Consider the following 236,812-nt stretch of genomic DNA (forward strand, 5'->3'; position numbering starts at 1 on the left):
AATCTAATAGCTATGTTTTGTAGTGTTTGAAACTTTTTAATGTTTGCCCGCAAACAGCCTAAATAAGCAATATTACAGTAATCCAGTTTTGTTATAAGCAAAGCAAGAACTAATGAATGAAAATTATCATGATCGAAGTGACACCTAATAGAATGTGTAGTAGTTTGCAAAGTACAAGAAACAAGCTAAGTACTGAGGCTTTTCTAAATAAGACCTCGTGTCAATACCAAAATTGTTTTTTTGTTCATTTCATATGTACATAGTAACTAGCGAGCTGCTTTCAAAAGCAATGTGATGTCATCAAACTGGCTCCAATAGTGGATTTAATAGCCACATTTTGAATGGTATGAATGCAATTAATGTATATTTCCTATGATTCCTTATGGCTCGGTTATGTACCCCTACTCATGAGTCTTGCAGAAGGCATCAATCATTTTTCTCAGCTCTGCCTTCCCTTTTCAGTTTTATCTTATGAAAGCAAGTTGAAAAGGTGTCTTTCCTGCTCTGCATTACATTTTTATTTTCAGGTCATCCAGTTCTTAGAGGCTTCCCTGTGCTTAGAGGTTCCCAGTGATCCTAGAGCATCTCTGTCTGGGAGAGGATTCAGACTTTACATTCTATAGTTGGGAGGGCCACTCTTCTAATACGGAACCTGCCTGGCCAGCTGGCTTGCCATAATACTGGGGAGCTCAGGGTAGATCCTTTAGGCGCAGTGCTCCTCCCTGTGGAGTTCAGGAATTTGAGCGTAGGCTGATTTGACCCCATAACTGACTGGGAGATTTGACAGTGGTCGGCTGCTTCACCCCCCCCCCACAAACCCCCCCCCCAAAAAAAAATAATGTGGGAGTGAGTAGGATGAAGTTATCAGGCTTCCTGAGCTTAGAGGTTTGGCAATCTGAAGAGACAAGCTACTGGAGGCATTTGTTTTGCTTGTCTGAGGCAAAAGATCCTTCTTTTCACCAGTTGGAGTGAGAGCTGATGCAGGCACAACACATGGCAGTTCTATGAGTATAGTCTTACTGCTAAGGGGAGACATCGGAGAGGGTCTAAATTTGACCAAACTAAACCCTACCTCAAACAAAAAAAACCAACAACCCTATTTAAGCATTTTTAGTTTTGTTCTCAGGGCTGTTTTGTGGTGCTAAAATGCTGCCAGTTTGGCTATTTTGAATCCCCCGTTTTATTTTTCAAAGCCTCTGTCTGCCTCAAAACATTTTGTTTTGGAGTAAATCGTTTAGGCCTCCATTTCATGCCAGATTTGTGCAGGAAGAGTACCGAAGATGCGTCCTTATACCGTGTGGGGGTGGGAGCCGTGGGCTTAGACCTTCTGGTTCTTCCATGGGCTCAGTCACTCAAGACTTGGGAAGTGGGTTATAAAGCAAGTATTAGACAATCCCAGTACAATAATTTATCCGGGACTTGTAGCTAGGAAACAGGACCTTTATAATCCCCAGAAATTCTACTACTGCTATTTTATTGGAAGAATGTTGCCAAAGTATGAATAAATCTTATTTATCAGAAGAATAAACAAATGTCTTAATAAAATATTGCAAGCAGTACAAAAATACACTAATGATTACAAATACAGAAATAATATATAATTGGTGACACTGGTTATATATGTAAAGTATACTACAACTATATTATTACTAATAAATTTCCTGAGAAGATATCATAAAGCAGCCACGGTAAATATGACCTAGGCTAATTACCACAGTCTCAAATATAACCAACCCTTTGCAAGCCAAGGATAATTCTGTCTAACCCCTGGAACTGTAAAGAATCACTCCTCACCCTTTTTCAGCTAGGTCAGCAACGGATGATGTAGAAATGATTTTGGAATTCAGCTTCATTACATTTACGGGAGATCTGCACATTAGATAAATTCAAGTCAACTCCAAAATCAATACTTTTTAAAAATGCTTTTGCAATTTGATTGCAGTCTAATTGTCTTTTTTAAGAACAGATATATTATATTTTACCATTTCTTCTTAGCCATTTCCTTGGCATTCTTAACAATTTAGTAAATATACCCCCTACCTTTAGTTTTTTTTTCTTTACTGTTTTTCTTTGATTATTGTAGTTCCTTCCCTCTTTCCTCTCATGTATGTCTGTCTTGTGCGTCTTTTGTACTTGTCTTTATTGATATAATTAATTTTTAATATATCTGTATTTCCTCGTTTTATGTTTTTTTGTTATTATTAGCTGCTTTGTAATTTGAAAAGGCGGGATAACAAATTTTTATTAAACTTGAAACTTAAACTTGAAACTAAAAACAAGCTCAGTGGTTCTGGCAGGTAAGTCCAAAATTCCAGCACTGCTTTAGCAGAAGGTATTTCAATTAGATAACAGCCACAAAGCACTCAGCTACCAATTCTTCATGGAATGGTTGTAGCACAAATCCCACAAGTGTCTCAGACACAGAACAGTCTCTCCCTATCAGCCAATGGGATGCAAAACAACCAGGAATCTCCTCTTCTCTTCTTTGCTTCCTTTCCTCCAAATGCTCAGCTGAATTCCCCAAGTTCAGACTTGAACTCCTCCAAGTTCGGACCAACCTGAGTCCAGTTTGCACAGCCTCTCTCAGTCTCATCTTCACAGGTGATACATGGGCCAATCGGGACTTTGTCTCAAAGGTAATTGCCAGGCACACACAAGAATAGAATAGGCCAGTGGTTCCCAACCCTGTCCTGGAGGAACACCAGGCCAATTGGGTTTTCAGACTAGCCCTAATGAATATGCATGAAACAAATTTGCATGCCTATCACTTCCATCATATGCAAATCTCTCTCATGCATATTCATTAGGGCTAGCCTGAAAACCCGATTGGCCTGGTGTTCCTCCAGGACAGGGTTGGGAATCACTGGAATAGGCAACTTGATGGACTTTCTGGTCAAACATGATGTCTCGCCAAGATACAGAACAATACACAGTTTATAGCAGTGCCTACAAAATTGGCTCCTACACATCTTCACTGAGCAAGAGGGGTCCAATCCAGTGCCAGTGGATGACCTTGGCTGTGAGCACAGCTTGTAAACAAGTTATTAATGCTGGAGAGAAAAGATGGTACATGACTCGAGTAAGGCCAAAAGCCTTTAAAAGGCAAGGCAGGGACACCCAACACCGACTCAGTGTCATCCGCTAAGCGTGTGTGCTTGGACACCACAGATCTGGAGTTGTTCCAGGACTCGTCTTTGACCCAGATTTTGTCCCTGATATATGCAGCTGGACCCATGTTGGGCCTCTTTGTCCACGATCCTGGAATTCCTGCAAGAAGGGTTGGAGAAAGGCTTGGCAGTTGGATTCCTCAAGGTACAAGTTGCCAGTCTTGCTTCAGAGCCAGAATAGGCAGATCATCTTTGGCCTCTCATCCGGATGTCTCCCAGATTTATGAAGGGGGTGGTAGTGTTGTGCTCTCCAGTTAGGCAACCCTTTCATACATGGTACCTCAATATTGTCTTGCGGGACCTATATAAACATTTGTCGGAGGTGTCTCTGATGGATCTTATGGTGAAGATGGTTTGGCTACTTAGCAAGGAGGGTCTCAGACCTTCAAGCTCTATCGTGCGGAGAACCTTTTTCTCAGATTCATGGAAGCAGGTGTCTTTATGCACAGTGCCCTCATTTCTGCTGAAAGTGGTTTTGGAGTTCCACATCAGTCAGAAAGCTTGCCTGTATTCCAGCCCACAGGCAAGAAGAAACAGGATGAAGTCCTAGAGTTGATGGATATTCAGAGAGTTCTTATCTGGAGGTGACAAATGAGTTTTGGCTCTCAAATCATCTGTTTTAACTAGCTCGGGCTGTCAGGAAGACCAACCTCTTAAGAATTTTATTTTGAAATGGATCCACATGGCTATTTCCTCAGTGTACATTGGCTGTGATAAGCAGCCATCAATGATTTTGAAAGCTCATTCAAATAGGAGTGTAGCTTCTTCATGGGCTGAGACCCAGGGCAGTGTTGCCTGACTAGATTGGTCCACTATCCATATCTTTACAAAGTTTTGCAGAGTGGAAATGTCAGCACAGACAGACATAGTTGATAGGCTCATCTGTCCCGTCCTAAACTCAAGGGACTGCTTTGGTATGTCCCAGCTGTAAGGAATCAGATGATGTTTGCACAGGAAGGGAGGATTAGGTTTTACCTCTATAATCCTTTTTCCTGTTTAAAAGCATACGATTCCTTACGCACTGCCCTGTCAAGAGATATGTAAAGCCTGCATTAGATCTCTTTCTGGCTGTGTATCCAGTGGCTTGGCTTATGGCAGCCACCGTCCCTCAACCCATACATACCTGATGAGAGAGCTTAAAGGGCTGGGACTAACCCACCTTGCAGACATTCTAAACCAGGGCTGCCTAAGTCTGGTCCTTGAAATCTACTGGCAGGCCAGGTTTTCAGGATATCCACAATGAATATGCATGAGAGAGATTTGCCTGCACTGCCTTCTTGGTATGCAAATCTCTCTCTCATGCATAAAATGAATGGATATAGGGCAGAGATCTCAAAATCCCTCCTTGAGGACTGCAATCCAGTTGGGTTTTCAGGATTTTCCCAATGAATACGCATTGAAAGCAGTGCATGCATATAGATCTCATGCATATTCATTGGGAAAATCCTGAAAACCCGACTGGATTGCGGTCCTCAAGGAGGGACTTTGAGACCCCTGAAATAGGGTTATAGTATTCTTTATTGTTGAGTCAATCAAAGGAATGAATAAGGTGAATGATTTGTGCATACGAGGTCTGTTCAAAAGGTTCCTGGATAGATTTTATAAAAATGTATTAAACAATCTTACAACTTATTCCATTGGGTTCCTTTCAAAGTACTGCCTTTCCCTACATATACACTTTTCTCAACATTGTTTCCACTTTTGGAAACAGTCCGTAAATGCATCTTCAGGAATCGCCAAAAGTTGTTGCCTCAAATGGTGTTGAATCGCTTTCCTTTCAGCAGGGATTTAAGTTTAGGAAACAAGAAGTCAGCATAGGCCAAGTCTGGTGAATAAGGTGGCTGGAGAAGAACTGTCATTGTGTTTTTTGCGGTGATTCTGGTCGTCGGTCTTCAACCATGGAACAAACTTTGCCACAGCGCAAGACATTCCGAACTTCTCTGTTAGATTGTTGTGGCATGAACCAATAGAGATGCCTTCCTTTGCCAATTCTCTAACAGTTAATTGCCTATTAGTGTGCACAAGACTTCTCACTTGATCAACATGATCATTATCAGTTGACATTGATGGTCTTCCAGTTCATGAATTGTCTTCCACTGATTCATGACCACTTTTGAAGCATGAATACAATTCAAAACACCTTCCATGACTTATGACATGTTCCCCATTAGCCACTTTCAACATTTCATAAGTTTCTGTAGTTGTCTTAACCAATTTAACTAAACCAATTCCAGGAGCTAATATATAAATTGCTTGTGTTAGAATGATTAATGCAAAAATCTATAACTCCATAGCTTTTTGCATTAACCAATTTAAAACAGAACTTCACTCTGTAGCGCTGCTTATTGAGGTCGCACATGATGAAAAATAGCTGATTGCAAAAACACACTTTCACAATAACAGCTGTAGCTCGGAGACGAAAACAGATATCAACAAATGGGAAAAAAGAGGTTACTTGTGAGGTTTCAAGCTACTCAATGCCACCTAGGGCATCTCAAAAGAACTTCTATTGATGCGCAAGTCAAACTGTCTTGGAACTTTTTTGAACAGACTTCATGTATATGTATATTGGACATCTCAGAAACAATCTATTTCTGTATGTAACACCATTTCTGGTGTATTGTTACTCCTGGACTATAGTTCATATATTGTAGCTTGAGTACTGTGCCATCATATTTCCATCATAGCTGCTCATGGAAACCACTCTGAACTGACTTCATAGTAATTAGTAGTGGTATAGAAGCTTTAAATAAATAATAATGATGAGAAGGAACTAATTGTGCGGTTGATAAATGGAGCCAAGAGATTTGAAGAAGGGCTCATTTAGAAGAGCTGTACAAGTGTGAGTGCAGGTTGCACGCAGGTAGGTGGTTTGTTCGAATCTACCTTGTTCTGTGACATTGCAGTGGTTGTTCCCTGAGCCCCTCCTTGTTGTTTTCTCTTAAAGGGGTTATCACATGCTTTGCTACAAACTGAAGAGAGGGGGCACTGCCCAGGAAGATGAGGCAAAGCTGCTAAAAACGATTGATGCCTTCTGCAAGACTTGCGAGTAAGGATCCAGCCATAAGGAATCGTATACCGTTATACAGGAAAGAAGATTGAGGTAGAACTTAATCCTCCCTTCAGCAGTCCGTTAAAAAATCACCATAATGTAATCTACTGAGAATGTGTGCATCAGTTTATGCAGTACAATCATAACCTATTGATAATTGAGTGCATTGATGTAATAAAATTTAAAGCCTCAAATAGTTCCAAATAACTAATTCAATATGAGGCTGAAATGTCAGATGGCAATCTAAGGTCATTCCTAAATATTTTATTAGTGAGATCCTCAGTTGTTGGGTCATAACTTGCTATTGAATCAACATTTGGGATTAGTAAGCAATCTATTAACCAGATAGTTCTAGAGTTGGTCAGACTTAATTGTAGACAATGTATGACCAGCCAAGAAGCAGTATTGGCTTTTATTGAAGGCCACAAGATCTGTTTGGCTAGGGTCCACATAAGTTATTAGCTGAATGTCATTTTAAAAATGTGCTGAAATACCAAGTTCTTAGGTCAAAGGGCACAAAAACAAGTTAAATAATAAGGGAGATACGACAGAGCCTTCAGAGACTCTGTAGACCAAAAGTTGTGATTTCAGAATCCCTAGAATTATATGAAATTTTAAAAAACATTCTGGTTCTTAACACAGATCTCAGGACACACCTAGCTGGTCAGGTTTCAGGATGCCCACAGTGAGTACCACATGAGAGAGATTTGCATACAGTGAAGGTAGTGCATGCAAATTTGTCTTATGCATATTGTGGATATCTTGAAAACCTGACTGGCTGGTGTGCCCCACGGATTGGTTTGAGAATCCCTGGACTACACCCTTAAATTTATTCTCATGTAGAAAAACAGCAAACTATGATCAATTAATTCAAAGAATGCAGATAAGTCTAAGAATACTATGAGTGAAACCAAGCCCCAGTTTAGATGTATCGATGCTCGGAAATATTCAATAAGTGTGGTCTCAGTGCTGTATATTTCCCAAAAACAGATTGACATGAGTGCAGTAAATTATTTTTGTCAACAGTCTTATAGGTACTCTTAACATTGCCTTTTGCGCTAATTAGGAAATGAATACAAGATTGAAGACTGATCTGTAGTTTTCTGGTAAGGATGAATCAAAAAAACGTTTTTCAAGATTAGGCTGTACAACAGCTGTTTTCCATTGCACTGGAAGAAATCCTGTAGTGAGAATTAGGAGTAATGTTTGGAAAGAGTGTATAAGATATTGGACCCAGTACTGTAAATATAAGATGTCTGCCCAGTGACATAGCAAGGGTAGCAGATGCATGGGGTGATGGGGCCCCCTCCCCTCCCATGCACTCCTCTCTACCCCCCTACTCCTTCCCCATGCCACACTCATGCTCTACCTTTCCCCCCGTACCTTGTTAAATCTTTGCCAGTGCGAGCAGCTTCTCTGGTCTGCTGCCCATGCCGGTGTTGCCGTTCCCTCTGACATCACTTCCTGGCCCTGTGACCTGGAAGTGATTTCAGAGGGGAGCCAGGCCGGTGCAATCAGCAGGCCTAAGAAGTTGCTTGCACGGGTGAAGATTTAACGAGGTATGGGGGTGGTGGAGAGATGCTGCCATCCCCACCAGGATGTTGCCTGGGCTGGTCCACCCCCTCCCCCTTTCTACAGCACTGTCTGCCTCAGTAGTCTCTGAAGACCACAGTTGTTTAACAGGTTAAATGCTTCCCATCCCTTACTCAAGGAAAAAATAATATTCTAGCTCATCATCCTTTATCCTAGAAGCAGTACTAAACACAATTCAGAAGGGAAGGAAGCTTGTAAGTTTCTGACTTTTTCCACAAAGGGTAAGGATAATGCATTTGATATGCTACCTTTTTATGGTGTTACAGTTTACTGAACATGATATACTGACTTATCAGATGGTTTACATATTACATACAGGTACTTTCTCTGTTCCTAGTGGACACACAAGAGTTTTGTACCTAGATCAGAGGAGGGTTGAGTGACTTGGCCAGGGTCACAAGGAGCTGCAGTGGGAATTGAACCTGGTTTCCTGGGTTCTCAGCCCACTGTGCTAACTGGCTACTCCTCCACTCGGTAAGTTGCCAGGTGATCCACTGAGATTGAAGAACATTCTATGTCATCTTGCCCTGTTATTTGAAAAGGTGTTTTGATTGGGTAGTTACTATTTAAAATCTGTCTAGAAAAGTATGCTTTCTTGGCAGCCTTTATTCCTTTAATGTCTAATGCATTCTAAATAGTGACTTCTTGCTTGTTCAAATGAACTTTCCACCTGAGTGATACCATGGTTGATTCTCCTCCCACTTAATGTGTCTTGAGGGGCATGCAAATTGAATGCCTGCAGTATTACTTTATTCTATAGCATGGCTTGGTCACTTAAAGGGCAAAGTGTCAAAGTTGGGTGGAAAGATGCAATCTTATAAATACCTAAGTCTGTTTTAGAGAGGAGCTCATTTGTATGGGTGGTCTTCCTGTAGGAATGTGAAGAAAAGTGCCCTGCATGCACACCATAGAACAGGGGTAGGCAATTCCGGTCCTCAAGAGCCGGAGCCAGGTCAGGTTTTCAGGATATCCACAATGAATATGTATGAGATGCAAACTATCTCATGCATATTTATTGTGGCTATCCTGAAAACCTGACCTGGCTCCGGCTCTCAAGGATCGGAATTGCCTACTCCTGCCATAGAACGTTAGGTCCATAAGAGCGGTTGGAACATACCTTGTAAATGGTGTTAATTTTTATCCTCACCACTTTTCTCTAAGTCCAACAAATGCACCTTTATGTGTGTGGGGCCCAACCAAGTGTTGGTGGAAATCCAAGGTACTTGGATACAAAATTAGATGGGGACAGGAAACTACCTAATATACCTAAAAGTAACTCACTTTGAGCTACTACTGAAAAAGGTTGAGCTAAATCCAAATAATTGAGCAGTGTGTCATAAAGGGTTGCCCAAGTTTCAAGTTTATTAGGATTTTATATACCGCCTATCAAGATTATCTAAGCGGTTTTTTACAATCAGGTACTCAAGTATTTTCCCTCTCTGTCCCGGTGGGCTCACAATCTATCTAACGTACCAACAGAAATGCAAACCAAGGATAAGAATATAAGAAGCGCCATCTCCGGATCAGACCTTCGGTCCATCAAATCCGGCGATCCGCACACGCGGAGGCCCTGCCAGGTGTACACCTGGCGTAATTTTTAGTCACAACAATTATTTAAGTACAAGCTGAATATCTTCATGAAATATAACCACACCAAAATGATATTCATACACTCCTAATATCGGAAATTATGTGCCATATATTCTTCAGTTTATAAAAGCGGAAGAGACCTCAATGTTTCTCGGGAACATTCTCAGGCAAAAAATTTCCGATATTAGGAGTGTATGAATATCATTTTGGTGTGGTAATTTTTAGTCACCCATATCCTTCTATGCCTCTCGTAAGGAGATGTGCATCTAGTTTGCTTTTGAATCCTAGGACGGTCGATTCCGTAATAACCTCCTCTGTGAGGGTCATGCTTTGAGCTCTAATTCAGGGGTAGGGAACTCCGGTCCTCGAGAGCCATATTCCAGTCAGATTTTCAGGATTTTCCCAATGAATATGCATTGAAAGCAGTGCGTGCATATTCATTGGGGAAATCCTGAAAACGACTGGAATACGGCTCTCGAGGACTGGAGTTCCCTACCCCGGCTCTAATTCAAGATGAGGCAAATCTTTTGGGATATCTGATGCCCCTGCTCATAATAATATGGTGATCTGCAGGTAAGACTGTATTTCTGCGTTTTGGCTAAAACGTCTAAGACAAAGTCTGCATTAAAACAGCATCTTGTATACAACTTTACAAAACCAACCATTCATAAAGGTTAATTTCAGGCACAGGCTTTATTCTTGTGTGCCATATTTTGCTCATTCTGCAGTTGTTTAAGATCCAGTGCCCATAGACCAATTAGCAGACATTAGCATAGACATTGCAAATCTAGCCCTACTCAAGTTCTGCTGCCAGGAACACATAGCTGTGTGCTAATCGCATAAAAGTAAGTGCTATTAGTGCTTTCTCTGTGTAGTTATGTAACAGCCATTTACCATGTGGCAAGAGCATTATAAAAGGATCCCTTTCAAGTGTGGGGGAAGGCTTAGTGCTTCTCACTTATAATTTGGTCATGGTAGCAGTTAATAACCTTTTCATTCAATTGTTGCTATGTTTCAAATTAAGAAGTTAAGAACCAGATTCAGACTGAAAATGTTGAGACTTGGATGCCTGCAAGCCCTTCTGGGTTGATTGAATGCAAATCGTTGTTTTACACAGCACATAATGAAGCTGTGGAATCTTTTGCTGGAGGATGCAGTCAAGGGATTTGCAAGAGGTTTGAATGAGCTCCTGGAGGAAAAGTCATTAAAATAATTTTTAGCCAGGTAGACTCAAAAGCCATAGCTGATCCTCAGAAATTAGAAATAGATATACTCTTTGTGATTATGGTCCAGACTGGCTGCTGTTGGAGACAGGATGCTGGACTCTGTGAATCGTGATCTGACCAATGAGAGGTTTCTCAAAACAAGGAAGGGAGTTCTCTTCACTGGATGTTTCAGAATATGTGTAGAGAGTTGCTTAAAGATTGTCTAACTGCCATTCTGTGGGAATTGGATACTGAAAGGATGGTACTCAAAGAGTGATTTTTAAAATGAGAGATGTAGTATAGATCATTGAAGTGGAGACTGGGGTGGTGAAAGATTTGATTTGGCTACTGTAGAGTATATTGTACTGACATTAAAAAAAAAATCATATTAATTTGACCTTGTTTTGATGGCTGTTAAGCTAAAGTATTTCACAGAAGTGAAAAGGGGTGAAATACTCTCCTAAATAGTTTAAGACAAGGCAGAGCATTTCAGTGGTGGCAAGAGCCTTTAATGTTCTTGCTAGACTTGGAAAGCCTATGTACCTGCAGGGGCTTGGTAGGTGTACAAGGCAGAGCATTTCAGTGGTGGCAAGAGCCTTTAATGTTCTTGCTAGACTTGGAAAGCCTATGTACCTGCAGGGGCTTGGTAGGTGTACAGTGTTTGCCATAGTTAAATACAAATAATGAAGTTAACTAGCTGCTAAAGCTGTTGAAACATCACCAAGTGACCCTTTTCTCATCCTACCTCCTCTTCCCCAGTCCTCATCCTGCCACATGGAGAGAAGGCCAATGTGTGGGCTCCTTCCAGCCTCCTCTGACACCCACTTTAATGACTCCTGAATGTGTTAGGCCTCATTCTAGCTAACATAGACATTGGAGCCATGTGGGCATGGTGCATACACACACACACTGGCTGGAGGAATATGTTAAACAGCATCTGTAATAAAGCTGAAACCTGTGGTACCCCTAAAATATTTTACAGTGGTCCCTGCTTTAGCCCCCCCCCCTGAGCCAAGCACACCCACTCCCCTTTCCTCCCCAAAAGCACTCTTTCCTTGCCCCCTCTCCCCCCAAACAATGTCTCTCACCAGTCCTTTCTTCCTCACCCTCCCAACACATAAGCCCACCTGGTCCATTCTCCTTCAAAGCACTCTGTTCCCCTCCCCGGAGGTACATTTCACACTTTCTCTCCATATTGCCTGCCCCTTTTCCTTTGGTTCACCTGCTCCCATGTGCCATGGCTCCATCTCACTACATTTGACATACAATATTTCCCTCTGTTAGGGTGGACAGGCACCCTCACCCAAAAAAAGCAGACACCATTTCCAGCCCACAAGTGTATTTAGATAGATGTGTGTATATATATAATTTTACGAATGAAACCCCTACTCCTTGTGGGAGAAGGTTAATAATTCATGTAATTCCTGCTGTGCAGTTGGTGATTTTCAAGTACTTTGTCTTCTCACCTCTTAGCAATATGTCACATGTTGTAACACAGCAATAAATGAATTTCAGAGAGATTTCTGTATTTCAGGCACGTTGGACCAATGTACTAACAGTTTTTCCAAATGGAGAAACTCCTTAATACATAAGGGCCATTTTGTGTGCTGCTGCTACTGATTCCCTGATCATGCATGGATTCAGAATAAAATAAATAAATAAATAAAGTTAGTGTAATGGTGGGCAGAAGGACCCCCTTTAATATATTTGTCATAGTTGATTTTATGCCAATTTACTACAGGTATTCTAAATTCCATCTGTCCTAGGGACAATTTTTATATTGCACAGTGAATATTTAATAGTTTGCAAGATTTTTTTAAATTTAATTTAATATGATTTTGTATATTGAAGCAAATGCTGATAATATATATTTTCAATTGCAGTGTCATGATGTTGGCTTTTATATTTATCTCGGGGATGGGCTTATGTAAAATAAATATTTCTAAAAAAACCAAAACAGTTTTCAGAATCCATGATGGGGTGTATGTGTGTGTGTGTGGGGGGGGGGGTTGTTGTTTTGTAACACTTTCAGTGAAGTTGGTACTTGCATTCTTGGCACTGGTTCTCTGCCTATGTAGAGGTTCACTGGAAAATCTTGGACCTGTCATAATGAACTCCCACACCAGAAATATTTGATGTGAATTTATTGTGTTCAGAAAAGGTCAACAAACATGGGTTTGTTATAGAAGAAAAACATGACCAGTGGTACTCGCCATGTCCAATATATTGTTTGTTAGTGGAAAAGTAACAGTTACATCCAAAAATATAATTCCTGTTGTGATAGCTTTGTTGTTCAGTATTATCTAATGAGTCCCTTAGTCTGTTATACATTAACAAATGTGAATAATATAAAACCAGAATGGGGTCAGTAGTCAAACAACAGTTACATGTTTTACACCATGCTAAATATTTAATTGGATTTTTTTATTTCAATAGCTGGGGCCCTCATAAAATTCTGCAACTGAATGCATCCTTTGACTTTCAGCACACAGCATCAGATACTAATAACACTATATAGATACCAAGATTCTATTATAGAATACTAGCATAGCCTGGCCTCAGTGCACCTATATGTAACCCACCTGCAATTACTACAAACCAAAAACAAGCTTTCTATCAGAATCTCATAACAACAAATGAGAGGAAAAAGCCTCAGACCCTTGTCTTTTTGTTTGTATAACTTTATAGGTATTAAAATCCTCCTTTAGACACTATCAAAATGTGAATCTTCAATGTAAACTCATAGTACTTAAAATGTCCCGCTTCCTCAGACTGCGATGAATATTTTTCTTTTTGCGACAAATATCTCATGAATATCTGCTTTTACACTAGTCATTTAAACAAAACTTTGACTGTCCTGCTATTTACCCTTGAGTAGAGGCCATAAAGAATGGGAGACAAGTCTGCCATTATGTGTGAAAAAAGTGAGAGTGGCTGAAATTCTGCATATTAATTAGATTTATTCTGACAAAAGTGGCATATTTCCTCTTCCTCCATGTGCAAACTAATTCATGTATTATTAAGGGAATTGATATATAAAGACATGGTAAAGGATGTCCCATTAGGGAGTCCAGAGTGAGATGAGGTATCTCTGTGTATTTTTCTGCCTATGCATAAAGACCAGTGAATGAAGTGTTCTCAATCAGTGTTATCACTTGTGTAAAACATGCCTGAAGAAATACTTTATTGGTGTGAAAATTTGTACATGTTATTAAGATGATAAATTGTGTTAAAGGAAATATACTGTAAAAAGAGAACACACACATTAAAAAGATTGTTTCTGACCATACTGACAATATATGCCATATTTTGCATCTGTGAACCATGACATAAGAACCTAAGAAATGCCATACTGGGACAATAGTGAAGATCCATCAAACCCAGTATCCTGATTCCTACAGTGACTGATCCAGATCACAAGTACCTGTCAAGATCCCAAGGAGTAAAACAAATTTCATGCTGCTTATCCTAGGAATAAGCAGTGGATTTCTCCAAGTCATCTCAATAATGGTTCATGGACTTTTGTTTTAGGAAATTAGCCAATCCTTTTTTAAACCCTGCTAAGCTAACAGATTTCACCACTTTCTCCAGCAATGAATTCCGGAGTTTAATTGCACGTTGCGTGAAGAAATATTTTCTCCAGTTTGTTTTAAATCTACTATTAATGCTTCATTCCATAACCCCTTGTCCTAGTATTTGTGAAATGGGTAAAAAAGTGACCACAAATCAGAAAATAGAGGGGTTTTCCTTCTCATTCTTTTGTAGAAAGACTGATTTTTCTCTGTCTGCTTTGGGAAATGTGCATCTCATATCTTTGTATTTTGCAAAATATAGCAAGAAATGGGTTTCTTGTTTTGTTTTCCAGTCTGCAATGCTGCTTTTTCATAGGTCCTCTACAATTGTTGCTGTTTTAGTGGTGCTGGTTTACTACTTACATGCAGAATTTTTAGTTACTCATAAAGCTGCTGGTGCTGGAATGAGTATGCGTCACTGTTACTAAGGCAACACCGAGATTTGCATGTTCTTCCTTTTTGCCTGTACAGGGAAACTTAGCTCTCCTCTGCACTCATTGATGGGAGACTTTCTCTAACTGCATGGTGTCTTAGAACAGACCGTACAAAGATTTGTTTCTATGTGACCTCAGGTCAACTTGGAGAGGTTGATCCAATCCTAATTTTGTCCCCTTGTCTGCTGGGTGCTAGTAGTCTACTTTCCTTAGGAAACTAGGACTACCGGTAAATCTCTATGCCTGCAATGACTTGAATAAGCTGTATAGTGGTGTGGGTTAATCATATTGCTCATCTCTGCTCCATCTCATCTCCTCTAGGGCCACAACCCTGTTAAGTTTTTGAGATTTGCACAATGAATATGCATGAGATTTATTTGCATACAATGGAAGCAGTACATGCAAATCGATCTTATGCTTCTTCATTGTGGAAATCTTATAAACCCAACTGGCTTGTGGCACTTGAGGACTGTAGTTGCTCACCCCTACAATAGAGTGTAACCCAGTGTATCGCAAACTGCTGTGGCACACTAGAGAGCCACGTCATATAGGCAAGTCAGCCGGCGCCTCCTGCTCTCCATACCTCCCCACCAGCATAGCAGTTTCAGGGTTAACAAGCTCATGGCCCTGTCTCGAAGGCCTCTGTGCATGTGCAAATGTTGATGTGATGACATCACACATGCATATGATGTCATCACATTGACATCTGCACATGTGTGGAAACCAGCCAGCTGCAGCCCTGAGTTTAGTGTGTTGTGGCTTGGAAAAGTTTGCAAGACACTAGTGTAACCAATCCTTGAGACATACCTACTGTAGATAGTCAGGCTTTCAGGTTACCCACAATGAATATGTAGGAGATAGATTTGCATGCATTGCTTCCATTCTATGCAAATCTATCTCATGCATAATTATTGTGGATATCCTAAAAAAAAAAAAAAAAAAATCAACCTGATGGCTAGGAGTGTCCTGAGGGCTGGGATGAAAACTGTTCTAGAAAAATGAATTAATTGATGCTAACAAATTACTGTCTCCAGTCATGGTACATGGGCTTGTCATGCCACCGGAGCTTGTGCACATCTGAAAAACTGAAACCTATGCCGTTAGTTCACTACCAGAAGAGTCTCCCAAGGCAGACAGGTTTCAGTGGAGATGTCAGCCTAATGACATACCACCCATCTGGCCAGCAGTAGATGGGCAGTGTTGGAGGCAGAGGATCGTGTTTGATGAGAAACATAGAAACATAGAAATAGACGGCAGATAAGGGCCCACGGCCCATCCAGTCTGCCCACCTTAATGTCCCTCCCCTACCTTTGCCCTGTGAATAGATCCCATGTGCCGATCCCATTTGGCCTTAAAATCAGGCATGCTGCTGGCCTCAATCACCTTTAGTGGAAGACTATTCCAGAGATCAACCACTCTTTCAGTGAAAAAGAATTTCCTGGTGTCACCTCGTAGTTTCACGCCCCTGATTTTCAACGGATGCCCTCTTATTGTCGTGGGACCCTTGAAAAAGAAGATATCTTCCTCCGCCTCGATGCAACCCGTAAGATACTTGAACATCTCGATCATGTCTCCCCTCTCTCTGCGCTCCTCGAGCGAGTATAGCTGTAATTTGTCAAGCCATTTTTCGTATGGTAGATCCTTGAGTCCCGAGACCATCCGGGTGGCCATTCTTTGCACCGACTCCAGTCTCAGCACATCCTTGCGATAATGCGGCCTCCAGAATTGCACACAGTATTCCAGGTGGGGCCTCACCATGGATCTATACAATGGCATAATGACTTCCGCCTTACGACTGACGAAACCCCTTCGTATGCAGCCCGTGATTTGTCTTGCCTTGGACGAAGCCTGCTCCACTTGATTGGCAGACTTCATGTCCTCACTGACGATTACCCCCAAGTCTCGTTCTGCTACCGTTTTTGCTAGGATCTCGCCATTAAGGGTATAAGACTTGCATGGATTCTGGCTGCCCAGGTGCATAACTTTGCATTTTTTGGCATTGAAGTTGAGTTGCCATGTCCTAGACCAGGGGTGTCAAAGTCCCTCCTCGAGGGCCGGAATCCAGTCGGGTTTTCTGGATTTCCCCAATGAATATGCATTGAAAGCAGTGCATGCAAATAGATCTCATGCAGATTCATTGGGGAAATCCTGAAAACCCGACTGGATTCTGGCCCTCGAGGACCGATTTTGACATCTGTGTCCTAGACCATCGCTCCAGTAGGAGTAGGTCGTGCATCATGTTGTCGGGCATTAAATCTTCATCTGTTGTGCATTTGCCCACTACATTACTCAGTTTGGTGTCATCGGCGAATAATGTTATTTTACCTCGAAGCCCTTCTGCCAAGTCTCTTATAAAGATGTTGAATAGGATTGGGCCCAAGACTGAGCCCTGTGGTACTCCACTAATCACCTCCGTCATTTCGGAGGAGGTGCCGTTCACCACCACCCTTTGGAGCCTACCTCCAAGCCAGCTCCCAACCCATTTCGTCAATGTGTTACCTAATCCTATAGAACTCATCTTGCTCAGTAACCTGCGGTGTGGTACGCTATCGAATGCTTTGCTAAAGTCCAGGTACACGATGTCCAGGGACTCCCCAATATCCAGCTTCCCTGTCACCCAGTCAAAGAAGCTGATCAGGTTGGATTGGCAGGATCTCCCCTTAGTAAATCCATGTTGTCGGGGATCCCGTAGATTCTCCTCATCCAGGATCTTATCTAATTGGTGTTTGATTAGAGTTTCCATTAGTTTGCTCACTATCGATGTTAGACTCACTGGTTTGTAGTTTGCTGTCTCCATCTTTGAGCCTTTCTTGAGACAACATAGAATTTATACTGTGCAGGGAAAAAGGCCCGGCAATCTAATTCTGTATTCTGCCATGAAAACTTGATGATGATCATCAAGTCACTAGGACTGAAAAATGAGTCAATGGCACCTAACACAACATCTAGCTCTAGCAGTAGTCTTTGTGGGGCTTAAATAATTTGATGGTTCTTGACATGCATACCCTGGACACTACAGACCTATATTCTCATTTGTGTATGCTGGACACTACAGACCTATATTTTCCCATAGCCAGGCCCAGCCTGTACCTTGCTGTCTGTAAACATCTGCAGCCTTTGCAAAGCTAACAATGATGTTCTTGTTTCCATTCCCTGCTGAGAGGATATCCCTTCAAGGTTCTGCTGAACTGTTATCAGTGCTGTATGACTTCATATGCCAGGCACCCTAGAAAGCCATAAAACTTTTATAATGAGCAAGGAGCCCTGCTCATGTGGGTGTAACGAGATGAAAGAACTTGGTACCAAAACATTTGCTCCCTGTCTCTGAACCAAGCAGCTGGATTGTTGAAAGGTCACCTTTGCCAACTTTCAGCTTACAAGGACACCATCCCGAATATGCACAGAATTGTAAAATCACTAATTAGCATCTACATGTCTCAGTGCTGAAAGAAGAAAGTTCACCAAGAGTTCTCTGTTTCTTCAAGGCCCCCCCTTTTACTGGGGAGGGGGGTGGAGGTGAGAGAGGTGTGGACGGAGAGGAGGAGTTAGCTATACATTATTTTATGTACCAATAGGGAATTACATAACCAGAATTCGGGGATGGACTTTCTTGGAACAAAGGAAGAATCGCTCTGTATAAAAAACACGTGTATTTTAGGTAGAGCCAGAGAGATTTGCTTACTTATGCTGCAGGGAACTGCTAGCCCCCTGCTAAGCATATGAGTGTTAGTTCTGCTCTCCATTGCATATTCTGAACTGACAATATATTTACTACACCTTTGCTACTGCCATTTTTGTAACCTTTTATACTAACAATAAACAAATATTGTCTGTTTTTGGAACATACAATGCTGTCTTGTAGTCATTTCAATGAGGTAAAATAAGTGGCTTTACTTCATTCTCTACCCAGTCAGTCAGGTTTTCAGGTTCTTCACAATCAATAATCATGAGACAGATTTGCAAAGAAGACCTTGCATGCACTGCCTCTCCTTTCATGCACATTGTGGGTAGCCTGAATACCCAACTAGCCAGGCATGCCTCAAGGACTGGCTTTTAAAGGGGTAAGCTACAGTCCCTATAGACACTTGGGTTTTTATGATTTCCCTGATGAATAGCCATCAAATACATGTGCATACTTGCTACTTCTGGCAGAAAAATGATCTCTTTTCAATTGGGGTTGACTAGGATGGCAGATGAGCTCGATGATCCTTATCTTGTCTGCCGAATTTCGTTCCTGGTGCAATTTCATTCTAGTTGATCTTTGCCTTAACTTCATAGCAGGATTTTCGTTCAAGGCTTTTTAGAATTTTATTACCATTTTTGCCTCTACCACCTCCATTGGGAGGCTACTCCATGCATCCCCCATCCTTTCCATGAAGAAGTATTGCCTGATGTTCTTCCTGAATCTCAAACTTGTGAACTCGAGTTCTAAACTTTTGTTTCCTCTAAAATGTTTTAAGAGTGGAATAAGTGCCATGCTGGGTCAGAAACAAGGGTCCATTGAGCTTGACATCCTATCTCTGATACTAGCTAATCTGGGTCACATAGACCATCCTAAAAGGGAGATCCCTCTCCCATTGCTTATGCCTAGAAGTAGTGGTGTAGCGAGAGTGGGAAGTGCCTGGGGCAGTGGTGCCCCCTGCTGTGTGTGCTTCCCCTTTCCTCCTTCCCTTCCCCCATACCTGTTTAACTTCCACAGCATGAGCAGCATCTCTAACTTGCTGCCCACGCCAGCATTAGCACTCCTGATGTGAAGGACTTGGAAGTGATGTCAGAGGGGAGCACTGAGGCCAGGGTGGGGAGCAGATTGGTAGTGCTGCTGCTCGCGCCGGCGGGAGCTAAAGGGATGTGGGGGTGAATTGAAGGCATGTGTGCAGTGGGGGAGGAGTGGGAAGGAGCAGGGGTAGAGAAGAGGAGAGGTGCTGGTGCCCATACCAAGATGGTGCCCAGGATGGCCTTCCCCTCCCCCACTACCTAGAAGAAAGAGGTGGTCTACCTGATGATACTATGCCTATTGTATAGGAGTTACTCTGCTTACCAACATAGGAGCCAGCTCTGTGAGTGCTGGGGGTGCTTGAGCAAATTTCTCTACTGTGACCAGGGAGTTAGAACTTCCATTGGGTATAGCACCCCCAATAATTCTGAAAAGTTGGTTCCCATGCTTGCCCCTAAAATTCTGATGTAAGTTGAGGAAGTTGATATTGACTTCAACATCCCTTCAGGAGTTGGGCCAGCCAACCTGCAGACCAAAGTTGTAGATTATATGCCAGGCTAGCAACTGCACTCTGTACAGAAGGATCTCTTGGTAGTTCTAGGGAGAATAGAGACTTTCATAGAAACTAGGAGAGGATCTTAATATGGTGGTTTCTTTGCCAGAGGCAATTGGGCTGTGCATGGATTACCATCAATGTCAGAGGTTGGTGAAAAGCTGATTATGTAAATAGATATGTGATCATGGCTTAGGGATTTTATTTGGATAGGAGTTGATGTGTTAGTTTTTAATTTAATTCCAAATGCAATTTAGAGCCTGTCTTTATGAGTCAATAAAATCTCAAAGATGGTCATAATAAAACAATGAATACAAAATACAATTGAACAAAGGTGAGAACTATTTCACATAATTGCAAATAATAATCCTCTACTTAACTGAACAAATTACTAATTTACACACCTATAAGTTAAACATCATAATTCCTACTCACGCCATTCTAATAGACTGTTTTAATGACAGATACTTATAGCTTTATCTCTGTTCTTTCCTTCCATCTCAGAAAAAAAAACAGGTTTTCAATTTTTTTCTATGATAATTATTTTGTTCATTTTTTTCCATGATATTTTATTGAATTTTCAGAAACATACAATATAGCATTAATAACTGTAAAAAATGAGAAGTCAATGAGATTCCATGTGGAGTAATACAGAGAATTCAACATACAGCATGTATAAATGTTGTCTGGGTGTATGCATACACCATAGCAAAAGGAAACAAGAGATAATTATTATACACTGAGAGAATATCATGTTACATTTTTATTTCTTAGCAATTGTGAAAATCTTTCTCCTAACATTTGGTCTCATGCAGATGCCAACCTACAAAACTTGTCAGTGGGAATCTCTAAGTAGGAGTTCTTAACCAATGGTGCTGGAAGAAGTCAAACAGGCTGTGGAGAAGAGTCTTGACATCTACTACATGTCATTTGTAAATGGTCAATTTTATTCAACAATACTAAGTACAATATATGTAGCACTGTGGATTTCAGTATGACTTCATTGGTAGTTTGCACCCTACTGTAATTTTAGTGACATGTTAGTACTGTTAGCAACATATCTAGCTGTCGTTAGTCACTAGTGGACATGTGGTTCAGGAAGGGGGAGTGAAGGTTTCACTTAGGTTTGCCATATGGCTCCAGAAAAAGGAGGACAGATTAAGACATCTGGGTTTTACTTCCATGGAAAGCAATGGAAGCAAAACCTCTGTTAAAGAGATGCAGGAACCATAAAAGGTAAAGAATTCCTGTTCTAAAAGAACATTGATCTCTCTGATATCAAGGTCCTAAGGGAAAGGTGGTCGAGCTGCTTCCTCTGCACTCAGAGGTTATGAGATCAAATCCTAGTGCTGCTCCATGTGACCCTGGACAAGTCACTTAATCCTCCAATGCCAAAGGCAGTATATAAGTTCCTATTCCCTATATGTATAGACCTTCAGACCTTTAGTCAACTACACTAGCCCCCTATCTCTAACTAACTTTATGGGCCATAGCTTAAAATTTATTTTTAAACTTAGAGGCAGCCAATGTAATTTATAGAGCAAGAAGTTAGCAGGCAGTGATAAGTTAGCATACTTTGTTAGAAAACCTTAACCTTACATTATGGGATGAGTTTGTCTGCTGTTTTTGTGTGTTGCCTTAGGTTTTATTAATGTGATCTATAAATGTAGATATAATAAAAATAATAATTTGTTAATGAACCTGTCCTCTAAAGCATTCTTATTATAATACCTAGTGTGACCATATGGCTCCAGAAAAAAAGGGGACGGATTGAGACATCTGGGTTTTACTTCCATTGAAAGCAACCAAGATGTCTCAATCTGTTCTCCTTACTTCCATTGCTTTCAATGGAAGTAAAACCTGGATGTCTCAATCCGTCCCCTTTTTTCTGGAGCCATATGATCACATTAATAATACCAAACTTGACCACATTCACTGGCAACAAATTCCACAACTTGTGCATTAACTAAAAATAAATATTCTCTGAGATATAGTATGTCTCAAATCTGCTACAAGTTAATGTTATGGATGGTCCCCTAGACCTAGTTTGTTCTACATCGAAGACCAGGAGGCAGAAGGAATGTTTACTGAACTGAATGCAGGCATCCTCAAATGATTCCATACTGGGCAAGTTCATGGAGCTCCAAATGACTGAAAGCTTCCCAAGGACAAATCACAGTGATATCTGCAGAAAAGAAGAAAGTGGTGAAAAGAGCATGGGCTGATGCTAATGTTCTGGGAAATAAAATAAATCAGTTAGGATTTCCACCTCAGCTAGGTCAGTGGACCAGCTGGTCCCCATGTTTAGTTTGCCTCTTTGGTTCTATGGACTTGAGGTTCTGCTTTTCTTTTGAGAAACTGGAGCTACAAGTCCACAGATGCAAAGGAGTGAAATTAAAATTAGAGCAGTATGTCAGACATCAACTCTAAAAACAAGTAGCTGCAGGAGCAGGAGCAGAGGATACTTATCCAAAATAACCTAAAAGAATAATAAGCACACTGTTTACTAAAACTCTGCATGAAACTATGACTGAATAGCTTGCAACCTCAATGGCCAACCCATGGTCACTACTGACAGTATAAGAGTCTGACAAATGCTTTAAGCCTCAATTCCCACCCCCATCCACCATCTCCAGACCTGAGTCATGTGGTTAGAACTGTTGACCCAAATACAGATTGAATCTTTTTTTTTTTTTGGGGGGGGGGGGATTATATTTCTGTAAACCCTACTTTGGCCCACTTTCAAATGTGTCTTTTTACAGGATTTTGCCTCATGTCAATTTTCTTTCCATTCTGTTAAATTTTCAGTTATTTTGCCTCAAGACAGATCAGCAGACATCCTTGACCCCTTTTGTACAATTCTTTCCAGCTTCCATTAGGTTGGAAAGAATAATAAAACAGCAAAAGGCCAAGATAAGTGAATAAAGATGCTAAGAAAAGATCAAGCAAAAAGAAGTCTTTAATTAAAGTGGAAGAGATATAGTTTTCCAAGTATGTGACTATGCAAATCAGCAGTCCTACCAGATCCAATTAACGCTGAAAGAGAGGTTGTCAGGGAGAAAAACAAGCAAAAACTACACCAGGTTCCTTAAGTTTATTCAATCCAGAGAAGCATGGGTAAGGGACTGTCCAAAGTCTGGTTTGTCTGAAGAAAAGCTGGGCATGAGAGGACTAGCAGCCTAATTTCTGGGGGAACAACCTGGAATGCAGTTTCCCCATTTCTTTTCAAGCTCCAGCACGTCCCTTTCAGGGAGCCTGCAGGAGGAGATGGAGTGAGCATTGAGCAGAACAGGGAACAGTCACTTTAGTCCCTAATTCAGTCCTCCTTCTTCTGTTGCTGCCATTCCTGGCCCATCGGCTCCCTCTTCCAGCTCCATAGACTAGTTCCTTTTTTGCCTACAGATTAAGCCCCTTTGGTGAGGATGTGTATGGTGTGGGTATCCATAGCGAAGCAGTGGCAATGGTGGTAAAGGACAATTGGAAGTCATAGCTTTAGTAGGCCTGGGGTTTGGGTGGGTGAATCCACTGTGAAAATTGGTTCTAAGTTATGTCTTCTTGAGTGTGACAGAAATGGTGAGAAGAATCACTGACAGGCAGGAGAGAGGCTTATACCACTGAAAGCAATTAATAGGCTGGGGCCAGAAGAGGGCGCCAAGCTCAAGAGATTGCAGAAGAACAGCCGTTTATTTTCTTTGTTATTTTTCTTTTATTCCAAAGATTAATGTCATTTTGCTTCAGAGATGCTGGAACAAAGCCAGGATGTATATCTATCTGACACATATCTCCCTGTCCCTAATCTCATCACATGTCACAGCACGGGGCTGGCCAGGCGGGGAAAGAAGGCTTATTCTAGAAAAGAGCTGTAATCCCTTGACAAGGCAGATGTGGTAGGGCAGGGTTAAAAGAAGTGGATGAAAGCAACTGAGCGAAGTACACATTATTTTCCTCTAAGCTCTGCCAGGGAGGATACACCTTTAGTGCAGCTCTACAACCCTGGTTTGAAGCCTGAAAGTTGTCAATTCATATTCCAAGAGTTTCATTCAGAAGATTAGACTGTGACACCACAGCATGCATTGCTTGGGAACTTCACAGCAGGCAAGAAAGGAATGATAGCCTCATGAACATGATTGTAATGTTCTGGTGGACTGCAGCAGAAAACCAAAACACAGCAGTCACAGTAGTGGCACAACATGACAGTTATCTGGGAGAGCATCACCTTGCTTTCTCGTATCAGCTCTCTAGGGGGGCAATGTCTGCAAACAGGATAGTTTTGCATATACAGTGGCAGAAATGAACCCCATTTCTAAGCCAGGGTATGTGGCATATGATCTCAGTTTCTCAGATTTATTGCTGGCACTCACATTGTGCCAAAAATGCTGTCTTGGTAAAGAGTTTGGGCTGTTCAAGGACAGGCTTGTCAAGTCCCCTTTTTGGCCTGCAGAAGCTCAGTGAATCACAGATTCTTTCCAGGGAATCACTGCTTCGCTGCCACAACTCATCTAACCATGCAGGGCGTTAAAGCCTGATTGGAGTGGGTCAAGAATAGCTAGGGTGATAAAGTCAAGGCAATGGCAGTGAATCTCACGTTCAAGTAGCATAGATAAGAAGGAGAAGATGGGGCAATAGTTGGAAGGGCAGGTAGGGTGCAGTGAAGATTTCTTTTGTGGAGTGGTATAATTACGGCATGTTTGAAGATATCAGGGACAGTTGCAGTGGAAAGTCAAAAACCATCTCATTTTTCTGTAGCTCGTTATTGATCCTGAAAACTACTGTGAATGTTTCCTTGTAAACTGTTCTGGGCTCCTGGGGAGGATGGGCTATAGAACTTAACTGAATAACTAAATAAATACATACATTTTATAGAATCTAGGCCAAAATGCTTAGCATCAAAAAGTCAGTTTTAGAAAATGTGAACAAACCTGTGCCAAGTCCATCCATTCCTGGGATATCATTACCTAAGCTGGAAAAGGATAGAAAGAAAGAGTCACTGTCTCATCATTAACTATGATGTTTAAATGGATTCAGTGCAATTCTCCTGAAGTCAAAGTTCCCTCTAAGCTACGCGGGAATCATTTGTCTGCCTTTCTGACTGTGGGAGTGGGAGTGGGGGTGGGGTGTTGCTTCCAGTGGTGTAGCGAGGGTGAGAGGCACCCGCCCCCTCCTGCTGCATGCACGCAACTTCCCTTCCCCCATACCTCTGTAACGTTCCTGGCGTGATCAGTAACCCCCAACCTGCTGTCATGCCAGCCTCAGCTCTTCCTCTGATGTCACTTCCTAGGTGCGGGTCCAGGAAGTGACATCAGAGGAAGAGCCAACGCTAGCGTGACAGCAGGTTGGGGGTTGCTGCTCATGATTTCTTTTCAAAACCCGGACAAAGGAGGACATGTCCAGGAAAATCTGGATGCCTGGTAACCCTAGTTAACTGGAGTTCAAGCGGAGAGGAGCCTTAAGCTGCACATACCACTGCTACAAATTCATTCAGACACAAATCTGCTATTGGAAGAAATGGATAGATAAAGGTATTCTCAGGCTTCATGATGTTCTAACTCCTGAGAAAACCTTGATCCCCTTCTCCAAATTAAGAGAAAGCTATTCATTAAATGTTAAAGACCACTACAAATGGCTGCAACTACATCACTGCTTTAGTCATAAAAATCTTTTACAAATTTTTCATACTCATTTCCCTTCTATTTTGACTCAAGCCACAGTCTTATTACAGACAGGATATGCAGCTTCAAACCTATATAAGATGTTATTACCTGCAGATATCTGCAACATATCTGGGAAAAAGATTGTGGTTCTCCCTTAGGAGAACAGGACTGGTCGCAATTTTGGAAAAGAATGACAAGGCCTTTGGTTTCAGCTAGCATGTCCCAATCCATATATTTCCTGTACCATAAAGCCCTGAAGACTTCACATAAGCTCTCACTGGCAGGCCTCCTTCCGTCTAATAATTGTTGGAACTATGGATGAGCTGTTGGCTCATTGCTTCATATGATATATGATTGTTCATATGTATCACAATATTGGAAAGAAGTTTGGAATATTATACTAAAAATGTATGATATCCAAGCTGATATCTCTTTCATGCTCCAGGAATAGTTCTAAGTGAAAATCATACTAAACTCCTTGATATTCTTCTCTCTATAGTGCTTAAGCTCATTCTTTCTAATTGGAAGTCAACTAGCTCTCTTTCCTCACATCACTGGTGGCAGTCAGTTTTACATTACTATAAATATGAATTGGTCCTTGCCAAGAAATTTGGAACCACAGTCTTTTTCAATAGACACTGGTCTCCTTTGCAGGCACATTTGCAATCATTTTCCAGCAGTGTTTAATGTTGAAACCTTACTTCATATCAATTCTCTCTGTTCCATTGATTTTGAATGTAAGCATACAAACAGATATTGTAACTCTATGTTTTGTATTGATTCATGCACTGATGTACTGTGAACCTCATTGATATTTCAGTTTTACATTCTCTTGCATTTTTCAAAATCTTAATAAACTTTCATGAAAAAACCCACAAAAAACAAGTCTGCTAGTGGCAGCCAAGACTTACCAGAGAATAGGAATGTGCATTGGTTGAAATGTCATTTCATATAGTTGGCAAATGAAAAGAAGCAGAAAAGGTATGAGGGGAGTGTAGTTAAAAGAGCCACTGTTGAATGGGCTTGAACTCAAAGTGGGTTGGCTATGCCTCAACTCGGTCCTGGAGTACCCCCTTGCCAGTCAGGTTTTCAGGATAGCCATAATAAATATGCATGGAAGACATTTGCATATAATGGAGGCAGTATATGCAAATCAAGTTTATGCAGATATCCAGTACTCAGGCCAAGTTGAGAAACACTGGGTTATGCCACTGGGGCACAAAGGAACTTTTATAAAGCACTTTGATGCACCCTGAAGCATCAGTGCACTTTAAAAGTTTTGCACATTTCTCTCTGTCGGTTCTGAATACATAAGAAATGGCTTCGCCGGATCAGACTCTAGGTCCATCCAGTCCGGCGACCCGCACCCGCGGAGGCCAAGCCAGGTGTTCCCTGCTGAGAAACCTTGTTTACTCGTATCCCCCAATGTGATTTGCAAGAAGGTGTGCATCCAACTTGCTCTTGAATCCCAGAATGCTGGTCTCCATCACGACCTCCTCAGGGAGAGCGTTCCAAGCGTCCACCACTCGTTGTGCGAAACAGAACTTCCTAATATTTGTCCTGGGCCTGGTACCCCTCAGTTTCAGTCCATGACCTCTTGTCCGAGTCACATTTGAGAATGTGAATAACGATGTTTCTTGCTCTATTTTGTCAAATCCTTTTAGTATTTTAAAAGTCTCTATCATGTCTCCTCGCAGTCTTCTCTTCTCGAGGGTGAACAATCCCAGTTTTCCGAGGCGTTCTTTAGCTCAAATTCTCGATACCTTTTACTAGCTTCGTGGCTCGCCTTTGCACCCTCTCCAGTAGGGTTATATCCTTCTTTAGGTAGGGAGACCAGTGTTGAACACAGTACTCCAAGTGTAGTCTGACCATTGCTCTGTAAAGCGGCATTATGATGTCCGCCGATCTACTTGTGATTCCCTTCTTTATCATGCCCAACATCCTATTTGCTTTCTTTGCTGCCGCTGCACATTGAGCCGACGGCTTCAGGGTCCTGTCTATCAGTACCCCCAGGTCCCTTTCTTGTTCGGTCTTGCCCAGTGTCATACCTAACTTTTTATATTCATGTTCCTTGTTTTTCTTACCCAGGTGCATCACTTTGCATTTTTCTATGTTAAACTTCATCTGCCACTTTTCTGCCCATTTCTCTAGCTGGTTCAAATCTCTCTGAATGTTGAAATGAACTGTGTGGTCTTTTCATGATAGTCCCAACCATGCAATACTAATGAATTGAAAAGGTTCTTAAGAAGTATAGATTACGGTAATTTAAATATGAAGGAATTAAGTGAAATGAACATTGAACAAAGAAGATTAGAAAAAGGAGATTTAGTTAGGAGATATAAACTTTTTATGAATTAATAATAAAGTAATTAATATTAAATGTTTTTAGTTATGGTAGGGAGGAGGGGTTCATGCCAATGATGTAAATAGGAGTAAGAGAAAATAATTTCTTTTTCTTGGAAGAAATCCCAGAATGGGAAAATTACTCCATAATCTGAGGCTTGTCACCGTTTACATAATTAACAATAAAATTAAAACCACAAACAGAATCATTTTGACTTTTAGGAATGGTTCCTTTTTTGTATATTAAATAATAAGATCTACAGTAATATTTGGTGCCCATAGGAAGAACCAGAGACCTGATTTTTTTTTTTTTTGGGGGGGGGATGGAGAGAAAATCTTTTAAGATTAGAGAATGAAAGGAGCAGAGTGCCATAGTAGCACCCTTTGAAGCAGTATCTGTGCATAGCTTTAAAGCAAGCTGGAGTAAGTTCTAGCTTTTTCTGGATATTTTGTGCTTTCAAACTAGGCCCCATAGGAGATGCCTGTGTTGTCTGTGCCTAAATGCAGGCCTGGATGCAGACAACAAATTTTTGACCACTGCCAGAGTTATGTCCAGATATTCAAGGCTGGCTAACCCAGTGGCGTACCTAGCATATGTGACACCCGGGGCCCATCCCCCATCTGTATGAAAAACATGATTTTTAGTAACAATCCACACGTCACACATGAATACATAGGAAAAGGCAGCATCTTACATACTGCAGTGAGCAGTACATCAATAAATCCATTGTAAAACTAAACAAGCCAGACTAGTACAGATCAATCCTACACAGTCAATCCAACAGAAATCCATGTCTTTTTGAACACACAGAATACAGAAAACACCTTCGCCTAGTATGTAATCACAAACTAACCCCTTCCCCTTTTACAAAACTGTAGTGTAGTTTTTAGCCACGGTGGTAACAGCTCAGATGCCAACGCTAAAAAACGCTCTACAGTTTTGTAAAAGGGGAGATAGAATAAAAATATGTAGACAAAGGTTAAACTGAAGCACCAAGAAGCTCGACTCTGCATACAATGCAACATCACAGAAACAGTGATGCATCTCACCTAAAGCAAAAAATAAATAAATTTTCTACCTTGTCTTCTCTGGTTTCTGCTTCCTTCATCTTTTTGTCACTCTCTTCCTTTCATCAACTGTCTACCCTCTCTTTGCATCTTCTCTCTTTCTATTCCCCTTCTATCTCTCCCATCACCCCCATTGGTCTGGCATCCATCTTCTTCCCTTCCCTCCTCTAGTGGTCTGGCATCTCTCTACTCTCCTCTCCTCTTCTTCCCTCTCCCACACCCCCTATGGTCTGGCATTTCACTCTCTCCTCTCCCATTCCCCCACTTCCATCAGCATCTTCCTTCTTTCTCTCCCTCCAACCTAATTCCATGCAGTATCCTTCCCCCTTATGTCTCTTTCCCTGCAATTCCATCAGTATCTGCCCCTTTCGCTCCCTCCACCATGCTTCCATACCACCCTAACCCCTTTTCTCACCCTTCACCATGATTCCATACCACCCTGATTCCCTTTCTCATCCTCCACACCACCCTGACCCCCTTTCTCACCCTTCATCATGATTCCAGACCACCCTGACCCCCTTTCTCACCCTCCATACCCTTCCATAACACCCTGATCGCCTTTCTCTCCCTTCACCACCCTACTATGCTCCTTTCTTTCTCCATCTCAAATCAGCAAGGTCCCGCGATGACTGCTTCTGCTCCGGATGGAAGAGGTAAGTGACGTCGGAGGGGGCTGGACCGGCAGACGCAGGGAGTTGCGGCAAGATCCCACGATGACTGCGACTGCCGCCTCCCCCCGTCACTTACCTCTTCCTGAACAGAGGCAGTATATGGCGCAGTCATCGCGGGACCTTCGTTCACTTCAGCGCAGATACTGACTCTGCTCTTTTATAAGTACGGCATCCCCGCTGAGGTGCCGTTTGGAGCAGCACGGGAGGTTCCGGATAGAGAATGACACAGGGAAAAAATCTGTCCTCATCACTGCACCGTCCCCGGCCCACCGCCCCGTCACCGTCACCACCATCCCATTCATAGCCCCGTCACCTTCACTGCCATCCCATTCACTGCTCCGTCACCATCCCCGCAGCATCCATACAAGCCTCAGTACTGCAATATTTAGCCTATTCCTTCCTTATAAATCAAAGTTTTGGCTGCTGAACTGGAGAGAGATGTTCAGCTGGCAGGGTTTTGTTTATAAATTTTTATCAACACAACTAATATACTACTTTATCCTGAAACAAAAAAAAGAAAAAGAAATATAATTTTTTTTTCTACCTTTGTTGTCTGGTTTCTGCTTTCCTCATCTTCTCATTCAATTCCTTCCATCCACTGTCTCTCTTCTCTCTGCGTCTTCCATTTCTGTTACTGTGCCTCTCCCTTTCTCCCCCCTTCCAAATTGGTCTGGCACCCTTCTTCCCTCCGCTCCCCCCATAGTCTGGCATTTCTGTCTTCTTCCCTGCCAGCATCTTCTCCCCACACTCTCTTCTCCATTTCCCTTCAGAGTCTTCTCCCACTCTGTCTTTCCCATGTCCTTTCATAGAAACATAGAAATAGACGGCAGATAAGGGCCCCGGCCCATCAAGTCTGCCCACTCTAATGACCCACCCTATTTATCTTTGCGGATAGACCCCACATGTCTATCCCATCTGGCCTTAAAATCTGGCACACTGCTGGCCTCAATAACCTGGAGTGGAAGACTATTCCAGCGATCAACCACCCTTTCAGTGAAGAAGAACTTCCTAGTGTCACCGTGCAGTTTCCCGCCCCTGATTTTCCACGGATGCCCCCTTGTTGCCGCGGGACCCTTGAAAAAGAAGATATCTTCCTCCATCTCGATGCGGCCCGTGAGATACTTGAATGTCTCGATCATATCTCCCCTCTCTCTAAGTTCCTCAAGTGAGTAGAGCTGCAACTTCCCTAACCGCTCCTCGTATGGGAGCTCCTTGAGTCCCGAGACCATCCTGGTGGCCATTCTCTGGACCGATTCCAGTCTCAGCACATCCTTGCGGTAATGCGGCCTCCAGAATTGCACACAGTACTCCAGGTGCGGTCTCACCATGGATCTATACAGTGGCATAATGACTTCCGGTTTACGGCTGACGAAACTCCTGCGTATGCAACCTATGATTTGCCTTGCTTTGGATGAAGCTTGCTCCACTTGGTTTGCAGATTTCATGTCTTTCCTGACAATCACCCCTAAGTCTCTTTCTGCTTCAGTTCTTGTCAGGATCTCGCCATTTAGGGTGTAAACCTTGCATGGATTTCGGCTCCCCAGGTGCATGACTTTTCATTTTTTGGCATTGAAACTGAGTTGCCAGGACCTAGACCAGCGCTCCAGTAGAAGTAGGTCATGCATCATATCGTCTGCCATTGAATTTTTGTCTGTTGTGCTTTTGCTCACTACATTGCTTAGTTTGGCATCATCGGCGAATAATGTTATTTTACCTTGGAGCCCTTCTGTCAAGTCTCTTATATAGATGTTGAACAAGATCGGGCCCAGGACAGAGCCCTGTGGCACTCCACTTATCACCTCTGACATTTCGGAGGGGGTGCCATTCACCACTACCCTCTGAAGCCTACCTCCAAGCCAGTTCCCAACCCATTTGGTCAATGTGTCGCCCAATCCTAAAGAACTCATCTTGCTCAGCAACCTAAGGTGAGGTACGCTGTCAAATGCTTTGCTGAAGTCCAGGTAGACGATGTCCAGGGACTCGCCAGCATCCAGCTTCCTCGTCACCCAGTCAAAGAAGCTGATCAGGTTGGATTGGCAGGATCTCCCTTTAGTAAATCCATGTTGGCGGGGATCCTGTAGATTCTCCTCGTCCATGATCCTATCCAATTGGCGTTTGATTAGGGTTTCCATTAGTTTGCTCACTATTGATGTGAGGCTCACTGGTCTGTAATTTGCCATCTCCATCCTGGTGCCTTTCTTGTGGAGTGGAATGACGTTAGCTGTCTTCCAGTCCATCGGGACGTTACCTGTACTAAAGGAGAGATTGAAGAGCGTGGATAGCGGTTCCGCCAAGACATCACCCAACTCCCTGAGCACCCTAGGGTGTAGGTTGTCAGGCCCCATTGCCTTGTTGACCTTGATTTTTGACAGCTCGCAGTAGACGCTGCTGGGTGTAAATTTGAAATTACTAAACGGGTCAACTGATTTAACCCTTGTTTGTGGCTGAGGGCCGATTCCCGGTGCCTCGCGGGTGAAGACTGAGCAGAAGTATTTATTTAACAGTTGGGCTTTATCCGAGTCCGTCTCCACATAGTCTCCGTCTGGTTTTCTGAGACGTACTATCCCGCCCGAGTTCGTATTTCTGTCACTGATATACCTGAAGAAAGATTTATCCCCTTTCTGGATGTTCTTTGCTAGAGACTCCTCCATGCGGAATTTGGCCTCCCTAACTGCTGCTTTGACGGCTCTTGACTTGGCCAGATATTGTACTCTAGAGTCCTGTGTCCCTGATTGTTTGTAAGAGATGAATGCTTTTTTCTTCTCTTTGATGAGGTCCGAGATCTCCGTAGAGAACCACTGTGGCTTGTTGTTCCTACTCCGTTTGCTTACTGATTTAACATAGCGGTTTGTTGCTTCCTGTATGGTGACTTTCAAAGTTGACCACATTTCTTCCACGCTGTCGGTGTCTGTTTGGCTTTGTAGTGCCTGGTGAACGAAGTCTCCCATGTCTTGGAAGTTTGTGTCCTTGAATTTGAGAACCTTGGTCAGTGTGGTAGATTTCGTGAATCCTTTCTTGAGATTGAACCATATCATATTGTGGTCACTGGAGGCCAAAGTTTCACCCACCGAGACCTCTGTGATACTTTCTCCATTGGTAAGTACCAGGTCCAGAATTGCCTGATCCCTTGTTGGTTCAATTACTAGTTGCCTGAGTCTTGCTCCATTCAAAGAGTTTAATAGCTTCCTGCTGCTGCCGGAAGCAGAGGAAAGTGTGATCCAATCCACATCAGGCATGTTGAAGTCACCTACCAATACTGTATCCCCCCGCAAGGTGATATTCTCTATATCTCCAATTAGTTCCATATCTAGGTCATCGTGATGTTTTGGGGGTCTGTACACTACGCCAAGATACAGGCATTTGTCCTTCCCTCTGGCCAAATTTACCCAAAGGGATTCCCCAGTGTACTGTACATCTGTGATTCTGGTGACCTTAATGTTATCTTTAGTATATAATGCTACACCACCCCCCATTTTACCCTCCCTGTCCCGACGAAGCAAGTTGTAACCTGGTATGACCATGTCCCACCCATGGGAGTCTGTGAGCCAGGTCTCAGATATCGCCACCACATCCAGGTCGGCATTCCTCATTTCTGTTTCCAAGTCTAGGATCTTGTTACCCAGACTGTGGGCGTTGACGTACATAGCCCTCCATTTCAACGTCCTTCTTCCCACTCTGTCTTCCCCATGTCCTTTCAGCGTCCTTCTCCCCACTCTCTCTTCCCCATTTCCCTTCAGCGTCTTCTCCCCACTCTCTCTTCCCCATTTCCCTACAGCATCTTCTCCCCACTTTCTGTTCCTCATTTCCCTTCAGCATCTCCCCACTCTCTGTTCCCCATTTCCATTCAGCATCTTCTCCCCACTCTGTCTTCCCCATGTGCTTTCAGTATCCTTCTCCCCCCTCTGTCTTCCCAATGTCCTTTCAATGTCCCTCTCCCCCCTGTCTTCCCCATGTCCTTTCAGCATCCTTCTCCCCCCTGTCATCCTCATGTGCTTTCAACGTCCTTCTCCCCCCTTTGTCTTCCCCATGTCCTTTCAACGTCCTTCTCCCCCCCCTTTGTCTTCCCCATGTGCTTTCAGCGTCCTTCTCCCCATTCTGTTTTACCCATTTCCCTTCAGCATCTTTTCTTCTCAACCCCACATTTCCTCCTCCCTGCTCCTTACCTTCATGGTGCTTTCACCCCCCCCCCCCCCCGGGACAACAGGCCAGGTGCAGCAAACCTCCCTGCTCCTGACCTGTGGCCGGCGATGTCTAAACTGCCTTCTTACAGCAGCCAGAGCGTTGTAGTTGCATAAGGCTGCCGTAAAGGTCGTCTCTGATGCAACTTCCGGTTGCGTCACAGATGACCTTTACGGCAGCCACATGCAGTTTAGGTAACTGTGCGCGATAGGTGACTGTGCGCGTTCCCTCCCTTAACTGCGGGAACAGGGCCATTCACTGCTCCACGGGGCGGTGAATGGCCTTGTCCCCTTAGCCATGATGGACACATTCTCTAGTTCCGGTTCCAGCCGGCTGTGCACTCCCTTGGAGCGTACACCCAGGGCGGACCCCCCCCCCACCCGCCTCCCCCTTGGTACGCCACTGGGCTAACCTTTATCCAGTTAAATGTATTCAGCACATAACTGCCTAAGTGAAATCAGATAAAGACAGAATAATTTATCCACATAACATAGGAGTTAAGGCCCCAATTCTATAAACAGCACCTAAAACATAGGCACCGAGGAGCGCGACACAAAGCACATGTCAATCATAAGTTAGGCACTGTTGATAGAATTGCACCTAGTGGCGCCTAAAGTGGACTTAGGCTGGGGTAGGCATCCTAACCTTAAGTGCATCCTATTTAGGGTTGCCAGATTTTCCAATTGGAAAATACGGACCCCCCTAGACCCCCCCCAGGCCCCCCTAGGCCCACCCACCCCCACCCTGTAACACCCTCAACCTGCTCCCAATACCACCCTAGCCCCACCCCCCGCTGCCTGCTCTTGGGCAGGGAGGAAGTCTGTGCATGCGCAGATGCCACGCGATGACATCACTTGCGCAGACTTCCTCCCTGCCCAATGTGATTTGAGGAGGCTTTTCAAAACCCAAACGCACCCCCGAACATGTCCTCAAAAGAAGGATATGTCCGAGGAAAACCGGTCATCTGGTAACCATAACCATATTTATGCCAGGGTTTTCTTGGCCCAAATGAGTGCGTCTAAGTCCAAAACATGTGTCTACATACCAATCATGCCCACAATCTACCCCCTATCCATGCCTACTTTCTGATAGGCGCCTTGGACTAGTTGCCTACCTGAAAGTGGTAGGTGCCTTCCAGGTTAGGTGCAAATTAACTGCAATTTAAGCCAATTACAAGGTGCTAATTGCTCGTTATTGGCACCGATTAAGCTTTTTAAATAATTACGTTAGGCGTCTAAATTGGCTAGGCATGCCGATCTAGGTGCCTAACTTTAGGCATCTTTTATGGAATCTAGGCCTAAGTGATGAATATTAATACTTAAAAGCTTAAATGCTGTCTCCACTCTGGACCACCCACGAATTAGCTGGCCATGACTTAGACGTTTGTGGTGATATTCAGCAGCTCTAACCAGTTAAATGCCTTTAATCTATAAATTATGTTCAAAAAATTTTACATTACCTTCCAGGTTTTCACCTTCACCCTCCTAATGTTTTTTTCCATTTATGATTCTCTTCTGTACCCTAAGAATATTGAATTGTAGCTCTGCCCTTTTTTTTTTTTTTTACCTAATATCTCAGTTGGTCTGTATGACTGTTGGTCTTAATTATTGTTTTAAAAATTTTTTAAGCATTATGTTAAAATAAATGTGTGTTTTTTTTCTATGTTGTAATTCGCTTAGTAAAAATTAAATTAAGTGACTCATCAAATTAAAATACTTGAAACTTCTCACTCCGTATTCGCGGGTTTATTATTCGCGACTTCAATTATTCGTGTTTATTTGCCTCCCAACAAAATTAAAATTTAAAGGCTGCCTCTAATCCATCCCTGTCTCCCTCCTGCGTCCCAAACCTCTCCAGAGCTTGCCTGGTGATCTAGTGGTGACGCGGGGCAGGAGCCATTTTTGTTGATGGCTCTGCACAAGGCAGGAGCATAGGAAGATTGAGCCTGCCCCGCTTCACTGCTAGACTACCAGGTAAGGTCTGGGGAGGTCCAGGATGCAGGAGGGAGGCAGGAGAGAGGCGGGGGTGGGTCAGAGTCGGCCCTAAAAGTTATTCACGATTTTCCATATTCGCAGGCCAGCTCTGCCTCTAACCCCCGCAAATACGGAGGGAAAAGTGTATTAGCAGATAGCCAATCACAAGCAATTTAAGTGACCAGGTGCTTCCCCTGTCTAGTTATATTGCTTTAACGTTGAGCTCATATATTTTATTGTTTGGATTGTATTTCTCACTGATTCTAGTGGCTATATGTTTGTGAGCTGCTTTTAGAATTAAATGGGTAATAAATATCTTAGATTAGATTAAATACTGGCTGAGCATTACCCCTTTCTTTAAATGCACATGAGAAGGTTACATGATCATTTCAGAGAGATCAAGAGCTGCCAGACCTAGTAATAGCTGTAAATACCCCATACTCATTCCAGCCAAATTCTGTCCGCTCCTTACCCTATGACACCTCTCTTGGGCGGTTTGCTTTTGAATGCCCGGGACTGTCTTTGTTTGAATTTAGGAGGTCCTCTCCATTCTGTGAGTTCTGTATTGGAAGCTTTAGTTGTGGTTTCTGTACTGTTGGCTGTGTGCTCATTCATACCATTCATCTTATTGTTTTCATTTGTGCCCTTGGTGATGGAACTTTTAAACCTGTAAAGAGAAATAAAAACACCATGAAAATAGTATAAGCAGTTTTAGGACAGGATTGTAGTATTGGTGGGACTCAGGCTGGTTGGATCACAGGATGCTTGAAGAATGCCAGGATGTGACAGCAGAGTCAATGAGTCTCATGATGGCAAGGTTAAACTACTGGACAAAAAAGAATTGGCTCCCCGCTAAGAATCGACACCAGCGTAATAAAGAAAAATGTAAAAGGACCTCAAAACGAGCTCAGTCAGCCCTGAAGTTCCATAGCCAAACCATTGGGAAGAACCCAAGCAACACCTTTGTTATTCAGCCCAATTCTGTGTATGTGTACACAAATGTTAGGGGGGATGTCCTATTGTTAGGTGCTAGTATATTAGGCCTAACACAGACACTCCCAAACAGTGTAACAAAATTTGATGATCTACCAGATCAAAAGCGCTACTGAGGTCAAATTGCATAATTAAAGCACTTGTACCTACACTAAACAGCTGATAGAGATAGTCTAATAAAGAGGCTAACTAGGCACCTAACTTAATTTTCTTAATTTGTGCTAATAACGGAAAGTACTGTTAAAAAAAACATTTAAAATTGTATATTTTTAAAATGACTGCTTAAGGCTTTTTATATCCAGACATTCAGCACTGGGCCATATCTGGTGCCTAACTCAGTAGGCGCTTACCACTTCAAGGTAGGCGTCTACCCCGAGACACCTACCAGTAAATAGGCATGAGTAGGGGCAGAATCTGGGTGGATTTTGGTTGTGGTTTGACTTAGGCACTGCTAGAGGCCTAACTTAGGCACACTCAATTAGACCAAGAAAACCCTGGCCTAAATGGGAGTGTGCCTAAGTTTTCAACACCTACCAGTGCCTAAGATCATTTACACACTGCTAGGTGTGATTCTATAAACAGTGTCTAACAGATGATTGACAATTGTGCTCTCTAGCGCCTAGGAATTAGGCGTCGTTTATACTATAGAACTAAGGCTTTTATGCCAGCAGCAATATTCATCAACAAGGTAAGTACTCGATGTGAATTTTTGTCTTTCAGTGAAGGAGAGAAGGACTTCTGCAGTGTTTATGAATTCAAAGGAGACCCCCCCCCAAAAAAAAAAAAAAAAAATTGGGACTATTAGAAGGCTCAAAATTATTTCTATTGCTCAAGAAGTTTTCAACTTTCAAGTTTTATTAAAATTTTGATTCAATTGCTATATCTTAATTCAAAGCGATGTACAATTTTAAATAAAGGGAATCCACCATATTTAAATACATTTAAGACAAAGACATTAACAAGCCTACACAAGAGGAGAGCGGGAGGAATTACAATAAATATAGAAAAGAAAGACAAAGAAGGTCAAAAATAAAGGTGGGTAAAAATGTAATTATTTATTTTAAAGAGAGTTGGATAGCCTCATGTAAGTCAGGTCTTAATAGCGTCCTTATATAACTAACATTTTATCATTTCTTTGAACCTAATAAGTGTTTTTTCTTCCTTAATATGAGCTGGCAATGCTATAACCGAGAAGATTGTATCTCGTCGTGTATTTATAATTCTTAGGGACAGGACAACAAGCAGATTTTTGTCTTCAGATCTTAGAGTTCTTATTGGAATGTACGGGATAAGGTGTCTTTCTAGAAATGTTAAGACCTGTGTATTTACTACAGACTGAGACTTTAGGACTTCTTTGCTAATTTCATGTATTTTTCACTTCCTTTGCCTGCTATTTTTATGATTTCTTTTTGTGACAAATACATTTATTTTGGAGCCAGCTGTCATGGACATAATTTGAGGTTGAGGGGTGGTAGATTCAAAGGCAATGTTAGGAAATACTACTTTACGGAGAGGGTGGTGGATGCCTGGAATGCGCTCCCGAGAGAGGTGGTGGAGAGTAAAACTGTGACTGAGTTCAAAGAAGCGTGGGATGAACACAGAGGATCTAGAATCAGAAAATAAGATTAAATATTGAACTAAGGCCAGTACTGGGCAGACTTGCACGGTCTGTGTCTGTATATGGCCATTTGGTGGAGGATGGGCTGGGGAGGGCTTCAATGGCTGGGAGGGTGTAGATGGGCTGGAGTAAGTCTTAACAGAGATTTCGGCAGTTGAAACCCAAGCACAGTACTGGGTAAAGCTAAGAAGAAAAAATTAAAAAATTTAAATTGAATCAGGTTGGGTAGACTGGATGGACCATTCGGGTCTTTATCTGCCATCATCTACTATGTTATTAAGTGGCATGCAAGAGTAAGTAATCTCTCTTGCTGCTCCCATCCTAAGAACCTGGTTCCAGGTCCTGCAGACAGTAGAGTATCTTTATGTTGCTGCCTCTGAAGGTGAACCCCTTGATGTCTACAGGGATAATCCATAATAAAAGAGGGGTAACAAATAATAATGATTAAACACTTATCGATCATTCTGCTTCTCAGGCTTAGCAGCTTCACACTTTCCTCTTGATCCAGCCTCCACTCCAGATTCCCCCTGAGATCGATCTTCTCTAGCTTCACACTCCCTCTGAACTCCAGCTTCTGCTTTGGGCTCAGATTCCTTCTGAAGTTGAAACTCTGCTCTGACTTCTGATGTCCTCTGAACTCGCTCCTCTGCACACATTTCAGGCTCCTTCTGGACTTGAGCTTCTTGTCTGTCTTGAGACTCTCCTCCAGCTCCAGTCTCCACTCTGGCTTCAGACACTTGCTGGATGCCTGCTTTGAAGTCTCTTTGCACTCCAGCCTCCTTTCCTGCTTCCATGGCTGTATGTACCTCCATCTGATCCACTGTTGGATGGATATCCTTTGAATTCTCTGCATTTTCCCTCTGAGGTGAGATATAGATACAGTTAGGCCTGAATAATCTCCATAAGGCCTTTAACCAAGGCCTGGTATTCCCAAACTATGCTGATCAGAATTACATTGCCCATGTATCTGAGTAAACAGAAACTCATGTAAAAAGTAGTGCTACTGATGAATCACTGTTAACTATTGTGATTAGCTCAAAAAAAGTAATAGCAATTACAATTATTAACTGTGATTAATGACAAAACTAATGAATTGAGCATTCACCTCCTCCTGAAGGACCTCCTCAAAGATAATTCACTCCCTTTCATAGCCCTTCCCCAGGCCCAGCTATGGTAGAGCAGACAGGAACAATCCAGTCCCCCCTGCTCTTGCCAGCTCAGGGTTCAAAATGGTGGCTACAACTCCTCGCCACGCATCCCCCCTTACCTTCTTCCGTACCTTTTTGGCACTCTCTTTGATGTCACTTCCGGGACCCACACCAAGGAAGTAATATCAAAGGTGAGCCAATGCCAAAGTGGGCAGCATGCTGCTCACGCCGGAGAAGTTTAAAAGGTACAGGGAAATGGAAAGGGGGCATGTGTGCAGCAGAGGGGGCAGGGTGGGGAAGAGTGCTGGGGAGGGGCACCACCGCCCCGGCCACCGCTCACCCATTCTATGCTACTGGTTATAAATGCTGTTCACTGAAATCAAAATGTTTAATTAAGCGATTAATTGTGCTTAAAATTTTTCATCAAACAACAGCTATAGTGAAAACTAGGCACACTGCAAGATCTACAAGGGAGTGATGAAAAGTTCATAGCCCAATCAATCAATCAACTTCCTAAATTCTGAGTGTTATTTTGCCACTGTAGCTGAAGAGTGTTATCTTATTTCATTAACAGCCAACTTGCACTAACGAAATTCTGTGTTTTGACATTGCTTCCTACAGACCATGGATTGAACCATTTCCATGTCTTTCTCTTCTTGGTTGGGCTGAGAGGTTTTCAGTACCCCCTTGTACATGTAGGTGTTACCGGGGACACAGTTTGGGCGGAGTTGGAACAGAGTTGTAATATATGTGGGTTTTTTTTTTGGTCTGTTAGTACATGTGTACAACACACACAAACACACTTTTTTTACACATTCTTCAGAGCAGATATAAATTGCATAAGAGCATGGGCACTATGGGGGACTTTGTTCAAGCCTATTTTAGAAAGGCTCATAGCCACCTATGTGGTTTGTATAAAATAGGCACTTTAATGGCTTTTTCATCTAGGTATCCTGTTATAAAATGAATCCCTTATTGTCCAAGAAATAGAGTAGAAAGATATGAATTGATTTTAACCAGCAGAGATGAGTGCTTCTGGCTATCTAATCTAATTTTCTATTTGTGCGTCACACATACCTATGTAGGCTCAAAGCGACTATCTTCCTGGGCAGCTTCCTTCCATAAGAAGGAAAATGTTTTCTTCTACAGTATATTTGTAAAAGCGTGTTAATTATTCATTGATTTATTAATTCATTTTTGATGTATAAGAGTTAATGTTTATTGGAATTTTTTATTCATCATAACATAGAAACGTGATGGCAGATAAAGGTCAAATGCCTCATCCAGTCTGCCCATCTGCAATAACCATTATCTCTTTCTCTCTCTGAGAGATCCCATGTGCCTGTCCCATGCTTTCTTGAATTCAGACACAGTCTCTGTCTCCACCACCTCTTTCGGGAGACTGTTCTATGCATCTATCACCCTTTCTGTAAAAATGTATTTCCTTAGATTACTCCTGAGCCTATCACTTCTTAATTTCATCCTATGCCCTCTCATTCCAAAGCTTCCTTTCAAATGAAAGACTCAACTCATGCACATTTACATTATGTAGGTATTTAAATGTCTCTATCATATCTCCCCTCTCCCGCCTTTCCTCCAAAGTATACACATTGAGATCTTTAAGTCTGTCCCCATACGTCTTATGATGAAGACCACACATCATTTTAGTAGTCTTCCTCTGGACCGACTCCATCCTTTTTATATCTTTTTGAAGGTGCGGCCTCCAGAATTGTACACAATATTCTAAATGAGGTCTCGCCAGAGTCTTATACAGGGGCATCAATACCTCCTTTTTCCTACTGGCCTTACTTCTTCCTATGCATCCTAGCTTTCAACCTGTTTGACCACCTTAAGTTCATCACATACAATCACACCCAAGTCCCGCTCTTCTGACGTGCACATAAGTTCTTTACCCCCTAAACTGGCAATACCTTTTTATGCTAAGATATATTTCAGTTGATTATTGTCTTTTAGAATTTTTCTGACATCAATGTATGATTTAAAGGTTGCTTGTATTTCTGAATTGATTGAATTTGTGCTCTATCCCTATTATAACAGGGATGATTAATGATGTTGTTTAGACTTGTCTATGTTATTATTCGGAGGGAAACAAGATTTTATGTATGTGGTATGGAAACCGCATAGTTGTATGCGGTATATAAATTTTTAAATAAATAAATAAATATTTGTTGCTAAGTTTATTTATTTGGGGTTTGAACTGCTTTTAATGTTTTGTATAGAATTTGAGCTGATATTTATTTATTTACCTCCCGCCCTTTTACTAAGCTGCAATAGAGGTTTCTACTGCGGCCTGGCGCACTAAATTATCAGACGCTGCTCCGACACTCATAGGAATTCTATGAGCATCGGAGCAGTGTCAGAGCATTTAGTGTTCCACGCCACAGTAGAAACCTCTATCGCAGCTTAGTAAAAAGGGGCGGGGGGGGTAATATTTATTTATACTTTTGAAAAAAACTTTGCACAAGATAAACTTGCTTAAAGAAACAGAGCATAATTATAAATATCAATTATAAGGTATTAATTATGCAAAGAAAAAATAGAGAGATTATAATCTGTTACTTAGACTACAAAAATTTAGAGGGAGAAATAATAAATGCTAGGAGCAAGCAAATCAGGCAATATCCATAAGAAAGATGTAACATGATGTAGACATCCTGAATAATCAAATCACATCATATATAACCAAGACTAGGTAGAAGATGTTCCAGAAAAGTCTTCAATTGCACAGGAGTAAAAAACAAAACATATTTTACTCCAGCATAATGTACTAAATATTTACATAGATAATTCAGTAGAAAGGTGGTTCCCAATTCTCCATTTTGCTGTCTTAAATCTAGAAATACTTTTCACCTTTCTTGTGTTGCTCTAGAAACATTGGGAAACATCCATATTTTCAGTCTAAAAAAACTCATTGAGTTGGTATTTAAAAGTAGTTGTTTAATTTTGTTAATTGATAGGTTGCCATTTATCTGGTATATACAAAAAATATATTTGCTGTATAATCTCCATTAGACCGTGAGGTCCATAGTAGTTTGAGCACCTGTTAGGTTAAAGGAGTCCAGCACATACATGATTATGGTATCCTGCTGACAGGAGTGTTGATCCCTCCACAAGTTACCATCTATGCATTTTTGCTGATCATACAGTTTCAAGTTCATACCTTGTGATATCGGCGAGTGAAAGGGGCCCGTGAACTCTTCATTCTGGCTCTGTCTTCCACCACCACAGCAGCCCTGCACAAGACTAAAAGATTATCTCTGTGTTTCAGCTATAGATTTGTTCACTGCTAAGTTGTTTTACTTTTTTTCCTTAGAAATTTTCACCAGTCCTTTTACTTCAGCCATTAAAGGGTAGGTAACAGTACCTCCTCTAGCCCTCTAAATCAGCACCAACATGATCTCTGTCATAGCAAAGAACCCATAGGCAGTTGGTGACTCAGATGTTTCTGGAGGCTAAAGTGGGATGGGACGAAAACAGGGCATGGCAAGACAAATTAAAATCCTTGGGATGGGGACTTGACACTATGGGGTCCTTTAACTGTTCAAAGCATGCAAACTATGAAAAATTGCGGACAGACCTTAGGAAATTGAAAGACTGGGCATCCAAATGGCAGATGAAATTTAATGCGAATAAATGCAAAGTGATGCACATTGGGAAGAATGACCCAAATCATAGTTACCAGAAACTAGGGTCCACCTTATGGGTCAGCACCCAGGAAAAAGATCTAATGTGTAGCGACAGCCAAAAACACAAACATGATGCTAGGAATTATTAGAAAAGGGATGGTAAATAAGACTAAGAATGTTATAATGCCTCTGTATCATTCAGACAAAAACTGAAACCAGAGATACCACTCTACATTTTGTGCAACACCATAGAAATAGAAAGACATGCACCCCCTGCTGTACAGGACAAAATAAAGATGTAGGTGTAAATCCTCATCTTGGATATAAATTGAACATAAAATATTTCCTACCTTTGGGCTCCTTTTCCTAAGCTGCGCTAGCGGTTTTAACTCGCACTTAGCGTGCGCTGCATTGAGCCTGCGTTAGTTCTTGGCATGTAGTGCAGGGTTAGCGCACGCGGCAATGCAGCACGCGCTAAAACCACTGGTGCACCTTGGTAAAAGGAGCCCTTTGTGTCTAATGATTTTATTATTCTAATCTTCATGTTCCCAGTCTCTGCTTCTGCTTCTCTCTTAATTCTGTTTCCAGGGTCTCCTGTGCATTTGCTATTTCTTTTCTCATCTCCTTTCTTCTTTCCTGCCCTACATCTATGTTTTGTACTAATCGTTCCTGTTCAACTTTCTTCCATTTTTCTGCCTCCTTCTCAAATTTACCTAGTTTTCTCAACTCTGTTCCCCCTCCTTTCATATGCAACATTTCTACTTCTTTCTTCTCTTCCCTTCATGTGCACCATATCCTTCCTCTGCCTTTTCCTTCTGTTCCCTTCATGTGCAGCATTTCACCTCGACTCTTCCCTTCATTTGCAGCCTGTCACTCTCTCTTCCCTTCCCTTCATGTGCTACATGCCTCCCTCTTTCTTCTTCTTTTTGGGTGCATTTTTTCTTCTCTTTCCCACCCTTATTCCCTTCTGCAGGTTGAATCTTTTTCCCTACCTTCTTCTTCCCCATCTCTTGGGTCTGGTTTCTCTCCCCTCAGTAGTGAGTTTACAAACTTGTGGCAGTTGCCGGCAATGATTACATCAGGCTTTCCCTCTGCTGTGCCCTGCCCATGCAGCAAAAAGAAGTGAAACAGAGAGAAGCATCTCTGGGTTGGCTAGAGGAAGGCCTGATCTAATCATTGCTGGCAACTGCTGCAAGTTTGTAAACTCATTGCTGAGGGGAGAGAGGCTGGATCAGAGAGATGGGGGAGAATGAAGATAAGGAGGCAATGCCATACTTGCTTGGAAAGTGCACTTATTCTGGCTGGGTTGCACTTGCCACCTTGTGCCACTACAGATGAGGTTGATCTCAAGCATGAAGTTCCTGCAGGGTGAATGCTTCAGATTAGAGAATGACAGGGGGAAAACATTTTCCCTGTCCCCGTAGGAACTCATTTTCCTGTCCCATCCCCACGAGTTCTTTTCATGTCCCTGCCCCATTCCTGCATGCTCCATCCTCATCTGCACAAGCCTCAAACACTTTAAAATCATAAGTGTTTGAGGCTTGTGCAGTTAAGGCAGAGTTTCAGGAATGGGGCAGGGACAGCGACAAAACTCACGGGGACAGGACAGGGAAATTGAGTTCCTGCGGGGATGGGAACAAATTTGTCCCATGTCATTCTCTACTTCATATTTCCTCTAGGTGCTCACAATTCAAATGAGGGGTGTTACAACGAAACAGTCATGTGGGAAGCAGTAGAAAACGGTGTAATTTCTAGACAGCAGTTAAGGCTTGTATTGTACTACATGGCAATAACTTTAGTCCTTTGAATAGAGGTGATGTCTAGCTAATTGATTTTGAAGGGCTCTGGATTAATCTAATCATTTCTCTAGCTTTTGGTATTATCGTAGATCTCATCTGACATTAGTGCCCTCTTAAGTAGGGCATCCTTGCAAAGCCATTGATATCCTGTGAGAGAACAGGAGAACCTGACTCAGACAACACAACTCTCTCCTGAGGCCTGGAAATGTATGTTAGGGGGACCAAAAAATGAAGGTTCTTGCTCACTCTCACAAACCTAGCAAAGAGAAGCTTTCCTACTAAAATAATTTTGTATATTTATACCACCTTTCTGACACTCCAAATAAACTGCCACAGGTCCTTAAAAAGATACTGACCAAACAGTTTACAACATTTTTACAGATAAGTTTCTTCTCAAAAGAGTTTATAACACAAGTGACTGCCTGAAGTGGCAGGAAATAAAGTCACAACGAATGAGAAAAGGTTCAAAGAACAGTGACTAAGGGCTGGATTCTCAAAACTTACTGTGCACTTAACGATGGTCGCTAAACCGGTTCCAGATGGTTTAGTGTGCCAATATTTTACCGGCTGATTATCAGAATGGCTCACCGTGGTATTATCCGAGCTTCCTAGCAGGCTCCAACTCTGCTATGCAAATGTAATACAATGAGGTCATTAATATTAAAATGGCGGTAAAATGGGCTCATTAATATTTAAACACATACTCTGGGCGATTCTTTATCATCACCGGGTGATTCTGTAACCTCATGCCACATTTATTTAGGTCTTGCATTATGGAATTATTTGTTTAACAAATTCTTTAATGGTTTTTCATATTTGTCATTTTGTAAGCTGTTGAAAACAGAATTAATTCAGCAATATTATGAAAGCAAACTGTTACTATAGAATTTAGGAATGATTGACTTGATTCTGCTAATTTGAATTACTGTTTTATTATTTTATTGCTTTTTTATAGATAATGTAAAGTGATTGTGTTGATTTTAATACTTTTTTTTATTGTACACCGCTAAATACTTATAGTATTAGTGATAAATCAAATAATAAATCCAATCCAATCCAATTTGCAGGCAAAATTTATCAACAGGGTCTGAGCTTTTATAGCCTTACTTTCCAATCAATGCCTCAGCGCTCATTGGCTCAGGCACTGAAAAGAAAGTAAAGCTTGACAGCTCAGATCCCCTCCCCCCACACAGATATAATAAAGACCCCTTATTCCTCCGTCCAACCAATCCCTCCCTCCAACCAATCCATTCAATGGGCCCAACGATGCCGACATCCCTCACTCTCCCACCACCCACATCTTTAAATTGAAGGACGGCAGGAGATATGTCTACTCCCTCCTGCTGCCAAGGCCTCCCACCACCGACACCCCTGACAACCCTACCCCCACTCTGCACCCTTACACCTTTACATTGAAGGACTGCAGGAGGGATGCCCACTCCCTCCTACCACCAGGCTCCCTGTCCCCTGACAAACCCCCCTTACACCCTCAACAATCCCCCCCGACATGCCCGGACCTTTAAATTGAAGGATGGCAGGAGGGATGCCTGCCCACTCCCTCCCGCTGCTGGAATCCACTGCCGGGGTCCCACACCCCCTGCACCTTTCAGACAAGGCTGGCAGGAAGTATGGCCACTCCCTCCCGCCCCCCAACAAACCCACTGACAACTCCCCTCTCTCCGGTCAGCATGCTTGCCTCTTCAAAATGGCAGGCCATCCCATTTCAGATACATCCTGGCCCAGGCGCCTAAGGCCTCTCCCATAGATGGTAGGGAGGTGGGCAAAAAAATAAAGCTTTCCTCAAAAATGCTCCAATGCATTTCTATGAGAGAAGAAGTTTCAATAGCTGCAGCATACAAACACTGATTTAGTCGAATATAGGACTAGATGCACAAAACATGGTCATTAAGACCATGTGAGTCACCGTTGGCCGATTTTTTGGCAGAATCTGGAACAGCAACTGATGGTCCAACAAGTTTCCATGCAAATGATTTGCACAGAGGTTCACCATAATTCCATCCGACCAGTCTCTCTGAGAGCGACTTCGATACATGCTCAGATCTGGTTCGGGGAAGCACGAACAGCTGAGCAGCAAGGGAAGTCTGATAGCAGCCTCCCACCACTCAGCTGTTGGGACTTTTTTCTTTCTTTTTTTAAAATGGCACAGATGTTGTGCATGTGTTACACACGCACAATATCTGCCCTATAAAGAAAAAAGTCTACCCCCGATGGTGTTCCCCTCTGACGACTCCCCCCAGATGAACAACACCTGGTATCAAAAAATCAACAGGAGGCATGCCCACTCCTTCCTGTTACCACGAAGCAACCCCCCAACACACTCACTGCTCCCCCCATTGACCCCCTGAGGAATAATCAGGGCTTTAGGCTCCTCCCCCTTGTATCCTGGGATACATAGGGAGGCGCCTAAGGCCCTGATTGGCTCAGGTGCCTAAGACCTCTCCTCTGGGAGTCAATCAGGGCCTTAGGCCCCCTCCCCAAGCATCCCAGGATGCACCAGGAAGGGGAAGGCCCGCTATTTTGCAGTGGAGGGCCTGGAGAGCAGGAGGGACTAGGCATCCCTCCTGCTGTTGTCTATTTTTGAGATAAGGGGCAGGCTTAGGGGGTGTGGACGGTGATTCGGGGAGGACATCTGGTGGCAGGAGGGAGTGGGCATCCTTCCTGCCAATTTTTTTTTTTTTATGAACGGGAAAGGGAAGGGGAGGTGTTATTTGGTGGGGCATGGCGAGGAGGGGTCAGTGTAGGGGGTTTGCTTCATGGTTGCAGGAGGGAATGGGTACCACTCCTGCCGATTTTGGCTGGTGCGGGAGGGTTCACGGTGGGTCATCGGGGAAGGCTGTCATTGGGGTGGGGACAGCATGGCATTTTTATTTTGTGGGTTAGATATTATTTGTGTGTTATACACACACATCTGTGTCCATAGAAAAAAAATGAAAAAAACAGGCAGACCTGTTGGTTTTTTTTGGATCGCTAGAGGTGATCACTATTTTTTGTGCATGGTGAACAGATGTTAAAGGATCATTCAGTTAGCTACTTTGCATGGCATTTTAATATTAATTACCTTATTTGCATGAGTGGATCGTAAAATGAGCAATCGTGCGAAAAAAACACGTAGTGAGCCATTTTGTGCATTGGGTCAGCAAATGCAATTGGTCGCTAAACTGGTCAAACCCGTTTAGCAACGATCAGAGGCTTTTGTGCATCTAGCCCTTAGTGATTAAAGAATTGCACCTTTCAAGCAGCCCTCTCCTCCCATCTCCTCTCCTGATTCTAGACACACTGAAAATCAACAGAGATAAATAATGCATGCACACACATGCATACACAGACACATGCCCAGATAAAAGTTCTCAGCCCAACCAAGAAGAGAATGTGGTACAAAGTTGCTTCCATCGTCTATGAATGATCCGCTCTATCACAAATTTATTAGAAGCTCATTCATTAAACATCCTTTTCCACTCTCTCATTATATCTAGACTAGACTAATGTAATGCGCTCTACAAGGGAATCACTCAGAAAGAACTAAGATTACAGATAATACAAAACACGGCAATCAAGCTATTAACCAAATCAAAAAAATATGATACGTAACACCATTACTTACAAAAGCCCACTGGTTGCCAATTTCATACCGAATCACATATAAAATCCTTTTACTAACATTCAAATCTAAAAACTCGAATAAACCAGAATTCATACATAGATTAATAATTCCTTATACACCTAATAGAGTACTTAGATCCCAAAATCAACATCTTATAGTTATACCATCACCGCAGCAGATAATACATGAGACCATACGTTCATCCATATTCTCAACTACTGTCCCTCAGTTATGCCTACTCACCTTTGAGAAGAACCTAACATCGATCGATTTAAATCAAATTTAAAGACTTTTCTATTCAAAGATTCATTTGATTTATAATATATAACAATCTGTTTTCCATTTACTTTCATAGACGTTAATTCCCCCTCCTATTTGTATTACCCTTTTACGTCTTCCTATCCTATTTGAAAACTGTATTTCTCCCTGCCTACCTCCTGTAATTCTGTTAGTCCATAGTGTCCACATAAATACAAATATTGTTTTTATATATAATGAAAAATGTTTGTATGTCCCCTTTTTAAAAAAAATTTTTTATTGTAAAACCGCTTAGATATTTGATAAGTGGGATAAAACTTTTTAATAAAACTTGGAAACTTGGATGTGGAGCCATGAAACTTACAAGTTATTCCACTCTTCGCTAGACACTTTTCATTCAGCAGCTCTCGTACTTATGCACACAAACACACAAACATACAAAACACAGATATATGCACATGCATATACACATGCATATACACACACACAAGCAACACAGATATAATCACAAAACTCTGCATGCTTTCCCCACTTGTTTCCATTTTTCCTTCCCTGTCCCACAATTCAGACCTCACAATGTTTTGGCCCATTTCCAAAACCCCTTGCAAATTGTTGACACTTATAGTCCCATACTGAAGTGAATACAACTACTCCTTGACATTTCACTACACAATTGTTCAGATCCTAGATATCCAGGTTTCCAAGTTTATTCAAATCTTACTCTCCCACACCAAGAGTGAATCTTCTGGGCAGTGTACAATCTCAAATATATTTAAACTATAAAATTAGTGACATAAAATCTCACAAACAACATGAAAGTGGAGTTAGGGAAGAGAACTACAATTTATTGCACAATTAATGCTGGAGGCAGGTCTAATAGAGAGGGATGGCATGCACATATCAAACATGCTGATGTCTCTAAACAGGGTCTACAGCTATTGTCTGGAATGTCCAAAGCCAAATCTAGTGATGAGAAGAAATGTCACACTGGTCCTTACCGAAACTCCACAGCAGTGTGATAGCAGGAGATCAGGTCTGGTGTGTAGGTTCCTGGCACATGGAAAGTCTGGGTCTAAAGGGCACAGCATTTGCACAACCTTTTATAAGCTCTTAGTCTACTTAAGCACCAAGAAACTAGAGAGCTGTCTCTCACCTCAGGCTGAAGCTTCTGCTAAAGGCAGATTATGGATATTCAATAGAAGAGAGATCTGGTGCTTCGGTGAAAGCTGCTCTTAACACTTCTTCACAGGAAGGGCAATGGATGTATGAATGGCCCAATTTCCCAATGAAGGGGCAGGTGGTAAGAGCGGTCTCTCAATTCAAGAAGACCAAGCAGAGAACCTAGTGGGTGATACAGAAACAAGAATAAAACTGTACAGTTTAGGGGGTGAAGAACTTATGTGCATGACAGAAGAGCGGTACTTGGGGTGTAATTGTATGTTATGATCTTAAGGTGGCCAAACAGGATGAAAAGGTGATGGTGAAAGCTAGAAGGATGCTAGGGTGCATAAGGAGATGTATGGCCAGTAGGAAAAAGGATGCCCCTATATAAGACTCTGGTGAGACCTCATTTAGAATTAGTGTACAATTCTGGAGACCGCACCTTCAAAAAGATATAAAAAGGATGGAGTCGGTCCAGAGGAAGGCTACTAAAATGGTGCGTGTTCTTCATGATAAGGCATATGGGGACAGACTTAAAGATCTCAATATATATACCTTGGAGGAAAGACAGGAGAGGGGAGATATGATAAAGACGTTTAAATACCTACATAGTGTAAATGACTCAATTTTCTTTCATTTGAAAGGAAGCTCTAGAATGAGAGAGCATAGGATGAAATTAAAAGGTGATAGGCTCAGGAGTAATCTAAGGGAATACTTTTTTTTTTTTTTACAGAAAGGGTGATAGATGCGTGAAACAGTCTCCCGGAAGAGGTGGTGGAGACAAAGACTGTGTCTGAATTCAAGAAAGCACGTGGGAATCATTTAGAGAGAGGAAGAGATAATGGTGACTGCAAATGGGCAGACTGGATGGGCTATTTGACCTTTATCTGCCATAATGTTTCTATGTTTCTATAAACAATTGCCATTATAGAATATTAAGTTCACAGATAGGTACTCAACTTTAGGCGCAAGCGCTTATACTAGCTCAATGGCTTGCATACATTCTCACTCCTAAATATAGGGAGTTAAGTGCCTAATTTCTAGTATTCTATAACCCACATGTGTAAGTGCTAGGCATGTCCCTGACCCGCCCATGTCTCTCCCTCATCCATACCCACTTGCAGTTGCATACTATAAATTTTGTGCCCTCAGTTTCTATGAACATGAGAATACCTATACTGGACCCGATATGCAGAGCAATTTAAGTGAGCCAGAGAGGTTCTGGCCTGCTTAAATCACTGATCGGTCATCTTTTTTGGAAATGGGTCTATGCCTATATGCGCCGGATACTGGGTCAGGTGATCCCTTGTGAGCCTGCTCTCTTTTTATTAGTCTTTCCAGGGGCTTTTCCTCTCACAGGCCGGGGAATTCTCACTTGGTGTGCAAAAATTCTGTCTCTTGGGTCACAAAGCGATGTTACAGGTGTGGACCACCCCACAGCCCCCCTCTTATTGGTCTTGGAGAGCACATATTGCTAGACTGATTGCTTGGGAAGTGCAAGATGCACGTAGCATGTATAAACAACGGCGGTTCCTTTTATCTGTTTGGGATCCGTATCTACGCTCCCTGCCTCCCAGAGCATGTAGCCTACTTTTGAACACCTTTGGAGATGCGACCCCATAGGGTGGTTTCAGTTCCCTTCTTTTCTTGGGATCTCTTGCTTTCTACTGTACATGTCCTTGTCTTGCTATTCCCCTGTGCTAGTGCTTGCTGATACGATGGGAGCCCCCACTTTGACTCTGTGACCTTCTCTTGGACTCCTGCTTCCAGACTCGGGATAGGATGGGGATTAGGGGGTTGGGGGGTTGGACCCTTGCTTTTTTGTGGTCTTCTGGCACCTCTTTACTTGGGTACTCATTTGTATGGGGGCACATGCAATGTGGGTGCTGTTGGAATTTGTAGGATGGGGGAAGGTGGGAGGGATTGTCTCTAAAGTTGGTACCACATTTTTTCCTTTGTCTATTTTATTTGGTTCCTTACCTTTTCCTTTATACCAATGCTTTGATTTCTGAGTTAGGGGACGGGGGCTGGGGTAGGGGTGGATTTGACCTTGATCCTTGGGTCCAGGGCTTTGAGGTGGTTGGCATTGCCTTTTTCTTTTGCAGTTAGGAATGAGAATAGTTGTGATCTCTGGTCACTTTGTTTGATATTTGATGATACTTCTGTGTTTGTCAGTTGATGCTTTGTCTATGTACCTTTTCCCAATGTATAGCTGACTGCATTTTCTAGTTTGCTTTTTTTTCCTATCTTCAATAAAAAACGTTTACACCTAAATCACTGATTAGTAACCAACCCTAACCAGTCCCAAAAAAGTGTGCTGGTCAGGGACAGGCCCAAGGGGCAGTGCTGGGGAGGAACTGGGCACTTGTGCGGGCACTGCCGATATTCAGCAAGGGCCTGCACAATGGCGCTGTCATGGTGGAGGCACCGGCACCTCTCCTCCTCTCCGCCCCAATCCTTCCTCGCCATGTGTGCGCCTTGCATCCCACCGCCCCCCCCCAACAATGCTTTCTCCCTCCCTCCTGCCTGCAGCAAAGCTTCCCCCGCCTGCCCATCCCCTCTCAATGTATACTTAGGCCCAGTGGCGTACCTAGGGTATGTGGCACCCGGGGCCCATCATTTTTTGACACCCCCCCCCCCCCCATGTAAAAAAAATTTTTTTTTTTTTTTTGCAATAACCATGAAATGGAATAAATGGTCAGAATAGAAACAGGCAGTGAAAATTTTCTTTTATTGAACCTCATATATGTAACCATTATTCCAAACATAACATAACATAAATTATGTCTAAATTGTCATGACATTAGAAGTACATATGGAGTAGTTGCAGGTGATGCTTGGGACAGTTCTGATTGTGTTAGTTCGGTTTTATGTGTTTTTTGAATAGAAGGGTTTTTATTTCTTTTTGAAGGTTTTGCAGTCTGTGGTTGATATCAATTGGTTGTAGAGTTGGGGGTCGAGTGTTGCAGCTCGAATGGCTAGGAGGTTGTCGAACAGTTTTTTTCTTTTGACGTTTTTGGTTGGAGGGTGTGTGAATGGTGCACAAGTTCTCCTATGTCTGTTTGAAGTGGATTGAATTATTTAGCTGAAGAAATTAGTTACCCCCCATTCCACACACATTAATTCTCTTCCATTTTTGTTCCCATTATAAAAAACACTGATAAGTTCCCAGAAAAAAAATACATTAAAATAAGAAGTGAAAACAAAGGCCCCTACAGATGAGAACATAACATAAGAATAGCCTAACTGGGTCAGACCAATGGTCCATCATGCCCAGTAGCCCATTCTCATGGTAGCCAATCCAGGACACTAATACCTGGTCAAAACCCAAAGAGTAGCAACATTCCATGCTACCGATCCAGGGCAAGCAGACACTTCCCCCATGTCTTAATAACAGATTATGGACTTTTCCTCCAGGAATTTGTCCAAATCTTTCTTAAAACCAGCTACACTATCTGCTTTTACCATAACTTCTGGCCACTTCATTTTTAAGTTTAGATCTTTCCTTTCAAACAGAGACCTTGCTAGATGTCAAATACAGCACAAGGTAACTTCACATGGACTTAGCTGTGCAGGAAATGTGAATCTCCTCATACACCCACCATATAGTGCAAAAATGTGCAAAGGTCTGTTTTTTTCTTTCGATCACTACATAGCCTAATGCCACACAAGCAGCGCTGTTACAAACATATTCTGTAGGTCAATGCTAAGGATAACAAAGTTTCCTTCCTTGGACCAGAAGGAGATAAACCACTGGAAGAGATCCCAAAACAACACCCAAAGACCCACTCAGTGTGTGAATCAGTTGAGTGGAGTGGACTAACTGGGGGGTGGAAATGGGCCCGGAGTTTGCTCAGCAGAATTTCCCAGACCACCTCTTCCTCTCAACACATTGACACGCTGCCACCATCACCACTAGGAACACCTCACTGGGTAGGCCAGCTATGCTATAAACTTTATAAAACACATTATTATATTTTCTTATAAAGCACATATTTTAACTGACCTCTCTGACATCCTCAGCCTTTCCATTCACAAAAATAGAAGGAAGAAAAGTTCCCATTTCCTGCTGTCTCATGTCCCCGGCCTATACAATATTTTTTTTCTGCAGACCCTTCAAAAGTCTGACCAAATCCTCGTTTCACTTGCATTATAAAGTACTGAGGATGCCATCTCTCCCCAATCCCAGGTCCTAAAGTCTAAGACAGTAGCGCAAACTAATGCTGCCAGATACAGGAAAAAAAAAATTTGATTCGATTCAGCCCTATTGAATTGGTTTTTCAATTCGATTTTCCTGCCCAGTTGGGTGATTTTTTTCAAAACTCCTGGTGGGTTTTATAGCTTTTTCACCCCCTTTGGCTTCTCCTAACCACACTGGCGCTGTGGTGTAAATAAAATAAAGAAACAAAAAGGACTTTTCCTCTTTCTGTTAAATCCTAGCTCACGTTTGCAGTCCAACACCAGCTCTGGCAGGATACACATTTCAAATCTGACATGTTATAATCACAAAACAGAAAATAAAATTAATTTTTCTACCTTTTGTTGTCTGGTTATATTTCAAATCTTGTTGGTCCAAGGCTCTGGTTTTCTTCTGATAACTTGCTTGCCAGGGTCTCCTTCTTTCTGCATGCTAACCATCCATCTGCCAACTCTGTCCTCCCTTTCCATTTCCCTTCCCTTCCCAGGAAGTCTGGTATCTTTCCTTTTTTTCATCTCCCTCCACAGATCCACCTTTTCTTAAATACCCTTTCATCCGGCATCTCTCCCTCCTTCCCCACCATCCCAGAGTCCACCATCTCTCCGTTTCTTTTCCTAATTACCCTCCTATCCAGTATCTCTATCCCTCCTCCACACCATCCCTTGTGTCCAATTTCTCTCCCTTTCTGTTCCTTCCCTCCCTAAATCCCATGGTCCATCATCTCTCTCCCTCTCCTCTATTTTCAGACCTATTATTTCTTCCCCCCCCCAAAGTTTGGCATATGCATGTCTCTTTGAACACCCCCTTCCCTCCGTGTACTTCTAAATCATGGTCCCCCCCCAAAGGCCTGTCCCCCCTTAAAGGTCTGCCTGTCCCACCTTGAAGGCCTGCACCCCCCTTGAAGGCCTGTCCCTTCCCCTTGTAGGCCTGTCCCCCCCTTGAAGGCCTGCCTGCCTGTCCCCCCTTGAAGGTCTGCACCCCCCGAAGGCCTGCACCCCCCCGAAGGCCTGTCCCCCACTTGAAGGCCTGTCCCACCCCCTTGTAGCTTATCCCCCCCCTTGTAGGCCTGTCCCCCCTTGAAGGCCTGCCTGCCTGCCTTTCCCCCCTTGAAGGCCTGTCCCCCCTTGAAGGCCTGCACCCCCTTGAAGGCCTGCACCACCCCCCTCGAAGGCCTGCACTCCCTTGAAGGTCTGCACTCCCCCCGAAGGCCTGTCCCCCACTTGAAGGCTTGTACCACCCCCTTGTAGCTTCTCCCCCCCCTTGTAGGCCTGTCCCCCCCTTGAAGGCCTGCCTGCCTGCCTTCCCCCCCCCTTGAAGGCCTGCACCCCCTTGAAGGCCTGCACCCCCCCCCCCGAAGGCCTGCACTCCCTTGAAGGTCTGCACCCCCCCGAAGGCCTGTCCCCCCCTTGAAGGCCTGTCCCCCCCCCTTGTAGGCCTGTCCCCCCCTTGTAGGCCTGTCCCCCCCCCCTTGTAGGCCTGTCCCCCCCCTTGAAGGCCTGCCTGCCTTTCCCCCCTTGAAGGCCTGTTCCCCCCCTTGAAGGCCTGCACCCCCTTGAAGGTCTGCACCCCCCCAAAGGCCTACACCCCCCCGAAGGCCTGCACCCCCCTGAAGGCCTGCCTGCCCCCCTTGAAGGCCTGCACCCCTTGAAGGTCTGCACCCCCCCCCCGAAGGCCTGTCCCCCCTTGAAGGCCTGCCTGCCTGCCTGTCACCCCCTCCCCCTTGAAAGCCTGCTTGCCTGCCCGCCCGCCCCACCCTGAAGGCCTGATGCCCCGACCCACCCCGAAGGACCGCTCGCCCCCCTGGCCTCCCCGCACCACCTATGAAGCAGCCGCAGCAGGATCGCGAAGTCAGCGTCAGCGATCCCTGCGCTGCTTCCTGCGCCATGGTCCCGCCCCTCCTCTGACGTCAGAGGAGGGGCGGGATCGCGGCGCAGGAAGCAGCTCAGGGATGCTGACGCTGACTTCGCGATCCTGCTGCGGGCTGCTTCACAGGTGGTGCAGGAAGGTCAGTGGAGCGAGCGGTCCTTCGGGGGTGGCGGGGGACTGAACGGCAAGGCCGGGAACACCCCCTTAGGGCTGGTACCCGGGGCGGCCCGCCCCCCCTAGGTACGCCACTGCTTAGGCCTCCCAGGCCTACATGCATACCTGGAGGTCCTGCTTGTGGTAACCTTCCAAAATGGCTGTCACAACTGCTCATGGCAGCTCGCAGTACTTCAGCAAACCCCTCCTCCTTCCTCATTCACCCCTTTCTCCTTCCCCTCTCTCTCCTCCATCCCCCTTCCACTTTCTGTCCTGTGTTCCCCTTTCCCCCTTTTTTGGGGGGGTTTCTATTTCCTCTCTTTCTTACTTTTCCTTTGGCCAGTTGTTTGTTTATCAGTTGTGATAACATCCTTTTTTATGGAGACACTTTTGATCTTTTGGTTGCTACTCTTTAGGTTTTTGCTAGGTACTAGTGACCCGGATTGACCATTGTGAGGACGAGCTACTGGGCTAGATGGATCATTGGTCTAATCCAGTAAGGCTATTCTTATGTTCTTATTTGTCAGTGGTTGCTTGCTGGGATACTTTTTGCCAGGTCTGTTTTAACTTTTTTTACCTTTGAATTTTTAATTATGCTAATATGTTTTATTGTAATGTTTAATTTTATGAATCTATGAATGATGGCTATAATATTTGTTGCAGGTATTTATTACTGGCTATTGAACTCATCTTTTTTTTAAAGAAATTAATTTTAACAAAAATTGTTTTAAATTTTATTACAGTTTGGAGCTATCAGTCATAATTCATTCTTTATTTATTTTGTATATACCAGTTATTTATTATCCACTATTTATTATTTATTATTCACTATATATGCATTTATTGATTTTGTTTGCATTTTATTTGATATGTTCACATCCATTTTATGTATTTCTGTTTTTTAAAAAGTTGTTTATTATATTGATTTATATATTTTATTCTGAGTCACTTGACCCTTGATGTAGCCATTTCTTTGCCAAAATACATCTGTGTTCTGTCCTGTTGCTTGTGTCAGCAGACACTGGGCATAATAAAATTTGTTCTTGGTTCAACAATTGTTGCACCTATTGCCTTGCTTAGCTTTGCAAGCAGGAAAGTGCATATTGTGACAGGAAAGACCCTATCATTCTCATAAACCCTGCTGCTAGCTCTTTCTGTTCTAAACCAGTACCCATTCCTAGGGAAAGAAATAGTACTTTAATATCTAGCTAGCAGACTGCAAGCAAACCAGAAGAGCAGGGGATAGGAAATAGTACATCAGCAGTGCAAGGCTCCACTTATTTACCCTATCATTCATTTCTAAAACTGCTGGTAAAGCTCACTTTAAGGCTCCAGCAGTAGTCTCTGACAAAGGATTAAAAAGAGGAGAGGTTCCAGCAGAGCTGACATGCACCAGGAAGTACAGAAACCCCAGGATAATATATCCTTTACAGCTGGGAGGAAGAGCAGTTATCCCAAGCACAGAAGCAAAGGAACAGCCCAGACATGCTGAGAAGTGCTGAGGAAGTTTGGATTCCAATTCCTCTTCCTCTTCCCCATAGTAGAACTTTGTCAGAGGGACACAGGCAAATAAGGTACCAGGTTCTCAGAAAGAGGCTTTCCTGGAGAGGGGATGGTTTGGTTGAAATAGTTGAGTCAAAACCTGACTATTTGTAGTTTAAAAAGAAAGATGATCCTGTTAATTAAGGAATGAGAATTTCAGTTTGAGTGAATGTTTGAATGAAAGGATATCATTTTTTGGGGCAGTATGTATTAGAATCCCAGCACAGCTGAAGTTAGGTGACATATTTAAAGGCTGATGAAAGTAAAGTTGCTTTAAGAGCCCAAAGCTTGTCCTTGCCTTAAGCTAATGAACATGTAGGAACCACGGGAGGGAACAGGATCATATGATCTTCATAAGGGTGGTTAGAGCTCCCCACATACTGGCCCTAGCAAGAGAGATTCGGGGTGGTATTGTGAAGCTTGTTTATAGGATAAGGCAAATAACTGAGCAGAGATGTGACCAGTGCTCTTCTCTTGCTACAAAAGCACTGGGAAGAAATGTTAAGGCAGGAGTGCTGCCTAGTGTTGCCGGCTGGCAAAGAAGAGTGGACTCAAGTCCTCGTTGAAGAGAGCTGCCTGAATGTTGACAAAGCATCAGCCTAAGGGGCAGAACTGATTGGTACAGTTTTTTTCTTCTTTTTCTTGTTTTGCTGAGAAACAAAACCCTGTACTTTGGGGATATTAAGGTCCTGCCACAAACTGTTTAATGGGAATAACCATGTGAATGGTGAAAAGGTATTGTGTCAGTTTACTTTTTGTGAAGAAAAATGTGAAAGAAAATAAACCTTTTTGTTTTGGAACATGGAAAAGGCTCAGAGACTGTTAGTGTTGGAAGTCTGAATATCCCCATTGGCACTCTGTGGACAGCAGGACAGTGCGCATGTGGTGGGGTTATGGGCTTTGCCCTTCTGGTGGGTCTGGACCCAGCCACAATATCTTAAGGAAGAATTCACCCCAGATGAAGTACAGATGGATAACAGTAAAATCAGAGCCATCATAAACCTGCCACTAATGAAGATAAAAAAGCTATATGGGAATAGGGAATTGTTTGAGAGGATTTATGTCCCATTATTGTCAGAAAACTAACATAAGAAGTGCTTTAGGCATAAAAGAACTGCTGAGGCTGCACCTGTGGCCAGGAAGGTATACATCAAAGCAAACAGAAAAAGTAGGGACCATGACAATCATCTTGAAATCAAACCAGATTTATTTGATAATGCATAAAAGTGACTCAGCATGGAGCCGTATTTTGGCAGAGTGACCAACTGCTTCCAGAGTCAATATATCTCAGATATGGAATGTCACATATGTCATTATCTAGAGAAAGGTTCTATAACAGCTTTTGCAAACTGTGTAGTGCAGGGATCTCAAAGTCCCTCTTCGAGGGCCGCAATCCAGTCGAGTTTTCAGGATTTCCCCAATGAATATGCATTGAAAGCAGTGCATGCACATAGATCTCATGCATATTCATTGGAGAAATCCTGAAAACCCGACTGGATTGCAGCCCTCAAGGAGGGACTTTGAGATCCCTGGTGTAGTGCTACCTCTATATGTGCTGTGCAAATAACATACAGGATCTGCGGGGAAAAAAGTAATGTTACATCAACACAGCAGAATGCCTTGAATATGCAGGAAGGCATACGTGGCATGAAATTATGTCTTGTTCAGTCTTACCGATGAAAACAAAAACTGTGGATGCAGATGTTCTGGAGATAATTTATTAAACACTGACATATAAAACCATGAAAATTCAATTAAAAAAGTAAAATGCTAAAAAATCCACCCGGACCCTACACGGTCCGTGTTTCGGCGAACACGCCTTCCTCAGGGGTCCAATGGTTTGCGAACTCACATATAAAGAATTGGACTGAAAACAGTCTATTGTCTTTAAACGTGTGAGCAAAGAACACCGCAGACAAGCTGAAGCATTAGCATTGTTATCTTCCATCACCCCCACTGTTCATTACTGTAAATCACTTTGAATCTATAATAGAAACAAATGATAAATATGTTGCACTAAGGCCGATGCAAGGGTATTAGGTGCCTTAGGCCAGTGGTCTCCAACACATAGCCCAACAGTCCATTTTTGCAGCCCTCATATCCAGCAACTGTGGGTAGAGAAAATGTCCTATGAAGTTCTGTTGGGTTGTGATTGCTTGCATGGTCACATTGGTATGCATGCATGCACACAAAAACTGCTCAACTCACATCTCCACATCTCAGTGGAGCTTCATGGGGCCTTTTCTCCACCAGCAGTAGCAGCAAAGCACCCTTGCTCTAACTCAGCCCCCTCCCCCCAATCTAAGCAAAGTGGAATTATACTCCAGCCCCAGCCCCAGCCCCAAGAGACAAGGTTTGTGTGCAGCTGGGTTTGGGGGGGGGGGGTGGCATAATGGGGCTGGGCTGAGGGTAGAGCGGGTTGGACCTGGGGGCATAATGGGACGGGCCCGCATCCTTTTTTACCAGATGGAAAATCTGGTAAACCTATATGCCATATACCATATAGTATATGGTACCAAAGTGGAATAACAGGAATGTAGTGGCTGTGTTGTGTGCACCTTCAATTGCTTGCACTTACCTGCATGACGTTGCACTCTTGGAAAGTGATATGCATGTAGAATCAAAATTAGTATTTTAGATTACATTTGCAAGCTTAAAATCTTTTGGTAGCCTCCAGAGCTTTCGCATGTCCACTTTGTGGCACTTTACATGGAAAAGGTTGGAGACCACTGCCCTAGGCAAACCTTCAATCTCCAATTAACTTTTAATCCCCTCCTGTCCCAAACAGTCATGATCATTCCAACATCACCCTTCCCAGAATATTCCGGGTAAATGGGATTTGAAAACCAACCACCCTCCCTGCTGGTAAAAGTACCTCATGTTATTTTTTTGTATGATTGCACAGTTGCTTTCTCATTGGTGCAACTGCCTAGTTCAATCTAATGACTGCCCCATCTCACTTTTTGAACTGATTTAACGAGGAATGAGTTTTTGAAAGCAGACTCTAACAAAGTCAACCCATGTCTTCAAAACTTAATGGCTCAATAAATGAATTAGTCTATAAGGTGTCACCAGCCTCTTAGCAAACATGACAATCAGCTTAGGAAAGCAGTGTGTCAATCTGACAAGAAATGAAATCGAAAACAGTGGAGACCAAATGTGCAGATGTCTGCAGAAAGCCTCAGGCTGGCTCCAGCGTTACTAGTAATAGCTCAGGCCTGAGCAGAGTGTTCAGATCCCCTGGGGCAAAATGCAGGACTGGAAACTCTCTGTTCCAACTGGTTGAGCAACTAAGAAAATAGGTGTCATATAGTGGCGTAGTAAGGGTAGGAGGCGCCCCCCGTGCCCTTAGTCCTTTCACGTCCCCCCCGCTCCTTCCCACTCCCCCATCCCACACTTACGCTCTTCTCCCTCCCCTCCCCTGTACCTCTTAATTTTCACCAGCGCAAGTGGCTTCTGCAAGCATTCTCCTCACTCCAGCGTTGGATTTCCCTCTGACGTCACTTCCTAGCCCCGTGACCCGGAAGTAATTCAGAGGGGAACCAGGATGGCACGAGCAACAGGCAGAAGTTGCTCATGCTAGTGAAGATAATACAGAGGTACAGGGTGGCAGGGTGTGACAGGGCGGGTGGAGAGGTGCCAGCATCCCCACAGATTTGGCGCCCGGGGCGGTCCGCACCCCCCTCCCGCACTACACCACTGGTGCCATACTTCCCTATGATCTAGGACCCCTTTGTCATTTGTTGCCTGATACCTTTAGGTGTTTATTGCTGGGCTTTGTGACAGAGATCAATAAACCCCATACAAAATTCAATACCTAGATTACAGATGGCTTTGTGACTACAAATACTGAGTTTATGTGGTCCATCTCATATGATACAGCATAATTGTATACAGCACTTCTGTTTTGGGAAGTGCTGTACAAGAATTGCATATAACATAACACATTGCTAGATGAGATGGTTTCCCAAATTATCACTATTATGGAGGAAAATGTTTGAAATAAAAAGGCAAGCCATGGCCTAATTTGAATAATATTTATTATATAGGTAATAGGATTAGTATACACAATGCTCCAATATTTATGAGCCACAGAGCTTACAAGCTAAGTTTCAGAGAAAGGATTTAATTAAGGTCACATCACGGGCAGTGAATAGGGACAATTAGATCCAGACTTACATAAGAATGGCCATACTGGGTCAGACCAATGGTCCATCTAGTCCAGTATTTTTGTTTCCAACAATGACCAATCCAGGTCACAATTACCTAGCAGAATTCCAAATATTAGCAACAGTAGTCTCATGGTTTGTGCTATAAATATATTACACTCTGTATATTCTGTTTGGTACCTCTGCCTTTCATACACTAATTTAAAGAAGGTCTGCTGCATATAGATTGAGAAGTCCTGGAAAGGTAAGGAGTTACGAGAACCAGAAAAGCTTTCTCTTTACCAAGGAAGACCTTTACTCTTGAGCCCCAAATATGCCCATCTTCTTCCTGTTTAAAAATGTCCACTTTCCACAGTGAAGCAAGAACAGATCACACTGCCTCCCACCTCCCTCGTAAGAACATCTACATGTCAGGTCTGCATTTCTTTCAAATTTTGACCCATTAAGTCACTAAAAACCACCTTCAGATGCTGCATTCTGCTTATGTGCATTCGGATCCTACCCATGAATTGCTGACATCGTTATTTTAGCGATGGATTTTCACTAATCCAGAGGCAGCTCTTAACATTTGTGGTCTCCCCCTGAGATCTGCTCTTTTCTACAGAGCAAGCAGAATCTGAACTGTTATTTACCAGTGAGTGGGAGGACTTTTCTCAAACCCCAGCTGCTGCTTCCTGCTCGGGTACCATTCTAGATCTGCCTATGTTATTGCAGATGTCATTATCTCGGTGACTGTGCTTTACCTATATAATCTGGATCAAGAGGGTCCCTCCACTCAGCATATCCCTTCAAACACAGTTAAGGAACCAGGCTGTAATTAGATTGGTGGGGTGTATCTACATGGATAAGATATCTAAGTTTATCCAAGTTTCAAAGTTTATTTTTCATTTGATATACCATCTATCAATTATTATCTAGACAGTTTACAATCATTAAATGATAAAAACATGTAATAAAATCCACATACAGATAATTAAGATTTGCTATAGTGAGGGGGTTACAGGACCTGTAAAACTGACTGGACCGAAGGGAAAGAATATTAGGTAGTGAAAAATACATTGAGATTAAAATTAAAATTAAACTGGGAAAAAGGGAAGGGTAGTACATGAAGGGAGCGTTTTGTTGAGAGGGTCAAGAGGAAGTCTTTAAAGGAGGAGACAGAGGCTCAAGTATTGAAGGCATCCTTAAAAAGGAAGGTTTTGATTTTGGACCGAAATTTTTCTTAAGAGGGCTCTTGTATGATGTAAAGGGGAAAAGCATTCCAAAACGAAGGTGCCATCATGGAGAAGACAGCCTTTCAGGTGGAATCATAGAATATTTTGCGAGTGGGACTACTGACAGATTTTGAATATTGGAGCGTATTTGTTCTGGTTGAAGAATAGGGAATCAGATATTTGTCAATAAAGGATGGGACATTGGAGTGTTTAGTTTTGTAAATGAGAAAGAGAATTTGAGTGTAATGCGGTGGGAGATAGGAAGGGTGACGTGATCAAATATTTTTGCATGGTTAATGAGTTTAACTGCTGTATTTTGCAGAATTTGTAATCATCGGATTTCTTTCTGTGTAATTCCCTCATACAGCAAGTTGCAATAGTCAATGTGAGATATTACTAAAGAGTGGATAAGAATGTTTATGGGGGGGGGTGGGGTGAGAAATAATGTGATTGAGCATATGAGTTTTAATTTATAGAAGCATTTCTGAATGACCAAGCAACTGAGCTGATCTCCATTTCCACGCTCAGAACAATGTTTCTTTTAAGATGTAGGCGTCTGCCCCCTGACTTCCACTTCCCAATATCAATGGCTGTGCAACAATACTGCTTGCCCCATATGATTAAAATTATGAAATTGCTTCACCATCCATCCAGCAGGAACATGAGCAGTAAGTTCTCACGTACCTCAAAGGCAACATTTGGTCTTATCATTAATTTTACTTAATGTAAGCATTTATCTTTTAAGTGTGAATTTACAAAGAACTATGAAAACTTTTCATCGTTTGGCTTACATTACCCTAAAGTTTTTTCTGGAGACTTTGAAAGACATAAGATCTTCCATGGCTGGCGAAGAAGTGATTACGATACCGAATGGTCCCAAACACCAAAGACCATATACTTATTTTATGTTACAATTCCCTTCCTGGAGAGGTGATACTCTGAAGTGTCATGAGAGATCTATTAAGTTTCAAATAGTGAAAGATGTTACCAACAGAAATAAGATCTTGCTCTTCTTATATTCTTTTCCACAAATTATTGGAGTCAAACCCGTTTCTTAAATTTTTGTCATAATTAGTTAATTTATATTACACATCACTTTACTGTGAGGGCCTGATTCTATATATGCCACCTATAAAATTTAAGTGCGATTCTATAAAAATAGGGCGCATGGTACATAATCACACTTAGTGCTGTCTAAGGGTGTTAGACATCACTATGTATCCTAACATTTAGGCGTACCCTATTCATTCCAGGGTTTTCTTGGCCTACGTGCCTGTGCCTAAGTTCTGCGCACATCAGCCCATGTGGATTCTATAATTGTGCATACTGAAAAAAGAACACCCACAATCCACCTCTAACCTCACCAACTTTTAGACAGGCACTTTGGACAAGGTGCCTAACTTTTATAGATTCGCGCCTACTAAGTTTTGTGCCTAATATTCAAAGAATTCCAATTATGAGTTGTTAAGTGCTAATTATCGTGCCAATTTAACCTATTAATCAATTAAGTCAGGCGCCTACGTTGGCTAGGCACATCGATGCAGGTGCCAACTTTAGGGAAACTATAGAATTTGGGGGTAAATTTAATTCAGGACTAATGTTGTCCTGTCTTTACTATTGTAAGCCCACTCTAATCCTAAATTTAGGATAGCAGCAGGCTATATTCATTATCATCACCAAAATAACAGTGGAGAATTGAAATTACAGGCTTATCCAAACAATGTGTCGTCTTTCTACATGAAGACCATGATCTGTGTTTACAATTAAAACATCTCTCTTGTTGTTACTTCATATATTTCAATTATGTTAATTATGGCCTTTTAGATTGAAAAGCACCCTAAGGAGAGGTAGAAGAACAGCTAAGGTAGTCACAGAAGAACCAATTCCTGAGCCCTAACAATGCTTCTTTAGTTTCTAGTATTGGGGATATAATAAATTCTAATGTCTGTAACATAGATCTTATTATTGATTATGTTGGTGGAGATAATTTGCCTTCCTACTTATGCATTTCCCCTCATTTGAATGTGCGGATCGGGTGCGGATAGGATCAGGCTCGCAAACTGGTCGGGACACGATCGGTGAGCTTAATAAATCTAGCCCTTAGTAAAGAAATGTATATAAGTCCAGGCAAATCCAGAAGTAAAAGCACACATTGGCGCCTCTTTTCTGTACTTAAATATAAGCCTTCCAAATAAAAAGATTTTGAAACGCTTATATTTAAGGGTATAGAACTGTAGCGCTGATGTGTGCTGCATGATTGGGTTTGCCTGGTACATGCACACAAGAGTACTGCAAAACTCTTCTGCGCATGCACCATTGCTTTTGCTTTTACAGCATGCATATAATTTGAATATCATTTCCTTTGAGCATTGGAGCGCTGTTCTGGTAGTATGGGGTGTGTGCCATTGGCTGTATCGCAGGAGTTCTGAGAATTGGCCTGTCAGTGCTGTGCGGTTTTCTGTAGGTTGTATACATTAAATCTGTGTGTGTACCTGCAGGTTTCTCAGTGCTGCACTTTCTATAGTTTGTATATGTCAGGTCTGTGTGCTAATCTGCAGATTTTTCACTGCGGCACGGCTCCATACACAAAATAGATGCACAGCAATAAAACCCAGTTCTCCTCAGTTTATTGGTAAATTGTTTGGGGAACCATTTCTATGAGTTTGTTTTGGTACAACCCTCTCTTTAGTTATTTCCCTTCTGCCTCTGAAACCTTTTCCGTAAGCATTCATGGAATAAAGCTTTCTCCAGCCTTCTTATTCCATATCATAAAACCTGAGCTGTCAGATTGCTCAGCAAGTCAAAACCTGAGACAACCTTTATTTAAGGGCTGTCCATGAGAAGCAGGAGACTTGTGAGCAATTCTCAACTTGAACCCAGCTCAGCTTTTCGTGAGGGTAGGAGCTGTCTCAAGCACTAAGGAATGGTTGTGCTAAGTCATTCATATAAATTTATATTTTTCCTCTCCGTTTTGTGTTTGGATACTATTATTAGGGACTAAAGTACAGTACTTGGACTTACATATTAATCCTACATCACCAGCTCATACCTAAGATTTTGGTACTGCAGGTCACCAACTTTCTGTGTGCTGGTCCCAACTAAAGGCATCTCTGATTTTTAAAAATACACAATATATACAGTAGTAAGACTAAATCTCTTGTCAGTTTCTTCTTAGAGGGTCGTGGAGGTACTGTGGATACCTTCTTTTTCCTGCCCAACAAAGTTGTTCTGGGTCTGATAGAAAGGATCTGAAGGATAAATCTGGTGCTCCAGAAATAACTTGGACCTGGCCAAGGACAATAAAGACAAACAGATCAGGCCTTATTTTTATATTGTGTAAATATGTTTACATATAACAGGTTTAATAATGTGAAATGATACAAGAAATAAGTACAAATGTAGGCAAAAAAAAAAAAATTACCAGTCAATATTCAGCCAGTGGCACCTTTTCTTTTTTTAATGCTGAACAACATCAGCTAAATTAGACCCAGAAATTCAATGCCAGACCATGTCTGGGCACCAGCACTTTATATGTGAGTCTGTGATGGCACCTAAATGTTATGTGGGTACAGTCAATATTCAGTGCCAAACCCGCATACCTAACCAGGCAAAATTAGGACTGTCTTTTTAGCGGTCCAACTTACCCAGTTGTGAGTACTGGCACTGAATTATTGCTGGTGCCCATAAAACTCCCAGCTCTGCCTCAACCCAGGCCCCAGACTCCCCCGGCACTGCCTGGAGAGTGCCGTGGTGGTCAAAGCTGATATTAAGCAGCGCTAAAGATTGGCAGAATATTGGCCAGCTCCATGTGTTTTAACTGGACAAGAGCCCTTCTTGCTGGTTACACCTTTTTGAATAGCAGACCCTCAGAAAATATCAGTGGAAGGGGGGTCAATATTTGTGATATAATTTTTGTTGATACTTTTCCATTTCAATGACAACCAAAGTATTAATACACAATCCAATCCAACCAACAGAACCATCAGGAGACCACTCACTTTAGTTCTTTATGGTGGTCAAGATAACACAATACATGCTCCATCCTCCCCAACACAAGGAGCTCCATTAACATGAATTCAAATTAATACTACATGCCCACAAGGGTGACCAAGTATCTTGATACAATCTCCATTTTTTGGGTGATCTCCTCCTAGCGTCCAAATACTCCTTTTTCAACATGTAGAACAGCTCATTTCTCCACAATGTGAATGTGGGGGCCTCTGGACACCTCCATCTGGAAAGTATACACTTTCTTGCTAACAAAAAGTCTTTTTGAAGCAAGCAATACCTCCCCTTAAGGAACCCCAAAGCCCGTACATTGAACAATAATTTTATGGGGGTCAATATTTAAATCCCATGGTGAATAATTAAAATACTATGATGTTCTTCCTCCGTATTCATGGTTTCAGCACTCGCGGTTTTGCTTATTCTCAATTTTTCGCATGCTGACTCCTCCCCCCCAAATTACATCATGAGTAAAGTACCTGTACTATACTGATAAAAAAGTTTGGCACTTACCAGCTTTCACTCAGAAAATCATTGCTTCCAAGCTTTCACCCTCAAAATCACTGCTTCCCAGCGTTCACAGATAAAAACGCTGCTTCCCAGCATGCACAGAGAAAATTGCTACAGTACCTTGCCTGCTATCAGCCTGAAAATTGTGGTGGCTGTTACAAAAAACCACAAATAACATATAAAAAGTTATTCACGGTTTCAATAGTAATAATGGTGGCTGTTACAAAAAAACTCATATTTTCCATGGTTCGAGGTTATGTCCTGCCCCCAACCACCACAAATATGGAGGGAGGAGTGTATAATCCACTTATATTGGGTCCCAAGATCTAAATGGGTGGCACTGCTGAGTATCACCACTATCCATACAGTTAGGCCCCAGCATTATACAGATACCCTCTCATTCTCACGCATGCAGGGGACTTCTATAAATGGTACTTAAAATGGCACGCACAAATTTGAGCACATGCTCACTTTCCAAGTGCAATTTAATTAACAAGCCTATTAGCATCAATATTTGGACAGTAACAATCAATTATTGGTGCTAACTGGTAACTATTTGATTTAGGCATGCATCTTGCTAAGCGGCATTCTATAAAATGCACACATAAATATTTTTGTATACAACTGATAAAGGGGCATGGCCAGGTCAAGGAGGTTCACCTAAAATGCACACACTATTATAGCATTTGGGGGATCGATGCAGGGATGAATGCCAGGGTTTAGTTGGTATAAATCCTTGCACCTAAAAGTTGGGTACAGATCCTGGTATTATGAGCTATTCTATAGACCAGTGTCTCGCAACCTTCTGGAAGCCGCAGCACACTAAACCCTATGCTGTGGCTGGAAGGCATGGGTAGACGCCGATGCAATGACATCATGCACATGCATGACATCATCACATTGACATCTGCGCCTGCGCGAAGGCCCTCCAGATGGAGCCCTGAGATGTCAGTGGGGGGTGCTGCAAGAGAAGAGGCGCCGATGCCAGCTGACTGCCTACAGAATGTGCCTGTCACCATGAGAGACATGTCCTGTGGGCAGTCAACCAGCGCTGGCGCCTCTCCTCCTCGCTGATGTCTCGTGGCACACCCGGAATCTTTGCAGAGCCCTCCCTCCCTCCGATGTCAGCCCTGACATCGGGGAAGACTTCCGGTTGGCTACGTGTGCTGGGGCAGTGCAGGCAGGAAATAGAAGACGAGCCTCGTGGCTCGAGCTCCATTTGGCTGAGAAAGTTGCTGGTAATTTGCTTGCAGATGAGGGCTGGGAGGCAAACGCGGAACACAAAAGGGGGGAGGGAGTTTGTTTTTGGACACAAGGCATGAACTTGGGAAAGAGGATGGAAGAAGAGAGGGAAAGAGATGCTGAGGTGGGGAAGGGAGTGCGTTTTGGACACAGAGCATGAACTTGGGAAAAAGATGCTGAGGTGGGGGAGGGAGTACGTTTTGGACATAAGGCATGAACTTGGGAAAGAGGATGGAAGAAGGGAGGGAAAGAGATGCTAAGGTGGGGGAGGGAATACATTTTTGGACACAGAAGGCATGGACTTGGGAGAGAGGAAGGGAGGGAAAGAGATGCTGAGGTGGGGGAGGGAATGCGTTTTTGGACACAGAAGGCATGAACTTGGGAGAGAGGAAGGGAGGGAAAGAGATGGTTGTGTACACGGGAATGGAAGAAAGGATAATTTTTGGTCATAGGGAGGGAGGGAGGTACAGATGAGAGGGAGAAATATTGTGGTGGAAAGGGAACAGTGGAACAGATTGAAATGGATGCAAGAGGGAGGAATGTTGGACATAGTGGTGAAGGGAATGGAGGGAGAGATGTGGCATGGTGCTGGAGAGGAGTGATAGAAGGAGAAATGTTGGGCATGGGGCTGGTGGGCAGGCACGAAAGATGAGAAAGGGATAAATGTTGGACCATGGTAGGAAGAACCAATGGACAGCAACAGAAGAATTTACAGAAGATGGGAAAGCGGAAAAAGAAACTGGGACCAACTTTATGGAAAAATAAGTCTCTAGACAACAAAGGTAAAAAACAGAATTTATTGACTAAAATATGTTAGCTTTGGGAAATGTATATAGCAGATGTCTTTGTATTGTGTTCAAAAGAAAAGGAAATGCATTTCTGGTTTTATTTCTACAGTATTGAAGTACTTGCTGACCTTTGCTGTGACTGGTGGGGATTCCCAAGCACCGCCAGCAGAGGACCTCCTCTAGAGACGGCCAGAACTCCCCTCCACCAAGTACAGCAGTCGCTGGCAGCATCCATGAGCCACTGAGGTGTCAGCATCTGTGACTCAGGGATGCTACTGCTGCCTGCCAAGCTTGGCAAAAGGGACACCCGGAACAACTGCAAAGGAAGTCCTCAGCTGACAGCTTGGGGGTTCTCATCAGCTGAGTATTTATATTTTATATTTACATTAGAGGCTCTGGTAGAAACCCATTTACAAAGTATGTATTCTTCCCAATTAATATTTCCATATTAATAGTCTCTTTGCTTATTTGTAAATGGGTCTCTACCAGAGTCTTTAACTCAGTAGCATAATTAAATGAAATAACTATTTCTGAAGTTTATAGGGACGGGCAGAGACGGAGGGGATTCCTCGCGGGGACGGGTGGGGACAAAGAGATTCCTTGTGGGAACAAGTGGGGACAGGTGGGATTTTGGCGGGGACGGGTGGGATTTCTGTCCCCACGCAACTCTCTACTTTAAAATTTGAAACTTTAGCTTCTCTCGCCGCCCAGACTGATCTCTGCTGCCTTCCCTGCAGTGCGAGCCCACGGGTTTAAAGCGTGCAGCTCCACTTTAAACCCACGGGCTCGTACTGCAGGGAATGCGCAGAGAGCAGGGCATGGGAAGAGGCTGCTGCCGTCAGGAATAACAGAAGCAGGAGGCTCGGGACCCCCCAAAAAACCCAGTAAAAAAAAAACCAAAACGGACACAAAACGCATGCACAGACCATCTGCAGAGAAAGCAGATGGTTTGCGCATGCATGGGGATTGCACACCAGCGATCCGGGCAGGCAGATGGGGGCGTTCCTCTGATTTCCCTCATCTGCATATTTTTGGTTTAAGTATTCATCGTACCTGACCGGATCTGGCCCAATTGGGTAGGTTTGTGAATCTAGCCAATAGAATACTGCCAATTATATGCGTACGTTGGCAAATTAGGTGCTAACAATCATTAATAGAGTTAATTGGTGCTAATTGGCACTAATTTATTTATTCAATCTTCTATACCATTCTCCCAAGGGAGCTCAGAATGGTTTACATTAATTTATTCAGGTACTCAAGCATTTTTCCCTGTCTGTCCTGGCGGTTTCACAATCTATCTAATATACCTGGGGCAATGGGGGGATTAAGTGACTTGCCCAGGGTCACAAGGAGCAGCGTGGGTTTGAACCTACAACCTCATGGTGCTGAGGCTGTAGCTTTAACCACTACGTCACACTTAGTTCTAGAAACTTAGGACCAGATTCTGTAAAAGACACCTAAGGTTTTCTGCCTAGGTGGATCTAAATTAAAATATCTTTTCTTCTTTGTTATTTCTGGGCCATAGACCTTAGAAGTCAACCTGGTAATGTCCTTAGGTTCCAACTACAGGACTCGCCATTGAAACTCATTCCAGCCTATCCAAACCATCTCCTTTGCGAGATTCAGACCATGAAAGTTAGGCGCCTAACAATTTAAACAACTTAATTGGCACCAGTAACAAGCAATTAGCACCTCATTTATTTATTTGTTCAATTTTCTATACCGTTTTCCCAGGAGAGCTCAGAATGGTTTACATGAGCTTACTCAGGTACTCAAGCATTTTTCCCTGTCTGTCCCGGCGGGCTCACAATCTATCTAATATACCTGAGGCAATGGGGGGATTAAGTGACTTGCCCAGGGTCACAAGAAGCAGCATGGGTTTGAACCCATAACCCCAGAATGCTGAGGTTGCAGCTTTAACCACTACGCCACAGTCTCCTCATAATTGGCTTAATTTAAAATTACTTGGATGTTAGGTACCTAGTCTAGAGCACCTACCAGAAAGTAGGCATGGTTAGAGGCGGATTGTAGGCAGGTTTTTGTGTAGGGGCCCGTTTTGGACTTAGGCATTGGCAGCCACCAAGAAAAATCTCTAGCAGAGATGGTGGAGACACTCATGATTTTCAAACCAGTCATTTGGAGCGATGAGGTTTTTTTTTCATTTTTCCTCCTGATGAAGCAAGATCTGCGAAACACGATCGGTGGAAGAGGAAGAGGAAGTTTTGGATATTTCACAGTTTTTTTGTTTTTGGCTATGGTTGATTTAGGATTTTGTCACATTTTTCCAACACTTGGATTAGTTCCAGCAGCAGTGATTTCATAGATGACTTTTTTTTTTTCAAAATAACCCCTGCCGAAAGCTACCCATTGAATGCCTCAACTTTAAGCTAAGGAACAGCTTTATATATTATATATCTTCAGTAGCTTGTGAACATTGAGGGCGTTTATGGACCCACTGAGAGATTTCTCTAGTTACTATCATTGATTAGGGTAGGCAGGTGGGTGCAATGATGTCTTGATTTAACACCAGATTATGACGCTGCTTCTGAGTTTATTTGGTGTTTTTAACTGAGCATTCACTTTGGATTTATTTTTAGATTTATGTCATAATTTCATGCTATACTTCTATTTGATTAAGTTTTTTCTAAATACTTTTTTTATTTCTATTGAATTTTGATATTAGTTACCAAGATAAACCTGACATAAATAGGGTGCACCTAAGGTTCGGACACCCACTGGTGTCTTAAGTCCACTTTAGGCGCCGCTAAGCGTGATTATATTAACAGCGCCTAATTTAAGATCGATATGTGCCACGTTCCTCAGCACCTATGTTTTAGGCACCATTTATAGATTTGGGGCCTTAGTGTGCAAAAGTTATAACGCATAATTGGATGGCAGCATGCACTTGGGAGCGGCGTGGGCAAGTTGGGAGTGTACCCATCACTTACATGCTAAGATTCCAGAATCCTGTCTTTTACATTCACATTGTCAATATTTAATCATGGTCACTTACATCAGCCATTGTTATGGTGGAAACAGCTGAACTAATAAATGTTGGTGTGTACAAGTCAACTTATACTAATCTACTAAAATAAAATGCTAAGCGCGCATGCGCACTCTTACCGGCGTGTTCCCTGATCCCTAGTTCCTGGTCGGCAGGAGTGTGCATGCGCGCTTACAACGCATCTCTCTCTTGCAGACCCCAAGGATTTGTGCGGGCTTGCCGGCTCCAGATCCCTTACACTTCACGGAATGCTCAGCACACACAGCACCTGCACCGGGGAAGCGCGCAGGTCATCCAGCCAGCGTGAGGAGGGGCTACCAGCATCCGCCTCGGGCTCCACGTCGCCTCCTATCACTGCGGCCGCCGCCTCGTGCTTAGGTAGTTCTCAGTGGTGAATTCGACCCGCAGGCTCGCCCTTTCGCGTGAGGAAATCGAGGTGCAGACGACACGCGCATGTTGAGCCCCAGCTGGCGCCAGAATGCCGGGTGAAAGAGGCACTCGCGCCAGCGCTCGCAGGTGGCTGAGGCCCGCAGCCACTCTGGGAGAAGAAGATGTGCATGATGAGCTCGCTGGCCAGAGATGAAGCGCATGCTGTCCCCGCAGGAAAGGTTCCTCAGCCTAGAACACAGCAGCCCGGCCCGCCAATAGACCACCACGTGCCTGCATCAAAATCTTCAGCAAGACTGCTGGAAGAGGACAGAGCTCCTCTTTTGAGTCTGAACTGGCAGGGAGAAGTGGTAGTACTAGACAGGGGGATCAGGTAAGGGGTGCTGCTGGACAGGGGGGGAGGTAATTCTAGCACCCGTTAATGTAATGGGCTAAAAAACTGGTATTCTATAATAACAATTTTGTGTTTAGCACGCAATACCCTAGCACTATCCATTTACCTAGCCATGAGGTAGGAAGAGGTATGTGATAAGACTCGAGTAACATAAGGAAGCCTCTATCCCAGGGGTGTCCAATGTCGGTCCTCGAGGGCCGCAGTCCAGTCGGATTTTCAGGATTTCCCCAATGAATATACATGAGGTCTATTTGCATGCACTGCTTTCATTGTATGCTAATAGATCTCATGCATATTCATTGGGGAAATCCTGAAAACCCGACTGGATTGCGGCCCTCGAGGACCGACATTGGACACCCCTGCTCTATCCAGATGCTTAGTATGTTATTTTTATTCTGTTCCTAATTCTACCTTGACAGAGAGCTGGTAGAAAGCTGAAGTCTGTATACGTGGTTTGTTCCGATTTAGAAGCTTTTTTTCTTTGTATCTCTAATTTTCCCACCAGTTGGTGTAAAACGTTATTTCCTCCAGATGTACTGACTGAGTTTGCAGTATGATCATTTCAAGATATTTGTAATGTTCAATTCGTTTGCTGTTACTATAGCTTTCATTGTGCAAGGTACTATAAGACAAATCTATTCTCTGGGCCATAAAGAGCAAGTGACAGCCTTGCTCCCCATGGTGTGATGAGCCATTGGGTGTGTATCTCATTACACTCTCCCCTGCTCACAGTCACGGTTATGTACACAGAGCAGGGGTAGCATCTGCTGGCTGCTTTCTGAAGCACAAGTGATTGTTTCTCAAGACTAGGTAGTTATTTTTATTTTGAAATCTTTTATTGGCAAAAAGAATAACAACCAACAACCACATGTGACAAAGAATAATTGGTACATTTCCAACTATATACAAACAGAGGGTCACCCCCCCCCCACACACACACACACCCAGAGGATTGGACTCAGATGTCCTCCTGGGTCACAAAGAGACCCCAACCCCCCCCCCTCCCTGGAACAGACCTCTACCCCCACAACCCCCCAAAGTCCACAGAACAAAGGAAACCAAGGTCAGACAGGTGGGGTAGGACACAACTGCAGTCTGTTCAAAATTTGACTGCGACTTCTCGGAGAGTGCACCAAATTTAAAGAGGAAGTACAGTGGTACCTTGGATTACCGAGCATAATCCGTTCCAGGAGCATGCTCGTAATCCAAAATGCTCGTTTATCAAAGCGTGTTTCCCCTTAGGAAATAATGGAAACTCGCTTTGATACGTTCCCCCCCCCCCCGATAACCGGCATCTCTCCCCACCATTCACAAAGGCCCCCTCGCTCCAACTGGCCCGAGAGGGAGAATTAGAAGTTCTTGAGCATGCGCAGATGCTTGCTCAAGGCAGGCAGAAGCCGGAAGATCTTCTAGGCACCGGCACGATCTGTGCCTGCATGCCGGTGCCAGACCGGGGGGGGGGTAAGTTTAAGTTGTTTGGGCGGGGGGGCCGGTTCGCGCGGGGGAGGGGTGCCGGTTGGAGCGAGGGGGCCTTTGTGAGCGGGGGGGAGCGATGCCGGTTATCGGAGGGGGGGGGGTGTGCTCGCAAATCGAGTCAACACTCGGTTTGCGAGTCAAAAGTTTGCTGAGTGTTTTGCTCGTCTTGCAAAACACTCGCAAACCGGGTTACTCACAAACCGAGGTTTGACTGTACATGCATACTTTCAGTCTGGAATTTGCTGTGGGTACAAAGCACCAATAGACATAAGCACCTGTTTTTGCACTGGTACTTTTTTATGGCAGATACAGGCAAAATTGGCCCTTTTAATATGAACATAAGTGTTGTCATATTGGGATAGACCAAAGATCCATTAAGCCCAGTATCCTGTTTCCAACAGTGGTCAATCCAAGTCCCAAGTACCTAGAAAGATCCCATAAGAGCAAATATTTTATGCTGCTTATCCTAGAAATAAGCAACAAATTTTTCCAAGTCTATCTTAATAATGGCTTTTGGATTTTGATTATAGAAACTTGTCCAAAGCTTTTTTAAACCCTGTTAAGCTAACTGATTTTTACCATATTGTCTGGCAATGAATTCCAGAATTTAATTATACAAGGGCTGATTGAAAAGTAATGAGACTGCCTCTGGGTTTCTTTCCGAGAAGTAGATGTGGCAACGCAGTCTGGTTCTTGTGAAGTTCATACATCGACTTTTCTGAACCTGTAGTTAGACTGCATAGAGAAATCGCTGATTCCAAGCGTTTACAGAGAAAATCGCTGATTCCCAGCCCTTTCTTTACCATGTTATTCACGGTTTCACCATATTCACAATGGTTTTTAATAGAAAACAGTGAATAACATATGAAAAAGTTATTCAAGGTTTTTCTGTATTTACAGGTCTGTTAATCCCCTATCACAGCGAATACAGAGGGAGAAATCACAGCACAACTAATTATTTCACCACTATATGCTTGCCATAACATTTTAAGAGATTCATTACCGCTCTAAGTTTAACACAAAATTCAATCACATACCTCTGGCATACTCTCACAGACACGTCTTCCTCATCTTTCATGACAAAATATTTAAAGTTCTTCCTCTCACTGTGACCCAATAATGAAGACTACACGAGAAACAGCACAGTGTTGCTACGTCTACCTCTTGTAAAGAAAAACAGAGGCAGTCTCATTACTTTTCAATCATCTCTCGTACACTGAATGAAGAACTATTTTCTCTGATTTGTTATAAATTTACTACTTAGCAGCTTCATAGCATGCTCCCTAGTCCTTGCATTTTGGGAAAGGGTAAGCAAGCATTCACATCTACCCTTCCCATTCTACAGACCTTTATCTTATCTCCCCTGCGTCATCTCTTCTCCAAGCTGAAGAGCCCTAGCCACTTCAGCTTTTTCTCACAGGAAAGTGGTCTCATCCCCTGCCCATCCAAGAAGTTTCCAAGATGAGCATATAAAGTAAATATCTCAGATGTCAAGAAGGACATGGCGGTACTTGAGAGAGTCCAAAGGAGAGCAACGAAAATGGTAAAAGGGCTGGAACACTGCCCATACGCCGAGAGGTTGGATAGGCTGGGGCTCTTCTCTCTGGAAAAGAGGAGGCTCAGGGGAGATATGATAGAGACCTTCAAGATCATGAGGGGCATAGAGAGGGTGGATAGGGACAGATTCTTCAGACTGAAGGGGACAACAGGTACGAGGGGGCATTCGGAGAAACTGAAGGGAGATAGGTTCAGAACAAACGCAAGGAAGTTTTTTTTCACCCAAAGGGTCGTGGACACTTGGAATGCGCTACCGGAGGAAGTGATCAGGCAGAATACGGTACAGGGATTCAAACAGGGATTGGACGGATTCCTGAAGGATAAAGGGATCGTGGGATACTGAGGGAGGAGCTGGGATGTAACACAAGTATAGAAAGCTAACCAGGTAATGAGTATAGAAACCAAACCAGGTCGTGCATGTGCAAGACCGGAGGGTTAGGACCTCGATAGGAAGACAGGACTTAAATGAGAAACCAAGGTGGCAAGGGAGCCCCTTCTGGTGATACAGACAGGTCGTGACCTGTTTGGGCTGCCGCGGGAGCGGACTGCTGGGCGGGATGGACCTGTGGTCTGACCCGGCAGAGGCACTGCTTATGTTCTTATGTTCTTAACCCTATCTCTTCCCTATTCCCTTCCTAACATTTATTTGATTTCCCAGTCTTTTATCTACTTCATCTGACCATATATATCCCAAGAACGCCCAAAATCTGTTAGAAGTACTTGCTTCACTAGTAGGCCATATCAAGCCCTGTTATCTTCAACTTTGATTCTCACAAGACCAAAACTTTAAAACAATCAGGGCACTTCCATGTTTTATTACCATGACTTGTAATATTCTTCACAATTAATCAGACTGTTGTCCATAAAATCTTGAAGTTTTGAGTTTTAGCCATGGTCCCTCCAAGCAGATCACTTCAGTCACCTTGGAAGTCTGATGCAGTCATACCACTGTTTACTTTGGAGTTTAACCGCTGCTCCAGGCAGGTTACCCAAAGTACTTCTTTAACATCATCTTTACCACTAGGGATCTTCTATGCTTATCCTGCACTTTTTTGAATTGCATCACTTTCTCTGGAAGCCTGTTATATGCATCCACTACCATTTCTACAAAGAAATATTTTCCGGTGTTGCTCCCGAGTCTAACCCCTTTGGCCTCTTCTCCAAAGCATAATTTCTTGTGCTACTATGAACACTTTAAGGTTTCTGAATGTCTCCATCATATCCCCCATCTCCATTTTCCTGAAGTGTATACAGTCTAGTTGGAAGAGATGAAGCTAAACAAACCAATCTCCAGCCCTGCTCTCAAGCTCTCTAGTTGCTGTTGCTGTTTTGGGCAACTTCCTAGTGGGGCCGTGACCCTTGCACCCATCCCATTCCATGGCCTATGGGTCATTTGATTTCATTTCATATAGATCTTAGTGCAAACTCTGCACTAGCTCCAGTCTGTCTATAACCTTTAGGAAGTACAATCTCCAGAACTGCATTTAATATTCTAGATGTAGATTGTGACTTCTCCTTTTGCCTGTTGGTTTTAGGGCTCATTTTCAAAGCATGTAGGCCCAGAAAACTATGGTACTTTTAAGGGCATTTTCAAATCACAGAAACATCCCAAAAAAAAAATCATCTAAATGTGCACTTGGACATTTTGCTCAGCAAGTCTCAAATCCGGCTCCCTTCCTCTCCGATTAACATCTAAGGATGAGCTGTCATTTGCAATGACCTGGGAAATGTTAACATATCCTATGCCATTAACAAACAAAAATGAGCAGAAAAAAAAATACATTTTCTGCTCAATATTCAGCACTATTTAACTGGCCGGGAACAGCTCCTGGCCGGTTAAATAGCGTTTGGCTGGCTAACCGCTAATATTCATTCCCTGCTGCTTCGGTGCTGTACTCCAAAATGGCAACAGCCTTCAGTCAGTCTTGGGATAAGGCACGGGCTAGGTAGGTACAACTGAAGATAGCTCTTGCCCCCTTTTGTATCTTATCATTATAGGAAAAATCTGAGGAGTCAAAGTGGCTGGGAGAGGGCCCAAGGAAGATTTGTTTTCATTTTTGGAAACATGATTTTTTTTTTGTCATTCGGGAAGGGAGAGGCCCAAATTTAGCTGTTAGTGCTTAACTTGTGGGTTTTTTTAATTAAATGAAAACCAATTTGAAAAATAAAGCCAAACAAGAACATCTCACAAATGTAGTAAAATAAAACAAAATAATATACTGACCCACCCCCTCCCACACATTTTACAAAGCCACACTAGTGCTGCGGCACGGCCAAAGCCCTTTAAATCCCTATGGGCATCGGGGCAGTTACAGCAGTAGCCCATGCTACTGGGCTTTGTAAAAGAGGGGGTGAGTAACAAGATCATAAACAAACACCTAATACAGAGCTTTTCAACCCAGTCCTTCGGGCACAACCAGCCGGTCATGTTTTCAGAATATCCACAATGATTATGCATGAGATAGATCTGCATACCAAAGAATAAGTGGGTTATAAATAAATAAATAAAATAGTATAACTATCCTGAAAATCTGACTGGCTAGCTGTGCCCAGAAGACTGGATTGAGAAGCATTGCCTTAATCTGTGCTTCACAACTGACTCGGGTGAATCTCTTCATAAAGGGTGGTCAGTTAATAAATAAATAAAAAGGTTTCAATTTGCGGTCAGTAAGAGGGGTAGGTGGGTTCTGCCTTCCCCACCTGCAATAATGAGAAAGGGGAAGCCCATTCTGGAAGGTTCCAGGTTGATGACAAAACATTTCATCTAGGTTAGTGATCTAGAATGACCTGACACAAAATCATTATTGCTCCTAACAGGCAATGCTGATAGGAAAAGGGAAGGTGATTTGGGGTTAAGGTCACACCTTTTTCAGTTGTAGCACAAGGCATTTACATGCAGGTACAGTAAGCACATGCAGGGAGACTTGTGGCAGCACGGTTAACAATGACGTGTGTTGCTCCTTTCTAATGGACTGGAAAATTATAAACCAGTAATGAATCAAGTGTAATATGGTCCTGCTAATGCCGCTGCTCTGAAAGCTTCCTTCCTGCAGGAAATCATTCATTTGTTTGGATTTAATTCAGTTCCCGCACCAGCCAACCAGAACCACTTTCCTCAAAGAACATGTATGAAACAGGAACAGACAACCAACCATAGCCCTTTCTGCCAGCCAAAATCAGTTAATGTGGACACCTAACCTCACATGGTGAAACTCTCTTTCTGGGACTACGGCAGAAACCTTGCATTAGAGTCATGCACTTATTTTCAGTGCACTGCTTCCTAATGCAACAATTTTGCTTCAATGCGGCAACCCAAAAATCATTGACCATGCCCAAAAATGTGTGCTAGCATGAAAACACAGAAAGAGAGAAAATGAAGACAAATAAAGACAATTAGCTTATCCAGTCTGCCCATCTACACTATCTACGGTCTCTTCTTCCTTAGAGATCCACTGTGCTTATCCCCAGCTTTCTTTTTTTTTTTTTTTAGTTCAATAATTTTTATTGAGTATTTTGAAAAATACAGGGAGCATTTCAAATACATAAAAACAAAATAAAGCTTTGTGTATAAAGAATCTGCAAATATATATTTAACTGTAGAGGACCATAGCAGTAAGAAAAGCTCCAAGCAGTATCCCCAGCTTTCTTGAATTTAGATCGTTTTTCTCGTCATTAACTCCACTGGGAGGCCATTCCAGGTATCCATCACCATTTCAGTAAATAAATATTACCTTAGGTTATTCCTGAATCTATCCCTTTTTCCAGTGGCGGTAGCAAATCTAGTGATCCACAGAGCTCTCCTGCTGCCGCTCTTGGCGTCTTCTCTCTACTGTGGCCCACCCTCAGTGACAACTTCCTGTTTCAGCTGGGGCGGTCGCAATGGATAGAAGACGCCCGGACTAGTGGCAGGGTAGCTCTGTGAATCATATTTGCTACCGCTGCTTGGCAACAACTTTTGCATTGAATTAAAGGTAGATGCAGGGGGGGAGGGGAGGGGCGGGGAATTAGATAAACGCTATTGGGAGGGAGAAGGGTGACAGGATTGATTCCGGGAAGGAGTAACCAGTAAAAACATAAAAGGCAAAAAAAAGAAGCCAGGGAGATGTGGACTCACCTTGCTGCTTAGCTGCTCACACAGGCCTGCTCAGGCGCTCCCTTTGCCAAAGTCCTTTCTTCTGATGTAACTTCCTGTTTGGCAAAACAGGAAGTTACATTAGATGGAAGGACTCCAGCAGAGGTTAAAGCCTGAACGGGCCTCCGCAAAATAGATCAGTGGCAAGGGGGCTGGTGCTACTGCTCATGAATAGGTAAGTCCGATTTTTTCTGGAAACGAAACATATTTGAATCTATTCACTCAAAGTGAATCAGTAAATCGATTCGAATCGGGAATCAGGCACCTCTAGTCTGCTCTAGCGGCAGATACATCTTGCACACAAATCGGTATCCAGAATGTGTGCTCATACATTTGTGCATGTGCTGGAAAGTTCTGTGCATAAAAGTTTTGCGATGCCAGTATTTATATACACAACAGATTCCAGCACACACGCAGATGTATGTGCTTGCAACTCAGTTGCCGATATAATTTTTAGAGAAAAGATCCTACAGTCTGGCACTTATGCTATATGTACAAAACACCTCCCATATGCTTTAAACAAAAGTTATAGATCCTTAAACTCACACTACATCAAGGGTTTTCAACCCAGTCTTCAGGACACACCTAGCCAGTCAGTTTTTTAGGATACTCACATTGAATATGCATAAAACAGATTTGCTTACAGTGGAGATTATGTATGACATAAATTTGCATGCACTGTCATTGTGGGTATCCTGAAAACCTGACTGGCTAGGTATGTCCCAAAGACTTGGTTGAGAACCCCTGCAGCAGTGATATACCAAAGGAGGGATGGTGGGTGCGGACCGCCCTGGGTGCAGGCAGTAAAGGGGTGCACAGAGAAGCCACAGGGCCGCAGTCCACATGCAGCAGCCATCGGCTCTGCTGACCCCTCCTGGCGACATCAACTTCGTGTTCATGAGCAGGGGACTGGCAGAGCCAACAGCTGCATGCTGCAGACCGCAGCCCCACGACAGCTCCAAGCCCCTCTCCCCAACTTCCTAAAGGAGGGGGTGCTTTGACCCATGGCAACCAAGCCAGGTATGCCACTGCCCTGCAGTAAAGGGGAGAAACAAACATGAAATCCTCACTAAAGCTACCTCAGAAGGTTCAAGCTAAACTTTTATGAATCTTCAAACCTTGCATTACTGTCTCAGCATTATAGTCACGTCTGTGATGAACAGCCATTAGCTCCATTACCATGGATTTAAATGTGTAGTGCACTGATGTGGGCACTAGGCTGTGCTTTCTACATAGAACATCCATAAAATTGTGCACTAAAACCAAGCAAACCAGTATACAAAACCTAGTGCACTTTACTGCATCAGTCCTTCTGTCTTTAATGCAGAGTTCAATTGGTACTAGAGAAAACGGGATGCTTTGGATGCTGTAATTTGGTACAATAGAAAACATATACTGTAATAATCTAAACTAAACTAAACCTTAAGTTTGTATACCGCATCATCTCCATAAACATAGAGCTCAGCACGGTTTACAGGTAATTCAATAAATGAGGGAAGGACATAATAAGAAATTTGAGGTTATGAAGAGGATAGCTAGTTTTACATTTTAAATAGACAGCTTTATGTTTTGGAGAAAACCCAGGTTTCAGATGCTTTCAGAATAATTGGAATGAGCCTAGATTCCGCAGCGGGGCAGGGAGGTTATTCCAAAGCTCAGTGAATTTGTAGAAAAGGGATTTCCCTAATTTACCTGCATACATGACGCCTTTTAACGAGGGAAAAGATAGTTTGAGTATGTGGGCGGATCTGGTAGTGTCAGGTCTCGAAGAATTCCAGGATAGTGGGATTAGGGGAGGAAGAATGCCATGTAGGATCTTGAAAATTAGGCAGGTACATTTAAAGTGAATCCTAGAAATCACCGAAAGCCAGTGAAGTTTTGACAGAAGCGGGGAAACATGATCGAATTTGCTTTTTGCAAAGATCAACCTAGCCGCAGTGTTCTGGATCCGCTGAAGTCTTTGAAGATTTTTCTTGGTCTACACAGAGAACCCAGTTTCCTATATATGAAGACGTTTAATATGGAATCTTAGTGGCTCCACAAAGTCCCTTCCAGCACATCCCCATGCAAGATATGAGAATGTGCTGAACTTGGTGATTTTCTGATGAAAAAAAAAAGTATCAGGGTAGGTTTACTTTGATATATAACAAAAAAAAAAGCCAAAAAGTGGAGTAGAGGAACTCAAACAACCAAGTTTATTACCAAACATAAACCAGTCAATAAAACTGTACAAAAAAGGTCTATTTTGGTGTACAAAAGCAGTAAATAGTTCAAAGGTTATTCACCCTAATGTTATGCAAATGCAAGCAGTGTCTCACTTCTGGCTCACCACATATTAGCTTTCCCATGTATTCACCATTATAGGACCCCCAGGGACCCTTTAAGAAGCCTTTTGGTCGAAACACGGACCATGTTGGGTCCTGAATCCCTAGCGGATTAGGTCCTTTAAGGCTTTTATGTGGATTACTTTACTTTTATGTGCATGATTTTATTTTATGTGGATGATTTTAGTGTACCTTTGGAACTTTGACATTTTCAAATAAAGTCCATTAAGGAACATCGTCATTCCACAGAGTTTCTTTTGGTTTCTTCTGGATTTTCTTTTCTGTGGATATTTTGGGGTCATTTTTTTGGTTTTTGCATTATGCATAAACTGGCAACCTATGTGTAACAATGGTTTATGTCTATTTTCCAGCCAGTTGACAGGTAGTGCAGCAGCTTGGCACATTGGATTTGCTGTGCTTGCCTATTGTCAATTTTGTACAGGTTACCAGTTCAACTGTCATATCAAGTGGAATAACGGGTTTTTGTTCATCACTACTGTTCATCCTACTACTGCACTACTTGTCAGCTGGCTAGAAAATAGGCATAATCTAATCTTTGTCTAATCTAATCTTTGATTCTTTATACTGATTCATCCCAACAGGAGGGCTCGACTTGGTTAACAAAATATTAATAAAACTAGTCTTTTAGCCCGTTACATTAACGGGTGCTAGAATATATGTCTGTCTGTCTTTCTTTCTGTCTCTCTCCCTCCCACTATCTGTCTTTCTTTCTGTCTCTTTCCCTCCCGCTGTCTGTCTTTCTTTCTGTTTGTCTCTCTCCGTGGCCCCCTTTGTCTATCTGTCTTTCTGTCTCTCTCCCTGCCCCTGTGGCTTTCTTCCTTTCTTTCTGTCTCCCTTCCGCTGTCTATCTTTCTTTCTTTCTTTCTCCCTCCCTCCCGCTGTCTGTCTGTCTTTTTTTCTATCTGTCTCTCCCCCTGCCCCCTATGCAGCAGCAGCAGCATTTCTCTCCCCCCCCACTTCCCTGTGCAGCAGACACAGCAGCATTCCCTCCCCCTCCATTTCCCTGTGCAGCAGCATTTCATTCCTCCCACCCCACTTCTCAGCAGCATTTTCCCCTATCCCCCATTCCCTTCCCGCGGTCTGGCCTGCTCCCTTAGTCCCTTGTTCCCCCCCTCCTTCCCTTCCCTTCCCGCGGTCTGGCCGGCTCCCTTAGTCCCTTGCCGGATTTTATTTTTAAGTTTAAAGGTGCCGCGGCAGTTCCTCTCACGATCGCCGCAAGACCGCACATCACCTTGGGGTCTGCGAGAGAGGGACCGTTGTATGCGCACATGCGCACTCCTGCCGGCCACAGACCTACAGATCATGAATCAGGGATCATGGATCACGCAGGTAAGATTGTGCATATGCGCTTAGCATTTTATTATAGTAGATTATACAGGAGATTAGAAAAGAAACTATATCTTTTAGACCAGAATTTTATCTTTTATGATTGATTATTTGAAAAAGAAGGATCATTTCTGAAATAAACGTAGGTTGCCATCTTATGTATAACACCAGGGTGAATAACCTTTGAACTGTTTACTGCCTTTGTTGAATGCACCAAAATAAACCTTTTTGTACAGTTTTATTGACTGGTTTATGTTTTGTAATAAACTTGGCTGTTAATCGACTCCACTTTTTGCCTTTTTTTATGGTTCCCCCCTCATTTCTAATGGAGTTTTGAGGTATCTTTTTTACTGCTCTGCTTACTTTGATATATCACCTTTCCTTAAACAATAGCAAAGCAAGTGGTGTACGATAAAAATTCCATTATAGGAAAGGAATGCTGATTTTGGACAAGACAAATAAGAGGGAAATGAGGAATTAAACACAAGGAAGGAGGAGACTATGGATACTATCAAACCCACATTATATAGCCCTGACCTGGTTGAAGGCCAAAACATTTTTTTCAAACAAGTAAGTCTTCAGTGCTTTTCTAAATTTTTGATAGGACAGGGGAGGGAGTTCCAGAGAGAAGGCACAGTACATAGGAAAGCTCTATTTCATGTGGATTCATAATGAATCTGAACAAGAGGAATCTGAAGTCGTTTGTCACTGATGGAATGGACAGCTCTAGGAGGAAGGTAAGGATGAATGAGGGAGAAAAGTTACGGAGGGATATTAGTGTGTATGACTATAATGGGTGAGAAAAAGAATTTTGAATTGGATGAAAGAGATGGCATTCAATGATGATGAATAAATAATGCAATAATTTCATCAATTACCCCACCTAGAATACTATCATAATCCAGTACCACTGTCTAACATTTAGGTACCCACACATACATCAGCCCAGGGGCATAGCCAGAATTCAGTTTTAGAGGGGACGAGAACTGGGGTCCAATCGTTTTCTCTTTCCTCCCTCTCTTCTCTACCGCCAGTGCTGCTGTATCATATCTTTGCTGGCAGGGATGCTCAAGCCCTGCTAGCTGAAGAGATTTGCTGCTGAAGCCTCTACTGGTGCTGCCTGAACACTGAGGAAACCGGCTCTAACTTCTGATGCCAGCACTTACACACATGCTCAGTTTAATGCATGAACTGAGCATGTGTGGAAGTGCCAGCATCGGTGGCTGGAGCACCTCGCTGACTTCCTTGCTTCTCAGGCAGAACCGGCAAGGACTCCAGCGGCGAATCTCTTTGGCTGGTTAAGCTTGAGCATCCCCGCCAGCCATAAATCTGGGTCCCTCCCCACCCATTTTTACACCATTGTACTAGACAGAGGTAGCATATGTATAGGCACCTAAATTTGGCAGGATGCATGTAAGATTAAAGTATTTGGTATGTTAAGCATGTAAGCTATACCCTACCCATGTGTACACTCCTCTCACATATGCAAGACAGTTTGGTATTTACAAAATAGCATTTATGTGGCATGCTAACATATACAACGAAAAACAAACCTAAATACTGCAAATACCTAGCAATGCACGGTAGTGTTAGTAGCCCAAAAGATTGAAAGGACTATGGCCTCAGAATCGGAGCCTACGCATTGCCATAACAGTCACAGACTGGGAGTAATCTGCGCAGTGTAATCGCTCCTGCTCCAATCATCGGCCCACACACCTGCAAATTTTTTTAAAGGTTTTTTCAAAGCATTTAAATGAAATTACCACCCCTATGGGGTTATATGAAGATAAGTGCAAGCCAGGATATATAAAAAAGACCAAAAAAGCAACTTAGCTTTATAACTGATTGTACAGAGAAGAACAGTCACTAGTGTTCATTTGCAAATGAACACTAGTGACTGTTCTTCTCTGTACAATCAGTTATAAAGCTAAGTTGCTTTTTTGGTCTTTTTTATATATCCTGGCTTGCACTTATCTTCATATAACCCCATAGGGGTGGTAATTTCATTTAAATGCTTTGAAAAAACCTTTAAAAAAATTTGCAGGTGTGTGGGCCGATGATTGGAGCAGGAGCGATTACACTGCGCAGATTACTCCCAGTCTGTGACTGTTATGGCAATGCGTAGGCTCCGATTCTGAGGCCATAGTCCTTTCAATCTTTTGGGCTACTAACACTACCGTGCATTGCTAGGTATTTGCAGTATTTAGGTTTGTTTTTCGTTATATATTTACATACTGCTGGGTGATTAGTTTTAGGTTATATGCTAACATATACAAGCATACGTATACATCTACACTTGTATATGCTAGTATTCTACACATTTACATTGTGATGGCAGTATTAGTACTCAATTTATAGAATTGCCCTTAAAATGGGAAATATTCAGCCGTGGCAGTATTTGGCCTGTAAGCCGCTCACACCTGTGGGCTACACTAACCACGGTATTCAATGCTGATACACACATGGCTCAATATTCAGACCGGTGTCCGGTAACTCAACAGATAAACCCAGGACAGCATTTTTGTGTCATAACTTTCTCCATGTTCTTAGCCAACTCTGCACCTAACCTATCTGATTAACGGATATCTGATTAGAGGAGATAATTTAGCAGCACTACCCGGTTCATTACCACTGAATATCGATGGCCAAAGAGCTCAGGGGAGTTTAACCAGGAAGAAGCATCTCCTGCTTAGTTAAACATGATTATTGACCCCAAAATATTTTATCAGCAAATATCCTTTTATGATGTGATCTATGAACCTGGAGTGAGATCTATCAGAACAAATGTGTTGAATCATTTTGCAATGCGACCAGTCATAGTGCAATGAGAGATCTTTCACAGTGCAATGGTTAGAGACATTAAAAAAAAAAAAAAAAAAAAAAAAGCTTAGGAAAGAAGAAGCATATGATAGTTTGCTAAGAGGCTAAATCCAATGAAGTCCTGATGAACAGATAGAGCAAAGCAAGAAGTGGGGTTACTAGTAATGGACAGCTCCCTGATGAGAAATGCATGGAAGGAAGAAATGGAGAACCTGTAAGAGATGATTTCCTGATGAGTGTTAGCTAGGGAGGTGTAAGGAGAGAGACTATGTGTTATGGCTCCTGGAGGAGAACTCAAATAATAAGTTAAATTTAAGGTAGAAAACCTAATAACTGAGAGACATTGTGGAGAAGTGGAAGGTTTCATTGGTTGCTAGAGCTGACCCAGATTCATGATAATACAGCTTTATTTCATCGCATCACATGTATCTGGGAATCTTTGCGTCTGTATTGGAAGCATGGAAGCAGGCAGAGGAGTGATAAGCTCTGAGCTGGAGCAGATGGTGCTAAACATAATATGAAACTATAATTCATTTATGAAAGTGCTTTCGAGATACATCCGTTCACCATTAACTCAATTACAGGTCAGAAATGGGATGGAGGGAGGAATGATGAAAATGAGGAGGAAGGGAAAGCAAAGAATTCATGTTGAAGTATCCAAGCAAGAATATGAAAATAAAGAGCAATCTCAAGATTCACAGTCCTCAAACACCTAAAATTCATAGCTAGAACACTTTGCATTCACAGCTAATATACCAGGGGAACACACCATGCATTCACAGTTAATATTACTGGGGACACACTGTATTCATAGCTAATATACCAGCGGGCACACTCAGCATCACAGCTAAAACACATAGGCATAGTTTGGCTGCTTTGGGGATGTGAGAGGCATAGGCAGTAGAATCCTTCGGCAAGATCCTTCACCAGCTCCAAGGGTTGTACTTTAAATCTTCAGGGAAGCTGCCATGCAGCGTCAATAAGCAGGCCTGCCCCCCCCAGAAGTAGAATGAAGGGTTCTGGGGCAGGCCTGCTTGTTAACATTGCGCGGCTGCTGTCTCGAAGATATAAAGTACAACATTAAGAAACGGGTGGGAGGGAGGATTCCAACTGTTGACCACCAATTTTTTGGGAGGCCATGGCCCCTGTGGCCTTCCCCATTCTGACGCCTACGGTGAGAGGTACAGAGTAGAAAATAACACGGGGCAGGGATGGGGACAGAGCCTGTGGGGAGGGGTTGGGGTTGGTGACAGGACAAACTTTGTCCCCGTGTCATGCTATAAAAACTTGAGATTAGTATCATTATGTAAAAACTTAACACATCTTAAACAACTGGCAACTGACTTCAGTGATAAAAAAAACAAAACTGCAGAAACTGCTTTTGGATTTAGATGAACTACTGTCATTTGTGTCTTGTCTACCTTTGATGTGGCAACAAGAGTCTTGTCTGCTGATCAGACTCCTATCATCTACAACATCTTTCCATCATGTGCTCAGCTGCTCAAGCGCCTTACTGTTACTGCGACAGATTCATCCATTGTGCTGACATTAAGGAACATTTCCAAAATTTAATGCACACTTAGGGCCAGATTCTGTAATGGGTGACTATCTTTTTAGGCACCTATCTCTTCTTATTCACTTTTAGGTGCCCATCATGCTTACTGGTGCCTAACTTAAAACATGGGTGCCTGTGATGTAGGCCAAGGTTTTAAAGGCTTACATTATAGGTGCCTATAGAAAATAATGCCTAGTGGCAACTAAGTCCTTTTCAGTTCCTAAACACACCTACTTTGAGTTAGGCACTGCTAGGCACCATGTGATAGGTACCAACTTTTGTAAAATTGCACCTAAGAAAATAGGTGCCTATAGCCCAATTAATTTTTTATTTTTAAAGCTCATAATGAGCCAATTTACTAATTTAGTTAGGCGCCTATGTATTTATACACCTATCTTTAGGCATCTCATTCTGCCCCCATTTTATGTGGGCACTTACTCCATTTCTTGCATTAGAACTAGTATAAGTGTTTATGCTAAGATGTATGAGTAAAGTGTGCTCTGTGGACTTAAATCCCCAGAGGTCTTTGTTTCTCCCAGAGCAATAGGTTGCAACCACAGAGCTTAAGCCTGCGCCCCTTCTTATTCAGTCTGAAAGAGAACAGTTGCCATATTTGTAAGACAGCATGGCTGCATGAGAACCTGTGTCTAGCATTGTTCTCCCACCAGGTTTTCTCTTTTTATTTCTAACAATCTAACACAGCTTAGTTTTATAACTAAGTCTGGAGAACAGTGTTATTTCCACAAGGTGTGGAAACACTCCCAAATCTCTTTTTGGATAGGAAAGGTAATAGAGTGAGAAGATTCTGTGAGAGAGTTGAAGCCATCAATTGTCAGTGTTTATTCTTTACTTCATGTTATTAAAGAAAGTTGCTCAAGAACTAGAGGCTGGCTGATAACACTGAGATTACAGAAGTAAGTGCTAACTGAATAGGAGCCTCTTACAAATGCCAATATAACTCAGAGGAGTCCTTGCTTTCAGTACAAAACCTGAGAAAATCCATGATAAAGACTGTACAGTAAAGCACAGTCAGCACAATCTCTTATAGAATTTCCCTCCTTATACCCCTTCTATACCCATGACTGAAAGACAATCCAATAACCTTCCCAGATGATATAAAAATATAGGCAACTGAATCTTTGGGAAGGTTGTACCAAAGGCAGATCAAAATAAAAGGCTCTATTTGTGACTTATAAATAGACCATGAAACAAGTACACCCAACTAACATGCCTCTAGACTCATGCCCATCCAACCTCCTACTATCAGTTCCGATGGAGGCGGCGGTGGCAGCCTGTTCCCCGATGGTGGCGGCGGTGGCGGCCTGTTCCCCTATGGCTGCGGCGGTGGCTTGGGGGAGGGCAGGGAGAAAGAAAGAAAGGGGGGCAGGGAGACAGAAAGGAAGGGGTGCATGGAGAGTGAAAGACAGGCAAACAGAAAGAAAGAAAGGGGGCATGGAGAGAAAAAGACAGACATACAGAAAGAAAGGGGGGCAGGGAGACAGACAGAAAGAAAGGGGAGGAGGGCAGGGAGAGAGGAAGAAAAAGTTGGGGGAGGGAATGGGGTCTGGAGGAGAGGAAGCATACAGGAGGCTGAAAGAAGGGAAGAAATATTGGATGCATAGTCAGAAGAAGAAAGTGCAACCAGAGACTCATGAAATCACCAGACAACAAAGGTAGGAAAAATGATTTTATTTTCAATTTAGTGATCAAAATGTGTCCGTTTTGAGAATTTTTATCTGCTGTCCATATTTTGCACTATGGCCCCCTTTTACTAAACTGCAATAGCGGTTTTTAGCGCAGGGAACCTATGAGCATCGAGAGCAGCGCAGGGCATTCAGCGTAGCTCCCTGCCCTAAAAAACGCTATCACGGTTTTGTAAAAAGGGAGGAGGTATATTTGTCTATTTTTTTGTATAGTTGTTACTGAGGTGACATTGCATAAAGTCATCTGTCTTGACCTCTTTGAAAACCCGCGGAATATAAATGATAATTAACATTTTCTCTACGTACAGTGTGCTTTGTGTTTTTTACAATTTTATTGTTGGTAGATCATTTTGACTTGATCATTTTAAAAGTAGCTTGAAAGCCCAAAATGTGTAGGCACCCCTGCTCTAACCCTTGCCGTTGAGTCCCCTCCTTCCTGTGACTAGAAGCCTCCCCATTTGCTGGATCCTACCACAACTTCTGCACTAAATTGTGAAATATAACCAGATACGTTACGCATTATTCTTACTTTGAGCCTGGTAATTTACAAATTTGTAGGATTCTTAAAAATCCAGGCAGTTGGCAATCTAAGACTCCTGTCCTCAGCACATTTGATAGTGCCCCCTTAAACTTCTGGGCCTGAGGCACATGCCTAGTTTGCCTATGCCTAGAATTACCATATTTGAAGCTAAAAAATTCCGGACACATGGCCCTGCCCAGTTCCTCCTCAGACCCCATTCTGCCCAAAACTCCACCCTGTTCCACCCCAAGCCCCTCCCCCCATTCAGCCGAGTCTCTTCTTTCATGCCAGGTCTGAAGGGTCTCCGAGCGTATACGGATGCCTGTGACATCATCTGTGCATGCTTCAGATATGGCGGGGCTTTCCAAAACCCAGACAAACTGCAGATTTGGGGTAGCCTGGGTTTTCCTGGACATCTGGTAACCCTACCTATGCCTTAATCTGGCTCTGACTGAATATCAGCCATATTCGAATAATTTAAGGTTATCAGTGCTTAGATATGACCCACTACAGTATTGAATAGGGTTATCAGACGGTACAGGAAAACCTGGACATGTCCTATTTTTAGAGGACTGTCCGGGTGTCTGGAAGGATTTCCCAAACCTGGCAGTTTATCCGGATTTTGGAAGTCTGCAAGCTTAGGGCTGCGTCTGGAAGCTCTCTGCGTATGCATGACCGTCGACCCAATGACATCGTATGCATACGCATAGGCACATGACATCCGTGCATGCGCAAAGGCCCTCCAGACCTCTGGGAAGGAGGCAGGAGGATCATGTGGGGGTGGGGCTGGGGGCAGAATGGGGCAGAGCTGGAAACGGAACAGGGCGGGGCTGGGGGTAGAATGAAGCAGGGCCAGGGGTCCTTTTTTTTTTTTTAAGAGGAAATCTGACAACCTTAGTATTGAATATCTTGGTCTAAATTAGCCAGCAGTGATCAGTGTTTTAAAACAAAGTGCTCACCGCCAGTTCAGTATTGATTTGTGAAAGTTTTAGCAGAAACCGTGAAGAGAAAGCAGAGCTAAAAACAAACCTGTTTGGATCATTAGTGAAGGGAGAAGTATCAGCTGAGGTGGCAAAGGCTCCCGGTTGAAAGCAAGCAGTATTAGAGTGAGACCAGTCGCGCAGTTCCTCAGAATTAGCAGGGCAAGTGAGTCCAGACGTGGTCACAGTTTTGGCAGAGATACAGAACTGTGGGGGGAAGAAAAGAGTTAAATATTTCTCTATTATGGCCTTTGCAAGCTCTCTTAAATAAACATTACTACACTTCTTAATGAACTTCTGGTGTGCGCTGCACTATAAAAACAATCAGGATGAGGCTGGACAGAAGCAGGGCCAGATTATAGGGTAGGCCAAGTAGGCATTTGCCTTGGGCTGAGAGAGTTCAGGGCAGCCCCTGGTGTGCGGCTCCCATGATGTCACTGTGTCTACTGGGTCCTTCTTACACGGGAACAGGGACATGCGGGTAACCGTGGTAAACTGACATGTAGGTAACCGTGGTAAACTGTGGTAAAAAGAAAAATGTTGCAGAATTACTGTGGTAAAAAAGGAGAGAATTTACCACATATGTTACTGTGCGGCTGTGCCTTCCAGTTCTGCTGCCCCTGCCACAGGTATCACTTGCACTTGAAGCAAATGGACCACCTCATTTGCCTTCCTTCCACTTCTCACAGGACTGCCATTGCTCCCCACCCTCCAATGTCACTTCTGAAGAGCACCATCATCGGTTTCTTCATCTGCTAGCACAACATTTTGGGGCAGAAAGTCCAAGCGAGTAGTGGTGGACAGTGACGGATGTTTGTTGAGCTTGTGCAGCACAGCAATGAGGATCCCAAGAGCAAAAGGACGAGCCAGGATGAATAGTAAGTGAGAGCCAGTGAGTGAGTCCCTCTGCGCTCAGGAGGATCAGGGTTTTTGGTTTTTGTTTTGTGCCCTCCATGCAGGCAGTGACATAGCAAGGGTGGCACCCAACATCACTACACTGTGCACTCCCCTACTTTTCCCAACTGCTCGTGTGCCCCCCGCGCACCTCTTGAAATGTTTATCAACACGAGCAGCATCTTCCACCTCCTGCTCACGCTGGCCTTGGCTCCCTTCTGACGTCAAGCCCTGGTCCTGTGACCAGGAAGTGACATCAGAAAGAAACCAAGGCCATCACTAGCAGGAGGTTGAAGATGCTTCTCGTGTTGGTGAACATTTCAAGAGGTATGTGGTGGGTGGAGAACTGGTGCGCTTGCCAAGATGACGCTTGGGGTGGTCCACCCCCCACCTCCTCCTTACTAAGCCACTGCATGCAGGTCTGACATTTCCTTCTTTCCAACTTTTCGTGGACCTCCTAAAGCAGCAGTAGCACCGGTGTTGTACACATCCAGCCTGCTGGGGCCTTTACTCTGCTGCTTTAGGAAGGCCATGGAAAGAAGATGATGTTTGGCTTGAGTGGATCTGCATATGTGTGTGTGTGTGTGTGTGAGTGTGTGTGTGTGTGTATGGGGGTGGAGAAGGGGGTGTGATATGAAGGTGGGAAAGGGGACAGGGTGGGGCCAGGGAATCCAGTGCACTTGTGTGCTTAGGGCCCATCAAAGGATTCATCCTGCCCTGGACAGAAGTCATAGGACAGAAATGATTCCAGCAGTATTAGACACAAGACCTGCATTGTGTGGTTATCTTTATGGAAAAAATTATTGCTAATAAAACCAGAACTAACAGTGAAAGATGGTGACACCTTGTTCAGTAGGTAAGTTAAAGAGTATCATAGTGAGTTAAGGAAGTGTAACGTAGGGTTAAGAGATTATATGTAGGGTTGGGTTAAAGAATGTATTATGAGGACAATAATTAAATCATTTATTTAAAATTTTTTATACCGCTCAATCACAAAGTTTTAAGTGGTTTATAAAAATCAGCACACACACAATCCAAACTAAAACATTAAAACAACAAACACTAAAAGAATAAGCAATGCATCTTGCTGCTTTTGCCAGCCTAACATACAGTAAATGACTCTGCAGCTGGAGTGAATTACAAGTGATCTGAGCCCCCAGGCACTAGATGGAAATTAGGGGAGACTGAGCCCTTATTGTTGACCTTCAGGTGCTTCCCTAGTATCTCAATAGTCAGTCCATCTCTCCTCTGCAGAAATGTGGGTAAGAATATGCACACTGTTGCATTGTACCCTTGTAAGCATCCTATCAAGACCTTCACTAGGCAGCATGCTTCATCATTCAGAACTATACCAATTCTGGTGCACAGGGCATATGAGTTTTCACAAGTTCTCTCTTAACTTCCCCCACCTGCGAGCTTCCCCCACCTACAAAAAGGATTCATATACTTTTCTTCAGCTCTGCCTCCTTCCTCAGTGGGCTGTACTGACTCTCCTCAGTTTTATCTTGTGCATGCAAGCTGGAAGATGTCTTTCTGATCTGCTCTGAGAAGTTTTGTTATTTTAGGGGTTTTTTAATCTGAATTTGAAGGCTTTTTGATGCTCAAGAAGACCCCAGAAGCCCTGGGGCAGCTCTGCCTTGGTGAAGATGCAGACCCTCTGAATAGCAGTCTGCAGCTAACGGTAACCCTTTCAAGGAACCTGTATAGCCAGCTTGCACTAGAACTAAAGGAATTTGGGGACCCTGATTTATCAGGTGCTTGAGCGCAGGCTGTTTGGCCCTGCAGTGGTCTGGGAGAACTTTGATAAGAGCCGTCTGTGTTTTTCCTCCCTCCCCCCCCCACTTTAATGCATGCAGGTCTGGGAGGGGGGGGTTTCTGAAGTCTCAGTCTGGCTTTGGCTCAACTGGCAGCCCAAAGATCACAGCACCCTGGATTTGGTATATGTTTGCTTGAGGCAGTAGTCTTCTCCACTATCCAGCTGCAGTGTGACCTGAAGCAGGCAATAGCACAAGTGCAGCATAGCACAGTGAGTATAGACTATTATAGCCTATGGGAATATGGGGGAGTTATCAGGGTTGCAGTTTTGGTGGTTTCTGGGGTTAGCTATGGGGTTCCCCACCTCCAAAACCCCTTTCTTGAATTTTGTGCACTTAGGTGCAGTTTTCTCAGGCCAAAACACTGCTGCTGCAGCAGTCATCTTGGATTTCTTGATTTTGATTAAAAAGCCTCTATCTGCCTCAAAACCCCTTGATTTGGCATAAAATTGATAATGGACTCCTCAGACTTTTCTACATCATATCTTGCCAGGTTTGTGCTGGATAGCTCCATGGGCCACGTGCCGTGGCGCATGTACGGGAGCAGGGGCTTTGGGCTTAGCCCTCTCTGGTACCTCTAATGGAAAGGGACTCATTCTTCAGGGAGATAATTCCTTCCGGAGCATGGGGAGAGCGATTTGGTGAAACGCAGATGTGTGGATGCCACAGAGTCCAATAGACAACAAGATGAGTCCCTTGGGCTTCCTGTTCAGGGATTTACCCCTGATTTTGAGAGTCTTACATGGAAAGCATATATAAACTGTTGGGGTCCTCCTGCACCCTCTCAAGGTGCACCTGTGGCTGTGTAAGGGGGTTTGCCTTTCCAAGGTGGACTCCCCCCAGAGAGGGTCTCCAATCAGGACCCAAAGGACCAGTCAGAGAAGGACTAAGGAGGCTGAGGATCAGAGTTCATGCCTTTACTGCCCTAGGGTGAATCTTCACTTTTAGGAGATTCATAATCTCAGGCAGAGGCCATTAGTCAAGAGGTAGTGGTGGCTCTTGACCAAGGGAAGGACTGACTGCATGTGCTTTTTCAAGCCAACAGTCTTGCTGGAAATTATTTCAGATTTCCCACCTCCTTATCTCTCCTCTTATAGGAATTGTCAACTGCTTTGTTACGAAATGAGGAGATGGGGCACAGCCCAGAAATGCAGGAGGTAGAGCCAAGAGAAAAAGGTAAATGATGCCTTCTACAAACTCATGAGTAAAGGAGAATAACTCTCTGGCTCAAGACTCATATGCCTTTCTACTAGAAAGATGATTATCGAGGTAAGAATCTAATCTTCCCATATGGTGCCTAAAGTTGTGTGCGTACATCAGTGCACATAGCACAATTTAATTAATTAAATGGGCTAATCGGCATGAATAATTGGCAATTAACATCTCATAATTGATACTAATTTTGGATTAATTAAAAGTTATACACACAATTCGTAAAGTGTGATTCTATAAAAATATGCGCCAGTTGCAATGCATGAATTTGAAAAGGGGATCTGACCAGTTATGAATACGCCTAATTCACGCACAACTTAGGTGAAGGCATTTAGGCCTGGTTTTAGCTGGCCTAAATGCCTACACCTAAGTTATATGTCACACACAGGCAACTAGGCAAGGTTCTACAAAAAGTATGCATACCTTGTAGAATCATGCAAATTGGTGCCAATTTTTTAGATACCTATACAGAATATGAGCTAAGAGAACATAGAGCTAAGTACAATGGATAAAAGTTTTAACAACCTGTTGTTGCACATATGAATATCACACAAACATATAAATAATAAATTAGCGATTAGCTGGGCTTTGAAAACCAACAATCCATGTAAATAAATTAAATAATGTAAACATCAAGGAAAATAGTTTCCGCATGGTGCCATAGGATTTTTGAGGGTATTAGTCCTTTATAAGACATTTATTAGGAGGGTTTGATATGTAGAATATGGCCAGAGTAAATAGGAGAGAGGGCTAAGAGCAAATAAACTTCCTGTGGGAACCCTATGTGAATCTGTCTATGGATCACTACATAACTGGGATGCTACCCTTACACTCACATATAGGGTGGGCATTTCTCATATACAGAAGATAAGCAACCGTTTATAGGAGTAACTGACTTTGGAAATCTCTTTGTACAATTTTAGTAGCTCTATTAACTCTGGAGTAAATTCTGGATCTGTAGGTCATGAGAACCAGGAAAAGTGAGGTTGCAGTTCAGACCTTCCTGGCCTCTTCTTTTGATGTGCCACATATCTTAAACATCTCTATTTAAGTATTTCTTTAATCCCTTTTATAGACTGCACATCTGGCAAAAGCTGATCAGAGCATAAACAGTAAAACATAGATAACATGATGCCAAAAATGTTCTCCTCTTTCAGACACAAGGAATACTCTTGGCCCCTACTCTATGGAGATGTCAATCAGAATGTACAGCAGAAGGGTTATGCATTTACCCTGGTCCAATGACAAGACAGTCTGAACAGTTTGGGGATGGGTACTTTCTGCGCCTAAAGTTAGATACATAAATGTGGACTTAAGCCAGTATTTTACATGCTCATATTTCCACTTTGTGGAAGACTAAGGCCCTCTTCTATCAAACAGCGATAGCAGTTTGTAGAGCGGTGAATGGCCTGCGCTGCTCCCGACGCTCGTAGAGTTCCTATGAGCGTCGGGAGCAGCATGGTCCATTCAGCGCAGCTCTCTGCACTAAAATCTGCTAGCACAGTTTGATAGAAGAGGCCCTAAGTGTGTTCCTCATCCTAGTCTTCTTTTTTCATTTTCCACTTTGACGCATCCTGTTCCTAAGGGCCTGAGAAGATTTTTGTGACGTGCACTTTTGTTGGCCAAGAAACTGATTCTGTTACATTGGCTGGACTCTGCACCTCCCTCAGTTTCTGAATGGCATATGCTGATGCTCCACCAATTGAAAATGGAACGTATGGAAGTCACTGATATGGATTCTGTAAAGGGCCTCTAGCTCCAAACAGTCTGAGAACGCTATTAGTCTTCTTTAACTATGTATGCTCATAGCAATGTCCTGAATCTCTAATTGAGTGTTTCTATTTTGCCTTTTAGCATGGATGCCCCTCTCTCTCGCCTCCTTATTTATGGGATTTTTTTGTTTGTTTTTTGGGGTGGGTGGTTGTGAGGTGGTTGGGGTTTAATATACACCTTGTTCAAACACATTGCTTTTCTGTTTTTGTTTGTATAAAGTGCAGAAAGTGCTCACAAAAAATTAATGCTAAGACTATCGTACTCCATTACTTCTTATTGAAATTTCATAGTATCACTTGATGACGACAAAAAGTGCCTGAAAATATTTCCAAAAGTAGTGATGATGTAGAAAAATAATGCTGAAACCCTCAAGTTAAAAAGATTCATAAAAAGTTCATAGGAAGATAAATAAATAAGTACAATCACAGTTCATGAGTAAAATATGGGGAAATGCATGTCCTATGCAATTTTTGTCATCATCAAGTGATACTATGAAATTTCAATAAGAAGTAATGGAGCACGATAGTCTTAGCATGAATTTTTAGTGAGCACTTAATGCACTTTGCACTTTATATTCAATTGTTCATTAGATATTGTGATGGTTCTTGGGAGATTTTTGATTTTGTATTTTTCTTGTATTATTTGCATTTTTTCAATTTTGTATTTTTTTCCTTTCTCCTCCGGTGTGAATGTTTGACTTTGATTTAAATGGGATTTTGATTAGATTGATAATATCAAACAGGACTAAATGATGTATGGGGCAGTTCTCATTTAGACTTATGTCTAGTGCTGGTCACCTATGAGTTACTGCCCGAGCCCATAATCCCTCATTTGCACGTCAAGGGCTCATACTGATGTCCATTATTTAAAGAACTTTTGTAACTATTTTGTATTTTTTCTTAGCTCAAACATTGTCCCTGAGGTAAAAAATAATCAGCCACCTAGTATAACTCCAGTTAAATTTGCTGGGTATATTTGCCAACACAAAACTTAACCCTCTCACCAGACTTTCTCCTAATGAACTTCAGCACTTTATGAGTAGGGGAAAGGCTTCAGAAGCTACAGGGCAAATTGTTGCTCCAGAGCTATGAAGGGGAGCAAATGATTCTCAACAGCTCCCCCCCCCACACACACACACTTCTATCATTGATTGCAAAAACTCCTACCAGCTAATATTTCTTCTTATGAATACTTTTCAATCTTAAATTCAAAAGCACTGGCTATTACTCAAACAATACGCAACTGACTGAATATCAAAAAATAAAGCAAGCGTGTCCTCTTTTAGAAGTATGCAGCTTGCTTCTCTGTGTCTCCCCACTTGAACACTTCAGAGCCCTGAAGAAATGAGTAATTCATGAAACGCTGGCCAACGTCGGCAGAACAGAAGCCGGGAGGAAACTCCGCTATAAATACAGTTTGCACAGAGACAGAGATAAGAAGAAGTGGGGAGATAAGACATGCTTGCTTTATTTTTTGATAGGGTACTTGAGGAGAAATGGCGTATCTAGGGATGGTGGGGTCCATTGCTGCAGCTGCGGGGATAGAGACGAAAATAAGGAAAGATGCCAGACCTCCGGGGGAGAGAAGGGAAACGGAAGGGGAGGACAGAGATGGATGGTTAGCACAGAGAAAGAAGAAAACGACAAATGGGCAGGAGACCCTGGCAAACGAGTTATCAGAAGATGTTTGTCTCAGAGCCTGGGACCAACATGATTTGAATAATGACCAGACAACAAAAGGTAGAAAAAATAATTTTATTTTCTGTTTTGTGATTACAATATGTCAGATTTGAAATGTATATCCTGCCAGAGCTGGTGTTAGACTGCGAACATGAGCTAGGATTTAACAGAGAGAGGAAAAGTCTTTTTTGTTTGTTTATTTTGTTTGCACCACAGCACCAGTGTGTGTAGGAGAGGGCAAAGGGGTGGGTGAAGAAGCTATAAAATAAACCCACCAGGATGTTTTGAAAAACAAACAAACACCCAATTGGGCAGGAAAATCGAATTAAATTTTTTTTCCTGAAATCGGGCAGCACTAGTCTGAAGTAGCAAAAGCGACTGAGGGTAGTAGCACCTTATAGATGAACTAGTTAGACTTCAGTGAATTGATTAACAGGGAGATAAAGTACCCTAGAGCTATGATTAGAGCTGAGGAGGTTACACTGATGTCAAGAGAAGAGCTAACATCATGGGAACTGCAATATGAAGTTCTCTGTGGATTGTTTCCACATGAATTTCTCAGGCTCCATTTAAAGTTAGCAACAGAGCTGCTGTTTGGAAAGGATGTGTGGTTGCAATCCAGCCAGAAATCAGTCTCCTAGGACCTACACTCAGAGCAGAGAATAAATAAAGGTCCAGTTGAGGGGTATGGCTTGCTGCACCTCAGGAACTCTTTGCAAAAACACTGAGGGCTCCTTTTACTAAGCTGGGATAACATTTTTAGCGCACACAAGATTTTAGCGCATACTAAACCCGCGCTACGAGGCTGGAACTAACGTTAAAGTCTAGCGTGCGTGGCAATTCAGTGCGCGCTAAAACCGCTATCGCAGCTTAGTAAACGGAGCACTGAGTGGTATAGGAAATAATAAATAGACTTGAAATTTGGTTCTGCCAGGTTCAGAGAAGAAAGAGTGAGAAGGGCTTGTAAAGAGAGGAAAGACTCCCTGTGGGCATTTCTAATTTCCATTCTTGCTTAATATTCTAAGACACATACTCCTGATATTTTGCTATCAGATAGAAAGAGATGTTACTCCATTGCAAGCCTGCTTGAATGGAGACGGAAGAATTTGACAGTTTTCAAATGATTATTAAAGCAGCATTTATTTTTGCAAGCAGATGTGGGACCATAAAAGTGCTGTAATAGTCTGGATTTCATTGTATGATATTTATATTTTGTTGAGTTATTCTTCTTGTTTGTTTTTTAATATGTACTCCACCTTGGTTAAAGGCGGGTTATAAATTGTAATAAATGAAATGAAATATTCAGTGCCAAACTGGCTATGTTTAGCAGTTAAAATAGGCCACATAAATAGCAGGCCTGTCTAACTGCTAAGCACCTAACCTGTTAGTGATGAGTATCAGCTTAACCAGTTAGGTTACCACAGTCAAAAATGAAACTGGATATTCAACGCTAGTCACCAGACATGGCCTAGCATTGGATTTCTGGTCTGACCACCAGCATCGGGCAGTCACCGTGCAGTCTTAAGCTGGTTCAATATGAGAGGGAAGGTGCTTAAGTCATGTTGGGCTGAATTCAGTAACTGGCACTGACAAGTAGGTGCCAGGAAAAATTCACTTCACACTTGACGAAGAATTATTAGTGCAGGGAGGGCTTGCAAATGAGATGTGAGGGGGAGGGGGGGGGGAATTCAGGACCTGATATAGGCAACTGCCCAGGGCACCAAATTTTGAAGAAACCAAATATCCAGGAGAAAGACAAGCCTGCCCCCTGCTTACTTTAGGACATGTAAAGTTGAGTATCGCCACTCGTCTCAGTCAGACTTAATCAGACTTGGTGGCGGCAATCTAGTATCTACGGGTATACGTTAAGTATATGCCACGTCAGAGCTTTTCAGATAAGGTTTCAATTTAAATAAATAATTAATCTAATGTATAACAATTTTTATTGAAAGAATCAAATAATCAGTACAATAGGATAATCCAGGGCAGATGAGAAGAGGCAGATGGAGCTGCAAGCAGTCAACGCGTGGATGCGGCGCTGGTGTGAGGAAGAAGGATTACACTTTGTGCGCAACTGGACGACGTTCTGGGGGAAGAGCAAGCTCTAACAGGAAGGATGGACTCCACCTCAGCAGAGACGGAACGAGGCTACTTGCAAGCAACATCAAGAGAGAAGTGGACAAGTTTTTAAACTAGGAAAAAGGGGAAAGCCAACAGTCAACCGAGAGAGTCGATGGTTCGGGAACCGGTATACCAGGAGAATACCGTGCAATAAGATAGAGGGAAAGACTCACCGGATTACAGGCAAGACAAATCGAAAAGGACACAAGAGGAAGGAAATGCAAGAAAGGAACAGGCCGCAAACTCAAGTGTATGTACACGAACGCAAGGAGCCTTAGAAATAAGAAGGGTGAATTAGAAGCCATGGCACAAAAAGATAACGTTGACATTATAGGAATCACGGAAACATGGTGGACTGAGGAAAATGTCTGGGACACAGTGCTACCAGGATACAAACTATACCGCAGAGACAGAGTGGCTCAAAAAAGGTGGGGGCGTTGCCATATACGTCAAAGAGGAAATTGAATCTACTGGAGAAAACAATGCCACGCCACGGATAAGTTAGAGTCTCTATAGGTCAAAATTCCAGGAACAAATGGCCTTGAAACGAAGATTGGCATTTACTGTCGACCCCCAGGACAGTCTGAAGAAATTGACGGAGAAATGACAGACAAGATTAAACGCAACTGCAAGGGAGGCAACACAGTAATCATGGGTGACTTCAACTATCTGGGAATAGACTGGAACCTAGGCACCTCCGGCTGCATTAGAGACCAAGTTCTTGGATGCTGTAGGCGATTGCTTCCTGGAACAACTTGTCAAGGAAAATACTAGAGGAAATGCAATTTTGGACTTAATTCTAAATGGCCTGCGAGGACCGGCACAAGATATAGAAGAAGAAGGGACGCTGGGAAGCAGCGATCACAATATGATCCGCTTTGATCTGGACGCAGGGGAGAAACATCGGTCCAAAACGACAGCCAAGGCACTGAACTTCCGAAAAGGGAATTACGAAGGGATGAGACTCATGGTAGGGAAGAAGATTAAGAAGCGGATAAGCACTGTAAAAACGCTAGAGCAAGCTTGGTCACTTTTTAAGGATATAGTCACCGAGGCGCAAAATCTATATATACTGCGTATCAACAAGAGATCCAAGAGGAAAAAGATCAAAGAACCGGCGTGGCTCACTGTAGAGGTGAAGGAAGCGATCAGAGACAAGAAAACTTCATTTAAGGAATGGAAAAGGTCAAAAAGGGATGAAAACTGGATCAAGCACAAACAACATCAACGCAGGTGCCATAAGGTGGTAAAAGGGGCCAAACGAGACTACGAGGAAAAATAGCTAAGGAGGCGAAGAACTTCAAGCCGTTCTTTCAATATATTAAGGGGAAACGACCCACGAAGGAAGCGGTGGGACCATGGAATAAAGGGAGCGCTAAAAGAGGACAAAGCAATTGCTGACAAACTGAACACATTTTTTGCGTCTGTATTTAACGAAAATGTACACAGCATACAGGAACCCATTAGGCTAAATGCTGGAAACGAAGACGGAAAGCTGACAGGATTGACGGTCAGTCTAGAGGAGGTGTGTAGGCAGATTGATAGGCTTAAGAGCGATAAATCCCTGGGACCGGATGGCATCCATCCGAGGGTCATCAAGGAACTGAAAGGGATCATAGCAGAACTGCTACAACTAATAGCCAATCTGTCGATCAAATCGGGAAAGATTCCGGAAGACTGGAAGGTGGCGAATGTTACGCCGATCATCAAGAAAGGTTCGAGGAGAGATCTGGGAAACTACAGACCTGTGAGTCTGACCTCGGTACCGGGAAAGATGGTAGAGTCACTGATAAAGGATAGCATCATTGATCACCTTGATAGACACGGGCTGATGAGGACCAGTCAGCACGGTTTTAGTAAAGGCAGATCATGTTTGACAAACTTGCTGCACTTCTTTGAGGGAGTAAACAGACAGATAGACAAGGGTGATCCGGTCGACATTGTATTTCTGGATTTTCAGAAGGCGTTCGACAAGGTTCCGCATGAACGACTACTTCAGAAAATTGCTAGCCATGGAATCGAGGGTGAAATACTCACGTGGATTAAAAACTGGCTGGAGCATAGGTAACAGAGAGTGGGGGTAAATGGACAATACTTGGATTGGAAGAGTGTCATCAGTGGGGTGCCACAGGGCTCGGTGCTTGGACTCCTGCTCTTTAACATCTTTATAAATGATCTGGACATAGGTACGACGAGCGAGCTGATTAAATTTGCGGACGATACAAAGTTATTCAGAGAAGTGAAGACGCAGGGGGATTGCGAAGATCTGCAACGTGACATAATCAGGTTCGAGGAATGGGCATCGACAAGGCAGATGAGGTTCAACGCGGATAAGTGTAAAGTGATGCATGTCGGTAACAAAAATCTCATGCACGAATACAGGATGTCCGGGGCGGTACTTGGGAGTTCTGATCGACAAGTCAATGAAGCCGTCCACGCAATGTGCGGCGGCGGCAAAAAGGGCAAACAGAATGCTAGGAATGATAAAGAAGGGGATCACAAACAAATCAGAGAAGGCTGTACCGGGCCATGGTGAGCCCTCACCTGGAGTACTGCGTCAAGCACTGGTTGCCGTACATGAAGAAGGACACGGTATTACTCGAAATGGTCCAGAGAAGAGCGACTAAGATGGTTAAGGGGTTGGAGGAGCTGCCGTACAGCGAAAGATTAGAGAAACTGGGCCTCTTCTTCCTCAAACAGAGGAGATTGAGAGGGGACATGATCGAAACATTCAAGGTACTGAAGGGGATAGACTTAGTAGATAAGGACAGGTTGTTCAAGGTAGGGAGAACGAGAGGGCACTCTCTAAAGTTGAAAGGGGATAGATTCCGTACAAACGTAAGGAAGTACTTCTTCACCTAGAGAGTGGTAGAAAGCTGGAACGCTCTTCCGGAGGCTGTTATAGGGGAAAACACTCTCCAGGGATTCAAGACAAAGTTATACAAGTTCCTGCTGAACAAGAACGGGCGTTGGTAGGGCTAGTCTCGGTTATGGTGCTGGTCTTTGACCAGAGGGCGTGAGCGGACTGCTAGGCATGATGGACCACTGGTCTGACCCAGCAGCGGCAATTCTTATGTTCTTATGTTCCAAAAATACATTTAATACAATATGAATCACAATAATATTTCATACAAATTTAAATCATTCTTTCAAATTTAATTTCCATATGAACTAATTCAATCTTATCTATACCCCCCTTAATTCCATCCCCTATCCCCTATCTTCTCCCCTAAATGAAATCCCTCACCCTGGATGAAAGTTGAGAAAAATAAAGAATTAAAATAAATAACTGGAATGTAATTAAACCTAATTTTCATACTAAATCATTGATAACCAAACTTCGTACTCTTGGTGAAAGATTCTGAATATAAGGATCCCAAGCCTCCATAAAAAGACAAGTTTTTTTAGGCGAACCTCGAACCTCCCAACTCTAAAATAAAAATAAGCAATGTAATTCATTCCTCCAATGCCAGAAACTTGGAGATTCTTTCTGCAACCAAAATTGCATAATACATTTATGCCCAATCATACAGGCTTTCTGAAATAAAAAGACATTTAAATTGGCCAAAAAACCTACAAGCTGATGCTTTACCAAAAATTATTCCCCTAGGACAACCCACTATCGAATAATGAACACAAAAAGAACATGAAAATAACATGTTTAGATAAGAAATATAAGAAGTATTTCTTAAAAAGTATATACGCGTATATGAGCTGATGAAGAGGCATAGTGGCGGAAACTCTATAAGTTGTAGCACCTTGTGTACTTTAGAGTGCCGCTTCGGATGGCTCTGGGAATATAAAAATACTGATTAAGTCTGACTGAGGCGAATGGCATTACTGAACTTTATAAGACCTTTTTCGATAAAAAGGGATTGGTTTGATGTTCAATTTAGATATATTATATACTATATAATCAGACCTTTCAAGTGATTCAGTCTCAACAGTTTAAGTACTTTAGGGCATGTGCTATTTCAAGTTTCAAGTTTATTTAAAATTTCTTAAACCGCCTAATCAGACTTCAAGGCAGTGTACAATATTGATAAATCTCTGTAGCACACGGCTTCCTCCGCTCCTCTTCCAGCTCTCCAGTCTTTGGATTTTTGATATCATCGCCCGACCCCTTTCTCTGCAATGACTACCAAAATCTTAAATCTGGTCCTGGGGATTTGTTGGGGGGTTCTGGAAAGACAGGAATTTCTGTAGAGGGGAAGAGTAAAATGAAAAAGTGGAGAATCCACTTCCTGGCATACTGGGCACACAAACTGGCAGTCTGGCCAAGGTCAACCAGCAATTCCTGCCCACCAACCAGGGTGCTCAGTGAACGTATATTCACCATGGCAAGGGATATTGTGGCCCCCCCCCTATCAATCATGGCTAGCAGAAGTTAGTGGAAAAGCTAGTGTTTCTAAAAACATAGCTTCCTTTACTTGTTTTCCTTGAATTCCTATCTGACTGGAAGGAAGAATGAATGCAGAACTCCTTTAATACCATCTCCCTCTCATCTTGTGTGTAATAGTTGAGCTTTCTTCCTTTTGGGGGGATTTTTCACCCTGCTTTCACATCTTATTTAGTCTCATTTCAGGTCTCATGTGCCACGTGTATGAATACAAAAGAGGTTTCCAAACCTGTCCTGGGGAAACCACATCCAGTCAGGTTTTAAGGATAACAACAATGAATATGAATGATATAGATTTGCATACCATGGAGGCAGTGTATGCAAATCAATCTCATGAATATTCATTGTGGATATTTGAAAACCTGACTGGCTGGGATTCTTCCAGGAGAGGTTTGGGAATTACTGGCTTACAAATACACAGCAGGTTAGAAAGGCTAGAAGCAAGATGAGAGCAAAGTAGAGAAGGCAGAGGTGCACAAACAGTTAATTTTCCACCTGTGACACAGCTGCAGGAGGTAAAGCGCTACCCTTCCCATTTGTAACCATCTCCAACTCTCCTGAGGGAAGCAGGGCAGGGCTGGGGCTGGAGTGTCGCTGCCGCCTCATGAAAGGAAAGACACTGCAGAAGAAGAAAAAATAAAAACGTCACATAGAGAAAATGAGAGTCAGAGAAAGTGAGATGACTCATAGAGACAGACAATAAAGGAGAAAGAAAATCATAGGAGAGGATGGGATGAAAAATTGTACTCCATGGACAAGAAGTATGCAAAAAAAACCAACTGTCAAATAGAGAAAATGAGAGTATTAGAGAAAGCGAGATGGACTCTTAGAGATAGCAAAGGAGAAAGAGAAAAATCAGAGAGAACAGGAAAAAATGAGTTAATGAGAAAGCAAAGGACAAAGAGAAAAACATTTCAATGAGAGAACCTGTCAGGGGATCTGTCAGAAAGCAAAGGAATGAGGGAGAGAAGAAAAGGGAGTGAGATTGAAATTTCCACATGAGGGAAGGAGAAGAATAAACTGTGAAAGAAAAGGGAAGAGAGAACACTGAGAGAGAGAAAGAGAGCAAGGGGAAAAGAGCGGAAGACAAGCTAGGGAGTAAGAGAGAGAGAAAGGCAGAAAATGAACTACAGTGTCAACAACAGAAAGAGAGAGGGAGGGGCGAAAGACAGCAATAAGTCTCAAACAGATTATTAATATAAACCCCAAGGACCAGAGTGAAGGGGAGGAGGAGATTGCGTGTAAAAGGGAAATAGGACCATAGGAAGCAATAACACTGCAATACTCTGGGGTACAGAGCTGTGGGAATAGGTTATGTATAATGCCATTGGAGGAGGTTATACTCAGTAAACTGAGGAAGCAGAACTGTAATGGGCAGGTGATATTTAAAATACCCCTGAGGAATAGAGCTACGAATAGAGGGTGACTCAATTTTTGGAAGCAAACACAAGCCAGGAGATCAAAAAGCACTAAGGTCTGTGATCACAGTGGAATCCTGGTGAAGATGGCCTCACGCCAACGTTGTATAGGACTTCTGTTAGCTGTGTTTAACAAAATGCTTATTTCCTCTGGCAATAATACAGGCACCAGGTCATTTGTCAGGGTGTTGGATAAATTTAAAGAAAACTGAATTGTTTGGATTAGAATGCTGCTTGTCTGCAAACTGACCTGTTTCCTTCTAAGTTGGCACCAGGCTGCTTTAGGTAGCTGGAAGAGTATTTGTCCATGATCTTGGGTCAAAGGCGTGGAGGGACATAATAAAATAAAACAGTCTAAGTCCCCTTTTGGCCTAGGTCAGGGGTAGGCAATTCCGGTCATCGAGAGCTGGAGCCAGGTCAGGTTTTTAGGATATCCACAATGAATATGTATGAGATGGATTTGCATGCATTGCTTCCTTGAGATGCAAATTAGAGAATGACACGGGGAGCGATCCCCGCAGCGAACCGCTGCGTGGCTGCGGTTTGGCTGCGGGTTATGGTGACCTCATTAGCAAATCGCCGCAGACGCGGGGACAAATCCTTTCACCGCCCGCAAAAACTGTGAATAGATTTGTCCCCGCAGGCCAATGTCCCCCCTTCTAGGAACCGCTATTTACCTGTGTTTCACCGTGCTCCTCATTTGTCAGATCAACCCTTCCTGCCAATAGAACCCGCCCCCCCCCCCCCCCCGACGATCGTCCTCAGCCCTTCATGCCGACAGAACTAGCCCTCCCCAACGATCGCGGCAGGAGGGTACCCATCCCCTCCTGCCTACCCCAACAGCCCCCCCGACGATCGCAGCAGGAGGATATCCAACCCCTCCTGCCAGCTCCCCAACAGCCCCCCTATGATCACTGGTAGGAGGGTGCCCAACCCCTCCTGCCGGCACCCCCAATGGCCCCCTATATCGCCAATAGGAGGGTGCCCAACCCCTCCTGCCGGACCCCCCCCCCCAACGAACCCTCCCACCCCGGAACCCCCTTAGTCTTACTTTCCAAGATGGACCGGACAGCTCCTCGCTCGTCTGGCCAGCAGGCCTGCCTCCGTCCAAATGAGGCGGGCCCGCCCCTCCCCTCCCCTGCCCAACCCACAGGATCCTAGGGCCTGATTGGCCCAAGCACCTAAGGCCCCTCCTATAGCGGGAGTGGCTTTAGGTGCCTAGACCAATCAGGCCCTAGGATCCTGTGGGTTGGGCAGGGTAGGGGCGGGCCCGCCTCATTTGGACGGAGGCAAGCCTGCTGGCCATACGTGTGAGGAGCCGTCCGGTCCAACTTGGAAAGTAAGACTAAGGGGGTTCCGGGGTGGGAGGGTTCGTTGGGGGGGGTCCAGCAGGAGGGGTTGGGTACCCTCCTGCCGGCGATCTTAGGGGAGGCCATTGGGAGGACCGGCAGGAGGGGTTGGGTACCCTTCTGCTGCGATTGTCGGGAGGGCCGTTGGGGGGGGTCTACAGGAGGGGTTGGGTGCCCTCCTGCCGTGATCGCTGGGGGGAGGGGAGACTTGCAGCCGTAGCCGCGGTCACTATGCTAATCACGGCAGGGAGATCTTTGCCGCGATTAGGTACAGCGGCCGCGTCTACTTACCATGTAGGCTAACATTGTAAGCATTTAAAGTACATGTCGTGTTTGTTTTTGCATTGCTAGCCCCAGGGGTGGTGGAAGATTAGTGATTGAAAAACTGTATGAAAAATAACTAAATTTAGTGATCAAAATGTGTCAGTTTTGAGAATTTATATTAATTAATTTTTTCTCTGCGTGTTTTGTTTTTGTATAGTTATTAACTAATATTTAACTAAGTTTTAAAGTTTTAAAGAATGTTTCCTTTATACGTAAATAAAGAAAAGTATATAAAATCGTACCCGTTTGAGGCTTTTATGTATGCAGCGGTGACGGTGACGGGGCGGTGAATGGGGTTGCAGTGGCGGTGACGGGGCGGTGAATGGGGTGGCAGTGGCGGTGACGGGGCGGTGAAGGGAATGGCGGTGACGGGGCGGTGCAGAGGATGGTGAGACGGGGACGGGGCGGTGACGGGGACCAATTTTTTCACCGTGTCATTCTCTAATGCAAATCTATCTCATGCATATTTATTGTGGATATCCTGAAAACCTGACCTGGCTCCGGCTCTTGAGGACCGGAATTGCTTACCCCTGGCCTAGGCCCTAAACGCTGAAAGTAGAAGCAGGGAAAATGTCCATTCTCAAAAAAAGCCAGATAATGAGGACAAAACTCTTAAAAAGTGGATTTCTTGCTAGACCTCAAACACCCAAGGCACTACTTTTAATTCTATTCGTACCCTTACTGGAGTGGTGTTTTCATCATTGGTCTTAGCAAAGAGCATGTGCAATAAATATTTTTATTAATTTTCAACAGGCTCTGCATAAATTATAAAGTGCATAGAGTGCCATAAAAGTGCTATATAGTGCTGTAAAGGAAAGGCACTTATCTTTGCACCTGACGGCTGCCCAACTGTTTCACTTCTAGTTTCGTCAGGGGCTATGCCTCCTTTGTTACAAGCACCAACATTTATAGTTAGAAAAGCCCTTTCTTTGAGCTGAAACCACCGCTATTCGTAGCACTGCACCCAGCCGGGTTTTTGTTTTTGTTTTTAGAATGGCCTACCTCTACATTCGGCTGTTTAAACACCCAGACCACCAGTACGTCTACACTTACAACACATTACCAATCAAAAAACAACCTAAGTCCCAAACGCCCAAAACAAGACCTTTTAGACGAAGTAGGGGCCAGTCCTTCGTCTAAAAATTGGATTCTGTAACCGGTGTCTGGGGGTCTATGCGTTTAGAGGCAAGGGAAAGGCCTAAGCTCGTTTTAGAAACATTTAAAACCAGCTTTGATTATCGGTACTTGGACGATCTGGCTTTTTGATCGTCCAAGTATGGATTTATGCCACTTTTTAGACGTTTTTTGGTTTTATGAGCCCCTTAGACCAGTGATTCCCAACCCTGTCCTGGAGGAACACCAGGCCAATCGGGTTTTCAGGCTAGCCCTAATGAATATGCATGAGAGAGATTTGCATATGATGGAAGTGATAGGCATGCAAATTTGCTTCATGCATATTCATTAGGGCTAGCCTGAAAACCCGATTGGCCTAGTGTTCCTCCAGGACAGGGTTGGGAACCACTGCCTTAGACTACAAGCCACTTCTAGCAAACATAACGTGACCATTTATTTTTTTCATCAAAAGGGGACATCTATTAATTGTCAGTCCCGCCCCCAATACCACCCTAGCCCCACCCCAATCATGCCCTAGCCCCACCCCCAATCCTGCCCCCAATTTCTTCCATTCATTTTTCATGTACATATAATATCTTATTAATTCATAATGGTAACCTTAAAATAAAAAAAAAACTACAAAGCACACTATACGCAGAGAAAATGTTATCATTTATATTTGGTGGGGGGTTTCAAAGATGTCAAGGCAAATGACTTTAAAATATGCAATGTCAGCTCAGTAACTATAGAAAAATAGACAAATATAGTGCAAAATATAGACAGCAGATATAAATTCTCAAAACTGACACGTTTTGATCACTAAATTGAAAATAAAATCATTTTTCCTACCTTTCCTGTCTGTTGATTTCATGAGTCTATGGTTGCGTTTCCTTCTGTCTGTGTACCCTTTCTTTCTTTCTGCACTCAGGCCCAACAGTTGTCCCTTTCTATTCCCTCCCTCCTTCCTTCCTATGTCCTTAGTGCCCTCAGTGCCTCCTTCCCATGTCCTTAGTGCCCCTTCCCATGTCCTTAGTGCCTCCAGTGCCTCCTTCCCATGTCCTTAGTGCCCCTTCCTATGGCCTTAGTGCCCCCAGTGCCTCCTTTCCATGTTCTTAGTGCCCCCAGTGCCTCTGTCCTGTGTCCTTAGTGCCCCCAGTGCCTCCTTTTCATGTCCATAGTGCCCCCAGTGCCTCCTTTCCATGTCCATAATGCCCCCAGTGCCTCCTTCCTATGTCTTCCCTTGCCTTTGTCCCTCCCTCGAAGCCTGCCTGCTTGCCTCCTTCCCTCCCTCCAGTGCCTGATTCAACCTCCCCCCTCGTGTACCGCCGCAGCCTGCCTCCCTGTCACGCTGATTCAAACCCTGGCCCGCCGCCGCTGCTTCTTGCCTTCAATTTTGACGTCGGAGAGGAAGTTCTGGGCCAGCCAGGCAGCAATTAGCTGGCTCAGAACTTCCTCTCTGATGTCAAAATTGACATCGGGAAGAAGGCAAGAAGCAGTGGCGGCGGATCAGGGTTTGAATCAACGCGGTAGAGTGGGAAAGTGATCGCCCGTCCTGGTGTACCCGCGCACAGCTTCGGGACGCTGTCTCAGAAAACGGAACATTTCGGTGTCCTGAAGCAGTGGGTCGGAACAACGGGAAGGTCAGTCCAAAAACGGGACGTATGGTCACCTTAAGCAAACATTAAACTAGCTGTAAGCCTACAATCCCTCTACTACAAGTCTTACTATGGCAGGATTTCCACATTTATATGAACATTTCCAGAGAATCATTTTTCTATCAAAAAAGCCCTCTATTATAATATATAGTATATCAGCCAATATTCAAAGTGATTTATGTAGGAGGGGAGAGGCTCCTGCCTGCTTAAATTACCTGGGGCTGCCCAACTGCCAGTGGCCTGTGGTCAGGACCTTCAGTGAATCCCCAGTTCTACAGCCCTGCTTTTTTTGTTTTACTTTTTGCTTGATGCAGTTTGATCAGCTCAACCAATGAAACTGCATAAAGCACAAAGTTAAAAAAAGAAGAAGAAGAAGAAGTATTGCTGAGGGCTGGGGATTCACTCAGCCACCTGGCAGCATTGCTCTGTTAAAGAAGGTCTAATTGGTTCTCTTCTGCAATAGGAATCAGCATCTCCCATGCAACTCACCCTTTCTTGCTTTCCAGAGGAATAAAGGCCTGGCTGATCAGATTCTTGTACATGTCTGACTTCAGATATCTGGAATAGGAATCCTGAAAAAGAACAGAACAGATTAGGAAGGACTAACACTCCAGGTATCAATTTTTTCACTTATGAAGTCTATGATCCAACCTGGAATTCAGTGCTCACTTATATGCACTTCATTAAGAGGGAAATTCATCAAGCAGAATTATGGCCTTAATGCACGTTAAGGAATTAGCACACGCTAAATACTAAAAACCCGTTCTGTACCTATGGGCTTTTAACATTTAGCACATGCTAATTTCCTTAGCATGTGTTAAGGACATATCACTGCTTGATGAATTCCCTCTTAAATCCTTTACAGGCCTTATACTCAGCAATTATAATTCTATCCAATAAAGCAATCTACATAGTTCCTGGCCCTCACCACTGCTAGGGATGGAACCTGAGAAAGGTTGCTGAGGTGCCCCTTGCTATCCTGAAAGCTATTTTGGGGAAAAGCTCCAGAGAACTCTTATGGTTACCATATGGCTTCAGAAAAAGGAGGCTGGATTGAGACATCCAGGTTTTACTTCCACTGAAAGCAATGAAAATAGGCTTTCTTAGAGCCCCCTAAGATGGGATTCTCCCATATTGGTTTCCCTTCCAGGAGGGGAAAGGGGAGGGGGATAGAGTCGGGGGATTTTGCGAGCGTGCCAGGATAGAGTGGGCATCTCTCTTGCTGCTAGCGGTGGGTGTCCAGAGATTGTGTGAGCTCAGTGGGAGAAAATGGGTATCTCTCCTGCTGATCTTCAATTTGGAGTTGGGGGGGGGGGAGGGGGCTGAGCTATCAAACCTTACTTTCCTGTCAATGCTTGAGCCAATCAGCACTCAAGCACTGATCAGAAAGTAAGGCTACAACAGCTCAGACCTGTAGGCCAATTTTAGCCGTAAATGTGGCACAGTGAGGTTAGGGAATCACTCAGCGATGATAGAAAATCGTTCGGAGTGCTCATTTTAATATTAATGACCTTGTTGTACTACATTTGCATGGCAGTATCGGAGACTGCTAGAAAACTCGAAAAAGACCACGGTATGCTGTTTTAATAAACCGTCGCTAAAATACATGCACGCTAAACCAGCTGGAACCGGTTTAGCAACCGCGTTAAAGGCAACCTTAAGTTTTGAGAATCTGGCTGTCAGTGACGAGTCACAAGTCATCACTCAGACAGTGTGCCTTGAGCAGTGGTTGTAGGTGGTTGTGATATTACTTTTGTAGGGAGTATGAACATTAATCAAACATTTTCTAGGGGTGAGGGGTATTGAAAAGGTTAGGAACCACTGATCTAGATCGAGCGGATTGTCTTCTAGAAGCAGAAGAAGACTGAGAGGCTTAGACAGTGCTTTCATAGTGTCTGCTTTTTAATTTTATCAGCCACTTCTTTAATCTTGACTCCAAACAGTTCATCACTCTTGCAAGGAACATCTGAAAGGCATTCCTGGACTGACGTTTCCATATCAGAGACTCTGAGCCAAGACAATGCATAGCAATTGCCAACTGCTGATGTTCTAGAACAGCCAGTCAGGTTTTCAGGATAGCCCTAATGAATATGCATAAGAGAGATTTGCATATAATGGAGGAGACAGGCATGCAAATATGCTCTATGCATATTCATTAGGGCTGTCCTGAAAACCTGACTGGCAGGTGGTCCTCCAGGACAGGGTTGGGAACCACTGTTCTAGAAGAAACATCAAATGCATCACATATGCCCAGTGGCGTAGTAAGGGAAGGGGTGGGGGGCCGATCGCCCCAGGCGCTGTCATGTTGGGAGAGCCAGCACCTTTCCTCCTCTCCGCCCCTCCCCCCGCTCCTTCCCACTCCTCCCCAGCTGCACTTTCACTTCCCCTTCCCCAACGTACTTCTAGCTCTTTGCCGGTGCGAGCAGCAGCTCCAACCTGCTGTTCATGCTGGCCTTGGTACTCCCCCCTGACGTTATGGTTCCCCCTGATGTTATGGGTCCCATGACTAGGAAGTGATGTCAGAGGGAGAGTCGACACTGGCAGCAAGTTGGAGATGCTGCTTATGCCAGGGAAACTAAACAGGTATGGGGAAGGGGCACATGCATGCGTGGAAGAGAGGGCGGAGAAGAGGACAAAGGGGGTGCCACCACCCTGGGTGCCTCCCACCCATACTACACCAGTAAATATGCCCTACCTAGGAATTTTCTTGTCGTGAACAAGTTCTTGGATAAATGTTGGACTTCTTTAAGTTTGTCCTGAGAGAGGAATTCCTCATACTCTGAAAATTGTATTAAGCAAGGATTTTAAATAAATGGAAGAACCTGATAGTTCACAATTCTATTTATGAGCGTGGATGATTGAAAAATGCATTTACCAAAAGAGTCTAGTATTCTGGCTTTCCTTCCTGGAGGAGCAGACGCATAAGAGCTTGAGATTCATGAGCGTTTTAGAGCAGATTCCACAACTAGAGAATGATATTGAAGTTGTGTTCTGTCAAACCCTGGACACTTTTGTATTCTGTATATTTTTTTTAGAAGATTCGGAGAGTTTTTTTGTCTTAATTTTTTTTAGGAGCCACCTGAACTGAAAGAGGGATTTCCCAGTTCTTAAAAAGGATATCTTTCATGTCCTTATGTACAGGCACCTTGATTCAGTCAATTGGTGGTGATTCATAGTCAAGAAGTTCAAAAAGCTCTGAATGAAGTTTTCTCTTTGTCTCCATTTTAATAGGAAAAGTTTGACCCATTTGCTTTATAAAGCCAGTAAAGGATATGCTCTCTGGTGGAGACTTATGCCTTTGAGGTGGAGGAGAAGGATCAGAAGGCATGCCATAGGACACTTCTGCTAACACATGTGGCAGATCCTCATCAGAGTGGTTTGAAATATCTGAGTCAGATGCCTCAAACTACTCTCTCCTAGATGAGTCTGGGAGTGTGCGTTGAAAGGAGTATTGACTGTGCATTGAGGAGCACTGTGGCAGGGGTAAATATTCTGGCTCTGCTGCTGCTGATGTATGTGGTGAATAGGTACATGCCAACCCCGATGCTTGATATTGAGCAGGAGTGCATGACCTTGTCCTCAATCGAGGCCTCTGTATCCTCAGGCTGGGCCGAGGCAGGCAAGGAAGCCAAAAACAGCACTATTCTCCATTTAAAAGCGTTTCCATTAATTTACTTACCACAGAAGTCAGACTTACTGGCCTGTAGTTCCCTATGGGGCAAAGACCTAGGAAAACTAATCACACACTCAAACAACTATAGCGAATTTAGGAAACACCTAAAAACATACCTGTTCTTGAATTACATAGGTAACGAATAAGGTCAATAGCCCCCTTCGTAATTCCACCCACATCTGATCTTGCAAACTGTTAACCTCTAATCTCTATACTATGAATGTTCCAATCAATTTATGAAACTTTTCTAACTCATTGTAAATAGCACGGAACTTCCCGGTCCGGCAGTATATAAACTGTTGTTATTATTAATGTTGTTAATATCAGATGTTCACTGTTATACTCTGTAATTCGCTGTCTGTACAGTTTCACCTCATTGTAAACCGCCTAGAAGTCGCAAGATTATTGGCGGTATATAAGAATAAAGTTATTATTATTATTATTATTATTACTTCATCCTTACTACCACTTTTGTGGAGAGGGACCACATCCACCCTTCTCCAGTCCTCCGATACCACTTGCGACTCTAGAGAAGCATTGAAAAGGTCAGCCAGCAAAGCTGCCAGAAGTTCCCTAAGTTCCTTCAGTATCCTCGGATGTACACCATCCAGCCCCACCGCTTTGTCCACCTTTAGTTTAGCTAGCTCCTCACAGCCTGAATCTCCTATTGGAGAGTCAGCATTTGCATCAAAAGAGGCATCAGTGTGGAATCATTCTGTGGTGCATGTTGTCTGGACGTGGAAGACCTCGATGTCAAGGCACGGCTGTGAGGAGACATTATCTAGAGTAATGGAGTTTGATGTATCTTGCTTTGATGCTTACAATGTATGTAGGAGGCCTGTGACGGGCCAAGCGGTCATTTTCCCATCACATTGCCAGGATATGCAGTGCTCCGGCCAGGTTTTCTAACAACCCTCTCTGTATTCACACGCATATGCACTTCTAGATACTCTTGAAGGTATAACAAACTCTTTTATTGGTGTACAGGACCTGAGTCTGTTCCTTCACAAGCTCAGAGAAAACAAAACTCTATACTTCAGTCTCTTAGTCCAGTGTAACTGTTTGTTCTAAAGACAGTATCAATTCCTATTCAGTGTTTAGTCAGTTAATCAGTTCTCAGCAATTTCAAAACCTGCGTGGCTTACACTAGACATTAGCTGTTCCTTTCGCAGCAGTGTTAGGCTCTTCAGCAGACAGTCTCATCCAAATAAACATTGGCTTACCTTAGCCAGCACCTTTACCGTCCAAGCTTCCAATACATTCAGCAGGCTTCTCATCCAGCCAAGCACAACACCACTCACCATACCAGCTCTTCCAAGCAATCCTTTCCAGTATTCTCAGCTTTCCCTTAATCCACAGCTTCTGAGACTTCTCTGCTCAGGGAAGTCTATTTGTGGAGGCTCTCACCTTCCCACAGGGACCTCTCAGAATGAATCTCAGACTGGGCATTTGAAGCTCTTTCTGCCTGGGTTCCACCCCATGACTCAGCAGGGTAGCCTATTCATGCAGTTCAGCTCCACCTGCTGGATGAGGGTTGAGCTCTGAGCTACAAAGCTCAATGCATCTTGGACCCTGTAGTTCAGCATCATCTATTGGATGAGGATTCAACTCTGAACTACAGAGCTTAATGCATTCTGGACCCTGAAGTTTATCCACTAATTGGCCAGCGCCCTTTACTGTCCACTTACATAACATCACTTGTAAGGGAGAATCCCTGACTCCCTCACAATGCCATTGTATGCCTAGAAAGGGAAGAATGTTTATGCTTCTTAGCTTTCTTATGTGCTCCCTCCTCTGATGGGTGAGGCATAGAGGAAGACGACATTGAGTCTTGCCTTTAAAGAAAGCCCTATGTTCAACACTCTCTATGTGGTGTCAATGTAGGCTGTGTGTAAGGTCCTGAATCTCCTGCCATGCTCGATGTCGATGCCGAACTATAAAGTCTTTCACACTGAAGTTGTTGGGCTTTAAGTGTCTTCTTTTGCATATGCAGACAGAGGTCACAACGAATGTCCAATGGTCAGGGCCTAAACACTGAACATACCAATTATGGGGATTAGAGCCATATCTGGCCACTGGCATTGAATTTCCAGATTCAGTTCAGTTGCCAAACACTTAATCTGTTGGCCAGCTAAGGCACAGCAGCCAAAAGATAGACCTGCTTTTAGGTGGGTTTATCTGGTCACCAGACTTAGCCAATGACCTGATGAATATTGGTGGTGACCAGCTATGTCAAGCGACATAGCCAGTCAACAGCCAATCAACTGACTGGGATATTTAGCGGGAAATAGCTGGCTATCTCTCACTGAATATCAGTAGTTAGCCGGCTTAGGGGTATTTAGCCAGCTGGGAAATGTTCCCAGCCAGTTAAATACTGATGAATATCAGGTAGGGTGTATTCAGAAACAGGTCAAAAAATTATGCATACAGTTCCAAAAAATTTTCTATCAGCTTTTGCATCTCCTGAAGAAGCAAACATACAGCTCTGCAAACTGCTAATTTTATTCAGGGCTGGAAAGGAATGACTGAAGGATAATTGCACTCAGCCCTCAGTACTTTTTTTTCAGTCATTGAAATGTATAAATTTACATTTCATGGCTTTGTTCGTTAATTGGCAGCACTTATAAGTATATGGAATATAGCACTACTGATACCCAGTGCTGAGTGTGAAAAAGAGACCCCCTAACTGCACCAATGGAGAGTACCTTTTTCATCAGCATATAAATATGCATCTGTGCTTCATCAAACACATAACGGTGTGGACTCCTCACACCTTCCATGGTTTTCTCCATGGTTTTACTGTCAATGTTCACCCACTTGGTGGCTCCTGGGGCCAGGAACTGCCTGCTTGGCAAAAAAGAGAGGCAGATGCAGAAAAGAGAGTGAGAAGTGGACAGAGATTTAATAGTAGACATTCAGAATATAGCTTCAAAAGGTGAAGTATTACTAATAGGTGATTTTTTTAATTTTAATTTAATTTTAATTTATATATATTTATTGAATTTTTTTCAATGTAATCAAGCATAACTTGTACAGAAAGGAAATTCAGCAAAAGAATTAATAATTATACATATACTTCAATCAAACATCTAATATAAGCTAAATCTCTACTCAAGTCCACAATTAAGATCCAAGGTGGATGATGGGCAAGTAATACAAAGAAAATTTAAATTAAGTAAATTATTACTAGTAGACTGGAAATACACCTTTCCTTAATCTAAGCACTCATGTTCCATCTTTCTCCAAACATGAAGTTGATAGAAAGGTTGTCAGTTGAGATGGCTCAAAGAAGACAAATTTATGTGAACGATAGTTAATTACACATTTACATGGATGTCGCAAATAAAATGTAGCCCCTAGAGCCATAACACCAGGTTTCCTTAGCAAAAATTCACGTCTCCTCCGCTGGGTCTCCTTGGCCAAATCTGGGAACATCTGTATTTTACAACCTAAAAATTCTTTTTGTTTATTCTTAAAGAAAAGTCTCAGCAGCCAGTTTTTATCTGGCGCGAGCGCTACTGTTATAAGTAAAGTTGCTGGTTCCACCAATTCTTTATCCGATGTTTCCAGAATATTAGATAAATTCATAGAGTCCTGTCCCATATTCTGTTGTTGTTGTTGCTGTTGCAATTTCTTATTTGGAAGGTAATAAACTTTTGTAAATGATGGTAATGTTTCTTCAGAAAGCTCCAATATTTCAATCATATAACGCTTAAGCATTTCTCTAGGGGCTATCATAGGCACCTTAGGAAAATTAATCAGCCTAAGATTGTTATTCCGGGAAAAATTTTCCATTACCTCCATTTTCCTTCTTAAATCAGTATTATCTTTAATTAGTGTCTCAATAGTTTGTTTAGAAACCTTTATATCTTGAAATGCATTCTGTATTGAGGTCTTAGAGTCCTCAATTTCACTTTTTAAGTCTTTAATGTCAGTCTCATGTTTATTAATTTTATTTTCAAATAGTTGTAATTGTGGACTTATAGACTTTGCCAAGTTAGCCACTAAATCCCAGAGAGAGTCCAATGTTACCTCCTGGGGCTTCTCTATTTGAAGAAAGTGTAACTTAGGTTTATTTAGCTCACCCACTGGCAAACTGTCTCTTCCAACGTCGTGTTTGGTTCCTGCTTCCCCCTCTGCTTCCTCCTCAGTCTCCGCATTCGGGCTTCCCTGCAGCAGCAGGGGCCCCGGCAACACAGTTCCCTCGTTGATCTCCTGAGCCTCCGGGAGGAGGTGAACTCCAACTTCCGGGAGAATTTTAATTCAATTTAATTTTACTCATTGAATACGTGTTAGGATGTACATATCTTGTTTATCTCTATCTTTATCTTTCCTACCTGAATATGTTTAATGGATTTTCTTTTAGTAATCAATTACATTGTAAACCGCTTAGGTCAGTAAAATGTGGGAGCGGTATATCAAAAATCTTCAGAAACAAACATTTTAACATGCCAGATGTTGATTGGAGTATCCCTATTGGGTTTTTTTCTAGAAGTAGGGAAATCCAGTAGTAATCTCTGAAAATTGAGGTTTCCTCGCTAATATTAGGTATTGTTATTGATTCATCTCTTAGATTTAAGGATCAGCTAAATTCTCTTTAAAAAGTGTTTCTTTAGCCTTCGTATTCTGAGAAGAGTGAGAGCACTCTTGCATCAGCAACACTTCTCTGTTTTGGTTCAGTCAATTATCTTATCAAGGTTGGATTATTGTAACTCAATGTACCTGAAGTCAGTCTGCAGAGACTTTAATTGATACATAGCACTGCTGCCAAGCTCATTTTTGGTAAAAGCAAATTCGATTACGTAATCCCATTGCTCAAGGAATTACATTGGCTTCCAGTGTATCTTAGAGTTCAATTTAAGTATGTTTGTATTGCATTTAAAATTCTCTTTGGCATTTTTATTACTTTGGTTCCTTTAGATTGGAATGTACACAGATCTCATCTCGCTAGGAGTTCAAATAAATTAAAACTTACATTTCCTTCCCTTGGGGTAAAAATAGAACTTTTATAAGAAATTCAGCCACTCTTTCATTTTCAAACTAACTGAGCTCTGGAATGAGATACCGCTTTCACTTAGAAGTCTAGGCCCCTTTGTTTTATTTCAGAAAGCTCTAAAAACTTTCTTGTTTACTAAACACTTTGGAAACTAAGCCATTCTAGATTACATTCTTCTTTTATATTTATGTACTATACTTACATTATTGTAAACTGAGTCGAGCACCTTTTGGTTGAAGACCCGGTCTATAAAATTAAGGTTTAGTTTAGTTTAATGGAACCCACATGGGATGGGGTCATACTGGTCTTAGTGCTTACACACGGCGAAAGTGTTTCTGATGTTAGAGTGTGTGATCATCTGGCATCCAGTGATCACCACAAGATGTGGTTAATATTAAAGCAGGTGTAGAGAGGGCTCATTCAAAAGTAAAAGTTCTAGACTTTAAAAAAAAACAACTAACTTTGTTCAGATGGGGGACAACATCAAGGAATTGTAATCTGGATGGGGACATCTGGAAGAAGAGGAAAAGCAGTGGGCAAAACTGAACGGAGGTATTAGAGCAACATACCATTTTGTAAGGAAAGTAAGTAAGAGGAAAAGAAGGCTGCTTTGGTTCTCAAAAGTAGTAGCTGAGAAGATAAGGAGAAAGATTAGCTTTCATAAACTACAAAAGATTGCAGAAAGAGGAAGACAGGCAAAAATATATGGAAAAGTTAAGAGAGGCTGGTCAAGTAGTCAGGAAAGATAAAAGAAAAAAATAACCAATATGGTAAAATGGGGGGGACAAGACATTTCTTAGATATATTAGTGATAGGAAGAAGTGCAAAAGTGGTATTGTGAAACTCAAAGGTGAAGGGGAGAAATATGTAGAAGCTGATAAAGATAAGGTTGAATTTCTTAACAAATATTTCTGTTCTATATTCACTGATGAAGCGCCAGAAGCAGGACCGCAGAAGACAAATGCATATAGGATTGGAGGTGTAGTAGACCCTGATCGATTTTCAGAGGATTGTGTTCGGAAGGAGCTAGCTAAACTAAAGGCAGACAAAGCGATGGGGCTGGATGGTGTATATCTGAGGGTACTGAAGAAGTTTAGGGAAGTTCTAGTGGCTCTGCTGATTGACCTTTTCAATGCTTCTCTAGATCTTAATTTGGCCATACAGGTTGAAAAGATGACAGCAAAAGCTAAAAAGATGCCAGAGTGCATAGGGAGAGGTATGGCCAGTGGGAAAAAGGAGGTATTGATGCCCCTGTATAAGACTGTGGTGAGACCTCATTTAGAATAATGTGTACAGTTCTGGAGATCACACCTTCAAAAAGATATATACAGAATGGAGTCGGTCCAGAAGAAGACTACTAAAATGGTCGGTGGTATTTATCATAGGGCATAGGTACATTAGATAGATTGTGAGCCCACCGGGACAGATAGGGAAAATGCTTGAAGTGCCTGTATGTAAACCGCTTTAAGTGTGGTTGTATAACTACAAAAAGGCGGTATACAAGTCCTAATCCCTTTCCCTTTCCTATATTGGGAAAGACTTAAAGATCTCAATATGTATACTTTGGAGGAAAGGTAGGAGAACAGAGATATAATAGAGATGCCCCCCAACACCCACCGTACCTTCTAATGAAGACTGGCAGGAGGGATGCCCACTCCCTCCTGCTGGCAGACCCACTTCTTCAAAATGGTAGGCTTCCCACTTCCCATGCATTCTGGGATACACTGGGAGGGGCCTAAGACCCTGATTGGCTCAGGCATTCCCTCTCATTTAAAAAAAAAAGCTGCTCCTCCTGCCCCAAACAGCTGAGTGGCAGGGAAAGCCTTGAAGCCGGCGTCAGCTTTGTGGAATACTGTGCCTCAGTTGATCAGGGCAGGGAGAAGAAGCTTGCCAGGAGGGAAGAGCTATGCCTAGCATTTGCTCTTCTGAGCAAGCATAGGCTCAATTCCTCCACCCTTTTACCAGCAATTCTCTGCATAGCTAGTAAAAGAAAACTTACCACAGTTTCAGAGCTTTGTGCATCTGGGTCTGATTCAAGACACACTCCAGGGAACCCCTCCTCCTAAAGCGCCTCAAAGTTCATGTTTTGTGGAACATTGTACAAGTATTTAGCACTGAGAGATAGCAGATTTCTGACAGTCAAGTGATTATTGCTATGTATTCACATAGATGGCTTTGAAAATTGCTTTCCCTGTTGGCTGGTATCAGAGAAGCTATCTCACTGATACACCACTGTAGTGAGTATAAGAAAGCTGGAGTTTGGATAACTTACTGGTACACCAAGTTCACCTTCTCTGCCAGTTTGGACTGATCTCCGTAGCGCACATCCTCACAGGCTTCCCAGAAACACAGGTTTTCCGCTGATATGGAAAATACAATTAATATTTATTATATGTTACAGTCTTTGAGATAAGTTACTTATGGCATTTTATTTCTCCTCTCACTCTCAATCCTTCCTTCCTTCACATCACATTTTATAATCTTAGGGTCTGATAGTTAAAGGATATACTGGGTCAATATTCAAAATGATTTAACCAGTGAGAAATTACTCCTAGATAGTTAAATTGCTTGTTCAGGGCTAACCAGTTTATTCATAGCACTTAACTGGTTAGTGCTACTGAAAATATCTGGTTAGTACCTATCTCAAAACCAGTTATTTTGAAAGTGATTTGGGGGCAGAGTCAGCACTTAACCAGCCAAGGTAACTGCATAAATAGGATTGCATAAAAGTCAGTCCTATCTTTATGTGGTGCCTCATAGCCTGTTAAGTATGGAATTACCTAGAATATCGAGCTTTGCTCGGGAAAATGGGTGAATGATTATGATGTGGCCATTGTTTGGGTTATCTTGTGTAGGTATTTGGGTGCACATTCCTACCTAGTGATTCTTGGGCTCACTGAGTTGTGGGAGGAGCTGTCCTAAAATTGTAAATGTCTCACCTCTCTTGTCACTTTCATCCTTTTCCTCACCCCTTAGTAATTCTTCCCTCCAACCTGATTCTTCTGAGAACCTTCTATCAGCTCTCTGCTGTTTGAGTTCCACACAGTTCCTCTCCCTGTCCTCATTTGTTTCTTCAGACCATCAGCAGTTCCTTTCCCTGTCCTCATCTGTTTTTTTTTTCTTCAGTCCATCCCTCAGCCACTTATCTTTGTATCACTGTGCATGCTTCTCCCAGCTTGCATTTAGTTCTACTCTGTTCTCTGTTTTTCATTCCATACATGTTCGCCACTCCACAGTTGTAGTCTGGTGCTCCAACAGTCTTTCTCAGTGCGTCCTAAGCCCCAGATGACCCCCTCAAATGATTTTTCCCATACTTCAGACCTAGCTAAATCAATTTCTCACACCTGAAAACCCGGATACCATATTTGGAGCCTCACAAACCCGGATGCATGGCTCCCCCCTGTTCCGCCCCGATCCCCTCCTTGTTCCACCTCCACTCAGTTCCACCTCCACTCAGTTCCACCTCAAGTCTCACCCCACTCCACCTCAGCCCCGCCCCCTCATAGCCTCATATTCTTCCCTGACAAGCTCCAGCCACGTCTGGGGGGCCTCGAACATACGCGGATGTGTGCGACATCATCCGCATATGCTCAGAGAGGCCCTCCAGATGCAGCCTGAGCTCATCGGGGCTTTCCATAACTCGGAGAAATGCTGGGTTTTGGAAAGTCTGTCCAGGAGCCTGGACAGTCCTCAAAAAAAAAAGAACATGTCTGGGTTTTCCCAGATGTCTGGTAACCCTACCCATATCTGAACTCTGATCCTTGAGCTAGATGCTTGTTCCTTGACCACTGGAGCAATATTATGCAGGCATGCTCCTATGCTCTGGGCTGCTAGAATAAGTTCTCTAACAGCATATAATCTTTGAGGTTTTAAACTGTGATCATTGCTGAGTTTCCAGAGATCAGGGTAAGTATATGGCAAAGATTCTGATGTGGACTTTGCAGGCAGAAAGATTGGCATGGAATCTTTGAGTGCCAGGGAAAGTGTCATGGTGTAAAAGGGGATAGGGAACCAGTCCCAGAAAATAGGAATGTGTTTGGAGCCAAGAAGAGCAGAGCAGAGCAATAATCCAAACCTGTGGCCAATGGGAAGTCACAAACTGGAGACAAGTTAACAAACGGAAGTCTCACCTGTAGAGGAGAATGAGAAGTGGGAAGCAGTAAAGGGATGGGTAAACCAAACCTAGAGTTACCAGTCACCTGGGAAAACCTGGACATGTCCTCTTTTTAGAGAACTGTTCGGGTGCCTAGAGGGATTTCCAAACCCTGGCAGTTTGTCTGGGTTTTGGAAGTCCCCGAGCTCAGGGTCACGTCTGGAGGCCCTCTGCACATGCCCAGACGTCAACGTGATTATATCATATGCATTCACACATGTGCATGATGTCATCACGTCAACGTCCATACATGCACAGAGGCCCTCCAGACCTTGGGGAAGGAGGCAGGAAGTTTATGTGAGGGCAAAATGGGGTGGGGCCAGGTGTCCTCTGTTTTTTAAAGAGGAAATCTGGCAACCCTAGCCAAACCTGCCTGGAACAGCAACTGACTAGGGAAAAATGCACTAGAGCTTGCTGGGGAATGGAGAAAATAGAAGGCTGTGCCAAGGGGGAATGAGAAGCAGAACAAGCTAAAAAGATTTAGGGAGTGGAGCAAGCAAAGAGCTATTAAATTTCCCACCCTCAAATATAAAACATCAAATTATACCTGTGCAGGAGGAGAAAAATTAAAAAGTATGGGGCGGGGGGGGGGGGGAGGACAAGAAGGAGTGAGTGGAAATGAAAAAAATAGAATAGATAGGCTGAGGGAAGAGAGGGACTGGATGAAGAAAAGTGCTATAAATACCTTGAATGCAGGGAGGGGGGGGGAAGAGAGAGAGAGAGTATGATGCTGATAAGCTACCAGGGGAAGAAGAGAGTGGCAGGACCCTAGCTTTTGATTTGTCAACATTACCTGCTCTTCTCTTGACATTTAGATAATGACTGGTCATTCACTACCAGATGTATTTCATTTTACCTTTGCTGGGTGAGGGAAAATTTGTTACGAGTTATGAGTTCAGCACCCCCAATCATTTAAAAAAGTTGTTTTCTATTTGAGCAAGGGAAGAGAGGCAAGAAAATGAAGGAAAAGAGAAATATAGAAGGAAGGAGGAGAGATAGAAACAGAAATAAAGATGAATTGAAATGGAGATGAGGCAGAGTAAAGGAAAGAGGAGAAAAAGATATAGAAGAGACAGAGGCAAAGAAGAGGTAGCCACGAAGAAAGCATTACAGAGGGGAAGGAAGAAAAAAAAAAGGGGGACAAGAGATAGAAGGGAATGAGGGAAACAGAGAGCATTTCTTACCACTGAACTCTTTCTCCAGGAAGTGCAAAAACTCCTTCCGCCCCCGAGGATCATTCAGGAGCTCCATGAAGCTGAAGCCCCAGCGCTCCACCCGCAGTTTGCTTGGAGTAGGCACCCTGTAAAGAAGGAGAGGCAAGTCTTCAGCATGAAACCAGTTTTAGCAAAACTCCTCAGAAGAGGTAATAGAGAGATTACTAGGTACTTAAAAAGCTCATAAGCTCTTCCTCTACCCCCATGATTTTAATAACTAAAGGACTAGGTAACCTATAGAAACATAATTGAAATCATACTTTTTCAGACTGTTTGCTCTGGAACAAAGACCACATGTATACTTTAACTTTGGATTTTGCATCCAGTTTCGAAAATATACTTCTAGTGCAAAAGTCATATGAATCTTGAACCAGTGAGTTATTCACCTCTAGTCACGAGTTGTATAGAAGGAATCATCTACATTTTTCTCTCTCTCAGCTCTGCCTCCTACATCAAAGGGTTGTGCTGTAGCCCCTCCGTTTCTCCTTCTACTTGCGAGTTGGACGGTGTCTTTCTGATCTGCTCTAATTCTGGTTTATTATTTTGGGGGTTTATCTGGATTATGAGGCTTCTAAGTGCTACTAAGGCAACTCTGCCTGTGAGAAATCACAGACTCTGGAGTAGAAAATCTGTAGCTGGGAGGGCAACTCTTCTACAGGGCCCCTACCTGGATGGCCTGCTTTAATAATTTTGGTTGCACGGGGTCCATTGCCCTGGTAGCAAAGCTCGCTCCTGGTTGTTACCAGAGCTTGAGCACAGGCTATGTGGCCCCGTGTCAGTCCTGAGGATTCTACTGGGTACAGGCTGCATTTCCCCCGTCCCCTATGATGCGTGTGGAGCTGTGGGGACCTGGGTTCTCAAGATCTCTCTCAGGGTCTGACTGGCAGCCCGAAGACACAAGAATTTGGATTATGCTTACATGTTTGTTTGAGGCAGGATTCTTCTCCATATCCCAGCTGCTGTTTTAGCTGAAGCAGGCACAGCATCAGGGTAACTGTGAGTACATTGAAGTCTATGGGAGAAATTGGGTGAGGTCTTATAATGCAGTTTTGGTGGTTTCTGGGGCATGGTATAGGGTTCCTAACCTCCAAAATCTCCTTCTCTGGATTTTTTTGGAACTTTTATTCAGTTCTCCCGGGCCAGTTTTTGGTGCCAAAACACTGCTGCTGCAGCCATCTTTGATTTCACAATTTGATTTTAAAAGCCTTAATCTGCTGGTCTCCACAGATGGATTCTTTCCAGATGCCACTGACCTGTATGGTGGAAGCGCATCAAAGTTTAAGATGGTAGCTCCAACCGGAGTCAGTGTCCAAAGGTTTGCCTTTCCACATATCCTCTTAGGTGATCCTGACGACAAATGCCAGTCTTAAAGGCTGAGGAGGTCATTGCAAGTGTTATCCCATTCAGGGTAGATGAATGCCCTCTTAGAGGAAATAGTCTATCAACAGACTGGAGCTGCGTACCATAGGTCTAGCATTGCATTCATTGAAGAATGCCCTAGAAGGCAAAGTAGTCGGGGTTTTCTCAGATCCAAGTAGGCACCAAGAGTGCTCCATTGATACTGCAGGCCCAGTTGTTGTTTCACTGGGCAGAAGTCCACATACAGGCTCTATCAACAGCACATGTGGCGGAATGGACGATGTATACGTCAACTATCCCAGTCAGCAGCCCTGAGACTCGGGGGAGTAGTCTTTGGTCCAGAAGGCTTTCAGCAGTATTATGGGGTGCTGTGGACATCCAGTGTTTGATCTGTTGGTGTCAGTAGCCAACAAGAAAGTCTCTCGGTTATTCAGCCGAAGTTCGATCAGGGAAGCACCAGCATGAGTGCTTTAGTACAACATTGGCCAAGTCAACAGTGGTACGCAGATCTGGTTAGGCTATAGAGGGACAAGTGTCTCAAATTGCTATTTCATCCAATTCTTTTCTCACAGAGTCCAATTGCCCTGGGGGATTTGGTTTACTTGGGCTTATGACATGGCGTTTGTGCATGCAGCCCTACTGCAAAAGGGCTACTTGGAGGGGTCATAGCTACCCTCCTAAGGGCTATGTAACTGATGACTGTTGCAGCCTATGATAAGTCTTGGATAAAGTTTTCAACACTGGTGTGCTAAGCAGAATGTGGAGCCTTTTTAGATTCCGATGTCCATGGTTCTGGCAGTTAGTTCCATCAATGTGCAGGTGGCAGGCCTCTCGCACTTTCTGGCTTGAGTGGAGAAAGTTCTTTGGCTTTCCATTCAGATATAGTCAGGTTTTTTTGAATGTAGCGTTGTGGCTGTATCCTCCTGTGTGACAGCCGTGCCTGAATCAGAATCTTACCATTATCTTGCAGGACCTCAGTATGGCTCCAATAGAGCCCTTACAAGAGGAGTCACTGATGGATCTTATAGCTAAGATGGTTTTTCTGTTAGCTATCATCTCAAAGAACAAGGTCTTAGAGATCCATACTCTGTTGTGCAGAGACTTTTCCTCATCTTGCTGCGCGTGGTACCTTCTGTTCTGCCAAAAGTGGCCTCGGTCTTCTGTATAAATCAGGAAATCTGACCGCCCATGTTCCTGGCCGCTGGTTTGAGGACAAAGGCCAAAATTTTTTACATGCTGGATGTTAGGAGAGTTCTCCATTATCTCATGGTGACAAATGATTTTTGTCCTCAGATCTTTTTTTTTTTTTTTGTACTAATAAGTCCTAGCTGCCTGGAGAATCCAGTTTCTAAGGCTTCCAGGTCAAGATGGATTCACAGGGCTATTTATTAGTATACATTGGGTGTGGTAAGCAACTACCATTTTTTGGGGAAAGCATACTTTGGGGAATGTGGCTCCTTCGTGGGTGGAGTCCCAGGCAGTTCTGCCTGAGGAGATTTGTAGGGCAGCTATGTGATCCACACTCCATACTTTCACAAAATTTTACAGGGTGGATGTAGCAGCATGACTGGACGCCGCTTTTGGGTCCTCAGTGCTAGCAGCAGGCTTATCTGCCCCACACTAGACTGAGGGGACTGCTTTGATATGACCCTCTGGTTCAAGGCTCATATGCTTTTTGCACTAGAAAGGAAGATTAGGTTTTTACCTTGATAATCTTCTTTCTAGAAAGGCATATGATTCTTGAAGGCTCGCCCTGTCAAACTGCATTTAGCCTGCTTATTGGCTCAGTGATGAGCTTACTCTATTACAAAAGACAAATGAGAACTTGTGGGAACTACATAAGTGTTAGTGCTGGTTTCTCTCAGGTAAGAGGCTTGTTTGGTTACACCTTTGTTTTGGCATGTTTCTGTTGGCATTGATTTTTTTGCATTTTAATTGTTACAAAGCAGAATAGAATGGGCTTGTTTGGGGAGTTCCACATATCCCACCTCCTTATTTCTTCTCTTATAGTAATTGTCAACTGCTGTGGTACGAACTGAGGGATTACAGCACAGCCCTGTAATGCAGGAGGTGGAGCTGAGAGAGAGAAAATATAAATGACTCCTACACAACTCTTGACTACAGCTGAATAACTCACTGGTTCAAGACTCATATGCCTTTCTACTAAAAAGATTGTTGAGGTAAGAACCCAATCTTCTCATGTTTTTAATTTCAGACTGGCAGCAGATATACTGTACAGTATAAAACCCACAGTCAATTCTGCTTGTTATTTGTTAGATTTTTGCTACTTACTTCTCTCCCCCATTGTCTCTCTCTCTCTCTCTCTCTCTCTCTGCAGACTTTATCTCCCTCCCCTTTTTTTCCTCTTCTGTTTTACTCTCTCCTTTCCTACTACTGTCATTCTTTCCCTTCCCCCATCATGTTCTCTCACTGTATTTCCCTCCTTCTTGCTATCTCATCTTTTTCATCCTCTCTTTCATTCATTCTTTCTCACTCCTTTCCTTCCCCCCCCCCTCCCCCTTCATAAGCACCAGCTCCTCCTGGGCATTGGAACAGAAGCTCATGATACTTCCATGGAGTTGATTCTCCATACTCTTCCCCTCCAGTTATTTTAAAAACAGGAAGTAGCACTTCTGCTTATATCAGTGTTATCTACAGAGCTTCAGCACACAAATAGCAGAACCGGACAGTGACTTGATCATATCCCTTCATAAGACTGCTGTGAAGAGGGAAATGTTGCTTTTGAGAGACCTTAATTTGCCAAATGTTGTGTGGAGAATCCCTGATGCTGAAACAGTTACAAGCAAGGAGATACCAGATTCCCTTCAACAGATAACTAGTATCAGAACCAACCAGAGAAGGGGACAAAAATAGACCTTATAAGTATCAGGTTCATTATTGTAGGTAGATGGCCAATTGCTATCAGACAATATGGTTTAGAGCAAGAACAAAGGTAAGTTCCTCAACTTCAGGTATCATAATTTTTTGACTGAGGCAGCCATGTTAATGCACAATAACTCTGACACAAGTCTTCATATTAGGGGTAAAATGAAGGAGCACAATACAGTTGAGAGAAGGTTCAGGGAGTAGGGAACTTCCTATTCCTGCAGTTACATAGTTGGTCCCACATTTAGACTTACATGGGTATATTTATAGTCCAATATGTGATATCATCAGTGATCCAAGGGTTGCTGGGAAGGCAGCCAGACATGATGGGATCTTGTGGAAGGTACTGCTCAGCAAACCTCATAATTCTGTGAGAGAAGAAAGAAAATGAACTTTGTGAGCCTGAAATGAGACACACAAGATGAAATGGGGTGAATGTGGATGCTACTTGTTGTCCTTTAGGAACTTAAGGCAGAGGAGCAAAAATAAAAAGGGAGGTGGTAGGAAACAGCAGGTTTGACACTAAAATTGTTAATACTGCTAAAGCAAATAATTTAGTTATAGGTTTGCAAAGATCCAGCAAGGGGCAAATTCCTCCCCTCTCTCCCCACCCCCACTCCCCTTCACCATACTTAATTTAGCTCCTTCCAAATTAGAAGATGTGAGAGTGCTGTTAAATCAGGGGAGGGAATTTAGATAGGCAAATTTAGTCAAAGCAATAGCAGGTTTATATCAGGACAATCCAATTCTGGCCAGCTAAATTTAGGAAATCATTCAGGAGCAAATCCCTTCAGTTAGGATAAGAATGAACTGAAATCTAGACATAGAACTGGTGAGAGGAACATGGCACCCCAGGCAAGGGTTGCTGTTGGTGCCCCATCTCCTTCCCTCTATAGCACTTATCCTATTCACCTGGCTGGGTGATTCTGTCAGTTGGCCTGAGGATTGCACATGCGCGTTCAGGGATGGGAGGACATATAGGAGAGTACCAAACAATGCACAGTTCACTCTACTTGCCTCCTTCTTGCCTACCACAATAGAGATTCCCTCTCTCTTCTCTGCTTCCCATTCTTCTCACCTTGATGCAGTGATGGTTCTGTTAAAGCAGCTAAAATCAGGTTGTCTAGGTTGGATGCAGATTTTTTTAATCCACTTCTTAACTAATAGTAAAAAAATACAAACCAGCTGTTATTCAAAATGACTTAACCAGCTGGAATGGCCGCTGACCAGTTAAATTGTTTGTTTGTGACTATCAGATCATTTCGGTGGCACAAGCGGTTATTTCTGCTGAAAATGACCGGTTAATGTCAATGTTATATAAGGACAAATTTGTACTGAGATTTGAATGAAGTATGAGTGCTAAAATAGTGAGGAAGGAAAAATAAAAGGCCAAGAGCAAAGGGCTAGAAGACAAGATGGCGGCTGTGCATGGCGAGGGAGTTCTATCTTTATCTTCAGAGCAAATAACAGAGCTTACCTCGCAAGTGATGCAGGTTCTGGACCCTCATTTTACACAGCTATCTATTCAGATCTCCAATTTGGAATCTTTGTTATCAGACAGCTCACAGAATGGGAGATCCATTATGTATCATACTTATTATCATATTGTATGTATTATATAATTTAGTTAGTCTATTTAAGTTATTTTTACTCCATTTTACTCCATTTTTACTCCATTTTACAATGAGCGGTATATAAAAACTGAAATAAACTTGGAGATCCAGAAGCTCTTATATTCTCGGTGGAGGACACAGTTAACTCAGCTTCAATGGAGGTGGTCGCCCTGCAGGACAACTGCGGATGCAGTCAGAGAAGCTTGAGGACTTAGAAAATCCTTCCCACAGGATAATCTGCACTTTGTTGGCCTCCCAGAATCTATCTCTGAGGTCCAATTGATTCCAGTACTGAATGGCTGCAGTGGAGGTTGCCACTGCCTGATGGGGAGGGTCCCCTTCGGCTGGAATGGATACATTGTCTGCACAGGAAGTTGGATGGATGACAGAGGCCGAGCATAGTTATTGTCAAGATCCATAATTAAGCACAGAAAATGGCCCTCTTACAGAAATACAAATCAAAGTGAGTTGCTCTATGCTGTAAGGATGAACTGGTAAAAATATTTCAAGATTACTCAGCAGCACTTCTTGAGAAACGGTGCTGGTTCTCTCCTATTTGTTACAATTATATGAGTGGAAAATCCGCTTCATGTTGTATCCAGCTATTATCAAGGTTTACTCATCAGGCCGTTGGCTCAACCTAGACAAAGAGGAAATGGCTAGAGATTTTCTTAACACCTTGCCGCTGCCTTCGTCACCAACTACTTCTTGATGGGACATTTGTCTATTTATCTTGAATGAAAAACTGGTCTGAAAATCTATGGACTATACAACTTTGGCATTCAATTTGATGTAAAAATAACCTATGACCTAAGAGTGATTGATTGGAGCAATGGGGTGGTGTGTATGGGGGAGTGTGATGGGCGAAAGGTATGTATTGTGTGAAAGTGACTACTAATAATTTGGGGGTCTTTCTTTATGACAATGTGTGTCTGTTCTGAGAGATATCACTGGGCAGATTGAGAAGGGTGAATTTGAAGTGAATGTAGGGTATAGTGAGAGAATGCTGTCGCTGGAATCTTAATTTAATATTGTTGAGAAGCCTCGGGCATTGAGTGGGGGAGGGTTATAGCTAGAGTTATGCAGGAGGGTTAGTCTGGATGAGCAGGAAAGGTGGGAGGATGAACAGAGATTCCCACCTTGTATATTACACAGTCGCGAGTTGAGGTGGCCCCTCCTGCAATAAAGCTGCTGGAACTTAGTGGTTTCCTCCCCCTCAGTGTCATTTTCAGATATGGTTTGGAATGATTGATGTGGGCGGTTCACTTTGTGAGGTGAGAAAATGAAGAGAATATGTGTTATTTAATTATTTTAATTGAATGATTTGTGTGGCTCAATTGCTGAAGTGTGTTGAAGAGAGTGTGTGATGCTTAATATTTTTTAGTATCAGGTGGGGGGACCAGGGAACCACTCACATTAGGTCATGACTTGGGCGTTCCATTCCCAGATTAATACAGGGAGTTGGAAATGCCATGTTGGAGTTTGGGTAGGATAGTGGAGTTGGAGAAAAAGGGGATAAATGGACAACGAGAAGGGTTTATATGGGTGTTTAACATCAGGGTCAGCAATAGTGGGAGGGGAGATAGTAGTAGAAGGGTGGAAGTTATGGATGATTAGAACTATAGCTAAGGTCTTAGAACCTGCTGCTCTCAATATCCTAAATCATTCATTAATCATATTCAAATTAGACTACTGCAATTCCCTCTATAAAGGCATATCCCAAAAAGAAATAAGGAGGCTACAAATAGTTCAAAACATTGCAATAAAAATCATTACTAATTCTAAAAAGTACGACCACATCACACCTTTAAAAAAAGCACACTGGCTACCAATCTAACATAGAATTTCCTATAAACTAGCTCTCCTAACATTCAAAATTAGATTGAAAATTGCTGGCTTTTTTGGACAGGCTCCTTATTCCTCACTCTACTTCTAGAATACTTAGATCTACAAATCAGCATCTTTTTACAATTCCCTCCTTGAAGGTAATTAATACAAGGCAAAATGAAATATTTTCAGTTACATCCCCTCAGCAATGGAGTTATTCACCAATTCATCTAGAAACAATATTAGAAAGATTCAAAAATTCACTAAAAAGTTTCCTTTTCACTGACGCTTTCGGGAATTAGTTTAGCCCAGAACATTCAGCTTCTTTATAACTACAATGCTGTGACCCTCAAGAATAAGCATTTCTAGCTACCAGTGACCTCATCCCTCAAAGTTTTTTCCCTTACTTGTCCTTTTTTTAAAAAAAAAAATTGTAGTTTTACCCTTTTACCCCTTCTTCTAGTTTGTGATGTCCAATGTTCGTCTATTGTACGTCTTTGTTTATTTTATTAATATACATCACTTTGAATTTATTAAAAAAGTGTTTTATCAAATTTTAACTAAAATTGGAGAGATGGGGGAGCTGGGTTTCATGGCACTGATGATAACATTTTGACTTGAAGGGAATTGACTTAATAGAGAAAGAGAGATTGTTCACCCTCTCCAAGGTGAAGAGAACGAGAGGGCACTCGCTAAAGTTATAAGGGGATAGATTCCGTACAAACGTAAGGAAGTTCTTCTTCACCGAGAGAGTGGTAGAAATCTGTAACACTCTTCCAGAGGCTGTTATAGGGAAAATCACCCTTCAGGGATTCAAGAAAAGGTTAGATAAGTTCCTACTGGACCAGAACATACGCAGGTAAGGCTAGACTCAAATAGGGCACTGGTCTTTGACCTAAGGGCCGCCACATGAGTGGACTGCTGGGCACGATGGACCAATGGTCTGACCTAGCAATGGCAAATCTTATGTTCTTGCCAGTATTAGCGAAGATCTTCAAGAAAATCATATATGTGCAACTTTAAGCACATTGTTAAGGGAATGAGGTTTTGGACGAGCATCAATATGCATTCCATAAGCATCATAGTACGGAGACATTGCTAGTGACAATGCTGGATGAAGTTAGATGCGGTTTCAATCAGGGTAGGAAATTTTTGGTAACCTTTCATGATATATCGGCAGCATTTGACACTTTAGACCACAGTATCTTGCTGGAAAGACTGAACAGCTGTGGAATTAGTGGAAAAGTGTTAGAATAGTTTTGGTCATTCTTACATGGCCATATGCAGGAGGACATGTTACATGGTAGATGTTCAGCACGATGAGTTGTTAAAACTGGTGTTCCACAGGGTCTGCCTTGTCTACCGTGCTTTTTAATGTTTATCTTTGACTTCTATGTACATTGTTACCTGATCTTGGGGCAGTGAGATCATGTTGAGAATAAGGGATTGGATGGACATGATTAGATTGAGGCTCAACATAGCAAAAACGAAAGCGATGTTGTTATCTAGAAAGCAGAATGATCTGTCATTGGCCCCTGTTCAAATTCTAAGCAATGTTTCACAATTTTCTGTAGAGATACGTTATCTTGGAGTTATCCTTGATTCTCAACTAACATTTCGTTCACATGTGCACATGTTGATAATAAAAATATACTTAAAGCTGCGACTTGTAAGTAATCTGTCGGGTGGTGACTTTAAAAAGGTCCTTCAGGCAATCGTGCTCTCAAGTCTAGACTACTGCAATATAGTGCTACTGGGTGTTCCGTCCACTGTATTAACAGCATTACAGGTTGCACAGAATTCTGTTATCTGCACATTATTTAGGTTATCAAGGTGCGATCATGTATCAGAGTTACCTGTACTGGCTTAAGGTAGAGTACAGAGTGAGGTATAAATTGTTGTTGCTAACCTATTTAGCACTACATAGGTTGTCACCACGGTGCCTTTCAGAGGTAATCGCATACCAAACTTCACTCTTAAAGTTATGTTCTGTTGGTAATGGTGATTTGGTGATACCATCTAGAAAGGAGTTGCGGCTGCAAACCATGAGGGCTGCGACATTCTCATGTGCTGGCCCAGCAGAGTGGAATAAACTCCCGGGTTACATACATCAGCAAGGGAATCTTACTTCATTTAAACATTTGTTGAAACATCATCTGTTCCGTCAGATGAAATATGGGTGCTAAGAGAAAGGACAATATGGTTTTACAACTTGAATGTATAAATAATATAAAGAGACAGGGGTGGGTATTTGTGGCATGGGGGTGAGTATTGTATGTGAGGGTGGGGTGGATTGTTTTGATGTGTATTTTAGGTAGGACAAGGCAGTTTAGGCAAGTTCGTGCCTGCATGTATGTGTTTTGTAATAGAGAATGACACGGGGAAAAATTCTGTCCCCGTCACCGCCCCGTCCCTGGACCACCATCCTCTGAACCGCCCCGTCCCCGCTGTCCCTTTCACCACCCCGTCCCCGTCTCTGCCGTCCCCTTCACCGCCTCGTCACCGCCCCGCTGTCTCTTTCACCGCCCCGGCCCTGGCCCTGGCCCCGGCCCCGTCTTCAGCGTCTTCTCCTCTCCATCCCCCCACCCCCAGCACCCTTCACGCGGTCCAGCAGCTCCCTCCCGCCGGCCAGCCATGTATTTCCCTCTTTTTCCCTTACCTTTTCTTCTTAAAATGGCAATTTCTATAAGGCTACGAGCTGTATTATAGTCGGGTTGCCTGCTAGAAGTCTCCTCTGATGCAACCGGAAACAGGAAGTTGCGTCAGAGGAGACTTTTACCAGCAGGCAACGCAACGCGATTTCAAGGCTCTGGCTGTAATACAGCTCGTAGCCTTATAGAAATCACCATTTTAAGAAAAGAAGAAAAGGTAAGGGAAAAGGAGGGAGGGAGATACATGGAAGGCCGGCGGGAGAGAGTGGGCTGCCGGTTCGAATGCTCGGTCACCGCACGTTCAAGATTGTTCACCGCCCCGTGCTACCATTCACCGCTCCACGGGGCAGTGAATGGCCTTGTACCCGAACTTGCGGTGACCATTTTTTTTGGTCACCGTTTTGGTGGGTTACCCGCGGCTAAACGCGGCTAGCCGCGGGTAACCGCCACCGTGTCATTCTCTATTTTGTAATGTGTTTTTTTTTGTTGTTTTTTTTACTATGTATGTGTTTTTGGAACCCACTTTGCATAAAGCGGGATATAAATAAGAACCACAAACCATAACTTTTAGAATTTTGTAATATTTGTTTATGCACTGGGGTACTTAGACTTGATTACTGAACTTGGGTTTGGGGAGGAGGGGTGGAAGAGAGGGAGGAAAGGTAAAAATGTAAAATACCATTTCTTCTTTATATATCTTCTGAATCTATGTTCCTTGATATTTGTCATATTATTGGATACATTAGCATTTAGCACACACTAATATTTAGTGCGCGCTAAAACAGCTAGTGCACCTTAGTAAAAGGGCCCCTATATTTGTCTCAATATAAAGAATTATAAAAAAAAAAATTAGCAGTCTTATCTTGAAGTAGTTTGGCTTATGCAATTAAGGGCTGAATATTGACTTAACTGGATATGTGTTAGCCAGCTCAAAACCTCCAGATATTCTGGCATTGAATACCTGGGAATAATACCAGCAGCGGGCAGCAAAACACTCACAATCGCTGACTGAATAGGGGGGGGGGGGGGATGGAAGGAGGGGAGGATTTAAGCACATTAAGGAAATTATTTAATAGGTGGTAAATGTGATTTAGATGAGCCAGCATATAGGTCCTGCAACTGGAGAAGAAAATTAATCACTCAGTTTCTAACTCGACAAAGTGGAGAGGGCATTTAGACACATTCCAGTGGCTGCCAACACTGCGTTACCTGCAGTCCGTAAGAATGTGAACCTGCAAGTATAATAACATCCAAGTGTACACAGTACTTTTTTAGTACTTACTATGTAACTGCAAAACCCTCCTTTTTCCAGATACTCTGGCTTCAAGGCTGTTAAACGCTGCTTACCAGGTGCACCTCAACTAGAGATGAAACAATTCCAGGCACTCCGCATAGAAAACACAGAGATTTTCATTCTTGCATGCCTCATAAGTGCCAGTGTTTCATTTCTGACAGAGGACCTGCTAAATATTCTTTGTTACAACTGAAATCTTGCAACTCAGAAGGTGTGAGAGAATAAATAATATCTATTCTTCTATTGTTTCATTCATATTTCATAAAGGGCTGTTGGGAAAAAGGATGATTACAAGGTACTTCTCTCCTGCAAGCAGTCGAGTTATGGATAAATTGAAGAGGATTGCAATAAAGCTGATTTATCACTCCTGGCAGAGAACCTATAAGTAAGAGGAAGGCATAAGGCATTTGTTTTCGTTTGCTTTTTTGGTTGCATGCACAGGGATTAGAGGTAACAGGAAGGGAGAAGGTGGCTCACCCTTCCAGGCAGACAGAAGATTTCAATCTCCTTTGAGATATTGCTGCTCTGAGATATTCCAGCTGGCCCCAGAAGCCAAAAAAAGAGAGAAACAGAAGAGAAATTGGACACATGAAACAGCTGGGCACTATCAGTACATGTGAAGTGCAAACATGTGAGGCTGTGCTTTTCTGAAATCCAAGATTTTGATAATGCTCTGAGCAAGCTACCTTTCCTGCCCTCAAGATCCCGATGATGATCAGAGTATACTTCCTCCCCTGACCTCAGGATCTTGATGATCAGACAACCCTTCCTCCCCTGACCTATGGCTCTTAATGATGCTCTGGGTATCTGTTTGAACACCAGAATCCTAATGATATGCAGAACAAGCTTCCTCTACAACTATAGGATTCGGATAGGATATTCCTTCTCTGTATCTGTGATCCTGATGATGCTCTAATCATGCTTTCTCCTCTGACCTTAGGATCCTGCTAATGATCAGAGCACCTTTCCTTCCCCAACCACAGGATCCTGATGGTGGTCAGAGCAACTTTCCTCCCCCTGCCCTGAGGATGATCAGACCATCTTTCCTTCCCCAACCACAGGATCTTGATGGTGGTCAGAGCATCTTTCCTCCCCCTGTCCTGAGGATGATCAGACCATCTTTCCTCCCCCAACTACTGAATCCTAATGATGATCAAAGCACCTTTCCTTCCCCAACCACAGGATCCTAATGATAATCATAGCACATTTCCTCCTCCTGATCTTAGGATCCTGATGATGATCAGAGTACTATTCCTCTTCTGTCTCTGGGATCCTGATGATGCTCTAACCATATTTTCTCCCTTGACTTCAGGATCCTGATGATGATCATAGCACATTTCCTCCCCCTGATCTTAAGATTCTGGTGATGATCAGAGCACACTCTTCCTCTGACCCTGTAATCCTGATGATGCTCTGAGCATTCCTTCTCCCCTAACTCAAGGATCTTAATAATACATAGAGCATGTTAATTTCCCCAACAGAGGGATCCTGCAAATGCTTTGAGCACACTTCCTCCACTGACCCTGGGATTCTGACAATTCACATAAAAATTCAGACAGCAGCATATTCAGCCATTTGGAAACTTACCTCTTTCTTATAATAATCAATATTCTGTTTCTGATTTAAAAAAAAAAAAAAAAAAGCAAAATTAATTTTGGTCGCATGTTAGCAGAAATAGTGAGATATAAACATGACATTTTTCTAGTATCTTTAGGTCTTCTCCTACAGGAATATGAGGAAAATCTTTTGATGGATAAATTCAAAAGTAGTTTAAAATGCTTTCTTTTTAAAGATGCCTACAATTGATTTATCATATATATATATATTTACTTTATTATCACTTAACCTGTCACATCTTCTCGACTGTACCTCATTTTTATGTGCTTTTTCTTAATAAATTATTGTTCCTCCCTTTTTTCCTATTGTTCTCATGTCGCAATCCCAACTAAGTATGTCAGTCTTGGAAGGTCTATGTTTATTATTTGTTATTTGTTCCCTATTTATATTTAAAATTTTAATGTACAATGCTTTGTATTCCAGAAGAAGCATTTTATCAAATTTTAATAAACTATGAACTATGAAAATTTGCAGAAGTTGCTCACACATAATCCTAAGAAAACTATCTGTATAACATGGGGTGTACAGAGATTCATGTACACACAACAAATCCTAATATACACACCAATACTGGCACAAAATCTCCCTGAGACTGCCCTAAACCTTCATGTCCTTGAACAACAGGAAGCACCATCAGCACACATTGTCACATTGTATACTGACACTATATCACAATCTTCTCAGCGTTTCCCGACAGTGTTTAGAGCTTACACAGTTATTCTACTTTTCAAAGGGACTTCCCCTCATTGTACTGGTCTCGTTGCTCAAACTGGTGTTTGATGTTATGAGAATGCCACCTGCTGGATGTCAATTTTACACCTGAAGTAGGCTTTTTAGCCGAAACACGGACTGTGTTGGGTGCACGACATATCAGAGAGTGTTATTTTAATATTTTTAAACAAAGATTTACTTGTTTGATATATCCCCAGTTGATGTGTACAGTTCCGACCCTACTTGTACGATCTCTACTGTTTCCCCATGGGTTTTCCCCCCCTGTGTTTTGTATCACAGTATACAATGTGAAACATAGTATGTGTCATGGGGAGCTCCATTTGTAAAGGCAGGGAGGCTCTACAGCAGCACCACTGCAAGGCATTAAATCACAACAATTTGGAGCACTATGTCAGCATACTCTTCCAGATGTCATCACTGAATGCTATGGGGCATTAGATAGAGCGCAGCTATGCTTATCATTGTTGTCCCAGTTTAGAGATTCATGCCCTTCCATGATTAATAAGTTTCTAGCAAGACAGCAATAACTATAATCTGCCCTTTTCACAATAATGATATGAACCTGCTCAATTTATGATTTTGGTTGTATTTGTCTGTTCAGCCATGTCAATGGTTATATCAATAGCAATCAAAAAAAACCCTCAATGTTCCAGAAAAAAATAGGAGAAACCGCAAAACAAAAACAAAAGGTGGAACTGATGTACTGGATCAAGCACATATTCTGACATATAAAATAGCAAAGGATATGCCAAAATGACAAACAGTGAAGCTGGCAAGCTCATACAGCAACAGTCTGGGTTATAGCATGGAGACCCACAGATGGAGGAAGTTGTAATAAGGAAGACCCTACACAACCGTGAAGAGGGAAAGGCAGCTACTGACATGGTTATTTTAGCTGTTTTGTTCTTACCCCGCTGACTGAACAGTATTGGACCCCTGAGGATGGCTATTCATTAGTTGAAAACCAAAAAAATATTGCAGAAACAATGCACAGAATGCCAAGTCTTTATTAATAAACGTCATTTTGCTCAATGTGGTCCACTTTTGTGGCAAGGGAACGAGGACCCAATACGGTGTGTGTTTCGGTAAACACACCTTGACTTTGCCTATCAGCCACCGACTGATACACTTCTTTCCAAGGCACCCCCACTTGCCCACGAGTTTTGGATCTTTTGCATATCTTTGTAGACCATAAAAGAACCATCTGGACCCCTGAGGAAGGTGTGCTTACCGAAACACGGTCCTTGTTGGGTCCTCACTCCCTTGCCACAAAAGTGGACCCCCATTGAGCAAAACTACATTTATTAATAAAGACTTGGCATTCTGTACATCGTTTCTGCAGTATTTTTTTTTTGTTGTTGTTGGTTGTTTCATGTTTACTGCAGCTCCTTTGGATTCTTCTCTTTGTGCCTTTTATTCATTAGCTGAAACAAGGACCGTGTGGGATCTCCTTGTTACAACTTACTCCATCTGTGGGTTTCCATGCTATATAACCCACTGCATCTATACAGACGGTTGCTGATGAGCTTGCCAGCTTCACCGTTTGTCATTTCAGCACAGCCTTTGCCATTTATATGCTAGAATAAACTTGATCTAGTACATTGGTTTCACCTTTTGTGGTTCTTTGTGTGGCACAGTGGTTAAAGCTACAGCCTCAGCACCATGCTCAAACCCACGCTGCTCCTTGTAACCCTGGGCAAATCACTTAACCCCCCCATTGCCCCAGGTACATTAGATAGATTGTGAGCCTGCCGGGACAGACAGGGAAAATGCTTGAGTACCTGAATAAATTCATGTAAACCGTTCTGAGCTCCCCTGGGAGAACGGTATAGAAAATTGAATAAATAGAGAGCAGAGTGGCTCTGGGCTCAGTGGCACTTATATCCTGCACAGGCTAGAGAAACCCTTCACCCCTTATCTATACAATATGGGTCAGATTCAGTAAATGGCGGTCAAAAAATTAGTGCTGGAAAAAAATTCTATTAAGGGTGCCCTGAACAATAGCTTCCAAGTTTATTAAAATTTGAAATACCTTTTGATGTTACCTGTATAGATAATAGTGTAATATGTGGAATATCTTTTGTTCTTTCATTTGTATGACACTGTTTTTGATTAAAAATCAATAAAGAATTAAAAAAAATAAAATAAAATTTGAAATACCGCCTTAAAAATTGTCAATAGTGCCAATTCCTGCTCCTAAATTTGGGCGCTAACATTTACACCAGCTATAATCTGGTAGAAATGCTGGTGCCTAAGTCATGCGTTCGGGTGCCTTAATGGCACTTTGTATAACACAGAATGCCCCTGAGCTGCCCATGCTCCTCCCATGCCCATGATACCTTTTGATTTGTGCACCATGAGATATAGGTGCCCGGTGTTATAACACAGAAATTGCAGGAGATGCTACCTTCACAGAACATGAAAGCAGAAGAAAAACAACTGGTGACTGACTGGTGTTCAATCTCATTCGTTGTTACACTGAGAGCAGTGCATATCGAAGGCGGGTACAGAGGAGTATTATTTTGTTGCCGTTCGTTAGCTTCAAGGATTCAGAGTATATATATGTAAACACAGTTTATCAATTGAAGTCTGAGTACCCACATAAATAATCATCTCATCATACATCCAGACTCCTGAGGCAGGCCCATTTGGGGCCGAAACATGACTGTGTCGAGTCTTTAGATTCAATAAACGAGACTGAACACCAATCAGTCACCTTGGTTGGTTTTCTTCTGCCCGGTGTTATAAAACAGTGTGCAGGCAGATGCATGTGCAAATCCAAATTAGCACAATTAACTTCAATAATTGATTACTAATGTCAATTAATTAATAGTTAATGGCTTGTTAACCAATTTGTATGCACATCTTGGATCCACACTCAAATACAGATGTCCAAATTTGGGCGCCATATATAGAATCCAGGGAAAAGTCTGTAAATGTACAAAAAATATCCAGTCCTAGATCTTGTAGGATTGTCTGGTTGGTTGTTATACTTACTTTTTGGGTCAAGCACAGATGCAAAAAGGAAAAAAAAAAAACCACAACAAAAGAAACATGAGTGAAGTGAGCCACAAAAAAAAAAATTCATGCAGTCTACTCTGGTGATAATGAGGGTGTGGGAAGAAGGAGATGAAGGAGAGTTGACCCAGAGCTTTCCTCCCACATCTACATATTTTCAGTTCTAACAAAACCTGGAATGAGATACAACCTCATCATTCACAATTATCCAAGGACTGTTCCCTTTTATATCCCCCTTGTTCACTCCTCAAACACACATAGTGGGAGATTCTCAAAGCTCCGGCAACTCAATAAAAAATACCAATTTGGAAGTGATTTAGATTTTCCAGGGCATACTCAGCATACATAGCATGCAAATCATATGCACAATATTTGTGTTGAGTATCCCAGAGAAAGGGGGAGGAATTGTGCCTGGTGCCTGCACAGAAGAGCTAAGCAGTAGGTATAGTTCTTCTGTGCAGGCCCAGTAGAGTTCCTGATTGTCAGAGTTCCACAAGATTTATTTTTTCTAGGGTTTTTTGTTTGTTTGTTTCACATGCTTGATATAGATGTAGCTGTTGTGCATGTGTTGTGTGAGTGTGTGTCCCAAGTCTAACAGCTGTGTTCTGACCGTAGGTGTGGGACATGCACAATACACACACAAACAGTTACCAACAGCTCCACACCTGCTGGAAAATTTTGCCCAGTATTAGGTGGGCATTCCCTTCTGAGCATTACAAGAAGTGCTCTTTTTATTTATTTATAATTTTTTTGAAGACTTTCCCTGAAATAGAAAATAACACATATGATAATGTACAAAGGACACAAAGAAAACAAAGTCTACACATAGACACAACCCCACCCCCCCACCCGCCATCAACAAGGTACATTTCATATAACAACAATTTCTGAGAAACACTACTTTTCATATATATACCCTTAAAACTCATAAAGCTAAACCTTTTCCCCCCTTGCCGCCTCCCCCCCTCTTTACCCTTGTTGTCGGAAGTGCTCATTTAAATACTAATGAGCTCCTTGTAATATATTTGCATAGGGTTCTCGGTGGCTGCTACTACAATTGGTAGAAACTCCTGAGAACCCTTTTGAGCATCGGAAGCTGAGCTGCCTTACAAGTAAGACTGACTACATACAACCAGTCTTACTTGTAAGGTAAGCTTTTGAGCATCGAGGCCCTAGTGTGATCACTACCATGAAAATTGTGGCTAGAAGCCATGCATGAGGATTCCTTCCAGAATTCTGAATCTGGACACTGAAGGGACAATTCTATAACTGGTTGCACTGAAGTTGTGCATTGAGAGCACCCAGATTCTGTTACAGAACACCCAAATAACTCAATATCAGTGTGCCTTACCTATTTAGGGGTTCACAGGTACACTAGCCATAGACCTGGTTTAGCTGTCACAGTATAGACCTGATATTTAGCTGATGGTGATCAGCAATTTGCCGACTGCCACTGGTGTTAAACCCAGAAATTCAATGCCGGGTCATGTCTGGGCACTGGTATTGAATGTCCAGGTTTCCAGAATTGGCTAACATATATCCAGTTAAGTACAATATTCAGTCTGACTAGCTGTGGGTTACTGCAAAAACATAGGACTGGCTTTTATGGAGTCCTATATATGCAATAAACCTGGACGGTTAAGTGCTGAATATTGGCACTTAACTGATCAAGTGCCAACTTTACTCCCAGAATACTCCCCAAATAGCTGATTTTGAGTTGGATGCTAACCAGACATTTTCAATGGTGCTAACTGGTTAGAAACATAGAAACATAGAAAAAGACGGCAGAAAAGGGCTATAGCCCACCAAGTCTGCCCACTCCAAATACCCGCCCTCTGATTTCACTCCCCTAGGGATCCCCTGTGAATATCCCACCTTCTCTTAAAGTCCGACACGCTGTTGGCCTCAATCACCTGCAGTGGGAGTTTGTTCCAATGATCCACCACTCTTTCAGTGAAGAAGTATTTTCTGGAGTCGCTATGGAACTTCCCTCCCCTGATTTTTAGCGGATGCCCCCTGGTGGTCGAGGGTCCCATGAGGTAGAAGATATCTTCTTCCGACTCGATACGGCCCGTGATGTACTTAAACGTTTCAATCATATCACCCCTCTCTCTTCGTTCCTCAAGTGAGTACAGCCTCAGTTTATTCAGTCTTTCTTCATACGTGAGATCCTTGAGCCCCCAGACCATCTTTGTGGCCATTCGCTGAACCGACTCGATTCTCTGCACATCCTTCCGGTAGTGAGGTCTCCAGAATTGAACGCAGTACTCCAAGTGAGGCCTCACCATGGTCCTGTACAGCGGCATCATAATTGTTAGCCCTGAACAGGTGATTTAACCATCCAGGAGCCATTTCTGGCCAGTTAAATCATTTTAAATATCAACCCTTTAATGCTGAATTAAGAGCCTGGTCTATATATATCTCCCTTGTATCCCTTGCTATGTAAGTTACATGTGTCATTGTAGAACAGCACTTAGGTGCGCTTACATGGGTGTGTATAAATGCAGACACCGCTCCCCAAAATTCTGCGTTATTTAGCCGGTCAGAAATAGTCACTGATCAGTTAAATAGCATTTTGGTGGCCAACCGCAAATATTCAGTAGAAGATAACTGGTTATCTCATGCTGAATATTCGCCTACCACTAAACTGGCTATATCGCAAGACTTATCTGGTTAGGCACGGATATTCGGCATCTAACTGGATAAGTTTAGCGCTTAAGTCTGATCGCATAAATAGCAGTTCTGCCTTTAACTGTTAACAGAGAACAGCATAATTAACAGCAGCACGGCATGCTCTGAACAGCCAAAATGATTAACGCACCCAGTTTTGAATATGAAACACCTACAGGAAGAAGCTTCAAGCAGATTACTATATTTATGTTTTGTTCATTACAAGGGATCTTCAAAAAGTTTCCACACTTTTATTTTTTTAATACTGTTTATTAAATACGCATCTCAAAAGCAAATTACATCACTACCTTCAAGGTGAGCCGGCTTGCCTGACTGACTAGTCACATAGCATTCTACAACATGCCTTCTTACCACTTCTTTCACCCCATCCATTTCCCGCGAAAATATGAATTGCGGAAACTTTTTGAAGAACCCTTGTATGTATGTTCTCCAGTGAACTGCCAAGAAATTTAAATTGTGCGGTCCAGAGATATATAAAAACAAGTTAACTAGTTAGTTCTGAATATCAGCTTAACTAGTTAACTTTTTAGTGGCCAAAAAAAATCACCAAGATATTCAATGCCAGTGGCTGGATATGGGCCAGCAGGAAATATTTGGGTTTAATGCTGACTGTGAACAGCAAAAGTGCTGTCTGCTGATGGCTGAATATCAGAACCCTAGTTTATAGAATTGTCCTTCATGCATCACCTTTAAGCAATACTCAGGACTCCTTCCTCACCATGTCTGTGAACCCTACCTCTGTGGCATCACTATCCGCAGCTGACCCAGAGAGTGGAAGACCAAGTGTAGGGATCAAACCAGAATCAGCAGCGTCAGCACTGAATTTCCAGGATCACCACAAACCACAGGACATTGCTGGTGATTTCCTGTGGTCCGAATATTGGGGGGAATGATTTTAATTTTACTCATAGTAATATAGTAAATGATGGCAATAAATGAACGGCAGTAAATGAACAGTCCATCCAGTCTGCCCATTAGTTATACCCATTACAAATACATGATTAAATTAACTTGTTTCTTCTTTGATATTTCTGGGTCATAGACTAAAGTCCACCTAGTATTGTCTTGGGTTCCAAATGTTGAAGTTGCCGTCCAAGCTCACTCCAGCTTATCCAACCATCCTGTTTGCAGGATATCTACCATAAAGTCTGGCCAGTAACATTCTCATTATCCAAGTTACTAGAGTTCCCATCGATGCCCTCCCCAGCCCATCCTACACCAAATCACCATATATGGGACACAGACCATGCAAGTCTGTCCAGTACTGACCTTAGTTCTTTAATTTACATCCTTTGTTTTCTAATTAGAGATCCTCTATGTTTATCTACGCTTTTTTGAATATCATCACCGTTTTCCTCTCCACTATGTCCCTCAAGTGGGCATTCCAGGCATCTACCACCCACTCTATGAAAAATAATTTTCTAACATTGCTCCTGAGTCTTCCTCCCTGCAACCTCAAATTATGCCCTCTGGTTTTACCATTTTCTCTTCTCTGGAATAGATTTGGCTCTATATTAATACCTTTCAAGTTTTTAAATGTCTGTATCATATCTCCCCTGTCTCTTCTCTCCTCCAGAGTATACATATTTAGGTCTTCCAGTCTCTTCTCATACTTCTTTTGGTTCAAACTCCTTACCATTTTCATCACCTTCCTCTGGACCACTTCAAGTCTTTTTATATCCTTCAGCAGATATGACCTCCAAAACTGGACACAATACTCCAAGTGTAGCCTCACCAATGACCTATATAGGGGCATCAACACTTTCCTTCTTCTGCTGGTTATTCTTCCTCTTTCTACTCATTAATATTATTTTTCACTTTCTACTCATTATTATTTTTCATTTTCAGCAATCTCTAGTGAAGGAAGAGGCTGGCCAGGAGGCTACTTGGAAAATGGGGAGGGGAGGGAGGAAGCATGCTTGAGATATCCAGTCAAGAAGGTGAGGGATGGGAGGCAGACAAAACACTTTCTCATACAGGAAGAAGCAGGCCTGAGGCTAGCCATAAAATGAAGCTGTGAGCTGTCACAAGAAAGGGCAAACTAAAGGTTGCTTACTGCTTCATGTTAGGGGTTAATAGATGAGTAGTCAGACAGCTGGACACTTGACGTGGAAAAGAAACAGGGTGGGAACTATTCACCAAGGGGCAACTCACTGAAGAAAGGTGTCAGGCATGCTCTAAGAAGAGAAGGAAGACCAGTGGATATTACTCTAAAGCGACAGCCAAGGGATTACTAAAAAAAAAAAAAAAGTAGAAGAAGAAACGGGCTTCAGAGTTATTTACTAAGGGAAGAGATATGCTGGGGGTTCCCTTACAGAGGGAAAAGTCAGACCCAGGGTTACTCCCAGATATCTGCTATTAAAATACAAGAGGAGATGTGTTGTGTGCCACATTTTGGGATATTGCCAGGGAAGAATAATAATAATTATTATTTTATTTTATATACCGCCATACCCAAAAAGTTCTAGGCGGTTCAAAACAATTAACTGTAATACAAACAATGTAAATCATTGAAGATCAACAAGTTATATGCATATAATATAAGAAAAATACATCCATGCCATATAAAGAGGGTACAACAATCTTAAAAGAATAAAAGATTAAAATAATAAAATATGTTAAGAACTCATCCTGTTAAATAATTGAGTTTTTATCTACTTTCCTAAAATCAAGATAAGAAGAGGCATCTAACACAATTTTGGCGAGCCATGAATTTAGTTTGGTCGCCTGAAAAGAAAAGGTTCTTTCAAAGAACCTTTTATAATGACATAATTTTAATGAGGGAAAAGCAAACAAATGTATTCTTCGAGAGGTCTTATTGTTATAATTCAAAGTGAAGTGGGGGTTGAGATAACTCGGTGACATACCAAATACTGTTTTGTAGCAGATGCATGAGAACTTGAACAGAACCCTGGATTCCAATGGCAACCAATGTAGTTTTTGATAGAAGGGGTTAACATGTTCCCATTTCGTCAGGCCAAAAATAAGACAGACGGCCATATTCTGAACCATCCTCAATTTTCTGATAATTTTCTTAAAGGCGCCCAGATATATGAGGTTGCAATAATCAAGAATACTCAGAATGGAAGATTGTACTAACAGACGAAAGGAGGCATCTTCTAAGTACTTTTTTATAGTGCAGAGTTTCCAAAGTACCGAGATACTCTTCTTAAATACTAAGTCAGAATGTTTCTCCAATGTAAAATGTTTATCTAGAGTAACTCCTAATATTTTTAAGGATTGTTCAATATAATAATCCATCCCATTCACATGTATCGTAGTTTCCTTGATTTCATCATTAGGAGCTGCTAAGAAAAATTTAGTTTTTTCTGAGTTTAACTGTAATCTAAAAGCAGACATCCAAAGTTCAACCTGATTTAAAATAATTGATAGAGAATTTATAAACTCTGATGTAAAGCAAGTTAGTGGAATGACTATAGTAATGTCATCCGCATAGATTAAAAAAAATTGAGCTTTAAACTCTGCATGTGTATTAGCAGTGTTACCACACTAAGGTGGTAGTGCACATTTGTAAATCTAGCCCTCAATTTAGAACAGGGAAATTCAATCCAGTCCTTGGTACACAATAAGTCAGTCTGGCTTTCAAGATATTCCCAATTAATATGCACGAGGTAGATTTGCATACAATGGAAACCATGCATGCAAATTTATCTCAGGTATATTCACTGCAGATATCCTGAACTTGATTGGATTGGTGTGTCCCAAGGGCTGGGTTGAGAACCCCTGATTGAGGGGCAGATTTCAAAATTAAAATCTGCCTTTAACGTGCTCATTAAACCGGTTCCAGCCAGTTTAGCGAGCATGTATTTTAGCGCGGATTATCAAAATGGCTTAGCGAGGTCTTTTCCGAGTTTTCTAGCAGTCTCCGATATTGCCATGCAAATGTAGTACAACGAGGTCATTAATATTAAAATGATCACTCTGAGCGATTCTCTATAATCATCAAGGGATTTGTAACCTCGTTGTGCCACATTTGCAGCCAAAATTTACCGATGATTCTGAGGTGTTTTTGCCTTATTTTCTGATCAGTGCCTGAGCACTGACTGGCTCAGGCACTGCGAGGAAAGTAAGGTTTGACAGCTCAGACTTCCCCCCCCCCAGGCAAATTAAAATAATAATAAAGAAACAAAAACAAATTGAAGATTGGTAGGAGAGATGCCCACTCTCTCCTGCCATGTCGCATGATCACCTGACACTGCTAAGCCCCCCCAAGCAAATTAAAATAATAATAATTTTTTTTTAAAATTGAAGTTCAACAGGAGAGATGCCCACTCTCTCCTGCCATGATGCCAACACTAATACCTCCCCCCCCCCGCAGTGGTAGAGATGCCTAGTCCCTCCCACCAAGCAACATCCCCCCAACACCCCCTCGGCAGTAGGAGAGATGCCCACTCTCTCCTGCCACCAAGCAACACATAACTTGACACCCCCCCACTTCCTTGGCAGCGGGACAGATGCCCACTCTCTCGTGCCACCATGTAACACCCCCGCACCCCGTGCTTCCAATGATCCCCATCCTCTCCCCCTTACCTTACTTAGATGGCTGGCTGGATGCATCACTCCCACTGCCGAGGGATGCAGTTACTTGGTGGCAGGAGGGAGTGGGCATCTCTCCTGCTGCTGGGGGGGGGTCAGGTTGTGTGTTGCTTGGTGGCAGGAGAGAGTGGGCATCTCTTCTGTTGCCAGAAGGGTGTATTGCTTTGCGGTGGGAGAGAGTGGGCATCTCTCCTGCTGTCAGTTGGAGGGTTGCTTGATTTCAGTGGCTCAATTTGTTGTTGTATTTTGGGGAGGTTGTGTTTATTCTTCACATGTGCACATCGCTATCACCAGTGATGGGCACATGCAAATTTAAGTTTCAAGTTTATTAAAAATTTGTTGTACACGCAATGTCAAATACTTCAATGCGTATGACAATTTAAAATTGGGAAACAAGCAATAAAACAACTATATACAAATAAACATACAGAGGGGCATAATCGAAAGGGACGTCTAAGTCAATTTACGTCCATCTTGCAAGTTGTCCAAAGTAAAAATACGTCCAACTTTTTTTTCGTTTCCAAAATCGTCTAATTATACGTCATGCCGATCTGATTGTCCAAGCCGCTAAATCATCCATCTTTATACCACATTTTCGTCCAACTTTCCGTCCAAGACCAAAACGCCTAGAACAAGCCCTGTTGGACGTGGGAGGGGTCTGCAAAGTGATGGACTGTACACCCAGACATGCCACCTAAATAGTGGGGTACCTTACAGGGCACTGCTGTGAACTTCACAAAAAGGGTGCCATGTCTTCTCCTCCCTACAGCTCCCTTATAGGTTACGGTGAGCCCCCCCAAACCACCTCCAGAATCCCCTAGACACACTTATCTACCACCCCAATAGCCCTTATGGCTGCAGAAGCCACTTACTTATATGCCAGTAAAAAAGGGTTTTGGGGTGTACAGGGCAGTGCACATGTTTAAGTATCAATGCAGTGATTACAGGGGCTTATGGGCATGGGTCCTCCTCTCTATGGGTCCCTAACCCACCCCCAAGACGACTTAAGCTGCCTCTGTGCTGGACGACTAGGCTTTCCTATGCCAGGCGGCCAGGTGATGATGGTCTGGAGGCTGAATTTTAAAGATGTGATTAATATTTTTATGGGGGAGGTCGGTGATCAGTGGGGTAGTGTGTGGGGGTCTGTATTATGTGTTTTCAGTGCTTATCTGGTGAGTTTAGGTGGGTTTTTGTGACTTAGACCATGTTTTTCATGGTCTAAGTCACAACGCCCAAGTTCCGTCGATCGTGGGCTGTATAACTTTCGGTTATACATGCTGTATGACTAAGTTTAAGCTGGCCCACATCCTGCCCAACTCCCGCCCTCGACACTCCTCCCGAAATGCCCCATTTAGCTTTGGTCGTTCAGCGGCACTATGAAGGCCTAGGTCATTTAGAAATACATCCAAAACCCATTTTTAGTATCGGCACTTGGACGTGTTTGAGAAATGTTCATCCAAGTGCCGACTTAGGCCGGTTTTTGGATGTATTTCTCTTTCGATTATGAGCACCACAGTGTATACATACAAATAATTACCAGTACAAAAGGAAAGGAGGGTGAACTACAATCTTTAAAGAAAATAGAGATACATTTAGGGGAAAAACAAATGGAGAGTAATAGAAATTAATCTTGAAAGCATAGCTTAACATGGAAAACGTGGAAAAGAGGTAAAGGAGATTATTAGAGCATATGCCTTAATGATAGAAGAATTATGCTATCTATGTCTCAAATGTGTCCCTATACAAGTAACTTTTTAAAGAGCTTTTCAATTTTTCTAATGAGGATTCACCACGTAAGTAAATTGGTAAGTTGTTCCAGATCTGGTGTGCTATAACCGAAAAGATAGTAGATCTCCTAGTACCTATTACTTTTAAAGAAGAGATAGTCAACAGATGTTGTTCTGTTCCTGACTGGAAAATATGATATTAGAAGACAATCCAGAAATATTGGTGCGTTAGTTTGTTGGATTTTAAAGGTTATCAGTGCGATTTTATAGATTATTCTATGCGAGATTGATAGCCAGTGTGCTTTTTGTAACAGAGGTGAATCTTTGCTACTCTCCGCCAACCTCATTTGAATGGGTGTTTTGTGGAGAATGACTCACTTTTTTGAAATCGCTACTATAACGGCTGCGAGAGTGGCCAATTGGTTTTTAACGCAAATTTTTGAGAATCTAGCCCTGAGTATGGTGTGATTATGAGGCAATCTGTAGTCTTCACAGGAACTGACCATGGTGCTGAATAGCAGTGAAAATCTAGCAAATACAAGTATTAAAAACTACTTATACTTCCTGCAGGTTACGTAAGTGCTGATGGTTCTTTGAGTTTCTGTGGCAGACAGAACCTCATATTTTGCTTTGACTGCAGGCCTGCCATCAACCTCTAGATGAGCCATGGACCAAGCCAACCTCAAATTAGGCCCCACTATGAATTTTTCATTGCAGCTTCTCTGGGCTGCGGCAGAGGATGGATGACCAGTTATAAAAAAGGATCAGCATTTGGGCCTTATGAGCAAGATCTGAATGGGGAGTCTCTTCTCAGTTTTTGGAGTATAGACTAGGGCAGGGATGCCCAACGCGTCGATCGCGATCAACCGGTAGCTCAGGAAGGCAACGTGAGTCGATCGCAGAGCCCATCCCGGGCTCTGTGATAGACTCGTGTTGCCGCCCCAATCTACCGGGCCTATCAGCCTTCCTCTCCCCGACGTCAAAGACGCCGACGCCGGGCATTAGGCTGTTTTTGTCATTTCGGGGGGGGGGGGCGCGAGGTGGCGTGGCGGCGGCAGCAGCAACAGCCTGAAAAAGAATTCATCCTGGCTCGGGTCGGTGTCATACTCCGGAACTTCTACCTCTTCCAGCAGCCCTCTCCCTTCTACCTGCTTCCGGCCACACCCCCTGCTCCGCGGCTCTCTTCGGCAACTCAGTAGCAGCGATCGACACAAGCTTTTGACGTCGGGGCCTACCCTCTGCGAGTCCCGCTTGTTTCAACTTCCTTTTTCCACAAAGGCGGGACTCGTAGAGGGAAGGCCTCGATGTCGGCAGCTTGTCTTGATCACCGCTGCTGACGAGTTGCTGAAGAGAGCCGCGGAGCAGAGGGGTGTTGCCAGGTGCAGGTAGAAGGGAGAGGGCCAGATGCAGGACTCGTGGGTGAGGGAGCAGAAGAGAGAGAGAAAGAGAGAGGGGAGGGAAACAAAAGGAAATATTTCATACTGGGCTGGGCCGGAGTGGAGGGAGGGTGGAAAGATTCTGGCTACAGGGTGCATTAACAAAGGAAAAGGGGGGAAAGCTGAAAATGGAGATAGTGACACAAAGAAGAGAAAGAGTAAGCAGGACCTACTGAATAAGGATAGAGATACAGAGGGGACATGAAGAGGAGGTGAAATAGAGACATAGAAGTAATGCTGAAAAAGTGTGTGTGGGGGGAGATAAAGACATTGAAAGGGCAAATGGTGAACATGGGGTAAAGACAAGGACAGAGACAAATGAAGATTCTGAAAAAGTGGTGAGATAGGGATATAGGTGAGATGGACACAAAGAAAGGTGATGCTGGAAAATAGGTGGAATGGTAATTCTGACAGACACAGAAGGGAAATGCTGGATCAAGGAGAGATGGGGCTCAGGCTGGATGGAATGAGAAGAAATGCCTTGTTGGCCTGGAACTTCCTCTCCTACGTCAGGGAGCGGAATGCTGGTCAGCGCGACGCTTCTGCAGGGAAAGCTTGGGACGGCGGTGGCTTGGGGGCTGTTCCCCGATGGCGGTGGCAGCAAACCGAGTGGCTTGGGGGAGGGCACGGAGAAAGAAAGGGGGCAGACAGGGAGACAGAAAGAAGGGGGAACAGGGAGACAGAAAGAAAAAGTTGGGGGAGGGAATGAAGTTTGGAGGAGAGGAAACATACAGGAGGCTGAAAGAAAGGAAGAAAGATTGGATGCACAGTCAGAAGAAGAAAGTGCAACCAGAGACTCATGAAATCACCAAACAGCAAAGGTAGGAAAAATGATTTTATTTTCAATTTAGTGATCAAAATGTGTCGGTTTTGAGAATTTATATCCGCTGTCTATATTTTGCACTATGGCTCCCTTTTACTAAACCGCAATAGTGTTTTTTAGCGCAGGGAGCCTATGAGCATTGAGAGCAGCACGAGGCGTTCAGCGTAACTCCCTGTGCTAAAACCTACTATTGTGGTTTAGTAAAAAGGGAGGGGGTGTATTTGTCTATTTTTGTATTTTGTTACTGAGGTGACATTGCATAGTCATCTGCTGTGACCTCTTTGAAAAAACCCGGAATATGAATAATTAACATTTTCTCTGCCTTTCAGTGTGCTTTGTGTTTTTTTAAAATTTTATTGTTGGTAGATCATTTTGACTTAGTCATTATAAAAGTAGCTCGCAAGCCCATAAAGTGTGGGCACCCCTGGACTAGGGGGAATTAAGAATCTTCCACCTGACTCCATCATGAAAATGTTCATGTTATACAACCATTACCATAGCAGGATGCCTACATCTTCTGTTAAAACCACAGCACTCTCAACCACCAGTGCTGCCATACAGAGAAAAATATGAATACTGGTTACTGTGGCTGCTCTCTCTCTCTGCAGAAATGGTGATTTAATTCAACAGCAAGCCAAGTTGTACCACCTGAGGCTTGCTAGCTGTCCTGAGGAAACAGACAAGCATCCAGGGGATTTCATGCACTAACTTTGAGATTGAAAAAAATCTATAGCTCAACAGTGTCACCTTTAATGAATCATAATATTCAAATCCTACTTTCTAAACAATGAATCTCTGGAATCCCCAGGGGAAAGTCTCAGCTACTTTCCTGATGCCTTTTCAGGCTAGCTGCTGTTAGAATCATTACAACATGTAAGACCATTATTATCCCTCTCCAGATGTTCATAGTCACTTTCCTGAAGTCATAAACAGCTGTAAAACTGAATGAAGGAAGTACAGTGAGCCTGCCCCTTTTCCCATGGTGTCACTATTCAGGAAACCACAAAAACCTGTCAGCAGTCACCTCATTTTTAAATATCATTAGAAGGATTAAAAAAAAAAAATAAGAAAACCCACCAACACCTAGCAGAACCACAGTCAAAGCTGCACTAAAAAACCTGCTTGTATTTCTGTCCTTTTGGAGATACTGAACCAGTACAGAAATGGCACATTAGTGATCTGCAATTCACATTTTAAAGTCATAATTTCCTTTTCTCATCTTCTTTGATTCTACTGAGATTACTATAACTTTCTTTTTTCTTGTTTTGTGTTACATTATTTATTTTTGACGTATATCACTTTGGTTTTACTATTCTGAGATGTAAAGTGGTATAATAACATTTCAAATAAACTAAAGACTACATTGATTGCTCAAGCATTGCTCCCTCTAAGCAGGTGTCCTCCAACTGCATTGCTGCCAGTAGGGGGTGGTAGGGGCAGGCAGGTTCCTTGAAGTCCTGCAAAACCTACCTATCCCTCACTAAGGGCTAGATTCATAAAGCAAACCGATCATGTACCGATCGGTTTGCGAGCCCTTAACGACCAGATTTCCATCCCGATTTCCACCCGATTCACTAAAGCCTGTAGCGATCCTCCCATGCAAATTAGTAAAACCCCATGCAAAATAGTCAAGTGATTGATTCACTAACAATTGCTTGACTATTTTGGGTCGAGTTTTACTATTGCCAAACCCGACTGCTGCAGACCTGTCGTTAACTGAGTTACCGTTAGGTCTGCAGGCTTTTTGACAGGCTTGCCTGTCTTTTTTATTCATTTTTTTCCATGGTACAGATATTTGGCATGTGTTACACTCGCAAAATATCTGCCCCATAAAAAAATGAATAAAAAAGACAGGCAAGCCTGTCAAAAAAAAAGTACCCCCTCATAAAAACACGCCCATCAAGCACGACCCCCCCCCCCCCAACCTGCACAGCCCACCCCAGCACAAAAAAGTTGGGAGCAGGAGGGGTGCTCAGTCCCTCCTGCTCCTAGTCCTCCCACCCTTGGGCCTACCTCTGGTCTGACCAGGCGGTCGGGCTCGGCCCGCCCACCCCAGTACCTTTGCAATAGTTGGGAGCAGGAGGGGTGCCCAGACCCTCCTGCTCCTACGACAATCTTCAGGAGCAGGAGTAAAGTCTTCCTGCTCCTGCTCCCCGGGGCTGCCGCTGCCCAATAGCAGCCTTAGGCCCCGCCCCGGCGCATCATCTGATGCCTAAGGCCCTGATTGGCTGAGGCACCTCAGGCTCCTCCCTTTGGAGGGGCCTGGGGCACCTCAGCCAATCAGGGACTTCCTTAGGGAGGAATCTAAGGAAGACCCTGATTGGCCATTGTGTGTACAACCAATTTGCAAGCACAACTTAATTAGCCTAATCAATGCTGATAATTGGCAATTAACAACTCATCTTTGAGGCTAATTGGCACTAATCAAAAATTATAGGCTCAGCTTGGAAGATGTGATTCTATAAAAATTATGCGCCAATTCTAGTCTGCGAATTCAAAAAGGGGGCCTGGTCAAAGGAGGGGCATGGTTGGATTGTGGGCATTCCTAAAAGTTATGCACATGGGGTCCTTTTACTAAGATGCGCTAGCCGATTTAGCGTGCACTAAATGCTAACGCGTCCATTATATTCTATGGACGCGTTAGCATTTAGCGCACGCTAAATCGGCTAGTAAAAGAGGGGGATTGTTATAGAATATGGCATTTAGGCCCAGTTTTAACTGGCCTAAATAGGTGCACTTAAAAGACTGGGCATCCCTCCTGCCGTTGATCTGCGGGGGGGGGGGGTGTTCCGGCGGGAGGGACTAGGCATCCCTTCTGCCAGCTGACTTCGTGGCTGGGGGGTTTCCTGCCGTGGCTGCTGAGCTGATCACGGCAGGGATTTTCCCTTACTGCAATCAGCTCAGCGGCAACGTGATTCTCTAACCAGTGACATGGACGCCGGTTAGAGAATCGGGGGCGGTTAGGCATCTATATAGGATGCTGGATTCTATATAGGACACATAGGCACTGCTGAGACTGGTGTCCAGTGTTCCCTCTAAGCGGGCGGGTGTTGTGAGCAAACTTTTTTCACCGTGAGCCAAAAATATCGGGCGCCAGCAAGTTATGAGCCAACTCGCCCGATTCTCCTCTCGCCGCCCTGCCATCTGCCGTACGCCTCTTCCGATCGTGCGCTGTGACGAGAAACGTGTGCGCTGCGATGTAATATTTTGTGCGCCAGCGCACGCCAGCGCAGCTTAGCGGGAACACTGGTTCAAATGGTTTTATTTATTTCCCCAAATTTATTTTTGTTATACGCATTGAAAATATTTGATATTGCGTTTAAATCAAAATCTCAATAAACTTGAAACGAGTGCCCGTGAGATTGTGGGAGGGTTAAATACTCAAAACTTAGAAGTTTTTGCTACGCCAGCTTTCTGGTATCTTTACATACAGTGGCGTACCTAGCATATGTAACATCCGGGGCCCATCATTTTTTGGCACCCCCCCCATCTGTAAGAAAAACATGATTTTTAGTAACAAACCACACGTCACACATGAGTACCTAGGAAAAGGCAGCATCTTACATATTGCAGTGAGCAGTACATCAATACACCCATTGTAAAACTAAACAAGCCAGACCAGCACAGATCAATCCTACACCGTCAATCCTAACAGAAAACCATGTCTTTCGAACACACAGAACACAGAAAACACCTTCGCCTAGTAAGGAATATGTAATCACAAACTAACCCCTCCCTCTTTTACAAAACTGTAGTGTGGATTTTAGCTACGGAGGTAACAGCTCTGATGCTCATAAAATTCTGAGCATCAGAGCTGCTACCACCAAGGCTGGTGCTAAAAACGCTTCACAGTTTTGTAAAAGGGGGGATAAAATAAAAATACATAGACAAAGGTTAAATTGAACCAGCAAGAAGCTGGACTCTGCATACAATGCTTCACAGAAACAGTGACACATGTCTCCTAAAGCAATAAATAAATAGAAATTTTTTTCTACCTTTGTCTTCTGTGGTTTCTCCTTTCCTCATCTTCTTGTAACTCTCTTCCTTCCATCCACTGTCTGCCGTCTCTCTTCCCCTATATGGCATCTTCTCTCCTTCTATGCCCCTTCCAGAAACTGTATGCCTCCCCCTTCCATCTCTCCTTTCACCCCATTGGTCTGGCATCTCTCTCCTCGCCTTCCCTCTCCCACACCTCTCCTCATAGTCTGGTATCTCCCCTTCCCTGATTCTCTGGCATCTCTCTCCTTTCCTTTTCTTCCATCTTTCGCTCCCCCTCCATGCTCTCACATCTCCCCCTTCCTTTTCCCTTAGACTGGCATACCTTCCTCCTACGCTCCAAGCCCTGGCATCTCCTTTAATTCCCTCCCTCATCTTCCTTCTCCCTCCAGCTGGGTACCGCAACACTCTTCCCTGCAGCTCTGCACTTCCCCACAATTGCCATGCTTCGGTTCCTCTTCTTCCTTCCTTCCTCCCCCCCCCCCCCCGCGGGACCCTGCGGCACCATCAACTCTTACTCCCTCTAATGTCGGCCCTGCAGCTCCAGACTTCCTCGCACCTTCTCCCCTCCCCCTTTGGATCGCTATTATTTTAAATGTTATAGCCGCGGAGCTGTATCCATCAGTGGAGATGTCTAACCTCGGCCTGCCCCGGAACTCTTACTGCAGCAGACGCCCGTCTAGGCAGGAACAGGAAGTCACTGTTGCAGTAAGAGTTCCGGGGCAGGCCGAGGTTAGACATCTCCACTGATGGATACAGCTCCGCGGCTATAACATTTAAAATAATAGCGATCCAAAGGGGGAGGGGAGAAGGTGCGAGGAAGTCTGGAGCTGCAGGGCCGACATTAGAGGGAGTAAGAGTTGATGGTGCCGCAGGGTCCCGCGGGGGGGGGGGGGGGAGGAAGGAAGGAAGAAGAGGAACCGAAGCATGGCAATTGTGGGGAAGTGCAATCCCCCCAATGCGTCCCCTTACCTTACCGACGCGTGTGTGCGCTGTGAAGAGAAACTTTGCGCTGCGATGTAATATTTTGTGCGCGAGCGCAGGCCAACGCAGCTTAGCGGGAACACTGGTGTCCTATATAGAATTTCTCCCTTAACGTGATTCTATACAGATATGTGCACCTTGTAGAATTACGCTGAGTGCTGTTCTAGTCAGCATCATTATTTGGGTGCTATGTATAGAATTTGGGGGTTCCTGTTCAAGAAGGATGTGCAAATAGATAGTGGCTAGTTCCTTGACAGCTGGCACAACAGGTCACAAATTTCAAACTTGTGCCAATTCAGCTCCTTAGTGTGTGCATTCTCCTGTATAGAAATAGTCCATCTGCAAGGCCTGAACGCACTATTAGGCACATGGGAAAATAAATAGACCTTACCATTTGGACTCTGCTGCTGTGGCAGTTCCCTCGCTCAGGTCCATTTTCCATCACACTTAAGACTCCAGGCTACAGAAGAAGAAATCCAGGTCAGGAGCAGAGCAATTCTCACTGATGCACTAAAAATGAGTGCATGTGTGACACTGTAATTGCACTGGAGCCCTGAAATCATGTGTTTCCTTAGACAGGAACCCTAGAGGGATGCTTGGAAATCATCAATCATTGAAATACACCTGAATTAGATTATTCCTTGCATATATAACTGGAAGAGAAAATTATATTTGAACAATACTTGAATTTAACCGGAATCCTTTTGCTTGTTTTTTTAAAAACAGCAGTGGAATCTTCCCTTACAAATTGCCATAGTACAAGCAACAGTAATGTTGGTTTTCTTCACCCAAACTGCCCACCAGAGAACCGATAAAAACCAAGAAAGAGCAGTGAAAACTGCTCCCCACCCAACTTCTTAAAGGTGCAGGAGCATGCTGGCGTACTGTAATTCTCCATCAGCCTGTCCTTGTAGCTTAAAGGGATGGGCCCACCGGGGCAGAGCTATTAAGACCTAAGAACACTTAAGAAAGAATGTCACCTCTGAAGGAGACAACATCCTTTCACAGTAATGTCTCCTGGAATGTCCCTTTACCACCATACCCCCCCTCCCCCCTTCACTACCATGTCCCTTCTGCTCTCCCATGGCCTAGTGGCATTACTGACAAAGTAAATCCAGCTCTCTCCTTACAGAGGCTGAATTTGTTGTAAAGAAAACAATCAAAGCTCCCAGAGGAGGGCGTCTCAGCCTTTACACAACAGTAATACCAATGAGTGGGATTAATGGTGCTTACATTATAAAAGTAGCCATAATCTCTTGGCCCATGCTATATACTGTCATTGCACTGATGATTTATAGAGGAAGGTGATATCTACAGGAAGGAGAGTGGGGTCTAAGCATGGAAAACCTTCTAGCTGCTGTGAATGCAATGGGAGAATCTTTCCTCCCATCATCATAGAAACATGATGGCAGATAAAGGCCAAATGGCCCATCTAGTCTGCCCATCCATCCATTATCATATATGGCAAATTACAGTGTTAGGGCAGATTCTAACTAGGGTGTAAGAAACTAAAAAAACTCAAGGAGCAACTACTACAATAACTTGTGTTAGATCATAAATAATAAGAAAGGCAAACCAGACCAAATTTATCTGGAATTATCATCAAGGGGGATATAAGATTCATGTGTTACATTCTGCTTTCTAACCAGTTTCCAATCCCCTCCCCCACAGTCTGGCCACAATTTCCTGGCATAAAATTACTGTGCAGAGCTTTATTCATACATAGTTTGCTAATCAGCTACATTTGTCTGCCTCATTTCAGTCATATAAATAACATTCCTAAATAACCAACTAAGTTTTGAATAGTTAAGTTTGGTCAATATTCAGCTGAAAAACTAACTGACTAACTGATTATCTGACTCAAAAGATAACTACTCAAACCTCTAATTCAAAATGGAAAGACAACTCTACATCTTCGAACTTGTAATGTCCATGTTCCTGACAGCTAATTAGAAATCTTATTGTAAACCGCATGGAATCCTTGTAGAAACTTGCAGTGTAGAAGAAAATGTATCTTATGGTATTCAGCTACCTCAACCGGTTTCTTGAATATTGGAAAGTTTAGCTTTAGAGACAGATGGGGTCAGGCTAGGTCATCATTTGGAGCTCCAGATTCACTAGGGGCTGAGTAATGGCCCTGAAGTCATGCATTAGTCTTCTTTGCACTGACTGAGCTCCTTCCTTAGTTTCTGCCCTGTATCCTAGTATATCTAACACTGACCCTGTTCGGGGTTTCCACCAGTTTAATGGAGGCTTCCTGGCTCTCTGCCTCAAAAATTTTTTTTCCAGGGGGACAGCAGATCTAAGCTCAGGTTCAGTCACTGTTATAAATATTGTGTCTGTCTGGGAAGTCTATAGAGTACCTCATAATGGTCTGGATTATTTGCCAAAGTCCCTGGGTGGGTAGTCCCAAATCCTGCTGACCTTCTCTGATATGTATAGAACAGGTTTTGTCTCCTGTATAGAGCAGATTATCTGAACTGCCTGGGGGGGGGGGGGGATCAGCTTTCCATCCTAACAGCTGCTTACAGCTATAGCCTTGCTGATTATGTATCCCAGGTTACCAGCAAAATACTTAAAAGGAGAAAAAGCCTTACACAGAAAAGAGATGGAAAGAGAAGGATGGAGAGAGGAGTTGTGTGCTGCTTTCCACACTGTGAAGTCCCTCTATTTCTTTATATTCTGTGCTCACATGGATTTCAGGACTCCATCTCTCTCTGCCAGAGAGAGAAACATCAACAGCAAAGTCACTATGTTTCAAACCATAGTGTCCATTGAAAAGGAGCACTAGAATGTGAGCACCACTAGGCCTGTCCTTCTTACACCTTCCAGTGCAACTGCTGGTCTAACCGCCTCACAAAATTCACATTTCTCACAATATGAAGTAAAAATTACAGTTCTAAAGAATGACTTCATAGAAAGAGAGGTAACTCCTATTCGTAAATATATTGGAACTAAAAAAACAGATAGGCAAGTGATCTGCAAAATCTGTACGATCCAGTCCACAAACAAAACCAGCGGACCAACATAAAAATATAAAAATAAATTATTTTATTCCAACAAGCACTGAGAATTGTCAGTGTTTGTGGGCAATTGAGAATTATCAGTATTTGTTGCAAAAAAATAATGTATTTATGTATTTTTATGCTGCGCTATTGGTTGTTTTAAGACTCAATATATTGGAACTGACACGTTATCAACTTCTAGAAGCAGCTGTTAAACCACTACAAGATCCATTTACAAACATTTTGTCCTAATATTATTTAACATAACATCAGATCTTTGTACCGTATTTGCCGGCGTATAGGACGACTGGGCGTATAAGACGACCCCCCAACTTTTAGTTAAAAAATAGAGTTTTGTGTTATACTCGCCGTATAAGACGACCCCTTCTTCCTTCTCCACCCCTTTGTATTCCCCCATGTGCTTTCAGCGTTCTTCTCCCTCCTCTGTCTTCAAGTGCTTTCAGAGTCCTTCCCCCCCCCTCCTGTCTTCACCATGGTATTTCAGCGTCCTTCTCCCCCCCTCCTTCTCTACCGCCCCGGGTGCAGCACAGCCAGCCAGGTCCCCTTACTTTTGTGGCACTTCCCCGACCGACCGACAACAGCCCGGGTCCGACAAACTTCCCTGCCCTTAACCGCGAATCTAAATTACCTTCTTACAGCTGCTGTAAGAAGGTATTTAGATTCGCGGCTACAGGGCAGGGAGGATTGTCGGACCCGGGCTGTTATCGGTCGGTCGGGGAAGTGCCACAAAAGTAAGGGAACCTGGCCGGCTGTGCTGTAACCGGGGCGGGGCGGCCGCCCCTCTCTCTTGGTACCGCGAGGCTACTCTCCTTCTCCTTACCTGCCATGCCTGCAGCACAGAGCCGAACGGAAGTCTTCCCGATGTCAGCGCTGACGTCGGAGGGAGGGAGGGCTTTGTTTAAGCTTTGTTTAAGCCCTCCCTCCCCTCCAACGTCAGCGCTGACGTCGGGAAGACTTCCGTTCGGCTCTGTGCTGCAAGCAGAGAAGGTAGGGAGAAGAAGAGCCGCGCGACTGAGTACATCCAGCCCTGCAAGTAAGGGCATGTAAACTGTACCCGGCGTATAAGACGACCCCCGACTTTGGGGAGGATTTTAAGGTACTAAAAAGTCGTCTTATACGCCGGCAAATACGGTATTTTAATTTCTCAGAGCTACCATGAAATGTAAGAGGGGAAAGAAAAAGTGGCTTATCTAGCATATGTGGCACCCGGGGCCCATCATTTTTTGACACCCCCCATCTGTATAAAAAACATGATTTTTAGTAACAATCCACACGTCACACAAGAGTGTACCTAGGAAAAGGCAGCATCTTACATACTGCAGTGAGCAGTACGTCAATAAACCCATTGTAAAACTAAACAAGCCAGACTAGTACAGATCAATCCTACATAGTCAACCCTAACAGAAAACCATGTCTTCTCGAACACAGAACACAGAAAACACCTTCGCCTAGTATGTAATCACAAACTATCCCCTCCCCCTTTTACAAAACTGTAGTGTGGTTTTTAGCCATGGTGGTAACAGCTCAGATGCCAACGCTAAAAAACGCTCTACAGTTTTGTAAATGGGGAGATAGAATAAAAACACGTAGGCAAAGATTAAATTGAAGCACCAAGAAGCTGGACTCCGCATACAATGCAACACTACAGAAACAGCAATGCATCTCCCCTAAAGCAAAAAAAAAAAAAAAATAGAATTTTTTTTTCTACCTTGTCTTCTCTGGTTTCTGCTTTCCTCATCTTCTTGTCACTCTCTTCCTTTCATCCACTGTCTACCCTCTCTCTGCCACTTCTATATGGCATCTTCTCTCCTTCTATTCACCTTCCAGAAACTTTATGCCTCCCCCCTTTCATCTCTCCCACAAGCCCATGGTTTGGCATTTCACTTTCTCCTCTCCCTTCCCCCCACTTCCATCAGCATCTGCCCCCTTTCTCACCCTTCACCACACTTCCATACCACCCTGACCCCCTTTCTCACCCTCCACACCCTTCCATACCATCCTGACCTCCTTTCTCACCCTTTACCATGCTTCCATATCACCCTGACCCCCTTTCTCACCCTTAACCACGCTTCCATACCACCCTAACCCCCTTTATCTCCTTCCACCACCCTACTATGCTTCTTTCGCTCGCCATCGAAATCAGCAAGGTCCTGCGATGACGAATATTGCTGCCTCTGTTCCAGAAGAGATAAGTGATGTCGGAGGGGGGCTGGACCGGCAGACGCAGAGAGTTGCGGCAAGGTCCCGATGTCACTTATCTCTTCTGAAGCAGCAGCAGCAGTAGTCATCATCGCGGGACCTTCGTGCACTTCAGCGCGGCTGCCGTATTTATGCTCTGAAATAAATATGGCAGCCACGCTGAAGTGCCGTTTTCAGCAGTGAGCTTCCGGACCCGGCCCGCTGTGCACACCCTTGGAGCATGCACCCGGGGCAGACCTCTCCCCCCACCCCCCTTGGTATGCCACTGGATAGAAGAAAACAATTTTCCCAGCTCTAAGATTAATAGCACTTACCGGTGGTCTGTTCACCAGCCAGTAGGCTTGTTCCTGCCACTCGATCACAATACGATCCCCCTTCCGACGCTGCTTAGCTGCCCTGTTAATAGAAAAGGAAGGTGAAATTCTAAATACAGAGATTCTCTTCATTAAGTATCTGCATACAGTTTCTGAGGTCTAGGGCCCACCATAGGAGCTAGCTCCGAAGAAAAGGATCTGCCCAATGTGTGGCGGTGCTCAAAAAAGCAAACAAGATGCAAGGAATGATTAATAAAGGGATGGTTAACAAGACTAAGAATGTTATAATACATCTGAATCACTCCATGGTGCAACCTCAGCTGGAGTATTGCGTTCATTTCTGGTCTTCATATCTCAAGAAAGATATAGCGGCACTAGAAAAGGTTCCAAGAAAAGCAACCAAGATGATAAAGGGGATGGAACTCCTCTCATATGAGGAAAGACCAAAAAGGTTAGGGCTCTTCAGCTTGGAAAAAAGACGGCTGAGGGGACATATGATTGTAGTCTATAAAATCCTGAGTGGAGTAGAATGGGTACAAGTGGATTGATTTTTCACTCTGTCAAAAATTACAAAGACTAGGGGACACTCAATGAAGTTACAGGGAAATACTTTTAAAACCAATAGAAGGCAATATTTTTTCACTCAGAGATTAGTTAAGCTCTCGAATGCATTGTCAGAGGTTGTGTTAGGAGAGCATAGCATAGCTGGTTTTAAGAAGGGTTGAACAATTTCCTGGAGGAAAGGTCCATAATCTACTATTGAGAAAGACATGGGGGAAGCCATTGCTTGTCCCGGAGCGGTAGCATGGAATGTTGCTACTCATTGGGTTTTGGCCAGGTACTAGTGGCCTGGATTGGCCACTGTGAGAACAGGCTACTGGTCATGATGAACCAGTAAGGCTACTGTTATATTTTTATGAGTTCCTGGCAAGAAGGTTGAGGATAGTGCAATGACCACAAATATTTATAAGAAAACCTTTGAGTGCACCAGAAAGAAAGGGAGAGCAGGACATGAGGTAATGCATGGCTCTGAGCATGGTGTAAAAGGGACATCAGGCCAACAGAGTAACATGTGTCTATTGAGAATGAACTGTTCTCTGAGTGTGGTTTAAGAGGGGTATCAGACCAATGGAGCGGATCTGAGCATGGTGTAAGAAGGATATAAGGCTAATGGGTTAACATGTGGCTCTGTGCTTGGTGTACGAAGGGCATCAGGCCAGTGGGGTAACTTGTGGTACATGAGACAGAGGGCTAAAGCATGGCTCTTCAAGTGGTATAAAAGCAGCAAAAGAATATCGGGATTATGTGTGGTTCTAAGGGTGGTAACATAGGGCTCCCGGACTAGTGATATGCATGATTCTAAGGGTGGTAAAATAAGGCTATCAGACCAGTAGGATAATGTGTGGTCCTTAGGGTGGTATAATAGGGCTATCAGAGCAGAGGAATAATACTCTGCTCTGATAGCACCACCCTATAATAGGTGATATTATACCAACCTTTAATAGGTGGTATTATACCACCCTATAATATAGGTGGTATTATAATATAGGTGGTATTATAATATAGAAACATATAAACATAGAATATGACGGCAGAAAAGGGCCGACGGCCAACAAGTCTGCCCAATCATGATCCCTTCCACCCTCGAGAAACTATCCTCTATCATATCTCTGTAGCGACCCCACGTTTGTTCCATCGTCTCTTGAAGTCGAGCGTGCTAGTAGCCTGACTACCTGACGTGGAAGACCATTCCATCTATCAATCACACTCTCGGTAAAGAAGTATTTCCTGGTGTCCCCATGAAATCTTCCTCCCCTAAGTTTTAGCGGATGTCCTCTTGTCACCGTGGGACCTGTAAGAGTGAATATTTCCTCCTCTTCCTCGATGCAGCCCATTATGTACTTGAAAGTTTCTATCATGTCCCCCCTTTCTCTGCGTTCCTCGAGCGAGTATAAACGCAGACTGCTCAGACGATCTTCATATGAAAGATCTTTAAATCCTGAGACCATCCTTGTGGCCATTCTCTGAACTGACTCAATTCTCTTCAAATCCTTTTGGTAATGTGACCTCCAAAACTGGACGCAGTACTCCAGGTGCGGTCTCACCATGGATCTGTATAATGGCATTATAACTTCGGGCTGTCGGCTGATAAAGCTTCTTCTGATGCAGCCAAGCATTTGTCTAGCCTTTGATGAGGCTTTCTCCACCTGATTTGCAGCCTTCATGTCTTCATGGATGATTACTCCCAAGTCCCTTTCTACTTCAGTTTTTGTTAAGTTTTCTCCATTTAGGGTGTATGTAGTGCAAGGATTTCCGCTGCCAAGATGCATCACCTTACATTTTTTGGCATTAAAGTTTAGTTGCCAAGTACTGGACCATTGTTCTAACAAAAGTAGGTCTTGTTCCATAGTGTTTTGCGTGGTTTTGTTACCCTGCCCACAATGTTGCACAGTTTAGCATCGTCAGCAAATAACGCAATTTTGCCTCGAAGTCCTTGAGTCAGATCTCTTACAAAGATATTAAATAGCATTGGGTCCAAGACCGAGCCCTGCGGCACTCCACTGGTCACTTTTGACGTTTTTGAGAGAGTACCGTTTACCATCACCCTTTGAAGTCTGCCGCTAAGCCAGTCTTCTACCTATGCAGTCAGCGTTCCTCCTAGTCCCATCGCGCTCATCTTGTTCAATAACCTGCGGTATGGAACACTATTAAAAGCTTTACTAAAGTCCAAGTACACGATGTCAAGGGACCCCCCCCTCCCCCTGTCTAGTTTTTTTGTTACCCAGTCAGTGAAGCTTATCAGGTTGGATTGACAAGACCTTCCCTTCATGAAACCATGTTGGTGGGAGTCCCTTAATTTTTCCTCGTCCAGAAACGTGTCTAATCTGTTTTTGATCATTGTCTCCATTAGTTTACACACTATTGAAGTGAGACTTACTGATCTGTAATTCTCAGCCTCTGACCTGCATCCCTTTTTGTGAAGAAGAATAACGTTGGCGATTTTCCAGTCCAAGGGAACTCTTCCCTTGCTAAGGGATAAATTGAAAATCTCCGCTAACGGCTCTGCCAGGACATCTCTCAATTCTCTAAGCACTCTGGGGTGTAAATTATCCGGACCCAAAGCTTTATTGATCTTTAATTTTGTCAGTTCTTGGTAGACACTACTCGAGGTAAATTCAAAGTCCCGGAATGGATCCTCCAAGCTCCCCTTTGTCTGTAGCTGAGGTCCAGATCCTGGTGCTTCACAAGTGAATACTGAGCAGAAGTAGTTATTTAGCAGTTCTGCTTTGTCTGCATCTGAGTCTGCGAAGTTACCGTCAGGTTTTTTTATGCGCCCGATGCCACTTGTGTTCTTCTTCCGGTCGCTGACGTACTTGAAAAAGGATTTATCCCCCTTTTTAACCTGCCTAGCTATATTTTCTTCCTTCCAGAGTTTGGCCTCTCTGACTGACGTTTTAACTTTCCTAGATTTCATCAAATAGGTTTCTTTTGCTTCCGGTAGTTGTGACTGTTTGTAGGTCACAAAAGCTTTTTTCTTTTGTTTTACTAGTTCTGAAATCTCCTCGGAGAACCACTGTGGTTTAATTTTTCTGCGTTGCTTGCTCACGGTTTTTATATATTGTGGCGTTGCCGGTGCCTGCCTATATGCTTGGCTCCGGTCAGCGCCCAGAATAGCCTGAGTCTTACGTGCTTCCAGAAGAGGCTGGAAGTCCTGCTGGTTTCTCAGTCAATAAAGAAGCAGAAATAGGTCAAAACAATAAGTTCAAAGTAAAAACAAAGTCCCACTTTATTGTGGTTACAAATCCTGAACAGGGTTCAGTCCATTCTTTCCATGAACACCGGAAAACATGAAAAAATAAAACTGAGTTGCAAAAACAAACAACCCACACCTTCCTTGCAGGTATCACAGGTAAGTATCTCCTTAAATTGTAAGCGTTCAGCCTTAATAGTTCTGTCTTTAGCAAAAAGGCAGAAATAAACTATAACACTTCCTTCGAAGAAAGAAAGAGCTGTATCCAGGCCTAGATTGAAGCAGGCCTGGCCCCAACCAACTCAGCAGTAGTTGGTGGGGGAGGGGAGTAGATGAATCCACTAATTTAACTCTGTTTTAAACAGAATGCCACAAATGGCCCCACAATCCCAACCAAGGATCTTATGTGGACTCTCCCCTCTCTAACACCTCTACACACAGTCCAAATTGTAGTGTCTCTTGACTTTCAAAAGGCAAACACAAACCAAACAGTCCAGCAAAAATAAACCTGGAAAAAGGTTTCCAGCTTCAGGCACCCAGCACTGCTCACGGCTCCACACAGGTGAAAACAGGTTCCAATAAACAAACCCAAAAAAGTTCACTGTTTTCTGACCGAGACAATTTGTCCTCATTAATCTTGTCCTTGTTGCCCTCATGATATTTTATGTCCCCTATAGTATTTACGCGATTTGCTACATCCGATCCCGAGGTGAAGTCTCTGTCTCTTGCTTTTTCTCCCTTTGTATTGACGTGAGGTAATTTGCTTTCCTCGGTGGTGCCTTTGTCCCCTCCGGTATTGTTTCTTTCTCCTTTGGTATACGCGCGTTTACTTACCTCTGGTTCCAAGATGGATTTACTTACCCTACTTACCTTTTGTTTCAAGATGGAATTATTACCCTACTAGTGTGAGAGTGGGTCCCCTCACCCAGCTTACCTAGTTTAAAGCCTTCCGGAGCAAGTATGCCAGGGCCTTAAGCACATGAATCGGCTTAGGTCCATGTGCCTAAGGCCCTGCCCACAGGAGGGGCCTAAGGCTCCCGGGCCTATTCTGGTAGCCCAGGTGCCTCAGGCCCCACCTGTGGGCAGGGTTTGAACCACCTGGACCAATCCAGCCCCATTCCTGCGCTGGCTGGCCTGCCGGACGGGCGGGCTTGGCACCCGTTCGTCCGGCCAACATTTTTTGAGGTACGGGGAAGGGGGTGGAGGTGAGGGGGTCGTGGAGTCGGTGGGGGGGGGCCGATCGGGGGTTCGGGGGCGTGGGTTGAGGGCAGGAGGGCCTGGGATCCCTCCTGCCCGTATTTTAGTGGGGGATGGAGGTTAGAGGGGGTTGCGGGCCAGGAGGGCTTGGGCTCCCTCCTGGCCAGATCGTGTGGTGGGGGGGGAAGATCGCCGGGCCAGGAGGGCTTGGCTTCCCTACTAGCCCCAACGGATTCGGCCTGGGGGGGTTGGGGATCATGGGGCAGGAGGGCTTGGGCTCCCTCCTGCCCCGATAGTGTCGGGGAGGTCAGGGGTGCCACAGGGCAAGAGGGCTTGGGCTCTCTCTTGCCCCGATGTCATTGGGGGGTTTGGGGATTGCGGGCAGGAGGGCTTGGGCTCCCTCTTGCCCCGAATGTAGTCGGGGTGCCGCTGGGGCAAGAGGGCTTGGGCTCCCTCTTGCCCCGATGTCGTCGGTGGAGGTTGGGGATCGCGGGGCAAGAGGGCTTGGGCTCCCTCTTGCCCCGATGTCGTGGATGGGGGGGGGGGTGGATTCAGTAACTGGTGTAACTGGCTCTTCCTTCGCCTAAAAGCCCTTGTTTTGGACATTTGGGGCTTAGGCTTTTTTTAGGTTGATTATATTGTGTAAGTTTAAAAGTAGTGGTGGTCTGGGAGTTTAAACATCTGAACGTAGAGGCAGGCCATTTGCCTCATTTTGGACGTTTTTTTGATAATGGACATTTTCCCTGCTTCTACTTTCAATGTTTAAGGCCTTAGGCCAAAAGAGGACTTAGACGTTTTTTTTTTTTATTATGCCCCTCCACGTTTCTACAAAAAACTTGTAAATGGTGCAATGAAAATAATAAAATTAGGTTTACAAAAAATTTTTATGCTCAGAATCATGGAGAGGTGACTGGGGAAAACCGCCCAATCATCGCATGTACAAAGGTAGACAGCAGGTTATATCAAGTCTTTTAAAGGTGTAAATCTTAAGGAGCCCAAAGAGGGCTAAAAATTCTCTTTGTTTTCCGGTGTTCATGGAAAGAATGGACTGAACCCTGTTCAGGATTTGTAACCACAATAAAGTGGGACTTATCTTTTAGCTTGCATGTTCCGATGTGCACGTTTCGCTCCTGCCTCAGAGAACCAACGATAGTATATAGAAAAAACGCTCATGCGATGGGCATTAGAAATTCAAAAATAGCATCTGTCTCAATTGAAAAACGGAAAACATTTCACACGGCCGTGCACGTCGGAACCTGCAAGCTAAAAGATAAGTTTGCTGAGTTCTTTCAAATCATTCTATGCATGTTGTTTAAGAGAATTTTTTAGCCCTCTTTGGGTTCCTTATGATTTACACCTTTAAAAGACTTTATATAACCTGCTGTCTACCTTTGTACATGCGATGATTGGGCGGTGAGGTGGTTTTTTTCTAGGGTTCTCCTCAGTCACCCCTCCATGATTCTGAGCATAAAAATTTTTTGTAAATCTAATTTTATTATTTTCATTGCACCATTTACAAGTATTATCTAAACTAAACTAAACCTTAGGTTTGTATACCGCATCTTCTCCACAATCGTAGAGCTCGGCACGGTTTACAGGGTTAAGATAGAAAGGAACTCCAAAGGAGGGTTATAGGATTAAGTGTAAGGAAGATAAAGGGGGTATTAGGGTACCAGAGAGGGGGCGGGGATGTTACATTTTTGAGAAAAGCCAAGTTTTCATATGTTTTCGGAAGAGTTGGAGGGAGCTCGAGTTTCGGAGAGGGGATGTAAGAGTGTTTTTTTTGTTGCAACATTTACCGTTATTACTCTTCCTACTGAATTGTTCCAAATTCGTCCCGTCCTTCATATTTGACTGAAACTTCCACGTTTCTAGGCATTTAAACTAGAAGGTGGGGGTGGTGTATTTATGAAGGATAATTATAGAGACCACCCCTGGCAAAAGAAAAGATGTGATAGTAGTAAATATTGCAACATAAACAATATCAGCAACTCATTTCTTAGTATTGCAACGGACAGTGAAACAAAACAAAAATCCATACGAAAAAGGAGATTATCGCTGAAAAATAGCTGGAAAGCGATGACCACAAATGCTCGCAGTCTAAGCAACAAAGTTCATGATCTGCAAGCCCTGATGTTAGAGGCAGATCTAGATATTGTCACTATCACAGAGACATGGTTCAGTGAATCACATGGATGGGATGAAAACATACCGGAATATAATCTTTTTAGGAAGGACAGAGATGGTCAAAAAGGTGGAGTAACTCTCTATGTAAAGATCAATATCCAAGTGACAGAAATGCAAAGGACCTGGGGAGAGGAAGAAGCGATATGGATCGCTCTGAAAAGAGAAGATGGAACTTCTATCTACATGGGTGTAGTCTACAGACCTCCGACTCAATCACCGCAAATTGATAAGAACCTGATTATGGATATCCAAAAGTTTGGAAGGAAAGAGGAGGTTCTGCTGTTGGGAGATTTCAACCTGCCGGATGTGGACTGGAATGTTCCGTCTGCGGAATCGGAAAGAAGTAGGGAGACTGTGGATGCCTTTCAAGAGGCTCTGCTCAGACAAATGGTGACGGAACCCACAAGGGAAAAAGCAATATTGGATCTGGTCCTCACAAATGGAGAGAGTATCTCTAATGTTCGAGTGGGTGCTCACCTGGGAAGTAGCGATCATCAAACGGTTTGGTTTGATATAACGGCTAAAGTGGAGAGCGGCTGCACGATACTTAAAGTCCTAGATTTCAAACGTACGGACTTTAATGCAATGGGAGAGTACTTGAAGAAAGAGCTGTTAGGATGGGAGGACATAAGAGAAGTGGAAAGACAATGGTCAAAGCTGAAAGGAGCGATAAAAATGGCTACGGACCTTTATGTGAAGAAAATCAATAAAAACAAGAGAAAAAGGAAGCCGATATGGTTCTCCAAACTAGTGGCGGAGAAAATAAAGGCGAAAGAGTTGGCGTTCGTGAAATATAAAAAAAAACCCAAGAAGAGGAGAGCAGAAAGGACTACAGGGTGAAACTGAAAGAAGCCAAGAGAGAGATACGTCTGGTGAAAGCACAGGCGGAAGAACAAATGGCTAAAAATGTAAAAAAGGGAGACAAAAATTTTTTCAGATATATTAGTGAAAGGAGGAAGATGAAAAATAGAATTGCTAAACTAAAAGATGCTGGGAACCAATATGTGGAGAGTGATGAGGAAAAAGCAAATGTGCTAAACAAATACTTCTATTCTGTGTTCACAGAAGAAAATCCTGGAGAAGGACCGAGATTGTCTGGCAAAGTAACACAAGAAAATGGAGTAGGTTCAGCGCCGTTCATGGAGGAGAGGTTTATGAGCAACTTGAAAAACTGAAGGTGGACAAAAAGATGGGACCAGACGGGATCCATCCCAGGATACTAAGGGAGCTCAGAGAGGTTCTGGCGAGTCCTATTAAAGACTTGTTCAACAAATCTCTGGAGATGGGAGTGATTACTGGGGATTGGAGGAGAGCGGATGTGGTCCCTATTCATAAAAGTGGTCACAGGGATGAAGCAGGAAACTACAGGCCGGTGAGCCTCACTTCAGTTGTTGGAAAAATAATGGAAATGTTGCTGAAAGAAAGGATAGTGTACTTCCTTGAATCTAATGGGTTACAGGATCCGAGGCAACATGGCTTTACAAAAGGTAAATCGTGCCAAACAAATTTTTTGATTGGGTGACCAGAGAGCTGGATCGAGGACATATGCTAGATGTAATTTACTTAGATTTCAGCAAAGCCTTTGATACAGTTCCTCATAGGAGGCTGTTGAACAAACTTGAAAGGCTGAAGTTAGGACCCAAAGATGTGAACTGGGTTAGAAACTGGCTGTGGGACAGACGCCAGAGGGTGGTGGTTAATGGAAGTCGCTCGGAGGAAGGAAAGGTGAGTAGTGGAGTCCCTCAGGGTTCGGTGCTGGGGCCAATCCTGTTCAATATGTTTGTGAGTGACATTGCTGAAGGGTTAGAAGGAAAAGTGTGCCTTTTTGAAGACGATACCAAGATTTGTAACAGAGTAGACACCGAAGAGGAAGTGGAAAATATGAAAAAGGATCTGCAAAAGTTAGAGGAATGGTCTAATGCCTAGCAACTAAAATTCAATGCAAAGAAATGCAGAGTAATGCATTTGGGGATTAATAATCGGACAGAGGAGAGAAGCTGATATGCATGGACGGGGAGAGGGACCTAGGGGTGATAGTGTCCGAAGATCTAAAGGCGAAAAAACAGTGTGACAAGGCAGTGGCTGCTACCAGAAGGATGCTGGGCTGTATAAAGAGAACGAAGGAAGTCATTCTGCCATTGTATCGGGCAATGGTTCGCCCGCACCTGGAGTACTGTGTCCAGTATTGGTCACCGTACCTTAAGAAGGATATGGCAATACTTGAGAGGGTCCAGAGGAGAGCGACACGAATGATTAAAGGCATGGAAAACCTTTCATACACTGAAAGGTTGGAGAAACTGGGGCTCTTCTCCCTGGAAAAGTGGAGACTCAGAGGAGACATGATATAGACTTACAAGATCATGAAGGGCATAGAGAGAGTAGAGAGGGACAGATTCTTCAAAATTTCAAAACATAAAAGAACAAGAGGGCATTCGGAAAAGTTGAAAGGGGACAGATTCAAAACGAATGCTAGGAAGTTTTTCTTTACCCAACGTGTGGTGGACACCTGGAATGCGCTTCCAGAGGGCGTAATAGGGCAGAGTACGGTACAGGGGTTCAAGAAAGGACTGGACAATTTCCTGATGGAAAAAGGGATAGAGGGGTATAGATAGAGGATTACTGCACAGGTCCTGGACCTGTTGGGCCGCCACGTGAGCGGACTGCTGGGCACGATGGACATCGGGTATGACCCAGTGGAGGCATTGCTTATGTGCGTAGCCAGTAGAAGGAAGAAGGTGTTGATGCCCCTGTACAGGTCATTGGTAAAGCCCCACTTGGAGTATTGTGTTCAGTTTTGGAGACCGTATCTGGCGAAGGACGTAAGAAGATTTGAGGTGGTCCAGAGGAGGGCGACGAAAATGATAGGAGGCTTGCACCAGAAGACATATGAGGAGAGACTAGATGCCCTGAATATGTATACCCTAGTGGAAAGGAGAGACAGGAGAGATATGATTCAGACATTCAAATACTTGAAGGGTATTAACGTAGAACAAAATATTTTCCAAAGAAAAGAAAATGGTAAAACTAGAGGACATAATTTGAGGTTGAAGGGTGGTAGATTCAAAGGCAATGTTAGGAAATTCTAATTTACAGAGAGGGTGGTAGATGCCTGGAATGCGCTCCAGAGAGAGGTGGTGGAGAGTAAAACTGTGACTGAGTTCAAAGAAGCCTGGGATGAACACAGAGGATCTAGAATCAGAAAATAATATTAAAAATTGATCTAAGGCCCGTACTGGGCAGACTTGCACGGTCTGTGTCTGTATATGGCCGTTTGGTGGAGGATGGGCTGGGGAGGGCTTCAATGGCTGGGAGGGTGTAGATGGGCTGGAGTAAGTTTTAACGGAGATTTCAGCAGTTGGAACCCAAGCACAGTACCGGGTAAAGCTTTGGATTCTTGCCCAGAAATAGCTAAGAAGAAAAAATTTAAAAATTTAAATTGAATCAAGTTAGGTAGACTGGATGGGCCATTCGGGTCTTTATCTGCCGTCATCTACTATGTTACTATACAGGCTTAGGAAGGCATACCTAGATTTATCAATCAATGTGAATATCTGATAGATATAAGATTGGATTGGATTTATTCATTTTGATATACCGCTATTGACATAAATATAACATTCATAACAATTACAAAATATACCATAGCTACAAAGATACAAATGTACATCCAAGAAAACAAGATGCACACAAGATGCGTGTGTTGATGAGTGACACTCCCCATGTCCTGCCCATGTTCCTCCAACATGTATGCCCCTTTTTGATTGTGTGCTATGTCACTTACGCATGAACTTACAGAATAGCGCTTTGCGCTTGTGTAAGTGGGCTTATTCTACTACTACTGCTTATCATTTCTATAGACGTACACAGTGCTGTACATTACAACATTCAAGAGGCAGTCCCTATTCAGTAGAGCTTACAATCTAATCATATAGACAAGACAATTAGGGGATCAGCGAGTTTCTCAGGCATAGTTGCTTTACATGTGAGTCAGAGTTAGAAGTTAAAAGCAACCTTGAAAAAGTGGGTTTATAGCCTGGATTTGAATACTGCCAGGGACAGTGCTTGATGTATTGACTCAGATAGTCTGTTCCAGGCATATGGTGCAGCAAGAGAGAAGGAACGTTGTCTGGAGTTGGCAGTAAAGGAGAAGGGTACAGATAAGAGAGACTTGCCCGATGAATGGAGTTCCCAGGAAGGAGTATAGGGAGAGATAAGATCAGAGGCCTCTAAATGCAGGCACATCTCATATAAAATTGTTCTCTTTGCTTTTTTAAAGACCAGTTTTAGATTTTATCAAAACATATTTGTCAAAATTGAAAGTAGGTTCTCATGTCAAACATACAAAAAAGCACTGGTTTGTGTTACACTTTAAGACATGGGAAAGTTTTATAGCTAACTCTCAGCTGATAAAAAGCCAAAACTAGAGTAAAAATAAACAAGCAAACAAGAAAAAAAAAAAAAATCACATTTTTGAAGATAAAAGTTCTTGGTTTCCTGATCTCAACTCAAGAGAGTACAAATATGTTTCTGAAGCTTGGCAGACTGTCTAACAAATTTAAAAATATATATATTTATAAACTAATTGAGACTATTTTGACTAGATTGATTGAAAACAACCAGTCAACTTAAAAATGAGGTCATAACCAAAACCCACTTCAGTAACACAGTAAGGCAGTTCAGTTTTCAAATCTTTTTTTTTTTTTTAATTATTATTCTGAATACATATTACAGCCATATGCTTCTTTTTTTTATAGGGGGGTAGTTGTGTTTCATTTGTTTTAAATGAAATAAACTGCAAGAAAATGGCAAAAGTAACTTCAAAACAATGAAACAAAAGTTGATGCCAAAAGATCCTCAGCACTGGCACATTTTAAAAACTAAAGCTTCCCCCTGAGATGTGCCTTATCCAGTCTCTGGATCTCCAGAAGTCCCTATGAGACAGGAACAATCTCCAGTTGCTCTGGCCTTTGAAAAATTGAAGCAATGGGGCAGGAGCAGATGGAGGTCATTCCTGTCTGGAGCTCTGTAGACTCACAGACAAACTAAGACATTTCTATGGGCAGCATCATATTTAAAATTTTGCTGATAGTAGGGATTTGGTTTTTTTGTTTGTTTTTTAAATAGGCGAGAGAGAGGGGGCAGGGGGGAGAGAATAGGCCTTGCCACAGCTGATAACTGCTTTATTTTATTTTTATTTTTTTAACAAACTGAATATAATTTCATTTGTTTTCTTTTATTTGGTCTTAGAAATGAAACAAAATCACATACATAACAGCAAGGTCGAACTGGTTCAGGGTGCCAGAGCTCAAGAGTGTCTAATGCCTTCCTCACTGGTTCAGCTTCACAATGGCTAGATCAGAGATAGGCAACCTTGATCCTCAAAGAGCACTACCCAGTTGGGTTTTCAGGATTTCCCAAATGAATATGCAGGAGATCTGTTTACATACAACGGAAGCAGTGCATGCAAATAGAACTCATGCATATTCACTGGGAAAATCCTGTAAACCTGACTGGATTGCAACTCTCAAGAATTGAAGTTGCACATCTCTGGGCTACATCGTGCTACTCTCCTCCCTGTGCTGCTGCCAGCACAGTTACAAGTTTAAACACAAGAACAGATTCTGCCTCTTCTCACATTTAAACCTGCAGTGGTGCCAGTGGCAGCACAGGGAATTTGAGGTCCCTCCAAAATCCCCTTTCTCAGAGAGACCTCAAATCCCTTGTGGTCCAATAAACCCCCAAAACTTTTCTCCTTTCCAAAACCTGCCCCTTCTCCTCCTCCCCACTCTCTATATCACCCTGTCATCTCTGGTACCCTGACTCGCCCCAAAGGTCCTGAGGGTGATGGACGTAGAAGCAATCCAACTCTTTCTTGCTCTGGTGGCTGCCTTCTTTGAAATGGCACTGTTGACCCCCTAGCAGTGGTCTTGCAGTATTACCACTAAGAGTTGAAGTTGCCATAGGGGCTTATTTGTCTGTAATATTGCAGCTTGAACCCCCTGTTAGTAGTACTGCAAGACTATTACTAGGGGTCAGCAGCATTTTGATGAAGGCAGCCGATGGGGCAGGAGCGAGTGGGACTCACTCCAGTCCCCATCATCCCTGATGGGTGGAGGCAATCTGGCTAATTGTTTCTTGCCTGTTTGAACTTTGCTGTCAAATTAATGGCGTTTTCTTTCTTGATTTTAGTCTCTACGCCTCTTTGGCCTGCTTGATCAGATAAGGCGCCACGGCAAGTTTTAATAAACTGTAATTGGAAGGGGGAGGAGATGGTGGTACAGTGCATGCACAGCAGGAGAGCAGCCTGTTATTCCTGTTTTTGGCATTGCATGAGGCTTTTAAACACAGGGCTTTGCTGTGCTCAAGCACCGTCATGTCCTGCTGCCTTCCAAGGATGTGGGGAGGTGGCTACCTACTTTCATAGGTTGTAGAAGTGTAGGGTTATTCAGCAGTCTTGAAGGGGAGTGGTGACCCAAATAAGAGATGTTGCTGGATTTGATTGCCCAGACAGCTTCAGGTTTGTCTTCTGGGATGTATAGATGAGATAGGGTTAGGACGGGAAGGGACAAAGCTAGAATGGGAGTTACACTAGCTAAAAAAAGAGAGGCTGGGCCAAGAGTGAAAGAATGGAATTTGAAAGGGGGATGGATTATACGTTTTGACAAATTGATGCCTTTAAGGCTATTTGGGTTTCCTTTTGCATTACACTGAAAGGGATGGGGTGGGGGGAAGGGCTTAGTGGTTAGAGAGCTACAGCCTCAGCACCCTGTGTTTGTGTGTTCAAACCCTGCACTGCTCCTTGTGACCCTGGGCAAGTCACTTAATCTTCCACTGCCCCAGGTACATGAGATAGATTGTGAGCCCACCGGGACAGATAGCGAAAATGCTTGAAGTACCTGCATGTAAACCACTTTGTAAAAATACAAAAAGGCAGTATACAAGTCCCAATCCCTATCCCTATTCCCTATTCCCTAAATGCAGTACACTGCTGAAAGTGTGCAGGACATTGGCGCGCCGATAATCCCGCCCCGACATTTGAGCGCAGGCCAAATGTGCTCCGCCGCTTCCACTGGTTTGAGGCCTTTCCATTTGCGATCTGAGGGTGTGTGTGGAGAAGAAACCCCCCCCCCCACTACACTTAAAACTCCTCACACTCCCCCCCAGTATACTGAAAACTCCCTTTCTCCCTTCCCGTTTTCAGTCTTTGGGAGTTGTAAGTGTAGTGGGGGGGGTTCCCCCGCGGTTCCCACACACACACCCTCAGAACGCAAACAGAAAGGCCTCAAACCGGCGGAAGCGGTGGCGTGCATTTGGCCTGCGCACATATGTCAGGGCGGTATTGTCTACGTGCCAATGTCTGGCGTGCTTTTGATGGGTCACTCTAAATGCAGGTGCACACAACCTTATTGTTCTCTATTTGTTATTATTTACCATTCAAACTGGAGTAGTTAAATCTGTTTCACTCTGCCTTAACCACCTAATCAAACTATCTGGCTGTTGAAAACTTGCCCCCCTACAAAGGCAATAATGAAAGAAATTTCAGCAAGTAAAATGGTACTTTGGAAATAGAATCTCATTTGCTCACCCTGTCTGTGGATCAAAGGACATGCCTTTCTCAATTACACATATGCTATTACAAGGGGTGCTAAAAGGTTCTCAACCCAACCAACCAACTTCCTAGATTCTGAGCATTATTTCGCCACTGTAGCTGAAAAGAGTGTTAACGTTAAGTGCCAATCTGCAGAAACAAAATTCTATGTTTTGACATTGTTTCAGATCATTGATTGAACCATATTCACATCATTCTCTTCTTGGTTGGGCTGAGAACTTTTCAGCACCACCTCGTATTTAAGGGTGGATTAAACTATACATGATGTGCTGAAAAATTCCAGGCAGAGAAATCATGGGCAAACCTGTGTGTAGATTTTCCTTGGACAAAAGTTAAAGCAAAGCTGCTGATGTAATTGTATTTTAATTATTGGTGCAAGTACCATAAAGTCTGCACCAAGGTTCCTGATTTCGACTATTTAACAACTTTTCCCCTCATTCCCCCTCTCCACACCATTCACCCTTCCTTCTTCTCCCTGACAAAAACCAGTAGCAGGTTTTGGCTGGTAAATGGGGAGTAGGAAATCAGTGGAACTCTTCTATATTACCCTTCAAGGTCAGATGCCAATGTAGTATTAATATTTTATGAGCTGCTTTTCATGAGGATATGAATTATTCACAAGCTGAAGCCTAGACATTAGAGCACCACACAGCAGCGGCTAATTGCGATAAAGGAAAAATCTGTTTACTCAGAAGTGAATGCTGTACGCATTTATTTTTCACTTTGAGGGTTCTCTCTTGTGTTGTTATTAGGTATCAGTCTAGGCAAAATAAGACATTCCCATTGAAGATAATTCAAAATACCTCCAAACTTGGTAAGAAGGCCCTCAAAGTGTAGGGTCCTACCAAAGCATGACTGTAACAACCCCTCACCACCCCATATGGATGCTACAGACCACGAGAGCGAAGCTGTTGCACCTTTGTTCAAGTTCAAGTTTATTAGGATTTTATATACCGCCTATCAAGGTTATCTAAGCGGTTTTTTACAATCAGGTACTCAAGCATTTTCCCTCTCTGTCCAGGTGGGCTCACAATCTATCTAACGTACCTGGGGCTATGGAGGATTAAGTGACTTGCCCAGGGTCACAAGGAACAGCGCGGGGTTTGAACCCCCAACCCCAGGGTGCTGAGGCTGTAGATCCAACCACTGCGCCACACACTCCTGTGGGGAGTTGTTCAATCCCCCGCCCTTTACTTTCAGCTACCATAGTAAGTGGCCCACGGTCCAATGCTGTGGAATCAACTGCCAATGAAAGAGCTCTTTATTTATTCTCATATAAATCCATTTTGGGGAATTATCTGATATGGACTCCTGATGAAGGTATGAAAGCCGAAACACGGCTTGTGTTGAGTCCTATATATGAATTATACTAATAAAGAGCTTTCAAGTATTGATTTAGGTGTTGCTAGGCACCTAGCAGTGCCTAATATAGGCGTCCTTTATATGAGATATATCAAAAAGTAATGGCAAAATATATTTAATGACTTTAATAGAAGTAGATTGTGAGCAATTGAACATATCACCTTTCCACATAGTCCCCATGCAAGATGATGCATTTGTTGTATCGTTCAACTAGCATCTGCATTCCTGCAGAGAAGTTTATTGGCTACTCCCAAAGCCAGGTGCGCACCACTTCCTTTACTTCATCATGCTTTATCTTTTGCTCTCCGGGTCGCAGTGATGCACCCATGTCTCGTTGCCGGTGACAATTCTCTCGGATTTTCTTCATACCGTCTCAGGCAGTGGCGTACTAAGGGGGGGGGGCGGGAGGGGCGGTCCGCCCCGGGTGCCAGCCATGAGGGGGTGTTCCTGGCCTTGCCGTTCATTCCCCCCCCACCACCCCCGAAGGACCGCTCGCCCCACTGACCTTCCTGCACCACCTGTGAAGCAGCCCGCAGCAGGATCGCGACTTCAGCGATACCTGAGCTGCTTGGGCGCTGCTTCCTGCGCCGCGGTCCCGCCCCTCCTCTGACGTCGGAGGAGGGGCGGGAACGCGGCGCAGGAAGCAGCGCCTAAGCAGCGCAGAGATCGCTGACGTCGGGATCCTGCTGCGGCTGCTTCATAGGTGGTGCAGGAAGGTCAGTGGGGCGAGCGGTCCTTCGGGGGTGGTGGTGGGGGGGGACTGAACGGCAAGGCCGGGAGCATAGGTAGTGCTGCTTCATAGTGGTGCGGGGAGGCCAGGGGCCAGCGGTCCTTCGGGGTGGGGCAGGCGGGCAGGCAGGCAGGCAGGCTTTCAAGGAGGAGGGGGGTGACAGACAGGCAGGAAGGCCTTCAAGGGGGGACAGGCCTTCAAGGGGGGGGACAGGCAGGCCTTCAAGGGGGGGGGACAGGCCTTTGGGGGGGTGTGCAGACCTTCAAGGGGGAGGGACAGGCCTTCAAGGGGGGGCAGGCAGGCCTTCAAGGGGGGGACAGGTCTACAAGGGGGTGGGACAAGCCTACAAGGGGGTGGGACAGGCCTTCAAGGGGGGAACAGGCCTTGGGGGGGTGCAGGCCTTCGGGGGGGGTGCAGGTCTACAAGGGGGTGGGACAGGCCTTCAAGGGGGGTTCAGGCCTTCGGGGGGGACAGGCCTTCAGGGGGGTGCAGGCCTTCGGGGGGGTGCAGACCTTCAAGGGGGGGGACAGGCCTTCAAGGGGGGGGGACAGGCCTTCAAGGGGGGGACAGGAAGGCAGGCCTACAAGGGGGGGACAGGCCTACAAGGGGGGAGGACAGGCCTTCGGGGGGGTGCATGCCTTCGGGGGGGGTGCAGACCTTCAAGGGGGGGGACAGGCCTTCAAGGGGGGGACAGGCCTACAAGGAGGGGGACAGGCATTCAAGGAGGTGGGACAGGCCTTCAAGGGGGGTGCAGGCCTTCAAGGGGGGACAGGCAGACCTTTAAGGGGGGGACAGGCCTTTGGGGGGGACCTTGGTTTAGAAGTACACGGAGGGAAGGGGGTGTTCAAAGAGACGTGCATATGCCAAACTTTGGGGGGGAGGAAGAAATAATGGGTCTGAAAATAGAGGAGAGGGAGAGAGATGATGGACCATGGGATTTAGGGAGGGAAGAACAGAAAGGGAGAGAAATTGGACACAAGGGATGGTGTGGAGGAGGGATAGAGATACTGGATAGGAGGGTAATTGGGAAAAGAAAGGGAGAGATGGTGGACTCGGGTGGTGGGGAAGGAGGGAGAGATGCCGGATGAAAGGGTAGTTAAGAAAAGGTGGATCTGTGGAGGGAGATGAAAAAAAGGAAAGATACTAGACTTCCTGGGGAGGGAAGGGAAATGGAAAGGGAGGACAGAGTTGGCAGATGAATGGTTAGCATGCAGAAAGAAGAAAGAAGGAGACCCCAAGTTATCAGAAGAAAACCAGAGCCTTGGACCAACAAGATTTGAAATATAACCAGACAACAAAAGGTAGAAAAATTAATTTTATTTTCTGTTTTGTGATTATAATATGTCAGATTTGAAATGTGTATCCTGCCAGAGCTGGTGTTGGACTGCAAACGTGAGCTAGGATTTAACAGAGAGAGGAAAAGTCCTTTTTGTTTCTTTATTTTATTTACACCACAGCGCCAGTGTGATTAGGAGAAGCCAAAGGGGGTGAAAAAGCTATAAAACCCACCAGGAGTTTTGAAAAAAATCACCCAACTGGGCAGGAAAATCGAATTGAAAAACCAATTCAATAGGCTGAATCGAATCAAAATTTTTTTTCCTGAATCTGGCAGCATTAGTTTGCGCTACTGTCTTAGAGTTTAGGACCTGGGATTGGGGAGAGATGGCATCCTCAGTACTTTATAATGCAAGTGAAACGAGGATTTGGTCAGACTTTTGAAGGGTCTGCAGAAAAAAAATATTGTATAGGCCGGGGACATGAGACAGCAGGAAATGGGAACTTTTCTTCCTTCTATTTTTGTGAATGGAAAGGCTGAGGATGTCAGAGAGTTCAGATAAAATATGTGCTTTATAAGAAAATATAATAATGTGTTTTATAAAGTTTATAGCATAGCTGGCCTACCCAGTGAGGTGTTCCTAGTGGTGGTGGTGGCAGCGTGTCAATGTGTTGAGAGGAAGAGGTGGTCTGGGAAATTCTGCTGAGCAAACTCTGGGCCCATTTCCACCCCCCAGTTAGTCCACTCCACTCAACTGGTTCACACACTGAGTGGGTCTTTGGGTGTTGTTTTGGGATCTCTTCCAGTGGTTTATCAGTATCTCCTTCTGGTCCAAGGAAGGAAACTTTGTTATCCTTAGCATTGACCTACAGAATATGTTTGTAACAGCGCTGCTTGTGTGGCATTAGGCTATGTAGTGATCGAAAGAAAAAAACAGACCTTTGCACATTTTTGCACTATATGGTGGGTGTATGAGGAGATTCACATTTCCTGCACAGCTAAGTCCATGTGAAGTTACCTTGTGCTGTATTTGACATCTAGCAAGGTCTCTGTTTGAAAGGAAAGATCTAAACTTAAAAATGAAGTGGCCAGAAGTTATGGTAAAAGCAGATAGTGTAGCTGGTTTTAAGAAAGATTTGGACAAATTCCTGGAGGAAAAGTCCATAATCTGTTATTAAGACATGGGGGAAGTGTCTGCTTGCCCTGGATCGGTAGCATGGAATGTTGTTACTCTTTGGGTTTTGACCAGGTATTAGTGTCCTGGATTGGCTACCATGAGAATGGGCTACTGGGCATGATGGACCATTGGTCTGACCCAGTTAGGCTATTCTTATGTTATGTTCTCATCTGTAGGGGCCTTTGTTTTCACTTCTTATTTTAATGTATTTTTTTTCTGGGAACTTATCAGTGTTTTTTATAATGGGAACAAAAATGGAACAGAATTAATGTGTGTGGGATGAGGGGGTAACTAATTTCTTCAGCTAAATAATTCAATCCTCCTCAACCAGACATAGGAGAACTCACGCGCCATTCACACACCCTCCAACCAAAAACATCAAAAGAAAAAAACTGTTCGACAACCTCCTAGCCATTCGAGCTGCAACACTCGACCCCCAACTCTACAACCAATTGACATCGACCACAGACTGCAAAACCTTCAAAAAGAAATAAAAACCCTTCTATTCAAAAAACACATAAAACCGAACTAACACAATCAGAACTGTCCCAAGCATCACCTGCAACTACTCCATATGTACTTCTGATGTCATGACAATTCAGACATAATTTATGTTATGTTATGTTTGGAATATAAGAAAATTTTCACTGCCTGTTTCTATTCTGACCATTTATTCCGTTTCATGGTTATTACAAAAAAATATTTTTTTACATGGGGGGGTGTCAAAAAATGATGGGCCCCGGGTGCCACATACCCTAGGTACGCCACTGGTCTCAGGAACAGGGTTGCAACCTCCACACGCTGTTGCTTGTGCAGATCAGTAAGCTGTTTGGGAACCCATCGTGCACAGACTTTCCTGTATTTCAAGTCATCATGCATTATGGCAAATGCAGATCCATAGCTGATGTACAAATTTGCAGCCAACTGAGATACCTTTTTCCGTTGGTCTTCTCTAATCAAGGCATCCACCCTGTCAATGTGCTCTTGTGTGTGCGATGTTGATGGGCGACCTTCGTCGGTTACACCTGTTCTAATAATAAACCTTTTGTTGATTCATGGTGCTATGTCCAATACTGAGTCGATATCTGATGGTGAATTCCCACAGGTTTCACTCCTTCTGCCCAAAGAAAGCGCACTACTGCATGTTGTTCTTCAATGGTGCAATCTTGCAATGGAGCGTCCATGTTTCTGACCTTGTGACTGCCACATGACTAAAGGCCGTTTGCTGCACTGTACACAGACAAACTATCCAACAGGCAATGTACGAGTACATATGTTGCATTTCACTAGCTCTGTTCTGGTTATTGCGTAATTTAACAATTGTCTTTAATTTTTGATTTGCCCTTGTAGAAACTAGTCCTTCGTGCAGATTCCCATGCCCATCTTCGAGCACAAGGACTTACACCTGCTAAACCTGGTGTAAATCCCGGTGTGCAACCCCCGTATTCTATAACACTACACCTAAATTTTTGGAATGCCCCTGATCCACCCATGCCCTTCCCATAGCCTCTCCTTTTTTGGGTTGCAACTGAGACACTTCGGGTGTGCAGAGTTATAGAATAGCACGTAGGCAGATAAGCGCATAAATCCAGATTAGTGCCCTTTAATGCCAATAATTAATTAGTAATTGCTTGTGAAACCTCATATAGAATATTGTATATAATTCTGGAGACCACACCTTCAAAAAGATATAAACAGGATGGAGTCAGCCAAGAGGAAGGCTTCTATAATGGTCAGCAAGCTTCATTATAAAGCATAAGGGGACAGATTTAAAGATTTCAATATGTATATTTTGGAGGAAAGGCAGGAGAGGGGAGAGATGTATAAATACCTACATGGCATAAATGCACATGAAGTGAGTCTCTTTCAATTGAAAGGAAGCTCTGGATGAATGTGAAAAAGGACAGAATCAAAAGTAACCAGCTCTCCTTCTACCATTAATTTCTTGCTCTGAAACAGCATCTACTGTATATGTCCAGATTCCATTATAAAATACTTGTGTAACCTGGCATTTGTGTGACCTTTTATGCACCCGCCGTCACACCAGCCATACACCTGGCACATCCACTTACCAGATGTATGGCTGAATAAATGCAGCAAAAGCAAGCGTAACTTAGAGTATTCTGTAAAATATGTGCATGTGTGGGAGCTCCTCTCATGTGTATACCTCCTTGCACATATGCATCCTTACAGAATAGCATTTAGACACCTGCTAACACTTATGGCCTGGGATCCCTCCTGCCCGTATTTTAGTGGGGGGTGGGGGTTAGGGGGTGTTGCTGGGCCAGGCGGGCTTAGGCTGCCTTCTGGCTGGATTGGGGGGGGGAGGGGGGTTGGAGATCGCCAGGCCAGGAGGGCTTGGGCTCCCTCCTGGCCCCATTGTACTCGGCGGAGGGGGGGGGAATCGCAGGGCAAGAGGGCTTGGGCTCCCTCTTGCCCCAATGCTGTCAGGGGTTTGGGGTGCCGGCAGGGCAAGAGGGCTTGGGCTCCCTCTTGCCCCGAACATAGTTGGAGGTTCGGGGTGCCGCCGGAGCAAGAGGGCTTGGGCTCCCTCCTACCCGGATCGTTGTAGGGGGGGGGGGATTCTGTAACCGGTGTTGTTTTTGACAGACACTGGTTACAGAATCCAGCTTTTAGGCGAAGGACTGGCTCCTCCTTCGCCTACAAGCCCTTGTTTTGGGCGTTTGGGACTTAGGCATTTTGTAGGTTGATTATATGGTGTAAGTTTAGGCATAGTGGTGGTCTGGGCGTTTAACAGCTGAACATAGAGGCAGGCCATTATAAAAATAAAGCCCTCCTTTTGGACGTTTTTTTTTTATAATGGACATTTTCCCTGCTTCTACTTTCAACGTTTATGACCTTAGGCCAAAAGGGGAGTTAGACTTTTTTTTTAATTATTATGCCCCTCTTAGAATTTATGATTAGCATTTTATCAAATTTTTAATAAACTTGAAACTTGACATGCATGTTTAGCTTTAGACTTGTGTTTAAATTTGTGGGGAGAAGTGAGGAGTTGGGTGGGTGGTATGTGAGCTGTGGTTCAGGCGATTCTCTTTTGTTTAATGTCAGACTGTATATTACAATACAGTACCAATTCTTACATTTCGTCTGTATCTCAAAAGTTCAAGACACATTTCAATTATATAATTAAGCAATCCAAATATATGAGACATTTATAAAACTAGACTTTTCATTTCAATCTCAAATCATATTCCAAATTACAATGTTAAATATTTCTGACACAAATAAATATTAAGCTATGGCCTGAAAACAGCTAATCAAGTTGTTTTCTTAAATCAGAAGGCAGAACATTCCAAATCAGAAGTGATTGATAAGGAAAAGACAGAGTGCATAGTTTATACCCTAAACCATTTGCACTAGGACTAGTGCTTGGGGAAGGTCGATGGGAGAGGCTGCTTGTTGGAGTAGTGGGTGGTAGGGGGGCTTCAGGGGGGTATAGAGTTTGCTTTGTATTACTGATGCTGTATTCTTGGATTTCTGTGTGACTTATAACAAGAACCTCGATTGCTCATTCTGTTGTCTATCTTTAGGTTCTGTTTTCATTTTGCTTACTGTATTATAATTGTATTTGTTACTTGTTGCATGCAACTCAACAAAAATTGTTGAATCTTAAACCATTAGTACTAGGAACATTTTTTTATTCAAAAATTATGCAAACTTCTTTCTGCTTGAAACATCACAAAGGGCTCCTTTTACTAAACTGCGAAAGCGTTTTTAGCGCACACAGAATTTTAACACTTACTAAACCCGCGCTATGCAGCTAGAACTAACGCCAACTCAATGCTGGCGTTAGCGTCTAGCATGCGCTAAAACCGCTATCGCAGCTTTGTAAAAGGAGCCCAAAGTGTTTAATCAAATGTCAGTATCTGAATAAAATATATCTTAAGTTCTCTTTTTCACTGCCTGATAATAATAATAACTTTATTCTTTTATACCACCATAACCAAAAGTTCTAGGCGGTTTACACTAAAAAGACAATCAGCGAAATACAATAATACAATAAAAATACAGTTTCAATGTAAAACTCTCATTAAGTAATAAACTTATCGAACAAAGTGGTCTTAATTAATTTCCGAAAAGAGCAATATGTAACATTGCTTGTTCAATACATTTACCTAGCCAAGATTTCTGTCTACCAGCTTGAAATGCTAGGGTCCTATCTAAGAAGGTCTTATATCTACACCCATTGATTTTTGGATAAGCAAATAAGTAAAAATTTCTAGTTTCCATTGATAGTCTATACAACACAAAATGAGAAAAAAAGGTAAGTTGGAGACAATTCCGATATCAGCTTAAAGCAGATACAGGAAAATTTGAATAGTACTCTTGCCTCCAAAGGCAGCCAATGAAGTAAATGATAGTATGGGCTAATATGGTCATTCTTTTTTAAACCAAAAATCAGTCGGATAACCATATTCTAAATTATCCTTAATTTCCTTAGTATTTGGGGGGGGGGGCACTCCTAAATAGATGATGTTACAATAGTCTAAAATAGATCAAATTAATGCCTGCACGATATAGTGACCGCTTTAGCACATTTCTGTTTGTCTTAAGATATGTGTTTACTGTTCTCTGGCTTGACCTGGAAGATCCTGCACTCTAAAAATGCACTAAAAGTTTAATTATAAGCAAGCAAAAGCACTGACCTCAGTTGCTCTCGGGCCTGCATCACTACAAAATCCCATGTGTGATTTATCCTCTTATGGAGCTGATTGTAATAATCCTAAGCAATAAAACAAAGAAACACATTTACCTTCAATCAACAACAATTCAAAACATTTGATTCTTTCCACCAAAGCACTGAATTTCATCCTATTAATTTTTAATCAATTCCCAGTCTGTCAAGATCATTTGGAATTCTAACACTATCTTAGGGGGAGTGTGTGGCGCAGTGGTTAAAGCTACAGCCTCAGCACCCTGGGGTTGTGGGTTCAAACCCACGCTGCTCCTTGTGACCCTGGGCAAGTCACTTAATTCCCCCTTTGCCCCAGGTACATTAGGTAGATTGTGAGCCTGCCGGGACAGACAGGGAAAAATGCTTGAGTACCTGAATAAATTCATGTAAACCGTTCTGAACTCCCCTGGGAGAACGGTATAGAAAAATTGAATAAATAAATAAAAAAATTAAATAAAAAATTAAAAGGAGCTTTCAACTCCTACCATACTGAATATCTAACTATGGGACTTCTCTATCACTAAAGTGTGTTAAGTTTTAAGATGTTTTCATGCAGGATTTTCATGTACAGCAAGCCCAAAACAAACACTACATCAAGAATGGGTGTTCACAGTATTTAAAAACAAATTTTTGAAGATAACTTTATTGAACCACATAATAACAAAAACAGGAAAACAAACCTAGCATGAAGTTCAAGAACAAAGTGGTTCTCTAAATAATCATACAATATACACCTTATATAAGAATATAACAATAACCATACTGGCTCAGACCAATGGTTCATCTAGCCCAGTATTTTGTTTCCACAGTGGCCAATCCAGGAGACAAATGTATGTGGCAAAAGCCCAAATAGCAGCAACATTCCAAGATACCGATCCCAGGGCAAGCAATGGCTTCCCCCATGTCTGTCGCAATAGCAGATTATGAACTTTTCCTCCAGGAACTTGTCCCAAAATTTTTTTTAAACCCTTCTACACTGACTGCTGTTATCATATTCTCTGGCAAAGTATTCCAGAGCTTAACTATTCTCTGAGAGAAAAAATGTTTCCTCCTATTAGTTTTATAGTTTCCCTGTAACTTCATTGAGTGACCCTGGTCTTTGTAATTTTTGAGGGAGTGAAAAATCGATCCACTTGTATCCGTTCTACTCCACTCAGAATTTTGTAGACTTCTATCATATTTCCCCTCAACCGTCTCTTTTCCAAGCTGGCTAGTGTAATATAGCAAAAGAGTTGCTATCAGTGGTTCAAGGAAAATCTGGAAAACTTATAGAACTGAATTATATAAATGGTGCTGAAAAATCAGTGCCAACTAAAAAAATGTGCTAAGTGCTATTCTATGTATGGTGGTCAAAGTTAGGCACTGTTTATAGAATAGCACTTGGCTCTGGGAACTGCACCTAACTTTAGGCATGACTGTTTATACCAACGAAATCCTGGTGTAAATCCTTGCACCTAAATTAAGTGTGGATCCTCTTTATTCTATAACTTCACTCATAATTTTCAAGAATGCCCCTGATCTGCCCATGAACCTTCCATGCCCATACACCCTTTTTCAGTCTGTGCTTAAAATTTGCGCACAGATCTGGATGCATAACTATGTATGCATAACTTTTATCCTTTATCTCCATTGCTTTTTAATCTAGCTCTAGAACCATGACTAGAAAATCTCCTGATAATCTAGCTCTAGAACCATTACTAGAAAGTCTCCCGATATTCAAGGTTTCAAATATGGTGATGGAGAAATCAAGCTGTCTGCATACAAAGACATTCTACTATATGTCACTCCAAATTCTATATCACAACTTACGCAAATGATAAACCGATATGCAAAAGTATTAGGATACAAATTAAATACAACTAAGTCTGAAATTCTACACATAAATTGTATTGGTGATAAATATGACATAGACGCCTATGGCTTCATCTGGAATTCCAGTAAATTAAAGTATTTGGGCATTTGCATTGGACCGACTTTAAAAGAAATGGAATAATTAAACTCAAACCTTATTTTATCTAAAATAAAGGATTTGTCACACTGATGGTCTCCTCTTAACATGGGGTCGTTTAGCTACCATTAAAATGATGATTTTACCAAAGATAAATTATATCCTAGATATGATTTTTTTCCTTCTACACAAAAAAACGTATCATACCATAGAGCAGGCTTTAAGTAAATTTCTCTGGAATAGCCATCAACCTCGAATTGCATTACAAAAACTAAAGAATGATAAATCATCAGGAGGAGTTAATTTTCCAGATTTCTTTAATTATCATCAAGCCTTCTTAATGAGGCAAGGATCACTTTGGCTGCTAAATCAAGATTTAAAGGACCCTCCAGCATGGTTAAATCTAGAAAAAAGTAAGTTTGGTTCTGCTAACCTAGCCCTTAATATATCAATCTCTGCACAGCCGAACACTGACATTATACATAGATCCACGGCAAATACCTTCAAACACTTTGATAACTTGATGAAGAATAAATGGTCTGGATCTTTTTCTAGAGTATCTGTATGGCATAATAAAAAGATAACAATGCAAGATGCTACTTTAGATCGGGAACGGTGGCAAAAATATGGAATACGGACGCTTAGTGATCTGATTAAAAATCAACAGTTGCTGACTTTTGAAGAACTACAATATGCATATGGCCTCTTGCCTAAATCAACATGACATGTGGCTTCAATTACAACACAGTATAAATGTGAACTACCCAGATCCAACTAAATTGAAATCCACACCTGATATTCTTTTACAATCTAAATTGATTAATGCTCAAAAAGGTGCAGCAATACTAAAACAGACCACTTCTACTTCTATATCACAATTGATGAGTTCATGGCATTCTGAGCTGGAATTTGAGGCAGATGATGATGTCTGACAAAAGGTATGGATCCGAATATTTAAATCTATACAATCCGCAGCGGTATAACAGTCAACATACTTCCTTTTGCATAGATCTCATTGGACCCCAAAAGATTAGCTTAACTCTCAAAGGACACATCTGATCTTTGTTGGTCTTGTAAAAAAGCTGTAGGAACATTATCTCAGATGATATTTCACTGCTGTCATCTCACTGTATATTGGAATAACGTTTGGAACACATTCTCATCCATCTTGAATATAAAAGCTCCTTTACATCTTAAGATCATTCATTTTATTGGGTCATCGTGGTCTTCCACAACCTATGACTGAATATGCTTGTCTGCTCAACATTTTACTATTTTTGGCTATTAAAAATATTTTATACAGCTGGAAAGACTTTTCTACAATGGAATATGTTGTATGGTGGAATACATTTGTATCACCACCAAATATGAGAGTGTTAAAGCTGAAAACACAATTCTACCAGTACATTTCTCAAAGTATGGGACCCTGTTCAGTCTTATTGTAGTAAAGACCATTGATGTATTAAGGCTATTGTCTGTGTCATCCCTTCAAAATTTGACTTGGCTGATTGTTGTTGCATGGTGCTTACTGAGAATCAACCTCCCCCCCCCTCTTTTTTTTTCTTCTTCTTTTTTTTTCTTTCTTTTTTTTCTACTATACCTGCCGATATATTTTTATGCTAACATTTTAAGCTGGTTTTATGCTACGTGTTTGACATGTTTTGACTAGTTGTAACATTTTAAAAAAAAAACCCACTCTTATTAACACAGATTTTAATGTAGCATGTCTGTAACATGTCTTGCTTCCATTTCTGTACTTACAGTTTTTGTTATGTTTGGATTTATATCATATCTATGGTATAATGTTATATTATTTCACTGTTATGACTTAAAATTTCAATTAAAAAATGAGTCTTTAAAAAAAAAAAAAATTACAAAGACTCGATGAAGTTACAGGGAAATACTTTTAAAACCAATAGGAGGAAATTTTATATCACTCAGAAAATAGTTAAGCTCTGGAACGTGTTGCCAGAGGTTGTGGTAAGAGCGGATAGCGTAGCTGATTTTAAGAAGGGTTTGGACAATTTCCTGGAGGAAAAGTCTATAGTCGGTTATCGAGAAGGACATGGGGGAAGCCACTGCTTGCCCTGGATTGCTAGCATGGAATATTGCTTGGGTTTTGGCCAAGTACTAGGGGCCTGGATTGGCCACCGTGAGAATGGGCTTCTGGGCTTGATGGACCATTGGTGCGACCCAGTACGGCTTTTCTTATATTTTTATCCATTTTCATGTAGTGTGGCCTTGTTTATGAGAATATCATGTGAAAGGCTGAAATGCTTTACTGAAATTAAGATGTCATTTCCTCCCCAGATCTACTGTCAGAGAAAAATGGTCTAGCTTGGCATGCTCTGATCTTGACAAATATATATTGGTTGTTACTTAGCCCATTGTTAGCTATCTGTTTGCAAACAAATTGAATGAAGTGCTCCAGTATCTTATAAAATATGTCTATCATCATGCAAGATCAATTAGCTTACAATCTTTAATATTCCAAATAGAGTCCATCAGTCATCATTAGGATATTCTGTAGATCAATTATAATTCAATTTCAATAAATCAAAGAATGCCTGCTTACACATTTCTTAGTCTCCTGGCTCATGACATGAATTTAGCACAAATTTATCCCTAGATTCATGGAAAGTTGTAACATGGCTTTTTGGTTGTAATGATATACCATAGAATAGGAGCATATGTTTCATTTACAAATTTAGTGGAGGCAAAATATGTACCTTTATAAAACTGCCTCCACATCAGCTCCTGCACAAAGCAACACCTGTTCCAAGGCAGGAGAAATGGTGCATGTAAGCGCCAGGAAGAACTAGTGCTTGCTTATTTTATAAAGATACATGTAGGCACAGAAATAGGTCAGAAAATCACTCAGATTATTAACTACTCCTGGATTTTGCTAGAAGAATGTTATGCTCCTCTATTTAGCCTTTAGGGCAGGGGTGTCAAAGTCCCTCCTCAAGGGCTGCGATCCAGTCGGGTTTTCAGGATTTCCCCAATGAATATGCATGAGATCTATTTGCATGCACTGTTTTCATTGTATTCTAATAGATCTCATGCATATTCATTGGGGAAATCCTGAAAATCAGACTGGATCGTGGCCCTCGAGGAGGGACTTTGACACCCCTGCCTTAGGAGCTTATGTGCTGTCTGTACCACAAGAACTAGCACATTACTTCCATTCAAAAGTACACAAGTTAAGATATGCCAGCAAAGGTTTGGAGTACTTTGATTTTCAAATATTACACTCTTTAAACCAGGATTGTAGAGCTGACTTAACCTGGAATGACTTTAATACTCCAGAATGGGAAAATTTTGATAAGCTGTTTAATAAGTATGTAAAATCATACTGCCCAACAATATTGACTGCAGCCCCATTACAATTCAAAAACAACGTATTTAATTGGATAACATCATTACCGCAGAAAGGAGTGTTTCCCCAAGATTTGGGTCATATTTTGTTTACCCCTATAATCAAGAATCCAAAGGAATCTATTACGCTGGTTAGTAACTACAGACCAAATGTGGTTGTTCCTTTCCTGATCAAACTGATGGAAGGATTGGTGTATATTGAACTAAATAATTATTTAGATCAATTCTCAGTCTTGCATCCTACTCAATCAGGGTTCCACTCACTCTAGCACAGAGACAGAACTAGCATCCTTACTGGACTACTTACATCAACTGTTCAGTTTAGGAATGAGTGTTCTGATCTTACAATTTGATTTATATTTAAGTCTGTTTTATTGAATTTTTAAAACATACCTATGTACAGAACAAAAGCTAAACAATAAGCAATGCACACACTTCCCCCCCAGAACCCACCCCCCTCCTCCCCCCATCCCCCCTCCCCTCCCAAAGAAGAACAGTCACAGCAATAAACAACCAGTCAATGTCAGTATCAGTCCAGGAAACGCGTCCGCACTGAGGGTGACATAGTAGAACAAAAAGGCCTCCAACATTGAAGAAATAAGACACCCCGCTTAGAGTGAAGATCAGAAATTGCCTGACGCTCATAGCCCGCCAAGTACATCATCTGTGTCCGCCAGTGAGAAACTGTCGGTGTTTGAGGGGACAACCAACATTGCAATATAGTTTTTATACCTATAAAGATGGCTCGGCGTACAAAGGCAGACATGCCCGGTCGAACCGGTACTAGAGAAAACTTTAAGGTAAAAAGAAAAGTAACTGTGGGAGTCCATGAGCAGTTCCAAAGAGACCGAGTCAGCAGACCAATGCGCCTCCAGTAGGCCCTTATACCAGGGCATAGCCAAAACATGTGTCCAAGAGTAGCCCTAGGAGCACGGCACTTGGGACAGCACGCAGAGGAACTAAGACGTGCTCTATAGGCGCGCACAGGAGCAAAGTAGGCTCGCACCAAAAATTTGTAATATCGTTCCCTCTCCGCCGCAGCAACCGAAACAGTGGATCCCAATTGAAAACTCCGTTTTAACATAGTTGCGGTCACTGAAACTTGTAGATCTAGAGTCCACGAACGTGCTAAGGCAGCATAGTCCAGCTCCCCGGCCAGTTTTTGAAGAAAGCGATGGTGTGATCGAAGCGAGATGGGCTCCTGAGTAGTTAAGCCAAAAGATTCAGATAGCTTGTCCTGCACATCTTCAGTTAACGCTTGTTTAGGAAGAGACTGTACATAATGTAAAAGTTGACCATAACTTAACCAATCTTTGTTGGATACTAGGTGGGAGTCCATCAGCCATTGGAAATGTTGTAATGTACCATCCGGTTTCAAAATTTGAGACAGATAAAACACCCCATTCCGCCTCCACGAGGAGGAGGCGCCCCAACTTAAACCTGGAGAGAAATCCCCATTACCCATAACGGGCAGACACGGCGTACAATTTGATTTAAGTAGCGCATTAGATCTTGTCGATCACAAAATTTTGTTAAGATGTCTCGATGCAATTGGCATATCGGGAAATGTTATGAACTGGTTTAGAGGATTCTTGGAATATCATACATATCAAGTTTGTTTCAAATAACAATATTCAGTTCAATGGAAAAATTCAAGTGGGGTTCCACAAGATTCCCCACTTTCCCTACCTTGTTTAACCTTTATCTAACTTCTTTGGGAACCAAATTATCATCTTTTGGAATTAAACTTTACAGTTATGCAGACGACATAACAATTGCAGAGTCGATTTCCAACTTTTCAGTAGAAACTCTACAATTGTTATCCTCTATTCTGTGCAATCATGGATGAAAGATTTTAAGTTAAAACTTAATCCTGAGAAAGCAAAATTCTTTCTTGCTTCACCATCTAACAAGCTTAAAGAGGATTCATTGAAACTACTATTCATTGAAACTTTCACTTATTAAAATCTTAGTGATCCACTTGGACCAAGATCTATCATTAGAGGTCCAAATTAATTCTTTAGTTAAAAAATGTTATTTCCTGTTATGGAAGCTTCAGATAATCAGACCCTATTTCAGGCTTTTGGTTCAATCCTTAGTCTTAAGCACTTTAGACTATTGCAATCTGATTTATTTAGCTTCAAGCAAGAAAAACATCAAAATTCAATCATATATTGGACTATTATCGGCATTTGCATTGGCTGCAGATTGAGGCGAGAACATTGTTTAAGTTTGGTTGCACTTGTTACAAGACATTGCATGGTCTGGTTCTGACTTACATTATTGATCACTTTAAGTTTGTTGATAGAATCCCTAATCAAGACCTCAGTACTGCGGGAACTGGAACGGAGTCTTCCAGTTTTAACCCTGGGCCGATCATTCATGTGTGACTAGCACCGACTGACTACCTAAATGAGCCCACCCTGTACATCATCAAGTCATGGGAGCCCGAGATTCCCGTGTCGATGGACGCAATATAACACGGGGCTGGTAGAGCCCTCGTGTTGCCCATCGGCTTTGGGGTGGGGGGGGGGGTTAAGGGGAAATGATGAAGCCAGGTAGGGATTGGGCGACGGGCCTGTCAGCATAAAATTTTTAGATGATTGGTTGCGGCGAGGGGGGCGAGGAATTAAAGATGGGACCCTGGAGGACTCGGCTCCTTCTGAGGTCCTCCAGGGCGGCGTTATTGCTCTTCGGCGCGTCGGTGGTTTGGCCTGCTAAGAGGGTGGCAGCATGGCTGCGCGAGCGGACAGTGTGTTGGAGGACAAGGCGGAGATCTCATTGCGGGCAAGAGAGTCGCTGTTAGAGGATCCAGAAGAGCAGGTGGGTGGAGGCAGCGTTGGTGGAAGTGGTAGGCCTGAGCGGTGATCAAAAGCTGAGGCACTGTCTTGTGTTCTTGGGGATAGAGCTTGATTTTGAAGCGATGGTGACGCACTTGCCGGGAGCCAAGGTCCAACAATTGTTGGCCCTTATCGAGTGTGTGTTGTCCTCGCACAAAACTACTTTGCAGACGGCCCAGTCCCTGTTGGGTTCCCTCAATTTTGCATTCAGGGTCTTGCCTATGGGTCGAGCTTTTTCCCGCTGATTGGCTGCGGCCATGGCAGGGGTGCGGGATAAGAGGCATGTTTTACGGCTCTCAGCGGGTGTCAGGGCAGACCTCAGAATGTGGATGTGTTTTTTGCGCGGTTTTAATGGCACTTTACCTATGTGGGCTCCGGCAGTGTCCAATGGAGATCTGGAATTGTTTTTGGACGCGGCGGGGGGAGTTGGTTTTGGCCTCTATTGTAGAGGTGAGTGGTGCGCCACGTGATGGCCTGCTGAGTGGGTGCAGCAGGGGGTTACCCGGAACATCACGTTCTTGGAATTGTTCCCGTTGGTGGTCGCATGCGAGCTTTGGCCTGAGGTTCTCAGGGATAGGCATGTGGTTTTCTGGTGCGATAATTTGGGGGTGGTTGAGGGTGTGGTCTTGCGCTGCTTGTGTCCCCGTGATGAGGGCGTTGGTCTTGCGCTGCTTGTGTCTCAATCTGTTTATCAGAGCACGGCATGTCCCAGGGATTAAGAATGACATTGCTGATGCATTATCTCATTTTAATTTTCTGCAGTTTCAACGTCTGGCGTCGGAGGCAGCAGAGGTCGGTTCGGTTATGCCGGAGCATTTGTGACACCTGGCCGTGAAGGAGTTTGGGAGCTTCTCCGCCTATCAATAGCTCCCACCATGTGGACACATTACTCAATGGGATTTCGAGAGGTGGCGTCCTTTCTGTCAAGTAGGGGTTGGTCCCCAGGGGATGTGGCCGAATCCTTCCTTGAGGATTTCGTGCTGGACTCGTTTAGAGCTCGGTTCTCCGGGGTGTGGTGAGGGGACGCCTGGCTGGGTTCACCTTTTTCTGTCATGCCTTAGGCTGAGCATGCCCTACGTCTAGTTTTGTGATGCAGCGCATGCTGTGTGCGATGGGAAGGGTGGCACCAAGGGTGCCGGACGCTAGATTGCCGATTCACACGAGTTGCTGGTGCGATTATTGACAGTGTTACTGGAGGTAGCTAGTTCGCCTTTCAAGGCCTGTTTGTTCCGGGAGGCCTTCTCCCTTGCCTTCTTTGGAGCGCTGCAGGTGGGGGAGCTATTGATGAGCGCTTTGGTCAGAGGCAGGGGGTTACTGGTGCATCATGTGAGTGTCAGTGGGCAAGCAGTTCACATATGTGTGATCAGTTCTAAGACTGATCAAGCTGAGCGAGGGCAGCGGCTTGTTCTCCGTAGTGTGGAAGGTTGCCCAGTGGCCTGCCTGGGTGACTATTTGGAGATCCAGGGCGGAGTTTCCCCTGTTCTGTTTGTGCATGCTGATGGGGCTCCTTTGTCTCGATTTCAGTTCTTGGCTGTGCTGCGGATGGCATTGACGAGATGTGGTGAGGAGCCTGGTCGGTATGGTACTCACTCCTTTAGAATTGGTGCTATGATGAGCGCCAGCGAGGCTGACATGTCAGAGGCTGGCATTCGGCAGCTGGGGCGTTGGGTGTCAGGTGCCTTCCGGAGTTATATTCGGCTGGGCAATGATTGCCCAGCAGCGGGAGATTAGGTCAGTGAGAAGGGGCTTGGGATGTCAGCTGGGTTGGTGAGATGGGGGTCTGTTCTGTCCTGGTGATTTTGTTGTTTTGTTTTGCAGATGACAGATGGAGAGGTTATTCAGTCTGGATTGTTGGGCATTCCTTTATTCACTGGGCTGGTGAAAGAGCTGTGGTTCGCCCTGGGGGATGCCATCTCGAGCTCGGACACCGTGGAGGGCGTGTGTCCTGGTGGGGTCAACACGGTATGCGGTGGCATCATCTTTTACTTTTGTTGGTGGACCTGCGCTCTCGCCCTCTCCAGCCTGATGTCCTCCTGATTCATTTGGGGAATAATGATGTGGACGCTGTGATGGGGAGACAGCTTGTCAACTGGATCAAAAACGACCTGCAGGTGGTTTTTGAATGGTTTCCTTGGACTCGTGTAGTAAGGTCGGATGTTATTCCCCGGCCCCAGTGTCTGATGTCTCGCCGTTGGATCTGGGGGCTGGCGAAGTTCAACCGACAGGTGGGGAAGTGGGTGGTGTCTCTCGGGGGCAGACAGATTATGCACGATTGGGTAGATGTGTCTTGTGCAGGTCTTTATCACCGGTATTATGTTTATGCGGCTAAATTTTACCCAACGAGATGACTACAGAGTGTTTATTTGGGAAAAGGTAAAGGGGAAGATTATGAAAGAAGTGGGTTAGAGTATTTAGGCTGACAGCAGGGCCTATCCAGATCCCGCTGTTATTGTTCAATTTTATTGAAAAGTGAATATCAAAAATTTTGGGGGTATAAAGTGTATAATAAGAATTCACAGTGCTTTTTGAAATGAAAAGAAATCAAAAAATGCTTATAAGCAATTCCACAAACTGTTTCTAAAATAGCTAGCAATAGCTTACAATTTATAATAATGAATCTAGAGCAGCGAGTCCAGAAAATATCGGGGAAAAACTCTGAAAAAGTTGAGATTTGTTAAGAACATCACAGCAGTAAATGATCTCTGCTGGTTTACATTTTTTTGGGAGATGTAGCCGTTTCTGCTCCTGAGGAAGTAAGCAAAACGGAGCTCTATCGAGCAGTAACAACACTCCTGCATGATTCAGATAAGTCTTTTTCACTGCTCTAGAAAATTGTAAGCTATTAACAGCTTTTTGAGAAACAGTTTGTGGAATTGCTTATTGGGCAGTCTGAATGGACCGTGCAGGTCTTTATCTGCTGTCATCTACTATGTATGGAAGTGCTTATCCTACTACCATTACTATTAATTATTTCTATACTGCTGCTAGATCATGCAGTATTGTACAGAGTCACAAAGAAGACAGTCCCTGCTCGAAAGGGCTTACAGTCTAAACAGACAAGACAAACAGGATGTCAAAGATACAGTTAAGGGGAATGGTTAATCTGCTGGCTAGGTTGGTGGATAGAAAAGCAGACAAACGCTGGCCTATCTTCAATACTACACACTTCTGCCTCCAAGATTGTTTCATTGGCTCTGCTAGTATTGATCCTAGATTCTTTAGCTCTGTGTAATGGTTTCACTTCATTCATACACTGTCTACTTAAGACACTGTACTAATATGTACATGTAAGCTGCTTTGAATTCCGGGCCAGGCCAGGGGTATCAGATACCCTAGGTCAGGGTTGTCCAACATCGGTCCTCGAGGGCCGCAGTTCAGTCAGGATTTTAGGATTTCCCCAATGAATATGCAAGAGATCTATTTGCATGCACTTCTTCTATTGAAACAAATAGATCTTGTGCATATTCATTGGGGAAATCCTGAAAACCCAACCTGATGAGGGCTGAGGTTGGACATCCCTGACCTAGGTGAAACTTCAGTGGTGCTTCCCTCCCCCACTGTGGAAACCACCACTCCCCAAGACATTCCCCGGCAGGGAGAGTCCTAAAGGATCTGCCCAATCAGAATCTTAGGCCACTCCGAATGCATTCCAGAATTCACTGGCAAAGAAGCCTAAGATTTTGGTTGGCCAGATGCCTAAGGCCCCTCCTATGGGAGGGGCCTTAAGCGCCTGGGCCAATCAGAACCATAGGTTCCTCCCTGGTGCATGCCACAATACACCGGGAAGAGGAATGCTCACCATTCTGTGGAGGCAGGCCTGCCGGCCAGAAGAAATAAGCATCCCTCCAGCCAGCCAACGGAAATATGTACTGGTGGGGTCCAGGTGGGCTTGAGGGGTTGGGGGGTTCATGCCTGTGGGGGGTTCTGGCAGGAGGGAGGGGGCATCTCTCCCACCAATGATCTTAGGGGAGTAGTGGGTTTCCAGCAGGAGGAACTGGGCAAGCCTCCTGCCAGGGGATGTCTCGAGGGGAGGGGGTGGCAGGAGGGACAGAGCATCCTTCCTGCTGGGGGATGTCTCAGGAGGATGTCTCAGGGGAGGGGGGTGGCAAGAGAAATTGGGCACTCCTCCGGCTGTAGACATTCAGGGTTGGGGGGGCAACTTCGTGGGTTCTGGCAGAAGGGACTGGGCATCCCTCCTGATGATAGTCTTCGTGGGGGGATGGGTTCCCTGCCGCACCTGCTAAACTGATCACGGCAGGGATATTCTCTTGCTGTGATCAGATCAGCGGCTGCATCTATTTGAAATATAGACCAGCATTTTGCTGGCCCACATTTCAGGTGTCTATCACGGCCCTAAGGAGACATCTATGGCCACCTAAGCTTGCCTAAGGCCACTCTTGAGCAAAACCATGCCCATGCCTAGTCTTGGGCGAACTTAGGTGGCCCTACATGCCTCTCTCTAGGCTTGTGAAAATGCCTACAATGTAGGTGACCCTCCTCGGGGGGGGGGGAGGTTAAACTTGCATCCCGATTGGCTGGTTAGACAGCAGTAGGACACCTACAATCGGGACACCAGTTATAGAATTTGCCCCTAGAAAATGAATTAAATAAATAAGTGTGGAATAACTTGTTTCATGGCTCCACATCATTCTCTTCCTGGTTGGGCTGAGAACTTTTCAGTGGCCCCTCGTGGTCTAGTGATTTTCCACTTTATTCATTCTGTATTTTTCCGACAGAACGAAAAAAAATGGAGAATCACTAGACTAAGTGTACAGCCCTCGATGGAGACTGCCCCAGCTTTGTTGGTTGGGCTGAGAACTTTTCAGTGGCCCCTCCTAGCTCTAGAATTTTGGTGCTATCGATCTGGGGATGGCTATGTGTTCTAGCTCCGGAATGTTGTTGCTTTTGACCTGGTGGTGGCTCTGTGTTTTAGCTATGGAGTTTTGGTACTTTCGCAACCATGGTAACTCAGCATTGTAACAGTGATATTTTGATGCTTTCAATCTGGTGATGGTTCAGCATTCTGGCTCTGGTATTTTGATGCTATTGTTCATTTAATGAATCGGTGTTCTAGCTGTGGGCTGTGATACTGAAGGACAGCACACATTCTTCATACCTTTTCATGATCAATCAGGTCTCCTTGCTTTTGAATATTCTTCTTTGCCAAATAAATTGCTGAAAAAGACAAAGCTAGTTTTAATAATGAGGAGGACAAGAAAGTGCAGGAGATGCTTCAGGGCTGTCTGAGGACTAAATAACTCTTAAAAGTTGAACAGAACAGGATCAAATTTGGCAAGGGGAAAACCTGTTGAAAAGCTACATCATGTTTCTAACTTATGCAGCCAATATTTACATAAACTAGACCAATTTTGAAAAGAAAAATATGCAAACACAGCATGTGTAATGTATGTGTATTTTTGGTGAGGTGATTTTCTAAAGGAAAGCTTTCCCTTTAAAAATCATCCCACCGGCATGCACTCTCTTTGAAAATCATGCTGTCAAAAATACACACATATATTTTCATGGGCTATTTAATACAACCAAAATTTTCTCGAAAATGTATGGGCATACTACAGAACATTGAAAAGAATATACGCAAGTTCAAATCCCGCCCCAATTCTGCCACCGGGAACACCTCTGCTCATCATAGGTAAATGTATGTGCAAAATGGCATTATCCACATACTTTTACCTGCATATAACTCCCCCCCCCTTACTAAATCATGGTAAAAGTTTCTACCGTGTCCTAGAGCGCTAAATGTTCCGATGCTCACAGAATTCCTATAAACGTTTGAGCAGCGTCAGAGCATTTAGTGCTTTGGGCCACAGTAGAGACCTCAACCACTGCTTAGTAAAAAAGGGCCATAGTTTGGGCTATTTTATAACAAGTGTGTCTTCACATAAACCACAATTTTTCTGTGTGTGTAAAAGGTTTAAAATTTTTACTTTATAAATCTTTCGTACACTTTATGTTACATTCGAAATGTTGTGCATCAATGCAAAAAGCAGTTTAAAACTTAAATAAACCAGAACAGGAAATAAAATGAAATAAAAAGGCAACCATTCTATTCCAAGTCATATCTGTGCAAAATGACGAAATCTGGTTCCCAGGACTCGTCTCCAAAAACATATCTAAATTTTAAGACATAAAATAAGAATAAATCTGCCTGGCTTGTATTTACCATAATCCAGCTCTGAGGCCGGCCACTTGTTTGTAGTCCAGAAATAAGGAGTCTGTAAGAGACAGAAGGAGGTAGAATCAGTGCAGATGTTCAGAAACAGAAGAAACAAGACCCTTGGGTTATGCAGACTGTTGAGATTCCAAAGCAGCATTTATTACATATGTGGAACAATTGGTTTACTTATATATTTCACAACAATACACTCCAAATTTGCCAAAAATCCTACTATAGAAATAACACAAAAAGGCAACCTAGTCACATCAAGGTTTGTGTGGGGGACGCTCAGGACGCCAAAATTGGCTCGCAACTTACAAACCAAAATTAGATAAATATAATATGTTATATATAATATAGGGTGGTCTCAGTGTGAACCATCAGTGATACCCTATATTATATATAACATATTATATTTATCTAATTTTGGTTTGTAAGTTGCGAGCCAATTTTGGCGTCCTGAGCGTCCCCCACACAAACCTTGATGTGACTAGGTTGCCTTTTTGTGTTATTACTTATATATTTAACAGATTCGTGACCCGCTTTTCCATGGAATTCAAAACAGCTACCATAAATAAATAATTAAATAATAGCATATAAAATGAAAAATGTTTAAAAACATTAACAATAAGAGGATGCCACAAGCCATTACTTAAATAAATTAATAACCCAATTAAAAATTGTAAATAAGAGCCATAAAAACAATCTGAACAGCATATTTCATCTTCTTGAGAATTCTAAAATCTAATTTTATTCAACTTTCCAATTACATGCGCTACAAGGATGAATCAAAAATTAAAGGCAATTGCTAAATTAAGCGATAACCGGAAAACAGCTAATGAAATGCAGTTTATGTACTCGTACATTGCCTGTTGGATAGTTCATCCACACCACAGTGCAGCGGTCGGTCTTTAGTCGTGTAGCAGACATGAGGTCAGAAACATGGATGCGCCATTGCAAAACTGCACCATGGAAGAATAACATGTAGTAGTTCGCTTTCTTTTGGCAGAGGGAGTGAAACCTGTGGAAATTCACCATGAAATATTGACTCAGTATGGACATAGCCCCTTGAATCAACGAAAGATTTATGAGTGAGTGGAAAGGTTTAAAGCTGGAAGAACAGGTGTAACTGATGAAGGTCATTCTGGTCACCCATCAACATCGCGCATCCATGAGCACAGTGACAGGGTGGATGCCTTAATTAGAGAAGACCGATTGATAACGGTGTCTCAGTTGGCCGCAAATTAGGATATCAGCCATGGATCTGCATTTGCCATAATGCATGATGATTTGGAATACAGAAAGTCTGCATACGATGGGTTCCCAACTGATCTGCACAAGCAACAGCGTGTGGAGGTTGCATCCCAGTTCTTGAGACATAGAAACATGATGGCAGATAAAGGCCAAATGGCCCATCTAGTCCGCCCATCCGCAGAAATCCATTATCTCTTTCTCTCTCCGAGAGATCCCACATGCCTATCATAAGAACATAAGAACATAAGCAGTGCCTCTGCCGGGTCAGACCATAGGTCCATCCTGCCCAGCAGTCCGCTCCTGCGGCGGCCCAAACAGATCACGACCTGTCTGAATCATCTGAAGGGGCTCCCCTGCCACCTTGGCCTCCCAATTTGGTCCTGCCTTCCCATCGAAGTCCCAGCCCTCCGGTCCTGCACATGCACGACCTGGTTGGTTTATACTCATTACCTGACAAACTTTCTACTTTTGTTACATCCCAGCTCCTCCCTCAGTATCCCATGATCCCTTTATCCCTCAGGAATCCGTCCAATCCCTGTTTGAATCCTTGGACCGTACCCTGCCTGATCACTTCCTCCGGTAGCGCATTCCAAGTGTCCATGACCCTCTGGGTGAAAAAGAACTTCCTTGCATTTGTTCTGAACCTATCTCCCTTCAGTTTCTCAGAATGACCCCTTGTATTTGCTGTCCCCTTCAGTCTGAAGAATCTGTCCCTATCCACCCTCTCTATGCCCCTCATGATCTTGAAGGTCTCTATCATATCTCCCCTGAGCCTCCTTTTTTCCAGAGAGAAGAGTCCCAGCCTATCCAGCCTCTCGGCGTATGAGCAGTGTTCCAGCCCTTTTACCATTTTCGTTGCTCTCCTTTGGACTCTCTCGAGTACCGCCATGTCCTTCTTGAGGTGCGGCGACCAGTACTGAACGCAGTATTCCAGATGCGGACGCACCATCGCTCGATACAATGGCATGATGACTTCCCGTGTTCTGGTTGTTATGCCCTTTTTTATGATGCCCAGCATCCTGTTGGCTTTTTTCGAGGCTGCTGCGCACTGTGCAGATGGCTTCAGTGATGCATCCACCAGCACACCCAAGTCTCTCTCGAGTCTGCTGTCTCCCATCAATACCCCCCCCAATTTATAGCTGAACAACGGGTTCTTTTTCCCTATATGCATGACCTTGCATTTGTCCACGTTGAAGCGCATTTGCCATTTGTTTGCCCAGTCTTCCAGCTTGTCCAGGTCTCTTTGTAGGTCCTCACACTCCTCCCTGGTCCTAACTCTGCCGCACAGTTTGGTATCGTCTGCGAATTTTATAACCTCACACTTTGCCTCCTTTTCCAGGTCATTGATGAATATGTTAAAGAGTAACGGCCCCAGCACCGATCCCTGTGGCACACCGCTCGTGACTCCCCGCCAGTCAGAGTATTGACCCTTTACTCCAACCCTCTGCAGTCTACCCGACAACCAGTGCTTGATCCATCTGTGCACATCCCCTCCCACCCCGTGGTTCCAAAGCTTCTTAAGTAGCCTTTCATGTGGCACCTTGTCGAAAGCCTTCTGAAAGTCGAGGTAAATGATGTCTATGGGCTCCCCTTTGTCCATCTGACTGCTTATTCCCTCAAAGAAGTACAGCAGGTTCGTTAGGCACGACCTCCCCTTACAGAATCCGTGTTGGCTTGTTCTCAGTAGGCCATTCCTCTCAATGTGCTCGCAAATGCCATCCTTGATCATAGCTTCCACCATCTTCCCTATAATTGAAGTCAGGCTCACCGGCCTGTAGTTCCCGGGGTCACCCCTCGATCCCTTCTTGAAGATGGGTGTGACATTTGCCAATTTCCAGTCCTCTGGTACCTCACCCGTTTTCAAGGATAGGTTGCAAACATGTTGGATTGCGCCCGCTATTTCCTGTCTTAGTTCCTTCAGAACCCTTGGGTGGATCCCGTCCGGGCCCGGTGATTTGCCGCATTTTAACCTGTCTATCTGTTTGAGGACATCCTCCTTACTTACCTCTATGTGTTCTAATTTCTCAGCCTGTTCCCCACTCATGAGGTCCTCTGAGTCCGGTATATTAGAAGTGTCTTCGCTCGTGAAAACCGACGAGAAGAACGTGTTCAACCTCTCAGCTACCTCTTTATCCTCCTTAATCACTCCCTTCCTGTCCCCATCGTCCAACGGCCCCACCTCCTCTCTCGCTGGTCGCTTCCCCTTAACGTAACTGAAGAATGCCTTGAAGTTTTTCGCCTCCCTGGCCAGCCCCTCTTCGTATTTCCCTTTTGCTTTTTTAACCTCCCGGTGGCATTCCTTTTGGCATTTCCTGTGCGCCTGACGGTTTTCCTCTGTTGGGTCCTTTTTCCAACTCTGGAAAGATACTTTTTTGTCTTTTATCGCCCTCTTTACTTCTATTGACATCCAAACCGGGTCCTTTGATCGCTTGTTCTTGCAGCCTTTCCTGAAACTGGGGACGTACATTCTTTGCGCTTCCTGCAGGGTGTCCCTGAATAGGGTCCAGGCGCTTCCCACAGTCTCCATCCTAAAGATGTTTCTGAGCTTCCTCCCCACCATTTCCCTCATAGCAACATAGTTCCCTTTCTTGAAGTTCAGCGCAGTTGTTGCGGTCCTCCTAACAATGGGTGTCCCTCTTTCTAATGTGAATCTGATCGTGTTGTGATCACTGTTTCCTAGCGGTCCTCCCACTTCTACCCCTCTTGCAGGCCCCCCTAAACCGTTTAGGATGAGGTCAAGAGTAGTACCCCCTCGCGTCGGTTCTTTGACTAGTTGCTCCATGAAGCAGTCCTTCACAGCTTCTACAAATCCTGTCTCCCTCGTGCAGTTGGAGTGACCCGTACTCCAGTCTATCCCTGGGTAGTTGAAGTCCCCCATCACTGTTACACTTCCAGTCCTGCACTCCTGTTTCAGTTCCGCTTCCAAGTCGTGTCCGACTTCCTCTGGTGTACCAGGTGGTCGATAGTAAAGCCCCAGTTTTATGCCCGCACCCTTGTTTCCCGGTAATTTGACCCATAGCGATTCCAGCCCCTCTGCCTTTGTTGCCATATCCATCCCGATCGAGTGGATAGAGTCCTTTATATATAGTGCTATGCCTCCCCCCTTTTTGTGGGTCCTGTCCCTCCTGTAGAGCTTGTACCCCGGCAGCGCTACATCCCATTGATTTTCCTCTGTCCACCAGGTTTCTACAATCCCAATTATATCCAGGTCCTCCTCTTTGGCCATGACTTCTAGTTCACCCATCTTGGCCGTGAGGCTTCTTGCATTTGCGTATAAGCCCCGCAGGTCCCGTCGTTTTTCTTCCACCTTTGTATTTACCTGGGCCACTTGCCCTTGGATTTCTGGCAATTTTCCCGCTCTCTGTGTTTCTGCTTTGCCCTCAGCCTTTACCCTCTTGGCTTCCTGCTTCCCCACATTCCTGCCACCCCACATCTCCGCTTTTCCTCTGGGATTCCTAGCCCTACCTTCCCCCTCCTGGGCTATCATCCCTTGAGCCTCTGTTTGATCCCCTTCGCCCTGTGGTACCTCTATATTACCCTCGGCTTTCGCCCTCATGCCACCCAGCCCCGTGTCCCTGTGCCCCTTAGTCTTCTCCCAGCAAGCTCCTTTTACCTGTTGTTTCCCTCGCTGTCTAATTTTGAGATCTTCCGGTCCCTCTGTTTCCTCCCTGCAGTCAGCCCGTTCAGCATCTGTTCTGGATACTGTTTTCCGAAGCGTCAACATCAGATCAGCTGTCGGCTTTCCCCCTCTCCTCAGTTTAAAGCCCTCTCGATCTCCTTCCTCACATTGGCTGCCAGTAGTCTGGTTCCCGCTGTGCTCAGGTGCAGGCCGTCCCGCCGGTAGAGCTTGTTCTTTCTCCAGAAGGACGTCCAGTTCCTCACAAAGCGGAAGCCCTCCTCCTGGCACCATCTCCTCAACCATGCATTCACAGCTTGGATGTCTGACTGCCTCTTTGCATCTGCTCTCGGTACAGGCAGGATCTCCGAGAATGCTATCCTCCGTGTGCTCCGCTTCAGCTTTCGTCCCAGGACCCTGAACTGGTCAGTCAGTGCGTCCATGCTGAAGTTCCTCCGGCTCACATCGTTTGTTCCGACGTGGATTATTACCGCAGTCTCCTCTGACTCTGCTCCGTCTAGGATCCTCTCAATCCTATCAGTGATGTCTCGTGTCTTGGCCCCTGGGAGACAAGTCACTAGCCGGTCCTCCCTTCCTCCAGCTACGTGACTGTCTACCTCTCTCAAGATCGAGTCTCCCACCACAATAGCAGACTTCCCTTTCCTCAGCCACCTCCTCTGTCTCAGGTCCGTGTCCTCGGTGTAGTGTGGTGTCTATCCCAGGCCCTTTTGAATTCAGACAGTATGAAGAAGATCCAAGTACTCTGGAGAGAATTGTCACTGGCGACGAGACATGGGTGCATCACTGCAACCAGCAGAGCAAAAGACAAAGCATGATGAAGTAAAGGAAGCGGTGATCAGGAGCAGCCGAAATCCTTTTTCTTTGCAGGAATGCAGAAGTTAGTTGAACGATACGACAAATGTATCGTCTTGCACGGGGACTATGTGGAAACTGATAGAAAGAAACATAGAAACATAGAAAGATGACGGCAGAAAAGGGCCAAGGCCCATCAAGTCTGCCCACTCTATAGACCCTCCCCTTAAGATTAGCCAATGTTTTGCCCTGACCCACGTAGTGATCCCACATGGGCGTCCCATTTATTCTTAAAATTTGGCACGCTGCTGGCCTCGATTACCTGTACTGGAAGCTTGTTCCATTGATCAATCACTCGCTCCGTGAAGAAATACTTCTATTAAAGCCTTAAAAATGTATTTTGCCTTTACTTTTTTATTTATTTGTATACACTAACCTCCTAATTCTATAATTTTGTGCACCGTTTTTCATGCATAGTGTGCAAAATTCCATGAATGGTTATAGAATGTTGTCAGCTTTGTATGTAACTTAGGGCCCCTTTTACAAAGCTGCAGTACTAAGTCCTAGCATAGAAAATGTGACGTAGCCCATAGGAATTGAATGGGTTGTGTCACATTTGTTGCGTGGGAATCACTACTGCAACTCTGTAAACGGGGCCCTTAGTTATTAACTCCATCTTTTACTAAAACTGGCAGTGTTAAAATATTGTTGAAAGGGTCATGCCTTTACATGGTGCTTAAAAGCTGACAGATTAAATTCAAACCATGTGGATATGGTTCAATCAATGATCTGGAACAATGTCAAAAACATATGGGCTCCTTTTACTAAGCTGCGATAGCGTTTTTAGCGCACGCAGGATTTTAGCGCGCGCTAAACCTGCGCCACGCTGGCGTTCAGGTCTAGCGCGTGCTAAAACCGCTATCGCACCTTAGTAAAAGGAGCCCATAGAATTTCACTTCTGCACTTAATGAAATAAGATAACACTTTTTTCAGCCACAGTGGCAAAATAACGCTCGGAATTTAGGAAGCTGGTTGGTTGAGCAGAGAACTTTTCAGAACCCCTTCGTATACCCCACAAAACAGGAAGAAAGCATGAAAAGTCACAAGGCCGTGCTCATTAGAGATGCATGACTGCAGCGGAGAGCAATACAAAGGAGAGCTTCCCCAGGTGAAGATAAATCATGGCTAAGACCTTTCATTTTAGATGTGCAAACAAATATTCCAGGTCAAAATCATTATTAACATTTAGGGGGGTAGATGCATCATTAAGATGGGTTATTTTATCATAAGTCGTGCTATTTTAGCCCAGGTCTGATTATATAAAATGGGACCCTGTGCTACTTGTAATATAGCATGGCTCATGGTAAAACAACCTGTTTTAATAGTAGTTTTCCGCTGATGAGCCAAATAAGTTGGCGAAACAAGGTCGCCTGATGGGAGGTCTGAAGTGATGTGACAGCATTGGAGCTTGAGAAGTCCCGTTCAGTTAAGTTCTTTCAAACATGCACCTGAGTGACGGTTCTCATTTCTTAACAAGATATCCGGGGCGGTACTTGGAGAGACGGAACATAAATCCAATTTAAAACTCAAGAAACTCAATGCCCCTCTGGCGGAACACTGTATACAAATGTCGCATAAGTTTGAAGATCTCAGATGCTTTTGTATAGACAAAGAGATGTCAAATGTCAGAGGTGGCGATAGAAAAAGAAGACTGCTCCATCATGAGATACGTTGGATACACAGATTAGATAGTATTAAACCTAGGGGATTGAATATGTTGATTGATTGGAGTTCTTTTTTCTAATTTTTTCTATTTTTTCCATTTCTTTTCAATGTCTTAATATGTGATTGGTTTTCCAATCAGAATAATATATAATGGGACGCATGCGCAATGTGAGAGAGTTGTTCTCTAATACTTTTGTAAAGCTTATTTAAGCGCATGCGTCGGCGTTTGCAAGTTGCCAGCGCCATTTAGATTCTTAATAGAATGTAGCTGCACAGTGAGTATTTTCCTCTACAGTTTTTCACGATTATCTTTCTGTTTATGATTTATAACAAATGTTTTTTAATTTATTGTAGCAATACTATAGACCCCTGATGAAGCCATAATAAGGTGAAACGGGTCCCCGTTGGGCAACAAGTATTGTTACCACCAAGTGACCGGCGCTTGAATAATTTCAAGATAAGTGCTGGTTTTTGTTATTGTGTCATTTTGATTGATTTGCACTAAGCACTTTACAAGCAGAGAATTTTCGCACCTAACTATTTAATATTTATTCATAATTTATATATCATTCTGTGCTCAATGAAAGATACCATTTCCTGCCAAATACTGGGTAGATATCTTTGATGATTCACCGGTGCAGGCATCTGAGAGCATAGTTAAGAAACAGCAGATAATTATTTATACAAGTCATATGTTTCAATAGGTCTTGTGACCAGTTAGACTTGTTTCCATTGTGGTATATTTCAGTGTTCGACAAGTCGATGAAGCCATCCGCGCAATGTGCGGTGGTGGCGAAAAGGGCGAACAGAATGCTAGGAATGATTAAGAAGGGGATCACGAACAGATCGGAGAAGGTTATCATGCTGCTGTACTGGGCCATGGTGCGCCCTCACCTGGCGTACTGCGTCCAGCACTGGTCACCGTACATGAAGAAGGACATGGTACTACTCAAAAGGATCCAGAGAAGAGCAACTAAAACGGTTAAGGGGTTGGAGGAGTTGCCACAGTGAGAGATTAGAGAAGCTGGGCCTCTTCTCCCTTGAAAAGAGGAGACTGAGAGGAGACATGATCGAAACATTCAAGATAATGAAGGAAATAGACTTAGTAGATAAAGACAGGTTGTTCACCCTCTCCAAGGTAGAGAGAACGAGAGGGCAGTCTCTAAAATTAAAAGGGGATAGATTCCGTACAAATGTAAGGAGGTTCTTCTTCACCCAGAGAGTGGTAGAGAACTGGAATGCTCTTCTAGAATCTGTTATAGGAGAAAACACCCTCCAAGGATTCAAGACAAGATTGGACATGTTCCTGCTGAACCGGAACGAATGTAGGTAGGGCTGGTCTCGGTTAGGGCACTGGTCTTTGACCTGGGGGCCACTGCATGAGCAGACTGCTGGGCGCGATGGACTACTGGTCTGACCCAGCAGTGGCAATTCTTATGTTCTTAACCTGAGGTTTTTTCATGAAGGAGTTTCTTTATACCTATGATAGTTGAAGTGTGCCTTTGAAGTACATGCTGCTACATTAATTTGAGGCTTTTTTCTCCCTCTTAAGTTTTGCTGAGACCGGGTTTGAAGTGGGGTGCTCCTCAGTGGCCACGATTGAACAACTATATAATAATATCCAATTCCATCAGCATGAGCGAAACATAGACAATGTGTGGCCCAAGTCTCTAATAAGAGACACACTTTCTCAAGCTAAATATCTTTTTGGATATGGATTATCGTGAAAGTCTTTTTTTAAATGTGTGTTTCATGAGTATTTAACTAAACAATATTTGAAGTCTAAGAAGAGTTAGGTGAATCACAGGCAGAGTTGCTTCTTGTGAAACTAATAACCACTGAAGTTTCTGAAGATTATATCCTGCACTGTAGCTGCACTGTTTGTAAAGGTGGAGCTGTGCTGTTCATAACCATGAATGGGTTATAGAATGCTGTCAGCTTTGTATGTAACATAGGGCCCCTTTTACAAAGATGCACTTTATAGAAAACCTGTGTCAAGAAATACTTTTCAACACTTTTCTAGTTTCCACCCTTATATGTTGAAGTTTAAACTCCCTATCAGCCAATTTTTACAGTTGAGACATATGCTCTACTAAAATGGATTTTGAAGCACATGCTGCAGATTTGAAAGATCGATTTAAAGCGTGGGGCTACCCCAAGAAATCTATACGGGAAGCATATTTAAGGGTACACTATGCAAATAGAGATCTGCTCTTGGAAGAATCTCAGTTTGAGAGCTCTACTAGACTGGTTTGTGTGCTCTCTTTTTCAAATAACATTGGAGATTTTGTATGTATTTTGAAGAGACATTGGCACATAATTCAGTTATATCCCTGCTTTCAGGAGTTCCCTATGATAGCTTATTCTAGAGCTAGGATGGTAGGTGAATCTTTGGATCACCTTAAATGTGGTGAAATTAAAATAAAAAGAGACGAGGGCCTTTGTTCCCAATTCCCATGGGATTTGTACTGTCAATGGTGTGGCCATGCATTACAAGGTGCTGCTTAGAGGGATTCTCAAACTGTCAGGATTGTTAAAAGTTGGGTTAACACTGACTAACAGCACTTGGGTAGTGTATATTATAGTATGCCCTTGTAATTTGGTATATGGAGGGTGGACTAGTTGCCCTATAAAGATTTGCCTTAATGAGAATAAGTCCCGTATCTTGGGGGAAGTGTTTCAAGCCCCGCTGGTATCTCATTGGCAGCAGGCAAAACATGAAATAAAGGATCTGAGCTGGCGTGTGATTGATGTAGTACAACCGGGTCAGGAGGGTGGGAATTTTGAGAAGATTCTAAATTTCATGGAACAGTTTGGGATTTTTTCTTTAAATACAGTGGCCCCCTTTGGATTAAATCAGGAAATTGAATGGTATTCTTTAATCTAAAGGGATCTTCTAGATTAGGTATGAGAGGGATGATGACATCATTGGATAGAAAGGAAGTTATAAGAGGTGGGTGTAGCTGCATGTGCGGAACTTGGGGCATTCAGTTGGTTTGGCATTTGAGGTGAGAATGTTAATAGTTAGGCTAGCTTTTGGAGCATGTTTGTAGGTTAAGTTTTGGCTGAACTATGTTCTGTTGCGGTTACAGGGAGAGTCCTTGATAAAGCCTTTGTCATCTGGCGAAACATGTCGGATTTACTCCCCTGGGCCGACAGACAGAATGTGTTTAAGCTGACTGATTAAAGATAAGTGATTAAGCTCTTTTTTCACCTTTATAAAAGTATAATGAGGTGTTTGGGGCAAGTATTTATACTAAAAATATTTAAATATTCATCGATTTTTACTATGGGCTCCTTTTATGAAGCGGCGTTAGCGCGCACGACTTTTAATCACGCGCTAACCCCTGTGCTAGCCGAAAAACTACCTGCTCAAGAGGAGGCGGTAGCGGCTAGCGTGGCCGGCGGTTTAGCGCATGCTATTACGCGAGTTAAACCGCTAATGCGGCTTCGTAAAAGGAGCCCTATATTTAAAATAAGTAAAACTAAGATTAAAATTGACACTAAAAATAGTTTTTTTCAAAACTCATGAAGAAGTTGGTGTATAACTCTCTTGGCAATGAGAGGATAGCTGAGCCTAGAGTGACACCTCTGAAGTTTTAACTAAACTTTCTGATGTGTTCTAAATGTAATAAGAATGGTTTGATGAATGTAATGTAATGTAATTTATTTCTTATATACCGCTACATCCGTTAGGTTCTAAGCGGTTTGAAGAAAATATACATTAAGATTATAAATGAGAAGTAAGAAGGTACTTAAAAAATTCCCTTACTGTCCCGAAGGCTGTTTTCTATAATCTGTTTTTCAAGGATTGGGGTAAGTTTCCTGAGAATAATCTATACATTTTATGAAGATCTCAGGATAAAAATATTTTGATTGTGCCTTTTGGATTTTAGTGCATAAACTGAGCACATGCACAAAGGTTTACAGCTGAAGCAGCACCTTTTTTCCCTCTTTTCTGTAGTTCTCTTCATATTTGAAATTGTAAAGAATGTAAACTGCTTTGACCTTTCATATTGAAAAGTGGTTTATAAAGTGTCAATAAACAAATAGGGATTTATTTTGCTTCACAAAAGAGGGCATGGATAAATGGAACCATATCAAGGGCTGTGCAATTGATACAACCAATCAGAGTGCAAATATGGAGGCGTGCAAAAACTGTTCTCTCCACTTATTGGCAGTGGAAAAGTGGGCAGGGAGGGCAGTGGGTAAGTCACATAGGGTGCAACTATAGTGCAGTGAGGTCCTGTGAATCAGTAGGAGAAGCTCTCAAATAATTTCTTTCTCTATTAGATATGAAATCCAAATCCAAAGAAAGAAGTTTGCCAATGGGTATGGCTACTTGCATTTTAAGGAATGAGGGTGCTATAGGGACCATCACCAGACTACCCAAAGAATACGGAGAGAGAGGATCTAATCATGCAGGAGCCTACTGCCACTGCTGTGGTGACATTAGCGGCATGGCACACTGGTTTGGATTTTAGATTTAATTACTCAACTTTTCCAAATCTCAGCTCATGACAAGTTACATATTCAGGTGCACGAGTTCAGCATGGCATCTGTTTTGTTCATTCCTTCTGATGCTCTAGGTCAGTGTATTACAAACTGTGTGCCTCCTGAGATTTCGGGTGTGCCGCAAGAGGAGGACGAGAGGCGCCGGCTGATTGCCTTTAGGACGTTTCTCTTGCGACGATCAGCCAGCATCAGCACCTCTCTTTTTCTCCGCACGTCTTCCCTTCCGGCACCCCCCACTGGTAGCTCAGGGCCTCTCTGGAGGGCATTTGCACATGTGCGGATGTTGACGTGATGACACGTGTGTGTGACATCATCGCTTTGACGTCCGCACACTTCAGGATGTCTCGAGCCGTGGCCACTACATTTAGTGTGCTGTGGCTCGACAAAGTTTGCTAGACATTGCTATAGGTGTTTCACTGTGCTGGGATGGGGGAAAGGGGCAGGCTTTACCATACCTGGAATCTGTATGGTGACTCATCTGCCTTTAGGATCATGTTCCTGGAATCTTTTAGTGGATAGAGATAACCGTATCGAACTACCAGATTCCCCAAATGCAGAGACTCTAGAAATGAGAGAAGCCAGATCCAGTTTGCAATCATATTCTATGTTTCTAGATTTCTGTTTATAATCAAATGTCATTACTTTTTTTTTAGCTAGCAAGTGGTATTGCCTAACCTCTCCCTCCACCAAATTACTCATGAATCCCAGAATAGAAGACTTTCCTTCCCAGCAACACTCCTCAAGCTCCAGTAACACATGACTCTTACTCCCAACCCTCCTCAGATCCCATAAAACACAGGACATACCCTACAGTAGTCCTCCCAAGCTCCATCAATACACTTAGAACCCGAACAACACAGGACATGTCTCCCCCATATAGCCCCAAAATGCTACTACTACTTATCATTTCTATAGTGCCGCCAGATGCATGCAACACTGTACTGTATGTTACATTAACCATGTAACCATGCTCAACAGAGTCTACAATCTAAGTCACGTCTTCCCCCAGGCTTCCTGAGCTCCATCAACATAGGGCATGGGCATGGCTCCCCTAATCAGTCCCAACATAGGACACACTTTCGCCCAGTCTTCTTAACCCCGGCAACACAGAATTCTTTTCCCATCCCCTTTAAAATCAGCCTTAGTCCCTATTCTATTTCTTCTCCAGAGAACGCAATGTTGATGGCATCAACGTAATGAAATCTACCATGGGGCAGAAGCTCCAGGAGGCAGCACTGACCTGACTTGCCAGGAGCAACAGCATTTAAAGTTACAGATACCGGCTAGAGAATTGGGTTGCTGCTGAGCTTATCACGGAAAGGGATCTCTTAGCCGAGTTAAGTTTAGCGGCAACCCATCCCCATCCCCCGCGAAGACTACCGGCAGGAGGGATGCCCAATCCCTCCTGGCAGAACTCATCCCCCGAAATTTATTTAAAGGGAGTGGGTGACCAATAAAACCAGAGAATAGAATAGGATTCCCCTATTATTCCCCATCACAGGACTCTTCCCCCCAAACAGCATAGGATGCTCTAAACTTCAAGATTCCAAGTAAGCACAGGACACTCTTTTTCATCAATCCCCCCCCCCCCTTCCAATCTTAGCCTGCATCTACAGCTCTGTGAGGAAACATATTCATATAACCTTTGAATTTAATAACAAAGTCCAATCATGCTAATGTCATTACCTACAGTCACACCTGAGCAACTTTGTCCTCCAGGAAGCTGGTATTAATTATAAGTAGTTTAATAGGTGAACCATCTTCCTCATTTTTCTAATTAGAGGAGCTTATTATAGCTGCAGTTTAAAGAGAGGAAACTCATGGCTTCTCTCCTCCAGCATATCTCCCATAAAGGGATTTCAAAAAGAAAACAAAAAATATAGAATGAGTTTGAGTTTCCGAATGGTCCTGGGAGACAGCAAGCTGAAGCCGAACCTAGTATGTGTCAAATAAGGATAAAACTTGTATTGAAGAACCTTGCACTGTAACTATGGCAAATCGTAACCTGTTAACTGTATATTATGCCAACCTGTAACCCATTCTGAGCTCTTTGGGGAGAATGCCAAATTCCAAGTTTATTAAAATTTGATATACTGCCTTAAAAATTGTCAAAACAGTGTACATTACATTAAAAAAAAAATAAAAAATAAAAATATATATATATATATATATATATAAAACTGGGAAAATATTATTAATGCTTTAGACAAATACATGACAGACCGGGACATAAGGGAAGAGAGGTAGAACTACAATCATTTATAGGCGAGAAGGAGAAAAAGGGTAGCACATTTGGGGAGGGAAACTATGCTCTTCCTTAATTATTATTTTTGGCAGTAAACAGTGATCTGGGCCGGACAGGAAGTCATAAGTTATATGCACTCTTAAACAGGAAGGTTTTTAAATAAAGTCGATGTTTTCTTCCTCTCTTAAATAGGCCGATAATGAATTCCAGTGCTCGGGTGCAGTTACAGAGAAAATACGTTTGCGGGTTGCATCATAAAAAAGGTGTCTTAAAGAAGGGATATCAAATGAATTAAATAAATAAATACAGATTTTCACTAGAACAATTTCCTGGGCTAAAAAAAAAAAAATAGCCATTAACAAAGGTGCCTAATTACCTACTTTCAGGAACGAGACTTGGGGCCTCTTCTATCAAAAGTATTTCCCTGTAACTTAATCGCGTGTCCCCTAGTCTTTGTAATTTTTGACGGAATGAAAAATCGATCCACTTGTACCCATTCTACACCGCTCAGGATTTTGTAGACTTCAATCATATCTCCCCTCAGCCGTCTGTTTTCCAAGCTGAAGAGCCCTAACCATTTTAGTCTTTCCTCATACGAGAGGAGTTCCATCCCCTTTACCATCTTGGTCGCTCTTCTTTGAACATTTTCTTGCACCACTATATTTTTCTTGAGATAAGGAGATCAGAATTGAATATTCCAGATGAGGTTGCACCATGGACGATACAGGGGCATTATAACATTCTTAGTCTTGTTAACCATCCCTTTTTAAATAATTTTTAAATAATTCCTAGCATCCTATACATTAAAGAGGACATCAAAACCACCAGGATCACAGATGTCAAGTACACCGGGGAGTCCCTCTGGGTAAACCTGATAAGAGGCAGAGAAAAATGCCTGTATCTAGGTGTGGTATACAGACCCCCAAGACAACTGGAAGACATGGACGCAGAATTAATTGAAGACATAGAGAATATCACTCTATGAGGAGAAGCTGTACTGCTAGGGGACTTCAATATGCCTGATGCAGACTGGAACTCATTTTCAGCGACAACCAGCGGTAGCAGGAGGCTCTTAACCTCCATAAAGGGAGCACGTCTCAAACAAATGGTAACGGAGCCCACTAGGGCCCAGGCGATCCTCGACCTGGTACTCACCAACGGGGAAAGCATCTCAGAGGTCTCAGTAGGAGATACGCTAGCCTCCAGCGACCACAACATAGTATGGTTCAACCTTAGGAAAGGCTTCCCTAGATCAAACACGAAAACAAAGGTACTCAAATTCCGGGGCACAGACTTCGCATGCATTGGAGATTTCGTCCATCGGACGCTGCAGGACCAAGCGGAGACCGATGATGTAGAAGTTAAGTGGTTAACACTGAAATCAACCATACATGAAGCAAGTAGCCACTTCATAAAATCAGTAAATAAACGACAAAGAAACAATAAACCCCAATGGTTCACCGCGGAGATCTCGCACCTCATTAAGGAGAAGAAAAAAGCGTTTCTCTCCTACAAGCGCACGGAGAAAAGAGAAGCAAAGGTAGAATATAGGACCAGGTCTACAGCGGTCAAAATGGCAGTTAGGGAGGCAAAACTTCGAGTGCAAGAAATTCTGGCAAAAAACATTAAAAAGGGGGACAAATCCTTCTTTAGGTATATTAGTGACAGAAAAAGGAACACAGGCGGGATAGTACACCTTTGAAGACCGGACGGAAGTTACGTGGAAGCAGATTCCGATAAAGCCGAACTACTGAATGAATACTTCTGCTCAGTCTTCACCTGTGAGGCACCGGTACACAGTCCGCAGTTGGGCAACACAAAGCACAGAAGACCCGTTTCAGAATTTTGAGTTCACACCAGGTGAAGTTTACAGTGAACTGGCAAGACTCAAGGTGAACAAAGCCATGGGACCAGACAATTTGCACCCAAGAATGCTCAGAGAATTGAGCAATGTCCTGGCGAAACCGTTGGCTGAGCTATTCAATCTCTCCCTAAGTAAGGGGAAAGTTCCCCTGGACTGGAAATTAGCTAATGTCATTCCTCTGCATAAAAAGGGTTGCAGGGCAGAGGCTGCGAATTATAGACCGGTGAGTCTCACATCAATAGTGTGCAAACTCATGGAAACACTAATTAAAAGCAAATTGGACACGATCTTGAAGGAAGGGAATCTTCGGGATCCTAGTCAGCATGGATTCACCAAGGGTAGGTCCTGCCAATCCAATCTCATCAGCTTCTTTGACTGGGTAACAAGAAAGTTGGACTTGGGAGAGTCTTTGGACGTCATGTACCTGGACTTCAGTAAAGCTTTTGACAGTGTCCCACACCGCAGGCTGCTAAGCAAGATGGAATCGATGGGGTTAGGAGAGACACTAACTGCATGGGTCAATGATTGGCTGAGTGGCAGACTTCAGAGGGAGGTGGTTAATGGTACCCTCTCTAAAACATCAGAGGTGACCAGTGGAGTGCCGCAGGGCTCGGTCCTGGGTCCACTCCTTTTCAACATATTCATAGGGGATCTGACTCAAGGGCTTCAAGGTAAAATAACACTATTCGCCAAACTATGTAATATAGTAAGTGAATGCAGTTTACAGAATTATATGGTGCAGGACCTGCTTACATTGGAAAGTTGGTCCTCAACCTGGCAGCTAGGCTTCAATGCTAAGAAATGTAAGGTCATGCACCTCGGAAGCGGAAATCCATGCAGGACGTACTTCTTGAACGGAGAAACTTTAACTAGGACTTCAGCAGAATGAGATTTAGGAGTAATCATCAGTGCAGACATGAAAACTGCCAATCAAGTGGAGAAGGCTTCATCTAAGGCAAGTCAGATACTGGGTTGTATCAATAGAAGTTTCGTCAGCCGAAAGCCTGAAGTCATAATGCCGTTGTACAGGGCCATGGTGAGACCTCATCTGGAGTACTGTGTGCAATTCTGGAGGCCACATTACAGTAAAGATGTGCGCAGAATTGATTCGGTTCAGCGGACGGCCACCAGGATGATCTTGGGGCTCAAGGGTCTCTCGTACGAAGAGAGACTGAACAAATTGCAGCTCTGCACTCTCGAGGAACTTAGGGAGAGGGGAGACATGATCGAAACATTTAAGTACCTCACGGGACGTGTCGAAGTGGAAGATGATATTTTCTTTCTCAAGGGACCCTCGGCCACAAGAGGGCACCCGCTCAAACTCAAGGGCGGAAATTTCATGGCGACACCAGAAAGTATTTCTTCACAGAGAGAGTGGTTGATCATTGGAACAAGCTTCCAGTGCAGGTGATCGAGGCAGACAGCGTGCCAGACTTTAAGAATAAATGGGATACCCATGTGGGATCCCTACGAGGGTCAAGATAAGGAAATTGGGTCATTAGGGCATAGACAGGGGGTGGGTAAGCAGAGTGGGCAGACTTGATGGGCTGTAGCCCTTTTCTGCCGTCATCTTCTATGTTTCTATGTTCTATTTGCTTTTTTGGCCGACGTCACACATTGGGCAAAAAATTTCATCGTATTGTCTACTATGACACCCAGATCCTTTTCTTGGGCACTAACCCCCAATGTGCATCACTTTGCATTTGTCCTCATTAAATTTTATCTGCCATTTGGACGCCCAGTCTTCCAATTTCCTAAGGTCCGCCTGCAATTTTTCACAATCCGCATGCGTTTTAACAACTTTGAACAGTTTAGTGTCATCCTATTGCCAGCTCCAAGCTGATAAAGGTTTCCAGTGGTAACAGCAGACTTTGATTCCTGCGCTGTTTCTGAGCATTAGGAAGAATAATAAGCACCTCATTTACATTTGTTTAATTAACATTTGTATGTTATTTGCGCTTATCTTCAGCGCCCACACTGTTCCCTGTGCTGGTGCCATCTGAACATTGCGAGCAACCAGATGCCAGACTAGTCTGGCTCTGATTGTCCCTAGCACCAGCTTTAGGTTCTGAGCATTAGCCTGCAGGACTGTTATTCTTTCTGTACTGCTGAAATCTCCTCTTCCATTCTCCCCTTCTTGACTTTTTTTTTTTTGTGGAGGTGTGGCCTAGTAGTTACAGCAGCTTTCTCAGCATCCTGAGGTTGTGAGTTCAATTCCCACTGCAGCTCTTTGTGACTCTGGGCAAGTCACTTAATACTTCATTGCCCTAGGTACAAAATAAGTACCTGTCTAAAATATGTAAACCACTTTGAACATGTAACCACACAGAAAAAGCAGTATAACAAGTCCCTTCCCCTTTACCCTTTTTTTATTCTCAATTATTTTAGGTTTAGGTATCAGGGTTTGATTTCCTCAAGTTCCATTGGTTTTGCACATGAGGGAGGAGAGTAAGAGTTCCCTCGTTTCCGTTTTTATACAGTGATATTAATGTTGGCCATTTTCAAGCAGTAGGACAAATCCTCCTGTCTGGGGTTCAGGGGAACTTTTTTTGAAGATAAGTGGGTAGTTAGGGGAAGGAGGGTTGGACTGAGATTCACAAGAGAAGGGAATTAGGGGAGGTCTAGATAAGGAGGGGGAGGGGTTACCTTATCCAAAAATGCAATCTATTCTAGACTATCACACATTATACTTGAGGTTTTTGTGATGGTATTTGCTGAGGACTTTTCTTTCACTTTTTGATAAATTCTAGGACATAATATTGTTTGTTTGTGTTGTGGTTTCAATAAAATCATTAAACTTTAAAAATGTGTGCTGACAGGAAAAAAAAACAGCACAACCCCAACATTAAGATACAACCTTTTGCTGCATCACAAGCAGGGATTGGCTCAAGAACTGACAAGAAGGAAGACCTATAAAAAACTGTTGGACTACCTCAGGGGTAGGCAATTCCGGTCCTCGAGAGCCGAAGCCAGGTCAAGTTTTCAGGATATCCATAATAAATATGCATGAGATAGATTTGCATCTCAAGGAGGCAGTGCATGCAAATCCATCTCGTACATATTCATGGTAAAGATCCTGAAAACCTGACCTGGCTCTGGCTCTCGAGGACCGGAATTGCCTACCCCTGGACTACCTGAATCCCATTCCCTACCCTCTCCCCCAAAAAGTGCCCTGGTGGCCCAGTGGGGCCCTGGTCCTTCCATTCCCCTTCCCTTGACTCTCTGTTCTCCCAACCCCAGAAATACTCATGGAATCCTACCCTACACCTCCCATCTGAAAGATTTTCCTAGTGGTCTTCGGCCCCTCCTTTTTCCTCCACCACTGAGTACTCATTCAATTGCAGCAGCAGCTAAGTGCAGGCAGTCACTGGGGAATCATGCCTCCCCCACACACGCTTTGGATTTAAGCCTCCCCAAATTACACCACCATCTGCTGCTATGGCTGGTGGAAATTCCCAAGTTTCACCAGTGGAAGAGGTCCTCCAGCAGTCGCCTGGTAGTTGGCAGCATTGGGCCACTTCATGCATGCTGGATGAGGAGGACTGGTAGCATGGATCAATAGCATGGAATATTGCTACTATTTAGGTTTTTGTCAGGTACTTGTGTCCTGGATTAGCCACCGTGATGATGGGATACTAGGCTAGATGGACCATTGGTCTGATCCAGTAAGACTATTTTTACAAGTATATTCTTATGCTTAGTTTTCATACATGTGCAGAAAATGAACACGCACTGAGAGAAGATGATGCAGTGGTGACACTTTCCATGAATTGTCATCACACCAGTCTCCCCCCACACATGCTCTCATGCATGCAGGAAAACTGAGCTTGCGCAGTGGGGAGCAGCATGGTGGTGCTCTGTAGAAAGTGCTGTCAACTGCCAGACCACCTTTGGAGGACCTCTTCTGAAGGTAGAACTTGGGTTCCCACCAGCTCAGGTATTTGAGAGTCACAGTTTGGGTGGAGAGTAGGGTTGGAGTGGAGAGCGAAAGTGGGGCAAACTTTTGTACACCCCCTCCACTTTGGGCTCAGGGGCCCCCTCTAAAATTAACAGTCTGGCTACATGACCGGCAGGCACACTTCTGCCTCTTGCATGCATGGACTTCTCATGTTCTACATCTGTCTGCTGTCTGTAAATGAACATCAGCCTCAAATGGCACAACAAAAATTAGAATTCTGTGATAATATTACTGCAGAAAGCAGAAAGGGATAAAGGAAGAAAGGGGAAAGGAAGACTCATGCTGTATTATGGATTCAAGGATGCAGAAGCACAAATCCCAAAACATAAGAACAGTTTACCTTCTTCTGGGATGGACAACTTCTGAATCAGCCACTCTACAATGTCACTTCCTGAAGGAAGAAGATAAGTTTTGACCTTTACAAGGGAAGGGATTCCAAGATAGACAAGCACTTTAAACTTTAACTTCCAAGGTAAAAATTAACCCCCTTATCAAGAAAATTGTATGTGAGAACACAGCAGGCTATTTAATATGCACAAGTGTGACAGAGTGCACCTCCCATCATGGATGACCAATATACCAGAAACACCTAAAGAAAGTGCTGCATTTAGGATTACACATTTAGCCTGGGCATAGGAAGATGTCAGCACACAAGCATCCATAATGTCTGGAATACCCTTGTAGAGGGTGAAGAGGAAGGTAACCGCCGGCAGCAACGGGAGTTTAGTAAAAATATTGGTTTTCTTATAAACATACATTAAGTGCGATTTATCTTTGTTTTGGCAGGAAGAAGTTTCACTCTGTTATCGATCCAGCTTACGGGGGGGCTCTCTGAAGAAGCCAACGGCGAAACGCGTTAGAGCCCGCTGGAGTGAGACTGCTTCCTATCCACCCGTGCAAGCTAAGTTTAAGTTTTTTCAAATATTGGAAACGTTAAAGACACGTTTGTTATCACAGTTAATTTCATCTCACAAGCTTTTAAAGAATTCTTTCTACCAACAAAGATGATGCGATGATAGAGCATTGAAACACTTACATGGGCTTGTCCCCGGTTTGTGATTTCACCACCTTTTTCAAGGTTCTGAGCACCTCTATGGTTAAAAGTTTTTTCATATATGAAGTTCTCCTTGTTTTGTTAGTTGTTTGGTTCTACTCTTTGGGGGACGGTGTAATATATATATTTTGACCTAGTAGTTTTTTGATTGGAATACCCTTGTGTCATCAAATCTGTCACCACTGCTGATTCTACCTTTTGGATCTCTGTTAATGCTTCCAATCTACTTCTAATCCAAGTTTTCTGCATTCATTGTATGCTAATAGATCTCATGCATACTCATTGGGGAAATCCTGAAAACCTGACTGGATTGCGGTGATGGTATGTGATGGTAAGGATGGTGTAGATCAGTGTTTCCCAAGTCAGTCCTGGAGCACCCCCTTGCCAGTCAGGTTTTCAGGATATCCACAATGAATATGCATGAAATAGATTTTCATACAATGGAGGTAGTGTTTGCAAATGAATCTCATGCATATTCTTTGTAGATATCCTGAAAATCTGACTGGCAAAGGGGTACTCCAAGAATGACTTCGGAAACACATGGGGTAGACTGAGAGGTAAATATACCAAGACATAATCTATATCTATTCAGAAAGGATGAAATAGATTTTAAATTTTAATTAGAATGCAGCCCTAACATTCAGCACTTAACCACCTAAGTGAAACCAGATAAAGATAGGTCTGAATTTTATGCCATCTGCTCAGTCCGGTCAATTTAAGCAGTTAAATGCTGAATATTGGCAGTTAACTGTATTAGTACTGACTCCGCCCTGGACTGCACACAAAATAGCTGGCTACAGCTTTTACAGTTAGTGCTGATATGAGGGGCCATAGAAAAGTTCTCGGCCCAACCAAGAAGACAATGTTATGTAGCCATGAAACTTACAAGTGGGGCCGAGAACTTTTCAGCAGCCCCTGGTATTCTGTGGCACTTACCAGTTACTGTACGTCAGTGGTCTCAAACTCAAACCCTTTGCAGGGCCACATTTTGGATTTGTAGGTACTTGGAGGGCCTCAGAAAAAAATAGTTAATGTCTTATTAAAAAAATGACAATTTTGCATGAGATAAAACTCTTTATAGTTTATAAATCTTTCCTTTTGGCTAAGTCTTAATAATAATATTGTCATTTATAGCTAAAGAAACATTTGATCAAGAAACTGTTTTTCACTTTTGTGATTATGATAAACATACCGAGGGCCTCAAAACAGAACCTGGCGGGCCGCATGTGGCCCCCGAGCCGCAAGTTTGAGACCACTGCTGTACATGCTACAGAACATCAGAGGACAGCCCTGCACAAGTAATTTAACTGCCAACTGTTTATGTTCAATGCAAGTGGTTTTAAACTCTGCAGTCTGTTATTAGGGTTATCCAAGTGGTTGACTAGTGAGTGTCACATCAAGTACAAGTTGCTGCTGAGTGTTTATGATATGAGTCTGCATCAAAATGCTTCTTGGTATTTACATAATTATTTGCAACCTTCTATGCCACCTAGAAATTTACAGTCAGCTCATATCCAAGGACTGGTAATACTAGTCTGGATATGATCAGGAATAGTTCTTTTTTTGTATGCTGGTCCTTTGGAATGGAACAGATTGTCCTTGTGGTGAAAACAGCAGCGGGACTTATGCACTTTTAAGAAATCATTGAGGCATCATTTGTCAAATGACAGCAGCTCCTTGAAGTACAGTTATAATGAACAATTTGCAGATACTATATTTTGATGTGTGTCTGTGTTTGTTTTATAAATATGTATGTTTTATTGTAATCCGCCTTGGCAAAATAGAAATAATAGACCATAAATTGGCCAGGAGCCTCTGTTGCCTGATTAAATCACTTTGAATGTTGACCCTGTAGCATTTACACCTAATAAAATATACTCTCCCTTTTACTAAACCGTGATAGTGGTTATTAGCGCAGGGAGCCGCACTGAACTCTATGAGCGTCGGAAGCAGCGCGGAGCATACAGCGCAGCTCCCTGCGCTAATAACTGCTATCGTGGTTTAGTAAAAGGGATGGATAGTGAAGAAATTCAAAGGATCTTATATGAACCTAAGTGTGTGTACTACAGACTGTTATTATGGTTTATTAATCATTTGGTATAAACTTTCACAGCAAAAACCAATCAAAATGGTTCACAATAAAACCAAACAGAAAAGAAAGAAGAAAGAGAGCAGGGGTCCTAATAACAGAAAGAAGGAAGGCTACTAGCATTTCATTATCTACAACAGGGGTGTCCAAGTCCCTCTCGAGGGCCGCAATCCAGTCGGGTTTTCAGGATTTCCCCAATAAACATGCATGAGATCTATTTGTATGCACTGCTTTCATTGTATGCTAATAGATCTCATGCATATTCATTGGGTAAATCCTGAAAGCCCGACTGGATTGTGGCCCTCAAGGAGGGACTTTGACACCCCTGATCTACAAGGCCAGCATACAATGAACAGATGCTGTTAAGGGGGGAACCCAACTCAACCAGATATAAAATAGAGAGTGCTGGATCAAATTTGAAGGTGCAATCACAGGAAAACATCAATCCACTGGCGCATTTCTTAAAATCTGGAGCCCTTTCCAAAATTACAGCGTTTTGGACCATTGACATACAGTAATTTAGAACATATTGCTTAATACATATAATGATTACTTTGTGTTGGGTTAACATGATACTCATTGAGTGTACTCCTTCATATTCACAATATTTCTTCTACTCAGTGGCGTACCAAGGGGGAGGCGGGGGGGAGGTCCGCCCCGGGTGCACGGCTTGGAGGGGTGCACAGCCGGCCAGGTCCTCCTGCCCTTCCTTTCCACCGGCCGCGCCGCTACAATCCTACCTCCCCCGCCGACAAGAAGTCTTTCCGATGTCAATTCCGACATCGGAGAGGACGTTCCGGGCCAGCCAGGCAGTGATTGGCTGGCCTGGAACGTCCTCTCCGACATCGGAATTGACGTCGGAAAGACTTCTTGTCGGCAGGTGGAGGTAAGATTGCAGGCGCGGACCGGGAGAAAGTAAGGGGAGAGGCACTTTTTTTTTTCTCCGCGGTAGGTAGTGCAGGATGTAGGCAGGCAAGCTGGCTGGCTTTAGCGCAGCAGGAAGGGAGGGAGATAGGTAGGCAGACAGGCAGGCTGGCTTTGGGGGTGGAGAAAATCTGGAAGGCAGTGGGGGGGACATAAGGAGGCACTGGGGGCACTAAGGACACTGGAAGGAGGCACTGGGGCAACATGAACACAGGAAGGAGGCACTGGGGGCACTATGGACATGGGATGGAGGCACTCGGGGCACTAAGTACACGGGAAGGAGGCACTGGGGGGCACTAAGGACACAAGATGGGACACTGGGGGCACTATGGACACAGGAAGGAGGCACTGGGGGCACTAAGGACACAGGAAGAAGACACTGGGGGCACCATGGACACAGGAAGGAGGCACTGGGGACACTATTGACACAGGAAGGAGGCACTGGGGGCACTAAGGACATGGGAAGGAAGGAGGGAGGGAATAGAAAGGGGCAATTGTTGGGCCTGAGTGAAGAAAGAAAGAAATGAAAGAAAGGATACACAGTCAATTAATAGATGTCCCCTTTTGATGAAAAAAATAAATGGTCACGTTACCTCTGACTTATTTTGTCTGCAGCAGAGTCGGCAGCTGCGCTGAGGTGCAGGAAGGTCCCGTGATGACTCATCTACTGGCTCTGCTCCAAAAGAAGTAAGTTACGTCAGAAGGGGTGGACCTGGCAGACGCAGTCATTGCGGGACTTTGCCACAACTCCCTGCGTCTGCTGGGTCTACCCCCTCCGACGTAACTTACTTCTTCCGGAGCAGAGCCAGCAGATGAGTCATCGCGGGACCTTCCAGCATGCGGCTGCTGAGTCCACTCCAGAGCAAATGCATCGGAGTGGGGTGGACTGGCAGCCGGCAGCTACAGTCATCGTGGGACCTTGCTGAATGAAGGGAGAGAAAGGAGCAAGATTTCTGGAATGGAAGAGTGGTGGAGGGAAAGAAAGGGGGCAGGGTGGTATGGAAGGGTGGTGCTGATAGAATTGATGTACAGAGAAAGGGGAGAGACATAAGGGAGAAGGATATTGGAGGGAAAGAAAGGGGGCAGATGCTGATTGAAGAGGGGTGGATGGCGAGAGAAAGGGCAGACATTGGATGGTAGTGGGGAACCTATGCTGGATGGAAGTGCAGCTGGGAGAGATAAGAGAGCAAATGCAGGAAGGAAATGGGAGGAGAGAAAGAGGAGAGCAGATGCTGGATGGAAGTGGACAGAGAGAGGAGAAGGTACTAGATGGAAGGGTTGGAGAAAGAGGGTACATGATGGAAGGAGGGGGGATAAATAAAAGGAGGGCACATGATGGGGAGAAAAGGATTGAGTTAGGGAAACATTGGAGGGGTGAGGGAAAGAGGTAGTAAGAACATAATCTAGACAGATACAAAAAATAAATTGAAAAGGAAAATGAGGGAAAAATGGAAAGGGATTGCAGAGGAGAGGTGTGGGAGAGGGAAGGAGAGGAGAGAGATGCCAGATCAATGAGGGTGAAAGGAGAGATGGAAGGGGGAGGCATACAGTTTCTGGAAGGGGCATAGAAGGAGAGAAGATGCCATATAGGGGAAGAGAGACGGCAAACAGTAGATGGAAGGAAGAGAGTTACAAGAAGATGAATAAAGCAGAAACCACAAGAGACAAAGGTAGAAAAAAATAGTATTCATTTATTGCTTTACGAGACATGTGTCACTGTTTCTGTGGTGCACTGTATGCAGAGTCCAGCTTCTTACTGGTTCAATTTAACCTTTGTCTATGTATTTCTATTTTATCCCCCCCCCCCCCCTTTTACAAAACTGTGGAGCGTTTTTTAGCACCAGCCGTGGTGGTGGTAGCAGCTCTGATGCTCAGAATTCTATGAGCGTCAGAGCTGTTACCACTGTGACTAAAATCCACACTACAGTTTTGTAAAAGAGGGAGGGGTTAGTTTGTGATTACATATTCCATACTAGGCAAAGGTGTTTTCTGTGTTCTGTGTGTTCTAAAGACATGGTTTTTTGTTAGGATTGACTGCAGGATTGATCTGTACTAGTCTGGCTTGTTTAGTTTTACAATGGGTGTATTGATGTTGTACTGCAGTATGTAAGATGCTGCCTTTTCCTAGGTACTCATGTGTGACATGTGGCTTGTTACTAAAAATCATGTTTTTTGTACAGATGGGGGGGTGTCAAACAATGATGGGCCCCGGGTGTCATATATGCTAGGTACGCCACTGCTCCTACTGATAATGTGTGTACTGACTCCACTATGTAATACTTCATGTATGTTAATACATAATCCTATGTTTTGTACAGTTAAATGGTAAGTTTGTTAATTTATATCATAGTATTAATAAAATCTATTTAAAAAAAAAAGAAAGAAATAAGAGGATATTTGAATTCTTACAAGGATAACTATGCAGTGTAGCACTGCTGAAAATTATGGCCCTATTTTACTAAACCGTGGTAGAGATTTCTACTGCGGCCCGGGGTACTAATTGCTCCGATGCTGCTCCATTGCTCATAGGAATTCTAGGAATGTTGGAGCAGTGTTGGAGCATTTAGCACTCCGGGTCATGGTACCTCTACCACGGCTTAGTAGATTGGGTTGGGGGTGGAGGTGTTATATGTCAAAGTGTGTGAGATAACTAAACACACTTCTACTTGTCATCAAAAACAAAACAGGTACATATGTGTGTCACAAACACCAATACAAGGATACTACAAGTGCCAAGAAAAGCAGAACAATCAATAAAATAAAAAACGAGGAGTAAAACACCTCAGATTCCAACCTCCACCCTACAGAGATAAGTGACAGGTATAGCAGGGTACAAAAAAACTCATAGGCATAAAAACCTCCTCATATACAATAAAATCGGTGCTCTGCACAATGCAAGTAAATCCACTGAAATTCAAAAGTTAAGTGTGTGAGATAACCATGTGATAGATCACTGCCAGTAACTATCTTACAACTTAAGAAATAACTGTACATTAACATTATAACATGCCTGCCTGGAATCACTTGTTATGGCATGTAAGATAACAGTGTGCTAGAACATTAATTGGAATTACCTGTTACAGCATGTGGAATAACAGTGAACAGTAGCCTCTGATTTCTCATCTTGATACCTATGTCTGGTTCTTGCATGGCAACAATTAAACGTTCCATCTGAGAAAGAAAAGGGGGAGCAGAGAGAACAGCTGTGCCACGGAATGGTGCAGGTTTCACTGAAATACTGCAGCAGATACAAACACACCCCACAAACTCAGACAGACCAATAAGAATAGAGACCTGTATGTATACATCTCTCTGTTTCTTTACTTATTTATTTAAAAAATTTCTAACCCGCTTATCAACTAAGCGGGTAACAGTTGCTACATACACAAAAGTAACAAACATTACATATCTATTAATACATTATCAAATAAAACACTTATTAAATCACTATCTTATCTTCAAATTCACATAGGAGTGCTCTGTTAGCTACTAGTATCCACAAATGCAGATGGTCTCCTATTATCCTTTTGTATAACACAGAAATATGCCTTTCTTTCTCTTTCCCCCTGCCTCCCCCCCCTCATTCTTTCTGCCTTTCTTTCTATTTCCCCCTGCCCCCCTCTTTCTTTCTGCCTTTCTTTCTCTCTCCCCCTGGCCCCCCTCTTTATTTCTGTCTTTCTTTCTCTCTCCCCCTGCCTCCCCAAGCCATCGTGCCAATTTCTCCACTTCCCCGTTTCTTTCCCTACCCCCACCCCCAAGCCACCAACGCGATTTCTCCCTGCTGCTTCCCCGAGCCAGGCCTGGCGTGTACAAGCACCAGGCCCACAAGACTTCACTTCCGACGTCAATTCTAACGTCGGGGAGGAAGTTCCAGGCCAGCCAGGCAGCGATTGGCTGGCCCAGAACTTCCTCTCCAACGTCAGAATTGACGTCGGAGGTGAAGTTTTGTAAGTCTGGCGCTTGTACACGCCAGGCCTGGCTTGGGGAAGCAGCAGAGAGAAAAAGATCGCAAAGGCAACACGATCAACTCACGTTGCATTTGTGATCTACTGGTCGATCACGATCAACCATTTGGGCACCCCTGCTCTAGTTAGTCCAATAAAAAAGGTATCACTTTTTCTTCTTCTCTACCCACTATTTTAAGTTCTTGTAAACCGTGTCGAGCTCCATTCTCATGGAGATGATGCGGTATATAAACTTAAGGTTTAGATTAGATTAGATCACTTGGATATTTTTTTGTTTATTATTTCTACATAATTTCTTTGTATTTCTACATATTAATTAATATTCTATCAGATAACAAAATAGTTTCTAACCATTGGTGTCTCTGGTTTTACTATCTGGCTCAGCATCTTCCTCATTCTCTGATCTTGTTTTCCCTATTTCTCTCTCTCTCTCTCTGTAGTGCTCCTTTCCTGTTTTTGTTCCTCCCTGTCTCATTCTTCTCCTGTTTCTTCTCCTCTTTCCTCATTCTTATTTATTTGTCCTCATTCATCTATGTCCTCATATACTTTTCTCATCCCCTTCCTCATAGTATCTTCTGGATTCACCCTCCCACATTCAAGATTTTCTCTTACACATACCCATCCCTATCCTCCATTTCTGTGGGTTCTTCCATTTCTGTGGGTTCTTCTTCCCAATTTCTCATTCCAATAACTAGTTCAATTCCCTCTTATCTAGCATCTCTCTTCCCTCTTCCTTTTACCCCTATGGGGTCTCTCTCAACCTTTTCCTTTATTCACATCCCAGGTTCAGTCTTCACATTTTTCAATCACCAAACAACACATTTTGCATCATTTGGCCCACAGTCATCTCTCATTCTTCTCCCATCTCTCAAATTATTGTAACCCCCTTGGTTACCCAGATGCTGACAGAAGAGTCACACAAAGTTATTTATTTGTTTAGGATCAGAGCTGGGATCAACTTAATAGCTGGAGTCCCACAGCAAGCATGCACCAGACAACAGAAAAAGCCAGGGTTTTTGTGCCATTCATCTCTCCTACCACTGGAGAAGGATTAAACTGTTTAAATTGGACTCCATGTTGCTGCTGATTCATCTAACTAGCTCTTCTGGTTCAGATCATCATTCAGTCAAAGTTGAATATATATTTGGGGATTCTGTACAGCTTGAACAGTTTTTGCAGCTTCATGAATCTAGTAAATAGTCTCCATCTGAATTAAATAGAATTGGAGTTTAGAAAAGTTTTCTTTGCACCATTAATAGTTGATCATTGTATCATGATTATTTTGAAGTTTATTTCCTAAACTGTATCAGGATAACTTCTCCCGTAATGTGGACTAGAGGACATAGTGGTTAATGTTGATTTAAGGGAAAATTTGTCCTTATTTTCTTGTTTTGTAAAATCCTTTATTATTATTTGCATAATGATAATGTTTAAATTTGAATTAAAAAAAAAAAAAGAATTAGAAAAGGTACAGAGGGCAACGAAAATGATAAAAGGGATGGGACGACTTCCCTATGAGGAAAAGCTAAAGTAGTTAGGACTCTTCAAGTTAGAGAAGAGATGGCTCAGAGGTGATATGATAGAGGTCTATAAAATACTGAGTGGAATGGAAAGGGTAGATGTGAATCACTTGTTTACTCTTTCCAAAAATACTAGGACTAGGGGGCATGCGATGAAGCTACTAAATAATGGATTTAAAACAAATCAGAGAAAATATTTCTTCACACAATGTGTAATTTAACTCTGGAATTTGTTGCCGGGGAATGTGGTGAAATCAGTTAGCTTAGCGGGATAAATTCCTAAAAGGCAAGTCCATAGGCCATTATTAAGATGGCTTGGGGAAAGCCACTGCTTATTCTTAGGATAAGCAGGATAAAATCTGTCTTATTACTCGGGATCTAGCTAGGTACTTGGGATCTGGGTTACCCACTGTTGGAAACAGGATACTGGGCTTGATGGACCTTTGGTCTGTCCCAGTATGGCAATTCTTATGTTCTTATGAAACTCTCAGGAGTGGCTCCCACACTGTGCAACTTATGTCCAGAAAGGGCTTTGCCTAAGATGAGACTATCTCTTCCTCAGGAAGCAGGTGAACTTTTGGCTCTTCTCCCAAGCCTTTAATAGAAGAAGCAATTAACTAGCTAGTCACATCACACTCACAAGGACTAACATCGGCTGCACATACTGCAACAAGACTTGCCTATCCCACATACTCAAGCTGAGATCATTTTCATGCATTTTTTTCTGACTGCACATACAATTTTTCCTCAAGTTAATCATCCTTATCTTCTATCTAAACTCTTCTCGCTCTATTTTATCTATCTATATGTTCCATTTCTGCTTGCTCACTTTGCTGTCTATGATGTTTTAATGTGTATTGTGCTGACATTGAAAGTAGATTATGATGCTGTAATGAGTGTAATGTATACTGTTATTTGAATATTTTTTTACCACTGTAATTGTTTATTCCTTATGTCTGGGTTACACTTGCTGTATACTGCCTTGGGTGAATTTTTTCAAAAAGGTGGTAAATTAATCCTAATAAATAAATGTTTTTTCTCTCTTTATATGCTAACCAGATCCCACTATCTCCTTGTACTCTCTCGTGCCCCTTGTATGTCACCTCCATCCTATCTCCCCATACACTCTTCTTATAGTCATTGTCTGCCCTGTACATACCAACTCCATCCTATATCTCCCCTTAGGGCTCCTTTTACTAAGCTGCGATAGCATTTTTAGTGCGCTTAGAATTGCCGCGCGCACTAAGCCCGCGCTACGCAGCTAGAACTAATGCCAGCTCAATGCTGCCGTTAGTGTCTAGTGCGTGCTAAAACCACTATCGCAGCTTAGTAAAAGGAGCTCTTAGTCTCATTCCCACAATTTGCACTCCACCCATACCCTCACCTCTCCTTCTACCCCCTGTATCTCATCCTCCTCTGCCTTTATGCCAAATGGTTCTTAAACGCAAACTCTGGACTACTATATGCCCACCTCTGATACTGTTTATTCCACTCCATCATATTTTAATAATGTCCAGAAATTGTTTTAAAAGTCATAATTCATAGTTGTAGACTGAAGTAGCAAGAAATCTTTTATCCACTATAAAAACCATCTTTGGAGTATAGGAGCTGCTCTCTCTGTCCTCTCCTTAGAATCCATGCTGCCAGCTTCTTCCTAAGACTAGAGAGATGGAGTCTCAGAGAACTTACCTTGGTCAGACATGGCAACTGGCTGAGGTTGTTCCTGCCCTGATGTGTGGTTATAGTCATGCCGATGGCTCAGAACTGACAGCCAAAGAGCTAGATCCCTAACTTCTTTCCTCTCCCAGCTCCCGGACACTGACTGTCCTCACAGGCTCTGCTGCTCCCTTTATACTTCTGCTGCCATCTGATGGTCTAAAGTGAGATTCTGCCAGTTCAGAAATGTGCAGCAGCCCAGGGATTAACCCTTTCACTTCTCATTTGTACTGTAAGAGATCAAGCTCACACCCTTCTCCCACCTCGCTTCTCCCCTGCCGTTGTGAGCCTCTCCTGGGTGAATAGCATCAGATATTTGGGCTTTCCCAAATGACAGCTGCTGGAAAAAAGTTTATTTGGGGAAGAGAAATACCTATTTGTTACAGCTTGAAAAAAAAGGACAGCTTGCAGAAGCCTTCATCAATGGTCTCCTCTAGATCCCTAAATAAGTCCCTAAGGAGTGATTCACCCAACACTTACATGACTTTTACTTGCTTCCCAGGAACCCTCCACTATATATGCTTAGGAAGTCTGGGCAGGCGATCTTTATTCTGTGAACTTCCATTATCTTCTATGGAAGAACATTTGTCACATTGTTTTGCTCTTCCTCTCATGGAGAATCATAGCAACAGATCCACGATTTCCTCCTTTCACCTTTTCAAATTCACTTGCAACACAAAAATAGGTCTAACCAGAAATTTCAATAAGTGCCCTTTTAGCAGCCTTTCTTGCCACTTTTAAAGAAAAAGTACTACTTTTCTGTGCTGAAGATCATATTGCCCAGCCTAAAACTCATAGAGAGTAAATTCTTTATAAGTTGCCAAACGTTAAGCACCAGAATGCTGCATGCTAAGTGCAAATACTATAATGGCATTTGCATACCCCAGGGCCATTATAAAATACTGGTATAAGTCCGCTAGGCATGAGCTCAATGGCTGGCGTAAATGCTTAGGTTTAGATGTAGGCAGTTAGACACATAAACTGATAGTATTCTAGCACCCATATGTGTAAATGCTGGGCCCACCCCTGATCCCTCATGTCCTTCTGGTTACACATGATGGATGTTGCACATACAGAACAAAATTCTATAATTAGCATCTAAAAATCAGATGTCTTTTTAGAGGACATGACCAGGCGTCCGGATGGCTTTTCAAAAGCTTCCAGCTCGGGACCGCATCAGGATGGCATCTGCGCATGCGTGAATGCAACACGGTGAAGTCATGCGCATGGATGCATCCATGTGACATCATCATGTCACACCTGTGCATGCACAGATGCCCTCCCGATGCGGCTCCGAGCACCAAAACAGGTTGAGGGGGCAGGGCTGAGGGCGAAGCTGGGGCAGATGGGGTGTGACTAGGGTGGAACAGGGCAGGGCTGTGTGGAACTTGGCAGGCCTGGGGGCAGGGCCATTGGTCCAGATTTTACAGCCATAAAATCTGGTAACCCTACTTAGGGCTTTCACTCACTCCATTCCACAGAAACTGCTCTTGCTAAAGTCTCTAATGAACTGTTCTTGGCCAGTCCAATGGCCTGTACTCTACTCTCATCCTTCTCGATCTATGTGCTGCCTTCACTGTTGATCACCACCTACTCCTCAATACAATGCCCTTGCTGGGATTCCAGGGTTCTGTTCTCTCCTAGTTTTCTTCCTGTCTCACCCAACACACTTTCAGTGTTTGAATAGGTGGATTCTCCTCCACTGCTATCCCACTCTCATTTCCGAGCACACAACCAAAACCCTGAGCCACACTCTTATCACCTTTTGCTTAGACTACCTATAATTTACTTTTCTCAAATCTTCCGCTCAACCATCTCTTTCCCATTCAAAATTCTGCTGCATGCCTTATATTCTGCCAGAGCCGCTATACTCACATTACCCCTCTCCTCAAGTCACTTCATTGGCTCCCCATCCATTTCTGTATACAGTTCCTCAAACTCTTCTTATTGACTTACATGTGCTTCCACTCTGCAGCCTCTCAATATCTCTCCTCACTCATCTCCCCCTGTGAACTCCATTCATTGGGTAAGTCCCTCTTATCTATACCCTTTACCTCCACTGCCAACTCCAAACTTTATCCCTTCTATCTTGTTGCGTCGCATGCCTGGATCAGACTGCCTAAGTCAATTTGTCAAGCTCCGTCTAGCAATGTTCAAATCCAAGCTAAAAAAAACATTTTTTCAAGGCTGCTTTTGACTCCTAACTCCCACTCACATATGTCTATCCTATTATTCTCTCTGTAAGAAACTCCCCAACCCTATATGTCCTGTCTGTCTAAATTAGATTGTAAGTTCTTCTGAGCAAGGACCGTCTATTGCTTGTTAAATGTACAGTGCTGCATACACCTAACAATGCTATAGAAATAATAAACAGTAGGAGGAGAAAATGAGTTGCTTTCTAGTCTACCCCCAGATTCCCCCCAAATCCAATGCTCAACTAGAGTTACTAGATTTCATCTTAAAAAAAAAAAAAAAGGAGACCTGCTCCACCCCCACTCGAACCGCATGTCTCTTTCCCAAGCTCTGGGTTGTGTCTGGATGTCCTCTGTGCATGCGCAGATGTTGACATGATGACATCACCCATGTAACATCATCACATCAACGTCCATGAATGCGCAGAGGACATCCAGACACAGCCCTGAGCTTGGGGCCTCCAAAACCCAGACAAACTGCCAGGTTTTGGAAATCCATCTGGGCACCCAGACAGTCCTCTAAAACGAGGACGTCTGGGTTTTCCTGGACATCTAGTAACCCCTACCTCTGACTTAACCACATAAATACAAAATTCCAGGGT

General features: G+C 43.3%; 1 protein-coding gene across 2 annotated transcripts; it reads right to left on the minus strand.

Annotated features, from left to right (window-relative positions):
* Nucleotides 1-61,821: 61,821 nt before the first annotated feature.
* RGS11 (regulator of G protein signaling 11) lies at nucleotides 61,822-234,115 on the minus strand. 2 transcript variants are annotated; one of them, XM_033962575.1, is made up of 19 exons: nucleotides 233,992-234,115; nucleotides 229,892-229,988; nucleotides 223,091-223,141; nucleotides 215,139-215,245; nucleotides 202,767-202,818; nucleotides 201,702-201,760; nucleotides 188,391-188,467; nucleotides 164,435-164,516; nucleotides 159,287-159,355; nucleotides 138,902-138,925; nucleotides 137,792-137,853; nucleotides 130,184-130,297; nucleotides 125,655-125,770; nucleotides 122,590-122,677; nucleotides 118,027-118,165; nucleotides 112,138-112,220; nucleotides 106,285-106,408; nucleotides 91,947-92,104; nucleotides 61,822-66,439 (listed from the first exon to the last, which is right to left on the minus strand). In XM_033962575.1, exons 1-19 carry the CDS (start codon nucleotides 234,049-234,051, stop codon nucleotides 66,325-66,327), a joined length of 1,677 nt encoding a protein of 558 aa, XP_033818466.1. In that variant the 5' UTR covers nucleotides 234,052-234,115; the 3' UTR covers nucleotides 61,822-66,324. The 2 variants fall into 2 exon arrangements, with proteins under 2 accessions (XP_033818466.1, XP_033818465.1); XM_033962574.1 differs by having other exon boundaries at nucleotides 138,902-138,931.
* Nucleotides 234,116-236,812: the final 2,697 nt, after the last annotated feature.

Source organism: Geotrypetes seraphini, chromosome 11, assembly GCF_902459505.1.
Source record: "Geotrypetes seraphini chromosome 11, aGeoSer1.1, whole genome shotgun sequence".
Classification (NCBI taxonomy): Eukaryota; Metazoa; Chordata; class Amphibia; order Gymnophiona; family Dermophiidae; genus Geotrypetes; species Geotrypetes seraphini.

Bases quoted from the DNA above. Each gene is read 5' to 3' on its own strand.
- RGS11 (XM_033962574.1), bottom strand. From the start codon at position 234,051: ATGACTATAACCACACATCAGGGCAGGAACAACCTCAGCCAGTTGCCA. The intron at 137,854-138,901 runs GTAAGTTTCCAA...TTCTGGGGCCAG, and splicing joins TTGATTATTATAAGAAAGAG to CTGGAATATCTCAGAGCAGC. The intron at 92,105-106,284 runs GTGGAAAATTAA...TTCCCCCCACAG, and splicing joins CTCCTGCAGCTGTGTCACAG to TTCTGTATCTCTGCCAAAAC.